The 288,358-nt window shown below is 42.3% G+C and overlaps 1 protein-coding gene, 2 long non-coding RNA genes and 1 other non-coding gene across 4 annotated transcripts; 2 read left to right on the forward strand and 2 right to left on the reverse strand.

The window, feature by feature from the left end:
* Positions 1 to 6,808: 6,808 nt before the first annotated feature.
* On the reverse strand, positions 6,809 to 51,675 carry NT5E (5'-nucleotidase ecto). The gene is made up of 9 exons (XM_004270065.3): positions 51,337 to 51,675; positions 36,348 to 36,570; positions 31,163 to 31,351; positions 17,076 to 17,273; positions 16,000 to 16,154; positions 14,250 to 14,355; positions 13,294 to 13,443; positions 11,766 to 11,966; positions 6,809 to 8,796 (listed from the first exon to the last, which is right to left on the reverse strand). Exons 1-9 carry the CDS (start codon positions 51,673 to 51,675, stop codon positions 8,633 to 8,635), a joined length of 1,725 nt encoding a protein of 574 aa, XP_004270113.1. The 3' UTR covers positions 6,809 to 8,632.
* Positions 8,793 to 17,023, forward strand: LOC125960610 (uncharacterized). Its single transcript, XR_007470421.1, has 2 exons — positions 8,793 to 10,696; positions 15,709 to 17,023. It is a non-coding gene; the product is annotated as an uncharacterized LOC125960610 (long non-coding RNA).
* On the forward strand, positions 51,570 to 167,365 carry LOC125960611 (uncharacterized). Its single transcript, XR_007470423.1, has 5 exons — positions 51,570 to 51,706; positions 142,485 to 142,679; positions 155,451 to 155,524; positions 162,879 to 162,994; positions 164,331 to 167,365. It is a non-coding gene; the product is annotated as an uncharacterized LOC125960611 (long non-coding RNA).
* On the reverse strand, positions 115,933 to 116,039 carry LOC117201464 (U6 spliceosomal RNA). Its single transcript, XR_004483482.1, has one exon. It is a non-coding gene; the product is annotated as a U6 spliceosomal RNA (small nuclear RNA).
* Positions 167,366 to 288,358: the final 120,993 nt, after the last annotated feature.

The raw sequence follows: 288,358 nt of genomic DNA on the forward strand, positions 1-288,358 counted from the left end.
TCTTTGGAGAAAGGCACCTGTCCTTCTTGGGGAAGACTTAATTGGCCTTCTGGTTGCAGAGGGGTTAAAGAAGAGTCTAACTGCTCTGCATAATGAAAAGGGTGTTTAGGTAGAGAAGTTATTTTCTTAATTGCTTACTTTCTCTGGAGGGGCTGATACCAGAGAAAAAGGACTGTGTGGCTTTTGGACTGAGTCAGGAGGGTGGCAGAGAGGCAGGAGAGAAGGAATCATGCACGATTTGTTCACCTTATTCTACACGTGTGTATTGAGTGCTCACTATCTGCCAGGCAGTTTTAGATGCCAGGGATATATTTGTGCATTTCTAAGCTTACATTCGAACCCAGGGAGACAGACAATATAAACAATATAAATAAGAAAATACTATATAGTATGTTAGAAAGTAATAAGTGCTCAGAAGAATAATACACTGAAAAGGAAAATAAAATGGTATGGGTGGAGGTGTGCAGTTTAAAATAATGTGTCCAGGACATTGTAGAAAAGACCGGAAGGAGGTGAGATATCAAGCCATGCAAATATTTTGGAGCCCATATTCCAAATATTTGGAAATAGCAAGTGCGAAGGTTTGAGTGGGAGTGTGCCTGTTTTGTAGAAAGAGTAGCAAGGAGATCAGTGTGGCTACATCATGGTGAGTGAGGGGAGATAATGTCAGAGAAATGACGGGAGACAAGATCACAAAGGGCCTTGGAAGCCGTTGTGATAACTCCCTTTTACCTGGTGTATGATGGAAAGATTTTGAGCAGGCCAGCAGCTATATTGTGATAGAATTACTTTGGTTACTGCATTGGGAGTGTTGAGAACAGACTAAAGAGTAAAAGTAGAGACAAGGAGCTCATTTAGCAGGCTGGTGAAGTAATTCAGTTGAAATGACAGTCATTTGGATCAGGGCAGTACTGTGGAGTTTTCGTGAAGTTGAGGTCTTTTGTTTTTAAGTTGGGCAACAGAATTTCCTGATGGACAGGTTGTGAGTTTGAGAAAAACGGAGCAGCCAAGGATGACCCCAAGGTTCTGCCTGAGCAACAGGAACGATGAAGGGCCTATTAAATGAGCTGAGGGAGATTGTGACTGGCACGTGTTTTGAGGGGAAGATCAGGAATTCATTTTTGGACATGTAAAGTTTGGGGGGGCCTATTAACCGTCTTAAATAGAGATGCCAAGTAGGCAGTTGTATTTATGAGTCTGGAGTCCATGGGAGGGGTTATAAATTTGAGAGTCACCAGGATCAAGATGTAAAACTGGATGACAGCACGGAGAGATGAAGTGTAAACAGAAGAGAGAAGCAGTCCAAGGACCGTGCCCTGGGGCTCTCCAGTGCTTAACACTAAGGGAGCTGAGAAGGAGCCCCAGGAAGGACTCCCAAGTGATGGGTTTGTGGATGCTTTTTAGGAGCATTGATATCTCACACTGAGTTGTAAGTTTTCTTCTTCATTGTAACTCCCTCCATTTATGCCCACTTAACACTTCACCATTATGCTAGCTGCTCTTGGGAGTGAAGGGAGTACTGTATCCATATTTGGGGACGATGCCTGGCGGAGAAAATGGGTACGGCCTGGAGACTTAAGTTTTTAAAAGTGGCTCAAATGTCTGAAAAAATGGGTGACATTGAAATTTCTTTACAAGGAAATGTGTTTTAGGTAATTTTCTAAAGTTTGTCAGATACATTTTCGTCATACAAGAATGAAAACTGCATAATTTTCCCTGAGGGATTTTATTCATGTTACTTAATGTCGGAACTGTGCTTCCTATTTAACTTCCCTCCCGCCTCACCACACACACAGGTGCTCAGGGGAACTTTCTGACATTTTCTCCTAGTGTGGGCTAGTTTAATCTCTTGATTGTAAGTGATGGAACTCAACTTTGCTTTAGAAAAAGAAAAGAGGAATAACATATTTTTTCATGTAACCCAACTACAGAAAGGCAATAACGGAGTTGTCCTCAGTATGACTTACCCAGCACTTGAATAGGTTCAGGACTCTCTGTGGACATATGTCCATTTCTTGTCTCAGCTTCTGTCCTGTTAACTGTTATGCTTGTGGATGCCTTCATGTGGGAGAGGACGGTTAAACAAACTGTGGAATCACGTGATGATACAGAGGGGCAAAGAGGGAGCTTGTCTCTCTCTACATCTATACCCATATAAAACCTTGTGGAAGGATTCTTATTGTCTTGGCTTGCCTCTTAATTCAGACCAAGATGATCAGGCACTATAACTGTGAGGCCTAGGTCATGTGCTTCCACCAGAGCTAAGAGATTGCTTCTGTAATTAACTGTCCCACCAGAACTACCTGGGATTGAAGAGGTTCAGTGTCTCCCCAAAATGGGGGCTCTTTCCAGGAGTGGGAAGAGATGCTAGATTGGCAAATACGTGCATGTGTTTCTGTTTTCAGATGTTAATTTTGGCTGTCACTTCCACTCAGCTGTGAACAGTCCAAGTGCCAGGATGTGTCTTTCTCACCCCTGTATCACCTGTGCATAGTCCAGCAGCACCTGGCACTAAGTAGGTGATGGGCACAAAAAGACTAGGTGAGTTGAGGTGGAATGTACGTGCAGGGAGTTAAGAGGCAGGGGTGTGGCCTGTGATCCAGGTCCCTCACCTCTCTTATGACTGTTGCCAGAGTGAAAGACATATTAAGACCAGGGCACATGCCTCTCTCTCTGTGATCCTGAACCAGTGCTGCAGGTAAGGTGATCATGTCAGCTAACCTCAGGACACTGGTGACTCATGTGCACACTCACAGATTTCTGAATCAGATAAAAGGCATTTCAGGAGAAAGAGGAAGCAGAGAGAGGTGTTGGAAAGAAAGGGAAAGGAGCTGCTATAGAGGTCTAACTGCTGAGAAGTTATAAGGGAGCACGAAGACTGATATTGATTTTTTTCCCCAAATAGCCACAAAAACAAGAAAAGTTACACTGAATGCGGCCGAAGTATTGAATAATTGAAGGACATTAAGTATATAAGAGATACAGCTGTGTGGACACTGACAGATACACTTAAGTTGAGGAGGCCGGTGAGCTGAGCACCAGAGGGAGGGAGAATAGCCCTGCTGAAGCATTGCATTCTGTTGAACTGCACCAAGTGCTCACTCTTTCAATTTTCGTTTTTTTTGGCCACACCACGCAGCTTGCAGGATCTTAGTTCCCCAACCAGGGATTGAACCCGGGCCCCGGCAGTGAGAGTGCTGAGACCTAACCACTGGACCACCAGGGAATTCCCTCAATTTTCTATATTGATGAAAAGTTTAAAGATGTTCATGCGGTCTTAAATAGATTAATGATCTTTTGTAAATGACGTGGACTTGTGTTAATTTTTTTTTCTTTTTTTAAAGAAATTTATTTATTTATTTTTGGCTGCGTTGGATCTTCGTTGCTGTGTGGGTTTTCTCTAGTTGCGGTGAGTGGAGGCTACTCTTCATTGCAGTGTGCGGCTTCTCATTGCGGTGGCTTCTCTTGTTGCGGAGCATGGGCTCTAGGCTCACGGGCTTCAGTAGTTGTGGCATGTGGGCTCAGTGGTTGTGGCTCACAGGCTCTAGAGTGCAGGCTCAGTAGTTGTGGTGCACGGGCTTAGTTGCTCCGTGGCATGTGGGATCTTCCCGGACCAGGGCTCAAACCCGTGTCCCCTGTATTGGCAGGTGGATTCTTAACCACTGCGCCACCAGGGAAGCCCTTGTGTTAATTTTTACAGTCTATTAATATTTCTAATAGTTGTACACTCTCCTCCCTCTGTTAAGGGACCTCTGGCATTAAGCTGTGGCTGGTATCTAGAGGAGATTAGCAGTTGTCTCAGCTCTGGAATTGAGCCCACTGGTGTCTCTTGATCTAGATTTGAAGGGGATGACTAGTAATTTATTACAGTGAATAATATTTAAAATACTTAAGTCAATGTGTGATTTATTTTTTCTATTTATATTTTAAATGTGAATTGTATTGGCTTCCTCATTAGCCCTGTAATGCTACTCCCATTCACTTGCATTGTGGGCTTTCTTGAATGGGTTAGGGAGGGGCAGATGAAGTAGTGATCAGATAGTCAAGGAGCCAGCAGCCTCCTTATCTGTGGTGTCATTCTAGAGAACAGTAATGACCGAGGTTACCTTACTAGTTTGTTCATTATGTCTTGTTCTACAGTAGTGTCTGGGATCTCTTGTTTTATAGTCCCATCTTCTTTTTCCACTTTTACCCAAAGATAGATACTCAGTAAGGAATAAGGCAAGGCTACGTGAAGAAAACTTGAGCAGGATAATGATACACCTGTGTGGTAGATGAGCAGGAATGATGCTATATGCATTTCTTAGTTATGACACAAGAGTTATCACAAAATCAGTTTCACAACACGATAAATTAGTGAAATTTTTAGGAATGCTATATAAATGTAAACATATAAAGTCAATACATTGTGATTTTACCAGAAAGATAAGACTTGTTTATTTTTTAAGTGTATGGATTTCCTTACTTCATCTGCAGAGTATAGATCTGAAAAAAAGTCAACACCAAATTAAAAACTCAAGCTCAATTAGAAATTTGATTAGCCATATTTATTTTTTCTTTATAAAAAAATATATATCTTAGGGACTGATTTCATTACTAATATGCTTATTATTTAATGATTAAAGTACCAGAAAAAGTTTAGTGTTGTTTACTTTTAGAGTGATTTTGGCTTTCATAAAAATCTGGATTTCATACATGTGAATGTACTTTGTTGGAGAGGAAGTTAAGAACTCAACATAGTTTTCAAGACATACTCAGAAGGTAGCATTTTTATTTTTAACATCATTTCATATACATTTGTTGTACTAGGAGATTCTCAGAGTACTCAGAGGGGCCACTTCTCACTTTTGATTGTCCGGAAGTGGAACATCTTTATTTGGAGGAATTCCAAGGTAATTGGGGGAGGGGGCGTTGAAGGAAGCCAAAAGGCTGGAGCTGAGTCCTCACTCAGCCTTCTTTTATCTTTATGAAAGACAGCTTGGGCCTGAACCAGGCTCAGCTTGTTATTTGCTCCCATCTGAATGGAGGCACCAGGCAGCCAGTGGCCCTGGCAGGTGTAGCTGTGGTGGAGGTGAACCCAGCAGCACTAGGCTGGTGTATGAAGGCTGTTCCCGTGGCAGGGTTTTAGCCATGCCTCACTTTCCTTGCTTGCTCTCCATTTCTAGGCCTGGCTCTCCACGCTTCCAGATGATTCTGGGGACTAGCTAATATTCTTCTGGTATGTCTTTGCTGATAGACTTGTTGTTTTTGCAACCAAAAATCCCAGTGAATAGTGAGTCTATAATTTCCATTGTTGCTTTTATTTTATTTTATTATCATTTTTGAAGTTTTTCAGTTTTATTTATTAATTTACTTTGGCTGCACCACACGGCTTGTGGGATTTTAGTTCCCCGACCAGTGATCAAACCCGGGTCCACGGCAATGAAAGCCCGAGTCTTAACTGCTGGACCACCAGGGAATTCCCTCCGTTGTTGCTTTTAAGATGCCAGTATCCATGTCATAGGTCAGAGTTAAATTGTCTTCATACCCTCACTAGCTTACTTGTTAACCGAATATTTTCATCAAGTATTTCATTCAGGTTCTTAGAGGGCTCAGTACGCCTTCCTAGAGATTGGAGATCTCCCAGCTTGTTATAAAAGTTTAAAGCTCCTGCTTTTGACTGCATTAGTTAGGAAAACTCGTTCCTTTTGATTTGCTTGGGTTGAGCCAAATCAGCTTCTAAAATGTGTCCTATTTTACCAGCACAAAAATAACATTAATTGTAACCCTTCGTTTGTAAGGTTGCCTCAGGGCTGCCCCGGCTGATTACGTAGATCATCTAGGGGACGGTTATGGGTTGAATTGTGTCCCCTGAAAAGATGCTGAGGTCTTGTGGCAGGACTTTAGTCCCAACCCCGTGTACCCGTGAATGTGAGCTTATTTAGAAGTAGGGATTTTGTACATGATTAAAATGAAGTCATTAGAGTGGGCCTGATCCAGCATGACTGTGACTTTATACAGTATAAGGGGAAATTTGGACCCAGAGACAGACATGTACAGAGGGAAAAGGATGTAAAAGCGTGGGGAGAATACCATCTATAAGGCAAGGAATATCTGAGGCTAGCTAACCAGAGCTGGGAAGAGGCCTGGAACAGATTCTCCCTCCCAACCCTCAGAAGGAACTAACCGTGCCAAATTGATCGTAGACTTTTAGCCTCCAGACGGTGAGATGATGAATTTCTGTTGTTTAAGCCACCCAGTTTGTGGTACTTCGTTACAGCAGGCCCAGGAAACTAAATCAGAGACCGTTACTAATTTAGGCAAGCCTAGTCATGTATCCACAGGGCTACATACTCTCTGAGGGCACTTAACTCTGCTGAAAACTGCTGAGGGCAGCTCTGCCACCAACTGCACTTAATGTGTCTGATCACGGTGTACCAGCTGGTCTTCTCTATCATCGGCATTAATTGAGGAAAATTCTTGACGTACAACCAGTTCAGATAAGTTAATTAAAATCCCTAACACTGTATGACTTGAACATTTTTATTTTTAGGAAACCACTATTGGTCTTAAATTCTGTACGTAAAAACCGTAAAATTTAGTAGTCTTACTTAAAATATCCTTTATTTACTGTTCTTTCCTACCTAAAAACTGCATGTATTTTTCTTGTTTTGGGGGTAAGAAGGGGGATAGGGAGTGTTAGTAGATGGCAGGGGCTGATAATCAAGGGAAGTGATACCAGTGATGAACTGGCAAAGAGTTTTCCATCAGTCATATTGTCTTGGGTTATAGGTGTTTGCTTGAGAGAAGTAACTACCAGAGACAAGGAGTATATCTTCAATTTTATTGTTTGGAACCTACAATTGCAAAGTGTTTTCAGGTCATTTCTTAAACCACTGAATAATACATGTACACATATTTAGAAAACTTACAAAATGTTTTTTAAAAATTTGTGCTCCAATAGGATTTACCCTATTTTACAGGCCAAGCATAAGGAAATATACCCCAAATGCAATCTTATTGACATTTTCCTCTTACAGTCTATGGACATTTGGTTATTTAGGGCCAGTCTGTATATGCATAGAACCTAGGGCATTATTTTACTGCAACATTTACAAAGAGGTTGTGAAATTTAAAAGTATGTTTTGTATCAAGAATACCTAATAATTGTAAACATCAAGAAACATTCTCACTCTTCCATCCTTTAGCTGCTGTTCACTGACTCTGTGTAGGGTGAGGGCTCCCACTTCTTACTGAATCATTTCTACGGTAACGAGCAGGCTCACGTGGTCCCCCCACCCCCTTAAGCAAGTATTTGCTCTTTGTGCATAAATCATTCATTTCGTCGGTCTGGGTATTTCCTGAGCACCCGCTTAGAGGGGCACTCTCTCAGGCAGGAGTTCTCATATCTGTGCCCGAGAATGACTGAGAGTGACTGTTCAGATTTGGAGGCAGAGCTGACTTTAGATTTAGGTATACCACTTTAAAAAAAATCAACCTTGGCTCCGCTCTGGATTTCCCATAACTGGGGGAGGGGGCGGAGTGTGTGTGTGTGAGACTAGAATCAGTGCTGGCATCTTGCTGGGGAGAGACAGGTGCAGGTTTAGAGCTACACCTTCTCTAAGAAGGTTCTCTTCTCATGACACCTTCCCATTAGGAAGAAGGAAGAAAGAAGCAGAGGGAGAACTGATAGAATCTCATAAAATTATTAGTAGCTAACGCCATGTGTCAGGCACTCTGCTGCTACTCCTTAGCAAATACGTATTTAACAAGTGTAAATGGCCTTTAGCTCTGACTCTTCTATAATGTTAAGTTGGTCCTGGGCATCCTGGTCTTTCCTTCCCTTTCTCCCTGCCCCTTGACTGCGTTCTGCAGCTCCTGGCCTTTCCCATTATCTGCTGCACCTCTTGTCCCAGCTCCTCAAAGGCACACGGTGGTGCAGGAGAGAACGCCACCCTGTGTTTAGTCCGTTAAACTCCCTATAACAACACGCGCTGAAAAGGAAAAAACAGAGACCAGAAATAAAGCAGACTTGTTCTACATGAGTCTGGGGCTACGGATAGTTAAAAAGAGAGGAGACCATTAAGTATCTTCCTGAACAGTTAACTGGATATAATTGAAGGAGTGCGGGACTGAGGTCAGAAGGCCCAGGTGCAGGTCTGGGATCTGTCACTTTTAGCTATATGGCCTTAAACATGTCAATTCTTTCTGAGCTTTAGTTCCCTCATCTGTCAAATGGGAAAAACAATACCTGTCTTGGGCATCAAATAAGATAGTGTGCTTAAAACTCCCTTGTAAATGATAAAGTTCTATGTAAACATAAGTTGTTTGGTGGATTAGAATGGATATAAAGGAGAAAAATGATGTGTATGTTTTAAAATTGTTTATAAAGTTTTATTAAAATTTGCATATGTAAACTAAAGATGGTTGGCCTTCTCCTCATGGGGCCCCTTTTCATTTCTTTTCTTGTGTGTTCGTTAAGTTGCTGATCCTGAGTGATGATGTCAGTGTCTTCATTTACAACCCTCTAAGCTCAGCTTCTAGGAGACTGCAAGGATGGTCCGCACCATCACAAAGCCAGTTCCTAAAAGGTAGACTTGAATCTCACTTGAGAAAAAAATACAGTTCCATTAATGGCAAGGAGAATTTTTGGCTATTGGTATAAAACTATGATCACTGCCAAAACTGAAAGAAGTATTAGAGAAAAACTTCCATGGCAATGACTTCCTGCAGAAAACTGGATCCGACCTTCAACTGCTGGATAAATTACTCTCATTTTTGAGATGTATGCGGAAACCACGTTGATATCTTGGTCACCTAGAAAAATACATACATTATTTTAACTACAGAAAAAATAATTATCAATTAACAGTAAGAAGGGGAAAGCCAATGTACTTCTCGAAAGTCCTTTGTAATTAGATATAAGAGGGAAGATATTCCTTTCATAAGCAGGGATAAAGTGTCACAGAAGACAAGAACAATGGCGATCACAAGTGCAAAGAATCTGATTGCTTTTTCATGTTCCAGATGTGAAATGTGCCCATTGTCCAATATTGGATAATTGGGGGGAATAAATTGTCTAAGCTCTGAGATGACTCAATATAGAGGCTCTTGTCATCAATGCCTCTGAACCACTCCGGACTGAGGGCATTAGGGAACTGGGTCAATATCAGTTAGCTGAGACATAAAAGTGGCTTGTTTTTTTTGGCTTGCCTGCTCAGGAATCATTTTCACGTAACTGATGCTGAGGCAATGGAGTCTTCACTTGCAAAAGAGAGGAGAACCGACAAATACTAATCGCCTGTAACTACAACAAACCCCTAGGGACCTGACAGACTTTTATTTAAAAAATGCCACACTACAGGGCTTCCCTGGTGGTGCAGTGGTTGAGAGTCTGCCTGCCGATGCAAGGGACATGGGTTCGTGCCCCGGTCTGGGAGGATCCCACGTGCCGCGGAGCGGCTGGGCCCGTGAGCCATGGCCGCTGAGCCTGCACCTCTGGAGCCTGTGCTCTGCAACGGGAGAGGCCACAGCAGTGAGAGGCCCGCGTACCGCCAAAAAAAATGCCACACTACAAATCATATATCTGATAGGGCGGTTAATATCAAAAGTATATAAAGAATGTATACAACTCAAATACAGGTGACCAACAAGCACATGGAAAGATGCTCAACATCACTAATCATCAGGGAAATGCAGATAAAACCACAAAGAGACATCACGTCACGCCTGTTACAACGACTGTTATCAAAATGACAAGAAATAAGTGTTGGTGAGGATGTGGGGAAAAGCAACTCTAGTGCATCATGTGCAGAAATGTAAATTTGTGCAGCCACTATAGAAAATAGTAGGAGGCTCCTCAAGACATTAAAAATAGAACTACCATATGATCCAGCAATTCCCCTCCTGGGTATTTATCTAAATAAAATGAAAATAGTAATTTGAAAAGATATATGCCCCCCCCCACCATGATCATTGCAGCATTATTTACAATAGCCAAGATAAGGAAATGAGTGTCCATCAGTGGAAGAATGGATAAAGAAGATGTGATATATATATATATATATATATACACACACACACACACACACAATGGAATACTCTTCAGCCATAAAAAAAATGGCCTCTTGCCATTTGCAACAACAGGGATGGACCTTGGGGACATTATGCTAAGTGAAATAATTCAGAGAAAGGAATACCATATGATCTCATGTGGAATTCAACAATAAAAGCAAGCTCAGATACAGAGAACGGACTGGTGGTTGCCAGAGGTGGGGGGAGTCGGGTGGGTGAGGATGTACAATGGGTGAAAGGGGTCAAAAGTTATTACAGACTTCCAGTTATAAAAAAAATAAGCCCTGGGGATGTAATGTACAGCACAGTGAATATAGTTACTAATACTGTATTGCATATTTGAAAGATGCTACGAGGGTAGGTCTTAAATATCCTTATTACAAGAAAAAAAAATTTTTTTGTGTGATTATGTGAGGTGACAGATGTTAACTAGACTTATTGTGGTGAGCATTTCGCAATGTATACAAATGTTGAATCATTATGTTGTACACCTGAAACTAATATGTTATATGTCAATTATACCTCAATTAAAAACAATATATTACTATCAATATAATACTTAAAAAAGAACTCTTCTCTCTGCAGTGGTTCTCACGCCTGGGTGTACATCAGAATCACTGGAAGAGACTTTTGCCCCACCCAGGTAAATCAGAATCTCTTAAAAGTTGGGACCAGTGCATTGGTATTTAATTTAAAATGCTCCCCAAGTGATTCTAATGAAGAGCCAGGGTTGAGAAGCCTTAGGGCTAAGGCTTCCTCAGCCTTCTTCTGTGTAAGGTCCTTCTGTCCAGCACCTGTCAGTCTGGCCTTGGTGATGCACAGTCATCAACTTCTTTGTTTCATGCAGGGCTCGAGAGGACACCTTTTAAGCCTGCCTTTCCATTTCCTATCATGGGATGGGTGGAAGTGCCTGGCGCCTTTCCTCCCAGGAAGGGCTGTCTCCTTTGCCCTGGATCTGTCCTTCACCCTCCTTGGGATACACAGCGAAAATGGCAGTCCCCTATGATGAGGCTGAAGAGGAACCTGGCTGAGCTCCTTGCTGGAGATAGATGCAGGGAAGCTGTGCACGTGTCTTGTAAACACACTAGTTTCTGCCCTGGAGAACAGGAAGGGGTAGTGTACTGGCAGTGGACTCTATGCATAGGAGGTGGTTCTCAGTTGGATTTTAAAAAATGAGCAGGTGGTATCATGACCCTCACTGCTGCTGGAAATATCACCTGGGGTCAAGTGTGGTGGTTCCTATAATTTGCTCCAACCCACTGTGCAGAACGGGGCAGGGGACATATCCCATCCACGCCTACCTGACCTGTTTACACTAAAAGCTTCTTCAAGAAAGCTTAGATGATTTAATATAGTTTCCCACATCCAGCCTAAAGTTCTAGAAGTCTGGTTTTTCTATAAGTGCCACACTGATTGATATTTCACAATTTAAATAGCTGGTTATATGTACTTAAAAGAGTTTCAAAACACATGTAAAAATATTTTTCCCTGGGCTTGGGTGGATGGGTACGTGTGCTGGGGAGAGGCAGGGCAATATTCCCTCAGGCCGTGCTGCTGTTTCCCAACAAACAAAGCAGGAAGTGGTCAGCAATGTGGGGACGCATCTGGATTTCTGGCTTTGCCCTCCGAGCATTATGCGTAGCTCCCCTCTTGGGACCAGTTCTGTTCTCGGGTACCTCTGGGCTAGGGAGGGGTGAGACACTTGTGCTTACCAGAGTCATGTTTTAACACTTCGTCTTTTATCATCCGGAATCCATCCCCACCCTTGGCAAGGAAGTTCGGGAGGATCACCTTGTACACCTCATCCATTCTGAGAGGCTCGTAACTGGGCACGCGACACTGGGTGCAAAGGACCTCTAATTTGACCACTCTTTCCCCGGGGTTTCGGGAAAGATCGTACACCACGTGAATTCCTAGAAAAGAAATGAGCCTGTATGTTTTCACTGGATCCAAAGGGAAATTTCTGTTTTCTAGGAAAGGGCCAAATCTGGAATTGGGGCACTGGGCTTAGTTTTCATTTAGTTTGAGCTTGAGTGAAATTTCAGCAAGAGAGCTGAGGTGACATTGCAGCTACCCTATCTGGTTAGGTTTGTCCTTGAGTCCTTCTGGGAGGTCTGAGAACCCCCGGGAGGAAAACTGGCTCTGGCCCAGAGTGGGCGAGAGGTGACTCTGCAGGGAGAAAACAGACCTTTTTAAAATCCTGAGTTAATTGGTCCAGCAACTTGGTTCAGCGGCTCTGGAAAATGAGGAACAGATGACAGGCACAGAACCTTGCACCATCTTGATGACTAAGAGACGTTAATAATTTGGGCTTGGGTGACTTTCACAAAACATACGACTACCCAGCACTGTGCTGGGGCACCAGAGCCCCGGTGTTCCCTCCACTCTGTCCTGGAAAATGCAGAATATCTGGGCTACCCCACAGGCAGCAGCCTGGACCCCACCACACTCTGCAGCCCCTCGATCCCAGCAGCGGAGTGCCCTGCAGAGGGAAGACTTCACAAAACAATCACAGCCCTCAGGTGCGGCCCACTATCTACAGGCCGGAAACTCAGGCCAGAATGTGGAGTCAGAATCAAACAAGATTATTCATATTAATTTAAAGTTGAATTCATTGGACTGTGGACTTAATTATTGACGAAAGCATTTCAGAAGTCCATGACAATTTGGGAAGCATTTGTTTTCCTTCCGTTTTCACTGCAATCCATGAGATAAGCAGGCCCATTTTCTCACCGTGCTCCTAGAGGCTGAGGGCTTGCCCCAGGTTCCGCTGGAACCAGAGCCAAGTTCCTGTGTCTTGTCTAGACTGCCCCGCCCAGAAATCATCCTTGTTAATACTTATTGGACACTGCATTCCTTTGAACTTCTGTATGGTTCCAGGCACTCACAGAAAAAACAGACCAAAAAAAATCCTTTTCTGTTTTTTTACGAAGAATATTGAATGTTGAAGCAACTAAGATTTTAATAGAAACTAGACCTCAAGGCAGCTGACCTGCTTAGAGTTTGGGGGGCCAGCTCCTGCCGAGACCATCCGATGTCCAAATCAGACTTGGCAAATGGTGCTCATTTTCGGGGCCTTGGGGCTTTGACCCCGACCTACTCCAGTGGTCTGGCCATTCAAAGACTATGCGTTGGTGTTGGGTGTGTGAAAACCCAAACAGGCCTGACCAAGAGGTTCTGGTAAGGGGGGAGCTAAGCCAACCAGCAGGAAAGCCCACCCCACCTTGCAAGGTGACTTACCGCCCACCTGCAGGAACTCCCCTGTGGACTGGCCGTAGCGGTACACGCTGTGCTCGAAGGCCTTCTTCAGGGTGGAGCCTTTTAATTGGACCAGGTCAAAGGTGCCTCCAAAGGGCAACACAGCAGCCAGGTTCTCCCAGGTAATTGTGCCTGTGGGTAGTCACAGATGAGGCGAGGAGGAAAACAGCTGGAGAACTAGCACACCCCATGGCCGGTGTCCTTTAGGACTGGCGGAGCAGGTGAAGGAGACACGGGGCACAGGGAGGCTCTGAGGACAGCACAGCTGCGTCTAAGTGTTCCTGACACTTAGGGGGAGGATGGAATCAAGGGGCCTCTGGCCGTGCCCTCCACCACTGAGGCTGACACTTTTTGACACCGTTATTTATAAGGGAAGACTACAACAGTGTCTTGAATATCTGTCTGGTTGGTTTGTTTTACCATGTGCTATAATCCTGGATACCTGTAAATGCACTAGAGGAACTTACCCAGCTCTTTTTTCCCCAGCACCTAAGATGGGCAATTTTTTTTTTTTTTTTTGGCCTTGCCGCATGGCATGTGGGCTCTTAGTTCCTCGACCAGGGATGGAACCCGTGCCCCCTGCAGGGGAAGCGCAAAATCCTAACCACTGGACCGCCAGGGACATCCCAAGATGGGCAATTTTGTCCTCCTCTTTCCAGATATCCAGGTGGAGGCCATCACTATTTTGCATACATCAGCCACCATTTGCGTTTTGCTGTGTGAATCAGAAGTTGAGCTAAACCTTGGTGCCAGTAAGGCTGGCTGCTCCCTCTGTGAGCAAATGCATCCAAGAACACACAAGCCTGTGTGCACCCTTCAGGTGGGGCACTGACTCGAATGGCCGAAGGGCCTGGCACGGTGGGGGGGGTCTTGGGGGACTGGTCAGACAGCACGCTGAGCTGAGGCCGGGAGCCGGGAGCCGGGAGCCGGGAGCATACCGTTGTTCCGCTCGTCAATGGGTGACCGGATGCTGCCTCCGTTTAAAATGCACATGGACACGTGGTTCCAGGACATCTCATCCGGGTGTCTCAGGTTGTTGTTAATCTGCAACAGCAGCATGAATTTACACTCGTTATTCTGGGTCCTCCTCCTTAGGGTCAGTGCCCGGAACTTGGTTAGCTGCACCGAGCAAATAAAGCTGCTGTTGCCCTGCTCCTGTGTGTGCCCAGAGCTTTCTCAAGTGTAATTCATCAGAACTAGTCTCATGCCCTGAGAAGCAAACCTCAGACACTGTGACCAGTCCCAGGTCAGACTCTTGAGTAGCCAGTAGCTCTGAGCCCCTCTCCTAAGACCCCTGCAACCCGCCAGGCCAGGGGCCCTTAGCAAAGCCAGCACTTGAAGTAGGAGAAAGGGGCTTCTGTGCAGACTGACCCACAGGGCTGCTCCCCCCGGGGCTCCTCCAGGGCAGGACCCACATTTGCTCCTAAGGGTGGAGCCCAGAAGCCTTTCAACTCCAGACCTCAGGCCACAAAGGACCCTGGCATCCATGTCTAGGTCCCCAGCCAGTTCCCAAGTTGGCAATTTTGGATACAAGAGAGAGACGGGGGAGCCCCTGAAACTGGGGAGAGTCAGTTTCATTCTTCCTTTTCTTTTACAAAACATATGTTTAGTTACAAGAAATAAAACGAATTACATTCTCATTTGAAAACATATGATGGTGGAAGAGGTGAGGGAGACACAGGGCCACAGGGCGGCTGAGGGCAGCACAGCTGCAGTGTTCCTGATGCTTAGCGGGAGAAGGGGCTCATTCTCTCTTTGTTAGGTAAGCCCTGCTAGAGCCTGGGGTGTTTCCTTCCAGACCTGCCTCTGCACATTCACAGCTCTGGCTTCTCGTTAGCTGCTTGTCTCGCACTGACCGTGCGATGCTGAGCTTCCAGCACTTGTCCCACCTTGGAAAGCGTGAGTGTCGTCATTTACTTGGCAGACACTTATTGAGTGTGGCTGCATCCCAGGTACCGGGCACCCAGCACCGAGCTGAGCCCAGACAAAGGAACGGCCTCCTGGGTGCCCCTGGGCGTGGTGAGTCTCAGCTGGAGACCTCGGCTGGGCACGGCGGCCCTCCCGGGGGGGCTGCCCACAGACAGGTAGACAGAGGGGTGTTTTTGGTGTGGGAACTTGCTCTGGGACTTATTATTCTTGTGATAACGGCCTTGCTTGTGAAGGTGGTTCACACAAGGCCGAGTTCTCTGGGGTCAAGAGGACAGATCAGTGAAACACACTCTGGCCTAGATAGGCCCAGGCAGATGCATTTAATTCTATGTCTACTTCTTGGGAGGAGCAGAGTTTGTGGATTCAGGTCATCTTACCGAAGGAAAGCAACATCCAATATTCAGACACCTAAGATGAGCACCTTGAAATAAAGGCTTCTGTCCTTTTTTTTTTGGCGGCACTGCGCAGCATGCAGAACTCACCTGAACAGGGATCGAACCTGCACCCCCTGCAGCGGAAGCATGGAATCTTAACCACTGGACCGCCAGGGAAGTCCAAGGCTGCCGTTCTTGTAGAGCAATAAAGGGATGGCCCACTGGTCTGGTTCGGGCACCTTCCCAAGGTACTCAGTGTGATTACACGCCAAGCTTTTGTCTGGGGACTAATTTCTAAAAGTCCTCAATTCTGTAACTGTCAGGTTGTCCGTCCTTGCATCCTCCCCCCCTAGGCACGGGCCCTGCTCTCCTGTGGACCACTCACCACAGCATCACAAATCAGGTTGCCCATGTTGCATTCTCGAAAGCGGCATGACTGAGTGGTACCATCCAGATAGACAATTGTTTTCCCCAGTTCCTGGGTCGAGTAATTATCTAATTTTATCCTCCATTTGTTAATGTCTGCTTTTATGCTTGGATCTAGAAGAAAACAGACAAATCAGCCTGCAGTTAAAGCCTAAATGTTGGAGAAAGGCTCAAACGTCATTCAGCTCACCTGGCGTGAGTACACAGTTCTTTACCGTATTTGTGTACATTTTGATTTTGACTGGGAAATTTCCTTAGGAACCTCTATTCCGTTTCCTGGGAGTAAGACCCAGCTTGGATCTTAAAGACGTGCCAAGTAAATCAGCATCAACTCGTCACATCTGAATGAGTGTCTGCTGGCTCAACGGGGAGGGCATTAGTGGTGGGGAGACAATGAGAGGCCCAAGGGCAGGTATAAAGGGTTGAGACGTCCGGCTACAGGGTCCCGGCCCCTCCCTCTGGCTGTCAGGAGCTCTGGCTCTCCAGGGCCCCTGGTCACCCGTCCTTCCCTGTCTGATCACGGTAAGCAGGAAAGGGCAGGCGAGAGAGAAGCACAGGAGGATGTTCATGTACACTGTATGAAATGCATGACATGAAATGTCTTTTCGTTTTGATTCCCAGATCAAAAAGTAAGAAAGACACACACGCATTTGATGACCTGAAGCCCATGGAGACTGGGCCGCTTGCCCAGGTACACTGCTCCCTTTGCCCCAACAATCAGCTCTCCTCTGGACATGGGCCGAGAGTGGCTCTCCTGTGCCAGGGTGAAGCTGGAAGAGACACGAGAGGCAGCGACACAGTGTCTGATGCTGAGAGGGCTTGGAGAAGCACATGGGACTTTTGCAATTCGTGTGTGTTTTAAATCTCCTTATCCACGAAGAGGGTAGAGTAAACTCAAGGGAGAAAGAAGCTCGGGTCTTCAAAAACATTGTCCTGAAACATTAACCAAAAAATAAAAAGGAAAAAAAAAAAGAAAAAAAAAATCCAGCCACCAAATCTTTGTATTGGTGGATCACTGCCCTGAATTTCACGTACCTTCCAGAATGCTGCTGTTGAGAAGGATGGGATTTCCATGTGAAGTGACGACGTTTCCTTTTTCATCAAACTCGACCTTCAGATAGCCTAGGTATTTACCAAAAGCATAGGCCTGGACCACGGGAACCTGCCGTCCGTCATCGGACGTGACTATGAATGGGTACTGCCCCGCCGGCACCTCTTTGGAAGGTGGAGTGCCTGCAATGAAAGATCCAAAGTTAATCAAGTGGGCCCTTGTTCACGGACGGCCGGGAGCCTGCAGGCTGCCGGCGAGGTGACTGCGAATTCTGAACTGACGATTTGCCAGCTGCTGCTCTACACAGCTGGTCTTTCAGAGCCCAGCTCGGGCATCTGCCCCTGTTTCCGAATGCCCTTTTGGCACGTGAATCTTTCCATTCTCAACTCAGCAGCGGTTGCTAAGCTCTTGCTAAGTCCTGGGCACCGTGCCCGGTGCTACATGGCATACAAAGATGCGACACTGCTAAGACAGTCCCGCCTCCATCCTGACCCTGGCTCCAGTCTCACCAGCTGGGGGAAGCAGCCAAGCCACTTCACCTCACCGTGCTTCAGTTTCCCCATCTGTAAAATGGGCATAATAACGGGTTATTGCTGCCATCCCGGGCTTGGCAGTGCCAATTTCAAAGCCCTCGGGCGGCGGACTCTTGTGTCTCCTGAGTCCTCCCTGGTGGCGGAGTCCTTCTGTGTGTGGGGAACATGTTGGAGTCCCCGGTTTGGTGCTCCGGTGCTGTCGGGCCTCTGTGATGTGCAGAGGGGTGCTCCGGGCGAGAGTGGGGCAGGGGGACGGCGGGTGCACAGGCAGGCTGTGAACAGTGCCGACTCCTGAGGTCCAGTATCTCACAGTGACCTCTAGAAAGGGTCCGTTGTTCACTGGGCCCAGAAAACCCCATACAATCATGCAAATCAAGCGGTTCAAACCTTCGTGTTCACTTTAAGGACACTCATGAAACTGCCCAGGCCAAGAGCCACCAAGTATCTGAAGGATGTCACTTTACAGAAGCAATGTGTGCCATTCCATCATTCCAACGGTGGAGTTGGTAGGTGCGCCCAGGCCACAGTGGGGCCGGACGCAGGGTCGGTGGCCTCCAAAAGGTGCTGAATTGTTACTGCACACGCTCAAAGATGCAGAGTAATGCTGAGCTTAAGGGCTTAGATGTAGATTCTCTGGTCATGGAGCATGTTCAAGTGAACAGAGCCCCCAAGATGCAATGCAGGATTTACAGAGCTTGTGGTCGGATCAACACAAGCTCTCCCTGCCACATTGAGATGATCCTTCATGAAAAAGAACAGACTGTTACTAACCCAGAAGAGGAGGTTGCACAGAACAAAAAGATACCCCAGAAAAAACTGAAGAAACAAAAACTTATTACCCGGGAATAAATGTTGCAAAAAAAAAAAAAAAAGCAAATAAAAGTAAAAGGAAAAAAAAGGCAAAATAACAATTCCTATTTCACAGGAATCTTGAGAGGATTAAACATTTAAACTCTCTTGCTGGGACTTCCCTCGTGGTCCAGTGGCTAAGACTCCGTGCTCCCAATGCAGAGGGCCCGGGTTTGATCCCTGGTCAAGGAACTAGATCCCACGTGCCACAACTAAGTGTTCGCATGTCACAACTGAAGATCCTGTATGCCGCAACTAAGACCCGGCATAGCCAAATTAAAACAAAACAAAACTCTCTTGCCGACTGCCTGGCGCATAATACTCAATAAATGTGTATTTCTTTCCCCCATGAGGGAATGGCAACCTCTAGAAACCCTAGACACACACTCCAGAGGTTAGACTCTTTAGTGGAAGATCAGCAGAAATGACAAGAAATTAACACAACATTGTAATCAACTATATTCAATAAAAAGTAGAAATGACAAAAGGCCATCCTTAGGTTTTTTTTTTTTTCATCCTTAGGTTTTGTTGCTGAGTTCTGTGTCCCCTCGGGTGCCTTGAGGAAGAGCCGCATTCACCGGGGTGGCCGACTGGCACACAGACCTCCCGCCCCAGCCAGACCACAGACCTGCCAGGTTCTGCTGAGTTCTGTCTCAAAGGGGAGCCCTGGGGAGAGCCCGGGAGCCACTTATCTCAAAGGGGAGCCAGAGGCTGAGTCCAGTCCCAGCACGGTCTCCCGGACACACGCCGTGTGAGGGTGGGAGCCCGGCACTCGGAGCATGAGCCCTGGGCTCTGATCACCTGGCACGTTTCAGTTCTGCAACTGCACCCCTCCTATGGGTGCCCTGTACTTCCCATCTCACCTCCGGCGAGAGCGGGATCTCATCTGTGCTGTTCTGAGACAGAGACTATAGAACAGATACCCTTGACCCGCTACTATTTGTATCACCTCCCTCTGCACACCCACTACCAGCGCTTCCTATTAGATGTTCACCGAGAGCCCGGAGAACTTCAGTTTGTGTTGGTTCCTCATTGGACCAGTTATGAGAGTCAGCCAGGAGCCAGCCCCGGGCTAGATCTCATTTAATCCTCCAGGAATCCCACGAGGCAGCTCCTATTACTATCCCCACACTGTAGACCAGAAGAACAGTTGTCACAGGCATGCGTCCATGGTCACGCAGCTGGTATGTGAAGGAGGGCGGGTTGAAAAGCAGGGCTGTGAGACACCGGAGCTTATGTTCTCTCCACTGCCCAACACAGCCTGCTACGTGCTGTTCTCAGAGAGCCTGCAAGAGCTGGTTTCCAAAGGGCACTCACCAAAGCAGGTGCAAGCCCAGTGGCTGCACCTTTGTGCCCCAAGCTGTGTCTGGGCTTCCCTTTTCACTGACGACATTAGGCTGTACACCTGGGTTTATGAAAAACCCAATCCTGCCTTGCGCCTGAGCCAAAAGCAGCCCCTTTAGCTCAGTAACCACAGAGCAGAAGTGCTGCAAATACCAACATTTCACCAGCAGGAAATATTCATAGCTGTGGCCAATCTTAATTTCCCATTGTCTTGCTTCCTCTGGATAAAGAAGAAAGCCTTGGAATTTTATTTCTACAAAAGCACGGACTTGAGATCCAGTGCAGGCCGTGTCCCATCTCCATTTGCACAGGCTTACGGGTGGCCGGCAGATGGTGGCGGTGACTGCCATAGATGGTCTGATGCATTGAAGAGTAGCATTCCGTTTTGTGGTGGTCCTTGGACAGACTTGGAGCCTGGCCTTTACTTCAGGGGACGGGGATGTGGCAGTCCCCTCACCTCAGCTGGGCACGGTTAGGGAAGGTGGCTCCTCCTCTGAGCCCAGAGAAGCCTGGCAACGTGCAGTTCCCATTATATCCACAAGGTGGCGCACAACACCTCGTCCAGGCCCTACATCTGTTTCAGAAAGGGGTCTGGCAGATTCCTGGAAACCCAAGAGAAGGGCAAGCCTGACTTCTTTAGCCTTTATTTTTTCTGCCTTCCATAAATATATCTGAGTTTAAACAGAACGTAAAAATTCGGAATCGAACTATGGGGTCAGATGCCTAATCAGATCAGCTTGCTCTTTACAAATGGGAGCCACCAACCCCAGCTCCTGTAGCACAGGGGACTTTCTCCGGCGCTGAGTGGCCTCGATGTGCCGTTTGTTAGGACAAAACATGTGTCATCTTCATCTCGGATGGACTTAATCGGAGACAAGGAGGACGTTTCCCACGTGGCTGAGACAATAACCCGTCTAGTTTGGCTCCAGTCTGCGTTCCCCACAGCTGGGCCCTCTCTGCTTCCTGTGCACTTGGCAACCCCAGAAAACCACTGGCAGGGAAAGCAATCCAGGGCTTCAGAGTTCCCACAGCACTCTACTCAGCCACAGAGGCTCACGCCCCAGATCGTCTCTCCACACACAGAGCCACATATCTGTCTTTAGAAACGCAGCTTGTCCTCTTGGCAGGGGGAAAACTGTTTACCAGAACTCTATTCCAGCCTTTTGGCAAATCAGTCCTCTTGGAAGCAAGCCTTGGAGGAGCCAGGAGCTGTGGGCTGACATTTAGAGCCGGTAACAGGGTATTCCCTAGAACAGCGAGGGTGTCTGAGGGAACGGAACAGCAGCCCCTCAGGAATGCGGGCGTTCCCAGCGCAGGCCCAGGCAAGCGCCTGCCCCGCTGATACGGAGCAGGGCCCTGTGGGACTCCTGGGCACAGACTCCTTGCTCGGCACCTGGCAAACAAACGCTGTACTTTCCTTCACTACAACCTGGTGTCAGTGGACTGGCTTTTCTGCATGGCGGGTGAGCAGACCCACGTTCGCTTGGATAGCAACACTACAATTTTTGACGTGAGCATCATAGCCTATCAGACCCACGCGATGTGGCCCAGCTTCATCTAGACCCTCCACCCTGCACTTGAGCAATCTTAGTTTCTCCCATTCCTAGACCACACCCGCCTCCATAGTCATGAATATAGAGTAAGACCTGGAACCAGAGGCCCACAGGCAAATTATTTACATCTTTTTGTTTCAGTTTATTCATCTGTAAAAGGAGAAAATAACAATACCTGCCTTAGAGGTTGTTTCGAGAATGAAAGAAGTTAAGCAGCACATGAAGCCTGACTCAGGTAAACGCCCAATAAAGGTTAGAGATAATTATTTACCAAGTTACCATCATCTCTAATGATTCCCCAGACGCGGTCAGGCACTCCTATACCTGCTCTCCCAGCATCGTGGACTTCTTCCTTCACAGCGTGCTTTGTAATAACATATGATCGATTTCTCTGCATACTTAAAAAAAAATCTGATGGGCATCAGGATCCCTTTCAAGCCAGTAAGTTCCCTGCGGGCAGAGGCTGCTGTGTCTCTGGGGCTGGCCCAGCACATAGTAGGTAGTCAATAAATGTTGAAGGACTGATTTTAAGGGGTTTAGCCAACAGATTTCCAGAGATCAGACAAGATTTACATGCCCTTCCTGTGGAGGAATCCATATGTCAAGGGGAGTCATGCCCCATCCCCCAACTCCCCTCCATCCAATTTCCTCAACTGATGAGCTGGGTGGGGCTCATGAAGCCGAACACCTGCTTGTCGAGAGAATGGGTTTTGGCGCCAGCTCCCTTTTAATCTTGTTTCACAACCTCGGGAGAGACTTTTAACTCCTGCGACCTAAATTTATTTCCTGTATTTGTAAAACAAGAGATTTGATCGTGTTTGACACCAAAAGTGGTTTAATTTTTTTTTTTTAAGTTATGAGCATCTTTCACATGCAGGAAGTCTTGTGGCGTTGCAAGCCATGAAGTAGGCTGGCCAAGATGCCCTTTCCCACCCCCCCGGGCAGTCAGGCCAGCTGCTGTCAAAAGGTGTTCCGCAGCCAGAGGGGTGAGTCACTGTCTCCTCAGCCATCTCTGTACCCGACCCTGATACACAGGCTGTCATGTCTCCTCCAGGGAACTCAAGGGGCCACTGACATTCTCCATATTGGGACTGTGTCCCTCTGTTTTGTACATGCTTCGATAGACTGCCCACATTCTGGCTCTTGGACATTCAGTGATGACCGGAAGGTCTAACAGTGATGATGTATCTTCAAGTGGTACCCAGAGTGGGCACAAACTCTCATGAAGTCCAATCCGGGGTGTCTGCCTGTACCCGGTCCTGACTGGCTGGGGTAAATAAGAGACCCCGGCAGGGTGGGAATGGGTTCACACACATTCACTCACTCAACAAACACCTCCAAGCTCCAACAAGTGCCCAGTGTGTGGGACTCCACTGTCCCGTGGAGCCAGGCCTGAGGGCTTTGCTTCATCTCTGTGAGGCCTGGAGAGGCCACTCACTGGGGAAAGAGCAGGGGATGCAGTGATACCCCCGCTGTCCACCACCCTCTTCTCTTCACGGAGGATCTAAGCCAGGGTGACTATCCTTCCAGACACCAGACTTCCCATTCGCTTTTTACATTATAGAACAGGGTTTTATATAAAAATTAAAAACAAAGTCATAATAATGCAGCCATCCCCTGGTTCCATCACTATGGCCTGTTAAAATGCAAGGTCCAAAGGGATGGGCTGGAGAGAGAGAGACTGATTTTCATGTTAACATACTTTGTAGTTCCATTTGAAATTAAAAAGGAGGTCCACAGGGCCATGAATTGATGTAAATAAACCTGACATTTTTTTTTACGGAAAATCAGCATTTAGCTGGACAGGGCATTCCAGGGTGGTTCTGTACCCTGGGAAACGCTAGGTGTTTGTATTCAGTGAGGGTCTGAACTGCTGATTTCCACAGAGCATTAGCTTCGGCCACAGTGGCGGGCAGTGGAGCACACGACGCACAATTCAAACAGGCTCATCTCAGAACCTGGAGGACTTCCGGTGGGGAAGCCCGAAGCTCTGCTTCCGCAACATTACAGACGATTTGGAAATTTCCTTACACGTGGGACGTCAAAACTGACAACCGTATGAGTTTCTAGGTTTGGGGGAAATTAATAAACTGAGGACAAGAGATCTGAGTGAGGCACAGCCAGGCTGCTTGGGACAAAGCACCGCACTCCCGGTTTCTTATCTTTTAAAGGTAAGAAGATACATTTGGTCATTTGTGTATTTAGCTCAGATTCTCAAATTGAGTATATGCCTCTCCTTTTAAAAAAATTTAACACACATATTTATAAGAGTTCAAGTTGTGAAAGTAACCAGGTCAGGCCCAAGATGGAGCCGCTCATGCTAAGATTCCCATCAGCAAACCAGAACTCCACTGCGCTTCTGCGTGGCTCTCCCAGAACAGGTAGGCCCGGCACTCCCAGCCCCGCAGGCTCCAAGACCTCCCTGCGCTCCACAGAAGGGAAGTTAACCGTCAGCAACGCCCAGGGCAACTTCCTTGTTTCTGCTCCCTTTGGTCTCTAAGACCCTATGGCCTCCTATAGCTCTTCCGAGCCCCCTTTTCTCTGCCACATGGGATGCTGCTCCGCCCATGAATTGCCAAATAAAAGCCTACTGATCAGTATATTGTCTGTGGAAAATTTTCTTTTCATAAACTTTAGGATTAATGGTTCAGTTTCTAGGGTTTAGAGAGGTTAAAAAATTTTTCTTTTTTATCAAAGTAAAACTAGCATGACATATTTGGCAAATGGAGAAGAAAAATTTAATTGCAGTCCCACCCCGCCATGGCAGTAACCAATATAATTTCTGTGAATTAAAAAAAATATATAAGTATGAAGAGAACAGACTTGTGGTGGCCAAGGGGGAGGGAGGGTGTGTGAGGGAAGGATTGGGAGTTTGGGATTAGCAGATGCAAACTAGTATATATAGAATGGATAAGCAACAAGGTCCTACTGTAGAGCACAGGAAACTATATTCAATATCTTGTGATACACCAAAATGGAAAAGAATATAAAAAAGAATGTAAATATATGTATAACTGAACCACTCTGCTGTACAGCAGAAATTAACACAACATTGTAAATCAAGTATACTTCAATTAAAAAAATATATGTAGGGCTTCCCTAGTGGCACAGTAGTTAAGAATCCGCCTGCCGATGCAGGGGACACGGGTTCAAGCCCTGGTCCGGGAAGATCCCACATGCCACGGAGCAACTAAGCCCGTGTGCCACAACTACTGAGCCTGCGCTCTAGAGCCCGTGAGCCACAACTACTGAGCCCACATGCCACAGCTACTGAAGCCCGAGCGCCTAGAGCCCGTGCTCTGCAACGAGAAGCCACTGCAATGAGAAACCTGTGCACCGCAACGAAGAGTAGCCCCCGCTCGCTGCAACTAAAGAAAGCCCGCGCACAGCAACAAAGACCCAACGCAGCCAAAAATAAATAAACAAAAACAAACAAATAAATAATAAATAAAATACGTATGCACGGATAGCAAAGAGGGGGAAATGGGTGGCAGAATCCATTCTAGGGAAAAAATCATTTTCTGTCTAGTAAACACCTGTGAGAGGACCAGGGTCCGCCAGGCTTCCCTAATGACGGTCTTGGGTCCTTGTTCCTCTCCTCCTCCCCAGGGGGAGGTGAGGCAGACCTGCCTGGAAGGACGGGTTCCCGACAATGATGGGGATGGTGGAGCAGGGGTGCGCACAAAGAGCTTAATTTTTTGCATAAAAATAGTGGGAGAAAACTTGAGTTTCAGGGGTAGCCTTGGATCAAGGGGGTGAGGACAGGAGTAACAAGAGGAGAACCGGAATGGGAGGAGGGCGGGCTGCAGAAGAAAGCCAGAAAGCCAGCCAGTGAGGCACGCCCTGGGGCGGCAGAGACTTGGAAGGCAGAGTCATCCCAGGCTGCACAGCGGTGGGTCCCCTGCTGTGCGTAGCCGACTTGGAGGGAAGCTGCCTCATGTGGATGGAATTCAGGGAGATCAAGAAGAAAGGGCACTCTTCCATATTTGGGTCTCTGCTGCATGGACAAGAAGAATGGTTTGAAAGAGGCAAGAACAGGGGGGACACAAGTAAGAATCAGGACTTAGGGGATCAGGAAAAATAGAGGCTCCCCAAGGAATAATCAGATTTTGGGGGGAGGGGGTGAGAAGAGCTCCAGTGTTTCCCGAGTTTTGTAGGATAAAGAGTCTTTTTATTTATTCAAGAGAGGAGTGACCTCATAAATTAGTTTGGAGTTGTGTCAAGTGACTACAGTCTGGGTAATAAATGTTTGTATAGTTGTAAAAGAAAAAAAATTGTTGGGGCTTCCCCGGTTGGCACAGTGGTTCAGAGTCCGCCTGCCGATGCAGGGGACACGGGTTCGTGCCCCGGTCCGGGAGGGTCCCCCGTGCCGTGGAGCGGCTGGGCCCGTGAGCCATGGCCGCTGAGCCTGCGCGTCTGGAGCCTGTGCTCCGCAACAGGAGAGGTCACAACAGTGAGAGGCCCGCATGCGGCAAAAAAAAAAAAAAAAAAAAAGTATCTTCCTCTTTTTCATTTAAAATGAAATTGTATACATTTTCCCATGTTGCAGAATATTGGAGAACTGACATATTTTTCTTGGACCCACTATGTTCTGTTCCTATACCACCTCATTTAATCCCTCCGACATTCTCTGAGGTAGTCGTCGTATCACTGTAGCGGTTTTTTAAAATAAAAAGCTGAAGCTCAGAGTGGTTAAGTAACATGTCTGAGGTCGGACAGCCAGCGGTGACCAACCCCGGGGGGAGACTGTGGCCGTCGGAGTCCAAAGCCCTGTCCATGACCCCGTGCTGCTTGTCACAGTGAGGCTGGAAAAATGAGGTCCTTCTTGAAGACCATCGAGGGGCAAACTTAGGGCAACACGGATGGCAGCCCCGGGAAGAGGTCTGCCCTGTGGCAGGAGCAGGCTTTGGATTTCACAATATGCAGTCGGTCATCAGCTTGCCTGACAACTCAACCCTGCCAAAGGATGTGACCCTGTTTTACAGATCATTTGGGGTTTGGCTCACCCCGCTTCGCCCTGGAAAGCGGTTTCATGAGACGTAACTAAAACCGATCAGTGTTATGTGGCTGCAAAAATCGTTAAGCAGAAGGCTCTGGCTTTGCTCCGTGAAGGAAGCTGGTGCTGTGCTGGGCTATGGCTGGAAGCTGACCGAGGGGTCCTGAGTAGCGACCCCTGGGACAAGTGAGTCCCGGGACCACCAAGGACATCATCTTTGAAGTTACCGGCCACACCTCTGTCCTCTGGCTCGTTCTCCCGGCTCACTCAATAAACGCACACATCAGCAATCCTACGGATGCCCAAAGGAAGCGGTTCTTTGTTGGAGAGTGTTTCCCTGTCCTGTGGATGTAGTAAATAATAAGACCACTTTCTTGTTCTAAAAGACAAGATTATCTCAACTACAAGAGTGAAAATCAATGGCGAGATGAACAATGATTGCGAACCACAACCAAGGCTTTTGTCCTCGCTCGCTTATTCTAACAAAGCAGGGATGGCTCCGCCCCTGCACTCGGAGTACCCGGCCGCTGGCTGCCGTGGGTAGAACAAACGCTAAGGTTTCCTGGTTTTGTTTATACTTAAACTGTGAACTCCATTTGTTTTGAGAACAAAATACGGTGGTTATTAAAATCATTTATGTTCTCTAAGTCAGTGAAAAGGCTTGAATTTCATATTCAAGAAACGTGTGTCAAAATCCAGAAGCAATACAAATGAGGTACTTAATACAAAAAGCTGTTCAAATAAAGAAATCTTACTTAAAAAATAAATTTTTTTTTTTTTTTGGCCACGCCATGCGGCATGTGAGATCTCAGTTCCCTGACTAGGGATCAAACCCATGCCTCCAGCAGTGGAAGCAGGAAGCCCTAACCACTGGACCACCAGGGAAGTCCCAAAAGAGCTTACTTTTAAAGGAGCTGCATCTGTCAGCATTCACTCAACAATCCTGGGCACCCGCCTTCCGGGTGTCAGCCAGAGACGTGGTGGTGAGTCTGTAATGGACGCTCCCAGGCTAAGGAGGAGAAGTGACACCTGCTGGGCTGGGAGGGGAGGAGGGTTCACCAGACCGAGGTTTCCGTGAGGCTGCAGGCCTCTTCGCAGAGGAATAAGGGTGAGAGAGCCTTAAGGAGAGGAGGGAGGTGGGCAGTGGGGCTGTGGGCGTGCCACAATTCAGGATGATGACCGGGTCTCAGCCTGTGGTCCCAGAAGTGAGGTTGCTGAAAAGGAGGCGACAGTCACGAGTTGACAGGATCAAGGGACTCTGAACTTGGGTACTAGCTCCACCATCCATATAGACACTCAGCCAGGATGCAGGCAGGAGCTGGAGTGCAGAGGAAGACAGGCCGTTGGGTGCTAAATTCTTGGTGACACCGGGGAGGGGCTTAGGTGACAGTGATAACGGGGGGGAGACAGGGTAACCAGGAGGTGTGAGCCTCAAAGGAGCTGGAGGTATAAAGAAAATCACTGCAGTAACCTAAGGAAGTTAGAGAGTATTCTACCAAGAAATGTTTTACTTCCCCAAATTCCCGCAAGTAAGCAGTCAGGCTCTTGGCACGGATGCCTTTCTAGGGAGCAGGGTGTTTGAACAGAAGGGATCATAGATGTCACGCTTGTAACTCCTTAACTGTGCAGATGGAGGAAAGGACGGACGTCTACACTCACCAAGGCCACAGCAAACTGATGGGCTTGCATGATCCAAAATCCAGTTAAAAAAGCGGGAGGCAAACAGAGCGACAGCGTCTCAGGAGCCCGTCTGCCTTCAAGGGTCACACGCAGAGGAGAGTCCCCTGGCACACCTGCCACATCTTCCAACCTGCACACACTTTAACTACTTTTTTGTCCAAAGGCAACAGCATGGACCAGTTCCTCAACTCTAGGATTTAAATCCTTTAGAAGTCTGCATTCTAGCCCTCATCCTCGCAGCTCTGACATTTTGCAAGCCTGGACGTGGAAGTCCTCTCCTCTTCATCCCAATGTGAGAATGGTCAGGCAATACCAGGGTTGTCTGGTCTGCATGTGCACAGCGGCTGTAATCCAGAGAACCTGCAGGGGCTTCACTATTTGGAGGGGAACCGTCCATGGGCTATTTGGGTCGTGCCCCACTTAAAGCTGAGGTTTTAAAAATATGGACTGGTGACAAGACAATGAATCTTATTTAACAGGCAGTCACCAGCATTTAAAAAAAATTAAATAACAGAATAGAAAATATCAGGTGCAATCCCGACACTTTGTGAAATTCCCTTTCAGGTGAGTGTGTTTGTGTGTGTTCGGTCCTGTGTGTGTGCTGAAATGGTTCTCGGCAAGATTTAAAATTCCAAAAGATGTATTATTTTAACCCTAATTTGATTAACTAATCATATTTAACTTTAAGCTAATTCCAAAGGCAATTCAGCGGAGGGTTGTTTCTTGTTGTTGCTTTGTTTGTTTTTCGAGGCTGGGAAAATTTATTTAAACAAGCAAATATGCCTCATCCTCTACTGTGTCCTGGAATCACCTTTCATTGTTAAGTTCATTCCTCACAATGATGAATGTGCAAATTGAATATTTTCATGAGAACAAGTTTAATCTTGGTAAGCAGTCATGAAATGTGAGATAAATGACAAAGACTCTACAGGCAGTCTTTTCCAGAGACTGTAATTATCTACTTTAAGGTTTATGGATAAGCAAATTGTAATTTTTATCCTCAAATCTTTCTTTCATCCAGTCATTCATCATTCACTAAATTCAGCTCCTTCCCAAAAGGCACATCCTCTTTTGCAGGATTTCATTGGAACATCGTCACTGACATTCTGAAGCGAAGCTAACAGGTTCAGAGAGGGTGACTACTCAAGGTCCTTCAAGTGAAACAGGAATAAGGACTTCTGACCCAATACAGTGTTTCTTTCTTTCCTTTTTTTTTTTCTCTTTCCTTTTTTTTTAAAAAATAATTTGTGTCTCTTTTTCTCATTGTAAAAGCAACATGCATTCATCATTTGAAAACACTCAAAGGTGCTAAGAAGAAATTAAAAATTACCCATACTCTCTTCTTAGTGAGAACTTTTAACAGGTTTGGACATTTCTTACTGCTTTGGGTTTTTTTTTTTTTTTTTTTTGTGGTACGCAGCCCTCTCACTGTTGCGGCCTCTCCCGTTGCGGAGCACAGGTTCCGGACCCGCAGGCTCAGCAGCCATGGCTCACGGGCCCAGCCGCTCCGCGGCATGTGGGATCTTCCCGGACCGGGGCACGAACCCACGTCCCCTGCATTGGCAGGCGGACTCTCAACCACTGCACCACCAGGGAAGCCCTGTTTGGGGTATTTTTAATTGCTGCTTTTATAAAAATAGGATTGCCTGAGATAGCTCACATAGAGACGGGCGAAGCAGCAACCTCTCCAAGGGGAGGGTTGTTCCCCATCGAAGTCGTCCTTCCCAGAGCTGATAGAAGCCAGTTCCAGCAGGCTCTGCTGCTCGTCTTCCTTTTCTTGAAAATACTTTAAAGCCCCATGAAGCAGTGGTTGGGGCAGGGAGAGGGCATGGTGGGAAAGACTCACTGAGCCGGACCCAAAAGTTTTGTGACAGTATATGTTCAAATGGGAAAAAAAAGAGTTAGACTTTTCCTAACTAAAACTACCTGATACCAGGGGGAGGGGGAGGGGGAGGGGGAGGGGGAGAGGGAGAGGGAGAGGGAGAGAGAGACATGTGGAAGGAATGGAGGGAAGACGGGAAGGAAGGAAGAAAAGAGAGAGGGAAGGGAAAGAGGGAGAGGAGGAGGGAGGGATGGAGAGAGGGGAAGGGAGAGGAGGGGGGAAGAAATCGAGGGAGGAGAGAGTGCTTGCAAGAGCACGGGGGCCTGTGGCTTCTAGGGCACCACAGTCCTGGGATGCTGCAGGGTTAGGGCTTGAGCCCAGAGTTCCAGCTTCTGCCACCTGTGAACCTACCAATCAAGTCCTGTAACCTTGAGCTGTGAAGGCCTTATTTACATTACGTTGTTTATGCTTAAAATTTTTATATGCATGTTGCTTTTTGATGTACAATGACTTTTAGTTGGGCCTCAGTAACCTTTTATATATTTGAATGTGTATGTTATATATATTTATAATTTACATAAGTGAATGGAATTGACATACTCATGAAACCAATAAATTACTCTTAGTAATGTCTCTTTGCATGGAGGCAACCAAAATGTCCATCAACAGATGAATGGATAAAGATGTGGTACATATACACATTGGAATACTATTCAGCCATCAAAAAGGATGAAATAATGCCAATTGCAGCAACATGGATGGACCTAGAGATTATCATACTAAGTGAAGCACGTCAGACAGAGAAAGACAAATATCATATGATATCACTCATATGTGGAATCTAACTTAAAATGATATAAATGAACTTATTTACAAAACAGAAATAGACTCACAGACATGGAAAACAAACTTATGGTTACCAAAGAGGAAAGCAGGGGACGGACAAATTCGGAGTTTGGGATTAACATACACACTACTATGTATAAAATAGATAACCAACAAGGACCTACTGAATAGCACAGGGAACTCTACTCAATATCTTGTAATAACCTATAATGGAAAAGAATCTAAAAAAGAATGTACATATACATATGACTGAATCACTTTGCTGTAAACCTGAAACTAACACAACATTGTAAATCAACCGTATATTTCAATAAAATGTTTTAAAAAGTCTCTTTGAGTAAGATTTATACATGTTACCACTCAGTGTGCACCACCCGTGTACATTATTACATGTATATATTATACTATATATGTAACGTATATCATCTAGCCCTCCCGCTGCCATTACCTGTGTAAAGGAACGTGTTGGAATGTCCTCCCACCACTACGTCCACGCCCTTCACTTTCTGAGCGATGAGTTTATCCATTTCAAAACCAGAATGTCCCAGTGCAATAATTTTGTTCACATTTAGAGTTTGTAGCTTATCTACTTCAGGTTGCAATGCAGCGATTTCATCTTCGAATACTAAATTCGTTCCTAAGGAAGAAAATAAATATGGACATTTATTGACAACAATTTTTATTACATTGCTTATTATACAAGCAGACCAAATAGAAACACCTTAATCTCCTAAAGCTCTTAAATTACTAAGACCAAAACTTATTTATAAATTCAGTATAAAATCTCTACAAAGCCAATACAAATTCACAGCAATACGCTCAGTTGCATTCGCTTAATGTTGCACCGGTTTAAGGCTGTGGATGATATTATGTTACTCAAATTCCAACAGTGATGAGGCTTCAGATTTGGAACCTCTCTATTTTTTTACATCTCTTTGTATATTTAGACTTCCATCAGGCCAGTGCTGAGCGTGGCTGAGCACATAAGCATGATGGGTTGTACCTATGCCAAGTCACTATGCTGCACACCTTAAACCCATACAGGTGCTGGATGTCAATCATATCTCAATAAAACTGAAAAAAAACAACCAGATTAGCTACTCTACGGCTTTGTTTGCAAGTTCAACATAATCAGTCTTCACACTTGAAACTCTATCAGCAATTAGCCCTTGAATGCCAATTGTACGACACCGTTGACAACTCTGTCTTGTTCACTGGCTAAGGTCAGCATTAGAGCATCACGGAGCTCTGATTAGATGGCAGCGGGCGGGGGGTGTCCCATCCAAGGACTGCCGGCCCTGGGAGCATGCGCATCCTTCCCTGGAGGCTCGCCCCGCACTCAGTGGGAGCGGAAGCTTGACCGCTGGTGCAGCTGGTGAGTATGGGTGTGACTCCCCAGCTGGGCGCTCTGTGTCGCAGGCATGTGCTACCCCTGTGGCCAAACCCCAGCGCGGCTTGAGGGCTTGTGGCTCTGACTGGCACACAGGTGACTGCAAACACAGACACGCTGCCCTGAAGTCACATCCAGCCGCCTGTGACTCGGGATCCTCTAGAGGATCCAGATTCCCTTATGCAAATATCTCAGAACCATCTCTCAAATGAAAATGCCGAAACATGAATCAGTCTCGTAACGATCTTTCGAAACCCAGGAGTCTGCCATCTCCAGTGTGAAAAGGATTCAAGTCTCTAAGGAGCTACAGGACTGTTAAACTCATCCCTTGTGATGCCGTGGGGTTTGGGGGGTCTCCGTGTGCTCCAGTGGGGAACTCTGGAGTCTCTCGAACCAGTCAAGCCAACACGTGCCAATGAGCACATAAAATAAACAGCATGGCTGATGGCAAAGCCGGGGCATCCCAAATGGACGGCCTGAAAATGAGCGGCTCACAGATGTGGGGTAGGACCCGCAGTGCTGTAACTCACAGGCAACATTTAAAAATCAAGAGGTGATGTCTGCAGGGTAGAAATAGAGAAACAGACGTAGAGAACAAACATATGGACACCAAAGGGGGAAAGGGAGGGTGGGATGAATGGGGAGATTGGGATTGATATATATACACTAACATGCATAAAACAGATAACTCATGAGAACCTGCTGTATAGCACAGGGAACTCTACTTAATGCTCTGTGGTGACCTAAACCGGAAAAAGAGGGGATATATGTATACATAGAGCTGATTCATTTTGCTGTACAGCAGAAACTAACACAACATTGTAAAGCAACTATACTCCAATTAAAAAAAAAAAAGAAATCATCTATCCAATCCTACTTTACTTTTGAAAAGTAAATACATATTGATTTTTTTCAAAAAAAATCAAGAGGTGTAACAGCTTGGCCACCATTGTCTGCCATGAGGCCATCAAGAATAATATGCTTCTTGCCAGTCACCCCAAGAAGCTCAGGGCTCCCAGGTCACCCCCAGTGCCATGTCACCGTCTCTGTGAGCTGCTCATGGAGTCGCTCCTTAAAACGACAAGGTGAGCTCACCCCTATGCCCCACTTGCCACCCCGTCTCCTGCTTAATTTCTCTCCATATCATTTATCACCTTCTGGCACCACACATTTTCCTCATTTATTTCTTCTCCCACTAAACGTGAAGCTCCAGTGGGCAGGGCTTTTTTGGGGGTCAGTATCTCTGATGCCTAGAACAGTGCCTGGCACAGAGGCAAGCTCTCAGGGGAATGAATGAATGAATAACTGAAGAAATGTTTGCTGAGACTTTCAGACAATGCTACCGTCCTCTACTTCAGTGTGGCTGGCAAGAAGAAAGAAAAAAGTTGAGAGAAAGGCCTCTGAGGACAAAGGAATGTGTTCTCCTAACACATCAGAAACCTCACAGGATCGGTCATCTCACATACAGAAAGCATGGGATATATTTCAGTATATCATGAGGGGAGTGAGAGGAAGTCCATTATCTAGCTAAAATAAATTAAACGTGCTAGAAATACAAATGATACTTGTGGGTCACCAGCACGGGAGGAATGAGGATGGATTTGGGGTCAGAGGTCTGTAGGGGGAGCCGGGCTGCTGGGACTGTGGTCTTGGGAGAAGCAAGTGTCCTTCTCCACCCCTGCCCAGCTCCTGCCCTGGCCCCTGCATGGTGCAGCCTTTCTCTCCTGAGAGCTGCTGGAAAGAGCATGGCCCCTTCGGAGCCCCTGTCTGTTGTAACCTGGTAAAGAACTAAGATGGGGTGCTGTCAGAGTCCCAGACAGGGTGGTCTGAGCTCTGGAGCCCTTTGTCTCTCCACCACCCCACTCCCCTTCTATCTTTTTACTGGTGACTATTAAAAAAAATTTTTTTTAAAGTCTTTATTGAATTTGTTACCATACTGCTTCTGTTTTATGTCTTGGTTTTTTGGCTGTGAGGTATGTGGGATCTTAACTCCCCGATCAGGGATCGAACCCGCACCCACTGCATTGGAAGGCAAAGTCTTAACCAGTGGACCGCCAGGGAAGTCCCTTTCTTGGTGACTATTAAAGGAGGGCTAATGCTTTTCTCCAAATCAGGCTGAACTCCTCAGCCTGACAATCCAGTCTTCAGTCCCCCTTTCTAGCTTTCTCTGCTTAGAACCCATGTTCCAGAAAACTGAACACCCAGCCACTTTGGGACTGTGGTCCCACACCTGCCTGCTCTCACGAGTTCATTCCAGCAACTTTCACTGGGAACCTCCCCTGTGCTGACACCCAGCAGGTCCCCGTCCTCAGGAGCTTGCGTCCTATCAGGTGACTCTGACCTCACTCCTGGAATGCCCTTTGCCCCAGTTGCTTCGCACACCCTGGAGAGGCCAAGTAAGGTCTTCATCGCGTCTACCTCACCCCCAAGCTGGCCATCACGTCCTTCGCTCACCAGAACCCCTCCCTCTCCCTCCCTGACTTTGTTTATGACTCTCCTATGGCGTTAATTACATGCCGCCTTAAATGAACTCAAAACCCCCTGGGTGGAACAGACATTATGGAGACACATAACTATTCAGTTATTCAACACGTCCACATCTTTAGCCCAAGATCCTCAGCTGGCCACTCTACTGGGTTCCAGATTTTCACTGAGAGGAGACCCAGCTGTGTCCTCAGGCTGCTCCAGTCATGCAGGAAGCCCAGAGCGAGGACAAATGTGATGAGGGGGAGGCGTTTTCTGGGGGTGACGGGGACCCAACAGCAGAAGCATCCCACCCGAGGGCGCCCTGCGGCAACCAGGCCACATTACTCCAGCCCTACCCATGTCGGTGATTGGTTCACTCTGTAATCGCCACCCTGGCCTCTTGGCAGAAAAGCCCCAGGTGGTTCAGAGGCAGCACCCCCTGAGCCCTGGGGAAGGTGTGATCAGCCCGCACAGCGATGTCTGCAGGGGTGGGGAGAGGAAGAGGTCAGGCCGGGTGGTGGAGAGCAGCCCGAGACCAGGTCCCTCTGGTGGGACCACGTCCCTCTGAGGCAGAAGAGCACTCCTAAGACACTTCAAAAGCCAGTGCCTCAGCAGAAGCTAACACACCAGTGTAAAGCAATTACACTCCAATAAAGATATTAAAAGAAAAAAAGCCAGTGACTCATCACGTCCGTGGCTACCCTCTGTGGCTTCACAATGACCTCAGCAACAGCCGGTGACCGTGTGCAAAGGCTTGGTCACCGTGCGATAGACGTCCACCTGCCGCCTGGGGTGCCTGACAAGCCCCAGGTCCCCAGCCGTGGAGAGCGGCCCAGCCCTGCATCCAAGCCCCGCAGGACCCTCTGGGCCCCGGAGCCGCTCAAGGCCAACCGTTGACCTTTTCGTTGTTTCCGACGGCCTGCAACTATTTTAAACAGCAGCAACAGACATGTGACTTTTCTAACTGTTAATTAGATGTCCTTTATCAGTTCATTCTTAACGAAAACCCTTATTTCCCTTTTTTCTTCAAATGCGGAAAGAACACTGATTTGGATAATTTAGAAAAAAACATCTTTTTGTTTTTACTGCCAAAGTGCTCCTCTAAAAGTGGCTCAAAAATGTTTTCTGAATGGTCTCAGGGTTATACATATGTGTGTGTGTGTGTGTGTGTGTGTATAGATATAGCAGATATATATATATCTCCTGTATGGTATATATACACATATACACACACACACACACACACACACAAGACCATTCAAAAATGTATATATATTTCCCAGAAAGCCAGATACAACAAAGTCATTAAAACTGTAAGAGACAAATAACTAAGAACAGAGAAAGCAGAGTTAACTGGACATGTAATAATCACATTAGAAAAGGAAAGTTGAGGTAAATTGAGGTAAAACCCTGGCTCTGGGCTCTGCCTCCACAGGAAGAAGGGCGTGAGTCACGTGGCTCTCATCCTCCAGTGAGTGACTCTGTACGGTTCAGCACTGGATATCAGCGGCCCTCTCGTCCAATTCTGAATGCACTGAATTAAACAAAGATACTGTTTATGTCAACAAAGAAGTTCATCGAGCAGGAGGGCGAATGTCTTTAAGAAGTAACTCAGGGCAACTGGGAGCCACTGGACTCGTTTTTCAGTGTCATCCTAAGTACACACGTGTCCAACACCACACGTTCCTACTTTAACCAACGGTCCAGAAAAATAATGCCAAGCTCTGATTCAGTGCATCTATTTTCAAGCAACAAGTGCTGTAAAAGAAGAAAATACCTGGATTGGAGAGGAAAGGGGTTTCTTTTGAAGTGTATCCGACAATCCCTACAACTTCATCACCAACAGGAAGAATTTTATACGGCAAATAAAGTCCTGATATTTGAGACGCCAGCGGCCCCTTGGCTTTAATGTTTGCACTCAGAATTGGAAATCTGGCCTCTTTGAGAAGTGGATCAATCAGGCCTTCTACACCATTATCAAATTCGTGATTTCCCAGTGCCTGGTAGAAAGGGAAAAGAGAAAAAGAATCAGGTACTCTGGAATTGCCAGTAAAAGCATACTTTAAAGAACATTACCTTGGGGAATTCCCTGGCGGTCCAGTGGTTAGGACTCCGTGCTTTCACTGCTGAGGATGAGGGTTCAATCCCTGGTCGGGGAACTACAACCCTGCGAGCCACGCGGTGTGGCCAAAAAACAGTTACCCTGGCACGGGGCTCCCAAACCTGGCAGAGCCTTAGGAAGCCGACTACATGACTGCTGTCCTCCTCAGGCTCAGAGACTTTATTCTGGGGCCCTGGGATTGGGCCCACGGGCAATCAGATCACCAGGCTGGTTTGAAAACTGCTCCCCAGGGTCCACACCACCTGCTAAAGGTGGCATCAACGTGCATAGGAGTCACCTAGAGACCTGGCTGGGTGTCCACTGACCTGCCACTCCCAGATCTGGGACAGGTCAAGAGTCTGTACGGGCTCAGAGCCAGGGTTTTGGGAGGAGCTGGCACGCTTTAACACAACCCTTGTTCCCACCTGCTTCCCTCGTTTCCTTTCCTCACTGTTCTGGGACTGGCTATAGGGGGCAAAATGACCACTTTGACGTCTGGCAGCTTCCCCTGGGGTGATGCTGACAAAACACAACGTGCCAGCCACCTCCTCAAAGGTCTTCCGCCCCCTTGTCCGCGGGCCTCCTGGAAGAAGCCCACCTCCTGGGGGCACGCACCCACCTGCTCTGGCTGCCAAGGCTGATTTGCTAACTTAGTGCTTAAACCAGTGAGTCTCAAACTTTCTCAACACCACACCCGATTTTGCTCCACCTTGAGGGTCATCTGAGAACAGGCCTGGAAGTGCTGGCGGGTGACCCCTCTGTCTAAATGAACACCCCCCCCATATTCTCTTACTGCCCCGCCCTTCTCCTTCCTGCACGCTCCCCTCCACAGCGGCGCGCTCTGCATGCCCGTGGGGTCCTCCCCGCGTGGAGGGCTCCCTGAGCCACTGCGTCCCACCACCTCCACCCTGCTCAGCCCTGGAGCCCCTCACCTGCCCGGCAGGTGCCCCCTGGGTGCCTGGGCTCTAAGGGCCATGTGCGTCGTGTCCTCACGTGCACTGCTTCTCCACGGAGAAAGCAGCACAGTGTCTTCATGTCCCCATGTGCCTGTCTCTCAGACCAGACTCAGAATTTCTGAACTTGCCTTCCCACCCCCTCCCCCGTCTCTGAGTATCTGCTCATTTTTACTTCTTCCTCTTACCTAACTGCTTCCCTCTTAAAGGCTGACCGAGTTAAAGGTTCTTCCAGTCTTCGGTAATTGCCTTTTTCTCTTCTATTCTTAGAACATTATGGTTCTTTCCTATGGTGAAATAAGTCTGCCTTATGAGGTTACAATAACTATCTTGCTTAGCTGTAAAGTTTTTTTTAAAAAATGAATGTTCCTACAGCTCTTCACAAGAGATTATCCAATAAGTCGTCCGCCTTACACTGTACCATTATATTGCTAGCACTCCGCAACAGCTGAAGTTACATTTTTCCTTTATTTGTCTTGCTTGGTGTCTCCTCCTTGGACTTGAGTGTAATGCCCTGAAAGTGGTGACCTTGGCTGCCTTTTCCCCTCTCTGCCCCGCGGGGAGAGGAGCCCTGATCCGGGTGCTTGGAGCAGTGCACGGGTGCCTGAAATATCTCCCTGGCACTCACACCTTCCACTCCAAACTGAACATCTGCTGCCCTGTCTTTTCTCCTGACTCTTCATCTGTCTGTCCAGCTGCCACGTGGACATTGTCCTCCAGGGTCTTACAGGCACCCCAAGCTCACCCGGTTCAAAGCCCCTGCCTCGGGCTTCCCTGGTGGCGCAGTGGTTGTGAGTCCGCCTGCCGATGCAGGGGACATGGGTTCGTGCCCCGGTCCGGGAGGATCCCACATGCAGTGGAGCGGCTGGGCCCGTGAGCCATGGCCGCTGAGCCTGCGTCCGGAGCCTGTGCTCCGCAACGGGAGAGGCCACAACAGTGAGAGGCCCGCGTACCGCAGAAAAAAAAAAAAAAAAAAAAGCCCCTGTCTCTGGGATTCCCATCTTGGTCCAGGTGCTATCATCTCCCAAGTCAGTACAGCCAGAAGCCCCGGGGCAGCTGAATCCCTCCCCCTCGCTGCCTCTCCCACATCTCCCAGCAGCATCCCTTCCCTTTGGCTAAATGCTCTGGTCCAGCCCACCCCATTGCTCCCACCTGCCTGCGCCCTGGCCACTCCTTCTGGAAACTGCAACAGCTTCCCAGCTGGGCCTCCAGCTACCACCATCGCCTTCTCTGAACCATCCTGCACGCATCTGGCTGCCAGAATCATCTTTCCAAAACACAAATCTGAACTTGTCCGTCCGACCTTAAGGTCCCACAGAGGCTCCCCACTGCCTTTGTGATAAAGTTCAATGTCCTGAGCTCTCTGAGGTCTGGTCTCGCCTTCCCCTTCAGCCTCCCTCTGACACCCACCCCCAGGCATCAGTCAGGCCTGACGCCATGACTAAGGAGCAGTGATTCAGGCACATTTCTAAACTGCAGCTTCCTCGGAAGAGCAGTCAATGAATAAAACAAAAGTAATGGAAACGAGCCGGCATTTACTAAGCACTCTCCACACACCATGCGAGGTGAGTTTGCAGAGCAAAGCTGGTTTCCTGCTGTGACGTTGGTACTATTACTATCCTCATGTTACAGAGGAGAACAACCGAGCTCTACAGACATTAAATCAATCGTTCAAAGTCACACGATTAGGAAGCGGTGGAGTTGGGACCAGAGCCACTTCTGTTTGACTCCAACCTTCTTCACCTCTATGCTTGGATGTAATGGGTTTCGCATAAGGCCTAGTACAGGGGGAGCCCTCGAAGTAAAATCCTGACTCCTCGTACTTTTCCACGCTCTCACGGATCTCTGTCCCTCTGTATATGATGGAGAAAAGATGATCAACTGATACATACATAGGGAGACAGAACATTCCTTTCCCATGCCAGGCCTTTACTACTTTATTCAACTAATGGCCTTAGCTCCTGAAGTCTGATGGTCCTTCTGGAAGAAAGACTTCCCCAAACCCTCGTGGTCGTCCCTGAGTTAGCTGTCCTTCTCTGCTCCGAAGGTCCCCTCAGGCAGCCCTAGCAGACCCCACAACTGCCCACTGAGTCCCCGTATCACCCAGCACAGTCCCTGGAGCAGAGCATGAATAAATGAATGAGCAGAAAAATCTCCATCAAATGTCCTTCTCCTACACACAGCTGACTCTTCCTACAAAAATCAAGGCAGGACGTGCTCCACGGAGTTGCCTGGGAGTGACCTGGTGCTCACTGCCGGCTCTCCCACCCTCCCCATGGCTCCCCGCTGCCCCCTATCCCGCCATCAACCTCCAGCAGGAACTTACCCTCAGTAAGCCAGTGAAGGAGACACTTGTGAGGATGCGCGTGATCCCAGGTGTTGGGAAAGAGTCTCCACAACCTCAGAGAAACCCCTGGAGAAGCGCTGCAACACCCAGGCGACCCTCCCTTCCCCTCACGACCCACCAGCCACCAAGCTCCGTTGCTCCTGCACTGCCCCAGCCAGGGCGCCCCTCCTCTCTGCGCTCCCAATGCCCCACTCTGCCTCATCGCTCTTCACCCACACCTTTGCAGAGCCTCCGAGCCGGTGTCTGGTCGCCAGACTCACACACCTCTCGACCACAGCCCGCGGGCCCCCAGAACGCGCATCCCCAAACACCCACCCGACCGCTTCTAGCCCTGGTGTGAGTCTCTGCGAGACTCCCCCCTGCCCACCGAAACCCCAGCCCTGCCTCCTCGGACGCCGTATGAGCGAGCCACTCCCTGATCTCCCTGAGCTCTCGCGTTTTTTCTGCCAGACCAGGTGCCCTCAGTTCCAGGAACACTAATCCACCTGCACGCAATGAGCTGCCTTAGATGCAGCCCAAGGTGAGCTCCGTGAGAAGCCTTTCGTGGCGCCATGACCGCAGACAGCCCTCCAACCACATCCGTCACACCTCGCTGCCGCTGTCCACACATCTTTCTCCCGGAGGCAGGAGTGGTGTCGACTGTCCCAGTGTCCTTGGTGATGCCAGATGAGCGGCTGGCACCAGCGCCCTGCAGGTGTTTACTGAACGGATAGTAAAACCACCTGCTTCTTTCAAACGGGCTCCATTTTCACCTATGATTTGGTAAGTGAGCCACTGAAACTTTTCAGTAGAAGGCAGGATATAAAATCACTTGGTAAATAGTAGTTAAGTGATATTTAGTTGTAAAACAAAAGAAACCAAATTGCTTGGAAGCAGGTGAACCAGACGGTAAGCTTGGAAGCTTAGCCAACTGCTTCACAATTCATCGCCTGGTCCTCTTATTTCATTTCCTGTGTGTGTGGGTTTTTTAATTAATTAATTTATTTATTTTGGACTGCGTTGGGTCTTCGTTGCTGCGTGCGGGCTTTCTCTAGTTGCGGTGAGCGGAGGCTACTCTTCGTTGTGGTGCCGGCTTCTTGCGGTGGCTTCTCTTGTTGCGGAGCACGGGCTCTAGGTGCACGGGCTTCCGTAGTTGTGGCGTATGGGCTCAGTAGTTGTGGCTCGCGGGCTCTAGAGCGCAGGCTCAGTAGTTGGGGTGCACGGGCTTAGCTGCTCCGCGGCATGTGGGATCCTCCCGGACCAGGGATCGAACCCATGTCCCCTGCATTAGCATGCGGATTCTTTTTTTTTCTTTTAACATCTTTATTGGAGTATAATTGCTTTACAATGGTGTGTCAGTTTCTGCTTTATAACAAAGTGAATCAGCTATACATATACATATATCCCCATATCCCCTCCCTCTTGCGTCTCCCAATCCCACCCCTCTAGGTGGTCACAAAGCACCGAGCTGATCTCCCTGCGCTATGCGGCTGCTTCCCACCACTGTGCCACCAGGGAAGTCCCTCCTGTGTTTTAATTTATATTTCCACTAATATCTTATTGGCATTTGTTGGTGAATAGATTTTTAAACAAAGTTTTCTGAACTGTTCAGTGTCTTGTCTTGCACATGTGAACGCTGTACAGATTTCATGATAGCAGTTGGCAAGAAAATGGAACTTTTTGAAGTGTCTTTCTATTGGGAATCTACCAAGGGGATCAACTCTTTGGTCTATCAAAGGATACCTACAGAGTATCTGAATTAGAAAGGGGACATTTCATAGCCCCAGTTTTGTCTACAAAGAACTGTGAAAATTACCAGTGAATTTGACATGAGGGAATTTCAAGAAAGAGAAAAAATTTTAAAGACAAAAAAATGACAAAAAGAAATACTAATAGTTAAGACTTTCCTGCTACATGGCCAAGCCCTGTTCACACATGAACTCATTCAATTCTCACAATGCTATGAGGTAGGTGCTATTATTTGTCCTTTATAGAGATGGGAAAACTAAGGCACGGGGCTTCCACAGCTAGCAAGCGGCAGAGCTGGGGTCTGAACAAAGCGAGGCTTTAGCATCCGGGACCTTAACTATTCTGCCAAACTGCCGCTAATACAAGCACCTGTAAACCATGATGTAAAAGGATATAGAAAGAAAAGAATGTATATATACATGTACAACTGAATCCCTTTGCTGTACAGCAGTAATGAACACTACATTGTAAATCAACTACACTTCAATAAAAAATTATAAAGAAATAAAAAATAGTTATTATACACAGAATGGATAAGCAGCAATGTCCTACTATAGGGCACAGATAACTATGTTCAGTATCCTATGAAAAACCATAATGGAAGAGATTATAGAAAAATACAAGCCTCTGGAAGGGATGAGTATCACTCAACAACCCACTGGTTTCTTCCAGATTTCTACAGCGCCAAGCAACACGGCCCTGGTCCTTGTCCTTAGGAAGGGGAGGGCAGACAGGGAGAGAGCGTGACATAAACACATCCGTCCATGCATCCATCAAGCAAGTGGGAACCACAGACGGGGACGTGTGTGAGAGAGCCTGGCAAAGACGCAGGCCCGCTCTGCCCGTTAAGGATGGACAGGGCTCCAAGTGTGAGCTTCGCCTGGTCAGGGGAAGCTCCCAGGCAAATGACATCAGCTATATTAACAGATGAGGGGATGAAGACATGACAGCTGAGACAGTCAAAAATGTTCCAAGTGAAGACAAGAGGCTTAAATCCAGGTGGAAGAGAAACGAAGGAAAGAAGAACTGATTTAAGAGCAGCGCAGGATGCATTACACAGAAGAAAAGAATTTGTTTTAATCTGCAGAACTCAATTGTGAGAACGTCAAAAAGCCATTTGTCAGAAATTTGCAACACGTGAATTTAGTGAGTCATTTAGACACTAGCTCATCCCATGAAGGAGTCTGCAGGAAACCCTACAATTTAAGGGTGAGGGGAGAATCTGGTCTATCATACAACAGGGCTCAGCTGCAAATCACTCAGGGAGACTCAGCAACAACCGTAAGTGGGAAGGATCACAAGGTAGGTCTGGTTTGGGTGGTACATTTCTGGCGCTGTGGCCACTTCTGGTGTTGGGTTGCACTCCACACCCCCAGTTTTAGGCCCTGGCAGGTGAATGTGGCACCTGACTGAATAGCAGAAAAGATCCCCAGACTTAATCCAGCTTTCCTGCACCTCAATGTTCGCTGAATGAATGACTGAACAAACAAGTACTGAACAGACAGCATTTCACATTTGCCATATAAGCTCTCTGTACATGCAAAATACCCATACCATTGTTACCTTTAGAATCACCTGCTCAACTAATTGGGTTCCAGGCAGGTTTAACTACATCTCGGAGGGGCTAGAAGGCTCCAGCTAATGTTTGGATTCTATATAGAACCAACTATGCAGGTGAGGGAAAAGAAGTGTCAAGAGGCTTTTCAAGTTCTGGTCCCGCAGCTGAAGAACACAGCCAGGGAAGGCGCTTACACAGCATTCAGAGGCGTCTGTGAGTGAAGAGGGGAACACTGTCAATCTGCTGTGGGATTTGTTTGGTTCCTTCCCCTTTTCAGTTAAGAAAACACAGATGGCTAGGACAAGATGAGCTAAGAAGCTGCCTTTGTTTCCTCCTCTCCGTGCCTGAGGCTGGTCTCACCCAGCCCAGCTCTGGTGTGGAAACTCAGACTGGAACAGGAAGCGTAAGGTCCGGGACCACAGCCACAGGACAGGGTCGGGGTCCGGGGGTGAATGTTCACATCACTGAGGCCCGAGGATCCACAACCCACTAGACATGTACAACTTCTGAGGTCTGAGCTCTAGGAAAAACTACCAACTTTCTTTGCTTTTAAAAAGAGAACAACGAAATCCCCACTGCCATTAGATATCTCTTTCAAGCTTCCCAAACCAGCAAGGCTAGTCTGTCTTCCCAGAACATCTGCTTTGTTATTGAAGATAAACTCATTTCGTTTCCTCCATATGAGAGACTTTGTCATTAACCACTTGAATATAAGGTGACTTCTCTTTGCTTAGGGATTGGTTTTCTGGGGAGGAGGGGAAACATGCCCACTGTTGATTTGGGCATATATGGTACCCGGGCATTGTCTTCTGCAGACAAGATGTTTAGTTGGAGAATCCCTTTGCACAGGTATTAGAATTTCAGTCATTTTTGCTTTGCTTTGCTCCTCCCCCCTCCCCCCCTTCATAGGTCCTACCCAGCCTCTTTATGTGGTTAAGAAGGGCTCAGGCGGGCATGGTCCCCTCCACTGAACAGTAAGTTTCACCCTGGCAGGTCTTGGTCACTGCCCGAAGCACTCAGCACGAAGCCTGGCACAGGCCAGTGCCTAGTGAGTATCTGTGGACTGAATGAATAAAAGAACCTCACAGACAGCAGGCTTGAACCTGGGCTCATCCTCCTCCCATTGTGGCCACCGCCTTCTATTACGAAGAAGGTAACCCTCCATCCAAAATCCTGGGAACCTGTTTGTCTGGAAGCAGTGGCCACCTGCAGGTACCTGGGAGAAGACCCAAGCCATCCCTCCACAGGGAAAGAGCCGCCATGAAAGGGATGGTGAAGGGGAAATAAGAACGTTGTCAGGCAAACTTAGACTTGTGCGTAAAATTCAGTGCCAGCTCCAGCAGAGCTATGTTGGCAGATTAGAAGCAAGACAGACGGCAAGGGCTGGGGCGCTGAGAAATGACAGGGGCAGACCCCCCTCTCCAAATGCCCTGTTTCATAGAGGAGGGATCTGCTGCCCAAACCCACACAGATAATGACCTGCAAAAGCCAAGAAGTAAAGCCTGGGTGTCCTGAGGTCCCGTCCAGATCTCTTTCCACCGCTTCTGTCTGCCACAGCCCTACGGGGGACAAGCATGTCCAGTAAGTTCAGGAAACGCCTTTAGCTGGAAATAACAGGCTTCAGCTGTCAGGGGGTAAGCTTACTACACCTCTGCACTCCTGAGGTGTAGTGTTAAACAATGCTGACTCTCCCCGTGTCTGCGGCTCGAACCCTCTTAGTCATCTTTTGATTATAACCTCTCCTGAGCCACTCCTGCCAACAGAAGGTGACCGTGGCTAGCACTGTGCAGAGAACTTTCCATGAATTATCATCTCCTTTACACCCCACAGCAATCTATGGGGGGAAGACCGCCATCACACCCACCTTACTCCTGCGGAAAGGAAGGCTCCACGAGGTCCAAGAACCTGCTCACAGCCCATAGATTTTAAGTGGTAGAAAGGGGACCTGATCCCAGACAGTCACCCCCGAGTTCACCCTCACAGCCCTGTGCCACGCTGCCTGCCTACTGAAACTGGTCCCGGTGGCTTCAGCCTTTCCTTCCCCGTCACCATAGTTCCGAACCAGAGTCCCCCTAAAACCGAGTTCCCTTACTGAGTTTATGATTAATTTCTCTGTTCAAAACTTTATTCCCTTTCTTGTCCCCTCTGACCTCATCCACGTGCTAACTGAGCAGTAATCAACCAGAGTCAGAGGAGGAAGATGGCCCGTTGTAGATTTCATCATTAAGGTACAAAAACTCAGGTTGTTCTCCTAACAGGCCCTGGAGCCATGGACCACCTGGCCAGAGAATTGTAAACCGGAGACACCCTGACTCCAGAAACTGTGATTAAGAAAGGTCACAAGACAATGATTAATCCCAGCTTCTTTGTTCATCCCCTTTAAAAACACCAGTAACTCAAAGTCTAAGCTGGAGCGGATCTGAGGCTCATCTCCCACTCCCTTACTTGGCGCCCTGCAATACATCTTGACTTTGACGCAGACTCCCGCTGTCAGAGTTTGGCCTTCTGCGCCGTGGGCACACGAGCACTTTGCCGGGTTGCATTCAGGGTCCATCATCTCCCACCTAGACCGCTGCCCAGCCCCTTCTCCCCTCCTCTTCTCTGGTATCTTCGCCCTCCCATCCATTTCTGTTCATCTTCCAAAACTAGGATTTCCTTCTGTTGCTGGGAGGTGTCTTCTCACATCAACCAGTTCTCTAGTTCTCTGCGGTTACCAACTGTGTGTCCAACAATTCAATTCCATTTTGACACTGTCTACCTGGACTGAGCATCAGATCACAAATCCCAGGCTCAGAGCCACAAGCCTGCCCCTTCAGATGCCAGCTGCAAGTCTTGGGTCACTTGTACTTCTAACCCATCAGCTATAAATCAAGGATTCCCACGGCCCCTCCACAGGCTCGATAATTTGCTAGAACCACTCACAGGACGCAGGAAAGTGCTTTGGTTACTGTTACTGGTGTATTTTAAAGGATACAACTCAGGAACAGCCAAATGGAAGACATGCATGGTACAAGGTGTACAAGTAGAGGGGTGCACGTGGCCTCCTGGAGCACACCACCCTCCGGGCACCTCAGTGTGTTCACCGTTTAGGAGTTTTTACAGAGGTTTCATCACACTGACATGATTGATTAAATCACTGACAATTGGTGATTAGTTCAATCTCCGGGCCCCCTCCCCTCCCCAGAGGTTGAAAGTTCCTACCCTCTAATCCTGGCTGGGTCTTTCTGCCACCAGCCCTCATTCTGAAGCTGCCTAGGGGTTCCCAGCTATCAGTCACCTCATTAGCATACAAAGGACACTCATCACTCATCCCCGAGAGTTTGGGGAGCTACGCTGCCAGGAACTGCAGACAAAGACAAAATGTTTATTTTTTTATTAACCACAGTCCCTCTACTCAGAAACCTCCAGTGGCTCCCCATGGCAACAGAGGAGAGCCCACACTTTTCAGGGTGGCCTGTAAACCGTACACAATCTCATCTCCCCTGATTCCTGCCACCTTGCTCTGGTCCGGGCTGATCCATCGTGCAGATTCCTGCCTCTGCACCTGTGCTTCATTCTCCTGCCCCCCCCACTAAATCAAAATGGAATCAAGGGACTTCCCTGGTGGTCCAGTGATAAAGAATCTGCTTTCCAATGCAGGGGTCGCGGGTCTGATCCCTGGGCAGGGAACTAAGATCCCACATGCCGCGGGGCAATGAAGCCTGCGCACCACAACTTCTGAGCCTGCACGCCTCAACTAGAGAGCCTGTGTGCCACAAACTACAGAGTCCATGCGCCCTGGAGCCCGTGCACCACAACTAGAGAGAGAAATCCCGCATGCCACAACTAGAGGGAAGCCCGTGCACCACAACTACAGAGAAGCCCGTGCACCACAACTACAGAGAAGCCCGTACACCACAACTACAGAGAAGCCTGCGCACCGTAACAAAGACCTGACGCATACAAAAAAAAACTTTTTAAAAGGAAATAAATAGAGAGAAGCTCGCGCAGGGCAATGAAGACCCAACACAGCCAAAAATAAATAAATAAACAAAAGAAAATAAATAAAATAAATTTAAAAAAATGGAATCAAAACATTTCTTAGGACGCCATTGGTTTAGAGATGTAAGGAACCTCAGATTTTACAGATGAGGAACTGATGACCCAGGCTGCTGAATGGCATAGCCCCAGATTATAGATTCATTATCTCTCAAAGGCAGAGAGAAAGGTACCCATCTCTGAATTCCGGGGATGAGCGCTGGGGATGACAAGCTCCATCTTACACAAGATGACAAAGTCTTGTGTAAACTTTCAAAAGCACAAACCACACACACACACACACACACACACACACACACAAAACAAAAATTAATTTGATTATACCAAGTGGAGGATTTCTGTTCAGTGAAAAGACACTACGGACAAAATTACTAAACCTAAATAGAAGGTATCTGAAATGCCTAAACTTGATTACAGATCAACACTTAGAATTCCTGAAAATCAGGAAAAACAGAGCAAACCTAATTTTTAAAAATAGAGCAAAGTATGTGAACATGCAATTAGGGAAGAGGAAACCCCCAAAGTTAACAAACATATCAAATTCACTAAGTTATTAGAAAAATACAAGATCAAACAATGAGATGCCATTTTACACCTCCTGGAAAGCTGGAGAATGATGCAAAGCAGGGGTAAGGATGCGGGGGTCACATCTGCCTGGGGGTGGGTGTGGTGAGTACAGGGCTCCAGGAAAGCAGTCTGGCGATCCTTACAGCGCAGTCCCTGTGGCCAGCAATTCTGCCCTTGGGTGTGGATCCCAAAGAAATCCTCACAGGCGGGACCCGCAGGAGGCTGCTCGGGGCAGCGCATTTGAGGAACTGCAGCACGATGTGTGAGACCTCCAAACCCATCATGGGGGAGCAGATGCTAAAACGTGTGGAGGTCTCCATGGAGCAGGATGCACAGTGTACGTACGGGGTAGATACAGAGTGACACCACTCAACGAGGAAACATTAAGAATAGCTCAGTCCGAAAAAAATAATCATCAAACCTCTGGTGAGCCCTGCAAGTACAAACTGCTACATGGTGTTACAGGATTAGCATTTAAAAATAATTTTTTAAAATAAATTAAAAAAAAAATGTATAAAAAAATTAGTTCAGACAATGGGACTTAGAAGAGATGGTGGAGGGGCCGGAGGAGGGTGGTAGGCTGTGCGGGGCAGTCAGAATCGGATTAAACTGAGAGCTGAAAACCCAAACCCCCATTCCTCACAACTTTTGCTTTTTTTGGCCGGACACATGGAGCTAACCTTTACGGAGTACTCTGAGCCAGGAGGGTGCTAGGGATTTGTACATTTATTATCTCATGTATCGCTTGCAAAACTCCTACACCGTTGGGTAGGGGTGATCCGTCCTGTTTTGCAGTTGGAAACAGGACACTCAGAGAAAGCAACGTGCCAAAATCACATGGTGATGCACGTCGGATGCACATCTGAGCTGTCTTCCTGTCCCTCTGCCAATAAAGCGACACCAACTAGCGACTTGTGACATTCTCCCTCTGGAGTTTTCTGCCTGGCAGCTGGGTCCAGGGGTCTTCCCCAGGCTTGCCCTAGGCTCCAGAGCTATCAGAACCCCCCCCCCCCCGCTCTCTCCCTGGGACACACGGGTCCAGAGGTCTAGGGTACTCCTGAAGTTAAGCTAGATTCTAGTAGCTTCCTCTTTGCCCTCCAGACCCACGCATCCTTAGATGTGGCTCCTCGAACCAGGTCCAGTTTCTAGAGAACTGGAGACGCCCCTGCACAACTGTTTTCCACCCTGATCTAAATCTCCAGCTTCCTGGGAGTCAAGATGTAGCGGCAGGTGGGTGGGCATGGGAGGAACATTAACAGCAGAAAAGCGATAAATTCCCTGAGAGCAGTATAAGCAAAAGGACAGTGAAAAACCTCTGTAAACCCAGAACACGGTAGAGCTTTGTTAAAGCAACGCGAGAACTAGGATTTTACGCAGGTCAAATCATGTTTGTCAAACCCCAGAACTGCACAGAGTTAAGTCTGATAAGATGCTATGAGGAACCTGGCTGTTGACCCTCCTCTCCCTCCTTACCCGCTGCCAACATTATATAAGCTGCCTAGTTTTCCTCAGGCCCCAGTCCAATTATTCTTAGTGAAACTGAAAAGAAAGTAATTCCATCCAATAGAAAGTATTCTAAAAGGTCCCGGTGGTGATGGGCTGTAACTTGCAGCAGACTGCTTTGGCTTTACCCAGAATCCTTCATAAACACTTGATATGATGACTAACACCATGAGCTTAATTTGACTTAAAGAGAAAAACATTATTATTCAAGAAAACTAGGAATTATCTATCTTTTTTTCACCAAAAAGAGTCTACACAACTGTGGACAAAAGAGTGACACAAAAAGAAACGTTTAGAAAGTTGTGGTTTATACATGAAATCAAAACAAACTTATGTAAGGTTTATTCTTCCTCAGAGGAAATGGCAACGTAGGCTAGTAACAGGTTAATTTTATAAATATTTATTCTGCTGTTACCTTAGGGCAAAGCATCAGGCAGGATGAGCTGCGCAGATAAGAACGCGATGAGGCCACTCACGGAATTCTTGGGACCCACGATTCTTTGGTGGAGTCCAGATGCTGGCGAGCTCCCCAGATAAACTCTGGGGCTCAGGGGTCCCTTTGTATTGCTGCTGCTTTGAGCATCCCTGATAACCTTAAAACCAACGATCATAATGGAGAGGAGAGCTCTCTGCCCTTCTTTCATCTCTCTACAATGAGCTTTCTTGGAAAAACCCCCCCAAACAAAACAACTCTACCCTCTTATCTTCTCCTGTCCTCCTCTCTCCAAGTTTCCAGCTGGGGTGGGGGGTGGGGGAAATACAGCACCGTGCTTTGCTGACCTCTGTGCTCTTCTGATACAAAGTGTGCCATTAGCCCTCTGTATTCCAGCCTGTACCACACCTCTCCCTGCCTTCCAGATGCACACACATGGACTTCACAGATTTCCCTGGACCCCTGCTCTGTTCTTCTAAAGCTCCTAGGATTTCTTGCCCCCAGTTTCTCCACAGAATCTCTTTATTCTAGGATTTTACACAGGGTTAAACTTGGTGCTGGTTTGAGTTACAAAAGTCATACCTATTTATTACTGTGTAACTAACTCCTCTCTGCTCCTTTTCTAGAATTCAGTCTAACCAATAAGGCACCACCTTTAACAGAGCACTGGGGAACTTGGACTTAAACTCTTGCCCATGTTTTAAGAGCCTCTCATCTCTTAAGCTGGAGTCTCTTCCTAAATCTCTTCTGCTAAACTGGTTTTACTGAAATCCTTTGAAACCCAGTGTTTTCAGCATTTTGGCCTCCTCTCGAAGTTTCTTTCTTTCTGTGTTTAAACCTCTACAGCAGGGTCTGGTAATAATAAGAACTAACATTTAAAGAGGCCATACTATGTGCTAGGCAATCCTCTGAAGTAGACAGAATTATTACCCCCATATTACAGAGGAAGGAACTGAGGCAGAGAGAAAGTCAATTGCACACAGAAGGTGCCCAGCCTTTTTCCCAAGTCTGCCAGCTTAAATATGCTTAAGCTGCGGGGTCAAAGGGCTCTGGAGTCCATTCTTAACCTGTCTCCCTATTCTGGACCTGCATAATGCACTCAACCTCTTTGACCCTGAGTTAGTTTCACTTCCAATTATTGGTAAATCGAGATAAAGCATTCTTCGAAAGACCGACCAGTAAATGAGAGGTTCGTGACGAGTCTACCTCGGTCCCAGGCTCTGGATAATTGGGGTCCTACGCACCCCAGCGGAACGCCCTCACTGGCAGGGCTGGAACCCGTTCCTCGAAACGCCCCATCTCACGGTGAGGGTGCAGCAACATCAGTCCGTTTAAGACGAATCGGCCAAGGGACGTCTATGTCTGCGTCCACCTGGCACACTGACGGGGAGTCTCGCTTTCTCCCCACATCGCTCTGCTCCCCGGTCCCAGGCTCGCCACCCGTGCCTCGCCGTCGGCGGCTCCTCCACCCCGGCTTCTCTCTCGGTCCGGGGACTCTACCCAGGGGGCTCCCGAGCTTCCCGGGCTCGCCTTCTTACCATGGCATCGTAGCGCAGGGCGTTCATGAAGTGCGCCACCTCGGCGCCCTTGTACACGGTGAACCAGATGGTACCCTGGTACTGGTCGCCGGCGTCGAGCAGCAGCACGTGGGGCTCGGCGCGGCGGATCTGGCGCACCTTGGTGGCGAGCCGTGCCACGCCGCCCACGCAGCGGCTGGCGTTGACGCACTTGCTAGAGTCCTCGCTCGTCTGCTCCAGCCGGCTGTGCACGTCGTTGGTGTGCAGTATGGTGAGCTCCCAGCCGCCTGCCGCGGGCCACAGCAGCGCGCCCAGCGCGAGCAGCCTCAGCGCTGAGGCGCGTGCGCCTCGGGGACCCATGGCTGCAGCTGCCGGCGAGGGCGCGAGGGCGGTGAGTGCTGGCGAGCCGCGCGGGTGGAGGCGTGCGGTGGCGAGCGCGGAGGGCGCCGGAGTCAAGTGCCCTGGCCGGCGAGCGGGCGGGCCGGCGGGCGGGCGAGGCGAGGCGGGGCCGGGCCTGGGCGGGCTCTCCTGAGGCCCGGAGGCCGGCCCCACGGCCAGGCGCACGCCCGCGCGGTCACCCGATACGACCCCGGCCCGCCGGGCTGCCGGGGCGCGGCTGGCGGCTGGCACCCGCTCCGGGCGGGAACAGTGGGGAGGTTGTTCACGCTGGCGACCGGGCACCGGCCGCGGGCCCGGCCCGTCCGGGGAGCCTGGTCGCCGGCGGTGGGCTGTTCTTAACGGGGTGCGAGGGAGGAGTTGGAGGGTCCACCCCGCTTCCAGGTCCTCGCTGATTCTCGCCTCTTTAAAATTTTTCTAAAGAGGGATGCCTTGTTTGTGTGAGTGGGTTTGTGGTTGCGCGAGCTCATCACTTGAAAGAACGAAAGAGGAAAGAGGAGGTGGAAAGGAAGAAGGGCGAGACGAGGGAGACGGGAGCGCTGTGCTTTTGGGGCTGTGGGAGCCAAAGACGGGTCGTGAGCTGTGACTGCTCCCTTGCCAGTTTAAGGACACACCAGGTCTGCGTTGCTTAGACGTAGAATCTCAGAAGCTAGAAATCATTCTAATCCAGTCGCGCGTTTATGGATGATTATAACCTTAGCGACACAACAGCAGCGGTGCCCGGTAGCTCTTGGAAGCTAAAACGGACCATCCCGAGTAAAACCAGTAGCGCTGAGGGTGTGATGCTGCCTTCTGTTGCTTTTCTCGGCTTTTTTTTTTTTTTTCTGTCCTATTTTAGAGGTTTTAATGTTTTAAGGATGGTGTGGGGTGTGTGTGTGTGTTTAAGGCAAAACTTCTGGCAAGGAAGGCAGTGCTAATAGGAATGCATACAGTAAACAAATCATCATTATAATCGAGTTTAATATTGCTGCAGAGTTTCCCTCTGTTTAAGAGATTGATTCCTGGGTACAGGTAATAATCGAATTTGGGAAGGGAAGGAGCCCCTACTAGGTGTCCCATTATTTATGCTTTAAAGAACAGCCTATGTTGTCCTCACACTTCTCCAAAATGCATCAAGCCAGTCCTGCTGTATTTTTTAAAGCTTTGGGGAACAAAATATACATAACATCATTTACCATTTTAACCATTTTAAATGTGCAGCTGAGTGGCATTAAGTACGTTCACATCGTTGTGCAGCCGTCACCACCATCCATCTCCAGAACTTTTTCATCTTCCCAAACTGAAACTCCATAGACATTAAAAAATAACTTCCCATTCCCCTCTTCCCTCAGCCCTTGGCAACCACCATTCCACCTTCTGTCTCTGTGAATTTGAGTACTCTAGGTATCTCATATAAGTGGAATCAAACAATTTGTCCTTGTGTGACTCATTTCACTTAGTATAGTGGTTCAAACATGGCTGTTCAAGGTTGTGGCATGTGTCAGAACTTTCTTATTAAAGGTTGAATAATATTCCATTATATGTATATACCACATTTTGTTTATCTATTCATCCATTGGTGGACACGGGTTGTTTCCACTTTTTGGCTGTTGTGAATAATGCTGTTATGAACGTGGGGTACAATATCTGTTCAAGTCTCTGCTTTCAATTCTTTTGGGTATACACCCAGCCGTAGAATTGCTGGATCGCATGTACGGTAGTTCTCTGTTTAATTTTTTGAGGAGCTGCATACTTTCTTCTATAATGGTTGCCCCATTTTACATTTCCTTAAGCAATGCACAAGGGCTCCAATTTCTCTACATCCTTGCCGATACTTATTTTCCGCTTTTGCTAATAGCTGTCCTAAACGGTGTGAAGTAGTATCTCATTGTGGTTTGATTTTCATTTCCTTAATAATGGATGACGTTGAACATCTTTTCATGTGCTTATTGGCCATTTGTATATCTTACTTGGAGAAATGTCTGTTCAAGTCCTTTGCCTATGTTTTAATAGGATTACTTGCGTTGTTTTTGTTGTTGTTGTTGAGTTGTAGCAGTCTTTATATATTCAGGGTGTTAACTCCTTATCAGATGTGTCAGGGGTCCCCAACCCTCCTACCAGTACCAGTCCGTGGCCTGTTAGGAACTGGGCCGCACAGTGGGAGGTGAGCGGCAGGCCAGCCAGTGAAGCTTCATCTGTATTTACAGCCGCTCCCCATTGCTCGCATTACTGCCTGAGCTCCGCCTCCTGTCAGCATTATGGTGAGGTGTATAATTATTTCATTATATATTACAATGTAATAATAATAGAAATAAAGTGCACAGTAAACATAACATGCTTGAATCATTCCGCAACCATCCCCCCTTACCCCCACCCCAGTCTGTGGAAAAGCTGTCTTCCACAAAACCAGTCCCTGGTGCCAAAAAGGTTGGGGACTGCTGAGATATATGATTTATGAATATTTTCTTCCATTCTATGGATTGTCTTTTCACTCTGTTGATACTATTGCTGCACAGAGTTTTATATTTTGATGATGTCAGATTTATCTATTTTTTTCTTTTGTTGCCTGTGTTTTTAGTATCATATCCAAGAAATCATTGCCTGATCTGATGTCATGAAGCTTTCTCCCATGTTTTTTTCTAAGAGTTTTATAGTTTTAAGTCTTCAATCCATTTTGAGTTAATTTTTGTTAATGGTGTAAGATGAGTGCAAAGGCGCTCTTTTACATGTAGATATCCAGTTTTCCCAACACCAGTAGGATGGATATTTATTTATTTATCATAAGGTATTGGCTCATGGGATATGGAGAAGTCCCACGATCTGCCTTGTGCAGGCTGGAGGCCCAGGAAAGCCATTGATGTAGCCCAAAGGCCCAAGAGCTGGAGAGCCAAGGTGTAGATTCCAGTCTGAGTGTAATGGCCTGAGAAGCAGGAGTGCCAGGACAGGAGAAGTGGATGTTCCAGCTCAGCAGTCAGGCAGAGAGGGAATTCAACCTTCCTCTGTCTTTTTGTTGTATTCAGGCCCTCAATAGACTGGATGGTACCCACCCACACGGGGGAGGGCCATCTGCTCTCCTTAGTCCCCCACCTCAGATGCTAATCTCTTCTGGAAATATCCTGACAGACACACCCAGAAATACTGTTTAACCAGCTATCTGGGCATCCTGTGGCCCAGTCAAGTTGACACATAAAATTAGCCAGCATGGAGAGTGTAAATCATTTGCCCAGGGAAAGTTGTACAGGTTAGGAGCAGCAGAGCCTGAGGCCATAAAGACCCCTTAATCCTGAAATTCATGCTTTGCAATATTTGCCCACCTGGCTGAAAGGTAGAGGAACTGGTAGTTATTTTTTAATTAAAATTAATTTTAGACTTACAGAAGACTTACAGAGGTAGTACAGAGAATTCTCACACACCCTTCACTTATCTTCCCCTAAAGCAAACAGCATATATAACCATCAAAAGGAAACAAACGGGCTTCCCTGGTGGCGCAGTGGTTGGGAGTCCGCCTGCCGATGCAGGGGACGCGAGTTCGTGCCCCGGTCCGGGAGGATCCCGCGTGCCGCGGAGCGGCTGGGCCTGTGGGCTGTGGCCACTGGGCCTGCGCGTCTGGAGCCTGTGCTCCGCGACGGGAGGGGCCGCGGCAGTGAGAGGCCCGCGTACCGCAAAAAAACCAAAACAAACAAAAAAAACCACTAAACAAACAATACTGAAACAAAACTATGAACTATGTTGCTGACTTTGTTTGGAGCTCACCAGTTATTCCATGACTTTTCTGTACCAGCAGCCGATCCAGGGCACCCCACTTAGACCTTAATCTTGTCTCCTCTAATCTGTGACAGTTTCTTGGTCTTTTTTTTTTTTTTTTTTTTTGTGGTACGCGGGCCTCTCTCTGCTGTGGCCTCTCCCGCTGTGGAGCACAGGCTCCGGACGCGCAGGCTCAGCAGCCATGGCTCACGAGCCCAGCCGCTCCGTGGCATGTGGGATCTTCCCGGACCGGAGCATGAACCCGTGTCCCCTGCATCGGCAGGCGCAGTCTCAACCACTGCGCCACCAGGGAAGCCCAGTTTCTTGGTCTTTTGTCTTTCATGACCTTGACACTTTTGAAGAGCACTGGTTTTTGTATACTGTCCCTCAGATTGGGTTTGTCTGATGTTTTCTCCTGGTGAGGCTGAGGTTATGGATTTGAGGCGAGAATACTGCAGAGGTGAGGTGCCTTTTCATCACGTCATATCTGTGGGTACATGATATCAACACAGCTTACCACTGACCACTGGAGAACTGATGCTTTGTTGTTTCTTGCTTTTTAAACCTGGGCCATTGAAATAGTCTTCAAAATTCCTGTCCTGGGGATGCCATCAAAATTCTGCTCCAACATCATTCCTCTGTCATTTGTTTGCACACAAGATCTAAAATGGCTTTGCTTGCTTATGGGATCAGATTCAAACTTCCCAACCTGGCCTTTTAAACAGTCACTTCATCCATCTAACTTTACTTTCCACTGTCCCTCCCAGGTCCATGCTTCCTCTTTCCTTCCCTCCCCACCATTCTCAGCCTGCCCTCAGGCTGAGGCCCAAGTTTCCTTGAGGGCCTGGTTCAAGTCCCTGTGAAATTTCTTTGACTACTCCAGACAGCAGTGAGCTTTCTTTTCTCTAAATTTCTGATCTATTCTTACACTCTCGCTTTCTTGTGGTTTTGCCTTTTTCCCTAGGTGTTCAATGTGTGTGGCTTGTCTTTCCTCCAAGTGCTAAATACAAAGTAGCTGCTTCAGTAGTGTGATTCACGTAGCACCCACCTAAAATCTACCTAGACATCATTCAGCTAGTAGGTGGCAGACAGATTTTGAATAGAATTGAATTCCAGCACTCAGACTACATTGTATGGTCCTTAAGTGTTAAGGAGTAGACATTATCACTCCTCTTTTATAGGTAATAAACTTTAGGTTCTGCATGTTAAATGGATTGCCCAAGTTTCCACAGGTGGACTTTTCTTTTTTGGCCGCACGGAGGGGCATGTGGGATCTTAGTTCCCCGACCAGGGATCGAACCCATGCCCCCCTGCATTAGAAGCGCGGAGACTTAACCATGGACCACCAGGGAAGTCCTCCACAGGTGGACTTTTATCTTTTATGTGTGTAACTATATTTCACACAAGGTCTCTGTCCACTCACAATGTTTATTTCCTACTGTCCTTCATCCCGGCATCTCTGATACCCAGGGAGCAGTTCTTGGGGATTTCTGAGGTCCCTCAAGAAGCTTGGGATCATCTCCTACAGCTTTTGCCATGGTCTCTTTGTGGCCACAGCAGGATGGTCAGTGTATAAGCTGCCCCTTTCATAAACCACAAGGAATAGAATGGGTTGGGTCCGAGTCAGTCCGGGACACACAGAATTTACAGGGCCTGAGGACACAGGCCGTCGTGCCCACACACCCCCTCTGGTACCTCAGCGCAGACCCACCTCCGTCTCCAGCATCCTGGAGGCAGACAGATGTTCGATGTGCAGCCTCTCTGTCACAGCCCACTCACATTCCCCCCCACCCGAAGATGTAGCAGCAGTAGCATCTCCCCCCATCAGACCCTGCCCCCTCCACACAGTGGACTTTCTCCCTCCCCTCAGCCTCCATCAGAAGCCACATGGAATGTGAGCCTTTCTTCCTCCAGGTGGGATTGTGATGCTTTTCCCACAGGCAGGAGGACCTGTGACACTCCTGGGACAGAATCCTCTGTGGCTCTGAGTGGACAGGTTTGAATATCACTGTTGCCTCTAGGCCCCTTCTGCTTCTACAGTATGTAGTACCATGTTGCTGGATTCAGAGTCCAGAGAATTCAAGTACATCCTTCTGTTAGATCCTACCAAATCACCAGGAAGAAAAAGAAAGGTGCACAGAAAAATGTAAATCCTTACTCCATTTTATACCAGAGGATCAACTTGAGAGCTACTGTGATTCTTTTTTTTTTTGAACATTTATTTATTTATTTATTTGGCTGTGTCAGGTCTTAGTTGCGGCACACGGGATCTAATTCCCTGACCAGGGATCGAACCCGGGCTGCCTACGTTGGGGACTTGGAGTCTTAGCCACTGGACCACCAGTGAAGTCCAAGAGCTATTGCAGTTCTTAAAGGGAAAACTCTGGGAGCCTTGTTCTCCGTTTAGCAGGGAACAACTTAAGAACTGCTCTTGCTTAGCAGTTTCCATTTACCATGAGCCCTAGATATTTATTTCCTAGCTCTTCAGAAAATCTTCCAAGATGTTTATGTCCATTTGAAGTCCTTAATGTGCTGGGGCAAAAATTAACTTTTCTTCCAAATTCTTGTAACATAACTTGGTGTCTGTTCCCCAAGTGTGTAGGCACTCATGCTTTAGAATTAGGGAGAGTTCCAAGCAGAATTGTTAATATCTTCAATAACAAATAAAATTGTATCCAGTGCTTTGCCTGTAGTGTGTGCTCAGGTCATATTTTACTTGGTTTGAGAGAAGTCCATAGGAGTTGGGATTGGAAGCTCTTTGTTCATGTATTCAGCAAATACTTACTGAACACTTACTATATGACAGGTGTCAGAGGAGGCCAAAATGTTATGGGTTGAATTGTGTCCCACCAACTGTGACCTCCAGGACCTCAGAATGTGACCTTACTTGGAAATACAGTCTTTATAGAGGTATCAAGAGGAAATGAGGTCATTAGACTGGGCCCTGATCCAGTATGACTGGTGTACTTATTAGGGAAATTTGGACACAGGGACAGGTGCACATAGAAAGAAGGAAGACATAGTGAAGACTGTTGAAAACAGACAAGAGGCCCTAAGTGGAGCCACTTATGCTGAGCCCCAAGTCACAAAACCAAGACTTAATTACAGTTTCGGCTCTCTCAGAAATGGAATCTTACACCAGTCAATAAGGCCTGGCCTGACCAGCACCAGTCAGGTAATCTGCCCGGCAGGCCCCTGCCATCCCTTATAAGGAAAGTAAGCTTGCAATAACCAATCTGCTGTTTTGCCTCCTGCAACTTCTTTATTCCTGCTCCCTTCTGCCTATAAGACCTCCTGCCTTGTATAACTCTTCAGGGAACTTTTCCATCTACTAGATTGGATGCTGCTTGATTCATGAATCTTTGAATAGAGCCAATAAGATCTTTAAAATTTGCTCAGTTGAATTTGTTTTTTAATCAAGACACACACAGGGAGAACACTACATCAACTTGAAGGCAGATAGCAAGGTGAAGCTTCTGCAAGCCAAGGAACGCCAAAGATTGCCTGCAAACCATCAGAAGCTAGAAGAAAGGCATGGAACAAATCCTTCCATCGCAGTCCTCAGAGAGAACCAGCTCTGCTGACACCTTGATCTCGTTCTAGTCTCCAGAAAAATGAGCCAGTAAATTTCTGTCTTTTCAGCCACTCAGTTTGTGGTACTTTGTTATGGCGGCCCTAGGAAACTATACATGAAAGCAGAAGGAAGCAATCACAAAACTGTGTGACATGATGCACGGGGCATACATGTGACCCCTCAGAGGGAGCAGAAGCCGAGTCATGCAGTCCTTGAGGGCCAATGTAAGGGCTTTAGATTTGCCCTTGGGTCAAAGGAGGGAAGATAGTGGAGAGACAAGCCAGGAGGTCCATGCTGCTGGCAGAAGGAACATAAGGATTTTATTTTTAGTTTTTTAAACCACAGAAGAGGACATATTCTTCCCCACCTGAACTCTTTTCTTCTAGCAGGATGGAGGCTTCCTCAACTGGAAACAGCTAAGAGATGGAGCAAAGCCCCAAGATCCTTGGCAGCAGAGGGAAGATAAGGAAGATGTACAAGTAACCCTCGAAGGGTCTTACACTGGAGTGCATGCCCTGGTCCGGCTGCTCCCCCATTCGTGTTGCTCCAGGTGCCGCCCAGGCCACGCCGAGCTGCTGTGGGAAGAAGACCATGGATGGGGGCATTTTGATCTCACGTATTTGATGATTTTTAGCCAGAATGTCTGTGAATGAAATTATAACAGTTAGGTGAATTAAACTGTTTTTAAAGCAATGATCCTTTTTCTCCCCCAGCAGAGTTTAAAACTCAAGAAGGGAATTTATATTTGGGCCAATAAGAAGAAACCAAAGAATTGATAAGAAGCTTGGCATGAGACCAAGGTCTTCCAATCTTCCAAAGGCAAAAAACTAGATTCTAGAAAGGAGCAGGGAGTTGCCATTCTTTGGCAATGTGCTCATTTAAAAATAATATTTCTTTTTCTGCCAAAACTGTTTTTTCCAAATTTGAGGATTTTTGTATCGAATGCCCTTTAAATTTCAAAAGTTTTTTTTTTAAACATTGCAATAAAACTGGAAAGATCTATGGATTTACCTTGATTTTAAAGAATATAATTTTGTGTTTCATTCTGTAGTGATACACACAGTTATTACAGAGTGAAAAATTGGAAATTTGGTGTACAGTATTTGGATTTTTACACTAAAACCAAAAATGATAAATACTATGCAAATGTGATAAAACATGGGCTTTCAATTGCAATTAGAGTGTATTATAATGGGAAAAAATAGTGTCTTTTAAGAAGGAAATAGTTCTAGCAGGACCCTGGACTTATATGAATCTATAAAATTTTCCTCTCGAACATTCTGAGTAAGATCCATTTTACAGTCAGTGTTTATTTTTTGTTTTTTCCTTTCATATGTTTTGGTTATATATTATAATATTTTAAATTGGCTTGGGAGAATTTGAACTCATAATTTTAAAGTAACCGATATTTGTATTTATTCAGTGACTTCTGATAATTTGCAGTTCTACACTATGTTTATCTGTAATTAAAATAAGGATCCTGATAATGTGAATTTCACCCAGGAATCTTTTGAACAAAACCTCAAAAGCCTGTATTGCATTGTTTCTTGCTAATTGGTAGTAGGTACCTTCTCTGCAGGAAAATTAAAAACTTTGATGGGCATTGGTTAAAATAATACTAACTGGGAGAATCATTTGGATGTATATGATACACACTTTAGAATAACTATTATATTTTAAATTTATAAGAGAATGTTGCACGTTTAAAACGACAAAAGTTTATAGGTATGAAAAGTGTGCAAAATTTAAAATCTTTGGAGATAAGGCCAGGATGTAACAAAGTTAAAAAATATATATACTTGAACATAAAAATTTTGATGTTACTAGAAATTAAACAGTAGGAGTTAGAATTGGTTTATTTAGTTAGAAATCATATGACTCTTGTATTTATAACTATTAAGTCATTATAGACGGACCAGAGGATGATGACAAATAAACTATTGTTTATCTGCCAGGATTTTCCCATTATTTCAAAATAGAGGACATCCTTCTATTAGTAGCTAAAGCCAGCTACCATCTAAAACCAAAAGGAATTATTAGAAAGTTCTGAATTATATTCAGAATTGAGATTTGTATTGATACTGTATTTTTTTAACTTAAATTGTGGGATAAAGTAAATAATTATATTAATTTTATCAGGAAAAAGATAAGTACAAGATATTCAGTTTAGAGGAAATCAAAAATGGAGCACCGACCTGTTACAACTGGATTGGAAATATCAATATTAAATCATTCCTTTAAAAGAAAATCCTGTTTAGCTCTTCCACTAAAATCGCCCAGGAGCAGTATCGCCCCATGACACAGGCTAATGTCCAGTACTATGATCTCTAGTGCTATTTTCCTCTAAAACAAACAACTGATTCCATGTCTGGGGCTAAAAGGTACAAGTAAACATAAGAATTAGGCAATGTGTGTAACATGAATCTGGGGAAGTGGCCAAGGTGATCACCCTGTCCTTGATGGTGTGAAATCATTGTTATAACAACTGTAAATAGGGTTCTGGGCATCCTATCAGGGTCAAAAAAAAAAAAAGAATCTAGGTAGCTGTATGGCCCAAATCAGTGCTAGTAGATGAGATCATTGACTTTATAAGAAGCGGCAAGTGGTCTTCCAATTGCTGTGATGGGAGACTCACACCGTAAGTAATCTCATGAGATTGCCCATGATGGTTCCAATAACTGGAGGGCATACTGCTGTCTTCATTAAAGGCAGTCTATTCCAACTTCCTTTCAGAAAAACCGTGAGCTGCCAGGCCACACTTATTTCCACACCAACGCAACCTTTCCAGCTCAGAGTGAAACTGAGCGGGACCCTGTGGGGGTCCTGGGCAGGGAAGCCTTTCTGTCCCCTGTTTCTTGTAGGACTCCAGCCTCCACGACCTTCCCTGGGTTCTAAGGGGCAGATTCCAACGGTTGCTAATCTGGGAAGGGAGGGGATGCAGGGTTGGGGGAGAGAAAGCCAGGAAACTGTAGTGCAGCCTTGGGGCGGGGTCCTGGTTCCCCCTCAAGGGATACACACAGCAATGTCTTTAAGCTCTTTAAGATGTCAGCATTTTTCACACCAGAGGAAGACTACCTGAGGCTACATTAAAGGAACCAGAGAAACTCATCCATAAGATTACCTGAGACCAGATTAGAGGAGTGCAGGCCCTGCACACACCCTAATCTCATCAGCAACCCTACCCTTGAACTGTTGCTGTAAAACTCCTCATCAGATCCTCCTGGGTTGGGATATACAGTTTTTCAGGGCAGGAGCCCGCTGTGTCACCTTTTGCCTGGCAAAGCAATAGAGCTATTCTTTTCTACTTCACCCAAAACTCTGTCTCTGAGATTTGATTCAGCACCGGTGCACAGAGGCTGAGCTTTCAGCATCAAGAGGTTCTTAAGGTTATCTGTGCAATGGACCTTTTGCCAGTCTGGCGAAGCCTATGGACTCTTCTCCTAATAATGTTTTAAATGCATAAGATAAATTGGATTACAAAATAAACTAATTATAGTGAAATATAATTATCAAAATATTAAAAAAATTGTGTTATAGTAATACATGTATTCTTTATTAACACATTAAATGACAAAAAAACATTTAAAATATTGGCAAGGTAAACTAGGTTTTCTTTTTTGAAGACATTAGTGTGAAGGCAGTAGTTGCTTAGCTTGAATAAGAGAATTAAACTATGGGGAGGGCCTTTGTCAAGGCAACATGCATGCATGTTGGGAAGCCAGTCAGTTTTGAGCTTCTGTTTGGATGGTCACAGTGTTGAAAATCCCAGTTCTCAAAATATATTGTTGTGATTAGAATTAAGGCTTCCATAGTTCACTTTACAAGGCCAAGATAGGCAGACGTATTTCAGAGAACATCACAACTTTAAAAATTAAATGCCAACTGTAGTCAAATTTTTGTCCAGAAATCAGTGAGTTCTTCTTTGGCTACATCATTATTTTCAACATAGATTCTCAATCTTTCTTTTATGTTTAGTATTTTTTGCATCCTGTAGATGACCTGGGGTAGGCAAATATTTCTTCAACAGAAGATCTTCAGTATAAAAGTAAATAGAAATGATGGTAGTAGGCATCCTTATGTTCTTCTAAAATTGAGGTGGAAATCATTCACTATTTTCACTGTAAAGTATGATGGTTTTCTGTAGGGTTTTTTATGTAACTTTATCAGACTAAAAACAATCCCTTCTATTTTCACCTTGTTGAGGAGTTTTGGTCATGTTGACTTCTCTGAAAAGAGAAATCTGAGAACACTGGGGTCATTTCAGAGGCCTATCAAAAGTTATATCTATTTAGATGACATTAAAGTTGAATGATGGATTCACAGTTCTTTCCTTTCTGATATTAACTGTGTCCTCCAGCATTTAAAAGTTGAAAGGATCAGCAAAATATTCACAAATCAAATCCAGCAATATATGAAAAGAATTATATACCATGACCAAGTGAGATTTATCCCAGGTATGCAAGGCTGATTCATCATTCAAAAGTCAATTAATGTAAACAATCACATCAACAGACTAAATAAGAAATATCAGATGATCCTATCAATAAATGCAGAAAAAGCGTTTGACAAAATTTAACACCCATTCATGATAGAAACTCTAAACTAGGAATAGAAGGGAACTTATTCAACTTGATAAAGAATATTGACAAAAAATCTAAAGCTAACATTATACATAATGGTGAAAAACTTGAAGTTTTCTGACTGAGATCAGGAATAAGAAGAGGATGTCCCCTCTCACCTTTGCTTTTAACCATTTTATGGAAAGTCATAGCTACTTTAATAAGGTAAGAAAAAGAAATAAAAGGTAAACAGATTAGGAAGGAATAAATAAAACTGTCTTTGTTCACAGATGACATGATTATCTATGTAGAAAGCCTGAAGGAGTTCCTGGAACTAAAATGCAATTATAACAAGGTTGCAAGATTCAAGGTCAATATTCAAAAGTCAATTGCATGCAAAAGAATTAAACTAGACTACTATCTTACACCATACAACAATATTAACTCCAAATGGAGTATGACTTGAATGTAAGACCTGAAACCATAAAACTCCTGTAGAAAACATAGGTGGTAAGCTCCTTGACATTGGTCTTTGCGATGATTTTTTGGCTCTGACTCTAAAAGCAAAGTCAACAGAAACAGACAACTGGTACTACATCAAATTAAAAAGCATCTGCACAGCAAAGGAAATCATCAACAAAATGAAAAAGCAACCTACTGAATGGGAGAAAATATTTGCAAATCATATATCTGATAAGGGTTAATATATAAAATATAAAGAACTCATACAATTCAATAGCAAAAAAGTCAAACAGTCTGATTAAAGAATTGGCAGAGCATTTTCGAAAGAAGACATACAGATGGCGAACAGACACATAAGATGCTCAACATCACTAATTAGGGAAATAAATAAAAATCAAATCCATAACAAGATACGACCTCACACCTGTCAGAATGGCTGTTATCAAAAAGGCCATGAATAACACAACATTGTAAATCAATTATATTTCAATAAAAAAATATTAAAACTAAAAAAAAAAAAGACCACGAATATCAACTGTTGGTGAGGGTGTAGAGAAAAGGGAACCCTGGTGCACTGTAGGTGGGAATGTAAATTGGTGCAGCCACTATGGAAAACAGTATGGAGGTTTCTCAAAAAATTAAAAATAGAACGACCATATGATTCAGTAACTTCTAGATATTTACCCAAAGAAAACAAAAATACTAATTCAAAAAGATACATGCACCCCAATGTTCATTGCAGCATTATTTACAAAAGGCCAATATACGGAAATAACTTAAGTGTCCATCAACAGTTGAATGGATAAAGAAGATGTGAGATACACAGACAGACAGACAGACACACACACACACACACACACACACACACAATAGAATACTATTCACCCATAAGGAAGAATGTAATTTTGCCATTCACAACAACATGGATGGACCTGAAGGGCATTATGTTAAGTGAAATAAGTCAGACAGAGAAATACAAATACTGTACGATTTCACTTACATGTGGAATCTAAAAAACAAACAAAACAAAACAAAATCAGTCCCATAGATACAGAGAACAGAGTGATGGTTGCCAGAGGGGAGGGAGGTGGAATGTGGGGGGAAATAGGTGAAGGGGGTCAAAAAGTACAAACTTCCAGCTATAAAATAAATAAGCCCTGGGGATGTAATGTACAGCATGGCAACTATAGTTAATAACACTGTATTGCATATTTGAAAGATGCTAAGAGAGTAAATCTTAGAAGTCCTCATCACAAGAAAGAAAAGGAAAAAAATTGTAACTATGTATGGTGATGGATGGTAACTAATTGTGGTGGTCATTTCACAATTTATACAAATATTGAATCATTATGTTGTACATCAGACACTAATATAATGTTATATGTCAATTATACCTCAATAGAAAAAGAAAAAAAAGTAAATTGCTTTCCTATATACCAGCAATGAACAAGTGGAATTTGAAATAAAAAACACAATACCACTTACATTAAGACCTCCATAAATGAAATACTCAGGTATAAATCTAACAAAATATGTATAAGATCTATATGAAAGAAATCAAAGAAGAACTAAATAAATAGAGAGATGTTGCATATCCATGGATAGGAAGGCTCACTGTTGTCCACATGTCAGTAATTTCCAACTTGATCTGTAGATTCAATGCAATCCCAGTCAAAATCCCAGTGAGTTATTATGAGGATTTGGACAAACTGATTCTAAAGTATGTATGGAGAGGCAAAAGACATAGAACAGCCAAAACAATATTAAAAGAGAATAAGAAAGTTAGAGGACTGACACTACCCAACTTCAAAACTTACTATAAAGCTACAGTACTCAAGACAGTGTGGTATTGGTGAAAGAGTAGATACATACATCAATGGAAGAGAATAGAGAGCTCAGAAATGAGTCACAAAATTACAAACTGGTCAGTAAACTGATCTTTGACAAAAGAGCAAAGACTATACAATGGAGAAAAAGTAGCCCTTTTCAACACTTCCTGCTGGAACAACTGGACATCCACATGCAAAAAAAAAAAAAAAAAAAAAAATCTAGAAACAGACTTATATCCATCACAAAAGTTAACTCAAAATTAGTCATAAACCTAACTGTAAAACACAAAACTGTAAAACTCCAAGAAGATAACAGGGGAAAATCCATGTGACTTTGGGTATGGTGATGCCCTTTTAGATACAACACCAAAGACATGATTAATGAAAGGAATAATTGATAAGCTAGACTTCATTCAAATTAAAAACTTCTGCTCTGTGAAAACTCTCAGGAGAATAAGTAGACACCATAGACTGGGAAAAAATATTTGCAAAAGACATATCTGATAAAGGACTGTTATCCAAAGTATACCAAGAACTCTTGAAGCTCAACCATAAGAAAACAAACAATTCTATTAAAAAATGGGCAAAAGATCTAAACAGATACTTCATCAAGGAAGATGTACAGATAACAGATAAGCATATGGGGACTTCCGTGGTGGAGCAGTGGTCAAGAATCCGCCTGCCAATGCAGGGGACACGAGTTCGATCCCTGGTCTGGGAAGATCCCACACGCCGCAGAACAAGTAAGCCTATGCGCCACAACTACTGAGCCTGCGCTCTAGATCCCGTGGGCACTGCAACTACTGAGCCCATGTGCTGCAACTACTGAAGCCATGCTCCTAGAGCCTGCGCTCTGCAACAAAAGAAGCCACCGCAATGAGAAGCCTGCGCACCACAACAAAGAGTAGCCCCTGCTCGCCGCAACTAGAGAAAGCCCACGCACAGCAATGAAGACCCAACGCAGACAAAAAAACAAAAACAAAACCCAAATAAGCATATGAAAATATGCCCCACATCACATGTCATTAGGGAAATGCAAATTAAAACAACAATGAGATACCACTGCACACCTCTTAGAATGGCCAAAACCTAGGACACTGTAAGAGCAAATGCTGGCAAGGATGAGTAGCAACAGGAACTCTCATTCATTGTTGGTGGGAATGCAAGATGGTATAGTCACTTTGGAAGACAGTTTGGTAGTTTCTTACAAAACTAAACATACTCTTACAATATAATCCAGCAATCTCATTACTTGGCAATTTACCCAAATGAGTTGAAAATTTATGTCCACACAAAAACCTGCACATAGCAGCTTTATTCAGAATTGCCAAAACTTGGAAGCAACCAAGATGTCCTTCAGTCAGTGAACAGATAAACTGTGATACATTCAGACAATGGAATATTATTCCGTGCTAAAAAGAAATGAACTATGAAACCATGAAAAGATGTGGAACTATGAAACCAGCTCCATTCCATAACCAATGGAATGTTATTCAGTGCTAAAAAGAAATGAGTTATGAAACCTTAAATGTATATCACTAAGTGAAACAAGCTAATACCAACAGGCTACATGCTGGAAGCTTCCAACTGTATGATATTTTGGAAAAGGTAAAATTCTGGAGACAGGAAGATGGTCAGTGGTTGCCATGGGTCAGAGTGGAGGGAAGGATAAAGGGGTGAAGCACAGAGTATTTTTAGGGCAATGAAACTACTACATACGATACTATAATGGTGGGTATTTGTTATTATACACTTGTGAAAATGCATAGAAGGTGCAACACCAAGAGTGAACCTTTATGTAGAGTATGGACTTTGGGTGATAATCATGTATCAGTGCGGGTTCATAGATTATAACCAGTGTACCGCTCTGTACAGGATGTTGGCAGGTGGGGAGACTGTGTGTGTGGAGCCAGGGGACATATGAGAATCTCTGTACCTTCTGCTCAGTTTTGCTGTGAACCTAAAACTGCTCCAAAGAGTAAAGTCTGTTTTTTCAAAAAAAGTTAGAAGGATGCCAGTCCTGTTCTCCTTTTTCATCTCAGCAGCTTAGCTGAGAAAGCATATTATTTTTCGGTAGTATCCATGATGGTGACTGTAGAAATTTAAATGGAGAGATTTATTCATGTAAGTGTAACTAACTGGCAGGTAATGCAACTAAAGGATATGTTTTTTCCCCAAAGCCAAACAAGAATGGGTTTTCTTTTTCTCTTAGAAAAAGGGAAACTTCTGCTCATAGTTAAAGTGCTTTTAAAGATTTCCCTCTTCTGAGTGGTAGAGAAATGATCTCCACCATGTTCCCATTTCTTGATAAAATCTTAAAAAAATATGTGGTGATTCAGAGATCTGTTTCTGATAATGGTCTTGCCTCTATGACTAAAAATCATCTTCAGGGTAACATGAGGAGTCTTTGCTATCAGCGCCTGTCTGTGTAGTGGGTAATGACTGATGATTACCTGAGAGGTCCCTTTCGCGTGGAAGTAGCAGAACAAGCTATATAACGGAGTGTGGCAGGAGTTTTACCTGTGCAAAGAGTATGAAGTGTTTCTTTTCAGACAAAGTTGTGTTTGGCATTATTTTTCCTTTTTCTTTCTTTTCTTAAAAAAAGTCATTTTGAAAACATTCAGTCATTGTAATTCCTAAAATGGACTAAAAAAAAAAAAGAATTTTTCTTCAATAGCACCAGCAAACACATAGTGAACAAAACAAGGAGATGCCTATTTTAAGGAGATGGCCTGTTGCTCCCACCAGCTGCATGCCGAAGGGAAACCTGAGGTTTTCAATTCTTCAGTGATGTGCTTCAAAATACCCCTGAGTATGGACCATACTTTCCTGTTTCTTTGCACATCTCATAGTTTTTTTTAAATTAAATACTGCATTTAAAATAATACATTGTGCAAATCAGACCATCCCCTCCCTTCCCACCCCCAACTAGAGTTTGTTGTTGCTGTTTGGGATTGTGGGTGTCACCGTTGTTGCTGTTTGTTTGTTTAGTGACTTTCCTGGATTAGTTAGAGTCAATATTCTCTGTTGTGTACGGTCACTGAAGTCTTTGCTCAGTTAACTTCGTGATTAGCTAACGATTGGACATACGTGTCCTGAAATTCCTTGACCCAGTACATCTCCCAGCCTTTGCCGGGGCGGGGGGGGGGGGCGGGGGCGGTTCTCTGTGCATATTGGGACTTACGTTCAAAGTTCTCACAGACAATTCACAACTCTCCCTTAGCCTTCACTTTCTGCTTGTGCAGAATCTCGAGGCTAGACAGAGGGGGAATATTAGGACCTTCTCAGATCTTCCCTGGGCATACTCACAGCCCAGGACATGCAGTTGGCCTTGTAGATTCCCAGGAATATGTTGAGCTTTTCACAGCCCCCTAAAGACTTCTTATTCACCAGATTTGCCTTTTAAAATATTTTGTTCGGTCTCTTATTTGCCCAAATGTTATTGCTAGGATAGGCGCCTGTGATGCTAAAGAATTGCCATGGATTGTTTTTGGGTTTTGTTTGGTTTTATTCTTTTCTGCCAACGAGTATTTGTGATTTTTAAAAATTGAAGTATAATTGACTTAAAATGATATATTACTTTTAGGTCTGTAACAGTGATTTGATATTTTTATACATTATAAAATGATCACAAGTCTAGTTACCATCTGTCACTATACAAAAACATTATATTATTATTATGAACTATATTCCCTATACCGTATGTTAGATCCCTGTGACTTCGTTATTTTATAACTGGAAGTCTGTACCTCTTAATCTCCATCACCTATATCACTCCTCTTCCCATCCCTCTCCCCTCTGGCAACCACCTGTTTGTTCTCTGTATCTATGACTATTTCTGTGTGTTGTGTTTGTTAATTTGTTGTATTTTTGAGATTCCACATATAAGTGATAACATACAGTATTTGTCTCTGTCAGACTTATTTCACTTAGCATAATACCCTCCAGGTCCATCCATGATGTCACAAACGGCTGAGTGAAAAAGAATTTCATTCTTTTCTATGGCGGAATAATATTCCATTATATATATGTGTGTGTGTATATAAAATTATCATATCTCCTTTATCCATTTATCTATTGATGGGCATTAGGTTACATCCATATCATGGCTATTTTTGTTTATTTGTTTTGACCATGCTGCATGGCTTGTGGGATCTTAGTTCCCTGAACAGGGATGGAACCCGTGCCCTCGGCGGTGACGGTGCAGAGTCCTAACCACTGGACCACCAGGGAATTCCCGTCACGGCTATGGAATTGCTGGATTGTATGGTAGCTCTATTTTCAATTCTTTGAGAAATCTCCATACTGTTCTCCATAGTGGCTGCACCAATTTACATTCCCACCAACAGTGCAGGAGGGTTCCCTTCTCTCCACACCCTCTCTAGCACTTGATATTTGTGGTCTTTTTGATAATAACCCTGGTGGGCAGGGTCGGTTCCCAACATGGCTCGCTGTGGGCTCCTGAATTTTCTGGAGCTGGTGTCGGCCTGCTGGTGGGTAGGGCTGGATCCCAGTGTGTCTAGCTGAGGGGCCCAAAGTGTCCAGAGCTGGTGTCGGTAGGCCGGTGGGTTAGGTCAGGGCCCAGGTGATCCTGGGGCTGGTGCCTGCCCACTGCTGGGTGTGGCAGAGTCCTGGGCTAGTGTTGGCCCACTGGTGGGTGGAGCTGGGTCCTGGAGTCTCTGGTGGGTGGGGCTGAGTCCCTGGCGGCTTGAGGCTCAAGAGGGTCCTGTGGTAGCCTGCCTGCTGGTGGGCGAGGCTGTGTTTCCACCTGGTTAGCTGTTTGGCCTGGGGCATCCCAGGACTGGTGTCCGCTGAGCAGTGGGAGGGTCTGGGTTCTGGTTCTAATAAGCTAGAGGGAGGAGTCCAACATGGGGCTTATCGGCACCAGTGTCCTCACGGTTAGAGTGAGCTCCCCAAAATGGCCATGGCCAGTGTCTGTGTCCCCAGGGTGGCTCCCAGTTGTCTCCTGCCTCTCCAGGAGGCTCTCCAAAATTAGCAAATGAGTCCGACCCAGGCTCATTTCCAGTTTCTGCTTCTGCCCTGGGTCTCGGAGCAGGTGAGATTTTGTGTGCATCTTTTAGGAGCCGAGTGGCTGTTTCCTATAGCTCTCTGGCTCTCTTGAAAGTCAGCCTCGCTGGCCTGTTGCATGCATGAATGCAATTTAGAAAAGTAGAGTCCTTCTCTTTGAAATCATGGCAAAAACAACCACTTCTTGTTGCCCCAGAATTGACTTCTGACTGTGTATGCTGTGTCTTTGTTGTCTCTTTCCACACTGGAAGGAGCAAATTCTTTTTATTAGCTCTTGAGTTTGGGGGTTTGGTTTTGGTTAGAAAAGAACAATTTGCAGACAGAATATAGTTTAAACAAGACTCATAATTCAGAAGACAACAACTCTGGGACATTTCCTGTGCATCGTTATCAGATACTTTCTACTCTACCTCATCCACGCTCTATAATAATGTCATGCCCTCCAAGAAACGTGCTTGGTGCAGTGGAGAAGATGGAAAAGAGTAAGACAAAACCCAGAAGTTATGCTGCCAGGTTTGGATGTGTGATTGAGGGCAATTTCTACAGTCTGGGTGGCTGGAAAGAAAGGGGAAAAAAAGAGAAGAGGTGTAAACTCACAGGAAGCCTCAGAGCTGAAAATGCTGACATGGTAAGTAAGAGGCATAAAAGAACTTAAAATACTCTAGTGTTTGGTCTAACATTGACTGCTCCTTCACCATGAGTTTTCAACTCAGATTTTTTTTCCTTAGCATATAAATCAAATGGTTAAAAAGAAGTCAATGGGAATTCATTGCTCAGAGCTTTCTCCCTTGTTCAATTTGGCTATGAGACATCCATTCATCAAAGGAAGTGATCGTGTATTAACTTGCTCTGTGCAGTGGTTACATATTAGTAAACTCAAGGAGGGGGAGTTAGATTTAAAAGTTTCTAAGAAAAGTGAATGATACACAATAATGCTCTAAAATCCAAACTGAAGAAATGGAAAAATTATTAAATCCTTAATTATCAAACCTAAGGGGATATTTACACTTCAAACCCCTTTCTCTTTAAGAGTTAAGGGATTGGATGAAGGATCAGAAAACCATGTGACTTTTTTCAAAGACGGCTATAGTGATCAAAATTGAACAATAGACCTGGGGGGGCAGGGCAACGAACAAGGAACTGGGAAATTTCTGTTTCTCTCCTGGACAAGTTTCAATATAATTGCTTTAAAAAAAAAAACAACAAAAAACCTCCCAAATTCACTTCTTTATAAAAAACAATAAGAGTACTGGCAAAAATTGTCAAAATTAACTTTTGCATTATTCTGGAAATTAATCAAAGGCTTGCAACAATCAATTTTTTCTATTTCCTTGAGAAAAATGGCTGGATCTCTGTAAGAAAAGAAAATCGTGTGGAATTTTAATTTGCCCTGTTCCCATCCCCATGGTAACCTTGAAATGCAGTAGTCTTGCAATCAGCAGCTGTTAACACAAGCAACCTAGCAGTCACCGGGGGATGCAGAACAGGTTTGACACTCCCCCAAAATCTCCATTCCCAAAGAACTGTCATTCTATAACCTGTGATAGCTCCCTAGAAACCTGCACTCACAGGGCTGGTTTTTATTTGACCTAACTCAGCACCTGCTCAGTGGAATAGCCTTTCCCCCACAAGGCTTGTCACAAACGATCCATGGGTGGCCAAGATGGTGGAGATGGAAGGCGCTGAGCTATCTCCTCCCACAGGTGCACCAATATTACAACTATTCACAGAGCAACTATCTATGAGAATAGCCTGAAGACTAGAAGAAAAGCTTTTCCACAGCTAAAGGTATAAAGAAGAAACCACAACTAGATGAGTAGGAGGGGTGCAGAACAGTGTAGATAGTCAAGACACATACCCCTAGGTGGGTGACCCACAAATGGGAGGAAATTTGCAGAGGTTCTTCCAAGAAGCAAGGGGTCTGAGCCCCACATTGGGTTCCCCAGCCTAGGGGTCCTGCACAGGGAAAATGTTCCCCCAGAACATTTGACTTTGAAGGCCAGCGAGGCTGACTTTCAAGAGAGCCAGAGAGCTATAGGAGACAGCCACTCGGCTCCTAAAGGATGCACACAAAATCTCACCTGCTCCGAGACCCAGGGCAGAAGCAGAAACTGGAAATGAGCCTGGGTCGGACTCATTTTCTAATTTTGGAGAGCCTCCTGGAGAGGCAGGAGACAACTGGGAGCCACCCTGGGGACACAGACACTGGCCATGGCCATTTTGGGGAGCTCACTCTAACCGTGAGGACACTGGTGCCGATAAGCCCCATGTTGGACTCCTCCCTCTAGCTTATTAGAACCAGAACCCAGACCCTCCCACTGCTCAGCGGACACCAGTCCTGGGATGCCCCAGGCCAAACAGCTAACCAGGTGGAAACACAGCCTCGCCCACCAGCAGGCAGGCTACCACAGGACCCTCTTGAGCCTCAAGCCGCCAGGGACTCAGCCCCACCCACCAGAGACTCCAGGACCCAGCTCCACCCACCAGTGGGCCAACACTAGCCCAGGACTCTGCCACACCCAGCAGTGGGCAGGCACCAGCCCCAGGATCACCTGGGCCCTGACCTAACCCACCGGCCTACCGACACCAGCTCTGGACACTTTGGGCCCCTCAGCTAGACACACTGGGATCCAGCCCTACCCACCAGCAGGCCGACACCAGCTCCAGAAAATTCAGGAGCCCACAGCGAGCCATGTTGGGAACCGACCCTGCCCACCAGGGTTATTATCAAAAAGACCACAAATATCAAGTGCTAGAGAGGGTGTGGAGAGAAGGGAACCCTCCTGCACTGTTGGTGGGAATGTAAATTGGTGCAGCCACTATGGAGAACAGTATGGAGATTTCTCAAAGAATTGAAAATAGAGCTACCATACAATCCAGCAATTCCATAGCCGTGACGGGAATTCCCTGGTGGTCCAGTGGTTAGGACTCTGCACCGTCACCGCCGAGGGCACGGGTTCCATCCCTGTTCAGGGAACTAAGATCCCACAAGCCATGCAGCATGGTCAAAACAAATAAACAAAAATAGCCATGATATGGATGTAACCTAATGCCCATCAATAGATAAATGGATAAAGGAGATATGATAATTTTATATACACACACACATATATATAATGGAATATTATTCCGCCATAGAAAAGAATGAAATTCTTTTTCACTCAGCCGTTTGTGACATCATGGATGGACCTGGAGGGTATTATGCTAAGTGAAATAAGTCTGACAGAGAAAGACAAATACTGTATGTTATCACTTATATGTGGAATCTCAAAAATAAAACAAATTAACAAACACAACACACAGAAATAGTCATAGATACAGAGAACAAACAGGTGGTTGCCAGAGGGGAGAGGGATGGGAAGAGGAGTGATATAGGTGATGGAGATTAAGAGGTACAGACTTACAGTTGTTAGGTGTGGGTTTCAGAAATGTATAACACAGATGATGAAATCTACCTGTTGTCCCACCTTTCAGAGGTAACCAGTGTTAACATTTTAGTGTATACTCCTCTTGATTTTCCCCCATATGTAATATATATATATATATATATATATATATATATATATATAATATCAAGTTACATTTTTAACCTAATGTATCCTGATCATTTTTTCCATATGAATACATAGAGATTTTATGTTAAAAAAACCCAAACAGTTGTTTAGTATTCCATATTATACAAGAGTCCTAATTTATTTAATTCTCTTAATAGATCCTTGGGTTGTTTAGTTTTTCACTGTTGCAAACAATGTTTCTATCGACCTTTACAACCTATACATAAATGTCTACGCATCTGGGTCAGAACAGATTTTGGTGTTTAGTTACCTCCAAGTGCTATCCCCTTCATGTTATGTCAATTTACACTATTACCAACAACGTGAGAGAGAAGCTATATCCCCCTATCTTAATCAAATGCTGAGTATTTTAGAAAAATTTTTTCCAGTTTCATAATGAAAAAATAATGTCTCATTGTGGTTTAGTTTATATTTCTTTTAATTATTAGGGAGATTGGGCATCTTTCATAAATTCATTCGTCTTTTGTGTGTCTTATGTGAAATGACTTATGTACCTTATCTAGGATTATTTGTTTATTAAATAGTATAGATTGAAAATATTTTTTCACATGTTGGTTCTTTGACTTCTGTTTCCGGTGTTTTTAGGCATATAAAAGTTTTACATTTTAATGTAGTCTAGTTTATTTTTCCATTTGGTCTCTGGGTTTCATGTTATACTCTGAAAAAGTCAAGTTTTCTTCATGTATTTTCTTCCAGAGTCTTAACAGTTTCGTTTTTAATAATTGTCCCAACTAAAATTTATCTTAGTCTAAGGAATGTGGGGTAGGGATTCACTTTTACTGATTTCCCAAATGATTTGCCAGGTGACTCACTTCTATCATTGAATAGTTTTACCTTTTCCCAATTTATAGATAATGCAACTTTTTATTAAAAGAAATTTCTTTATGTACTTTAGTCATATTTATGTTTTATTTATCAGTCTATTTTGACAGACTTATCAATTATTGTTGCTACTAAAATCTGGTAGAACTACCAGTTCATTTACCAGGCTTGATCCAGGTTTTGTGTGACCTGAAGTTTTAAGAAAAAGAATACAAAATTATGAAAATTAGTACAAAAGAGAATATTTATTTAGAAAGAGAAAAAAATCATCACAAATTAGAGTTTTAGAAGATGATAAATCCTGCAAACATCATAATATCTGGAAAAAGCATTCTTTTTTGTTTTTTGAGTAGTCATTTTATTTAATTTTTTTCTTACATCTTTATTGGAGTTTAATTGCTTTACAATGGTGTGTCAGTTTCTGCTTTATAACAAAGTGAATCAGTTATACATATACATATGTTCCCATATCTCTTCCCTCTTGCGTCTCCCTCCCTCCCGCCCTCCCTATCCCACCCCTCCAGGCTGTCACAAAGCACCGAGCTGATCTCCCTGTGCTATGCGGCTGCTTCCCACTAGCTATCTAATCATTGCCTCTGATCTTTCTATATTTCCCCTACTTTTTTGGCTGCATCCTCTGATTGTCTCTTCATATCAAACAATTTTATAATTTAATTTTCTGTAGAGAGAAGGAAAAAAATCAGTTTTTTTCTATCATGTATAGATGAGATTTATTTTTTATGATTGAAACATTTTTATAATTGAAGTTTATAATTTTTTAGGAATTTATTTATTTATTTTATTGAGGTAACAGTGATTTATAACATTATATAGGTTTCATGGGTACAACATTATATTTCTACTTCTGTATACACTACAGTGTGCTCACTACCAAAAATTTAGTTTCCATCATTGACGTATAGTTGATCCCCTTTACCCATTTCATCTTCTCCACCTCCCCACTTTGGTAACCACTACTATGTTCTTTGTATCTATATGTTTTATTTATTGTTTGTTTGTTTATTTTTTATATTCCACGTATGAGTGAAATCATACAGTATTTGTCTTTCTCCATCTGACTTATTTCACTTAGCATAATAACCTCAATGTCCATCCATATTGTTGCAGATGGCAAGATCTCATCTTTTTATGGCTGAGTAGTATTCCATTGTATTTATTACTACATCTTCTTTATCCACATATCCACTGCTGGGCACTTAGGTTGTTTCCATATCTTGGCTGCTGTAAATAATGCTGCAATGAACATAGGGGTGCATATATCTTTTTGAAGTAGTGTTTTTGTATTCTCTGGATAATGTACAGAAGTTGGTTAGCTGGATCATTTGGGGTAATTCTGTTCTGAGATTTTTGAGGAATCTCCATAGTGTTGAAGTTCATAATTTTTTATGATTGAAATGAAATTTCTTTCAGCTTCACAGCTTGTCATTAGTAACGTCATGTAAATTGGGGAAAGCTTCAAGTTTGGCTTTTCAATGTCCATAAACCTCTATAAAGTTTCTGTAATATATGAGCTATAAGAGCTATAAGGGCATTTTAAGTTTTTTTTTTTTTCAGTGACTAATATATTCTTTGACATTTTTTAAAAAATTTATTTTATTTATTTTTGGCTGCATTGGGTCTTCGTTGCTGCAGACGGGCTTTCTCTAGTTGTGGCGAGCAGGGGCCACTCTTCGTTGCAGTTCGCAGGCTTCTCATTGTGGTGGCTTCTCTTGTTGCGGAGCATGGGCTCTAGGCACACGGGCTTCACTAGTTGTGGCACGTGGGCTCAGTAGTTGTGGCTTGCAGGCTCTAGAGGGCAGGCTCAGTAGTTGTGGTGCATGGGCTTAGTTGCTCTGTGGTATGTGGGATCTTCCCAGACCAGGGCTTGAACCTGTGTCCCCTGCATTGGCAGGCGGATTCTTAACCACTGCGCCACCAGGGAAGCCCAACTAATTGGTTTCTGATGTTGTTGTAGTCACCTTGCACCTCCACGTCCTAAATCTGAGGGAGCTGGCATGATAGACAGTAGAAATAGTCTTAGCAGCCATTCCTATACTGAGATGGCTAACGATAAGTTTAACTGTACATCAAAATGACTGAATACCACATAAATATATCCAAATAAACCTAAACTAAATGAATCTTCAAGTCAAGTTCCTCTTACTTGGCTCCCAAAAACCATTATGTCCGCTCTGGTACCATTCATCACAAGAGAAAGTGGGATGAAGAGGAAGTTGGAATGAAAAGAGACAGAGGTCCCAACTGATGGTGGTTAAAATACCCTACTTTTGAAGTTTTCACAAAAACATATGGCCATATGGATACATTGCTAGACCCCTCCCAGCACCTTGAAAGTATCCATACAAGGGTGGGGCTCTGAGGTTTAAGCTTATTAGCTTCATAGCAGGTCTATCTCTGTACATTACTCTCCTTTTCCATAAATCTCCAAGATGTTCTCATTTGTTTATTTCTTCATAAAAGCTTTAGAATAATTTTATCCAAGTCACAGGAACCTTATTTGGTATTTTGGTTAGTGCATCAGTCAATGGAGGGAAACCACGCAATAATGTGAATGGGGAAAGTTTAATATAAATAGCTATTATCTACAACAGAGGATTGGAGTAATAAGGAATTGACTAGTAAGAAGTGAATAGAACTCAAAGAAATTTAGAAATAGCAGATATAAGGAGCAGCCACTACTCCTATGGCTGAGAGAGATGCCCAAGGAAGAGCCCCCAGGCTGAAATCCAGAATGTTAGTCTCATGCACAATGTTAGCTTTTTATTTGAATAATATATTTGATCACGTTAAGAAAGTACCTTTTGATTCCCACTTTTCTAATTAAAAAAACAATTGATATTGGATGTTACAAATGTCTTTTCATCATTTATTGAGGCGATGAACTGTATTTCTCCTTTGACCTTTAAACATGATGATTTGCTGATACATATATTTTAACATCTTTATTGGAGTATAACTGCTTTACAATGGTGTGTTAGTTTCTGCTTTATAACAAAGTGAATTAGTTATACATATACATATGTTCCCATATCTCTTCCCTCTTGCATCTCCCTCCTTCCCACCCTCCCTATCCCACCCCTCCAGGCAGTCACAAAGCACCGAGCTGATCTCCCTGTGATTCGTTGATATTGAACTAACTTTGCATTGCCAGACTGAACTGCCCTTGATCGTGGAGTTGTGGTCTTTTCAAATATTGTTTGATTTTATTTTCTAATACTTTATTTAGGATTTTTGTGTCAATATTTATGAGACACATTGGGATACAATTTTCTGTTAAATTTTGAAATCAGTGTTACATGGTTTTGTACAAATAATTAGAAAGTTTTCCACTTTTTCTGCTGGAAATATTAACAAACATTTAAATATTTGTTCCATGAAGACTGGAAAGACTTCGTCTGTAAAACTCTCTAGTCTCTGTGTTTTGGGGGATGTTTAGCCTTAGGCAACTTTAAAAACATTTTCCAAGGTTATAAGTTTCTTTAGATTATCTCTCTTTTCTTGAGTTATTTTTGGTAATTTGCGTCTTTCTCAAAAGTCAAGAATTTCTTCTGGATTTCCAGACTTCTTAATAAGAAGTTTAAATTACCTTACTCTTGGTAGTTATTTTTACTTTCTCATTCTTTTTTTTTCTTTTCTATTTTTTATTGAAGTTTAGTTGATTTACAATGTTGTCTTAATTACTGCTGTATAGCAAAGTGACTCAGTTATACATATACACATTTGTTTTCATATTCTTTTCCATTATGGTTTATCACAGGATATTGAATATAGTTCCCTGTGCTATACAGTACTTTCCCATTCTTAATTTTGTGTATTTGTACTTTTAATTTACAATTTTATTACATTGATATCAGAGAATGTTATCTGTACTCTTTCTACTTTTGGAATTTATTGACTTTTTCTCTGTGCCAGTATAGGACTGATTGTTGTAAATATTTCAGGGGCAAATGATTTAAACTCTTTGCTATAGGATATTCCTTTTTGGCATTAAATCAGCTAAATGTTTTTGGGAGCAGGCCACATTCTTTCAAGTCCACACACTTTCTAGCTGAAAATATGGTCCCAAGACCATCAGCACCCACCTGGCCAGGGAGCTTGTCAGAAATGCAGAATCTCAAGCCCTATCCCAGGCTTAATGAATCAGGCTCTATTTTAACAAGATCCACTGGGCATCCGTGTGCACATTAAAATTCTAGAGCATTTCATACTTCATATAAAACACTTAAAATGAACATACTCCAAGTTTGTTATTTATAAATGTTGCCCTTTTAAAATGAATTGAATCTATTATTAAAATCTAACAAAAAGTAAGTTTTGTAAGGCACTGGATAGGATATAATTATAGCTGAGGCTGGCCCCTGGCCATGTTCTGCCATCATCCTTTCTTCCATTTGCCCTGCCGTCCTCATCCTCCCTCCCACTGCTGGGGAACTGATTAGGACCCAAGGATTTTGGCTCTGCAGACCTGGGGGACATGGTCACACCCACGATGAAAAATCAAGTGTAAGAACAATGTTTTTGTCTGTATGTTTTTCTGGGACGTTCAGGCTTGAGCTCAAGCCACCAGGCAGCAGTGCCAGACCTTGTGCCAAGTGCTAGCAGCAACAGAAGGAAACAAGAAGCACATTCTTTTCTCCCTGCAGCCCAGCAACCCCAGGAAGCCTTAGGAAGTGGGGGACAAGGAACGACCAGCAACCTGGGAGCCACCGAGGAGCTTAAAGGGTTAAGACTGGGCCCAGGTCAAGCCAGCAGTAGGGGGCATCTCAGGAATTAGTGCCTTTCAGATGTAATTCATCAGAAGTTCTTACATCCTCATCATGCCAGGCCTCAAGGACTTTTCTTAAGGGAATTGTCCAACGTCTAAAACAGGGCAAGAGTTGTAGGTTTCCTAGGCTATTGCATTTCGTTTTTGTGGAACTAACTCTCGAGATATCTCTGGCAGAGGAGAATTTCAAACCGAGCAAGGAGGGGATAGAGCACGGCAGCCCATCCTTACAGGGCCTGTCCAGTTACCCAATCCAGCATCATCATCATGTACAGCATCAGAAGCACTTCAGCAAAGGTGTAACTCGTTTATCTCAGAAGAAAATGCTGATTATTGGTCTAATCAATAGCCTGGATGAGTCTGAATTCTCATATGGATAAAGCTTGGCATGAAAAATCTACTTAATTGATGCATCTGAGAAATTGGCAATGCCTTGTTCCACAGTCATCTGAAATGTTCTGAAAGTAGGTTTTGACTAATGTAACCCCTTTAAGTTCTTATCAACTAGACAGGTGTTTCTTGGATTGTTTTATAGTCATACCTTTCTGAAATCAGGGGGTTGCCTTAGACTGAATTAGGTCACCTGTACCATTGAGGTCACTAAATGGACTCCTGTGACAGCGTTCCAGATTCTAGATCAGGCCCTCCGCATAGAGCTTTCTTCCTCCTCTCTCCCCTTCCCCTTCCTCTTTCCCTCTCTTGTCTTCCACCTCTCTCTCTACTTTCCATTCCTCCCTGGACTATGTCTGGGAGCCCCAGTCGCATCAATACATCAACTCTCCAATAGACCTCTACGATGCACCATGGACGGTGCTGGGCACTGTGGAGGATGCAGAGATGACCACAGCCTGTGTTTGTCCTTGATGAACTTATACCTTAGCTAGAGTAACGAGAATATCCACACGTAAAGATGACCTCACATAGTGCATGCTATGCTGTGTATGTAAATACTACAGGATAAATTCAGAACAGGGAGACATCAGCGTTGTCTCAGATGGTCAGGGGAAAAGACTTTCCAGGGCACTTGGGACTTGGAGAATAATCAGGAATCAATAGCTAAGATAGTCTTACTGATGATTCTTAAAGAAAAGCAAATATTGTTGTGCCTTGGACTAGTTCCTTCTGAACCTATATATTTTTTAAGTTCTCTATTGTCCAAAGTGAAATATTGAATTTCTGGAACAGATTTTGACGCTAGAAGGTCAAGCGCTCCCATTTTTTTTTTTAATTTTTTTTTTTTTTGATGATGAGAAACAATGTCGTATTTTATTTTATTTTTTTTTGCGGTGCGGGCCTCTCACTGTTGTGGCCTCTCCCGTTGTGGAGCACAGGCTCTGGACGTGCAGGCCCAGCGGCCATGGCCCACGGGCCCAGCCGCTCCGCGGCATGTGGGATCTTCCCGGACCGGGGCACAACCCGCGTCCCCTGCGTCGGCAGGCGGACTCTCAACCACTGCACCACCAGGGAAGCCCTCCCATTTTTTGTCATAGGCTGTTTTTCCTACACTTGTCCTCTCCGGGTTATCTCATTACTGACACGCAACCACTGGCTCAGTTAAACTTCTTTAGGTTGCCCTGTTAGTGCGATCGCCCTAAGTACACATTTTGGCAGCTGCCCCTGGTATTATTCCTGTCTTTGAGGTCATCATGAAAAGCAAACGTCTTTTGTTAACAGTCATTTCATTTTTCTTGCCTTAGTAGCATCATCCTGAAATGAGGAAACTCCTTTTCGGTGACAGTTCTGTCGGAGATAAAACTTAGATCCATGCGAATATTTGGTGTGATGGAGCGTCACAAAGAAAAAAGTGAACTTTCTCCCTCGTGTGGAGTTTCTGGGCTCTCCTGGTGTGGGTTTGCATTCTGTGTTGACTGGATGGTTGGAAATCCCCACCTGGAATTTGCAGCGATTTTCTACCTCCAGGCCAATAGACCATTCTTTGTTTTAGTTAACCTAATCTCTCTCTGTGTATGGATTTTATTTTTTTTATTTCAAAAGATTTTTTATTGGAGTATAGTTGATTTACAATGTTGTGTTCGTTTCAGGTGTACAGTAAAGTGAATCAGTTATACATATACATATATGCACTCTTTTTTAGATTCTTTTCCCATATAGGCTATTACAGTGTGTATATGTCAATCCCAATCTCCCAGTTCATCCCTCCCCGCTTTTCCCCCACTTGTAATTGTAAATTTGTTTTCTGTGTGGATTTTACATGGTGAGTAACAAAAGTAAAACTCCTTATATTCATTTTAATTGGGAAACATGATTAAATTAGTCTTTCAAGTCAAGGCTCTTTTTCCTTTTGCTGCCTCGGTGCTGCTGACTAAGGGGTAAGGCGTCAGTGTCGGCCATCGTGGACTTTGCTGACCAGGGACGATTTTTAGGGCCTGAGGACGGGAAGCATTTTCTAGATAGCGGGGGAGGGAAAGCTCTGTCCTCCTGGGCCTCTGTGTCCCTCCTTGCTTATCTTGCTCGGGGTTGCTTTTTCCCCTTTTGAGTTTTCTTGAATAATATTATTGTTTATCTTTAGTGCTCTCCTCCCTGCTTTGACCAGTGTCCTCCCTGTTTGCTGAATAATGTTTCACATTTTCCTGAGGTCAGCACCTGGCTGGCCGGCCGGGAAACTCAGTGGCAGAAAGCACCAAAACAGCCTTTTCTCTAAGCGGCCTTAAAACACAGCTCGAGGGGACTGAAGTTCTAAAGCTGAGGGAGAACTGAGGTTGACCACAAATTCTGGTTGCCATGGATGTGGAGCTTCACTTGTTTTTCTAATTGTGTGTGTGTGTGTGTGTGTGTGTGTGTGTGTGTGAGTGAGAGAGAGAGAGAGAGAGAGAGACTGTAGGTGTCTGTGTGTCGGGCTGTCTTTTACATCCACGTTGCATTCATTCATTCATTCTCACCTTCTCTTTTTTTATGGTTTCAAAGTATTTTTTTTCCTATTACTCCTACCATTAAAACAAAACCAGAACTGTTGTTCACACAGTGCACAGTGGTATGGCTATGATGACTGTCAAATGTGGAAATGCTTTTGGACCTGATGGCAAATAACTGTTGCCACAAATCCGCTCCCCCTGCCAGTGCCGCCCAAATGCTCCTCTGCTGCCAGGGGTCCCCCAGCCTCCACACAGTCCAGCTACTGTCAGGTTCACCCCTGGCATAGGTGGGGCAGGATCCCCTGGGGCCCTAGGGCCCTGTACCCCTGCCTGCATCCACTCTGCTTAGTTGGTGCCGTCTATGCTAAACCAGGTATTACATGTTTGGTTATCAGCTCCTGAAAATAACTGAACTTAACCTAGACAGTGCATGGTTATCCACTCAGTCTTAGTCCTGGAATTTATTTGTTTATTTTTTTAAAATTAATTGATTTATTTATTTTTGGCTGCGTTGGGTCTTCATTGCTGCGTGTGGGCTTTCTCTAGCTGCGGCGAGCGGAGGCTGCTCTTTGCTGCGGTGCGTGGGCTTCTCCTTGCGGTGGCTTCTCTTGTTGCAGAGCATGGGCTCTAGGCATACGGGCTTCAGTAGTTGTGGCATGTGGGCTTCAGTAGTCGTGGTGCACGGGCTTAGTTGCTCCGTGGCATGTGGGATCTTCCCGGACCAGGGCTTGAACCCCTGTCCACTGCATTGGCAGGAGGATTCTTAACCACTGTGCCAACAGGGAAGTCCCAGTCCTGGAATTTAGCCAAGATTTGTGAAGGAAGCTCAAGAAATCCCTGAACAGTGAGGATAGATCCCTCAAAGTCTAGGCACTAATGATCACACACTTTCCTCATAAGGAAGAACTTTATGATAACTTAGATGGCCACAATCCAGACCCAGCTATCTTGCTGAAGTGTGAGCTTCCTGTCACTAGAAGCAGACTTGAATGTCCTCCAAGGCCCCTTCCAAACGCGATATTTAAAAAATCATAAACCTTGCAAACTCTTTCACAAAGTGCATACCTCGCATGTTACATGAGATTCATAGGCATTCAATAAGTGAAGAACCAGGTGCTACCTTAAGGCCTCTGTTTGCCTGTCCTGGGTTTAGGCATATGGTGGCTGCAAGAGTCAAGAGAATACGGTGTAAGTCTGCAATTATGGGACTTTATCTTGGAGCGCGGCTCATCCATGGCCACCCAGAGAACGTGGGATGAAACGACAAGCCTGTGTGTGGGATTACCAGGATGTTTAGGAAGGAAGTGGTTTGATGTGGGGAATAAGCAGTCGAGCTTCGTAAGTACAGTGATGACAATGACGGGAGGATTTATTTTCTGGGCTAAAACTGAAATGGAAGGAATCCCTAGTCTCCTGAAACTGATATAGGGCAGCAGCAGCTGCAAGTCACTCCAGAGAGACATCAGCTCCCTAGTTCTTTGGGCTCTCCGGAGTTTGGAATCCGGATGCAGAGGTTCTGGTAGCCCAAGGTACGTCCTTTGAAGAAGGTTGGAGGTGAGAGCCATTGGCAGTGAAGGAGACGGAAGTTGGGAGACAGGCCCACAGAACTGGTCAGAGGGACTCCAGGGGAAGCAGGCAGGACATCGGCAGGCCTCCTGCAGAGAGGTCTCGCAAGGCAGCTGACTTGGTTGTGCTTCCGTTGTCTCCTCTGTAAAGTGGAGATTATAATATTTCCCCCTGTATCTTTTGCTAGCAATTGTGAGTTATGTGTTTGGCCGTGACAAGTGTCAGTATGATTTTTACTAGGAGCCCGGGAAGCAAAGTGACTCCTGGGAAAGGGAAACATCCTGGGGTCCTGCAGCCATGAGACCCCCTGGAACGCCCACATGCTCTCTGGCCATGTTAGGTTGGGCTGGATTGTATACCTTTCTTAAGGTAAAAAAATCAAATCCCGGGACTTCCCTGGTGGTCCAGTGGTAAAGAATCAGCTAGAGCCCGTGTGCCACAAACTACAGAGCCCATGTGCCCTGGAGCCTGCGCCTCACAACCAAAGAGAGAAAACCCACACACCACAACTAGAGAGAAGCCTGCGTGCCGCAACGAAAGACCCTGCATGCCTCAGAGAAGATCCCACGTGCTGCAGCTAAGACCTGACACGGCCAAAAATAAATAAAATAAATAAGAAATCTTAAGAAAAAACAATCTGAGGAAAATTGAAAGAACAGAATTATTAACACCCATATACTGGTCTTCTAGATTCACCAGTTGTTAACATCTTCACACACACACACACACACACACACACACACACAAACACTTTCCTTTCCTTTTGTAAGCCATCCAAAGGTAGTGTGCAGGTATCATGACATTTCACTTCTATATGATTCCAAATAATGGATTTCTCGTAAACAAAGACATTTTCACTTTCCTAGCCAATAATCATAATATTTCCTCATTTAAAGAAACCGTTAATTCAATAATATGCAACACATAGTCAATTATCAAATTTCTTAAATCGTTTCCAGAATATCATTAGAGTCAAAGTTAATGCCTTGCATTTGCCTGCTGTGTTTCTTTAGTAGACGTCACTCTAGAGCAGCCTCCTTTTCCCTCTGTTCTTTTGTATTGAATCTTGGAAGTGTCCAGGCCAGATGTTCTGCAAAGCGCCCCATGGGTTCCTATCACTGTTTCCGTGTTAGATGGTACTTCTGAGTCAGTCCTTCTAGTCCTGGTCTTATGAGTCATGGGATTGCCTTTGATGTTTTAGCCTGAGAACCTTACTGGATGCTTAGGGTAAGCACTTAGAGAACTGAGTTTATTTTTATACACATTTGAAGACCCAACCTCATTAATATGCCTCCGAAGGACTCCAGGTTCATTTAGTTCCTACTTATCACCATCTTAACCTATGTTTCTACAAAATCAGTCATACTCGACATATTGTGACCTCTGGGATCATTTCTAAAATGTGAAGCAGAAAAGAAACAGGGGTGTTTGATTCATTTTTCCTCTGCAGTGATGATGTGGACTCACTCTCAAGGCATCAAAAGTAAAGTGGATGTTGAATGCAGATTTGGAAGAAGAGGATTTGTTTTTTCTGTCTTGGGTATTTGCCCACAACAGACTGACATACCATAGGTTGTAAATTGGGCTCAGACTTTGAGTTGTGACATGTCAGGTGAATAGAGTGGATGGAAAAAGTGGGTTATCACTGCCACATGCCACTCCAATATTTATACAGATCCTCATTTCCCCAAGAATCTATAATTATGGAGACCAAAGGATCATTTTGCAGATGAGGAAATGGAGGCCCAGAGAGAAAAGTGATGTGACCGATGACACCCAGCTTGCTCGTGGGCAGACCCGTGATTAAAACCTGTCTCCCAAGTCCAGCCCTATGCTTTGTCTGTTATCTATAATGATGGAGTCGTTAGATTTTGTTTTCAGATGCTTGAGGAAACAGTTTTGAAACGGCAAGTGATAGGGAAGAAGAGAACATGATTAATTAAGCAGACATGAGAGACTCTTATAACTTTTGAAATCAGAGCACAGTGTTCCACTGCCATATCCTTGAATCTTGAAACAGGGCAAGTGTGGCATTCTCTAAGAAAAGGCAAAGCCCTTTGCTTCTTGAAAACTCTTTCTTCTTTCGTCTGCCAAAATCATACTCTTTTAACCTTCAGAGTTTGACTCAAGATACTATGTGTTTGGGGGTAAGTAACTTTTTCTTGGGTTGTCATAATGGATTGTTTGTCTTTCAGATTGAAAACTGAATCACTTTTGGAATCACGTCTTTCTTTTATAGGCATTTTCCTTCTGAAGTAATTTTGCAAAAATCTCTCTCTTCCTCCTCCACAGGCGTATAAATACTCTTCGCAATTACCAGGTGTCTGTCTTCACCTGCCTATTGCAGAGAGAGTTTTCAGAAGTTCCAATTATATACCAAATTTCAGATCATGGCCTAGATTGTACTTTGATCTTAAAAACAGAATTTAAGGTAAATTTTCTCAACCGAGTTGCCCGTATTGCTGTGGTTTTATTTTTTTGTGCACAAAATATATTTGTTCAACTAGGTCTCCTTTTTTCATTCTTAAAAAAAAAGTATCTTCAGTTCCCTATAGAAAGGAAGGGAGGGAGGAAAAGAAAGAAAGAAAGAAAGAAAGAAAGAAAGAGAGGAAGAGAGGAAGGGAGGAAAGGAGGAAGGAAAAGAAAATTTATCATCAGCCACTTGCACTTGGTCGCTATTCAATTTTTTTCGTCCATTGTCTTGGCTAAGGATTTTTCATGCTTTTTTCAATGAACATGAAAACCTCCTCCTGAAGCAGTAAAGGAAGGGAGAGTTCATTTACAGTAAAATGCACATCTGCATCAGTTAGATATTTCGGCAGCAAGTAGCAGAAACAGACAAAAAATAAGCCTTCAGACTGCCTTAAATAATAAAATCTATGGCTTATATAATAAGAAATCTAAAAATAGGGTGGCCTTCAGGGTGCATTGACTTTGTGACTCAATGATATCATTAGGGACTCAGGCTCCTCCCATCTCACTATTCTGCCAATGACAGTATAAACTTTGTTCTAAGGCTGGATGCTCTGGGGATCAAAACATACTTGTCAGTTGCAATTGGAGGTATAAGAGTCCTTGTTCTGGTTTAGTTTGAAAGAGTGATCATCTTTTCCTATGGTTCTCTCTAGTGGCAGGAAGATTTCCCAGAAGATCCCAGGACAAGTCCCTTCATTTCATATTAACCTGATTTGAGTCATGTGCCCATTTCTGAACCAATTCTCATCACAAGGGGAGCTTCATGCTTAGACCTAGTACATGTCGTATGGTGGGTTCCCCAGGAAGCAAACTCTGAGACAGTTTGTGTGCAGGAGGTTTACTGGAGGGTGTCCTCCAATGAACATTTGTTGGGGAGTGAAGGAAGTAGCACTGGGCAAAGGAAGGGGTTAAACAAAAAACTCAGCCAACTCCATGGGGAACTCTTGAGCTGAGGCAGAGTTGTCCTTCCTTGCATTAAGACTGCCTGGCTTTATACTTACTCCGTGACCATTCCCTGGATGTGAGCTGACTCACATCCGTAGCATGTGGCCTTGGGGAGAGTGGCTTTCTTTGGCTTGCCTTTCCAGGGCAATGACCAGAGAGGGACCCGGCTGAGAGCCATCAATTCCCAGCACACCTAGCGGCTGGGAGGATGAGCGTTTCAGTCCCGGAGGGGGGATCTGGACAGCACAGCACAGCATACGTTACACTTCAGCTCTTGAACCACTCGGATGCACCTTTTTGGTATAATATGTTCTGGGAATAGCTCCTTCAGGATTCTGATTAGTCCGTGTTCCCAGGGAACTTATAAAAGGAAGGTTACCAGTCAGCATGAATTGCTGCCCCTTTGAGGGTTGAAGGGGTTGAATTAAGTCAACTTGCCAACAGGTGGCTGGTTAGTCTCTTCAAAGGATTGCCCTACTGCCCTTCACTTCCATCTGCAATAGTAGTCAGGTGGGGAAAGAATATCAGAATTTGGAGTACCACCAAATTAGCAGGGAGTTAACTATATTTTTTTCCTCAGGTATCGCCAGCCTGATCTCATTCAGTCAAAATGCAAAAGTAAGCATTATGGAATAGATAGAGAGGGACCCAGGAAAATCCTTCTAGTTCTGCCTTGAGGAGCAGAAAAGAACTCCTAAAACTCAGAGATTGAGGAAATCACTCTTTTTTTTCCCCTCCCCTTTTTCTCCATTCACTTTCATCCCAGGCCCCAGGCAGTTTTGTGGTGGGAGCAGTGGGAGCAAAGCAGCCCCTGTGGAAAACTGCAGAAGCCAGACTTCTGAGCAGGGGGACAGTGGAGCTGCAGTTATAAGAGGCGGGACCAAGCCACCTCTCCCTTCTTTTTTTTTTTTCTTCACTTTCTGTCTCTGGCCTCTTGTCATTTGGACCCCAGATGTGACTCAATCACAGAAGTGAGTGACATTTGGCTGATGGACTGAAAAAAGGAGACTCAAGGAACCAGACAGTGCTGGGAGATAGCGGAGAAGAAAGAGGTCAGGAAATGGATCCCATAAAATTGTTTGTCTTTCTGGGCTGGTCTCCAACCTGTGCTGGTCTCCAACATGTTCAACCTCTGCTCCTAATTAGCCTTCCAAAGACTGTGAGAACTGAGCTAACAGACCTCTTCCCTTGTCCCAGATTAATCACTGGGTGACATACTTACAGGACACATCTCAATAGCACTTAAAGCCTTTGAAATCTGAATTGATGTTGTAACCACAACACACAGAAAGTGAGCTGGAACTTATGACTTGAACTTAACCAGGTCAAATGCTGCTAAAACAGAACCATCAACATTCTCTCATATGATTTAAACAAGACCCAGAGTCTTATAAAGTATTTACAACAGTGTGTTAGTTTCTGCTTTATAACAAAGTGAATCAGCTATACATATACATATATCCCCATATGTCTTCCCTCTTGCGTCTCCAAGAGGGAAGAGGTATGGGGATATATGTATATGTATAGCTGATTCACTTTGTTATAAAGCAGAAACTAACATACCATTGTAAAGCAATTATACTCCAATAAAGACTAAAAAAAAAAAAAGAAATGTCCTGGATACAATCCAAAATTACTTGGTATATGGAGAACTATGAAATTCTCAACTTGTTTTGGAAAGGACAATCAACAGATACCAATGATGAGATAATACAAATGTTGGAATTATTTGACAAAGACTTTAAAGCAGGTATTATAAATATACTCAAAGGAGCAATCATGAGTGCTTTTTGAAACAAAGTTAAAATGGAAAGTTAAAAATAGAAATAGAAGACATAGAAAAGAACCAAATGAAAATATTAAAACTGAAAAACACAATAACCAAAATTAAAAATCCACTGAAAGGACTCAATAACAGAATGAAGAACAGGGCAAAGAAATAGTGAACCTGATGCCATATCAATGGAAATTATCCAATCTGAACAACAGAGAGAAAAAAGATTGAAATAAAATAAAGAACAGAACCTCAGAGTCCAATGGAACAACAGCAAAAGGTCTAGTATTGTGTCATCAGACTCCCAGAAGGAGACAAGAAAATGTGGTGCTGAAAAAATGTTTGAAGAAATAATGTTTAAAAACTTAACACATTTTGAGAAAGACACATACCTACAAAGTTAAGAAGTGGAGCAAACTCCAAACAGGACAAAATCAGAGAAATTTATGGCTAAACACATCACAAATTTCTGAAACATCGAAGACAAAGAAAAATTCTAGAAACAGCTGGAGAGAAACAGTGACTTTTTAAAAATTTTAATTTTATTGGAGTATAGTTGATTTACAATGTTGTGTTAGTTTCAGGTGTACAGCAAAATGATTCAGTTATACATATACATATATTCATTCTCTTTTAGATTCTTTTCTCTTGTAGGTTATCACAGAATACTGAGTAGAGTTCCCTGTGCTATACAGTAGGTCTTTGTTGGTTATCTATCTTATATATAGTAGTGTGTGTATGTTCATCCCAAGCTCCTGATTTATCCCTCCCTAAAAAACAGTGATTTGATGACAATGATTCTTTCATTAGAAATCGTAGATATCAAAAGGAAGTAGTACATTTTTCAGGTGCTGAAAGAAAAGAATTGTCAACTCAGAGTTCTGTGTACAACAAAAATATCTTACAGGAATGAAAGTAAAATAAAGGCATCCTCAGATGCTTTAAAATAATTGCTAAAGGGAATTCTACAGATGGAAAGGAAATGATACCTGAAAGAAGCAGGGAACATCAAGAGTGAGAAAGAGGAACAGAACTGGTTAATATTTGGATAGATGTAATAAACTCTTCTTCTCTTGAGTTCTTTAAAATACGTTTTATGGTTGAAAGCAAAAAGTATAACATGGTCTGATGAAGTTTTCAGTATATGTGATATTTAAGACAATACCTCTAACAATAAGAAGGGCAGGATAAGGGGAGCTTTATGATGTTAAAGTTTCTATATTCCAATGGAAGTGACAAAATATTGATTCTAAAAAGATTGTAAAAAGTTCAGTATGTATTTTGCAACCCCTAGAGCAACCACTAAAAAACTATATAGAGAGATGCTGTTAAAAATCATAATAGATAAATTAGAATAGAGTAACATTAAAAAGTGCTCAAATAATGCCCCACAATAAAAGACAAGAAAGGGGAGACAGAGAAATGCAAAATAACAGAACAACGTGAAAACAATAATAAAATGGTAAACAAATCCAAACATATCATTAATTTCACTAAATGTAAATACTTTCAGTACACCAATTAATAAACAAAGATTGTTAGAATGGATTAAAAAAAGCAAGTGTAAACTATATGCTGTATGTAAACAAAGTACTTCAAATACAGTGATATAGGTGGGCTAAAAGTTAAAGATTGGGAAAAGATATACCATGAAAAACTAAATAAAAATGAGGCTGGAATGATTATATAATGGCAAAGCATACTTCAGAGGAAAGAAAATTCAGGGATAAAAAGGAACATTACGCATTGATTACATAAGAAAAAAAGACTAATTTGCCAAGAAAACATAAAAATTCCTAATGTGCAGACTTCCCTGGTGGCGCAGTGGTTAAGAATCCATCTGCCAATGGAGGGGACATGGGTTCGAGCCCTGGTCCGGGAAGATCCCACATGCTGTGGAGCAACTAAGCCCGTGTACCACAACTACTGAGCCTGCTCTCTAGAGCCCACAAGCCACAACTACTGAGTCATCGCACTCTAGAGCCCATGCGTCACAACAAGAGAAGCCACTGCAATGAGAAGCCCCTGCACTGCAACGAAGAGTAGGCCCCGCTTGCCGCAACTGGAGAAAGCCCGCGCACAGCAACGAAGACCCAATGCAGCCAAAAATAAATAAATAAATTTATTAATTTAAAAAAATTCCTAATGTGTATATACCTAACAACGAGCTTCAAAATACATGAAAATATAGTTGGAAAGATAAACACTTCTCTCTCAGTAATAGAAACAATAGACAAAATGTTAGTGAGGTTAGAAAGCTGAAAAACACCATTAACCAACTGAATCTAGCTGATGTTTATAGAAAACTCCATCCAACAGCAGAGCACACATTCTTTTTAAGTTCACAAAGAATATTTTCCAAGAGAGACCATATCCTGGATCATAAATCAAGCCTTAACAAATTTAAAAGAACTAAAATTCTATTCCTGCTAAAATCTGGAACACGGCAAGGATGCCCACTCTCACCATGTCTATTCAACATAGTATTGGAAGTCCTAGCCACAGCAATCAGACAAGGAAAAGAAATAAAAGGTATCCAAATTGGAAGGAAAGAGGTAAAATTGTCATTATATGCAGATGACATGATACTACATGTAGAAAACACTAAGGACTCCACACAAAAACTACAAGATCTAATAAGTGAATTCAGCAAAGTAGCAGGATACAAGATTAACATTCAAAAATTAGTTGCATTTCTTTACCCTAACAATGAAATATCAAAAGGGGAAAGTAAAACAACAATACTTTTTAACATAGCACCAGAAAAATGAAATACCTAGGAATAAACCTGACCGAAGAGGTGAAAGGCTTATATGCTGTAAACTATAAAGCATTAATAAAGGAAATTAAAGAGGATTCAAAGAATTGGAAAGATATCTCATGCTTTTGGATTGGAAGAATTAATATTGTTAAAATGGCAATACTACCCAAAGCAATCTGCAGATTTAATGTGATCCCTATCAAAATACCCATGACAGAACTAGCACAAATAATCCAAAAATTTATATGGAACCATAAAAAAACCCAGAATTTCCAAAGCAAGCCTGAGGGAAAAAAACAAAGCAGGAAGCATAACTCTCCCAGACTTCAGAAAATACTACAAAGCTACAGTAGTCAAAACAGTGTGGTGTTGGTAAAAAGCAGATATACGGATCAATGGAACAGAATAGAGAGCCCAGAAATAAACCCACATGCCTACAGTCAATTAATCTTGAACAAAGAAGCCAAGAATATAAAATGGGAAAAAGTCTCTTCAGCAAGTGGTGCTGGGAAAGTTGGACAGTTGCATGTAAATCAATGAAGTTAGAACACACCCTCACACAATGCACAAAAATAAACTCAAAATGGCTTAAAGACTTAAACATAAGACATGACACCATAAAACTAAAAGAGAGCATAGGCAAAACATTCTCTGACATAAATTGTACCGATGTTTTCTTAGGTCAGTCTTCCAAGGCAATAGAAATAAAAACAAAAGTAAGCAACTGGGACTTAATCAAACTTGCAGGCTTTTACACAGCAAAGGAAACCATAAAAAAAGACAACCTATGGAATGGGAGAAAATATTTGCCGAATATGCAACAGACAAGGGCTTGATCTCCAAAATATACAAACAGCTCATACAACTCAACAACAAAAGAGCAACCCAATCAAAAATGGGCAGAAGACCTTAATACACATTTCTCTGAAGAAGACATACAGATGGCCAGTAGGCACATGAAAAGATGCTCAACATCACTAATTATTAGAGAAATGTAAATCAAAACTACAATGAGGTACCACCTCACACCGGTCAGGATGGCCATCATTAAAAGTATACAAATAACAAATGCTGGAGAGGGTGAGGAGAAAAGGGAACCCTCCTACACTGTTAGTGGGAATGTAAGTTGGTGCAGCCACTATGGAAAACAGTGTGGAGGTTCCTCAGAAAACTAAAAATAGAATTACCATATGATCCAGCAGTCCCACTCCTGGGCATATACCAGGACAAAACTATAATTGAAAAGATACATGCACCCCTAGGTTCATAGCAGCACTATTCACAATAGCCAAAACATGGAAACAACCTAGATATCCATCGATGGATGAATGGATAAAGAAGGTGTGGTACATATATACAGTGGATTACTACTCAGTCATAAAAAAGAACGAAATAATGCCATTTGCAGCAACATGGATGCAACTAGAGATGATCATACTAAGTGAAGTAAGTCAGAAGGTGAAAGACCATATGATATTGCTTATATGTGGAATCTAAAATATGGTACAAATGAACCTATCTACAAAACAGAAACAGATTCACAGACATAGAGAACAGAACAGATTTGTGGTTGCCAAGGGGGAGGGGGGTGGGGGAGGGAAGGACTGGGAGTTTGGGATTAGCAGATGTAAACAATTATATATAGGATGGATAAACAACAAGGTCCTATTGATAAACTATAATGGAAAAGAAGATTAAAAAAAGAATGTCTATATGTGTATAACTGAGTCACTTTGCTGTACAGCAGAGATTGACACAACATTTAAAATCAACTATATTTCAATAAAAAAATAAAGTAAAAATAAAATAAAATAAAATTCTATGAAGTGTCTCCACTTCGCTTGGTTCTTCTGTGGTTTTTTGGAACATATTCCTCTGTCTCCTCATTTTGCCTAATTCTCTGTGTTTACTCCTATGTATTAAGTAGGTAGGTTACATTTCCCATCCTAAGATATGTACTATATATTTCTCAGCTTACCAGATGCAGAACCTAGATATTTTTAAATAGACAGTTTTTTAGAGCAGTTTTAGGTTCACATCAAAATTGAATAGAAAGTACAGAGATTTCCCATATACCCCTTGTCCCCACACATGCATAACTCTCCCTTACCATAGTGGTACATTTTTTTTTATAATCCACGAATCTACATTGACTCATTGTACTCACCCAAGGTCCATAGTTTACATTGGGGTTCACTCTTGGTGTTGTACATTCTGTGCATTTGGACAAATGTATAATGACATGAATCCATCATTATAGTAGTATACAGAGTATTTTTACTGCCCTAAAAATACTCTGTGCTCTGCCTTTTCATCCTTCCCTTCCTCTTCCAACTCCTAGTGACCACTGATCTTTTTACTGTCTCCATAGTTTTGCCTTTTCCAGAATGTCATATAGTTAGAATCATACAGTATGTAGGCTATTCACATTGGCTTCTTTACTCAGTAATATGCGTTTAAGTTTCCTTCATATCTTTTCATGACTTGATAGCTCATTTCTTTTTAACTCTGAATAATATTCCATTGTCTGGATGTACCACAGTTTATTTATTCATTCAGCTAATGAAGGACATTTTGATTGCGTCCGAGTTTCAGCAATTATGAATAAAGATGCTATAAATAAAGATGTAGGTTTTTGTGTGGACAGATGTTTTCAAGTCATTTGGGTGAATACCAAGGAGTGTGTGATTGCTGGATCTTATGGTGAGAGTATGTTAAGTTTTGTAAAAAATCACCAAGCTCTCTTCCACAGTGGCTTTATCATTTTGCATTCCTGGCAACTGTGACTGAGAGTTCCTGTTGCTTTACATCCTCATCAACACTTGCTGTTGTCAGAGTTCTGGATTTGGGCCATTCTAATAGGTGTGTAGTGGTATCTCATTGTTGGATTAATTTGCATTTCCATAATGACATATTATGTGGAGCATCTTTTTATATGCTTACTTGCCATCTGTATACCTTTTATTTTAGCATCTTTGTTGGAGTATAATTGTTTTACAATGGTGTGTTAGTTTCTGTTGTACAACAAAGTGAATCAGCTATATGTATACATATATCCCCATATCCCCTCCCTCTTACGTCTCCCTCCCACCCTCCCTGTCCCACCCCTCTAGGTGGTCACAAAGCACCGAGCTGATCTCCCTGTGCTATGCAGTTGCTTCCCACTAGCTATCTGTTTTACATTTGGTAGTGTACATCTGTACATGCTACTCTCTCACTTTGTCCCAGCTTACCCTTCCCCCTCTCTGTGTCCTCAAGTCCATTCTCTATGTCTGCGTCTTTATTCCTGTCCTGCCCCTGGTTCATCAGAACCATTTTTTTTTTTTTTTTAGATTCCATATATATGTGTTAGCATACGGTATTTGTTTTTCTCTTTCTGACTTACTTCACTCTGTATGACAGACTCTAGGTCCATCCACCTAACTACAAATAGTTCAAATTCATTTCGTTTTGTGGCTGGGTAATATTCCATTGTATATATGTGCCACATCTTCTTTATCCATTCATCTGTCAATGGACACTTAGGTTGCTTCCATGTCCTGGCTATTGTAAATAGTGCTGCAGTGAACATTGTGGTACGTGTATCTTTTTGAATTATGGTTTTCTCAGGGTATATGCCCAGTAGTGGGATTGCTGGGTCATATGGTAGTTCTATTTTTAGTTTTTTAAGAAACTTCCATACTATTCTCCTTAGTGGCTGTATCAATTTACATTCCCACCAACAGTGAAAGAGATTTCCCTTTTCTCCACACCCTCTTCAGCATTTATTGTTTATACATTTTTTGATGATGGCCATTCTGACTGGTGTGAGGTGATACTTCATTGTAATTTGTGTGTGTGTGTGTGTGTGTGTTACGCGGGCCTCTCACTGTTGTAGCCTCTCCCGTTGTGGAGCACAGGCTCTGGATGCACAGGCTCAGCGGCCATGGCTCATGGGCCTAGCCGCGCCATGGCAAGTGGGATCTTCCCAGACCGGGGCACGAACCCGTGTCCCCTGCATCAGCAGGCGGACTCTCAACCACTGCGCCACCGGGGAAGCCCCTTCATTGTAATTTTGATTTGCATTTCTCTAATGATTAGTGATGTTGAGTATCCTTTCCTGTGTTTGTTGGCAATCTATATATCTTCTTTGGAGAAATGTCTATTTAGATCTTCTGCCCATTTTTGGATTGGGTTGTTTGTTTTTTTGGTATTGAGCTGCATGAGCTGCTTGTATATTTTGGAGATTCTTTGTCAGTTGCTTCGTTTACAAATATTTTCTCCCATTATGAGGGTTGTCTTTTCGTCTTGTTTATCGTTTGCTGTGCAAATGCTTTTAAGTTTCATTAGGTCCCATTTATTTATTTTTGGGCTTTTTTCCAATTCTCTAGGAGATGGGTCAAAAAGGAACTTGCTGTGATTTATGTCATAGAGTGTTCTGCCTATGTTTTCCTCTAAGAGTTTTATAGTGTCTGACCTTACATTTAAGTCTTTAATCCATTTTGAGTTTATTTTTGTGTATGGTGTTAGGAAGTGTTCTAATTTCATTCTTTTACATGTAGCTGTCCAGTTTTTCCAGCACCACTTATTGAAGAGGCTGTCTTTTCTCCATTGTATATTCTTGCCTCCTGTATCAAAGATAAGGTGACCACATGTGTGTAGGTTTATCTCTGGGCTTTCTATCTTCTTCCATTGATCTATATTTCTGTTTTTGTGCCAGTGCCATACTGTCTTGATTACTGTAGCCTTGTAGTATAGTCTGAAGTCAGGGAGCCTGTTTCTTCCAGCTCCATTTTTCTTTCTCAAGTTTGCTTTGGCCATTCTGAGTCATTTGTGTCTCCACACAAATTGTGAAATTTTTTGTTCTAGTTCTGTCAAAAATGCTGTTGGTAGTTTTATAGGGATTGCATTGAATCTGTAGTTTGCTTTGGGTAGTATAGTCATTTTCACAATGTTGATTCTTCCAATACAACAACATGGTATATCTCTCCATCTGTTTGTATCCTCTTTATTTTCTTTCATCAGTGGCTTATAGTTTTCTGCACACAGGTCTTTTGTCTCCTTAGGTAGGTTTATTCCAAGGTATTTTATTCTTTTTGTTGCAATGGTAAATGGAAGTGTTTCCTTAATTACTCTTTCAGATTTTTCTTCATTATTGTATAGGAATGCAAGAGATTTCTGTGCATTAATTTTGTATCCTGCTACTTTACCAAATTCACTGATTAGCTCCAGTAGTTTTCTGGTAGCATCTTTAGGATTGCCTATGTATAGTATCATGTCATCTGCAAACAGTGACAGTTTTACTTCTTCTTTTCTGATTTGGATTCATTTTATTTCTTTTCCTTCTCTGATTGCTGAGGCTAAAACTTCCAAAACTATGTGGAATAATAGTGGTGAGAGTGAGCAACCTTGTCTTGTTACTGATCTTAGAGGAAATGGTTTCAGTTTTTCTCCATTGAGAACGAAGTTGGCTGTGGGTTTGTCATATGTAGCCTTTATTATGTTGAGTTAGGTTCCCTCTATGCTTACTTTCTGGAGAGTTTTTGTCATAAATGGGTGTTGAATTTTTTGAAAGCTTTTTCTACATCTATTGAGATTATCATATGGGTTTTATCCTTCCATTTGTTAATATGGTGTATCACATTGATTGATTTGCATATATTGAAAAACCCTTGCATTCCTGTGATAAACCCCACTTGATCATGGTGTATGATCCTTTTAATGTGCTGTTGGATTCTGTTTTGCTAGTATTTTGTTGAAGATTTTTTTTGTTTGTTTGTTTGTTTGTTTTTTGGCGGTACGCGGGCCTCTCACTGCTGTGGCCTCTCCCGTTGCGGAGCACAGGCTCCGGACGCGCAGGCTCAGCGGCCATGGCTCACGCGCACCCGCTCCGCGGCATGTGGGATCCTCCCGGACCGGGGCACGAACCCGTGTCCCCTGCATCGGCAGGCGGACTCCCAACCACTGCGCCACCAGGGAAGCCCTGTTGAAGATTTTTGCATCTATGTTCATCAGTGGTATTGGCCTGTAGTTTTCTTTTTTTGTGACATCTTTGTCTGGTTTTGGTACCAGGGTGATGGTGCCCTCATAGAATGAGTTTGGGAGTGTTCCTCCCTCTGCTATATTTTGGAAGAGTTTGAGAAGCATAGGTGTTAGCTCTTCTCTAAATGTTTGATAGAATTCGCCTGTGAAGCCATCTGGTCCTGGGCTTTTGTTTGTTGGAAGATTTTTAATCACAGTTTCAATTTCAGTGCTTGTGATTGGTCTCTTCATATTTTCTATTTCTTCCTGGTTCAGTCTTGGAAGGTTGTGCTTTCCTAAGAATTTGTCCATTTCTTGCAGGTTGTCCATTTTATTGGCATATAGTTGCTTGTAGTAATCTCTCACGATCCTTTGTATTTCTGCAGTGGCAGTTGTTACTTCTCCTTTTTCGTTTCTAATTCTGTTGGTTTGAGTCTTCTCCCTTTTTTTCGTGATGAGTCTGGTTAATGCTTTATCAATTTCACTTATCTTCTCAAAGAACCAGCTTTTAGTTTATTGATGTTTGTTACTGTTTCCTTCATTTCTTTTTCATTTATTTCTACTCTGATGTTTATGATTTCTTTCCTTCTGCTAACTTTGGGGTTTTTTTGTTCTTCTTTCTCTAATTGCTTTAGATGTAAGGTTAGGTTGTTTATTTGAGATGTTTCTTGTTTCTTGAGGTAGGATTGTATTGGTTTAAACATCCCTCTTACAACTGCTTTTGCTGCATCCCATAGATTTTGGGTCACCGTGTTTTCATTGTCATTTGTTTCTAGGTATTTTTTGATTTCCTCTTTGATTTCTTCAGTAATCTCTTGGTTATTTTGTAGCATATTGTTTAGCCTCCATTTGTTTGTATGTTTTACAGGTTTTTTTCCCTGTAATTGATATCTAGTCTCATAGCATTGTGGTCAGAAAAGATACTCGATATGATTTCAATTTTCTTAAATTTACCGAGGCTTGATTTGTGACCTAAGATGTGATCTATCCTGCAGAATGTTCCATGAGCACTTGAGAACAAAGTGTATTCTGTTGTTTTTGGCTGGAATGTCCTATAAATATCAATTAAGTCCATCTTGTGTAATATGTCATATAAAGCTTTTGTTTCCTTATTTATTTTCAGTTTGGATGATCTGTACATTGGTGAAAGTGGGGTGTTAAAGTCCCCTTCTATGGTTGTGTTACTGTCAATTTCCCCTTTTATGGCTGTTAGCACTTGCCTTATGTATTGAGGTGCTCCAATGTTGGGTGCATAAATATTTACAATTGTTGGATTGTTCCCTTGATCATTATGTAGTGTCCTTCTTTGTCTCTTGTAATAGTCTTTATTGTAAAGTCTATTTTGTCTGGTATGAGAATTGCTACTCCAGTTTTCTTTTAATTTCCGTTTGCATGGAATATCTTTTTCTATTCCCTCACCTGCAGTCTGTATGTGACCCTAGGTCTGAAGTGGGTCTCAGGTAGACAGCATATATACAGGTGTTGTTTTTGTATCCATTCAGCCAGTCTGTGTCTTTTGGTTGGAGCATTAATCCATTTGCATTTAAGGTAATTATCAATATTTATGTTCCTATTACCATTTTCTTAATTGTTTTGTGTTTGTTATTGTTGGTCTTTTCCTTTTCTTGTGTTTCCTGCCTAGAGAAGTTCCTTTGGCATTTGTTGTAAAGCTGATTTGGTGGTGCTGAATTCTCTTATCTTTTGCTTGTTTTAATTTCTCCATTGAATCTGACTTAGATCTTTGCTGGGTTGAGTTATCTTGGTTGTAGGTTTTTCCCTTTCATCACTTTAAATATGTCCTGCCACTCCCTTCTGGGTTGCAAAGTTTCTGCTGAAAGATCAGCTGTTACCCTTATGGGGATTCCCTGGTATGTTATTTGTTGCTTTTGCTTTGCTGCTTTTAATATTTTTTCTTTGTATTTAATTTTGGATAGTTTGATTAATATGTGCCTTGCTGTGTTTCTCCTTGGATTTATCTTGTATGTGACTCTCTGCACTCCCTGGACTTGATTGACTATTTCCTTTCACACGTTATGGAAGTTTTCAACTACAATGTCTTCAAATATTTTCTCAGACCCTTTCTTTTTCTCTTCTTCTTTTGGGACCCCTATAATTCGGATTTTGGCCCATTTAATGTTGTCCCAGAGGTCTCTGAGGTTGTCCTTAATTCTTTTCATTCTTTTTTCTTTATTCTGCTCTGCAGTAGTTATTTCCACTATTTTATTTTCCAGGTCACTTATCCTTTTTCTGCCTCCATTATTCTGCTATTGATTTCTTCTAGAGAATTTTTAATTTCATTTATTGTGTTATTCATCATTGTTTGCTCTTTAGTTCTTCTAGGTCCTTGTTCAACACTTCTTGTATTTTCTCCATTCTATTTCCAAGATTTAGGATCATCTTTACTATCATTACTGTGAATTCTTTTTCAGGTAGACTGCCTATTTCCTCTTCGTTTGGTCTGGAGGGTTTTTACCTTGCTCCTTCATTGGCTGTGTGTTTCTCTGCCTCTCATTTTGCTTAACTTAATGTGTTTGTGGTCTCCTTTCTGCAGGCTGCATGTTCATAGTTCCCTTTGTTTTTGGTGTCTATCCCCAGCAGCTAAGGTTGGTTCAGTGGGTTGTGTAGGCTTCCTGGTGGAGGGAAGTAGTGCCTGTGTTCTGGTGGTTGAGGCTGGATCTTTTCTTTCTGGTGGGCAGGGCCATATCCGATGGTGTGTTTTGGGGTGTCTGTGACCTTATTATAATTTTAGGCAGCCTCTCTGCTAATGGGTGGGGTTGTTTTCCTGTCTTGCTAGTTGTTTGGCATGGGGCATCCGGCACTGGAGCTTGCTGGCTGTTGGTTGGAGCTGGGTCTTAGTGTTGAGATGGAGATCTCTGGGAGAGCTTTTGCCAGTTATTATTTCATGGGGCTGGGAGGTCTCTGGTGGTCCAACGTCCTGAACTTGGCTCTCCCACCTCAGAGGCTCAGGCCTGACACCAGGCCAGAGCACCAAGACTCTGTCAGCCTCACGGCTCAGAATAAAAGGGAGAAAAAAAGAAAGAAAAATAAATAAATATAAAAATATTATTAAAATAATAATAATAAAGAGAGCAACAAAACCAATAAACAAATCCACCAATTATAACAAGCGCTAAAAACTAAACTAAGATAAAAATCAGAAACAAATCAGTTGAAGACAGCAAACCCCAAGTCTACAGTTGCTCCCAAAATCCACGCCTCAATTTTGGGATGATTGGTTGTCTATTCAGGTATTCCACAGGTGCAGGGTACATCAAGTTGACTGTCAGTATTTAATATACTGCTCCTGAGGATGCTGGGAGAGATTTCCCTTTCTCTTCTTTGTTCGCTCCGCTCCTGGGGTTCAGCTTTGGTTTTGGCCCTGCCTCTGCATGTAGGTCACCCTCAGGCATCTGTTCCTGCCCAGACAGGATGGGGTTAAAGCAGTGGCTGCTTAGGGCACTCTTGGCTGGCGTGACGTTGCACCAGCCTGAGGTGCGCCATGTGTTCTCCCAGGGAAGTTGTCCCTGGATCACGGGACCCTGGCTGTGGCGGGCTGCACAGGCTCCCAGAGGGTGGGTGTGGATAGTGACCTGTGCTTCTCATAGGATTCTTGGTGGCAGCAGCGTTAGTGTTTAATGCCTGTCTCTGGGGTCCGTGCTGTTACCTGTGGCTCATGCCCGTCTCTGGAACTCGCTTAGGCAGTGCTCTGCCTTCTATGGGCACACAGGGAAGGAATCCCCTCTCCTTGCGCACCCTGAAACAATGGTCTCTTGCTTCTTCGGCAGGTCCAGACTTTTTCCTGGACTTCCTTCTGGCTAGCTGTGGCGCACTAGCCCACTTCAGGCTGTGTTCACGTCGCCAACCCCAGTCCTCTCCCTGGGATCAGACCTCCGAAGCCTGAGCCTCAGCTCCCAGCCCCCACCCGCCCTGGCCGGTGAGCAGACAAGCCTCTCAGGCTGGTGAGTGCTGATTGGCACCGATCCTCTGTGCAGGAATCTCTCTGCTTTGCCCTCTGTGCCCCTGTGGCTGCGCTCTCCTCTGTGCTCTGAAGCTTCCCCCCTGCCCACCCTCCATCTCTGCCAGTGAAGGGTCTTCCTAGTATGTGGAAACGTTTCCTCCTTCACGGCTCCCTCCCAAAGGTGCAGATTCCATCCCTATTCTTTTGTCTCTGTTTTTTCTTTTTTCTTTTGCCCTACCCAGGTACATGGTGATTTTCTTGCCTTTTGGGAAGTCTGAGGTCTTCTGCCAGCGTTCAGTAGGTGTTCTGTAGGAGTTGTTCCACATGTAGATGCATTTTTGATGTATTTGTGGGGAGGAAGGTGATCTCCACGTTTTACTCCTCCGCCATCTTGAAGGCCCCCCTACACTAATTCATTTTCTAATTTTGAAACAGCCTTGCTTTCCTGGGAGAAATCCCATTTGGTAGTGGTGTCAATTCTTTTTATACATCGTTGGATTTGATTTGCTGATACTTTGTTGAGGATTTTTGCATTTATCTTCATGAGCGATGTTGGTATATAGTTTTATTTTCTTATAATGTCTTTGGTTTTGGTATTAGGATTATGCTGGTCTCATAGAATTAGTTAAGACGTTTTCTCTCCAATTCTAAAGAAAGATTGTAGAGAATGGGTATAATTTCTTCCTTAAATGTTTGGTAGAATTCACCAGTGAACCCATTTGGACCCAGTGTTTTCTCTTCTGGAAGATTATTAATTACTAATTTAATTTATCTAATAGATATAGGCCTATTCATATTATCTATTTCTTGTTGTGTGAGTTTTAGCAGATTATGTCTTTCAAAGAATTGTTCCTTTTCATCTAGGTTATCAAATTTGTTGGCATAGAGTTGTTCATGGTATTCTTTATTGTCCTTGTTCATGAGATCTATAGTGATGTCCCCTCTTTCATTTCTGATATTAGTAACTTGCGACCTCTCTTTCTTTTTTTTTCTCAGTTAGCCGGGCTAGAGCCTTATTGATTTTGTTGATCTTCTAGAGAGTCAACTTTTGGTTTATTGATTTTGTTGATTTCCTATTGTCAGTTTGATTGATTTCTGCTAAAATTTTTATTATTTCTTTCTTTCTTTTTTTTTTTTTTTTTTTTGCGGTACACGGGCCTCTCACTGTTGTGGCCTCTCCCGTTGCAGAGCACAGGCTCCGGACGCGCGGGCTCAGCGGCCATGGCTCACGGGCCCAGCCGCTCCGCGGCATGTGGGATCTTCCCGGACCGGGGCATGAACCCGTGTCCCCTGCATCGGCAGGCGGACTCTCAACCACTGCGCCACCAGGGAAGCCCTATTATTTATTTCTTAATGTTTACTTTGGATTTAATTTGCTCTTCTTTTTCTGGTTTCTTATGGTGGAAGCTTAGATAATTTATTTTGACTCTTTCTTCTTTTCTAATATATACATTCAGTGCTATAAATTTCCCTCTAAGCGCTGCTTTCACAGCATCCCATAAATTTTGATAAGTTGTACTTTCATTTTCATTTAGTTCAAAATATTTTAAATTTCTCTTGAGAGTTCTTTTTTGGCCTATGTATTATTCAGAAGTATATCATTTAGTCTTCAAGTATTTGGTGATTTTCCAGCTACCTTTCTGTTATTAATTTCTACTTTAATTCCATTGTGGTTTGAGAGCAGTCATTACATAATATCTATTCCTTTATATTATTAAGGTGTGTTTTATGATCCAGAATATGGTCTATCTGGGTGAATTTATTATACTCAGAGTTGATCTTAAGCTGAGTTAGGTACAAGAGAGACTGTCCGTAAATCAGAAAGTCACTTTATCTACTTGCAATAGATAAATCATATAAATTTTTTATATGAATATTTATATCTATGATCCAGGCCTCCCCCTAGTCCTAGTGCCTTTTGGTATTAACATTAATTTAAAAGTTGCTTGATGAGTTTGGATCTCAGGGCAAAGAAATTTTCATAGTCTTACGAGATAAAGTTCATCTCTTGGCTGACCTGAGGAGTCTAGGTGCTGTCGTGTCCAGACTTCGACCAGCTTCATGACTGTAAATCATTGTGCAGGAAGCTATGCAGCCTTGGCTAAGTGCTTGACTTTGGAGCCAGGCAGCGGTTTCGCCACCTACTTGCTGGGGGACCTAGGAGAGGTGATGAAACCAGATATTGAAAAACTTCTCTACGGCTTAGCTTCCTCATCTATAAAATAAGAACAATAGTAGTCCCCATCTTATAGCATCATTGTGAAGATTAAGTTAATTTAAATTTGTAAAGCATTTTGCAAAGAGTATGTCATGTAAGTGCTCAGTAAATATTCACCATAAAGATGAAACTAGCCCTGTGGCTGGGATCTCTTTGACCTGGGACTCCACCTCTTCTCAGTGAGCCTTCTCAGTGAAGGCTTCTAAGCCTTCTACCTTATTTCTCATACCTGAATCTCTGCCCTTACAACCTGCCCAGTTATTCAAGTTCTGCTAGACCTTGTCCCAAGACCTGGAGCACGTTCCCAAACCTGATGGGGCCTGGGATGAGAGGGAGAATTGATAGAAGACATAAGAGCTGAGTAAATTCTCAAAGGATAAGTAGATCTGAGAGAGATGAGAAGAATGGGGACAGGTGTGGAGAGGACTGTGTGAGCAGAGGCATAGAGGGAAGCACATCATGATGTGTCGGGGAAGCAGCAAACTCCTAAGTGGCTCTGGAGGGTAAAATATGGCACCAGGAATGGTGAAAGATGAGATCAGCGTGCAAGCAGGGGCCAGATCAGAGACATTTCCTCCTCCCATGTTAAGAAGTTGAATTTTGTAGCACTTATACCACAGCCAGTGAGAAGCACAGAAGCATTTGAAACTTCTGAGAAGCAAAGTGACATGGATAAATTTGAGTTTTAGCTGTAATCCGAAAGTCTCTGGCCTCTCCAACCTGGAGGCACACATGACTTAGCAATTATAAGAATTGTTAGAGGGCTTCCCTGGTGGCGCAGTGGTTGAGAGTCCGCCTGCCGATGCAGGGGACACGGGTTCGTGCCCCGGGCCGGGAAGATCCCACATGCCGCGGAGCGGCTGGGCCCGTGAGCCACGGCCGCTGAGCCTGCACTCTGCAGCGGGAGAGCCCACAACAGTGAGAGGCCCGCGTACCACAAAAAAAAAAAAAAAAAAAAAGAATTGTTAGGAGGCTTTCTTCCTGCCTTCATTCGGATAATATTTATTGAACTACTAGATTCCTGGAATGTTGTAGGTGTTGTAAATAAATAAATGGTAGATAAAATCTCTGCTCTAGTGGGGAAAGCTGACAGTTAACAGGCAATCAAATACATGAAGCATTTTCAGGTAGAGGGGCTGCCCTAGTATGTGGAAGCAATGGTGGGCTTATGAACCAGGGCAGTGGGATCAGGGATGTAGCAGAGGCAACAGAGGTCACTTGTTTTTGTCCCTGGAACATACCATGTCAACCAGAGGCAGAATCCTACACCTATCATGATTATTCCTAGAAGACTCTATGCCCACAAAAGCAAAATAACACAATGCAGGCTGTGAGAAGGGGTTTCACTGATCACCCTGTTGCAGAAACATGAAATTTCTACTGAATATTTTGTTTCTTCTAAGTTCTTTCTCAGCTTCATCTACCAGGGTGAGGAAGTGATGACAGACTGGAATTCTGTGGTTCCATAAGGGCTCACTGAAGCAGAAAGAGGAAAGAACATTCTGGGTAGCACACAATACAAGCCAAAATTTCCAAACCTTAAGAGATCATGCCAAGGTTGAAGAAGAGTGAGTAGTTCAGGATTGTTGTGCCCTGCTAAGATTTGGGGGAGTGGCATGAACAGAAGTAATTTTAGCAATATCTCCCTGATGTCAGGGTGGAAAATGATTTGAGTGGTGGAGACCCTAAATGTAGGGAGACCTGTTAGAATCTTGGGGTAATAGTAAGGAAGGAAGGGGATCCAAGAGGAAATAGATGAGTGGAAATAAATGGAAGGTTAAAGTCCTAGATATCTGTATGAGGTGGAAGGGAAGGTACCGTGGGAATGAGAACATTAGACAGCTAGGGGTTTGCTAGAGTAGGATATTAGGGTATCTTAGGTAAAACTTAAGAGGAGGAAGAGTTCTGGGTGATGGAAAATTGAAGACGTGGTTCTAAAGGTGAGAAACCAAAGTCTAATGGCAGATAAGAGATGATGATGGTGATGGTGATGATGATGATGGTGTGTGACTTGCCTTTCGTTTCATGATGGGAGAATATAGGGATAAAAGGCATGCTTGGAAGTGAGGTCATTACTTGGAACACAGCCTGGCACATTGAGGCATTCAATAAATAAATGAATGATGTGCCGGGTGTCCTATAACTCTCCTTCACATGAGTTTTTTGGTGCCAGAACAAGCTTCAAGTTGCAGGCAGTGTCTGGCATAGTTTAACATAGGCAGGGAGGCTCTCTGATCCAGGTGAGGGCTTCCCTGCCCCATTAAATTCTTCCTCACCCTCAGGGATCTAGCTTGAGTGGGTCCGTCTCATGTGTGCTTGTACAGCACGTTATTTGCCCCATCTTCACAGCACATATCATGGGCTGAAACATTTTATGACTTGTTTTGCCAGTTTGCTCCCTATTCTTTCATGGTAGGACCTCAAAGGACCTGAAAAAGCAAAATCGTTTGTGAAACCTGGAGCTGGCCCTACTTGTAGGTGTATTAATTAATTAATTAAAGGAGAACTTGTGCATCCCTGCTATATCAGTCCGGGCCCCAAAAGGAAACAGAATAGGGTAACTTAAGAAGGTTTTATTTAAGGGACTGTTTACAAAGGCGTGAGCAGGGTTTGGGGGAACTACTGGGGAATTCAGTGTGGGGCTAGAAATAGCCTAGGCTTGAAGGGGCCAGGGAGGGAGTACGGCTACCAGGGCAGAGAGTCATATGGAAAGGCTGCCTTGAGAGAAGCTGGGACCTCTCTTTGGTGGAGGCCATCCTGCAGGAAGGAAGCCAGGGTAGTAAATACCTCTCCCTCCCTGTTCCCATCTCTCTGATCTCTTGTCGCCCCCCTTCCAACAAACCCATGGGAAGCTGGAGGGCTGGAGGGGCTCTTTGATGTGGCCTATCACCTAGTCTCCTGAGCAGAGAAGGAGAGGAAAAGGGGAGAGAGATATGGAGGTGCTAATAGGTGCTCTTAGCATACTGCCTTCCCCATTGGCCTGTCAGAGCAAGTGACATTCTCCCAACTTGCCTGGAAGATTTAGTCATCTCCAAAAGAGCAAGTTAAACTGTGACTAGGGGTAGAAGAGATGGGCCCAGTCTATTTGTTTATACACACCTTGCCTTTTCCTACAATGGTTAGGAACCCAAACCACAGGCAATAATGGGTAATGCATAAATGGACATATCACAGTCAGGCCCAATGGAACAATTCCCATACTTCCAGAGGGGGTTCACCAAGATGGCAACATAGGAGGCTCCAAACTCCCCTCCTCCCATGGACACACTAAGTACACGGGTACACAGGGAGCAATTACTTCTGAGAGAAATCTAGAAACTAGCAAAAAGGGATCAAGCAAAAACCACCCATTTCTCAGTCTTAACCTGAAAGGGGTCCATCTTCGTACTTTGAAAGCTGCTGCCAGAGGGTTAGGCATCTCATCTGTACACATCTAGGTGCGGCCTGCAGTCCTCTCTAGAGGCTGGGGAAACCGGCAAACACCTCCTTTTCCTTATCCCTCTAGCTGGCTCCAAGTTGCCAGTATCTCTTTGGAAGGAGTTTTACAAACATCTGGCACCCCGCTTTTTGTAGCTGCTATCTGAGAGATGGGCCCCCAGATCACCTGGCTCTCATAGTCAGTGGAGCTTGCATTCACAAGTCCTACAAGGTTCTAGCAAACAAATAAGCAGTTCTTAATGGGCACAAGAACAATCTCCTGTAGGCCCAGCGCAGAAAGAGCAGGTTAAAACACCCATCTCCCAGTTTCTCCCTGGAAGGACCTTAACTACATACTTTCCCAGTTGCTGCCTGAGGGTCCAGCTTCCAATCAGCCTGCATCTAGGTATTGAATGTAATCTTCTCTTTTGGGACACCGATGGGTCTTGGCATATTCAACTACTGGAAGCCACTAAGAACAAAGAAGGTGGCTTGGACAACCAAAAGGTCTGAAAGACAAACAGGAGCTCAGGCAGGAGTGATCGATGAGGTTTATCTCCTACACAAGACCACGCTGTCAAGACTTGTGCAGAAACTAACACTGAAAGTCAAGGAAAACGAAGAAAGCAAGGAATATGTCCCAAACAAAAACCAAAATAAATCTCCAGAAACAATTTTTTTTGTTTTGTTTTAGTCTTAAATTTTTAAACAACTTTATTTTTAGAGCAGTTTTAGATTTGTAGCAAAAGGAGAGTAAAGTACAGAGTTCCTACATACCCTCTTCCCTCCCTCCCCGCCACAGCCTCCCCATTCTCAACATTCCCCACCAATGTGGTACATTTGTTACAACTGATGAACCCACATTGACACACCATAAGCACCGTGAAGCAGAGATAAGTGATTTACTTGATAGAGAGTTCAAAATGACAAGTTAGAAAGATGCTCCCTGAGGTCAGGAGAGCAGTGCCTGAACAGAGTAAGTATTTCAACAAGAATATAGAAAATATTTTAAAAAGTACCAAATAGAAATCACAAAGCAGAGGAATACAATAACTGAAATGCAAAATTCAGTAGAGGGGTTCAACATCCGACTAGATCAAGCAGAAGAAAGGATCAACACACTTGAAGACAGGGCAGTGAAAGCCATCCAATCAGAGAAACAAAAAGAAAAAAAGAATGAAAAAGAGTGACGATCATTTAAGGGACTTATGGGACATCAGCAAGCTGACAAGTATATGCGTTATAGGGATGCCAGAAGGAGAAGAAAGAGAGAAAGAGGCAGAAAGTTTATTCAAAGAAATAATGGCTGAAAACTTCTCTAACCTGGGGGAGGAAACAGACATCCAGATCCAGGAAGATCAGAGAGTTCCAAATAAGAGGAACCAAAGAGACTCATGGTTTCATAACCATGAAACACGTTATGATTAAATTGTCAAAAGTTAAAGACAAGGAGAGAATCTTAAAAGCAGCAAGAAAAAAAATCAACTTGTTATGTACAAGGGAACCCCCGTAAGACTATCATCAGAATTTTCAGCAGAAATTTTGCAGGCCAGAAGGGACTGGGATGATATATTCAAAGTGCTGGAAGAAAAGGAAAACTCCCAATCAAAAATACTCTACCCGGCCAAGTTTTCCTTCAGAATTGAAGGAAAGATAAGGAGTTTTCCAGGCAAACAAAAGCTGAAAGACTTCATCACCACCAGACAGGACTTACAAGAAATGTTAAAGGGAGTTCTTCAAGCTGAAATGAAAGGAAACTGATTAGTAACAGGAAAATATGAAAATATATGACAATATAAAACTCACTGGTAAAAGTAAATATATAGTTAAATTCAGAATACTCTAATGTTGTAATGGTGATGGGTAAATCACTTATAACTCTAGTATGAAGATTAAAAGACAAAGAGTATTAAAAGTAGCTACAGTAATTTGTTAATGGATACACAATATGAAAAGGTGTAAATTGTGACATCAAAAACATAAAATGTGGGGAAGGGTGTAAAAATGCAGAGTTTACGCTTTTATTTGTCAATTACACCCCAATAAAGCTGAGGGTAAAAAATAGGTACTTTCATGCAAGGGAATATATTGCAGCCATTACAATGTTTCAAAAAATGTTTAATGGCATAGGAGAATAAGTATGATACCTTATGCAAAAAATTCCTATTCAATAATTTGCAAAACAAAAAAGAAAGAAAAGAATTAGAATAGGCTCTTATACTTTCTACAGTAAAAAAGTATCACTTTAAATCATAAACAAACATCAAAAACAGTGTCTGAGAAAGAAGGGCCCTGGTTAAGGCTTTCTTCTTAACCACTTTTAATTAGCATTCCAGCAAGGGTGAGGTTAGGAAATTGTCACCTGAGGCTCTTTGGAAGTGACAAAGTGACAGATGACCTGGGACCTGGCTTGAGGTGGTTCTCATGTTGGGTTGTGAGTCAGAGTTGGGGAGAAGAATGAAGACAGTCACGGGTGTATCTCTGTGTGAACCTGTGCCCTCTGAGGGTGAGGGGAATATTGGACAGCTTTATAAGGGCTGCTGCCTGCCCCTTAGAGGTGCCACCCGTCCGTCAGGCTGGGATGTATGCTTTCATATCTCACACAAAGGGACTGAATAGGTTGGTAGTTCCCCTGTAAGGGAGCATCTTGCTGAAGAGAGAGCAGGTAGATAAAGGAGCATTAGAGTGGGTAGAGAAAGGCCAGAAAACAGGAGGGATGTTGGGAGTTATCTCTAAAGGGCAAGGTCCACCCAGGTAAGGATTTCTCCAAGTCAGTGTTAAGGCTGACTGGACCTGGCCAGAACTGGGGCAGCCCTCCACCCTGGATTTTGCACTGGCTTATCAGGCGTTAACTTATTAAGACGAACCCACCCATCCTTGGAAAGAGGAATTTTTTTCATTTTATACTTGGCTTTTAGCCCCACCTTTCCTCTGGTTTGAGCCAAATATGTATGTAGTTTTTCCCTTAACAGTAACAACTAGCTTTCTTTCTTTTTCTGTGCAAAGCTTTATGGCTCTCAAAATCAGCACAGTTTATTTTGAATTCCTAGCCACAGCTTGACCTGGACTGGAAGGACATGGACTGGAATGAAATTTGAGGGATTGTGGTCTGGAAGGATGTATTATTTCAGCTTAGAAGAGAAATAAAATTTTCTCTTGTGACTTGGTGTGCTGTGCCCAGTTGAGTACTGACACCTGTGATTCCCTTCCATCACCTAGGGGGTGCCAAGGATCTCTCACCTGTGTTCTGGTACCTGTGACCCCTTCAGCCAGGTTTGCAGTCAGGTCTCTTTTGGCTGTGACGGAAAAAAGACAGGGGGGAGTAACTGGGTTTAAGTGGTTTGAGTCATGTGCCTCAGATGGCATTGTGAGTACACTTCACTGCCCTTTATTTTTAGGCGTAAGAGTTCACTCTGATTTTGGAAGGTAGATGAAAATCTTGCCTGTGTCTGGGAGTATTATTTATTTGCATAGGACAGATGGGCCTCACCCGATTTCCTGAACTGCCCCCAGCTTGACTCACATTCCCCGGTAATGCTAAATTATTCCATCAAGTCTGAAACCCAGGGACAAATTGTGTGACCATAAACTAATAATAGTGTTCTTTTTTTCAGAGTTGATCTTTGGACACAAAGTTCTAAATCTCTTTAATTTTTCCAGCACATTGATAAAAGATGCTCTAAATACATACAGCCTCTCCTTGGTAGCTCCCTAATATTGTTCCTTTAAAAGGAACTTTAGCCATGCTACTGCTAAAGCTAGATTCCCAGACTGTTTTGATTCTCCTCATTTTTCCAGGTAAATGAGTAACCCCACTGAGTAAGGGCTCTTAAGCCGCCTTGCCCTCTTAGTTCAACAAATACCTGGGCACCAGTGTAACCCACCTTGAATCAATACCAGAGGATACCTGTTTCAGGACTTCAAGTGTTTGGTTACAGCTGCATTTGTCCAATGAGTCAGCCAAACTAGCTTTATTTCTAAAGACATTCCAGAGTGCTGATTTACTCAACCGGCTGTATTTCCTGAGGATGTGATTCATTCATACCCAGCAGAGAAGGAAAGAACATTTGAAAGCCCACATAAGGAGGGGTGGATAAAACTGTTCTCTGGAAAACTGTCTTTTACAGTATGATGTGGATGTTTCTGGCATTTCTCTCTGGGGCAGGGGTTGGAGATGAGGTTTCTGAGGCTGCAAATGGGGATGTGAGGACAGCTTGCAGGTCCACCCCAAGGCTCTGAGAAAGGAGGGATTTTCTGTTCAGTGAAGACCGGCAATCAGGCCCTTTTTTGGAGCTGGGGACAGAGGTTCCCTGACCATGAGGATTCACAGCTGAAGCCACATTCTGTGCCTTGCTCCAGTACTGGCCATGGGGGTTTGGTAAATCAGGGAAGGGGGCCTGCTCTGGTGATGAAGCCAAGCAGGGCCCTACAGGGCCCTCCCAGGTACAAAAGCATCTCTGTGTCCTTTTACAGAACAATCTGATATATATCTCTGGGTTCTTCTACAGGAACTAAGTCCCCACCTGGGTTGAGGATGGTAACTTCAGGCTGAGCCCAAGCACATAGACCCCAGAGTGGTCAGAATCAGAAGGCTGATGACTGAGATTCCTGAAACACCACCTTGTTACCTCCCAACCAACCAATCAGAGGAGGGTTATACACCCTACAGCCCTCACCCCAAATTTTACCTTTAAAAACTCTTCCCTGAAAACCATCAGGGAGTTGGGGGGGGGGTGTCTTTTGAACACGAGCCACCCATTCTCCTTGCTTGGCCCTGCAATAAACCTTTCTCTGCTCCAAACTCTGAGGTTTTGGTTCGTTTGACCTCACTGTGCGTTGGGCACGCTCATCAACGGTGACAGGAATCCAGTCTTCTCACTGTCTGTCTTCTTGTCACAGGCAAGTGCTCTGGGCTTCTTTACTAAGGAATCTTCCCTTGTTCCAGGTTTGCTTTTCCTTCTCAGGCATAATATCTTTATTCTTTTGTTTAGAAAACATTCCAGGGACTTCCCTGGCAGTCCAGTGGTAAAGAATCTGCCTTCCAGTGCAGGGGATGTGGGTTCAATCCCTGGTTGGGGAACTAAGATCTCACATGCTGCAGGGCAACTAAGCTTGTGCACCTCTACTAGAGAGAGAACACCTGCATGCCAGAACTAGAGAGAGCCTGTGTGCCACAACTAGAGAGAAGCCTGCGCACTGCAACTAGAGAGAAGCCCATGCACTGCAACGCAGAGCCCGTCTACCGCAACGACAAAAAAAGAGCCTGCATGCCGCAAGGAAGATCCCGCATGACACAACGAAGACCCAATGCAGCCAAAAAAAAAAATGAATAAATAAAAAGAAATAAATAAGTAAATAGAAAACATTCCAGCCTGTAGGTAACCTCTATGCCATATAGGCTTTTATTCTGTCTGATCAGGAAATTGGATGACAGCCAGATGCCTTGTGCTGACTTGTCCATTTTCATGTATTCTGCACCTCAACCTGGAATCCAGCTTGATTTAGAGGTACCCATGACTAGCTTCCGTTCATTCATTTGTTCATTCACTCCTTTACATATATTCCACCACTATTTATTAAGTGTCAGCTATGGGCCAAATGCTCACTCAGTTATTCATTTATGTGAATACATTTTATTCACTGGAATTTTGGGAGAAACTAGGAATGACAGGGGTTGGCTCCCAGGAGAGAAGCAGGCAGGAGGACACGGCCGAACTGGATTTCCCCAAATTTCCATGTGTAGGATGCAGGTGGGTGGCTAGAGCTGGGGCTTCTGGGTTCATCTAATTTTTCTGAGGGCAAAAAATCCCTTAAGTTGACACCTTCTGAGTTTCAACAAGTTTTGATTCAGTTATAGCCCTAGACCATGATGAACATTCACATTAACTGGGCAGAAGGACATGTAGATAACCAAGCATAATATTCTATACTATATAGTATGAAAATACTCTTAACTCCTAGGGAGAAGCAGCTAACTGTCTGGGGGTCTCTGAGAAGGGTTCATGGAGAAGGTGGCGTCTGAGTTGGTGGAAAAATTGCTAAGACACCTGACGAGCAGTTGCCATCACAGAGCCTCTGTAATCCAGCCCTTCCATCCTTGGGGGACTTTGACCTGAGCACATTGCTTATTTTATCAGTCTGCTCCCTATCACCCACTGATGGACACTAGTTATAAACGGCATGGCCCCAAATGTCTGCTTGTTCATCTGCCGAACGTGAGTAATGTTGACCTTGTTGGGAGCTCGGTTTCAGTGTCTCAAAGAACATTATCTGTGGTGGATGTAGTCTGAAAACAAATAATAAACATTCGTTTAATCCATGAAGTAGTCAGTTTCCCTAAATACTATTGATAACAGTAGGCAAGTGCATTTCAGTTCCAGGGTGGGACTTGCAAGACATTGCCCTACCTTTTGGGAAGTTCTTCTTTTAGGAGATACTACTAAATAATGATGATGCTTATGATAATAACGATGGAAGTAGCTGTTTATTTAGTACTTACATTGTGCTATCAACTTTATAAAACTCTCACGACATCCTAGGTTCCTCATTGTACAGAAATGGAAGCTCAGAGAAGGTAAATGGTAAATAAGGGGCAGTCAGTCTTCCCCCAGACTCCTCCCCTCCACTCCAGGCCATGTTGAGTCTGGAATCCAGCAGCGTGGGATTGCTTGGAGGTGCTCATTTTTTCTTTCTGAATGTTATCAACCCAGTCCCCAGCTAGGCTGTAACCACTCTGAGAGCAAGGACAGAACCTTCTACTTCTTCACCTCCCAAAATACCTAGCATGGTCTCTTGAAAAGAGTCATGTTACATACTTATGGGTGGTTGAAGGATTGCTTTCTAAATGGGCAGTCCTGGGGTTGGTACAGTAAGGAGGAAACAGAGAAAGAGCCCACAAGGTAGAAATCTGCCTGTTAAAGTGTCTGAGTCTATTCGATGTAATGTTTGCTGTTTTTTCCTCCACAGGAGCTGTGAACACATCTCTTGTTCGTGGCCACCACTTGTATTTTTAAGCACTTCCCAAGATCCTCACGGTTGCTGGGGATCATTCCACACTTTTGCGTTTTAAAATTTTATTTTTATTGAAGTATAGGTGATTTACAACGTTGTGTTAGTTTCACAACACAGTGTACAGCACAGTGATTCATATATATATATATATATATGTATATATAGTTTTTCAGATTCTTTTCCCATATGGGTTTTAATTTTTTTAAGATTTTTATTTTTGGCTACGTTGGGTCTTCGTTGCTGCACGCGGGCTTTCTCTAGTTGTGGCGAGCGGGGGCTGCTCTTCGTAGCGGTGCACGGGCTTCTCATTGCGGTGGCTTCTCTTGTTGCGGAGCACGGGCTCTAGGCTCATGGGCTTCAGTAGTTGCAGCACGCGGGCTCTAGAGCGCAGGCTCGGTAGTTGTGGTGCACGGGCTTAGTTGCTCCGCAGCATGTGGGATCTTCCTGGACCAGGGATCGAACCCGTGTCCCCTGGCTTGGCAGGTGATTCTTAACCACTGCCCCACCAGGGAAATCCCAAGATTTTTTTTTTTTGATGTGGACCATTATTAAAGTCTTTTTAAAATTTGTTACAGTACTGCTTCTGTTTTATGTTTTGGTGTTTTGGCTGTGAGGCATGTGGGATCGTAACTCCCTGACCAGGGATCGAATCTGTACCCTCTGCATTGGAAGGCAAAGTCTTAACCACTGGACTGCCAGGCAAGTCCCTCCCTTATAAGTTATTACAAAATATTGAGTATAGTTCCCTGTAGGTCCTTGTTGGTTATCTACTTTATATATAGTAGTGTGTACATGTTAATCCCAATGTCCTAATTTATCCCTCCTCCGTCCCCACTTTCCCCTTTGGCAGCCATAAGTTTGTTTCAAAGATGTGGAACGCTTCAGGAATTTGTGTGCCATCCTTGGGCAGGGGCCATGCTAATTTTCTCTGTATTGTTCCGATTTTAGTCTATGTGCTGCTAAAGCCAGCACTACACTTCTGCTTTCATTGTGCCCAGACCTTCCCGAGTCTGCACCTGGCATGTACATAGGTCTTTTGTTTTTGTTCTTCCCTTTCGTGTTCTCGGGTCTCCTCCCTCTTCTGTTTCTTAAAAATTGTAGCTAAGGAAGAGGTGCAGTTAGTAAGCTCTTTGCTTGAGGCTTCCTGGTTTTCATGTGATTTTGAAAATTCTGTTCTTTGAAGGTAGTTGTAAAACATGGGTGATGAGAATATTTGGCATTCATTAGGCAGTTTTATATTTGTGAATAAAACTGGTAGGAGATTCCAGCTTACCCAAATAAAATGATCTCCTCTTAGCTTAGCACCATAATAAAGTTAAAAAACAATAAAAAAGAAACAGTTCGAACAGGAATAATTTAAAAGTTTAATCCTGAGGAAACTTTTCACATTTTTGTTTTGCCCCAGAATAATAGCTCTTAAAGATGGTCATCTTTAGTTTGGTTTAGAATCAGTTTTGAGAGTGTACTCAATTTCCCAGAGTTGCTTATGTTTATTTAAGCCCTCATTCTGAGCAGTGGTTTGTGCTAAACTCTGGTCAAATGTTCCTGAATCTTTGAAGACTCTGAGCTTGAGCTGAGAATCTTTGCTTTAGTTTAAGGTGTCAAATTAGAGCTATTACAAAACAAGAGGACTGGAGTTGATAAAAATTGATAAGCAACTCTGAGTTTTATTACTGCTTTTGCATTTATTTATTAGTCGATTTTAGGCTAATCTTATCATTATTAATGTAGAAAAATGTAAGATGTAAAAGCTGACATTCCCCCAAGAAATTCCTGTGTGACTTGTATAGCCTGATTAAAAATATTACATGTTGGCACCAAAATTATGGGCTTCTACTATTACCACCCACAGTGTTTGGGGGAAACAGTGACGGATAAAGAGAAGCTATGTAGAATCCTGGAGTTGTGGTCTTCCTGGAGCAGCAGCTCTGTGGAAACATAAAGTCACAGTATTTGTAGGAGGAAAGAAAATGTGATGGAAGCATGAACGGAATAGTTAGTGAGGTGGAGAGTCAAGGATGTGGGTTGTGTGAGTGGTTAATTACTTGTCTCACTTGACTGGGCTTTCGGTAAACTTGAGAAATGCCAAGTTGTTTTTCCAGTCTGAGAGCTGACTTGCTGTTTGGGTCTGGACAAGTCACTGTACATTCATAAAGCATATTCAAAAGATGATTGAGAAAAGTTCCTGGTAGCCACCAGCTCCCACATTCCTCTTCGTCTTTTACAAAACCCAGGGGCTTCGACAATCTCCTAAACAGAATCGGAGAGTAAAATACCCGTGATCTCTATTCTAGAACACTCCAGAATTGGGTCTTAGAACATTATATGTTAAATGGGTTAAATAGAATAGTGGATAAAAAAAAATATGGTGTAACTTTTCTAGATGGGTGACTTTACATTAAGATATAGGCAGTGTTTATGCAATATTTTTTTCCATTCATTCAATACCATCTAGATTTTTATTGAGCCCCATCCCTGAGTTCACCTGCAGCTGCAGCAGACAGCTCCTGTGTACACTGGCAGCCTCCCACCTTAAATGTTCATGTCTCTTTGCTTCAAGAGAAGCAAAGCAAGGGAGACCTGCAACCAAAAGGGTTTGTGCAGTGCATGTACAAGGCTGCTGGAAGTGTGGAAATGGATGCCCCGAGGTCAGCCGTTAACAGTGAGGGATGAGGGTCAGTGGATGAGTACTCCAGCTTTGCCATTCCTTGGTGGGATACTTCTGAAGGCTCCTTTTCAGGGGGTCCTCAGCGGGACTGAGCTCTCGCTGCCCACAGTGGCCATCAGCTCATCAGAGCATGCTTTATTGGCATTCCTCCCACCCCTGCCTTGCTTCCCCCACTTGTGTTTCTTGAGATCCTTTTCCTAATAAACACTCGAACCCAGCATTGCCTCAGGGTTTCTTGCGGAGGAACCCAGAAGCAGATAAGCATATACTGTGACTATGGCACCAGAGATACTCTCAAGGATCTAGTGATGGAGACAGAGAAAGGGCTAAGCAAAATGTATCACCAGCTGAATGTGCCTGCATACTGTGAATGGGAACAAAATAACAGCTATAGAGGGATTCAGAGAAAGGAGAGATGGTTTCAGCATAGGATGAACAGGACCATGGAGGGAGCAGGATAAGGTTAGGATTTGAAGAATGAGTCAGAATTAAGTTATTTTCCTACAGGGTTGGGTGGATGACATTGAATCTGTGGTCTGAGCCTGACAAATAGACCCTTTGACTGGAAGGGAAAGGAAAGGGGAGGGAACCAACATTTATTGGGTGTAGGCTATGGGCCACAGCCTTAAGGGGGTTTAGGAATTAGAATTAGTGATTAGGAATGTAGATTTTACCCACACTGTCACATTTACCCCTTGTATAACCATATGAGGCAAGGTATCTGTTGTAGTCAACTTGGGCTGCTATAACAAAGTACCATAGAGTGGGTGGCTTATGAACAGCAGACACTTATTTCTCACAGTTCTAGAGGCTGTAAGTCAGAGATCAGGGGGTCAGGAAGGTTGGGTTCTGGTGAGGTTCTCTTCTGGGTTGCAGGCTGCTGACTTCTTGTATCCAGTCATGGCAGAAAGAGAGCTAGCTCTCTGGCCTCTTCTTATAAGGGCACTAATCCCATTCATGAGGGATCTGCCTTCATGACCTAATTATCTCCTAAAGGTCCCACCTCCAAATGCCATCAACATCAGGATTAGGCTTTCAACATATTTGTTTTGGGAGGACACAAACTTTCAGTCCATTGCAGTATCATGATCTGTAGTTTATGGAACAGAAATTTGAGGTGCAGAGAGTTTCATTGGTTGGCTCAAGGTATTTACAGTTGGTAAATAGCAAATATAGGATCCAGATCTCTAGAGGCCAGTCTTGGAAAGTGGATGCAAACGCAGCTGGTTGAAAAGTGAAAGATTAAATTGTCCCGTTGGACTACAGTACCCAAAATGATGTTCATTATTTACCCCCCACTCCCAAGTTCTGGCTTATTCTATGGCCAAATCAAACTTGGGAGACAATTTTAATCATGGCTACTCAACAGATGAAGGCCTAAGACCTGGGAGTTAATACTACCAGTTCTAGGACACTGCATTATTTTTTAGACGGAGAGACAGTTAATTCCCATCTCCATAGACACTACACAACACATTAAGGCTTTGCTTTGTATTTAGTTTCAACTAAATAGAATAAATGGCTTGCATCTGGTCAACTAATGTAGATGTTTAAAAATATTCTTTATGTAATACTCTAGTTTGTCAGTGGACTTGATTAGGGTTGTTTATTTAGCTGAGCATTGCCCCCAGATCTGGTCTCCACCTAGAATGACTACTGTTACGTATTAGGAGGGCAATTAGTAGTCACTCTGTCTCTGGGTATATAGTTGGCTTTGTTAAGAGTGATGTAAATTGTTAAGTAGGTGTGAAATGGCATGAAAGGCTAGGCTTTTCTCCTTTAATTCAGAAACTGCCAAGAAAAGAAACAAATGACGAGGGAAGGCAATAAGTATTAAGAAAGGAGGAAAGCCAGAAGCCTTCTCTCTACTGCAGTTTTGGAATTTTGTGCTTCTTAGGTTTTTCAAATTATTTTCATTTGCTTTTAAATGGGTTTAATCTGGATAATATCGTGTCTAGAGATATTGCAATTCAAGGGGCTTCTACCTAATTAAAAATGAAAGAAACAACTTGAAAGCATGATGGAATATAATCCTAACACTCTTTCTCCATCCCCATGGGCAAAAGGGAGGTGAAGGTGAAGAGAGAAGTAGGAGAAAAAGAGAAAGGAGTGAGATGGAAGGTTTGCTTTAGCATCTTGGAAACACTAATGAGAATTAAAAGAATCATAGCCAACACTGATTACACACTTATATGTGTATACACATTTATACTTCTCTAAATACTTTACTTATGAAGAAATTGGGCAACAAGATAAGTGATTTTCGCTAAAGTGGGTCTGGGATGAAAGCCAGGCAGGTTCAGAGTGTGTGCTCCAAGCTTCTATATTCTTTTGCTTCAATGATAGTAACATGAGTGCTTAACAACTCTTCTTATGTGCTCTCTGTGGAAGGGATCATCTCCATTTTACAGACAAGGACATTGAGTTTTGGAAAAATTAACTCATCAATTAGCTCAAAATCAGACAACATAAATGATGGAGCATGGCTTTTAGTGCAAGTCTACTTTCAAAATTTGTGCTTTATGGGCTATGTTGCTTAAAGATCATGGTCAAACAGGTTATCAAGTAGCTTTTCAGAAAGAGGTTTCACCTTTCTGTCCTCAGAGTTGACCTTAGCTTCCTGTGCCATGGCCAGGAGACCTGGTTAACAGAACACCTGTGGTTCTGTGACTGCTCCTGGGCACTTGTGTTTAGGTGGGCAGGCCAGTCTTAAGGCTTCCAGGAGGGCTTCCAGGAGGACTTCTCTTGCTACTGTAAGTTCAAATGCTAAGTTAATCTCTTGCCAGCTCAGGAATGTTCTGTCACAGACCTGAGATCACATCTCTTTGAAATGTGACCATCAAAGAAGGTAAGGCCCTATCTCCAGCTTCCTGGGAGAAGATGGGCCTAATTTCAACTGTCCCCCAACTCCAAACAGCAATTCCTACCTCCAGTCATAAAGATATGATAGAATTAGCAATTTTGTCTTGAACACATAAATGCAGTGAATTGTATCCACTTAGCTGTGTAAAAGACTTTCCTCTGTCTTTGCAATCTCTTTGGCGAATTGCCTGTGATGAGTATCATATTCTGGTTTTATTTGATAATAAAATTGTTTTCTTTCTCTTTTACCTTGGTGGAGAGGTTTTCTAGGTTTGGAGGAGATTTTGTTTTTTAACTAAATTTCCCAAATAATACCTTATGTGGCCTCTTCTGGGGGAGTCTGGTAAGGCAAACTGCTTCTGAGAAGGATCTAGGGTGCAAGGGAGGGGGAAGGTGTACCAGACTCACTAGGAGGGCTTCTAGTATTGATAGATTTGATTGTCTGAACGATTAATTAATTAATTCAATACTTATTGAGCACCTGCTTTGTGCCTGGCTCTGTGCTAGAGTCAGAATGTCAGAGAAGTACAGTTCCTGATCACAGCCCCCTGGGGGCACATTTGAAAACATTGAAACATACATGCTCCTTGGGTTCCTAGGGGCAGGAATTACCAATGGGTTCCCAGCGTGGAAACCTGGGAGCTCTACAGAGAGATAAATAGCTGTAGAACCTAAGATCTCCTAAAGAAAGTATCAGCATGTCTTCTTGGGATTGGACCTTGAAGAAGGCCTAGAACTCTTTTTTTTCTAGACTGGCATTCTTAGATGGCACATATCCTGTGTTAATCATCTTTGCCAGAGTGTGTCTGAGTGTCTAACAGGTAGTAGGTCGGCTATAAATGGTCATTGACTTAATGAATGAAAGAAATTAAACTTTTCCCTCTGGCCAGGAAAGACTCAGAGGCAAAATTCACTATGACCTTTTGTCAACTGAAAGAAAAGTGCACAACATAAGAGTTGCGAGTTTAAGTTTATTCAAGGGCCTTACTGATGACTATAGCCTGGGAGACAGCTGCTCGGTAGCTCTGAGTAAACTCCGAAGAGGTAGGGGGAGAAGCCAGTTTAATCATGATTGTCGGCTGGGGTATATGTGCAGTCAGGCTTACATCTCAGTAAAAGATGACAGCTAGTCACAAGGAACAGATATCTCAAGCTAATGATTTTAGTGCTTTTCTATGTACGGGAAGATGGAAGAATCCATCATAGAATAATTATTAAATAATTATTATTAGTTAAATAATAATTAATATAATTAAACCTAATTAAAATTATCCCTGAGATAGTCATCTAACTAACCCCAACCCTAACTACCTACGGAGGCTGCTTGTCCAAAGCACAAAGCATGCTGTTATCATCTTAATTTCCTCTCAGAGTTCCCTGTCATCAGCGACTACAGCAGCTTATGACTTAATCCTGGCAGAACTGAGTGGTGAGCAAAGAAAGCTCTTTGTTCTTTTTTTGTTTTTGCAGTACGCTGTTGTGGCCTCTCCCGTTGCGGAGCACAGGCTCCGGACACGCAGGCCCAGTGGCCATGGCTCACGGGCGTAGCCGCTCCGCGGCATGTGGGATCTTCCCGGACCGGGGCACAACCCGCGTCCCCTGCATCGGCAGGCGGACTCTCAACCACTGCGCCACCAGGGAAGCACTCTTTGTTCTTCTTTATTTACACTTTGAAGGCGTTTGTGGGCATGCCTTTTCATTGTTTCCCTCCTGGGGAGGCTCTTTCCTAATAATGTCATTGTATTAGAGCTCATTCCTTAGGGTTACAGTTTTCATATTCCAGAATGTCCCTCCTTTTTCCCATTTTACCAGCTCTTCACTGTTCCCTTTCTCTTTTGGACTTGTTTCTCTCCTCCTCTCCTCCCCTTCTCCCTCAGCAACTTCTCTCCCTACTGAAGTTGAAACAATACTGAAACTTAACAATTAAGTAGCTACTGGAGCAGGACTGTTGTTTCTTTTGAAATATAATATAATGCCTCTTTATTACATGACACCCTTTACAATGTCTTCTTGCCATTCAGATTTGTCAGTTGGCAAATTAGCAGAGGAAGGTACATGTGTTAGTTGCCAGAGTTGCTTTAACAAAGTACCACAGGCTAGGTGGCTTAACCAACAGAAATTTATTTTCGCACAGTTCTGGAGGCTAGAAGTCCAAGGTCAAAATGCCAGCAAGGTTGGTCTCTTCTGAGGTCTTTCTTCTTGGCTTTGAGATGGCTCTCTTCTGCCTGTGTCTTCATATGGTCTTCCCTCCACACCTGTCTGTGTCTTTATTTCCTCTTCTTACAAGGACACCACTGATATTGTATTAGGACCTACCCTAATGACCTCATTTTAACTTAATCACTTCTTTAAAGACCCTGTTTCCAAATACAGTCACATTGTGAAGTACTGGGGTTAGGACTTCAGCATATGAATTTGGGAGAACATAATTGAGCCCATAACAGTACACCTTCAAGTTTGTCTTTTTTTAAAAAAAAAAAAAATATCACTGGTCTAAAGCAATGTTTTCTGAGAGTGGCTGATCATAAGAATTACCTGGGGAGATTGAAAAATTCAGACTCCTGGGTACTCCTCAAGTGATTCTCCTTCAGTGGGTCTGAAATGGGATTGGGAATCTGAACACTTAAAAAACACCCCAGGTAATTCAGATAATTAGCTGGGTTTGAGAACCACTGTTCTAACTAATTCCTGGCATGTTTATTAACATTCTAGAAAGACCAAGTCAAACAAAAGGAGAGTAGTTACTCAGGAGAACCATAGAAGGATTACCCCTGGTGAGGACTCCAATGAAACTTTGCTGTTTTCTTTCATTTGGCTTCATTTTTTTCCCCCTGTCTTCACTGCTTTTCATTTTTGCATGAATTCATTGATATAAGCTTTTAAGGCACCCAACAAATTCTGGTCCAAGTTTTATGATTTAATTAGCTGCATCTATTGGACTTTGGTTCCAAATAACTTCTTTTTTTTTTTAATGAAGTGGAACTCCACAATTTTTGCATGAGTCTGTTTACTGCCATTACATTCTTTTATTTATTTGTTTATTTATTTATTTAATTTTTGGCTGCATTGGGTCTTTGTTGCTGCATGTGGGCTTTCTCTGGTTGTGGCGAGCAGGGGCTACTCTTCATTTTGGTGTGCGGGCTTCTCATTGTGGTGGCTTCCCTTGTTGTGGAGCATGGGCTCTAGGCGCACGGTCTTCAGTAGTTGTGGCATGTTGGCTCAGTAGTTGTGGCTCATGGGCTCTAGAGTGCAGGCTCAGTAGCTGTGGCGCACGGGCTTAGTTGCTCCACAGCATGTGGACCAGGGACGCATCTTCCCGGACCAGGGACCAAACCCATGTCCCCTGCACTAGCAGGTGGATTCTTAACCACTGTGCCACCAGGGAAGTCCTCCAAATAAGTTCTGACTCATATACTCCTATCTCAACTACAAGTATTAATTAGGTATCTAATTTACGCTGTGTCTGCCAGTCATGGTAGATAATGATGAGATAAAGAAGGATGTAGTAAGGTTTGCCCTCAAGAAATTTAGGGCCTTTCTTTGTTAGATTAGCAAAGACATTATCTCCTAATGCTTCCATATTATTAAACAAAATCATATCATTGGAGACTTACTGTGTTTTTGGTTGTTTTGATTGGGTGCTTTTATTACCCAAGCTTTGGTGACACATCCACCGGTAAGTCTATGACTAAACCAGGCGTTGGTGGCCTAGGTTCTGTGCCTTGAAGCTGCCACCTTGATAGACTGACATGAGTTCCCCAGCTGCCTTTTCCCCAGCACAGCTGCAGCAAAGGTGGTAAAACCATGACTGAACACATTTCAAAGGTTTTACTAAGCACAGTCCTCCCTAGATATGATTTTGTATCTGATTAAAACCAATATCCCCAAAACGCTTTCTGGATTCCAGTGAAATTATGTTGAAGTAAACCATTTCTGTTGAAGTAAACCCAACAGCTATTGTCAACATAGGGGATCATTTAGGCATTTAAAGATAAAATGCAATCCCTCTGTTAAAAAAAAAAAAGCCAAGTCAAGAACAGGGATCTTTCTTTTCATAGAAAGTCATCATCTGTGTTACCTTGAGGGTAACATAAAATATGATTATAGATTTAAAACTTTGCTTCAGGTCTGTTAGAGGCAGAAAACATGAAGGAGGCAGAAACAAAGAGGAATGGGTTCTGTTGTTTTGAGATGAGAAGTAGAGGTCAGCTCATGCTGGGGGCTTCAGAATGTTAGTGCAGGTTACCTATTGCTCTTTGACTGGTTATTTGTTCATTTCTTCTTTCACTCATTTCTTAAATCATTTGTCACACATTTATTATTTGCTTCGAGTTGTAGAGATAAGTAAGAAACTATCTGTTCTCAGGAAGCTCAAAGTCCTGGAAGAGATGGCCACGTAGACCAATAGTACAGTAGGTGTGATGGGTGTGTAGTGGAGCTATGCTCAGGGCAACAAAGGGTCTGGAAGATGGATGACCAGCCACGTGGCTGGGGTAGGGTGTGGGTTCAGGGAAGGAAATGCTGAGCTGAGCAGAAGAGAGGAGAAAGGCACTTCATTCAAAAGGAATAGTTTAACAATAACCCACAACCTTCGGACCATTAACATATACACACTACTGTATATAAAATAGATAATCAACAAGGACCTACTGTATAGCACAGGGGACTCTACTCAATACTCTGTTATAGGGACTTCCCTGGTGGTCCAGTGGTAAAGAATCTGCCTTCCAATGCAGGGGACGCAGGTTCGATCCCTGGTCGGGGAACTAAGATCTCACATGCTGCGGGGCAACTCAGCTCCACACGCCGCAAACTACAGAGCCCATGTGCTCTGGAGCCTGTGCGCCACAACTAGAGAGAGAAAACCCGCATGCCACAACTAGAGAGAAGCCCATGTGCTGCTACGAAGACTTGAAGCAGCCAAGACAAACAAACAAACAAACAAACGAAAAACTCTGTTATAACCTATACGAGATAAGAATCTGAAAAGGAATAGGTATATGTATGTATATGTAAAACTGAATCACTTTGCTGTACACCTGAAACTAACATGACCTTGTAAACCAACTATACTCCAATATAAAATAAAAATTAAAAAAGGAATAGTGTATGTAAATACAAATTACCCTCCCTTCTCCCCAAAAGCAAGTAGTTGCTTAAGTCTAGCTCATAACTTTTCATCTGAAAGGCAGGGTATCTAGAGCAACCTATCCTGGTGCATGTACTTCTGAGGCTGTAACAGTGAGAATAGTAAGAAACATTCTGTACCTCCAGATCTAATGAAACCTGGGCTGAACATGGGCGAGGAGGTGCACACGTTATTTCCATGCCACCTTTTTCCAGGTACTATGTCCCTGACCTAAAGAGGCATTAATTACCTATTTGTTGAATTTGATCGACTTGATAATTTGTTTTCCTCATGAAGATAAGAGAGTAAGAAAGCAAATAGAGAACAATACATATCTTCTTTTTGCCGTGAGGGAATCTATGGGAATCAAATCTCACCTGTGGTATTTTTCTTACAGAAACGTAACTATTGTTATTAAGATGTTATTGTGGGGTCGACGTTCCATTTCAGTATGTTTTGTATCCACGGAGCAAAGGGAAATGACAATTCCACTGCAAACCAAAGGAAAAAAAAACCAAACCCACCCCCTAATGGTGTGCACCAGTATTTGTACTCAATAGTGGCTTGACTGAGTCCGTGGTAAGATCTCTTAATCTATATCACTGTTACTATCTCCTAGGAGGGGGAAGGACCCATCAGCCTTTGCAGATGAAGACGTACATCCTTTAAACAAGTGTTTACCGAGTGCCTGCTTCACGCTAGGCTAGAGATGCTGCCTGTGATGAGTGTGGTCGCTTGTTTACAAAGACATTTGCAAAATACCTCCCATGCTCTCACGCACTCCCCCTTGCCATGTGACTCTGCCTCTCCTGTCCATTGGTGGAATCTGTTTCTCTTCCCCCTTGAATCTGGCTGGCTTTGAGGCTTACTTGAGGGATAGAAGACAGGGGAATGATGTGCAACTTTCAAATTCAAGGCTATGCCTCTAGAGGCCCTGCCCAGGAGCTTGTGCTCTCACCGTCTAGGAATGCTGCTGTCAAATGAAGGAGCTCTGAGGAGCCTTCTGGGGACACACAGACCACCTGGCCGACAATACCAGCTTTCAGATGTTAGACTCGTGCTGTCTTAGACCAATCCAGCCCAGGTGAGCTCTCAGATGACTGTAGCTATGTGAGTGACTCAGGCCAAGACCAGCAGGTGAACCTTCTAGCTGAATCTAGGCCAAAGTAGACTCACAGAATTGTGAGCAAATAAAGTGGTTGTTGTTTTTAGACACTAACTTTCAGGGTTTGATGCACTAGTGATTTTTTTTTCTGTGCAAACGTCAAAGTCTTATTCTGGAATCAAACCAGAGCCTGTGCTCTTGCCTTCTCAATGCTTTGCCACTACCCACGGGCTGAAGAGACGGCAGCTGCTCATTTATTCTCACTCTCATGTGGATTATTTGCATTTGGACTGAAAGGAGCTCTGTTCTCCAGGATGGAACTGCCCTAAGGCTCTTCAAGAACAGGAATAGGAGTCCATCACACACAGCCAATTTGAACTGTGTCCTAAATAGAGGCATACAGACTGAGAGCCGAGGGACCAGGAATTATTCAGCGTCGCTCCCTCATTTTGCATTCATACCAGAGAGGAGATCACTTGCGTGGGTCCTCACAGCTCATTAACGGCACAGTCAGGACAGGGAAGATATGTCCTGACTACTGATCTAAAATGCTTTGAACATCTGAGTTGAACATACAAATTTGAACGTTTAAACTTGAATGGATTTTTTGAGCAAGGGGAGAAGCTAATCACTTCAAGGTATGATTTTGGGGTCACAGGACTTCAGAGACAAAAATGCCTCTGGAACCCAGGTGCTAATAACCGGGGAGATAACGGGCCTAACTTCAGCAGTCCCCTGACTCCAAATGGCAAACCCTATTTCTAATTGTAAGGACAAAATAAGCTTAACAATCTCATCTTGAAAATATGAATGTAATGGGTTGTGTCTACTTAGCTATACAAAAAAAGTAAGATTTTCTTCTGTCTTTGCAATCTCCAGCCAAGATGTTGCCTGTGATCAGCATCACACTCTTGTTTAATGATTATTCAATAATATATTTTTTTCTTTCTCTTCTATCTTTGGGGAGAAGTTTTCTGGGTTGGGAGAAGCTTTTGTTTTAAATATTTCTCAACAACTTATAACTTTCTTTCTTCCTTCCTCCTTCCCTTCCCTTCCTTCCTTTCTTCCTTTTCTTTCTTTTTCTTTCTTTCTCTTTCTTTTCTTTCTTTCTTTCTTTCTTTCTTTCTTCCTTCCTTCCTTCCTTCCTTTATTTCTTGCTTTCTTTCATTCTTTCTTTTGTTCTTTCTCTCTCTCTTCCTTTCTCTCTCTCTCTCTCTTTGTTTCTGTTTTAACCTTGGCTTTGTGTAGGCTACTCACTTCCATTTTGTGGGAGTGTATCCTTCAGTAGACTTATCCAGTGAGGGTCTCTGGAAAGTTACCTCCTTGTCTTTGTGTGCTTTTATTTCCTCTAAATTCTTATAGTTAAGCCAGATATAAAACTCTAGACTGACAATTATTTTCCTTCATCATTTTTAAGATATTCAGCCATTGTCTCTGGCATATATGGTTGCTGATGACAAGTATTCTGTCTTATTGTTGATCCTTTTCAGGTAACCTATCCTTTCTCTCCAGGAGCTTCCAAGATTTTCTGTTTATTGTGGATGGTTTGGCAGTAGATAAACCTTTGTTTTTATTTATTTTGTTCAGTTTTGTGCATTTTCATCTGACATCTCATAACTTTCTTCAAATCTGGAAAATTCTCCACTGTTACCTCAAAAGTTCCTCTTTCCAAATCTCCTTAGTCTTCTATTCTAGAGCATCTGTTAAACATAGGTTAGAACTTTTCATTCTAGCTGCCATATTCCTAACTTCTGTTTCATATTTTTCACCTCTTTTTCTGTCTATACTGTTCTCTGGATGCCTCAGATCTATATTCCAATTCATGAATTATTTCTTCATCCAAGTCTAGTCTATTATTTAGCCAGTTTAATGACTCTTTCTATTTTGACCACTGTATCTTTCACATTTAGAAGTTTCTAGTTGATTCATTTTCAAGTCAACCTGTTCTTGTTTATTCTGTACCTTTTAAAAAGTTGTATTTACATTTCCTTTTATCTCTTTGTACAATTAAAATACTCAGCTGAAAATCTATTTAACAATACTCATTATTAAGCATAAATTCTTCCACTTTGGGATCTTTGGACTTTCCCTTTTTGCTTTGTATTTCCTCATGTGTTTTATAATTTAGGTTTACAAGTTCATCTTCAGGAAGGGTTATCTTTGGAGGGAATTCTGTCCGTGCCCTGGGTTAGAGAGTTCTCTTGATGACAGGGTTCACCATTGCCCTTGCCCAAGTCCTACTGAGTCCACTGATTGCGAACCAACTTTGACACTAGGTTCTCAGCTCCAGATTCCCATATTACACTGGTAATGGAAAGGTGGCTGGTTCTGTACTGGTACAGGCTCAACATTCAAACCTCTCTGTATGTGGCAGTGGCTTTTGAAATCTCTGTCTCTGAGATCCTGAGAAAGTCAGCTCACTTCTTCCTGAAACCCTGGGCATGTTGAAGGAGATTTTCAGGTGTTTATGAGTTTTTCAGCACATTTTTGGACAGTCAGTGCTAAGCAGAATGCTCATTCCTACTCCTTGATATATGTGGGGACTGAGGCTTAAATTCCTTTCTCACAAAGGTATGAACTTGCCAGCCCTTAAGATATATATCAGGTCCAGTTTCTTCCAAGGACTATGTGGTTTTAAAAACCGCATATATTCACGGGGATGTGTTCCCTCTTCATTTCTGGCATATGAAGATGTCCATTTCTTTTGGGCTCAGCTGTGTATTTAACATGAAACAACAATATATATATTATAATATTATATATATTTTTAATTTCCTTTGTATTTTGAATGAGGCTGGAGATTCCTGCATCTAATCAACTGACGTCTTGAAGGGAGTGCCACAGGACCATTATTTATATTGTTTACATTCCCTGAGATGCCCTTCTTGTCCCTTCCATATCCCCATTCCCCATCCCCTAGTGACTTCCTCTCTACCTTGTGATTTCAGGTCAAACATTACTGACTCCAGGCTCACGAGATCAGGGACGTGAAATAACCTGTTCTAGTTTGTTACAGTTCTACCCGCCCCACTTATAATTCCTAGGAAAAGAAATATTCCAAAAGTCAAAGGTTAAGGTAAAGAAAACTGAATGTCAGCAAGTCCAAATTTAGAATTTTAGTTTTTAAGTCTTTGACAACTGCGAAAGGTATCGTGACATTATATGTTTTTGTATGTGTGTTGTGACATGTCAGTGTTAATGACGTTGTATTATTAACATATTTTTATAAGTAGGTTTAATTGTAGTGCTTGAGAGAATTACATGTGATTCAAATCTAACAGTCTCCAGCTCCCCCAAACCTGAAATTGCACCCTGGCTAACCTATTGCTGGTTGAAGCTAAATGCCCGCTAGGAAATGTAAGAGTGAGGGAAGAGAGATTAGTCCAGACCTAGCTCACAGAATAAAAACATGGACAAGTCTAAGAATATCCTCAGGTGGCTCCACCAGACGTTGAAAAACTTAAGCCCCAGAATCAACAGGCCTAGATGAACCCCTGGTGGAATTCATGACTTGCATTTCGATTCAGAGCTGCACCAAAGCAGCTTAAGTTGAGGAACATGTTTTCAATTAAGTCATGAAAAGTTCTTTTAGCTTTGCAGCAGGGAAAGATGGATGCTACAGTGCCTCCTGGAGTGCACTTGAATAACTTAATTAAGTTGTTAAATACCATTGCTCCAATTAAGCAATTAAAGCTGAGGTAATTTTGTGGGGTGCTTCCTGGGGAATGCTGTTCCCACGTCCTCCAGTAAGGTCTCCTTCTACCTTCTCTGACTGCAATTTCTTTCAATAAGTGTACAGGGAGCAGCTCCAGGGGTCAGGGCATCTACTCAGTGCTATGGAGGGACGGGGACAGATCAGAGCTCAGTGCCAGTCGTCCAAGTCTGGTAAGGTGGTCTGGAGACAACAGGCTTGAGGAAAACAGCAAGACACACCATCTTCAGATGACAAACCCAGCGAGACAACACGAGTGAAGCAGTGAGGCTGCTGAATGGTGGTTGAGTGTGCACAGAGAGAGAGGGAGCTTGTCTCCTTTGAGCGTCGTGAAGTCCTTCCCTCTTGCAGTGAGCAACCATTTTTGTTTCTAGGTTAATATGATCTCGGGTGGCCTTGGCCTGAAGCAGGGTTTCGGTTCCCGGCCAGAGACTGAGGTCAGGCCGCAACAGTGAGAGTGCCGAATCCTAGTCACTAGACCACCTGGCACCAGTGGCCAGTGACAAGGCCCTGGCCTGTCAGCTGTGTAGAAATGAATTTCCACATAGAGACGGAAAGTAGTGAAACAAATAAAGTGTTTATTAGGAGGAAAAAGAGTACGTGTGGATAGACACACGGGCGGGCTCAGAAAGAGTTGCGCCCCCATGGTAGTCTGAATCACTTTTATGGGGCATTTCTTCTGGGTTTCCTCTGGCCAGTCATCTTACTTTGCCTGGTTCTGAGTGCGTATTTGGTGTATCTCAGGGTCCTCCCCTGTGTGCGTGCGCCTCTCTTAGCCAAGACGGATTCTAGTGAAGAGGCCTATGGGTAGTGGGCATCACTTACTATGAGATGACACCCCGTCCCTTTTGACCTCCGGGGAGCCTTTCTGCGCATGTGTAGTCGAGAAGGTCTCCTTGACTTCGAGAATGAGGAATATGTGGTCTTTTTTCTCTTATCTGGGTAGGGCTCAGCTTCTCCTCTTTCCTGTTATTTTGGAGCATCTGTCCAAGGGGATGAACTCCGGCTGTTCAATCTGGGGCCCAGATTGTCTCCTGCCTCCGTGTAGCACTAATTTATTGCCTAACAGGATATGCTTTTCATTCCTTTTTTTTTTTTTTTTTTCGCTGCTTTGGGTCTTCGTTGCTGTGCGCGGCTTTCTCTAGTTGGGGCGAGCAGGGACTACTCTTCGTTGTGGCGACTTCTCTTGTTGGAGAGCACAGGCTTTAGGCACATGGGCTTCAGTAGTTGTGGCTCGCAGGCTCTAGAGCGCAGGCTCAGTAGTTGTGGCGCACGGGCTTAGTTGCTCCACGGCAAGTGGGATCTTCCCGGACCAGGGCTTGAACCTGTGTCCCCTGCATTGGCAGGCGGATTCTTAACCACTGCACCACCAGGGAAGCCCTTCATTCCTTTTAATGCTCTACTGAGAGATTAAATGAGATAATGTGTGGAAGTGCACGGCCTAATGCCTGGCACAGAGTAAATCTTTAATGCATATTTGTTCCTGCCTATGAAGCCTCCTTTCTCCTCATTCTTTCCAAAATGAGGTCACTATACCTAGGTAGCCAGTAGTGAAGCTTTCCCTGGCTAGGTGAGTTGAATTGATAATTTTACTACTGGTGATTGATAGTCTTTGTATAAACACCTTATTTCAGGAAACTGTTAGGACGCTCTGGAGCCAAAGGGCTGAGTTCTGATCCTCCCTCCCTCCTATGACCTTGGGGAACTGATGTACACATCACGACCCCCAGGAAACGTAACATTGAGACACTTCTGTTATTTAATGTGAACTGTGTATCTATACTTATTTCTCCCATTTTCCCAATCATGGTTTCTTTATGGCTTTTTTTTTTTTTTTTTGGTCAAATCAGTATTTGACAAAATATTTTGCATTGTATTTCCTTTCATCTAGCCTGTAGTCAATCCAGTTGATGTAATTTCCTTTAATACAGAACTACTTCTCTGCTTATTACTGTTTTTTCTTTCCTGGCATTGACACTTGTGAAGAGCCCTGACCCGAGCTTTTGCAGAATATCCCTCAATTTGGTTGTGCATGAACGTGACTATTTGATATTTTAACAGCTCTGAATTCTGAGACGTTCTTCCTTTATTGAACTAAAATTTTGTTGTTATTTCTACCCATTGATGCTAGTTTTTAAAGTAATCTGCATGGTGATTATTTGTGAAGAACAGTGAATGAATATTAATGAGCTTTCAGTCAAAAAATCCAGGGGTTGGATAATAGACTTTTGGTGTCTGTAACTCAGGGACATGGTGCTCCCCCAAGGGAAAGGTCTCCATATAGGTGTCCAGTCAAACAAGCCATGATGTTCGCAGGTACCAGTTGCATTCATAACGGAGGGGCGGCGGGGGAATGCAACCTTAAACAAAAAAGATTGTAGCACTTGATATCTGTTGTACTTTTCTTCTAGTTGAGACACGCCCTGGTTTTACTTGGAAAAGGGGAGTGTGTGTGCAGTGGACGTGAGGTGAACAAACTTTGGACTTCTAAGCAACTAGTAATAGTGCCAGGGAGTTTTTACAAAATGGTTTCAGCCTTTTTTTTTTTTTTCCTTGAAGAGAAAACCATACTCCTCATGTTTGGGCTTATTAGAATCAAATATTATGCATTCAAATGTTCATTTCTAGTGCACATTATTGGCAAACAAGCAGCTTAGTGATTCATACTAATAGGGATGTGTCTGAAGTTCTGAATAAATGTTCTTGATAACAAGCACATGCTCCGTGCATTTGGTGTGGCCCTCAGGAGCTGGGAGTGAGTCAAGTTAGCACACAGTTCCTGAGTGCTCAGAGCAAAGCTCAGAAAATTTAATCTAAAAGTTACAAATAAGGCTTAACCACCCAGGGTGAAATAAAGGAAAATGAAAGCAAAAGCTCTCAACACCTGCTTATTAGAAAAGGTGTCACAGAGCAGAATGTGGATGATTTCCAGGTGAATTGTAAAGACTGTGGTTGTTTGGGGGGGGGGGTAGAGGAGGGAGGAGTGATGTGGAAGTCTGCCTTTAACTCTGAGAAAGTTCCTTTAATCTCTTTCCACATCTATTAAAACAAGAGCATTGCATATGATCCAACAGTCATACTCCTTGGTATTTACCCAGAGGAGTTGAAAACTTAAGTCTACACAAAAACCTACACACAGATGTTTATAGGAGCTTTATTCATAACTGCCAAGTCTTAGAAGCAACCAAGATGTCCTTCAGTAGGTGAGTGGATAAATCAGCTGTGGTACCTCCAAACAATGGAATAATATTCAGTGCTAAAAAGAAATGTGCTATCAAGCTATGGATATTAATAGGTGAAAGAAGCCAATATGGAAAGGCTACATACTATATGATTCCAACTAGATGGCATTCTGGAAAAGGCAAAATATGGAGACAGTAGAAAGATCAGTGGTTACCAGAGTTTGGGGGACAAGGGGTGGCATTAATAGGCAGAGCAAAGAGGAATTTTAGGGCAGTGGAACTACCCTTTACAATACGATGATGATAGATGTGTGTCATTGCACATTTGCCCAGACACACAGAATATACAATACCAAGCGTGAACCCTAGTGTACACTATGGACTTTGGGTGCTACATCAACGTGGGCTTATCAGTTGTAGCAGAGGCATCACTCTGGTGAGGGATGTTAAGAAAGGGGAAAGCTGTGCACGTGTGGTAGCAGGGGATACTTCATAGAACATCTCTGTACCTTCCTCTCAGTTTTGCAGTGAACAAAACTGCTGTAAAAATGAAAGTCTTTTTTAAAAAACATTTATTTATTTTATTTTTGGCTGTGTAGGGTCTTAGTTGGAGCATGTGGCCTCTTCCTCGCGGTGCGTGGGCTTCTCTCTAGTTGCAGCGTGCCAGCTTCGTTGCCCCGTGGCATGTGGGATCTTAGTTACCCGATCAGGGATCGAACCCACGTCCCGTGCATTGGAAGACGGATTCTTAACCACAGGACCTCGAGGGAAGTCCCTAAAGTCTTTTTAAAAAAAGAATAAAAATGGAACACAACATATCAAAACAAACAAGCAAAGAACCCAAACCAAAACAAAACAGGAGCATTGGAGTCAACGATTTCTAACTTTCCTTTCAGTATGAACACTTGAAATCCCATGAGTCTTTGAGAAGGCTCTATGAAGAAGGTGTTTGGCATGGATAAGATATGGTTGGGCTGGGAAGACTTGTTCCAGGTCAAAATAATAACCCATGCCCTCTGGACTCTTTCAATAAATGACATCACCTGCATCACCTCCACCACTATCACGTCATCACCCATTGATTGCCTACTATGTGTCTGTCTTGCGGATGAGAAAAGAGGTTTTAATTTATGTCCTATGTGATTGTAGGAAAAAGATTGACTTAAATCAATGTCAACACTTTCATTCTGTTCTGTGGTGGAAGATTTCTGGATTCTGCTCCGCAGTGCTTTGATTTGTACAGGTCTTGTCATTCGGAATCATATACTGCATCCCAGATGTGGTCCCTTTGCTATCAGTAACCCTCTCAAGATTAGCTCAAACCCCATTCCCTTGGTAGTTCAACACTAAATAACTAGTTAATAAAATCCTACCAAATAGCCAGCAATCACAGATTACCCACATTCACAGCTGGCCTCTCTGGTTACTTCAGCTGCGAAGAACACTGACTCCCCTTATTAATAACTTTTCGTGATGGTGGTTCAGCAACTCCTCTCCCACCACCACCAGGGACTGTCAGCCTTTTATGGATTGTGAACCCCTGTGAAAGATGCTGTTGAAAGCTAAGAAATCCCATTACAGGGGGAAAAAAAAAAACCCCAGCATATACCATGCTTATTATCATAGTTTGTATAAAATTTCAGGGACTTATTTTTATAAACCTATTGCAAACTGCCCATAAAGTCATTATTTTTTTTTTTTGTTAAACTCATGTCAAAAAAGAATAAAGTTGCCTTACTATATGACTCCGTTCACTAATTTCCCCCTCTCCACTTCAGAACGGGATGGTCTCAGGGCTGTGGTTGTCTAATTGAAACCTCCAGGTTTTCATTTACAAAGTACGCATTAAAATCCTTTTGAAAACTCCGCTGCAGGGATAGAAGACCCGTGTTATCTGACACAGGCCATGTCTTTAGTCTGTGTTTGATGGTCTTTCAATCAGGCTCTGATGCGGATGGAGAAGGCGAATCTGACCAGCCCAGGATATCTGGTTTCCTGCATCAGAGCCCGTTTCATCTGAGTGGATGCTTTGGGAAGGGGTTCCCCTCCCTCTTTTCTGTTTTCCCCTAGACTATCATCACTTTTCTGGCTTTTCTACAGATTCTTCAGGCCATTTGGCAATGATCAATGTCTTCCTCTTCCAAGTCCAACAGTACACTTTGCAATCACCTCCAGCCTTTAAAAAGATAGAGCTAAAATTCTATGAAGCATCCTCTGAGAATCTACTCTCGTCAGTCAGTGACAGTTTTAGACTCTGAGTTCGGGTGTCTTTTTACACTGTGGTGTGGACTTTTCCCAAAGTTCTAAGCTCAAAGAGCAGAAATCCCAGAATCCCAGAAATCGTGGTACCTGAGACTGCAGGGCTCTGGCTTTTTATGTTACAGATAAAGAATTTGAAACCTAGAGTTGTTGAAAATAACATAGGTAAGATTTGAAAATGGAAGGCACTTTCTAATAATGATATAGTTTTCACTGGCATTTTTCTTTGGAGCTCAAAATTAAAACCCAATGAGTCTTGTGGGAAAATATCCATGTTCAACAGTTGGTTTTCAGGAAAATTAACTTTGGGAATGAAAAAGCTTTGTAATGTATTTACTGTGACTACAGGAGTCAAATGGAAACTCCCAAAGAAGTCTTGCAGAAGTTGCTAAGGGATTTGTGATGGTTTACAGGGGTAACCCTTGCTTCTCCAAGCTCGAGTCTGGGGAGGATAATCAAGGAGACAGTAGTAGTCACAGAGGCATCAGAACCCCCGTAAGCCTCCACCCCTGAGAATCAGTGGCCACATGGGACCAGTGGCTACCATATCGGACAGTGTAGATATAGAACACTTTCATCATCGTGGAGAGTTTTATTGGATGACATTGCTTTATAGGAGGGGTCGGCAAACATTTCCTGTAAAAGACCAGTTAGTATATGTATTTTAGGCTTTGCAGGCTAAGAGCCCAAATTTAAGAGACCATGTGACTCTGTGGCAACAACCCAACTGCTTGAAAGCAGCCACAGATGATGTGTAAACAAACGGGCATCGCTGTGTTCCAATAAAACTCATTGCACAAATAGGCGCTAGGCCTGTTTGCTGAGCCCTGGTTTATAGAGTTGGCTACTGCGATGCTTTCTTTGTGGCTTCAGTATAAAGCATCCTAATCTGTCTAATGCTTCTATCTCAACCGGATGGTCAACAGAATGTACCTTTGACATCATGCTAACAGTTTCACACAAACATTATCAACACGTGCTCAGAACAAATATAAAGGATTAGAGCTTAAAGTTTCTTTTTGGGGGGTAAAGATACCCCTGCTTCAGCACGATTTTATAATTTTATCAGTGTGTAAATTTTTCATCTCTGGTTCTTTCCTCAAACCTTAACGTCGTCTTCGTGACGAACAAAGTGTTCAGGTGAACACGATAAGGGCTTAAAACTGGCACAAGGGATGATAAGTATGAATATCGCTCATGATCCGGTTTAGGCTAATCTGATTCCTTGTGTCTGCTGCATCCTTCACAGGACTGCTAACAGACCTCCCAGAGTGCTGAACTGGAAGGCAGAGATAGTAAACATTAACTAGCTTTGTGACCTTGGGCAAATAATTCACATGATCAGGCTTGTGTTTCCTAATGTTACCTTCTAGCGCTTAAAAGTTCTGTTAGAGGCCTCTCCTAATGATCCCGTTGTCCGAAGCCTCCAGCCTGCATCTGCGCTTTTTATTAGATGATGTCGCCCTCTTCTGGATGCCTTCTGTATCTGCTCTGTGATTTCTTTCCGGTGCACCGTTTGCCTTGCTTTGCTTCGTTTAATTTAGCCTAGCCGATTGCTCAGGCCGAACTCCTCTGTATATCATGCAGTATTTCATTCATGATCAATGAGACATAAGTGTAGAGAATTTAAGTGGTCCCTTCACTTATTATTTTACTAAAATAAAAAAGCTGAACTGTACTGTAGAATTATAGTTACAAAAGACCTTAGACAGCATGCCCAAAACTTCCAACAAACACCATATACTGTTTTCAAATACATAATTACATTGTGAGAAAATAAAAACACAGGCAGAAATGAAACACGCCAACTTCAGGATGGAGGTAGCTCCTGGGGAGGGAGGGGGATAAATGGTATCAGAAAGAGGGGACTTTGTTTAGTTTTATTTATTGAAAAGAAGGATCTGAGGACAACGTGGCAAAATATTTATGTCCCGGCTGAGCTCGGTGGTGTAGATCTCACGAAATACTTTTATGTTCTCACACCACTTTTTTCACATCTGTGTATGGAAATCTCCTTTTTCTATCTCTGGATGATATTTTGGGCAGATTCCAGAGCTTTTGCTGTCACTTTTAGGTATTAAAAATTTAATACCTTTAAAAGTTCTTTAAAAACTCAATCTGATCTAAACAAAAGCTTTTTTTAAATTTTTTTACATCTTTATTGGAGTATAATTGCTTTACAATGGTGTGTTAGTTTCTGCTTTATAACAAAGTGAATCAGTTATACATATACATATGTCCCCATATCTCCTCCGTCTTGCGTCTCCCTCCCACCCTCCCTATCCCACCCCTCTAGGTGGTCACAAAGCACCGAGCTGATCTCCCTGTGCTATGCGGCTGCTTCCCACTAGCTATCTATCTTACGCTTGGTAGTGTATATATGTCCATGCCACTCTCTCGTGTCCTTCAAGCATCTCTCACCATGTCTGGTACCTGGACCTACAGGCTTGGACACTTCTGGTGTCAGCCTCTCCTCTTCCTTACTCTCTGCTGTCCCTTGAGCATAGAGACAGCTGCACGCACGCACACACACACACACACACACACGCACACGCACACACACGAAGCAGGGGCGGGAAGGAGAGGTCAAGGCAGAGAAATTGGATCTGACCGGCTCAGTTTGCGGTTTGGGCTGGTGCCCGCTGGCTGAGCAGATGCCCATGTGATGTGGGGCACATCTGGACTACTTGGAGCATCTCCCCCATGAGGGACCCCCCTACTGTGCCTTTGTCTGGCGCCGTCCTCTGCTGTGCTTCTGGCAGTGCCCCTGGCACAGGACCCTTCTGTTGAGGTCTCCCAGCCCAGGCAGATGGAGCTCTTGGATGGGGTTCCCTCCAGATGCCATAAGCCTTGCTCTCTTCCCAAGGTCCCTTCTGGCCATGGGAAACACACCGCCTACTGTCAGCTGCTCTCAGCAAGGTTCCCTACCCTCCCCTCCCTTGACCACCAGGGCAGCACAGTCACTCTCGCCTTTACCTGTCAGTGTGTCCCCTAGACTTCAGGGGCTCAGGCCAAGCTCTCTGTGGAAGCTGGACCTGCCCACTCTTGGAGTGAGTGAGGGGGACCCAGGACCCCTGCTGAGAGAAGGAAGCTCAGTCCTCTGACATCTCTTTGCCCACAGGTCTTCTCTGCCAATCTTCTTAAAGAATCTTTAGCTCTTTCTTTTATAGCCTGGAGATTGATGGACTTAAATGGCAGAGTATATTTTGGGACGCCCTCAGCAAGTCCCGCCCTGATGACCTTGTACCTCGTTTTAGAAAGGGTGACACATAATATTCTTTGTTCTCAGCTGAAGTCCAGAGTCCCATTTGAACATCCTTTTAGTCACCTCTTGGCCAGGTGTCTGTGCCCTTGCAAAACCCCAGTTCCAAATGGCAGATCTCTGTCTAGAATGCTGTTTCTGTAATTGCCAGCTGTAGGCACATGAATCCCTCAGGGCTGGTTTCACCCCGGGCCTCGTTTTATAAGTCGGGGCCTTTTTGATGAGCCCAGGTCAAAGGGTTACCAATACATTTGTGAAGCTTGGTTTTTTAGGTACATGATAGTTATTACACTACATTTTATTTTCACTCTACAGAAATATTTAAAAATATAATTTAAGAAGTTATTCGAATCTGCCACACCGTGTTCTGCTAGTGAGGAGGCGGAGATCCAGAAAGGCTAAAGCCACCTGCCCCAAATCACACGCCCAGAGTCAGAACCCACACCCCCAGCTGCCCCCTGGCCTTGGCTTTGTGACCTGGAAATCTGTTATACCACTTGCCCAAAGCGCAGAAAGAGTAATGCTCACTGCCTTTTTGAATTTGTGAGTATAAGTTTAAGATATTTTTAGCTTAGTTAATAGTAAGGGACCAGCTATCAAGTAGTCTTAGAGGTTATCAAGTTAGAGGTAACTTTCTGAAATTTGGAGGTATCTGGGATCTTACTCATCTCTTTTTTCTTTTTGCAATTTTATTTTTTTCATTAGTTAATCTATTTTATACATATTAGTGTATATATGTCAATCCCAATCTCCCCATTCATCCCAACCCCCCTTCCCCCCATTGGTGTCCATATGTTTGTTCTCTACATCTGTGTCTCTATTTCTGCCTTGCAAACCGGTTCATCTGTACAATTTTCTAGATTCCACATATATGCGTTAATATACGATATTTGTGTTTCTCTTTCTGACTTACTTCACTCTGTATGACAGTCTCTAGGTCCATCTGCGTCTCTACAAATGACCCAATTTTGTTCCTTTTTTATGGCTGAGTAATATTCCACTGTATATATGTACCACATCTTCTTTATCCATTCGTCTGTTGATGGGCATTTACGTTGCTTCCATGACCTGGCTATTGTAAACAGTGCTGCAATGAACATTGGGGTGCAGGTGTCTTTTTGAAGTATGGTTTTCTCTGGGCATATGCCCAGTAGTGGGATTGCTGGGTCATATGGTAATTCTATTTTTAGTTTTTTGAGGAACCTCCATACTGTTCTCCATAGTGGCTGTATCAGTTTACATTCCCACCAACAGTGCAAGAGGGTTCACTTTTCTTCACACCCTCTCCAGCATTTGTTTGTAGATTTTTTGATGATGCCCATTGTAACGGTCATCTTTTAAGGAATAGCAATATACATACAAATAGAAGTCATGCGTGTACACACACACTATGACTTGTTGAAACCGAAGACATATTGTTCCTATTAGCTGAGGGTTTTGGTAATTAACAGTTAAGCCTAGTCTCACTTTATAAAAAGTAAACATGTAAGTCGTGGCCCAACACAGAGCTCAGTAACCACTTTATCATGTCGTTGAAAGTTTAAACAACCTTCTTCCATCTTCCTGGGATACTTATCCATCCATTTGTCCATCCATGCATCCGACAAACATTCATTTGGAGCCTAGAATGTCTATCTCCTTCCTGTCCCTCACCCTGACAACTTATTTTATGAAACACATCCCACCTGGGTACCAGTACTTGCTCAACTAACCACTAATGGTTAATTCATCTCTGCTCTTACTCTGCCAGAAGGGGATGGCTTCAAGTTTCTGGGGATTGTTTAGGGTCATGATGAGAACGGGTCTCCGTTGTGAGGATAATTGAGAAGACTGGATACTTAGAGGTGCACCCAAATGTAATGGATTTTTAGTAAATATTGGGGGTTTGGATCATGTCTCACTCCTTCCGGACTCCTCCTGCTTGTAAATAGGTGTGCCTGGCGGTGAGGAGGTGACTGTGGCACCAGGCCAGGAGCGTATGGTGCGGGTGCAAGCGTGCACGTGTGTGTGCACAAAAAGCCCAGAGTTGCAACTTTTAAATGAGGCACCTCTAGAAATCTCTTTTACCTTTAGTGAATCTTTAAACGGGTGGAACTTCAGAATGCTTCAGAGCACACCCACTTTTTCAAATGCCATTTTTAAGATTTCTAAGTTATTCGAGAAGTTCATTGTATGATATGAAGTAGATTCTGTAATTTAATTATATATTCGGTGACTCGTATTCTCTTAGGAGAACAGCTGCTTCCTTCAGTTGCCTGATGGAAAGAGACTTAAACACTTGGACATTTTCAGTCTCTTGTTAAGCGTTTGTCGACATGTGGAATGTGTGCGTGTTTGCAGGAGTAGAGGGGGCCGCGGGAGGAGGGTGGGGTTGTGGAGAGAGCACAGCTGGCTGCTTAGGAAGTCGCTCCAGACCACCGCCTGCGGTGAGGCCACCTTGGGACCAGGGCAGGTGCTTAGCTTGTCTCCTCCCAAATGCAATTGTGTGAGTGTTGAGACTTAATTCTACTAACATCCCACAGATGTACTTTTTCTTGAAAATCAATTTGAGAAATTCTCTTCTAGGTAACTGATAATGATAATTATAATCAAACCTCCTCTTTCTGGGATGGTAACAAAAATTACCACGAGGCTTGCAGACTCCCCCTCCTCTGGCCTCGAACATCCCTATTTTTCTGTGTAGACACAAGTCTCAATCATGTAAATAACTGATAGTACGCAGAGATTTAGAAGACATTTAGAAGGTATTCGTCTCCCTGTATGAGTCGTAGGGAGCACCTCATTCTCAGTGGGGAACTCCTGTAAATGACTCATCTCACTTCTATATTCACGTTTACTGGCTTCATGGTTGGAGGGTGTGGTGGGTTAATAGTGTCTCCCCCAAATTCATGCCCATCTGGAACCTCAGAATGTTCCTTATTTGGAAACAGGGTCTTGGTGGATGAAATTACTTTAGGATCTCGAGATGAAGTCATCCTGGATTTAGGGTGGGCCCTAAATCCAATCATTGGTGTCTTTTTCTTTGGCATTAGTAGTACATTGTTTATTTATTTATTTTTTTATACAACAGGTTCTTATTAGTTATCTACTTTATACATATTAGTGTATATATGTCAATCCCAATCTCCCAGTTCATCCCACCACCCCTCACCCTGCTTTCCCCCTTGGTGTCCATACATTTGTTCTCTACATCTGTGTCTCTACTTCTGCCTTGCAAACAATTATTGGTGTCTTTATAGAGGAAAGAAGAGGGGGATTTGGATGGAGAAGACACAGAGAAGACCCCATGTAAGGAAAGAGGCAGAGGATGGAGTGAAGCAGCTAAAAGCCAAAGAATGCCAAGGATGGCTGGGAGCCACCAGAAGTTGGAAGAGCCTTCAGAGGGTGTATAGCCCTGCTGACACATTGATTTCAAACTTCTGGCCTCCGGAATGGTGAGGGAATACATTTTTTGTCATTTTATGCCACCAAATTTGTAGTAATTTGTTGGAGCAGCCCTAGGAAACTCCATAGAGGGTGTTATTTATTGGTATTTCTTCCCAAAGTATTCTTTTTTTTTTAAACATCTTTATTGGAGTATAATTGCTTTACAATGGTATGTTAGTTTCTGCTTTATAACAAAGTGAATCAGCTATACATGTACATATATCCCCATATCTTCTTTAGCTCACAACTCATTGACTACATTCAGCACAGGGGGTCTTCTATTGAACAAATGGAACAAAGTTTGGAAATTAGTCTGTATTTTTCCAAGAGATTACTAATGAAAATATAGTAAAAATATAATTCATTAATTATATTAAGTATATAGTGTGTAATTCATAATTCATTAAGTATAGTTAATTATACTTATTAATTCATTTAATATACCCACATATATCGTATTCCTAACGTTTATGAGTTAAGAAGTATTTTCACAAGGGCTTATTTACTCCTTACAGCATAACCTATAGTAGTACCCTGAGTACTGGATTAGTTCTTTGGTGCTGGACAGAGGAAAAGACAAGAAGTTACTCCCCCCTTCTGGGACACAGAACCAACCAGACCTAATTTTTTTTTTTTTTTAACAGATTGTTTGTTTGTTCAACATCCTCCTCCCTCATGTGCCTTAACCCTATCCCTAACCCTGCCCCACTCCAGAAAGGACCCTATGCTCTAAAATCATTACTGTCATCACCACCCAACTGTACCCTCCACCTTCCAAACAAAATTCATTCCCTGTGCAGTTGATCTTTTATGATGTGGTTAATCAGATTACTTCTAATTCTAGTGGATGGGTTCTTGACTTTCTTATAAATTAGGAACATTGGCCTTTTAAGAGGATACTTATGTATTTGTTACCTGCCTTACTTCCAGCTACTGAAAGGTTGGAATGATCCTTAATGCTTCATCTTTAAAAAAAAAATTAATTTTAAAATTGAACTGTTGTTAATTAACAATATTATGAATATTGTGTTAGTTTCAGGTGTACAGCAAAGCAATTCAGTTTATATATATATATATATGTATATACACATACACAAATATATTCTTTTTCAGATTCTTTTCCATTATAAGTTATTATAAGATATTGAATCTAGTTCCCTGTGCTATACAGTAAATCCTTGTTGTTTACCTATTTTATATATAGTAGTATGTATCTGCTAATCCCATACTCCTAATTTATCCCGCCTGCCCCCTTTCCCCTTTGGCAACCATAAGTTGGTTTTCTATGTCTGTGAGTCTGTTTGTAAGTAAGTTCATTTGTATTATTTCCTAAATTCCACATATAAGTGATATCATGTGATATTTGTCTTTCTCTGACTTACTTCACTTATTAAGATAATCTCCAGGTCCATCCATGTAGCTGCAAATGGCATTATTTCATTCTTTTTTATGGCTGACTAATATTCCATTGTATATATGTACCACATCTTCTTAATCCATTCCTCTGTCGATGGACATTTAGGTTGCTTCCATGTCTTGGCTATTGTAAATAGTGCTGCTATAAACATTGGGCTGCAGGTATCTTTTAGAATTAGAGTTTTTGTCTTTTCCAGATATATGCCCAGGATTGAAATTACTGGATCATATGGTAATTCTATTTTTAGTTTTTTAAGGAACCTCCATACTATTCTCCACAGTGGCTGCACCAATTTACATTCCCACCAACAGTGTACATTCCCTTCCCTCCACACCCTCTCCAGCACCTAATGCTTCATCTTTAAAAAGAAAGTACGATAGTTTCACCAGAATGCTGCAGTGCCTTTGATTGTTCTTAGGCTGGTCTGTTGGGAGCCAGAGGTGTACTGTCCCTGGGATGGGAGGTATCAGTCAATGGCCTGAGGGCCTCATCTGGGAGACCCAGAGTAAAAGGGAGCAGGGTCTAGTTTCAAGGGATTGAGGCAAGTGGAGGAGACTGGGTACTGGGTCCAGTTGTACTGACTGGGAGGTGAATCTCATCATCAGACAGCTGGTCTGATACTGGGGACTCAGCGTGAAGCTGAGGAGAGGAGCTGGGCTAGTCACCCAGCATCAGTGGTCCTGAGGAGAGGAGTGGAAAGGAATGACCTAACCTATTTTCACTTTTTCTTTATGCAGACTGAGGGTGTTTCACTTATTTTTGAGATCTAAAAAAAAAAATCAATGCTATCCATATCTTAAGAAAGTCTAGATTAATATTTTTCGATCTCAAACACAAGTGGAACATGCTCAATCTGCATAAAGAAAAAGTGACAAGTATTACCTCGTACTCTCCTTTCTCATCCCCTCAGGGTGACTAACTAATCAACAGCTGGTGACTATCCTTACACGTCCCATATGAACATAGATACACACGTGTTGTTCTTACTGTTGATCTCATTTGACTTGTTCTCACAAAAATGAATTGCACTGTAAACATTTTGTGACACTTGCTTTCACTCAATCGTATATCAAGGACGTCTTTCTGGGCAACAAAGCTATGAATCTCAATTGTTCTGTTCAATAGTTAGGTAATATCCCATCACATGGACTTATTGAACTTTATTCAGTCATTTCCTTATGAATGGACCCTTAGTTCCTCCTCCAGGTTTTTGACACTAAAGATATTCTTGTACGACATCTGTGCATATTTTTGGTAGCATAAGATTCCCCAAAGTGGGATTCCTGGGCAACACCGTATGTGTATTTTAACAGATATTTCCAATTTGCTTTCCAAAAACATGATCGCATTTCACACTCTGATCCACAATGTAAGAAGGTCTGTTTCTGACAGTCTCGCCAGCACTGGATGATATCACTCTTTTTTAGTTTTGCCAACCAGATGGATGAGTGATGTTTTCTCCTTGCTGATTTTACTTGTTTCTCTCATCTGTAGGCCTAGAGGGGAACTTTCCTGGGCTTTGGAAAAAAGTGATAGGTCTGATTTAAATCCTGGCTCTGCTAATTCCCAGCTCTGTGGTCTTGAGAAAGTTAGCTAACTTTTCTAGTTCTCAGTCTTGCAATTTGTAAAATCGTTACAATTACTCAATAAAATATACGACGTGAAACTCGTAACACAATCTCTAGCAGCTGCCAGAACTCAATACATGGTAGCTGTTATTGTTATAATTAATAAATAATGATATAAGGGGCTGGAGAAAGAATTGCAGATTCGTTATTACATTATTTCTCTTGCTTGCTAATGTGGTCCGCTCAGTTTACAGACTAAGTTTAAATGGATTAAAAATACTTTTAAACTCTCTATATTTGACTTTATCTTAAAGGGGTAGTTTATTATTCATTAAGTTATTAATGCAATTACTCATTTATATAAAGGACATTTTTTCAAGTAATGGCCATATCATAAGGCTTATGCTAAGCCTTAGGGATTTATCAGTCATGAGAGGTTAGGCCAAGCTGTGGTGACAAAGCATTCTAAAATCTTGGTGGCCTAAACAACATGGCTTATTTCTTGCTCTCTCTGCATGTCCGTTGGGGGTCACTCTGAGTCATCTAGTGTTTACTTGGGGACTTGTGGTGATAGAGTGGCTACTCTCTGGCAGAGGGGAAAGAGCACGTGGCTAATGCACATTGATTCATTGGCCAAAGAAATTCATGATAGAGAAGTACCATCCTACCAGGTGCCAGGAAGGAGATATTTGTCCTGGTGACAATCACAGAAGATAAAGATGAAAAAGACAGAGTTGTGATTTTGAAGGAGTTCCCAGTTGGAAGGGAGGGGAGAACAGCACAGAGAGAAATTCTTTACTTATAATTAAAAAATATATATTTTTTATTTTATTTTTAAGTTTTTTAAAATTGAAGTATAGTTGATTTACAGTGCTGTGTTAATTTCTGCTGTACAGCAAAATGATTCAGTTATACATATGCATACATTCTTTTTTATATTCTTTTCCATTATGGTTTATCACAGGATATTGAATATAGTTCGCTGTGCTATACAGTGGGACCTTGGTGTTTATCCATCCTATATATAATAGCTTACATCTGCTAACCCCAAACTCCCACTCCATCCCTCCCCCACCCCTCCCCTTGGAAACCACAAGTCTGTTCTCTATGTCTGTGAATCTGTTTCTGTTTCGTAGATAAGTTCATTTGTGTCGTATTTTAGATTCCACATATAAGTGATATCATATAGTATTTGTGAGACAAATAATTTAAATTAGGTGCTAGGTGTAGCAGGAGCTCAGAGGAAGGAAGGACTAATTCTATTGGTGCTGGGAGATGGGAAAGGTTTTCCAAGAGATGTTGATACTTGAGATTTAAACATTTAAAAATTATTATTTCTTCTTTTTTTTAATTTTCCAACTTTTAAATTTAAAAAATTGTGGTAAAACACACGTAAAATTTACCACCATAACTATTTAAAAATGTACAGCGGCACCAAGTACGTTATCATTCTTGTGCTGCCATCACCACCATCCATCCACAGAACTTTCATCTTGCAAGGCTGAAACTCTATACCCATTAAACAATAAATCTCCGTTCCCCCCTCCTCTCAGCCCCTGGCAACCACCACTGTACTTTCCGTCTCTATGATTTGACTACTCTATGTACCTTACATGAGTGGAATCATACAATATTTGTCTTTTTGTGATTGGCTTATTTCACTTAGCATAATGTCCTCAAGGTTTATCCATTTTGTAGCATGTGTCAGAATTTCCTTCCTTTTTTTTTTTTTTTTTTTTTTGTGCTGTACTCGGGCCTCTCACTGTTGCGGCCTCTCCCGCCGCGGGGCAACAGGCTCCGGACGCGCAGGCCCAGCGCCATAGCCCACGGGCGCAGCCGCTGCACGGCATGTGGGATCTTCCCGGACCGGGGCACGAACCCGCGTCCCCCGCATCGGCAGGCGGACTCTCAACCACTGCGCCACCAGGGAAGCCCAGAATTTCCTTCCTTTTTAAGGCTCCATAATATTCCATCGTATGTACACACCACATTTTCTCTATGCAGGCAACTGTTGATGGACACTTGGGATGCATCCACATTTTGGTTGTGGTGAGTGGTGCTGCTACGAATATGGGTATGCATGTAACTCTTAGAGTTCCCACTTTCAGTTCTTTTGGGTATATACCCAGAAGAGGAATTGCTGGATCTGATGCTTGTATTTTAAGGGATAAAAAGTTCACTAGGCAGACTGGTTGGAAAGCGTGTGCCAAACAGAAGAGCGGGTGCCAGGATGGGGAAGTGGGAGGGTGCTGAGCCCTGGGGTGCTTGGAAGACCAAATGGTGGAGAAGAGTTTGGAGCCAGGCAGGGCCAGAAGGTGGAGGCAGGGCCTTAACGTGCCTGTTCAGGGTCTTGGCTTTGACTCCACAGCTATGGGGGGATGGTCTTAATGACAGTGTCACCCTGTCAGGTGAACATATGCTCTGCAAGGTCTGTGGAGAGCCCTTCCAAAAGAGTTTAAATGATTTTTTTCTTAATCAGTCCATTTCAAAAAATTTAAGAAGTGTCTAGTATGTTGTTGACACTCAATAAATTACTGAATAATGGTAATTTTATTAGAAGAAAATTCCTATGATCTCCAAACTCTGAGTTTCTTTAATGCGCCACAGACTTCCTGCATCCTTTTCCAATTAAATAAAATGCAGTATCAGGCAGCTGTTGTCACAAATGGCCCAATTGCTTTTCTTAAGTGGCCACGTTTCTACCCTTTTCTGCTGCCAGACAGAACTTTAATAGCACTAAGTACACTCAAGCAGAAGAAAGTAAATTAAAATTTCCAATAGCTGTTAACTTTGGACATCTAGCATGTCACCGTCACATGCCAGCTCCACTAGCCCAGAGGTTCTCGGAACTCATATCAGAGAAAAAGTTATTAAAATCCTTATAAAGGCAAAAACGTGCCATGGAAATCTAAATGTGCCAGTGTTTTATCAAGAACCAAATAATTTGTGTTAAACATATACATTCAAGGTGCTTGTAAAAACCACTCTCTGGAGAGAGGGATCTGGTAGCAGTCCAGAACCGTGTTCTTAGAAATGGTACAGCATTCTCTACTGGCCTTCCTCAAGTCAAGAGTTTGCTGGTTCTACCAAAACCATCCTTTTCGGGGCCATGCCGTGTTTAAGGACAGTGTTTGGATTTCCTTCAAAACAGACTTGGGAAAAGGCAGGTGGAAGAACCCATGTTTCAGATGAAACCACAGAAATGTGTTTAAGTGATTTAACCCCCCAAGACTGAGCTAAATGAACGTGCCGTCTTTGAGGAGGGCTGGACCTTGGGCAAAATCACACTGTTTCCTCCCCAATTCCAACCTTAGTGGACGCAAAGTCAAATCTAATGAGCAATAAAGCAACGTGGATGGAGAGAAAGCACCCAAAGCGCTACTTGAATTAGAAGGTGTGTTTTGGTGGTGGTGGCGGCGACCGGCTTTTATGGAGCATGAGTGCTTATGGTTATATTTCTGTTTTCATATGTTTTTCTCTTCAGTGAAAGGAAGCGTAACCTTCTTTTTCTAAGCTCATGTGACTTTGGGGAGAAAATTTTTCGTCCTTTGGTTGGAACCCTTGTAGCCTGTTTTCATAGGAGGCCAGAAAGCTTTTGACTCAGGCCTTACTACAAAGGTTAAGATCCTCTCTCTAAAATGAAATGTCCCCTTTGTTGTCGATTTGACGCGGATGGAGGGTGGGTGGAGAGTGGGGATGTGTCCTCAGTCAGTACAGATATACTGGCCCTTCCGCTGCTGATCAGAGGTCAACCCTCTGTTAGCGTAACCCAGCACCTACCAAGGGCACGGTCAAAATGCTGCTACACGAGAAAGGACGTGACTGTTTCGTTTCTGTTAGCACGTGAAGCATGAGGTTGTCCAGGAGTTCTAAGCCCCAACCCCACGTTGAGTTAGATGTGCCCGGGAGATCCGGACTCCAGTCAGAATCCCACTGCTGACCAGTGTGACTGGGATCTGTTTTCACATCTGTATAATGGGGATACTGCTGCCTGCTGGGCTGACCTCATAGTGTAGCTATGCATGTCAAATAGATGTAAAATATGAAGTCCCATGCAAATGTAAAGGACTTCTTAAGGGATTAATATTATTATTGTTTGATAAAAATGGAAATATAGGCATGGGTAAATGTGGTGGAGGGAAAGGAGAGAGCTCAGGTGGACTCACTGGGTATCACTGCACAAGCAGAGAGGAAGTCTCGAAGGATGCCTGTTTCCTAGATTGGTGTGGAACCCGCCTCTTGCCCTTTGAGCCAGGGTGACCGACCGCCCAGAACTCTTCCAGGTGAGTGCTTGGGCCTCTCTTTGCTTGGAGGCAGCTTCTCTTGCTTTGGTCTTCTCTTTGCCAGACTTGAGCTCCTAGCTCCTCACTCCCATTCTGATTCTGCCTCTGGACCTGGTGTTTGTATTTGGTTGCCTCGAGGTTTGACTCTTCACTCTCCCTTGTTGAGTTTAGCTTGGAACACCGCTGGCCGTTGCCCTAGCCCTCTCGGCTGACAACTGGTCTAGTTCAGCCGTTGCCCCACCATGAGTGGGGAAGTGGCCCATCTGAGCATCAGATGCTGGAACCAGCCTTCCTGTGGGGTAAGCCAATAACCATGGATTGGCTCCATAGAGTAATGTGACTGGAAGCCTTGATCTTCTGGGATTTTCTCCATTGCAATGATTTCCCAATTCCCTTGTAAGTCTACTCAACCTCAGCAGAGATGTGTCCTCAGTACGAGAGCAGATGCAACTGGGAGCCATCTGGCTTGAAGGTGTAGCTTGAAATGCTGGACAAGGGCAATCAGGTTTTCTCTGATAGACCAAGATTTTATAGTTTTAGCTGCAAGTTTCATCCTAATTATGAGTGTCTGTAGAGACCTTCCTTAGTTCTTGGCCTCTGTTTTGTGAATATTTTTGTTATTCTGTCTTCTCACCTGTGCCGTAAACTCTGTTTCAGTTTAATCCAATTCACTTGGCATTTATTGAGCCTCTTCTGTGTTCTAGGCACTGTGTGGAGATGAGTGACTCCTTGTGGTAGCTAGTGGGTGGCTAAGTGTGTCCTTTCTTCTATAAAACTGTCCAGGCACTGGGTGTGAGAGACCTCCACGTACCACAGAGTCAGGATATGGGTGGTGGCGTCCAGAGCTCGTTCTCAGAGAATTTGGGGTGATATACTTCCATTTTGTGTGGTACCCATGGCTGGATAGGGACACAGAGAAAGAAGAATGAAAATGGCAGCAGGAAGGGAGGGAGGACGGGGTTGCTGTCTCAGTTTACACAATACCTCACAATTTTTACTGTTTGCAGAATTCTCCCATATGTATTCCAGTACTTTATCATTCCCTGTGAAATGGTATCTCTGGTCCCTTTTAACAGAGGAGGAAACTAAATATTTAAAAGGGCTACATGACGAGTTACAGTCTCGTAGTTAAATTGCATCTTCTACTTTTGTTAACCCTTCTTCACTCTGCTCCGGGCACAGTGGCCTCCTGGCTGTCTCCCAAATGAGCCCAGTGTTCTCCTGCCTTAGTGCCTTTGTTCTTGCTGTCCCTTCTGCCCAGAATGCTCTTTGTCCCATTTATCTGCATGGCCTGCTCTCTTCCTGCCTGACCACCTACAGATGCCCTCTCCTCCAGGACACTCAATCCCCTTTCCCAGTTTTACTTATCCACAACAGTTTCTACCCTCTAACACACCGTGTGTTTCACTTGTTAATTTTATTTATCATCTGTCTACCTTCAGTAGTATGTAAACACCACGAAGGCTGGGCTTTTTCTCTATTTTATTCACTGTTGCATCCGTACAGTGCTTAGTCCTATTCTTGGCAAGGACGAGGTGCTCAATAAATAGTTTTGAATGAATGAATGAAGCTTCATCCAAGGGCCAAACCCAGTCCAGCTGACTTCAAGTCCTGCCTTCCATCTACATTGCATGAGGCCACTGGATTCTTTTTTTTTTTGTTTAACTTTTTATTTTATGTTGGAGTATAATTGATTAACAATGTTGTGAGAGTTTCAGGTGTACAGCCAAGTGATTCATTTATACATATACATATCCTTTTTCAAATTCTTTGCCCGTTTAGGTTGTTACATAATATTGAGCAGAGAGGCCACTGGATTCTGAGTTGATATATAGATTGATGCAGAAGTATGTTGGCATGACTGGTGGAGATAGGAACTTACCATCATGGAACACCTTCAAAATAGGTCGAATTCTCTTGGCTGTATTACTTTAGAATGTAGAATGCGTATAACTTGACATTCAGAGCTGTCATAGCTCTGCAGATTAGGCAGAGAAATCTAATGTCCTCTTGGTGGATACAGCCTCATGTCAGGGTGCAATCTGCACAACTGGACAAAGAGACCTTATCCTGATTCCAACTGGGAAAACACAGCCATGTGCTGAAGTGGGTCTCAGGGCCTGGGAGCTGCTGAGTTGGGGGGAGGGGTCACCTTGCTCCCCTCTTTGCAGGGTGCTCGTCATGGTCACCAGAGCTGCCAGGCAGTTTGGTGGGTGAGAACGAGAGAAAGGAGAAGGGGAAGATTTCACTTGAGTCTCCTACCTCAGAAGTGCAGGGCGCAGGGCATCTGGGGAGCAGCCTTGGGGGCGTGTGTGACTACCCGAGAGACTCTTGTGAGGGACCATGGCTCCCTGCTCCAAAGGGAGTTAGGCAAGCAGATTTCTGAGTCAGGGCAGGGGATGACAGGGAGCAGATGCCGTAATAATCACCTTATTAATCCGAGAACTCAAGGGTGAGTGTACAAAACTGCATGGTGTGTGACTTTGGACCTTGGCGGGGGCCCTGTGAGGTTGGCTGTGCGTCCAGGGCTGGTGATCTAGGGAGAATCGTTCCAGGGGTGTTTGCTGTGGAAGAACGGGTGACTTCCTTTGTTCTCTGGCCACCCTCTCTAATGAATTCTTTCTTTCCTCAAATGAAATTGACTGACTGGAAACAATTTGCTAAAACACTGGGCAAGTATTCACCATGTTCTCTGGCCTGCAGAGGGCAGGTCTTATCCAGAGTTGCAGATTTAGGAGAAGATCAGCCCTGGAGAAGGGAACAGTTAGCGTTCAGTAGCCCAAGGTCTCCGTGGGTCACAGGCTGCTTAGAGCTGGCCTGAAGATTGGATTAGATCTGGTAAGACCTTTTCTGCCCCCTCCTTGCCCAGAAAGTCCTCAGAACTGGAACTCACGGTGGCGCATGAACAAAGGGGCAGGAAAGGGAGAGGACCTAAGGATTCATGAGATCCTACAAGTGCCTGGTACCCTCTCAGTCACTTTAGCTAGTAATTTCTTTTCAGTCATGCAAAACCTTATCAAGCGTGCTTTCTCTCTAGAAAGAAACTAGACCCAGACCAGTAGATTCAGCTCTGTAACTTTCCTGAGTTACAGAGCTCATCAGGGGTGGAACTGGATCGCAAACCCGAAGCTGGCTTTCTTCTGGGACACACGTGGCCACCCTCCCGATGGGGATAAACTAGAACCAGATAAACACCCTCCTGAAGCTTTCTGAAACGGGGCCTGTGCTCCACAGTACACAGATTCCGATCCTGTGGTCGAGATTTCCAAAGTTCGTGAGAGACCGAATATACAGACAATAACCAGATGATATATAAAAATAGAACTCTGACCCCCCATCTCCAGCAACCAGTCCGGGAAGCCAAAATACCTGTGACCTATGGGCCTAAACAGCCAAGCCATCGTAAAATCCCTAATTTTTCCCACACTTTCAACTGAGGACCAACTGGAGAAAGTCAAATATGCACCCTAAGCAACCAATCATACAGGGTGCCCCACTTCCACTCATCTCACCCACAGCTTCCCCAGGTCAGTAGCCTCCAATCAGGGCTTCTCTGAAGTCTTCTTTTTTTTCTACTGTGAAACTTTACTGCTCCTCTGCCTGCTTTTGAGTCCCCGCCAAATGCACGTGATGGTGGCTGTCTCTCTTGCTATAGCAAGCTCTGCATAAAAAAATAAAGATGAGTGGCAATTCACACAAAAAAGATGTCCATCGACAGAGGAATGGATAAAGAAGATGTGGTACATACATACAATGGGATATTACTCAGCCCTAAAAAAACCCGAAAAAATGCCATTCGCAGCAACATGGATGGAACTAGAGATCATCATACTAAGTGAAGTAAGTCAGAGAAAGACAGATACCATATGATATCACTTATATGTGGAATCTAAAATATAACACAAATGAACTTATCTATGAAACAGAAATGGACTCACGGACATAGAGAACAGACTTGTGGTTGCCAAAGGGGAGAGGGAGGTGGGGAAGGGATGGATTGGGAGTTTGGGGTTAGCAGATGCAAACTGTTATATATGGAATGGATAACAACAAGGTCCGACTGTACAGCATGGGGAACTATATTCAGTATCCTGTGATAAACCATAATGGAAAAGAATACACAAAAAAGAATGTTTATATATGTATAACTGAATCACTTTTCTGTAGAGCAGAAATTAGCATAACACTGTAAATCAACTATACTTCAATTAAAAAAAAAATTTAAAAAAATTTGCTTGTTTTCATGCGGGTGGTCTTCATTTATTTCCACACTCTTCTCAAGTAATTTCCTGCAAGGAATTGTCCCAATCTCTTAGCCTACAATGATATAAGCACTTCCTTGGGTATTGATCTTTTTCATGTTTGTGTGTCTTATCTCCACAATGAAAACGTTAAGCTTTTTGAGGGAAGGTACTCAAATATTTTCTCTAACGTCTTCTCAAAGACCAGCACAATCCTATGTGCTTAGTTAGCACTTATTAATATGTAGTTGATGGATTTATTTTACTTTCATATTTCCATGGAAACTGATCATTTCTGTGGCAGAGTCAAGTTAGATGTTCCCGACACTTCCTTGCCATTTTGGAGGGCATATAAGAAAACGGTATTTCTCAAGCTCCATGAGGTTAGGCTGGGAATATTGGATTGAATTCTGGTCGATAAGAACATGAGCAAAGATGATATGACACTTGTGGTTTGAGGCAATTAAGAGAGGAAGGGCTTTCTCTACTCTCTTTCTGTTCCTTGTGGCTAGAGGCAAAGAACTCCAAGGTGGTGGAGTTGGAAGACAGAAGGCTTCGATATGCTCAGAGTAAAGCCTCATGCGATTGTTGCCTGACTTGCCTCCAACAGTGAAATGAGCAAGAGGTAGATCTGGGCTGAGCCTCTGAGATCTAGTCTACCCCCCAAGCCCCAAAACTGTTTGTGGAACCTTGACGAACAGTACAGTCTCCTTTTTTCATAGGTCACTGAGGAGGTCTGTCACTTGTGCCCTGCACCCTCCACTAGAACTTTTCTTCAACATAAACAATTTAACGATATTTTCACCATTGCAAAATGTATATTTGGTATGATCTCTTCCAATACACGCATCCAGGGCTGGCTTCGCAGGCACACAAGCTGTGTGGTTGCACGGGGCCAATATGCTTAGAAGGGCCCTACGTTTAATTTGATGCTCTGATGTCACTGTCTTAAAATTCTTAATACGTTTTGAACAAAGGACCCCATATTTTCATTTTGCACTAGGCCTTGCAAATGATGTAGCCAGTTCTGACCGGGTGAAATGAGAATGGGATTAGAAATGAATATCAGCTGTGGTGAAGGTGGGGTAGATTGCTCTTTCAACCATGACAAGACGTAACATTTAAATCCTATAATGTAATAAATTTGAGAATAAAATATCTGTGTTAAAACTTTTCCATGGCTGTCCATGACATAAAATTCACCATAACATCAGAAAATCATGACCCAGAAGAAACAAAGGAAGTTGCTCTGTTTCTTTGTTCTCCACAGGGCTGGTGCTCACCGCCATGGGAATGATCTCTTCTGGAAGGTCTATGAGTGTGGGAAAAGCTGGAATTTGTCTTGTAAGTCAATATATTTTCTAAATTTACTTTTCATGTTAACATACACATATGGTTATCTTAAATTCTTTCTGAAGTGAATTAAGGTATAAAAACATGAACATGGTATATGTTATGTGTTGAATTTTGTCCCCACCCCCCCAAAAAGTTATGTTGGATCCCAAACCATGGTACCTCGTAACGTGACCTTATTTGGAAGTAAGGTCTTAATAGACGTAATTCAGTTAAAACGAGATCTTGGGTGGCCCTAATCCAAAATGATTGGTGTCCTTAGAAAAAGGGGAAATTTGAACACAGAGACAGACAAGCATATGTCATTGAGAGACATAAAGAGAAGGCCATCTACAAGCCAAGGAGAAGGACCTGGAGCAGATCCCTCCCTCACAGCCTTCAGAAGGAACCAACCTTGCCAGTACCTTGATCTTGGTCTTGTAGCCTCAAAAACTGCAAGACAATAACTTTTCTGTTGTTCAAGCCACCCAATCTGTGGCACTTTGTTACATCAGCCCTTGCAAACTAATACAGTATGTATATGTAAAAATAATACCATCATAGTAATTTTATCATTGCATATGTATCCAAGTTATCTAAGATGGGTATACTAAAAATCTTACTAATTCCATAAGGCACAGATGAAAATTAGCTTTAATGATTATAATCGCCCTCTAAATAAAGAAAGAGATCTGGATTAATGCCATGAAATACATTCAACTTCAAGTGCCTGAATTATGCCATGAAGGAACCACAGTAATTTTACCTTTATACTTTTCTGCGTGCTTAAGGACACTTATTTCCCAACTAAAATTCATGAACTGGCTGTTCTCCCATAGTCTCAGCATGAATTTGGATGTTACATCTTCCCTGAACTCTTCCATTTTCTTTTTTCTTCCAGTTTTGGTCTGTGTTTTTTAGTTAATGTTGGCATCCATCAAATTGGAAAGAGCACCTCAGATTGGTTTCAGCTCAGACTTTATTTTAAAATATTGTGAAAGATGATACAGCAGTTACAAGACAATTGTTGGCCATCTCTTTGTTCCTGGGTACCTTGCTTATCACACCTCTCCTGTCAGTTGGTTTTAATTGTGCAAACTGACTAAAGACTATCGAGGCAGGAGAGAAGGAGGAACTTTAAAAACCAGTGGGCATCCTGAAGCAGAGGAAGACACTTTCTAGTTATAAAGTTAAGTGATTCAACAGTTATAGAAAAATCGATCCAAGCAAAACTAGTTATTGGTGAAATGAACTTCATTAGGGTAGGGATGTTTGACTCTGAAGTGGATGATAAATTCAGGAGCTGAGATTTTGGATGTTGGGTTGTTTGGTTTTGCTCTAGATATAGAGCCAGATGAACAATTCTAGGCACTTAAGAATTTGGAACCCCCATTTTTTTTTTAACATCTTTATTGGAGTATAATTGCTTTACAATGGTGTGTTAGTTTCTGCTTTATACCAAAGTGAATCAGTTATACATATACACATGTTCCCATATCTCTTCCCTCTTGCGTCTCCCTCCCTCCCACCCTCCCTATCCCACCCCTCTAGGTGGTCACAAAGCACCGAGCTGATCTCCCTGTGCTATGCGGCTGCTTCCCACTAGCTATCTGTTTTATGTTTGGTAGTGTATATATGTCCACGCCACTCTCTCACTTTGTCACAGCTTCCCCTTCCCCATATCCTCAAGTCCATTCTCTAGTAGGTCTGTGTCTTCATTCTCATCTACCCCTAGGTTCTTCATTACATTTTTTTTCCTTAAATTCCATATATATGTGTTAGCATATGGTACCTATCTCTCTCTTTCTGACTTACTTCACCCTGTATGACAGACTCCAGGTCCATCCACCTCATTACAAATAGTTCAATTTCGTTTCTTTTTATAGCTGAGTAATATTCCATTGTATATATGTGCCACATCTTCTTTGTCCATTCATCCGATGATGGACACTTAGGTTGTTTCCATCTCCGGGCTATTGTAAATAGAGCTGCAATGAACATTTTGGTACATGACTCTTTTTGAATTATGGTTTTCTCAGGGTATATGCCCAGTAGTGGGATTGCTGGGTCATATGGTAGTTCTATTTGTAGTTTTTTCAGGAACCTCCATACTGTTCTCCATAGTGGCTGTACCAATTCACATTCCCACCAGCAGTGCAAGAGTTGGAACCCCCATTTTCTATTGGCATCAAGTAAGAAGTAAAATCTCCATTGAGGTGATAGGGTCCAGACTAAATTCAAATGTGAGAAATCTGTAAATCACAATGCTAGGACTTGAAACCCAGGGACGCCGGCCATAGGCTGTGGTTGGAGACTTCAAGTCAATGTCAGAACTATGGCCACAAGACAGGAAGTAAGAGCAGGAAACCACACAGTGGGTCAGGCATACCTACTGGAGGCTCAGCCAGTTCTGTAAGCCAGGAGGGAGACAGCCAAGAGCCCCAGGTTAACATGCAGACGGGACTCTGGTCAAGCAGAGACAGAGGCGGAATCAGTGCCTTAGAGAAACAGAACTAGTTATTGCTCCAACGATCCTCAAGGCTTGCCCCTCTTCTGTGCTATAGCTGACCAAGAGGATGGTGAGTGGGTGAAGGCAGTGTGGGGAAGCGAGAGTGCGTGGTCCATGGAGACCAAGTAACCTTGAAATATCCTTTTCCGAGGAGTGCCAAGGTTAGAACTTTCTAGAACACCAGCCCTTTAATACAGACCTATATGGATATGGGGCTGATCTCAAAATTATATATTATTATAATATATGATCATCCTATATGGATTATTGGAGCTAAACTAGATAAAGGCAAAGTCTCATTGAGCTACCTTGAAATACTCACTAATGGCGAGAAAAGGAGCTGAAGGGCTTTCATTCAACAAACAGTTGTTAAATGTCTTCTATGAATCCAATTCTGTATAAGGCAGTGTAGGTACAAAGGTGAAAAAGACTCCATCTCTGGCCTCAAAGAGCTCACAGACTAGAAAGGCAGGTAGACAGTACGGCAGGATGTGTAAGCCAGGGTGTGTGCAGTGTGGGTCTGGAGTATGAGAGGGGCTTGATGGTAACAGTCTAATTGAGGGGTGATGACTGCAGGAGGGCTTGTCCTGAAGCTCAGTTTGCAGACAAGCATATCATTCCTTACCCTGGTTGTACGCTTTTTCGGGGTGGTGTGAGGACGGACCTTGGCACCAGCAGAGCTGGACCTAGGATGAGACATGTGAGGTACTTGCCTTGAGTGTAACAGGCAAGGGAGCACCAAAAAAATCAGTAATCAAGACGCACGAAATTTTAATGCAACATTTTAAAAAATCAAAATAGTAGATGAACAAAATACTAAAATTTTCAGTAAAGACAGCATCAGCTCTGAGCCACATCGGAGCCTGAAGCAAGAGCAAAAATCAGTGCTACTGATCCTATTTTTATCTAAAATTCTGAAGCTTGGTTCATCTTGAATTGTTTGCATTAATTTTGAGTATTCAACACATTGTCTTTAAGTATTATTTATCTTCATTTTATTAGGTGAAGTAAGCCAGTCATAAAATACTGCATGATTCCACTTATATGCAGTACCTAGACTAGACAAATTCCTAGAGACAGAAAGCAGAATAGTTCTCACCAGGGGCTGGAGTGAGGGGAAATGGGGAGTTACTGTTTAATGGGTGAGGAGGCTCTGGAGGGAAGACGAATGATTCTGGAAATGGGTAGTGGTGATGGTTGTACAACATTGTGAATATACTTAATGCCACTGAATTCTACACTTAAGATGGTTAAAACAGTACATTTTATGTTATGTGTATTTTCCCGCAATAAAAACATTATTGGTTTTGATTACTGATTTGATTACTGAATGCTTTGGCATCCCCAGAAATGTGCCCCTGTGTTAGGTGCCTCATTCTCCTCTCTGTGTTTCCCAGCCTGGCACCGGCGCTTTATGCACGAGGTTTAGAGGCACCACAAAGAAAAGGAAGATCCTGTGGGGGATGGAGAAGGGGGCATGCAGGGTGTCAGGGGAGGCCTGGCAAGGGAGTTATTACCTGAGCCTCAAAGGGGAAGACATTTCCAGTAGGAGGCCCCGCATCTGGAGAGCGTGGAAGTGTGATAGAGTGTGGGTCCCCGGAGGAAGGCAGTGGGCCAGTGATGCTGGAGGGGCACGTGTGAGCCGGGGATGAGAGTGGGGTGGAGATTTGGGAAATGAAATGGCAGAAATAGTCTGGGACCAGCTTGTGGAGGACCCGATGTGAGGGTTAACGTCCATCTGTAGGCAGTGATGAGATGATGGCATAGTGAAGGTTATACACAGAGCAAATACTTGTTTCTGGAGTGCTGTGAACAGTGTGGGGTGTGGATGAGAAGGGAAGAAGACCTGGAGCCCGGAGAGCACCTAGGATGCTGGGATGCTATGATGGTCACTGAAGAGGATAGAACTGGGCTGGTGCAAAAACCTATGGGAGGGAGGCAAGAAGAAGGACTTGAGACAGATTTAGGAGGTAGAATTGATGGAGTCCATCCTTCCTGGAGTGATGGTTTTGAGCTTGGTTTCCAGAAGCCAAATTGTGGCTCTGCCACCTACTGACTGAGTGACTTTAGGAAAGTTTCTTTTCTTTTTTTTTTTTTTTTAACATCTTTATTGGGGTATAATTGCTTTACAATGGTGTGTTAGTTTCTGCTTTATAACAAAGTGAATCAGTTATACATATGTCCCCATATCTCCTCCCTCTTGCATCTCCCTCCCTATCCCACCCCTCTAGGAAAGTTTATCCTCTGGGTGCCTCAGTTTCTCCATTTGTAACATGCGGATAATGTTAGTAACTACCTCATAGGATTACCGTGAAGATTGAATGAGTTACTACTTGTGAAGCACTTTGCACTCACCGGGCACAGAGTAAGTTCTAAATGAGTGTTTGTTAAAATAACAGATATAAATAAAATGATGTTGCAGATCATCTTTCCGAGGCATTGTCAAAGAAGACGAGGATGAAATTCCTGGACTTTTTAGTGTGGAGTCACTGTGAAGTACAGGAAGAATGCCTGGGGTCTGGGAAGTTGAGAGATCCTGAGTATGTTATTTGTGCCAGGGAAAACTCTGGCCCTGGGGACCTGGGGCAAGATGCTATAGGTTTGCAGAAACAAAGCCGAGAGCTCAGTGGGATCCAGAGCTCCCTGCAGGTAGGCCTGAGAACTGGAGGAACGCCCACTGTCATCTCAAGTGGGCTGTCCTTGTCCTGCTCTGGTTCCTGAGGGACCACCTCAAAGATTGCCGGAAAGCTTGGCCGCTGTTCTCTCATTTCCCGAGACAGAATCTGATGACTCAATTTGCTGCGGGAATTTGGTCAATTGCTGGGAAAGATTTATTGGCTTTTGCAATTTTTTTTTTGGAGTCAGTTTTATAGAAACACTGTCATAAAACACTGTGGACACCCACGGCAGGTTCACATCCATTGACTTGACCCTCTCTGCCTGGAATTTCACAGTTGCTTTTCACAGGCTCATTGCTCTGCCTGGAATGCTTACCCCCAACCTCCAGTAACTCCTGTTCTCCCTCTGGTCTCAGTTCTCATGTCGCGTCCTCAGAGAAACTGTGTCCAATCCCCTAGACTTTATATGCCCCCTGGCACCAGGTGCCTTTCCTCTGTGTCCTTTGCCATGGTTTGTAATATGTTCATTTGGGGGATTATTTGCATGTTTCCTATTTTTTCCCCCTGGACAACAAGCTCCATTAAGGGCAGGTTTTATTTATTTTTTTGTTCACCATTGTATCCTTGATGTCGACGGGGTGCCAAGATATTATCAGTGCTCACTAAATGTTTGTTGAACACAGTTATATTTTTGTTGAATAGTGAATGACTGCATCGGTACAAGGCTATACACTCAAGCCACCCAAAGTGTCTTCTGGTTTTCTGGATCCATAGGGATTCCTTTGGTAGTAAATGGTCGGGGTGTTTGAGCTACTTTCAGATCAGGATTTATAATCTATAAATTTCTTCAGGGATTTCTTCCTGCAGACTCAAGCTCTTACTTGGTCTCTGGAGTAGTAAGCTGAGTGGCACAGAATCAGAGCCTCTCATTTCAAGTGGGCTGTCCTTGTCCTGCTGTGGTTCCCGAGGGACCACCTCAAAGATTGCCAGGGGTGCTGGTCTCTTGTCCAGGGATGGGAGTATCACACAGAGTGGAAAGAGTTGAGTCCCCTTAGTTTTGTCGCACCCTATTAGTAACGGGGAACGATGCCATCAAGGTGTCATCAGTTCTAATGTGACTGGCTATATTAAATGCTAGAAATAATAATGGGAGAAATGTGAGTCTCTCTTTGCTGCAGTGTGCGTTGCTGAGGAAATGAAGAACGTTGCATTCAAACCCTCATTTCTCCTTCTAACTACAAGGGATTGCAAACGACTTCATACCCATTATTTCCCTCTTGTAAAAACTCAGCCTGCAAAGTACACCAGCAGGTGGCGCTGCTACCCTTCCTAAGAATCACGTGGTTCTCACTGGAAGACAGTGACATCTGGATTATGGACCAAAGATGATCAAGCCTGATATTTATGACAGTCTAGTTACAAACCCCCAAAGAGAAAGGTTTATGATGGTGTAATTTATATGCTTTCTTTAAAAGTCACATGAAGCTAGTTTGTGTAAGCAATCTGTTTGCCACATAAAAATGTCCTCTTTTAGTTTGGGAAAGTCACCTTGTGAAAGAAAGGATGACCCGAGCTTTGGGAATAGTGATTTAACGGGACCCAAATTCACACGACATTTCAAGGTCATCTGAGCTGCTAGGGGTCGTAGGAACTTGGACGTGATTTCTCAGTGAATATGGAAGCAAGTAAGGGAGGTTGAAAGATGATTATGATAAATGAAGGGGGGGACATTTCATAGTTATTACACTAAATATCGAAATCTGGTTTTAGCTCAAGGGAGGCCTTCAGAGAGAACCTACAATGAGCAGGACGTTAAAGGGAAGCAAGTGGCCTCATCTGCAGGGGTGTAGCTGGTTCATCCAACTCTCTGGGATACGGTCCTGGTCTGAGGGGCCTGGGCTTTGGAAAATCTGTACCGCCTAACCAGAGATTGCTCCTGAAGGCCTCTCCATTTCCAGCTTGGGTTTCTCTCAGGGTTTTGTCATTGCAGACTGGAGTGGATGGTCACATCAGTAACACCAGACCCCTTCTCTTCACATAGCTCGAGGCCTTTCTGCTTCTGTTGCTGAAACAGAGGCAGATGGTGAGACAGGGCTCTGCCTCCCCAGGTGGGTGATGGCCCTTCACTGGTCTCCAGGGTGGCCCGCCCAGGGCTGCGGGTACAGTGATCACCCCACTTTTCTTGCATGATCCAAGCTTCTTTGATTACTTACTGATAATCCCCATATTTTTCTCTCAGGCCATTGGATGACCAACACAGGGGAAAACTTAAATCACTGCCAGGGGAAATGGAGGAAAAGCTGCTTCCGGGAACCCCTCCGAAGTGGAATGATAACAGTGGAAACAGGAGAGCAGGTGATCCCTCGAGCTGAAGGCGTGTGTCTCATTCAGGTTGCTGGCCACAAACATTTCCTGGGAAACAGCATTCTTAGCACCTGTTTCTTTAGTCCTGGGGCTGTTTCCAACACCTCCGATTCTTTCATATTAGTGAGGGAAACAAAGTTTACTTCCCTGCTGCTTCAAGCTAGCAGAGTGGGAATTCTGTTAGAAGCTGGCCCTGCACACTTTGAGGCTTGGTTGGGAGTCTGATTTGGGGAAGCTAAATAACGATCAATCCACTGCTTTTTAAAACAAAGGCAAATATTTCATGTCAGGAGTCACATGCAGCCTCCCTGACAGATGATCTACGAATCTTTCTTCCTTGTGAAGAATAAAACCTTCCAAAGCTCTCCAGTGTTTAGGAATTTGCCTCCCCTCATGGCGGCCTCTCCAAGGCGGAAGTGCTGCCACTGTCGGGGATGTGAGGAGGTGAGGAGGGGTTCCGGTTGCCTGAGACCCGCACCTGTGCCTTGGCCCCAGCTTAGAACAGGGCTCTGCTGTCTTGGGGGCTGGATTGGGCAACACCAGGCATATAAGCATGGGCAGATGTTGGGGTGTTTTGAGCAGAAACAAGAGGCCTACTCCTCTTTGCTGGGGTGGGATTGATTAACGCGGGTGGGACCAATGCAAATTCAACCAGCCAAGTCGCCTGCTGGCAGAAGAGCTGGTGTTTGAATACTTTTTGTAAAGACTTCGTGGAGGTCTTTAAAAACAGGATGAAGTTCCCATGTCTCTGGAGGTTTAGTGGGAGGTCTTCCTATAAGCCTGGGTGTGGATTCGATGAACCCTCAAAGTCTTTCAACGTTCTGATTCTGTGGTCAAGATTCAACAGACACATGTGGCCACAAAAGAAATAAAATAGGGATCTAATGGAAAGTTTTATGTTCTGTATCTTTAGTTCCTGCCTATTTCCAAATGGGAGATAATCTCCTGTAATGCTGAAAGCTTGGGCCTGTTCTGTCTCTTTCAAGAGCTCAGTAGGATCGGTTCTCTTCGTCTTAGTCTTAGCATTCTACTTTAATGTAGAAACATTTATTCCAAATTCTTTTTAAAAACCTGAAGCAAAGGGTCTGAGAAAATGTACTATTCCAGGATGTTACAGATGTACTTATTTGTTCATTTTTATTGCATTTTTTTTGGATTGAGGTATAGTTGATGTACAATATTACATAAATTTCAGGTGTACAACATAGTGGTTCACAATTTTTTAAAGGTTATATCCCATTTACAGTTATTATAAAATATTGGCTATATTTCCTGTGTTGTACAATGTATACATGTAGCTATTTATTTTTTTATTATTATTTTGCAGTACGCGGGCCTCTCACTGTTGTGGCCTCTCCCGTTGCAGAGCACAGGCTCCGGACGCACAGGCTCAGCGGCCATGGCTCACGGGCCCAGCCACTCCGCGGCATGTGGGATCTTCCCGGACTGGGGCACAAACCTGTGTCCCCTGCATCGGCAGGCAGACTCCCAACCACTGCACCACGAGGGAAGCCCGCTATTTATTTTATACATAGTAGTTTGTACCTCTCAGTCCCCTACCCCTGTCTTGTCCCTCCTCCCTTCCCTCTCCCCACTGGTAACCACTGGTTTGTTCTCTACATCTGTGAGTCTGCTTCTTTTTTGTTATATTCACTAGTTTGTTGTATTTTTTAGCTTCCACATGTAAGCGATATCATACAGTATTTGTCTTTCCGACTATTTCACTCAGCATATTGTCCTCCAAGTCCAACCGTGTTGTTGCAAATGGCAAAATTTTCTTCCTTTTTTATGACTGACTAGTATTCCATGGTGTGTGTGTGTGTGTGTGTGTGTGTGTGTGTGTGTATGTGTGTGTGTGTGTATACACCACATCGTTATCCATTCATCTGGTGATGACACTTAGGTTGCTTCCATATCTTGGCAATTGTAAATAATGCTGCTTTGAACACTAGGGTGCATGTATCTTTTCAAATTATAGGTTGGGTCTTTTTGGATATATACTGAGGAGTGGAATTGCTGGGTCATATGGTAGTTCTATTTTTAGTTTTTTGAGAACCCTCCATAGTGTTTTCCACAGTGGCTGCAACAATTTACATTACCACCAAGAGTGTTATGATGTTTCCCTTTTCTCCATATCACAGATGTACTTTTTTGAAATCATTCACTTAAACCCCTCACCCCTAATTTCATCAAAATAATTTGGTTTTCTGTTAACATTTAAAATTTGTCCCAAAAGAAATAACAACTGTCCAAAACAAACCAAAAATCCAACAAGTGTTTTACAGAAACTGTCTTTTTCTTTAGAGGTGCTTCTTGCTTGAAACAAGAGGATCTTGTGGTTTGATAAAATATGTTTTGAATACCCAAGGAGGGCCTCCTTTTGAAGGCTTATACACTGCAGTCTCTCTCAAGATTTGAACTTACTCAGAGAAGAAAGGTGAACTGCATTTGTTCCAAGTAAAATATACATCCGTATTATTCACCATCGCACCCCTATTCCATTATAAACAAATACTGACCTTGTTCTTCTGATGTGAAGCCAGAGGGGGTGTGAAATATAGCAAGGAGAACAGTCTGATGCAGAAATACGAACATTCCAACCAACAGAAACACAATATTTAAAAGGAGTAGAGAAGGTCCCTAGTTGGTCTTTCTAATTCCTATTCTGTTGCTGAATAGGAAGGTAATGGGGAAGGTAATGCAGTAGTGGTCAGTCACTTAGGGAAAATTGCCTACGTTATTTCAGATAGCCAGTTGGATTTCTTTTTTTCTTTAGGATCTATTTCTTGGAAGTTCTTTTATTTCTTTCTTTAGTCCTCAAGAACTTCTTTTGAGAACTGTTTTTTTGGTGAACTTTTGACCTAAATACTAGAAACCAGTTTCCATTTGGATGCCGAGCAAATTTCCTCCTTTCAGAGGGGCTGGGAGCTACTCCCCTAATCATGATTTTTCTCAGCATGACATCTTAGTAAAAGGCTTTTGAATGGAAGAGAAACTTGGCAAATGTAATATTAGAAAAAAGAAGAGGAACACAAGTTGGGAAAAGATGCTCCAGATGTGGGGTTTTGATGTCAAATGAAAACCACTCCCAGTGTTCAGTATTTTCTTTTGTAAAGTCGGGATAGAAGGTGAATTAAATGAGATAATACAGTTGTTTCTCCTACAATGTAATATATGTTTTCCTAAAAATTGAGACATGATAGAATTTCGTGCAATAAAAAGGATGGGCCTCATGGGAAAAATAGAATTGGGTGGAACGTTCAACACCTGTATAGTCTAGTAAGGAATACTCTTCTAAAAACCTAATAAAAGTTTTAAACATCTTAAATCCCTAACAAATTTAAAAAAGACGATGGTACCTAGAGCATTTCACCTTTCAGAAAGCACGAGGCTTTCTTGGTGGCGTTGTACAGTGAAACATGCGGGCTTTTGAGTTACGGAGAAGAGGCGGAGGGAAGGGAATCGGAGGACAGCACGCTATGGCCCCAGGGGTGCTCTGGTTTGCTGGTCCTGTTTTCCTTCTGCATTAACTTAAAAAAGAAATCCAGTGTTTGTTGTTTTGCCATTTCCTCCTTTCTTTAAGAAGCTGCACCTATGGCTCCAGGTGAGATGGGAGGCCACAGAGTGCCAGCTGCTGTGCATGGTGTTGGATGCGTGGCTCTCCGGGCCATGCAGGTGCCCGGCACCTGATGCCTGCTGCCCATGGCTCGGGCGAGCTCAGCCCTGGTGCACAGCGACACCATCAGCCCCTGCATCAGCAGCAGCAGTGCTTTATGCAGCCTCCTCAGGCTTGTTCAGGAGACTCTGCAGCCCTTACGGTTCCTTCTGCTCAACAGCTTTCTTTGATTTTTGCTGCACTGTCGCTGATGGTGCACGATGTCGATTTCCTTAGGCCTCTTGCTCTTGCTCTTGTGACATCACACATTCTCCTGTTTCTTTCTACATGTCTTATCATTGTAAGCTCCAGAGACGGACTGCCCTGTCTTCTGAGCACATTTACCTCACTCTACACAACAGATTTAAAGTTATATATAAGCACAAATAAATGCAACATCTTTAAAGTTGTATAGGAATAAAAAAGGTTAATTGAATCTTTTTTTTTTGCCCTTGCCATGCAGCATGCGGAATCTTAGTTCCCTGAACGAACAGGGATGGAATCTGTGACCCCTGCAATGGACATGCTGAGTCTTAACCACTGGACCACCAGGAAAGTCTCTGAATCATTGTTTTTTAAAGACTAGTGCATTTCTTCCTAAACCTACATGCAAACCAAACTCTGGGTGAGCTATTTAAAAATAAGGATTCCATGGGGCTTCCCTGGTGGCGCAGTGGTTGAGAGTCCACCTGCCGATGCATGGGACACAGGTTCGTGCCCCGGTCCGGGAAGATCCCACATGCCGCGGAGCGGCTGGGCCCGTGAGCCATGGCCGCTGAGCCTGTGCGTCCGGAGCCTGTGCTCCGCGACGGGAGAGGCCACGACAGTGAGAGCCCCGCGTACCGCAAAAAAATAAAAAAATAAAAATAAGGATTCCAGAGCCCACCCCTAGACCTTGCTCAGTCTACCTGTCCAGGTGAGGGAATCAGCATGTCATGTTCAAAATCTCTCCAGGCTACTTAGAGGCACACCCCTGGCTAAGAAATGTTGACTTAGAAGTTTGACATGAGCCGTTAATCTTTACATGCAGTTGGTGTCAGGCTGATAAATGATTGACGGAAATGCAAAATGTGAAAATGTGTGAATCTTGAGGGTTGATTAAAAGTTGAAGCTGGTCTTGCACTCAAGTCTTTCAAAGCATATTTCAGATATGTTAACCAATTATCAATTCTGTGTGATTAGTTCAGGTGGGAAGGACAAAGCCTGGCATAGTTTGGGTATGTTTGTTTTTCCAATGCACTCATTCTTCTTAATGAATTAAATTAATTTAGATCGTCATGTGTTGAAGGGTAATGGACCCATAATGACCATTATGAGTGAATTAGGAACTTCCCCAAAGATTTTGAAAACACTATGTTTTGAAATTAAATTGACACAAAACATCAATGTACCATTTGGAATCTTTCTGAGGCCCCTGGTATGCCCCAGCACACACAGCATTACTGCTTGGGGTCACCCTCTAAGATTCCTAATAGCTCTGTCTTAAGTATTTTCTCTCCACTTGGCAAGCCTGGCTGGTCACGTGGAGGCCATTCACAGCCACACGTGGTCCTCGTTAGCACTTCATTGCTCTGCATCACAAAGTCTAATTCCCCATTGATTAACTGAACACTATCAGCAGCTTTGGAGTAGACTTACTGAGAAGGTCAGACCACTAAATGCAGGCTGAAGGTGCCATGGTGTAGCATAAAGTCTCTGTTTAGGATACTTCTATTTTATGATGACTAGCGTTTAATGTGTGGACTTTCCCCTAGAGTGGTGGGTGCCTGTTTAATGATTCCCTTTGCTTCATATTATTGGGAAACACCTTCTCTATTTAAAAATTCATGTTTTGAGGATTTTTTTTAGAGCCCGTGGTAAAAAAGGCAGATGTTGACTTTATTTTCTTTCAGTGGTGAGCAGCGAGCCAATAAAAACTAGTGTGAATTCCCATTTTTGCCACCTTCACCCATTACTTGACAGTTGGTACAGATAATGAAAAATAAAGTTAGAAATTTGGGAAATTCGAAAAACTTTGTATGAAGGGAGACTTCAGAGAGGCTATGTTGTATAAAAACACATCTGGTATAAAAAGGGAAATTTGATTTTCTAGTTCACGGAGGGAAAAGTGATTAGACTACAGTGTTCAGGAGAAACTCAGAACATATCTAACTACATTAATGAGTAGTCATGATTTTCATTTGATCAGGCACATGTTTTTTTAGAGCAAAACAAAAGCTGATATTATTTGGACATACGCAAAGCAACAGCCAGCCAGTTTGGTGTTGTAATAATAATAGCCATGGTGTTGGGGAGTCTGTGTGGATACCACCTCCGGCGTCTGCACGAGGATACATTTTAGACCCTTGAGGGTATTCTGTATGTGCTGCTGGCTCCAGTGGAAGTTGGGCTGGGCCTCGGATGGGCCAGAGGTTTGCAGGGTTAGATCTTGAGATGCACATGCTGTGAAAGCAAAAGAAGTCTAAATCTTGCATTCCCAATGCAACATCACCTTCCAGGGGGTAAATAGTGTTCTTGGGAGGCAAAAAAGTCTTACTCTTTTTTTTGGTATACGAAGCATACATATATGAATACATTCATAAACAGATGTGTAGTATATCTGTGGTATTAAAATATCGTTAGGAAGGGCAACTAGGAATAAAATAGTTTAATAAGGCTCCTTGGAGGGCAATAATGAAAGAAACTTTAGCAACACTGGTCTAAGGGGAGGGGACAATTTGTCCCTGATGCTGAAGTCCGAGTGAGTCAAAGCACTTCTGTTGTCCGGAACCTTCTTTCCAAGTCCATGTGTAGAAAGAAAGACACAGGCCCATGGGAGGGAATGTCATCAAACTCTCATGAACAGCTCTGCTGTTTCCCTTCTGACATCTTCAGAGGGGTTCCGTGTGTGTTTGGAGCTCCCGGGAGTATGAGTGAAGAAAGAGCCAGAATCTACGTCTTCTGGTTCCTGTCTGCACCTGCTCGTGAAGGACCACAGCTCCTCCTGAAAGCCCTCCTCAGTTATTTCTGGGTGGCCCTAATTAGGTTTCTCTCAAGTGCCTGGGACTCAGGCTCTTCATATTTTCTTCTCCAGTGTCTCTGTTTGTGCCCACTGCTCTCCGTAATTAAGAGAGGGACTTATCCCTGTCTTGTCGCTGGTGCCGTTCACCTTGAAGGGTCCCTGGACTCCCCACTCTTCACTGAAGCCCCAGAGACGCCTCAGAGAAAGGGACCCAGTCCTCTCCTCCTCAGAGGTCTGATGGAGCATCGAGGGTGGGCTGGAGCAGGGGCTACATCCTGCCCTCCATTGTTTTCATCTTCTCCATCCCGCTTCCAAATTCATAACATAACATGACTTTCTTCTCACAGGATCCCTGTGTCCCCATGCGTCATAGTCTGTTCAGGCTGCTGTAACAAAATACCACAGACTGAGTAGCTGATAAACAACAAAAATTTATTTCTTACAGTTCTGGAGGCTGGAAGTCCAAGGTCAGGGTGGCAGCATGGTCTGGTGAGGGCCTTTTTCCAGGTTGCAGGCTTCTTGTTGTGTCTTTTTTTTTTTTTTTTTAACATCTTTATTGGAGTATAATTGCTTTACAATGGTGTGTTAGTTTCTGCTTTACAACAAAGTGAATCAGTTAAACATATACATATATCCCCATATCTCCTTCCTCTTGCATCTCCCTCCCACCTTCCCTATCCCACCCCTCTAGGTGGTCACAAACCACCTAGCTGATCTCCCTGTGCCATGCGGCTGCTTCCCACTAGCTATCCACCCTACGTTTGGTAGTGTATATATGTCCATGCCACTCTCTCACTTTGTCACAGCTTACCCTTCCCCCTCCCCATATCCTCAAGTCCGTGCTCTAGTAGGTCTGTGTCTTTATTCCCGTCCTACCCCTAGGCTCTTCATGACATTTTTTTTTTTCTTAGATTCCGTATATATGTGTTAGCATACAGTATTTGTTTTTCTCCTTCTGACTGACTTCACTCCGTATGACAGACTCCAGGTCCATCCACCTCACTACAAATAACTCAATTTCGTTTCTTCCTTTTTTTTTTTTTTTTTACATCTTTATTGGAGTATAATTGCTTTACAATGGTGTGTTAGTTTCTGCTTTATAACAAAGTGAATCAGTTATACATATACATATGTTCCCATACCTCTTCCCTCTTGCGTCTCCCTCCCTCCCACCCTCCCTATCCCACCCCTCCAGGCGATCACAAAGCACCGAGCTGATCTCCCTGTGCTATGCGGCTGCTTCCCACTAGCTATCTACCTTACGTTTGGTAGTGTATATATGTCCATGCCTCTCTCTCGCTTTGTCACAGCTTACCCTTCCCCCTCCCCATATCCTCAAGTCCGTGCTCTAGTAGGTCTGTGTCTTTATTCCTGTCTTACCCCTAGGTTCTTCATGACATTTATTTTCTTAAATTCCATATATATGTGTTAGCATACGGTATTTGTCTTTCTCCTTCTGACTTACTTCACTCTGTATCACAGACTCTAGGTCTATCCACCTCATTACAAATAGCTCAATTTTGTTTCCTTTTATGGCTGAGTAATATTCCATTGTATATATGTGCCACATCTTCTTTATCCATTTATCTGTTGATGGACACGTAGGTTGCTTCCATGTCCTGGCTATTGTAAATAGAGCTGCAATGAACATTGTGGTACATGACTCTTTTTAAATTACGGTTTTCTCAGGGTATATGCCCAGTAGTGGGATTGCTGGGTCGTATGGGAATTCTATTTTTAGTTTTTTCAGGAACCTCCATACTGTTCTCCATTGTGGCTGTATCAGTTTACATTCCCACCAACAGTGCAAGAGGGTTCTCTTTTCTCCACACCCTCTCCAGCATTTACTGTTTGTAGATTTTTTGATGATGGCCAATCTGACTGGTGTGAGGTGATACCTCATTGTAGTTTTGATTTGCATTTCTCTAATGATTAGTGGTGTTGAGCATCCTTTCATGTGTTTGTCGGCAATCTGTATATCTTCTCTGGAGAAATATCTATTTAGGTTGTCTGCACATTTTTGGATTGGGTTTTTTTTTTTTAACATCTTTATTGGGGTATAATTGCTTTACAATGGTGTGTTAGTTTCTCCTTTATAACAAAGTGAATCAGTCATACATAATGGATTGGGTTTTTTGTTTTTTTGATATTGAGCTGCATGAGCTGCTTGTAAATTTTGGAGATCAATCCTATGTCAGTTGCTTCATTTGCAAATATTTTCTCCCATTCTGGGGGCTGTCTTCTTGTCTTGTTTATGGTTTCCTTTGCTGTGCAAAACCTTTGAAGTTTCATTAGGTCCCATTTGTTTATTTTTGTTTTTATTTCCATTTCTCTAGGAGGTGGGTCAAAAAGAACCTTGCTGTGATTTATGTCATAGAGTGTTCTGCCTGTGTTTTCCTCTAAGAGTTTTATAGTGTCTGGCCTTACATTTAGGTCTTTAATCCATTTTGAGTTTATTTTTGTGTATGGTGTTAGGGAGTGTTCTAATTTCATTCTTTTACATGTAGCTTTCCAGTTTTTCCAGCACCACTTATTGAAGAGGCTGTCTTTCCTCCATTGTATATTCTTGCCTCCTTTATCAAAAATAAGGTGATCATACATGCGTGGGTTTATCTCTGGGTTTTCTATCCCGTTCCATTGATCTATATTTCTGCTTTTGTGCCATACCATACTGTCTTGATTACTGTAGCCTTGTAGTATAGTCTGAAGTCAGGGAGCCTGATTCCCCCAGCTCCATTTTTCTTTCTCAAGATTGCTTTGGCTATTTGGGGTATTTTGTGTTTCCATACAAATTATGAAATTTTTTGTTCTAGTTCTGTGAAAAATGCCAGTGGTAGTTTGATAGGGATTGCATTGAATCTATAGATTGCTTTGGGTAGTATAGTCATTTTCACAATGTTGATTCTTCCAATCCAAGGACATGGTATATCTCTCCATCTGTTTGTATCATCTTTAATTTCTTTCATCAGTGTCTTATAGTTTTCTGCATACAGGTCTTTTGTCTCATTAGGTAGGTTTATTCCTAGGTATTTTATTCTTTTTGTTGCAATGGTAAATGGGAGTGTTTCCTTAATTTCTCTTTCAGATTTTTCATCATTAGTGTATAGGAATGCAAGAGATTTCTGTGCATTAATTTTGTATCCTTTTACTTTACCAGATTCATTGATTAGCTCTAGTAGTTTTCTGGTAGCACCTTTAGGATTCTCTATGTATAGTATCATGTCATCTGCAAACAGTGACAGCTTTACTTCTTCTTTTCTGATTTGGATTCCTTTTATTTCTTTTTCTTCTCTGATTGCTGTGGTTAAAACTTCCAAAAAAATGTTGAATAATATTGGTAAGAGTGGGCAACTTTGTCTTGTTTCTGATCTTAGTGGAAATGGTTTCAGTTTTTCACCATTGAGGACGATGTTGGCTGTGGGTTTGTCATATATGGCCTTTATTATGTTGAGATAAGTTCCCTCTATGCCTACTTTCTGGAGGGTATTTTTTTAATCATAAATGGGTGTTGAATTTTGTCTAAAGCTTTTTCTGCATTTATTGAAATGATCGTATATTTTTTCTCCTTTAATTTGTTAATATAGTGTATCACGTTGATTTTTTTGTGTATATTGAAGAATCCTTGCATACCTGGGATAGACCCCACTTGATCAGGGTGTATGATCTTTTTAATGTGTTATTGGATTCTGTTTGCTAGTATTTTGTTGAGGATTTTTGCATCTATGTTCATCAGTGATATTGGCCTGTAGTTTTCTTTCTTTGTGACATCTTTTTCGGGTTTTGGTGTCAGGGTGATAGTGGCCTCGTAGAATGAGTTTGGAAGTGTTACTCCCTCTGCTAAAAATATTTTGGAAAAGTTTGAGAAGGGTAGGTGTTAGCTGTTCTCTAAATGTTTGATAGAATTTGCCTGTGAAACCATCTGGTCCTGGGCCTTTGTTTGTTGGAAGATTTTTTTTTTTTTTTTTTTGCAGTACGTGGGCCTCTCACTGTTGTGGCCTCTCCCGTTGCAGAGCACAGGCTCTGGACGTGCAGGTTCAGCGGCCATGGCTCATGGGCCTAGCCACTCCGTGGCATGTGGGATCTTCCTGGACCGGGGCATGAACCCGTGTCCCCTGCATCGGCAGGTGGACTCTCAACCACTGTGCTACCAGGGAAGCCCTGTTGAAAGATTTTTAATCACAGTCTCAATTTCAGTGTTTGTCATTGGTCTGTTTATATTTTCTATTTCTTCTTGGTTCAGTCTCAGAAGGTTGTGCTCTTCTAAGAATTTGTCCATTTCTTCCAGGTTGTCCATTTTATCGGCATAGAGTTGCTTGTAGTATATCTCTCATGATCCTTTGTATTTCTGCAGTGTCCATTGTTACTTCTCCTTGTTCATTTCTAATTCTATTGATTTGAGTCTTCTCCCTTTTTTTCTTGATGAGTCTGGCTAATGGTTTATCAATTTTGTTTATCTTCTCAAAGAACCAGGTTTTAGTTTTATTGTTCTTTGCTATCATTTCCTTCATTTATTTCTGAATTGATCTTTATGATTTGTTTGCTTCTGCTAACTTTGGGGTTTTTTTGTTCTTCTTTCTCTAATTGCTTTAGGTGTAAGGTTAGGTTGTTTATTTGAGATGTTTCTTGTTTCTTGAGGTAGGATTGTATTGCTATAAATTTCCCTCTTAGAACTGCTTTTGCCGCATCCCATAGGTTTTGGGTCGTCGTGTTTTCATTGTCATTTGTTTTTAGGTATGTTTTGATTTCCTCTTTGATTTCTTCAGTGATTTCTTGGTTATTAAGTAGTGTATTGTTTAGCCTCCATGTGTTTGTAGTTTTTACAGATTTTTTTCCTGTAATTGATATCTACTCTCATAGCGTTGTTGTCAGAAAAGATACTTGATATGATTAAATTTTTTAAAATTTACCGAGGCTTGATTTGTGACCCAAGATATGATCTATCCTGGAGAATGTTCCATGAGCACTTGAGAAGAAAGTGTATTCTGTTGTTTTTGGATAGAATGTCCTATAAATATCAATTAAATCCATCTTGTTTAATGTATCATTTAAAGCTTGTGTTTCCTTATTTATTTTCATTTTGGATGATCTGTCCATTGGTGAAAGTGGGGTGTTAAAGTCCCCTACTATGATTGTGTTACTGTCGATTTCCCCTTTTATGGCTGTTACCATTTGCCTTATGTATTGAGGTGTTCCTATGTTGGGTGCATAAATATTTACAGTTGTTATATCTTCTTCTTGCATTGATCCATTGATCATTATGTAGTGTCCTTCTTTGTGTCTTGTAATAGTCTTTATTTTTAAGTCTATTTTGTCTGATATGAACATTGCTACTCCAGTTTTCTTCTGATTTCCATTTGCATGGGGTATCTTTTTCCATCCCCTCAATTTCAGTCTGTATGTGTCCCTAGGTCTGAAGTGGGTCTCTTGTAGACAGTATATGTACGGGTCTTGTTTTTGTATCCATTCAGCCAGTCTATGTCTTTTGGTTGGAGCATTTAATCTGTTTACATTTAAGGTAATTATTGATATATATGTTCATATTCCCATTTTCTTAATTGTTTTGGGTTTGTTATTGTAGGTCTTTTCCTTCTCTCATGCTTCCTACCTAGAAAAGTTCCTTTAGCATTTGTTATAAAGCTGGTTTGGTGGTGTGCTGAATTCTCTTAGCTTTTGCTTGTGTGTAAAGGTTTTAATTTCTCTGTCAAATCTGAATGAGATCCTTGCTGGGTAGAGTAATCTTAGTTGTAGGATTTTCCCTTTCATCACTTTAAATATGTCCTGCCACTCCCTTCTGGCTTGCAGCGTTTCTGCTGAAAGATCAGCTGTTAACCTTATGGGGATTCCCTTGTATGTTATTTGTTGTTTTTCCCTTGCTGCTTTTAATATTTTTTCTTTGTATTTAATTTTTGCTAGTTTGATTAATGTGTGTCTTGGTGTGTTTCTCCTTGGATTTATGCTATATGGGACTCTGTACATCCTGGACTTGACTATTTTGTTTCCCATTTTAGGGAAGTTTTCAACTACAATCTCTTCAAACATTTTCTCAGTCCCTTTCTTTTTCTCTTCTTCTTCTGGGACCCCTATAATTCAAATTTGGTGCGTTTAATGTTGTCCCAGAGGTCTCTGAGACTGTCCTCAATTCTTTTCATTCTTTTTTATTTATTCTGCTCTGCAGTAGTTATTTCCACTATTTTATCTTCCTGGTCACTTATCCATGCTTCTGCCTCAGTTATTCTGCTATTGATTCCTTCTGGAGAATTTTTAATTTCATTTATTGTATTGTTCATCATTGTTTGTTTGCTCTTTAGTTCTTCTAGGTTCTTGTTAAACGTTTCTTGTATTTTCTCCATTCTATTTCTAAGATTTTGTATCATCTTTATTATAATTACTCTGAATTCCTTTTCAGTTAGACTGCCTATTTCCTCTTCATTAGTTTGGTCTGGTGGGTTTTTACCATGCTCCTTTATTGGCTGTGTGATTCTCTGTCTTCTCATTTTGCTTAACTTACTGTGTTTGGGCTCTCCTTTTCACAGGCTGCAGGTTCGTAGTTGCCGTTTTTGGTGTCTGTCCCCAGTGGCTAAGGTTGGTTCAGTGGGTTGTGTAGGCTTCATGGTGGAGGGCACTACTGCCTGTGTTCTGGTGGATGAGGCTGGATATTGTTTTCTGGTGGGCAGGTCTGCGTCCGGTGGTGTGTTTTGGGGTGTCTTTGACCTTACTATGATTTTAGGCAGCCTTTCTGCTAATGGGTGGGGTTGTGTTCCTGTCTTGCTAGTTGTTTGGTATAGGGTGTCCTGCACTGTAGGTTGCTGGTCGTTGAGTGAAGCTGGGTGTTGGTGTTGAGATGGAGATCTCTGGGAGATTTTTGCTGTTTGATATTATGTGGAGCTGGGAGGTCTCTTGTGGACCACTGTCCTGAACTCGGCTCTCCCACCTCAGAGGCACAGGCCTGACCCCCAGCTGGAGTACCAAGATCCTGTCATCCACACGGCTCAGAATAAAGGGGAGAAAGAAAGAAAGAAAAAATATATACAAAGTTATTAAAATAAAAAATAATTATTAAAAATAAAACAATTAAAAAGTAATACAAAAAGAAACAAAGAAAGAAGAGAGCAGCCAAACCAAAAAGTAAATCCACCAATGATAAGAAGTGCTAAAAACTATACTAAAAAAACCCCAAACAGAATGGCTGACAGAACCCTAGGACAAATGGCAAAAGCAAAGCTATACAGACAATATTACACACAGAAACATACACATACACAGTCACAAAAAGAGGAGAAGCAAAAAAATATATATATATATTGTTGCTCCCAAAGTCCACTTCCTCAATTTGGGATGATTCATTGTCTATTCAGGTATTCCACAGATGCAGGTACATCAAGTTGATTGTGGAGCTTTAATCCGCTGCTCCTGAGGCTGTTGGGAGAGATTTCCCTTTCTCTTCTTTGTTCTCACAGCTCCCGGGGTTCAGCTTTGGATTTGGCCCCGCCTTTCCATGTAGGTCGCCAGAGGGCATCTGTTCTTCGCCCAGACAGGACGGGGTTAAAGGAGCAGCTGAGGGCTTCCCCGGTGGCGCAGTGGTTGAGAGTCCGCCTGCCGATGCAGGGGACACGTGTGCGTGCCCCGGTCCGGGAAGATCCCACATGCCGCGGAGCGGCTGGGCCTGTGAGCCATGGCCGCTGGGCCTGCGCGTCTGGAGCCTGTGCTCCGCAACGGGAGAGGCCACAGCAGTGAGAGGCCCGCATACCGCACCAAAAAAAAAAAAAAAAAAAAAAAAAAAAAAAAGGAGCAGCTGATTGGGTGGCTCTGGCTTACTCAGGCCGAGGGGCGGGGGAGGGAGGGGCACGGAGTGTGGGGCAAGCCCGCGGCGGCAGAGGCCGGCATGACGTTGCACCAGCCTGAGGCGCGCCGTGCGTTCTCCCGCGGAAGTTGTCCGTGGATCACGTGACCCTGTCAGCGGCGGGCCGCACAGGCTCCCGGGATACCGGCTTCTTGGTGGCGGCAGCAGCAGCCTTAGCGTCTCATGCCCGTCTCTGGGGTTCACGCTGATGGCCGTGGGTCTCTGGAGCGCCTTTAAATAGCGCTGTTAATCCCCTCTCCTCGCGCAGCAGGAAACAAAGAGGCAAGAAAAGGCCTCTTGTCTCTGGCAGCGCCAGACTTTTCCCGGACTCCCTCACGGCTAGCCGTGGCACACTAGCCCCTTCAGGCTGTGTTCACGCCGCCAACCCCAGTCCTCTCTCTGGGATCCGACCGAAGCACGAGCCTCAGCTCCCAGACCCCGCCCGCCCCGGCGGGTGAGCAGACGAGCCTCTCGGGCTGGTGAGTGCCGTCCTTTGCCTTACCCAGGTATGTGGGGAGTTTCTTGCCTTTTGGGAGGTCTGAGGTCTTCTGCCAGCGTTCAGTAGGTGTTACTGTAGGAGTTGTTCCACATGTAGATGTATTTCTGATGTATTTGTGGGGAGGAAGGTGATCTCCGCCTCTTACTCCTCCGCCATCTTGAAGGTCTTCCTTGGGGTTTCTTACATTTACAAAACAGAAATAGAGTTACAGATGTAGAAAACAAACTCATGGTTTGTTTTCCCAAGGGAGGAAAGGGGGGAAGAGATAAACTGGGAGATTGGGATTGACATATACATACTACTATATATAAAATAGATAACTAATAATAACCTACTGTATAGCACAGGGAACTCTATTCAATACTCTGTAATGACCTATATGGGAATAGAATTTAAAAAAGAATGGATATATGTATAACTGATTCACTTTGCCGTAAAGCAGAAAGTAACAACATTGTATATCAAGTATACTCCGGTAAAAATTAAAAAAAATAAAAGCACTAATCCATTCATGAGGGCTCCACACTCATGACCTAATGGCGTAACCCACGTCCTAACCCTATCACACCGGGTTTGGATTCGGGCATGCAGATTTCAGGAGGATGCACATTCAGACCATAGAACCGTGTAAGTGAACTCATTCATTAGACACAGGTGAGGGAATACCCTTGGCTCCACAGCTAGCCTGCTGTCAATCTAGGCGCCCCTAGGCTCACCCAGCTACAGCTGCATGCTAATGATCAGCCAGTGGGGAATGTGGAATCTAGCAGGCGTCCACGTGCAGTTGGGGTGTCCTTTGCTTCGTGGGAACTCACTCATTTGTTAACACTTAGCCTCAAATTCCCAGAATTTTCATGGGTTTCTTTTTATTGGAGAAGTGTTGATAAGTACCCTGGCTCCTTAAGAAACTGTAAACACCCAGAGAAAAGGAATGGAAAAATGAAATTCCTGAAACTTTTAACAGAATATGAGAGATATTTTTAAAGAGTGGCAGAGGAGACAACCGGGAGTTGGGAAGGGGCTAGCTAGGGAGGTGAGTGATTAGGGCACCTCCCAGGATCAGGAGAACTAGGGTGGCAAATGTACAGTGGGGCTCAGCCTGCCTCAGCCCTTGAGCACAAGCCGACCTTCTTGGGTAGCACTGGTTTACAGCCCTATGACAAAGTCTGTTAGGAGATTTTCTTTGGGGTTAAAAACCTTCCATTTCATAATGAAATCAAAGTAGGAGTTGGGTTATTATTACAGTCCTTTTGTGCCAGCTTTGCTGCACTATATCGCTGAAGAAATATAGGATTATTTTAAACATTGTCTTCTTACTTTCTTTAACTGTGAAATTAGTGCATTTGCCCAGGAGCTAAAGAAAAAGTATGATGACCATAAAGGGAATCAGGAAGTAGGTGCTGGAAGGAGAATGAATGCAGTTTGCCTATTTCCAAGGATAATATTATGTCTGTCTGTTTGCCTGATCTCCACCTCCATCTCTGTGTAATCACACATAGCACAGGCACTGACCAGTCAGAATGCCTGCCTCTATAGGTGCCAGGCATTAACCTTTTATTTGCTAGACTATACAGATGGCCGGGGAGGGAGGGAGCCCTCAGGTGGTGTAGAAGTATTTCAACCTTTTAAGAGCTGGTGCGGCCATATTGGTGAATATTTACTTAAAACTTTTCCTTTATTTACACTTTCCTTTAATTAGCTTTTCCTTTTATTAGCATTTGGTTTGTTTATTATGATTTTCTATGGGGCAGGGGGCAGGAGATGAAACAGTGCCCATGTTTTGTTTTTTCTTTGTATTAGATATATGGGCAATGATGGAAATGTGGGGAGACCTTGGTTGGGTGAATATGGCCAGGGCCAAGGAAACCATGGAAGCCAAATGGTTTTGCTATTGGAGCCCTCCTGATTTTTGAAAGCTGTTTGCAAGAGTGATTTATTTGCAAAGAGCTACTGCAGGAAAGGTTTTTTTGTATCTGCTGTTGAAGGCCACCCAGTTCAACAGTGTAAAAGTTCCTAGGATCAAGTATGATTCCAGACTCACTGTTTAGTTATTCAAAGACTCATTGGTCTTTTTAAGATGGTGAATGGAATTAAAAAAAAATGAGTAAGGTCTTTTTATGCTCTATTTAGTTCAAACAGTCCAAAAGTGCCAAGAAAACATTCTCAAGTTCATGTCTTACATGGTAGACAACTTCGAGCTTGAAGGACCGTAATGTTTATCATTTTACTGTTTTTATGATTCTGCTCCTCATGGTGGGATAAGATCATTTTTCCTGGGGAGTGACATAGAGCCACTTTTCATTTCTAAATTTTAATTAGATCTGAGAGTTTGAAAAGTACAATGATACTTCTTTTCTCAGGATTGTACTGCAAGTTCTAGTTTTTTATCTTACAACTGTTGGAGTCATATATAGGTTTATGGTTTGAAGTAGCACGGAAGTATTATTCATGGTTCAGTTAAAGTAAGAAATTCTATTCCTTTTACTCAAAGTGCTGTAGTAGAGAGCTGGATCCCACCTGTGAATACTGGGAAGAGTGGTTCTGGTAATAACATCTCCTTTTGTCGGCCACCCACCCTTCTAGCATCGGTTCCAATCCATACTCATTATTTTCTCTTCAGATCCTCACTGTTGAGAGTTAGCTTTCCCTATTTGAATTCACCCTACTGAGTGCATCATACTTGGAATGCCTTATGGCAAGTAGTTTGTACTATAGCAAATTGTGATGAAGGATAATTTGCTCAATGGAATTTGTCCTTCAGGCATGAGCCTATAGCACATCATTCATTCATTTATTCAATGAATATTTCTTTTTGTTTAATATTTTATTTATTTATTTATTTGGCTGTGTTGGGTCTTAGTTGCGGCACGTGGGATCTTTGTTGAGGCATGCGGGATCTTTATTGTGACGTGCGGGCTTCTCTCTAGTTGTGGCACGCGGACTCCAGGGCACGTGGGCTCTGTAGTTTGCAGCACAGCCTCTCTTGTTGAGGCGTGTGAGCTCAGTGGTTGTGGCTCATGGGCTTAGTTGCCCCATGGCATGTGAGATCTTAGTTCCCCAACCGGGGATCGAACCCACGTCCCATGCATTGGAAGGCGGATTCTTTACCACTGGACCACCAGGGAAGTCCCTTCAATGAATATTTCTTGAATGTCTGGTATGTGCACCATGTCTTTTATATGATAAGGACTGAATAACTATTGGGTGAATGAATGAAAGAATGAATAAATACCAGTCAGTCTATTGGTGTCCACCATCCAGCACTGAATGAAAGAGACAAACTCCTAGACATTGTGGAGCTTACAATCAGGTGGGGAAAGAGGATAGATATTAAAAATGATGTACAATTCCATAATCAATATATTTATATTGTATATTTTATAAGTATACAACTAATCATTTAGCTGTCACTACTGTAAGAGGTACTAAGGAAAGACATTTGGTGTGCTGAGAAGGGTTAATAGAGGGACCTGACCCAGTCTGGGAGTGAGGACAGGTTTCCCTGTGGAGGTAGCATTTGAAAATGAGACCTGAAGGATGAGTAGACATTACACTGATGAAGTTTTGGTGGGGAGTACTTAGAGTTCTCCAAATATTATGGCATCTTTACATCTCTTGAGTCTAGCACAGTGTCTTATGCCAAGTAGGTACTCAATAAAAGCCAATAAATACATTTAAAAAATAAATACCAAACACTTATTATGGGTCACCCACCTGAGGGGTATAGGGTGAGTGTGCCCTTCCTACCGTCTCGTCGTGGTTCCTTCTTTATGTCTTTGGTCATAGAATATCTTTTTTTGGCAGGTTTCAGTCTTTTTTTTTTTTTATCGAGTTTTTATCCAGTTTTTTTTAACTGTTTAGCAGTTAGTTGTGATTTTGGTGTGCTCATGAGAGGAGGTGAGCTCAAGGCCCTTCTACTGTGTCATCTTGTCCGTCTTCCACTAAACACCTGTTGTGACCCAGGCATGGGCTGTGTGTTAGGGACAGGGTGGGTGGGCACTGAGGATGTGGAGTGGGGCAGGGAGGAATTTCCTGCAGCATCTTCTGCAAACATCATGGCTTCTGCCCTTCTCTGCTGCCCCACTTTCTCTTAACAGATTCCCTTGGCTGCCTCTGTTCAGACGAACTGAGTCCATTGGCATGAACTTCCTCAAGTTTCTACCTCCACTCTACGATGTCTCCTCTCTGCCCTCTCTGTGCTCAACTTATCACTAACCTCAGGGGCACCTCTGCCCTCTCTCCAGACTGATTCCTCCACCTGCGCTCTTGATTGGACCCTCTTGGACCTCTTTCAGGACTGTGCTCAAATTGCTGAATCCAAAGGAATCCTCATTACCCCTCTCTTTTTGTTTATATCCTTAGTGGAGTTTGACCCTGTTGACCATGTCTTTGCATTTGAAGCACTCTCCAGCCTCAGAGACTCTTTCCGTGGTAACATGACCTCTTGGTCTTCCTCCGGTTGGCGAATATTCTGTTCTCCTCCGTCTCTGTGTTGGCCCCTCCTCCTCCGCTTGCCCCTAATATGGTGGGGAGGGGGGACTCCAGGTTCTGTCTTCTGCTTTATTCTCTCTCGACACACTCCCTCAGAGACCTGACCTACCCCTTTGCCTTAAACTGCCACGTATGTGAATATGGAGCCCAGTCCAGACTCCATTCCTGCTCTCCAGAATGATTTATCCATTGCCTTCTGGACATCCCCACTTGTCTTTTATTCAGTTGCTTCAAATTCAGTACGTTTAATATTGAGCTCATTCTTTTCCCCACAAGCCAAACCTGTTCTTCATGTTGTAAATATCACTGCTTTATGCCCTGTGATTCCAACTGGAAAGCTGACAGTCATCTTTGACTCCGCCGTTTCCTTTTTTTCAGTTCCTAATTGATGAATGTGTTGCATGCATTCTCAAAGTGTCTTCTTTATGACCCTCCTATCTCTTCTTCTACTGATTTATTTCAGGCTTTCCTCATTTCTTATCTGCATCATTCCAACAGCCTTCTAACTGGGACCCCTCCCCACTTCAGTGTCAGAACTCTCCAATCCATCTTCCATGTGGCTATTAGAATGAGCTTTCCAAGATGCAAATCTGATCATGTCTCTCTTACTTGAAACCATCGCTAAGGATAACCTTTAAATTTTTTAGGTGGCTTTCAAGGTATTTCATATCTGGACCTTGTCCACTCCTCTGGTCTTAACATTTTCTACATCTCACCATCTGCTGTAGTTTCTTATACTATTTCATGACTCCGTGCTTTGCACTTGTGTTTTCCTCTGTGTGGAAAGCGGTTTTCTCCTTTGACTGCCGTGTTAATATTTGGGCCCTTCTTAACATTTAGTGCAGGGACCAGGCGTGTCTCAGGTTTAAGTGCATATGCATATCTGTATGTGTGTGAGTGATATAATTCCCTCATAAACACTCAGGACACAAACCCAATTAATTTAAGAGTTAGGGAGGGAGATATACATATTATAAGTCTCTGGGGGGGGTCTTTGGTTATGTGTATGTCATCCTTCCTAAATTATCCCCCTTAAACACAAGGGTCCTAACACATTGGTTAGGAATTCTTCTTCTACATAGTAGGCACTCAGTAAAAACTGATGGTTGATTGATTATCTGACATCGAATGGAGCAGGTCAAAAGTCATTCACAGCTCAGGCTTCCCTGGTGGCGCAGTGGTTAAGAATCCGCCTGCCAATGCAGGGGACACGGGTTCAAGCCCTGGTCTGGGAAGATCCCACATGCTGCAGAGCAACTAAGCCCATGCACCACAACTACTGAGCCCGCGTGCCAGAACTACTGAAGTCTGCGCACCTAGAGTCCATGCTCCGCAACAAGAGAAGCCATGGCAATGAGAAGAGTAGCCCCCGCTCGCCTCAACTAGAGAAAGCCCACGTGCAGCAATGAAGACCCAGAGCAGCCAAAAATAAATAAATAAAATAAATTAAAAAAAAAAAAGTCACTCACAGCCCAATGATTCAAAGGGGGTGAGTTGGGGGCAGGGCACAAAGCTGTGAATCAGGCCCCAAAAAGAGTGAATTAAAAATAGGAAACTTTGGGTCTGTTGTTGGTTTCCTCATTCAATGTCCTGGAATATTAATAGCATGAAGTGATAACTGGTCATCAGGTGGTAAATACCTATGTTGCCAGGGTAGTGGGTAGAACGTGGGTCTTCCTGACTATTCTGTGTCATTTCTTATTTTGGCAAAGTGAACCCACGGGTCAAGGGGCAAGTTTATTATCTCAAAGCTGTCTCCTAGCTATCTATTTCCCTTAGTGAACATGAAAGAAAAGATAAGAAAAATACACATACCTCTCCAAGTCTGAGGACACACAGGCTCTTGAGAACAAGTCAGATTAGTGACTTTGAGAATGCCTGCTAAACCCCAATAAAGCCTGAGAAGAAGACTTGGTATTTCTTTCTAGTTGGCAGAGAAAAAGGCAGTTGGGGTAGAGATGAAAGCCAGTGTTAATAAATAGGATAGAAGGCTTGACTCTTTCTAAATGTGCTGTGCAATTTGCTAATAAAACCACTTATTTATTTTAGCAAAGCCGCAGGTTTAGCCAGACTTTGGTTTTAAAGGTTTAGTATAATTTCAGCATCATTTACTGTAATCTAGCTCTTAAAGTTTTTGACCTTAAGAATCTTGAGAAGAAATAAAGTAGGAAATATATTGGATGTATAAAAAGTGGAGGCAAAATTTTCAATGGAAATTTAACGGTAAAGAGTCAGCTGGAAGCAGATTTCAACTTGGTTCTTAAATTAATTTTCATCTGAGAGAGTTTCTAGAGGAATGAACCTATTTATTTGGTTATGTGAAATGTCAAACTCCAGGCAGGCAAACTCCCTAATCCTGTCAGGTTTCCTCCCTTGAATAGGAAGGCAAAAAACAAAAACCCTGGAGAACTTGGTAGGGCCGCTCTGGAGAATAATTTTAAATTAGTGTGACTTTGAAGTGGAGTTCCTGTCGATCCTCCTGAATCTCTACTAGAAGAGAGTATCCATCACCTAACTGCTGAGGTTTAAAGTGTTACGTAGCCCGAGCGCCAGTCATTGGAATGACTAGAAAATCTGCTCTTCCTGTCAGGCTTCCTTCCTGGCAGCACAATCCTTGGATTGCTTCCGTCATGGACTCCCATGCCCTGTTGTAGGGGTTCCTTTGAGTTCCTTTGAATCCATCAGGTGGAGCATCTTGCATGTCTGAGGAATCTCAAAGGCCAATCGGTCCACCGGGCTTCTTCCTCAGGATTCCACTTACAGGTCCAGAAGAGCCAACTGTTTCCTCATCACAGAGCTAAAACAATCCAGGGTTTTCCAACATCTTTGCAGACATGAAATTACATTAATTTGATCTGATTGTTTTAAACCTCCCTCAGACATCCAGGATGGCTCATGTTCAGTTTGAGAGGTGTGAGCTATTTTCCTAATAATTAGAGATGTTGAGCAGCTTTTCACGTGCTTCTTGCCCATCTGTATGTCTTCTTTGGAGAAATGTCTCTTTAGGTCTTCTGCCCATTTTTGGATTGGGTTGTTTGTTTTTTTAATATTGAGTTGCTTGATCTGTTTATATATTTTGGAGATTAATCCATTGTCCGTTGATTCATTGCAAATATTTTCTCCCATTCTGAGGGTTGTCTTTTCATCTTGTTTATAGTTTCCTTTGCTGTGCAAAATCTTTGAAGTTTCATTAGGTCCCATTTGTTTATTTTTGTTTTTATTTCCATTACTCTAGATAGGTCAAAAAGGATCTTGCTGTGGTTTATGTCAAAGAGTGTTCTTCCTATGTTTTCCTCTAAGAGTTTTGTAGTGTCCAGTCTTACATTTAGGTCTTTAATCCATTTTGAGTTTATTTTTGTTTATGGTGTTAGGGAGTGTTCTAATTTCATTCTTTTACATGTAGCTGTCCAGTTTTCCCAGCACCACTTGTTGAAGAGACTGTCTTTTCTCCATTGTATATCCTTGCCTCCTTTGTCACAGATTAGTTGACCATAAGTATGTGGGTTTATCTCGGGGCTTTCTATCCTGTTCCATTGATCTATATTTCTCTTTTTGTGCCAGTACCATATTGTTTTGATTACGGTAGCTTTGTAGTATAGTCTGAAGTCAGGGAGTCTGATTCCTCCAGCTCCGTTTTCTTCCCTCAAGATTGCTTTGGCTATTTGGGGTCTTTCGTGTCTCCATACAAATTTGTTCTAGTTCTGTGAAAAACGCCATTGGTAATTTGATAGGGATTGCACTGAATCTGTAGATTGCTTTGGGTAGTATAGTCATTTTCACAATGTTGATTCTTCCAATCCAAGAACATGGTATATCTCTCCATCTGTTTGTGTCATCTTTGATTTCTTTCATCAGTGTCTTATAGTTTTCTTCATAGAGTTCTTTTGTCTCCTTAGGTAGGTTTATTCCTAGGTATTTTATTCTTTTTGTTGCCATGGTGAATGGGATTGTTTCCTTAATTTCTCTTTCTGATCTTTCCTTGTTAGTGTATAGGAATGCAAGAGATTTCTGTGCATTAATTTTGTATCCTGCTACTTTACCAAATTCATTGATTAGCTGTAGTAGTTTTCTGCTGGCATCTTTAGGATTCTCTATGTATAGTATCATGTCATCTGCAAATAGTGACAGTTTTACTTCTTCTTTTCCAATTTGTATTCCTTTTATTTCTTTTTCTTCTCTGATTGCCATTGGCTAGGACTTCCAAAACTATGTTGAATAATAGTGGTGAGATGGTGAGAGTGGACATCTTTGTCTTGTTCCTGATCTTCGAGGAAATGGTTTCAGTTTTTCACCATTGAGAATGACGTTTGCTGTGGGTTTGTCATATATGGCCTTTATTATGTTGAGGTAGGTTCCCTCTATGCCCACTTTCTGGAGAGTTTTTATCATAAATGGGTGTTGAATTTTGTCAAAAGCTTTTTCTGCATCTATTGAGATGATCATTTGGTTTTTATTCTTCAGTTTGTTAATATGGTGTATCACATTGTTTAATTTGTATATATTGAAAACTCCTTGCATCCCTGGGATAAATCCCACTTGATCATGGTGTATGATCCTTTTAATGTGTTGTTGGATTCTGTTTGCTAGTATTTTGTTGAGGATTTTTGCATCTATATTCATCAGTGATATATTGGTCTGTAATTTTTCTTTTTTTGTAGTATGTTTGTCTGGTTTTGGTATCAGGGTGATGGTAGCTTCATAGAATGAGTTTGGGAGTGTTCCTTCCTCTGCAATTTTTTGGAAGAGTTTGAGAAGGACGGGTATTAGCTCTTCTCTAAATGTTTGATAGAATGCACCCGGTCCTGGACTTTTGTGAAGCCACCTGGTCCTGGACTTTTGTTTGTTGGAAGATTTTTAATCACAGCTTCAATTTCATTGTGATTGGTCTGTTTATATTTTCTCTTTCTTCTTGGTTCTGTCTTGGAAGTTTATACCTGTCTAAGAGTTTATCCATTTCTTGCAAGTTGTCCATTTTATTTGCATAGAGTTGCTTGTAGTAGTCTCTTATGATGCTTTGTATTTCTGTGGTGTCCATTGTAACTTCTCCTTTTCCGTTTCTAAATTTATTGATTTGAGTCCTCTCCCTCTTTTTCTTGATGAGTCTGGCTAAAGGTTTATCAGTTTTGTTTATCTTCTCAAAGAACCAACTTTTAGTTTTCTTGATCTTTGCTATTGTTTTCTTTGTTTCTATTTCGTTTATTTCTGCTCTGATCTTTATGATTTCCTTCCTTCTACTAACTTTGGGTTTTGTTTGTTCTTCTTTCTCTAGTTCCTTTAGGCGTAGGTTTAGATTGTTTGAGATTTTTCTTGTTTCTTGAGGTAGGATTGTATTGCTATAAACTTCCCTCTTAGAACTGCTTTTGCTGCATTCCATAAGTTTTGGATCATTGTGTTTTCATTGTCATTTGTCTCTAGGTATTTTTTGATTTCCTCTTTGATTTCTTCAGTGATCTCTTGGTTATTTAGTAACGTATTGTTTAGCTCCATGTGTCTTGTGTTTTTTACGTTTTTTTTTCCCTGCAATTTATTTGTAATCTCGTAGCGTTGTGGTCAGAAAAGATGCTTGATATGATTTGAATTTTCTTAAATTTATCAAGGCTTGATTTGTGACCCAAGATGTGATCTATCCTGGAGAATGTTCCATGTGCACTTGAGAAGAAAGTGTAATCTGCTGTTTTTGCATGGAATGTCCTATAAATATCAATTAAAGCTATCTGATCTATAGTGTCATTTAAAGTTTTTGTTTCCTTATTAATTTTCTGTCTGGATGATCTGTCCGTTGGTATAAGTGAGGTGTTAAAATCTCCCACTATTATTGTGTTACTGTTGATTTCCTCTTTTATAGCTGTTAGCATTTGCCTTATGTACTGAGGTGCTCCTGTGTTGGGTTCATATATATTTATAATTGTTGTATCTTCTTCTTGGATTGTTCCCTTGATCATTATATAGTGTCCTTCCTTGTCTCTTGTAGCATTCTTTATTTTAAAGTCTATTTTATCTGATATGAGTATTGTTACTCCAGCTTTCTTTTGGTTTCCATTTGCATGGAATATCTTTTTCCATTCTCTCACTTTCAGTCTGTATGTGTCCCTAGGTCTGAAGTGGGTCTCTTGTAGATAGCATATATACAGGTCTTGTTTTTGTATCCATTCAGCAAGCCTGTGTCTTTTGGTTGGAGCATTTAATCCTTTGACATTTAAGGTAATTTTCCATATGTATGTTCCTATTACCATTTTCTTAATTGTTTTGGGTTCGTTTTTGTAGGTCCTTTTCTCCTCTTGTGTTTCCCACTTAAAGCAGTTCCTTTAGCATTTGTTGTAGAGCTGGTCTGGTGGTGCTGAATTCTCTTAGCTTTTGATTGTCTGTAAAGCTTTTGATTTCTCCATTGACTCTGAATGAGATCCTTGCGGGGTAGAGTAATCTTGGTTGTAGGTTCTTCCCTTTCATCACTTTAAGTATATTGTGCCACTCCCTTATGGCTTGTATAGTTTCTGCTGAGAAATCAGCTGTTAACCTTATGGGAGTTCCGTTGTATGTTGTCATTTTTCCCTTGTTGCTTTTTTTTATTTTTATTTTTTTTGCTGTATGTGGGCCTCTCACTGTTGTGGCCTCTCCCGTTGCGGAGCACGGGCTCTGGACGCGCAGGCTCAGTGGCCATGGCTCATGGACCCAGCCGCTCCACGGCATGTGGGATCCTCCCAGACGGGGGCACGAACCCGTGTCCCCTGCATCGGCAGGCGGACTCTCAACCACTGCGCCACCAGGGAAGCCCTCCCTTGTTGCTTTTAATAATTTTTCTTTGTCTTTAATTTTTGTCAATTTGATTACTATGTGTCTTGGCATGTTTCTCCTTGGGTTTATCCTGCCTGGGACTCTCTGTGCTTCCTGAACTTGGGTGGCTATTTCTTTTCCCATGTTAGGGAAGTTTTCAACTATAATCTCTTCAAATATTTTCTTGGGTCTTTTCTCTCTCTCTTCTCCTTCTGGGACCCCTATAATGTGAATTTTGGTGTATTAATGTTGTCCCAGGTGTCTCTTAGGCTGTCTTCATTTCTTTTCATTCTTTTTTCTTTATTTTGTTCCATGACAGTGATTTCCACGATTCTGTCTTTCAGGTCACTTATCCGTTCTTCTGCCTCAGTTATTCTGCTATTGATTCCTTCTAGTGTATTTTTCATTTCAGTTATTGTATTGTTCATATGTGTTTTCTTGTTCTTTAATTTTTCTAGGTTTTTGCTAAACATTTCTCGCATCTTCTCCATCTTTGCCTCCATTCTTTTTCCGAGGTCCTGGATCATCTTCACTATCATTATTCTGAATTCTTTTTTTGGAAGGTTTCCTATCTCCACTTCATTTCGTTGTTTTTCTAGGGTTTTATCTTGTTCCTTCATCTGGTACATAGCCCTCTGCCTTTTCATCTTGTCTGTCTTTCTGTGAATGTGGTTTTTGTTCCACAGGCTGCAGGATTGTAGTTCTTCTTGCTTCTGCTATCTGCCCTCTGGTGGATTAGGCTATCTAAGAGGCTTGTGCAAGCTTCCTGATGTGAGGGACTGCTGGTGGGTAGAGCTGGGTGTTCTTCCGTTAGGCAGAGCTCAGTAAAACTTTAATCCACTTGTCTGCTGATGGGTGGGCCTGAGTTTCCTCCCAGTTGGTTGTTTGGCCTGAGGCGACCCAGCACTTGAGCCTACAGGCTCTTTGTTGGAGCTAATGGTGGACTCCAGGAGGGCTCATGCCCAGGTGTACTTCCCGGAACTTCTGCTGCCAATGTCCTTGTCCCTGTGGTGAGCCACAGCCACCCCTGCCTCTGCAGGAGACCCTCCAACACTAGCAGGTTAGGTCTGGTTCAGTTTCCTATGTGGTCACTGCTCCTTCCCCTGGGTCCTGATGCGCACACTACTTTGTGTGTGCCCTCCAAGAGTGGAGTCTCTCTTTCCCTCAGTCCTGTCGAAGTCCTGCAATCAAATCCCGCCAGCCTTCAAAGTCTGATTCTTTGGGAATTCCTCCTCCCATTGTTGGACCCCCAGGTTAGGAAGCCTTACGTGGGGCTCAGAACCTTCACTTCATTGGGTGGACTTCTGTGGTATAATTGTTCTCCAGTTTGTGAGTCACCCACCCAGTGGTTATGGTATTTGACTTTATTGTGATTGTGCCCTTCCTACCATCTCATTGCGGCCTCTCCCTTGTCTTTGGATATGGGGTATCTCTTTTGGTGAGTTCCAGTGTCCTCCTGTCGATGTTTGTTCAGCAGTTAGTTGTGATTCCAGTGCTTTTGCAAGAGGCAGTGAGCGCATGTCCTTCTACTCTGCCATCCTGACTCTTTCCAGCAAATTATAGTATATTTTGTTTTGAGAATTTTACAGCACAATTGGCAACAGTATGATGCTAAAAATAGGTTATAAGATGTCTGCCTTAGAATAATTACAAAATGATAGAGAAGTTTTTCCTTTGGGAAACTCAAAAGGGATGTTGAAACTTGGAAAAGTTATCACGGAAGGGAATAATAAGCAAGCAGAAAGTGTCAAAACATAGATGAGGAAAACTATAAAATATGTCAAGAAACACAAAAGTGGGTTTGATCAAATGGAAATGCATACTAAGTTCTTGGTTAGAAAGACTTAAGATTATAAAGATGTCAGTCCTCTGTAAGTTAGCCAGCACCTGTAATGCAAATCCCATAAAAATACCATAAGGGTCTGTAAAGGAGAGCAAAGCAGCAAGAACATCCAGGAAACCCTTAAAAAGAAGAGCAATGAGGAGGGTGAGTTCTGTCAGATATTAAGACATATTATAAGGCTTCTATAGTGAAAACTGTTATAGTGTTCATTCATAGAGAATGGAACTGTATAAACCTAATTGCAGATGGAAATAATGAATATGATGCAGGTAGTGTCTGAGCTCAGTGGGCTCAGATAGAATTTTATTTATTTTGTTAATTTGAATAGTGTAAAGAACTCCTATAGAACCTTCCCCAAGGTTTACTTTATCATTCCCATTCCTTATCCTCATTTTTTTCCTCTCTCTCCCCCCAGCGCACACAAACACACACACAATTTATGTATATACTTTTTCTGAATCACTTGATTCAGGGACACATCATGTTCCTTTATCTGATAATATTTCAGTGTGTATTTCCTAAGAACAAGAATATTCTCATATGTACCTACCATATGAGTATCAATGTTGGCACATCCAACATTGAAAAAGCACTTTAATATACAATTTGTATCCCAGTTCTGTCAATTATCCCAACTATGTCCTTCACAGCAAATTTTCCCCTAGTTCAATATGCCAATTGGAATCAAGTATTTCTTTTAGTTGTCATCTTTCTGTAGTTTCTTTTCTTAGCTTTTGTGCCATTTTGCTTATGTGCTCTATTTTAAAGAATATAGGCCAGTAATTTTAAAGAATATCTCTTAATTTTGGGTTTCTGTGATGCTTCCTCTCGATTCAATTCTGATTATACATTTTTAGTTTTTTAATTTTTTCCCAGTTTTATTGAGATATAATTGACAGACAGCACTGTATAAATTTAAGGTGTACAGCATAATGATTTGACTTACATAATCATGAAATGATTATCACAATGAGTTTAGCGAACATCCATCATCTCCATATAGATAGAAAATTAAAGAAATGGAAAAAATTTTCCCTTGTATTGAGAACTCTTAGGATTTTCTCTCTTAACAACTTTCACATATAACATACACCAGTATTAATTATATTTATCATGTTGTATACTACATCCCTAGCACTTATTAATCTTACAACTGGTAGTTTGTACCTTTTGACTGCCTGCATCTAATACCCTCTCCCCTCTCCCCAGCCTCTGTTGACCACAAATCTGATCTTTTTTTCTATGAGTTTGTTTGTGTGTGAAGTTTACAGTTACACTTATAGGTTAGTACCTACAAGACTATGTTAGTTCCTGTTATACAACACAGTAAGTCAATATTTCTATATATTTCAAAATGAGCACCATGATAAGTAAGATAGAAATGAATGGTATTAGGATAGCAGGATAACTATGTGGAAAAGGATACCACACAGCAGGATAAATTCTAAATGTATTAGAGATTTACTGTCAAAAAATGAAGCCATATAATTATCAGATTAAAACACAGATGAGTTTCTCTATAGGCTGGATAAAAAGTTCCTATGATTCAAAATCCATAAGCAATGTGAGTTGATAAATATGTAGGAAAAATAATTTTTATGCCCTTCCCCCAAATACCATTTATAAATAAAGTAAAATGGCAACCTGGCAAAATATTTGCAACTTTTCTTACAGATAAAGGATTTATATCCTAGTATTTAAAGGGCTTCTAAAAATAAAAAAGGCCAGCAATCCTATAAAAAAATAAAATAAGGAAGATTGACAATTCATAGCAAAAGAAATTCATATAGGTTTTGGAAATGTGAAAAGATGCTATCTTGTTTCTAACAAGAAAAATGTAAATTAAAACATCTCTGAGATAAAAATTCTCAACTATCACACTTGCAAAAATGCAAAAGTTTTACATTAAACACTCTCAATTTGTGGAGGATAAGTTCTCTTAGGTGTTACTAGTAGGAATGCAAACTGTTGCAGGATTTTGATAATATCTAGTTACATATGCACTTATCCATTGGGCAAGCAGTCCCACATCTAGGACTCTATCCCAAAGACACTATCTGTCCCCAAAGTTATGTCCCCAAGTTATGCACAGGACAATTTATTGAAACAGTATTTGCTATAACAAAAGACCATGTGTCCTTCAATAGAGGACTGGTTGTATAAATTATGGTACAGGTTCCCAATGGAGTACTATATAGCTGTAAAAATAAATAAGAGCACTGTGTAACTACAGTATTAAAAAAAAGTAAATGAGTATGTCTATATATTTTCATGAAGTGATCGCCAGAATATATCGTTATGTATCGTTAAGTGAAAAAAGTAAGGTGGAGAAATTTGATAAAAGAAATCTCTAAAATATCAACTAAAAATGAAACGAATCCAACTGAGTATCAAGTTGGTGACATAATCATATAAAATCTATTCCCAGAGACTTTAAACACATTCCTAGTGGTTATACACCTTAAGGACAAAAAATGTTTCCTAGAGAATTGTCTGACTTCAGCTCTGGAGTACAAAATATACAAGATAAGCCTGAAACATCTTACTATAACATAAAGCAAGGAGTTTATTAAAGAATATGAGAGCTGGACAAAAGAACTCAGAAGCCAACTTGAAGGAATTCTTATTAGTTAAAAAATGGGACAATTTGATCATCAATAAACAATGGACTAATACGTGCAATAGACTGAAATATATAAAATATTTTAAAATTCATGTGTTCATAATAATACTAAAAAAAGTCCTTTTGAGGATGCTCGGGAGCTAACTCCTTCTTTTGAAAGTTGATGAAGCAAAAGAACCAAGCATTTTACCTTCTTTCCTGTGCAAGGTGTACCTTAGGGTAATAGTTGACAAAGGAACCATTCTCTTTAAAGAAGTATTCAAGAGAAACAAAGAAAGAATAGAATGAGAATGTCTCCATTTTGCAACTACTAATGAAACAGTCCATTCAGGCAATGATCTGCAATGGCTGCTAACATTATAAAAAGAGGGACAGACAGCCATGGCCTGCTTCCTGATGCCTGTATTTAACCACTCAGGAAGTATTTTTGTAAAAAAAAAATGAAACTGGAATGTAATCAAGGCTTTAGACCTAACTAATAGCTTACAGGAAGAAATAGGGGAAGAGAGGCATGTTAAAAGACACCACGGGAATACAACCAGCAAAATACAGAATGTGAGAAATGATTCAGGAAAGAAAACTTGGCTTTTTCAACAATATGTTTCAAGAGAGAGAAAGGCGGGGAGTATAGATTGAGGTATGAGACATATCAATTGCAGTGTATGGACCTCAGTTTGAATGAATAATAAAAGTATTACGAGACTCAAGCAAATTTGATTCCTGGCTGGATATCTGATTATATTAAGGAACTATTTAAAAATTTTTACATTTGTTAATGGCTGTGTTAAAACAGAGCCCTTATCTTTTAAAGATACAGACTGAAATGTTTACAGATGAGATGGTATGATGTCTGGGATTTGCCTTAAGGAATCCATAGTTGGTGGAGGGGAGTGGGTGAGTTATAGATGAAACCTGATTGGCCAAAAGTTGATAATTGTTGAGACTAGGTGATGGGTGAAAGGTTCATTATGTTAGTCTCTCTATTTCTGTATATGTTTGACATTTTCCATAAAAAGAGAGAAGAGGTATACTTAGAGATAGGATTTTCTCTCACCCACAGTTATGGTGAAATGATGGAATAAACTGGCCTTTTCTTTTTTAAATTTATCTTGTTGAAGCATAGTTGATTTGCAGTGTTGTGTTAGTTTTTGCTATACAGCAAAGAGATTCAGTTATACATATATATACTTTTTTCCCTATTCTTTTCAATTATGGTTTATCACAGGATATTGAATATAGTTCCCTGTGCTATACAGTAGGACCTTGTTGTTTATCCATCCTGTATATAATAGTCTGCATCTGCTAATCCCAATCTCCTAATCCATCCCTCTCCCTCCTCCCTCCCCCTTGACAACCACAGATCTGTTCTCTATGTCTGTGAGTCTGTTCTGTTTCTTAGATAAGTTATTTGTGTCATATTTTAGATTACACATATAAGAGATATAATATGGTATTTGTTTTTCTCTTTCTGACTTACTTCACTTAGTATGATAATCTCGTGATTCGTCCATGTTGCTGCAAGAGGCATTATTTCATTCTTTTTTATGGTTGAGTAATATTCCATTGTACACATACCACATCTTTATCCATTCATCTGTCGATGGACGCTTAATGTTGCTTCCATGTCTTGGCTATTGTAAATAGTGCTGCTATGAACATGGGGTGCATGTATCTTTTCAAATTATAGTTTTGTTGGGATATATGCCCAGGAGTGGGCTTACTGGATCATATGGTAGCTCTAATTTTAGTTTTTTAAGGAACCTCCATACTGTTCTCCACAGTGGCTTCACCAACTTACATTCCCACCAACAGTTTAGGAGGGTCTCCTTTTCTCCACACCCTCTCCAGCATTTATTGTTTGTGGACTTTTTAATGAGGTAAACTGGCCTTTCCTTCATGCAATGGAAAGCTTAACTGCCATTTTGGGATCTTTGGAAGTACTATGAAGAGGGCAGCTGCATCCTCTAGAAACTCTGTCGTGGGCCTTCCTGGAGGTGTTTTGTGCACTTGGTGACTTCTAGCTCAAGTGTCTCCTCCAGGACACTGAGAGGGGCACTCATGATTTTGGATCCAAGTTCCACTCTTGCAACTTGCTCCCAGAAGGTTGCACCAACAGTGCCTTGAGTGCTCAGCCATGCCTTGTCTGTGAACTCAGACTGTAGGTGTGTGTAGCTCTCTCTGCTTCTGTTCCAGAAGTATTTCTCACTTCCCTCTGTGCAGTCTGTCAGTGGCTGATCAGGTGCTGAGCATGGCCACGTGGACCCCTCCCCAGAAGCCAGGCTAAGTACCCCATCTCATTTTGCTGAGTGAGGCTGTCAACTGGAATTGGTTTCCTGAAGGGAAAAGTCTATTTCCCGTACCATTGCCAGAGCCAGTCTTTCCCACTAGTGGTATTTTAATTGCATACCAAGCAGCTGTCTGCATATTTTGTTGCCCAACATGTCTAAATTTGTCCCCAAATGATTCCAGTGCATTTTCTCTTTCAGCAATGGAACAGAGTATTTTCAGGGAGGGTGTGTTTTACAGACATATATCAGGGTGACCTCCCTAATTGTCTGGAAGTGATACAATGAGTCTAACTTATTTTGACAACAAAAATTATATTTCTTGAAATGGTACAGTTCCCTCTTTCACACATTTGGAGGCAATATTAAGATTACAAGAGATATAAATCATTGCTATGGTACAGTTGAGAAAATTTGTCAACCTTAGACTGTTTCTGTTTTGACTATATCGTCTAGAAATAAAACTGGGTATGTTGATCTCACCCTATTTTATTACCTGTTCCCATGGGGAACTGAGGGCATATTCCCACAGATGGAGGTTCTCAAAATGTCTTCTGGGCCTGACTTGACTTGAGAAATAAGGCTTAAAGCTACTGGATTATCTCTGGGTTTGGGGGGCAGGGGGACTAGTTCAGAACCAGAATCCAGTCCCTTTCCATACTTACCCTGGTTAAATCTATTGATGCCAGTGTCCAGGAGGAAGACATTCTCCTCTACCCTTCTAGGTTCTTCTGGCTGCTCTAAGAATTAAATTGATATGAGACAGATTAACAGGAGAAAATCAAACAAAAGTTTAATAACATACATACATGGGAGAGACCAAGGAAAACTGAGTAATTCACCAAAATGGCCAAAACCCTCACCTTAAATACCATCTTCAGCTAAAGACAAAAGAGGTTGCTGGGGGTAGTGGTTTTGAAACCTCAAAGGGGAGGAAAGCAATTGACATGGAGATGGAACAGCAAATGGTTGGTAAACCAATGTTTGCTGGGTCCTGCAGAGACAGTGGGACACAGAGAAGAATTTTAACAAACAGACTTTGCTAGGTTCCTCCCTGTCTACACACCTGGTTCATACCCTAGTTATCATGGTGATAGCTCCCTTCCTGGAACAGGTCCTCTGTCTACATTCTTTTAGGCAGTTAAAGGGAAGGTCAGAGTTTCTTCCCAAGTCTTTGGGCCTTGATTGTTTCCAGCTCAAGATAATCTTCATGCTGAAGAGACGTTTGGGGTGGCAAGTTTTGCTTTCCTACATTGGCCTGTGCCTGCCACTAGCTCTGTCACACATTCAGAACTTTTTTACCTCCAGCAACTGTGTCCAGAGAACATCAGTGTAGAACAGAGAACAAGGTCTAACCCAAGTGTGTGGGTAGTCACTTGTCAAGACCTTGTGTCTCGATTTGGGGTAGAGCTGAGTCTACTGAAGTGTCTGGAATTCCATTCTCCGCCTGTGTTATTTCTGGATTTTCTGTCTTAGATGCATCGTTTCAACTTGGAGAAGGAAGAAGTAAAAAGAAACCTTTCATTTTTAAGCGTTGTGTTCTTGCTTAAGCAAGAACACAATGGATGGGGAAAGCATGTCATCGAAATGCTTCAAAATCTGATTAAAAAAACAAACAGTTTCATGGCCCAAAGTAATTAAACTGATAGAAGTTCAGTAGTGTTCATTTAGTTCGCAAACATGGTGGAGGTTTTAACACTTTCCAACAGTGGGCCAAGTGTGGGGAGACTGAGGAAGACAGAGTTTTCCTCTTCAAAGAGTTCTCAGAGTGAGAAACCTAACAGTTATAGAACTGGACCTTTGATGTTCATGGACTTGGTAGGAGAGTTTTTGACTCATTTCAAATTATCCTCAAGGCCTAACATGGAGCCATTTAGAATTTTGCAGAGGTCCGGGTCATGGTTGGCAAGGGGGCCACTGAAACAGTGATTGAGTTCAGTGGGCTCCCTCATCGCTTTCCTCCTTCCACGACAGTCCCTTTGGAACTTCTTTGTTGTTTTCAACGCTGGTAGCAATTTTATGGTGGAGACTCTCAGCTTCGTTATACTGAGGGGTGGTCTGGTATGTGACGATTTCAGGACTGCTGAGCTGAGAGTGGAATAGGCAAGGGCACTGTGGGAGCCAGCAGAAGAGCACGGACCCTGTCTGGATGGATCAGAGAAGGCCCCGTGGAAGATAAAATGCCCATGCTGAGCCCCGGAGAACTGGTAGGAATGGGCCTGGGAACACATAGTTGGCAGGCACTGAACATCTGGAATGAAACTCACATTCTGGGCAGAGGAAATAACATATTCAGAGAGCAAGAGGGTGGACAGCAGAGCATAGTTTGGGGAAAAGTAAGTAGTTCAGCCATTCAACATTTAACAAATATTTATTGAGCAATGACTACATGCCAGGCTCTGTTGAAGGGCTGGGGATATGGTGATGAATGAGATTGATAAGCTCCTGTTTTTACAGAGCTTGGGGAGGACAGTAATTAAACACTCAATAAATAAACAAGATAATTTCAGACGGATATAACTGCAAGAGGATGTACTAGAGTGGTTAAGAGGCAGGCTAATAATTTAGTGTACTGCTTCTCCCAGGCCTTTTATATTAAAAAGGATGATTATTTATTTATAGGAATGAAGTTCTAATTATGATATTTCAGAGGAAGTTTTATGATATGGCAGAGAGTCTGCTCAAATCACCAAACATGAGATTGGTCTTGCCCATGGGTATGAGCGGAATCATAGGCAGTATCTGATAAGGGAAAAAAGGGAAGAAAATAAAGATGTTAGGGAAAGAAAGAGGAGGAATAGAGTGGTAGAGAGAGTGAGCATATTTTGGATAGATTAGTAATCACCATTGCTGGGATTTTTTTTAGAGTTGTTTATCATTGGTCAAGCACTGTGCTAAGTTCTTTTGATATATTAACTAATTTTATCTTTATCACAATCCTTTGAGGTAGTTACCAGTATCACCCTCATTTTATACTTATGGAAATGGAGGCAGAGAGAGGTTTGAGGACTTGTCCAGGGCTTCAAGCAAGAGGTGAGATGCAAACACAGATGGGCTGTCACCAGTCCAAACTCCTTACCATGAGTTTTGCTGCTGCTGCCAAAGGTCTTGGATAGCTCCGTGGCTTCCTTGCTCTGAGTTCATTTACTGTGTACACATCTTTGGAGTTCCAGCGCCAGCTCAAATTTGTGAGTTCACAAACGCAATTTTAGCCTTTCTAGTGTCATAACTTTGGGCTCCCCCTATCTTCTGTCTCCTAGGCTGTCACCCAGGTAGACTTTGAGGATCCAGGGAGAAACAAAAACCCAATACAGGGTGTTATCAGAATCTCTGTTCTGCTGCCCCAAAGATAAAGCTCCCACTGGGATGCAAGAGTCCCTCATTTGTTTCTCAGCCCATACCTGGGCCACTGGGATGGCCTGTGAAAACCCAGGTGCCTAAGAGTCATGGAGTTGAAGCCTGGAAAGGAAACATGAGGAGTTCCCTCAGGGATGTCATGATGGGGAGGGTCTGGAGACCAATTCTAATGACCATCAGGAAAGGTGACTTTGCCACATTCTTGGGTGGTTCATTCCCATGTCTCGCCACCCTGTGATCAGCACATTCTTTCCCTCTCTATGTCTTATGCTTACTGTGAGTTCATTGCAGATAAAAAAATTGCAAAATTTTCTATTACTTAGGCTTACTACTCACCTTCTTTTTAACACAGAGCTTTTTCCAGACTCTGCATGGGAATTTTGTACTGTTTTCACAAACCTGAGCAGAGGGTTTTGGGGAGGATTATGTGATGGACATAACTTTGTCTTGCTCTGTTTACAAAATATTTCTGGAATTGTAGTTTGATGTTTGTAATATATGAATTACTGCAAAATTGCTTCTTTGTATGGAAGTGAACCTTGATTTGGATGATGGGAGAAAACAAATATCATACTAACGTTATTGATGTCATCCTACCCTGGGGATAGGGCTGGGTTTGGGCGGCGGTTTTAAAAGTCAGGGACTCTAAACTTAGAAACAAAATGTAGGATGGTGGTTCCCAGGGGCTGAGAGGAGGGTGAAAGGGGAGTCGTTAATAAGTGTAGAGTTTCAGTTTTGCACAATGAAAGAGTTCTAGAGAGCTGTTGCACAAGATGTGAATATAGTCAACACTACTGTACTGTAGACTTAAAAATGTTTAAAACGGTAAATTTTATGTTATGTGTTATATGTGTGTTTTTACCATTGTTAAAAGTCAGAGACTCTAGTGAACTGCTACGTTTTTTATCTCAGCAAGAACGTTCTTTTTAAAAAATGAGTACACTAAACTAAGTCAAGTTTATTTAGAGGTCTTTTTAAAAAAATTTTTTTTGGAGTGTAGTTGATTTACAACGTTGTGTTAGTTTCAGGTGTACAGCAAAGTGAATCAGTTATACATATATCTACTCTTTTTAAGATTCTTTTCCCATATAGGCCATTACAGAGTACTGAGTAGAGTTCCCTGTGCTATACAGTAGGTCCTTATTAGTTATCTATTCTATATATAGTTGTGTGTATATGTCAATCCCCATCGCCCAATTTATCCCTCCCTCCCTCAGCCCCTGGTAACTGTAAGTTTGTTGATCTTGAGGTCTTCTTGAACTTGAACTCCCAGACACATCCGACTGACTCCCTATCGAGAATTCTCTTTCCCTCTCTCTTCTCCCCTACCTCTCTCTCTGGGGAGTCTGTAGAATTGTCTCTTTTGAGTGCATTTTAATGGTGAGGAAGTTGTCACAGGGTTCCTAAAGTGAAGATTACTTGGCTGGATTCGTTTGTCTTTAAGAACTTTTCCTTCATGTTGGGCCTGGAAAAATTTAGAATTTATCTCCAACATGGGAAATATTATCCTGCAGTGGTCTTCCTCAAAGCTTGTCCTCAAAGCCAGAGAGTTGGCAAAGGCTTACATTTGGTTTTCTGAGCAAAGAGAACTGAATTGATTGCCGTTTCTGTTCACAGTGTGTGTCTGGAGGAGGTCCTCTACGTTGCTTTTTCAACACTTTGTTAGATCCCCTGTGTTGACGTGGTGACTTGGAGGAGGGGTGAGCCGCTCTGTGAACATCAGAGAATCCACAACGGGTGGGGACGGGAGGGGGCGGTACTTCGAGGTGGGCCGAATTGAATGTGTGAGCAGAAGCAGATGTCGGCTTCCTTCCCAGCAGCCTCCACCCCACCCCTTTCCCTAGACTCTTTATTTATTTGGTGCCAGCAATATTTCTCCATTGCCGTACAGAATACATGAGTGCTGCGGAAGCTCCAGAAAGGAGCTTCAGAAAGGAAAAATCTTGAACACTCTTCTACTGAACACTTAGAAAATCAAGAGCACTGCCTGCCAAAAAGAAAAAGAAAACAGAGACTCCACAAAGGGACAAATGCCCGTAGCAAAGGTGATCCTTGTGGGGTTGCTCCTTCTGTTGGGATGTTGTCATCGCTGCCTTATCTCCTCATGGTGTTTCCCTTGTGGTGGACTCTTGCTTTCTGAACACTGCAGGGCAGAAGAGAGGGGCAAAGCTTGGTGGGCATGTGGCTTTGTGCTGGTGAGGGGGTGGGCTGGGATGGATTCTCCAGCTGAAAACAATAAAATCCACCTCAGAAGAATTCTTCACAAAGTCGAAGGATGGTTTGACAGTCCCAGAATCCTCACACAATCCCTGCAGCTGTGCAGTCCTTAAAAAAGTAAATTAAAAAAAAACAAGCTTTATGGAAAAAAAAAGTAGACAATGGTTCTGAATTCCTTTTCCTGCCCCTACCCCTTGTCTGCCTGTAGGCACATGATCATAAGAGCTCACTTCTCACTGATGTTAATTCATTAGTCACTGCAAACATCCCTGTTCAGACATCTCTGAAGTTGGCCAAGACATTTCTTTATTCTTGGTAAAGTGTGGTCAGTTTCATTCTTGTTGATTCTGTCTGGGTGGAGAACAGGGTCCCTGTTAAGTGTGTTTGGGTGCCGCTGGCAGCCTCTGGAGTTTTCCAGTTTGATATGTGGCTAAGAACACAACCAGGTTTTCTACTTTATTGGGTCTGGGTAATCTTCAAGTTAATACTTTTGCACACCTTGGAACATGTAGAGGATGAGTGCTGAATTGCTACCTTAAATATGTTTTTTTTTCCTTCTTGTGAGGGTTGCAAGAAGAAGTGATTTGACTTCTCAGAACTTTATACATGAATGTTCATATTAGCCAAAAGGTAGAAACAACTCAAGTGTCTGTCAATGGAGGAATGGATGAACAAAATGCAATATGTACATAAAATGGAATATTTTTCAGGCATAAAAAGGAATGAAGTTCTGAGACATGGTACAATTTGGATGAACCTTAAAAACATTATGCTAAGTGAAAGAAGCCAGACACGAAAAGACACATATTGGATGATTCTTTTTATATGATAAATCCAGAATAGGCAAATCAATAGAGTCAGAAAGCAGATGGGGGAGGGGAGAATGATGGGTGTTCTGGGGTGAGAAAAACATTTTGAAAGTAGAAAGAGATGGTAGTTGCACAACATTGTGAATGCACTAAACACCACTGAACTGTACACTTTATATGGTTGATTGTATGTTACGTGAATTTCACCTCAAAAAAAAAAAGGAGTGTATACAGCAAAGGAAACCATAAACAAAACAAAAAGACAGTATGGAATGGGAGAAAATATTTGCAAACGATGTGACCAACAAGGACTTGATTTCCAAAATATACAAACAGCTCATACAACTCAACAACAAAAAAAACAAACAACCCAATTGGAAAATGGGCAGAAGACCTAAAAAGACCTTTCTCCAAAGAAGACATATAGATGGTCAATAGGCACATGAAAAGATGTTCAACATCACTAATTATTAGAGAAGTATAAATCAAAACTACAGTGAGGTACTACCTCACACCAGTCAGAATGGCCATCATTAAAAACTCTGCAAATAACAAATGCTGGAGAAGGTATGGAGAAAAGGGAACCCTCCTACACTGTTGGTAGGAATGTAAGTTGATGCAGCCACTATGGAAAATAGTATGGAAGTTCCTCAGAACACTAAAAATAGAATTACCATATGATCCAGCAATCCCACTCCCGGGCATATATCCAGACAAAACTATAATTGGAAAAGATACATGCACTCCTATGTTCATAGCAGCACCATTCACAATAGCCAAGACATGGAAACAACCTAAATGTCCATCAACAGATGAATGGATAAAGAAGATGTGGTACATATATACAATGGAATATTACTCAGCCATAAAAAAGAATGAAGTAATGCCATTTGCAGCAACATGGATGGACCTAGAGATTACCCTACTAAGTGAAGTAAGTCAGAAAGAGAAAGACAAATACCATATGATATCACTTATGTGTGGAATCTCAAATACAACACAAATGACCATATCTATGAAACAGAAACAAACTCACAGACGTAGATAACAGACTTGTGGTTGCCAAGGGTGGGGGGAGGGAAGGATTGGGAGTTTGGGGTTAATAGATGCAAACTATTACATATAGAATGGACGGACAACAAGGTCCTACTGTATAGCAGAGGGAACTATATTCAATGACCTGGGATAAAACATAATGGAATAGAATATAAAAAAGAATATCTTTATATGTATAACTGAGTCACTTTGTTGTACAGCAGAAATTAACACAACATTGTAAATCAACTACATTTCAATTGAAAAAAAGGAGAGCATAATTTGTTTCATTTTCAGAGATGTCATGTTTCTGTTTGGATGCTTGCCTCTTTTTCTTTGTCATCCCAGAGAGGCTCATTCTTCACTTTCCATGCAAAGTCCTTGGACTAGAGACAGTTACTATTTAACTCATCTCCTTATCTCTTCCCCCAGAAATTTATACATTCATAGTATCTCCCAATTTAACTCATTTTCTTAGTGGCAAACACATTCTTTTTTTTTTTTAATTTTATTTATCTATCTATTTATTTATTTATTTTTGGCTGTGTTGGGTCTTCGTTTCTGTGCGTGGGTTTTCTCTAGTTGCGGCAAGCGGGGGCAACTCTTTTTTTTTTTTTTTTTTTGCGATACGAGGGCCTCTCACTGTTGTGGCCTCTCCCGTTGCGGAGCACAGGCTCCGGACGCGCAGGCTCAGCGGCCATGACTCACGGGCCCAGCCGCTCCGCGGCATGTGGGATCTTCCCGGACCGGGGCACGAAGTCATGTCCCCTGCATCGGCAGGCGGACTCTCAACCACTGCGCCACCAGGGAAGACCCGGGGGCCACTCTTCATCGGGGTGCGCGGGCCTCTTACTGTCGCAGCCTCTCTTGTTGCGGAGCACTAGCTCCAGACGCGCAGGCTCAGTAGTTGTGGCTCACGGGCCTAGTTGCTCCGCGGCATGTGGGATCTTCCCAGACCAGGGCTCGAACCCGTGTCCCCTGCATTGGCAGGCAGATTCTCAACCACTGCGCCACCAGGGAAGCCCCAACATTCTTTTTAAGAGTCTGTACATCTGTGTTCAGTGTTATCCCTGATTGCAAGTGAGGGGAACTCTGGAAATTGGTAGAATCTCTGGAACTGGCAACTTGAGATGAATAATCTGTTAGCTTTTCAAAGCCCTGTAGGTCAGAGTGCAAGTGCATTAAAAAAAACCCACAAAAACTGAACACCTCCTTTGCTTCTGCTCTTTTATTCAGTTTCCTTGGCTGGTTTCCTCGGTGGAATGTTTTAGTAAAGGAAAGAGTTTTTCTCCTGCCTAGTTCTCTATTGGAGCCTCAGTGTAATGGGAGATGCTAAAGTGAGCCTGTTTGTAAAAGTAGAACCCTACAAAACCTGCTGTCACTGGGCAATGGTAACTTATATTCTGGAATGAGAATGCCTCACTAGGAGGAGAACACGACTGGGAGGAGGCTGCAGAGGACCATGGAGAGAATGAATAGAAGGCAAGTAGAGGGAGTCACATGGAGCCCATTAGTAGCAGAGGGAAAGGAACAAGAGTGGGTTCTTAGAGTACTGGGAACCTTGAATGTGCTGATCCAAGACTTAGAGTAGAATCACCTCCCTACCCCACACCCGCCGCCAATGCTTATGATGCTACAAGAACTTCTGGATAGAATTATATTCTCAGTTTGGTGGTCATCTTTCTCACATCTCTTAGCCACAGGAGAGAGAACAGCTTTCCTCCTAAAACCAAGGGCAGCCTCACGTTGAATAAACTTAGCGCTGAATAAACTTAGTGTTAAACCTCTTGGGAGCCAAGTTGCTCAACCAAGTTCAAGCTGAGGCACTATGGGTTCAATTCCGTGTGCTGAGGATGAGAGTCAGTCTTCTTGTTCATAGAGAAAGATTCAATGGCAGCCTTTAAAAAAAGTCTCTGGACTTCAGATAACTTAGTCAACGTTCAGATGAGCTAAGTGAAATTTAATCAGAAACACATTGAAATTTATCTTGAGGCACGTGGGTTTTAAAATGACAGAGATTAATTAGCATAAAAGTTTGAGGAATTCCAGCAAAGTGCTTCTTGCATTGAGTTTGTAGACATAGAAATTCTTAGATAAGAATTCAGATTATCCAGAAGATTCTGAAATCAGACCAGATTACTCATTGTTTGTGAGTATTTATTCTTGGCATTTCAACAGGGGGTCCTTTCATATTTCAAAATGAAGCCAAGAGGGACAATTCTTAAAAGAAAATAAGGTTTTCAAGTAAGAACATTATTGTTTTTGGAGTAAAATATAAAATTAAGGCAATGGAAGATCAGTTTGACCCATTGTATATGAGAGTTTCATCATTTCTCCCAACTACACTTTCAGAGTATCAAGAAGGAGTACCAGCTGATTGGATCAGGTGTGGGCACATGTCTCAAGATGGACCAATCAGATTTTATCTCACCTGGAGGAATGTGGAATTGGGTCATGGAGACTGTGTTAGTTCACTCTGAGTATCTGGGAGTCTTTTTTTAAAATAATTAATTAATTAATTAGGTTGCGCTGAGTCTTTAGTTGCGGCACACGGGATCTTCGTTTGTGGAGTGTGGGATCTTCCTTGCAGCATGTGGGATCTTTAGTTGCGGCATGCGGGCTCTTTTAGTTGTGGCACGTGGGATCTAGTTCCCTGACCAGGGATTGAACCCAGGTCCCCTGCATTGGGAGCACAGAGTCGTAACCACTGGACCACCAGGGAAGTCCCTGGGGAGTCATGTTGAATTGGAGGATGAGGTTGCCATTGATTAGTGGATGATTAAATTGAGAAACTGGCTGGAGGATAGAAGAGAATTAAATGTATGTGCAGAGAGACACAGCTGTAGGAGAATATTTGGTCCCAAAGAGTGGGAGGGAAGAGACCCCTGGTAACTTTCCAGTTTCCCTAACACCCAACTCTGTGCCTTTATTTGGCCTCCTTGAGGTTCCCTTGTGTTCCATGTTTCTGAGGTGAGTTTTAGTTTCTCACAAATCCCACTGATCCCCAAATAATTCAACCCTTTGCCTGCTCCCCAGAGCCAGCCCCTCTAGGGCAAATAGTGATTTCCTTCATTTAAGAAAGTTTTTCAGGGATGGGGATTGCAACTCTCATAAAAGCCTACTGCAATATTTAGACACCTCTAATTAGAGTCTTTCTTATTCCACACCAAACCTTTAGAGAAATGAGAGCTCATTTTTTGCTGCGGTTGTTCCTTTTTGCTCAGTGGGATAGGTAACAGTTTCATTATTTACTCAAAGTCGATTTCAGATCCTTCATTAGTATTTCCTAAACTTGCTTCATCATAAGAATCACCCAGAAGGTGCATGTTAAGAATTCAGATTCCCTGTGTCTTTCTCTGGATCTGATCCAGGAGGTCTAGGGTGGAGCTAGGAGTCTGTATTTTTAACAAGCATCCCTAGTGATTCCTATAATCAGGGAAGTTGAGATACGTTGCATTTAAAGATAGTTAATAAGTTACCTCATGTGATTTACTGTCTCCAAAAAATTTCCTCACTCTAATTTCCTCCCCACCTATGTCTACAAGTTCAAACTCTTCATTCTCTTCGAAGTTCAGAACAAAAGCCAGTGTCTTCATGATCCCACAGCTGGAGGACAGCTCTTCCTCCATTTTAAGTATAGGAAGACAGTTCCTGAGCAGTGTTTGGTGCAGGACAATCTCTCCTTGACCTTTGTCTGTGGCTCCTTTATGGAATTTGTTCTACTTTACCATTCTGGTTATTCAGCTACTTGTTGAATATCCCTTCTCAGACTCTCCACCCATTCACTTTGGAATCTTTGGAGTACCCAGCAGAGGGCTCTGTAGAAGGTGGATTCATATGGTACATGTGTAGGGACTGATGGAGATCTTCTTCCCTTGGAGCCATCCAGCAGCAGTACCTCAGGGGTTACAGTGGACCCCCCTGTTGGGAACATTCACTAAATTCTCTAAGGTCAAGTCCAAGGAGGGCCCACTTCTTAATGTGAGTCTCCCCCACCCTACCTCATTGAGAGAGGTTCAACTGTTTTGAGTTCTTTATCAAGAAAAAGTATAAGTGGGTGAGTGGGGGAAGGAGCTGATTTTGGGGGAAATGCAGAATTTGTTGAGTGGCAATGGTATCTTCCCCCTTTCTTTGCCTTGTGGAAGAGGGAGCATTTGATTTGTTCCTTCGACTGCCTACAAGATTGGGGTGCTCAGACTATTCTTCTCTCCATAGTGAGGAATGGGTAATAGTCTCTTCTCTGAATGTTGCTGTGCTCCTAAACCCCAAACCATCAGAATGTGTGCCACTGCTTGTGAGGAAAAGGAGCAGGAGAGAGATGGCAGAAGTGCGAGGGAGCTCTGGGGTGGGGTGGGGGGCGGCCTGTGGAAGTTCCCTGGGGTCACATGGAGACCTCAAGTGGGGCCTGGGCTTAAGTAGGCTTCATCTTGGTAGGAGCCTCTATGAGTGATGTCCTTTTGCGTGAGGGTATTTAAGCCACAAAAGGGATAGATAGATTGGGACACCCGTTTTGGTGGATGAAGGTAGGGAGCAAGAGGCAGAGCCTCAGGTTTCTTACTTGCAGGGGGCACGATACAGGGAGAGGTCCCTGAGTGCCCTTTGAAGAACAACAAATGCGCCCCATGAGACAGTTGGCATTGGGGTGCCTACCATGGGGAGAGAAGCAGCGACAAGGGACAGTGTACAAATCTTTGTATGGACACATGCTTTTATTTTTCTTAAATAAAAAAAGGGTAAATACTTAGGGACTGGAATGGCTGGATCACATGATAAATGTATACTTAACTTTTAGAGACACTGACAAACTATTTTCCAAAATGGATACAGCATTTTGTGTTCCCACCAGCAGTGCATGAGAGTTCTGTTTCACCCACATCCTTGCCAACACCTGTTATGTTCAATCTTTTTAATTTTAGACATTTTACTAGGTGTGTAGTGGCATCTCATTGTGGTTTTGATTTGCATTTCCTTAATGACTAATCATGACAAACATCTTTTCATGTTCTTATTTGCCACCTGTATGTCTTCTTTAGTTAAGTATCTGTTCATATCTTTTGTCCATTTAAAAAAAATTGGATTCTTTTCTTATTATTGAGTTCTTTTGTGAGTTCTTTATATATTCTAAATACGAGTTCTATATCAGATATATGACTTACAGATGTTTTCTCTGAATCTATGGCTTGTTTTTTCATTCTCTCAACATTCTCTTTTGGGGAACAGAAATTTTAAAAATTTTGATGAAGTCTATTCAACTTAATTTTTTTTTGCGGTACGCGGGCCTCTCACTGTTGTGGCCTCTCCCGTTGCGGAGCACAGGCTCCGGAAGCGCAGGCTCAGCGGCCATGGCTCACGGGCCCAGCCGCTCCGCGGCATGTGGGACCTTCCCGGACCAGGGCACGAACCCGTGTCCCCTGCATCGGCAGGCGGACTCTCGACCACTGCGCCACTAGGGAGGCCCTCAACTTAATTTTTAAAATTAAGAAATTTACAAATTGTGTCCCTGGTGTTATATCTAAGAGATCTTTGCTAACCCAATTATGTGTTTGTTTTTAATCCATAAACTTTCCTAGAAAATATTATTTAGTTTTAGCCTGATATGTTGAGATTACCAAGTTCTGTTCCCATTTTTTTTGTGTGTTCCCTTTATGCACAATTTATTGAAGATCCCAGTGACATTGTGCTGCATCCTGTTAGTTAAGTTGCAGGTAAAGCCATTAGTGAATGCCAGCCACCTCACTCGATGACATCCATTAGATTGATGCTGAGTATAAACAAATGTTGGGGTTTAGCCCTCTAGTTGATTATGTACTCACACATGAGAAATATGATCTAGACCACACACTCTTCACTTATTGATAAGAACGTCAGATTTGGAGAAATCAAATTCTCTGGACTGTTGTTTTTTTCCTTTTTAACATGATTCATTTATTGAAGAAGAAAACTAAATGGACCTGGCACAGTATATCCTCCCTTTGAGTTCCCCAGACATTTTACACACACTTCTATTAGTCATCTATCTTTAGGCCCACCTAACCTAGAGACTGATCTACACTAAGCACAAATAATCAGCGGTGTGAATGAGCACATGTTCAGATATATGGTGGCTGGCAAATATCCTTTGAACCTCTTCTAATATGATATTTTTAAAAAGAGCTTTTATTTATTTATTTATTCTGGCTGTGCCATGCAACATGTGGGATCTTAGTTCCCCAACCAGGGATCGAACCCGAGCCCCCTGCAGTGGAAGCGTGGAGTCTTAACCACTGGACCACCAGGGAAATCCCATCCTCTTCCAAATGTTAGTCAAACTGATCTCAATTTTTTTGTAGCATTTATATCTTTTATTTTTAATTGAAGGAAGCACATGAATATATATATTTTTTCACTTTACCGGTCACTCTTGAGGGTCCTCTGCTGAATTCAAAGCTCTTCTGTCTCTTCTCTTAACTTCTCATGATGTTTGCAGAACCTCGCATTCCATCATGAGGTATTATTCTCTTCCCCACCAGCTTTTCACTGTTCAGGTTGTCATAAACCCCTTATTCGAGGCTCACATCCACTCTTCCTGGGTGTCTTGCTTCCAGCTCCACACACATCTTAGAACAAAGTTTACTTGTACCGTTTCAGCCACAATTCAACATGCTTCCCTTTGTATTTCCTGCCTGGCTGTTTTTCGTCAGATTTGCAATTCTTATCTCTCTCTCCTTTGACATATTTGCTCTGTTAGAGACTCCACCTTATTGAGTTTTGTAGAACAATCGGAGTCACGATTCTTCTATGCATCTGTCCACCATCTTGCTACGAAGAGGCTAATTGTCTTGACATGACAATTTGTCAACATGAAATTCTAAAGTATTTTATGTGAGTTTTCTTTGTGGCCCCTTTAGAAAATTTGGAGATTTGAAAGTATCTTTTTGTGTTCAGCTTCATAGTGTTCAGCTTCAATATGATCCTGACAGTCCTGGGAGAGTCTATAAAATTATGTACACACACACACACACACACACACACACACACACACACACACACACACACACACACACACACACACACACACCCCTTCATCTCTGGTGGGCACTCAGATGAAATGTCTGTAGCTGAGTCACGAATATTCACTGCCTTTATTCAGTGATAAATGAATCTGGTGCTTGACAATTGTCAAGCCAGCATGCTTTGGGTTCCATCTTCTTCTACCTACTTTCCCTGGGTTACTATTTTATTGTTACATTAGCTCTGCAGAGAGGATTTTGGATCGATATGGAGTAACATGTGAAAATGTTGTCGTGGGTTCCTTCCAGTCTCCAGTGGAAATCTGTCCACATCACAGAGCCTCTGCATGAGGTGGCATGATTGGTTTTATGTGTTCCAGGGAGGCCTAGTATTTGACACGCCGGGAGTGTTTTGGATTAAAATGCAAGCATGTTGGCAGAATGATGTGGGGAAGCTTGCATAATGTATAATGCCTGTCAGCACGCTGCCCTGATCGAGCTGGTGCTTATGAGTCCCTCAGTTTAATGAGTCCAATATACACCTATGAGTTTTTATAAGCTAACACCAAAGCAAGTTAGAAAGAGTTGAAACACATATGTTTCTTGACCAACTGTGATATTTTCAGGAACTCACCCATGAGACTTTAAAATGTCTATAAAATTTTCAGTTGGAAGCAGTTTCTGGAAGCAATAGTGTGCTTGGGGTCTAAACTTACACAGCCCTGTGAAGGTGCATCCCCTTCACGATCTGAAGATCTGCCTTGTAGCAAATCCTTCTTCCCCTTTCTTCTGTAGTCTTGCATTCATTTATTTTGGCCATAAACTAAAACCTTTTGCTTAATCTAATGCCCCTTTATTTGAATAAATGCCCCCACTTATTCAAATAAAAAAAGTGGAGGAGGAAAGTGGTGATTGTAATGGAATTATCTGATTAACTAAGACCTGGCAATGAATCCATTTTTCTTTCCTTCCTTGTTGATGAAAATCCTATTTGAACATTTTCCTAACCTTAGTAGGTTCTATGTAGAAAACATGAGGTAACCTTTATCTGATGATTGAAAATGTTGTAGTGCCTGAGGTTCACGTTTCTGAACGTAGACTCTCATTAGGAGTGGTCCTTAGCCTACTGTAGATGCTTGGTGAATATCTGATGGGAAAAAAATGAGGGCATCACACAGTACTGCCATTACAAAGATGTGAGAGAAGGTCTTAAGTCTGCATTGACACCAGGTCACACATTGCCTATTTTCCTGTAAAAGACTCTTCTGCTCTTTATTTTTTTTTCCAAAAGTGGAATGCTGAAAAGTTCAGTTAAACTGTGCGAAGTTGAGATGGGTTTTGATTAACAAATATTTTTCTCCCTTTGTCCTTTGTAGAGAAAACATTCAAAAAGACTGACAGTATTAGTGAGAAACAGGTTTGCTCAGATGCAGCTTGAGACATTGTAAAGCTGTCTTGAGCATTCAAGAATGTAGTGGGTTTTGTGTGTGCCAAAACCCCTTAGCTTATACCATCCCAGCTTCAAGATCAGAAAGGTCAACGATCCACAGAGTCAAAAGGAGCACAGCTCAAGCCAAAAAGAGTGACAGGATACACAGTATATATTGTCTATTGCCCTCTTTTAAGAGATGCTTTTTCAAAGAGGACATGAAATGAGAATTCCCTAGCCAAGCTCTCTACTGTCATTATTACAGCATAATTGGCACAATGGTTTCCCGAACATCTGTACCAAAGATGTTGCTGATTGCTGAACGCATGATACTGGCAATGGTCGTCAGCTGTTCTGGGTTAGTGTAGCTGATGTAATCACCAAAGTTTCATTCATAACAAGCGCTCATCTTATATGGCCTCTTAACCACTTGAATATGGATTTGTGCTGTACAGGTCAAAGTTCGAGCATGTATGCAGCATGAAGCAGTCCAGAATGTTCTGGTAGGTATTTTATTTCCAACAATGTTTCTTTCAGTTCTGTCCAATAAAAATAGTTTGAGTGGATGGATGGTGTGGAGAGACAAGGTTCTTATACCTATAGGTCTCTCTGATCTTTCATCTTTCCCCCTGAGATCTCTACTACACTTTTCATCAAAAGCACGAGAAACATGCTTCTTCAGAATTGATTCTCTTGCCCGTTTCACAGCGATTGATGATGTGTGCTTTCCTTGTGGAGCCATGTGGATGGTGTAACTGATCTTCCTTGTTCAGCAGTTAATAAGCACTTTTCTTTGCCTGGCAGACTCCTATGTCTCTTTTAAGACTTGGCTCAGGCATCCTCTCTGTAAAGGTCATTTCTCGACACCTCCTGCCCCTAGCACCTCTGTTTCTACTCTCATAACATCATGTGCTTATGTCTGTCAAAGCACTGACAACACTGTATTGAAATTTTGTGGTGTATGTCTGTCATCCTCTCTAGAGTGTAAGCTTTTCAAGGTCAGTGGCTGCCTGGGATTTCAAGTCCAATTTTTCTGATTTCAGTCCGCCCACAAACTCTTCATACTTTGTCACACATGGGTTACAAAGTGAAGCTTTGGGTGCCTGAGTTCTAGGAATCTGGAAGAATCATACATTTAAACATTCACACAGTGCACACACAATTGCATACAATCAAATACTTCTTTGAAAGACAGGCCAGTATCTGATGGCTCTAGCAAACCATATACCAGAGGTCACAATCATGTAAGAGTTATCTTCATTGTGTTCAGTTCCACATTGTGAACGTGATCTTTGTGTAGAGGTGGACGAGCTAGAAATGTTTAGGGTCTGGGTTTTACTTCCCTTTGTTTTTCATGGTTTTGTAAGAAGATGGGACTCTTAAGTGGTCTTAAAAGTGGAAAGAATAATGTTGGTTCAGAAGCCATGGGAGCCCATGATGTTTGGAATGGAGAGGGGGCTTCACCTCTTTCTGGCACTAATTGTGAGGAGTGAATGCCACTGACTGGCCTTGGAGAGTTTGCCCCAAACACTTAATTCCTCTTCTGAGCAGAGAAGAGCAAAGTTATGGAATCTCAGGGTTGGAAAGCACTTCAAAGATTATCTTAATTTATTGGTGAAAGATACATTGAGTAGGTAATTATAACTTTGCATCCTTAGAGCGCTCAAGAGTTGGTTAACTAGCCATTAGCTCCTTCCCCAGACAAGTGTTTCCCATTAACAAAAGGTGGAGACACTAAATTGATTTGCTCCATTAGCCTGATCCATTACATATAACTCTTTGATACAATATTCCGAAGTGGTTTGTATACGTCTCTAGGGAGTAAAATTCAAAAATTATTTTACCAGTATATGTTATAAGTGCAAATGTGTTAGTCACATTGTCAGGTGTACAAAAAGAGTAACTGTCTTCAGTTTTCTATAACTCAAATTTATCTCCATCTCTCCATCCATGCCATGGCAGAAAATGAAATCTTAGGAAATGCCATGCAAATATAATCATTTTAGGTTAAAACTCAGTCTATTCAAGATTTTCCTTTTGCCTGTTTCTGCAGGTCATGACATCATTTTCTAGGGTTTCGTGCAGAAACTCTTGGACTCCCAGACTTATTGGGTCATTCTATAACTTTACCCGTTGGAGCTGACGGGGGTGGGGAACAACCCAGGGATTCTGTCTAAGGAGTTTTCATCAACCTCTACCTCTTGCTGCCCCTCTAATTCTTCTCCAGGCTTGTCTCACAGAATCTTTATTAGGTCTGGACTGAAAAACTGATTATAACACATATTACTTGCTTTTGTGTTTCTTGTTTAAACCAGGACTCAAACAATGGAAAAGATCCAGGGTTCTGCAGCTCAAAAGTCTTCCTCACAAAGGCATTATTTCTTCCAAAGATTCAAAATTATATTTTGAACCTCAAAAGCTGAGGCTGGATCACTAGATGTTGGGCCCATTGGAGTTTATTTCATTACAAATCTTTCTAACATTTTATATAGTTTTGCATGAGTGAAATATTTAAAAAAAACAACATAAGCAGCTACTTTCTGCATCTCTGCAGTAACATTTCAACTCTGAAGGCATGAGGCTGGACCACCCCAGCTGCCCAAACTGGTGGCAGGAACTCTGGGGAACAAGGATGTGCAGGAGATGGGGGCCATGCATTGTAAATTCTTCAAATAATTCTCCTTCCACACATATGAAACCATTCATTTTAATAAGGCTAATGGGGGCATTCAATGCTATGTTGCTTCTAATCTCCCTGTAATGGAAGCTTATTCCTACAGTCTACTCAAGGGTTCAATCAATTTTTTTCTCTTCATTTTATGGTTAACTAGGATCAATTAAATATGGAAGATAAGGAGACTTTTCTATTTCTTTAATTTTGTATCTATATGAGATGTTGGATGTTCACCAAACTTATTGTGATAATCATTTCATGATGTGTGTAAGTCAAATTATTATGCTGCACACTGTATGCTGCATACAGTGCTGTACGTCAATTATATCAATAAAACTGGAAGAAAAAATTAAATACGGAAGAGGTTAGATAAATTTTTGATTGAAGTTCTTTAGCAGAAATTACATTTAAACATAATAACTTTAATTTTACATAGTTTTCATGTTGGTCTTTTGAGATCAGGGTATTTTTGGGGGGGTCTGGAGGCAGGAAACCCATTAAGAAGCTACTGTAATAGTCCAGGTGATGGTTGTGGTTGGCTCCCATGAGCTTAGTAGTCATAGGTTTAGAGAGGAGGGGATAGGTTCATGAGCTACTTGGGAGGAAAAATCTGCTGAAATTAGTGGCTGGATGTCAGGGGTGATATGAGTGATGTGGCCTCATGAGAAGCTGTCCTTACCTGACATGGGGAACACAGGAGCAGGAACCAGCTGAGAACCGTGAGTGTGAGAAGCTGCTAGCCATCCAGATGGAGGTGTCTCGCTGAGGTTGGAAGTGAGTTGGGAGCTGGAGGGAGTGGTCTGGGTTGAGACAGAGAATTTGGAGTTATTGGCGTGTATGAATGAACTGGGCCAGGGGAGGTGGAGAGTGGGGGGAATAGAGGGACAGGATGGGCCTGGGGAGACACTCAACGTTTTGTTTTGTTTTTATGGCTGCGCCACACATCTTGCGGGATCTTAGTTCCCCGACCAGGAATCGAACCCGTGCCCCCTGCAGTGGAAGAGCGGAGTCCTAACCACTGGACCACCTAGGAATTCCTGGGACACTCATATTTAAAGGTGGGAGGCGGAAGAGGAGACCTGAAGGAGCCTGAGAAAAAATAAAAATGGGGGCAGGGACCAGAATGTAGGGAGTGGGAAGTTAATGGGAGGAAACCAGTGTGGATGAACTTTAGAAAGCTTGGCTAGTAAGGTTTGGGGAGAGAAGCATTAGAAGGAAATAGGCAGAAAGTGGGTGAGCAAAGGAATGTTTGAACATGAAGCTATGATGGTCCTGCTGGGATGGTCCAAGAATGGGGTTGTGACTGCATGAACCAGAGCGATGACTAGGAATAAGAGGGAAGAAAAGAGCACCAGGGACATTAGGAAGGAAGGCTTTCCAGGGCTGGGAGACTGGGCACATGCTGATGCTGTTGTCAGGAAGAAGGTCATATCCGGTCAGGCTGTTTCCAGAGATGATATGCTTCTAGGTTGACCAAGGTGTGGAAATTACAAAATAGAACAGGACCTGATGGTGTTATTCTTTAAAATCAGATTCTATCTGTATGTACTAGAAAAAGTGTTAGAATGATATTTTTCAGACACTCACTTTTTATTTTTCTTTTTTTTTTAAATTGAAGTATAGTTGATTTACAATTATTTTTGATTTGCAATGTTAATTACTGCTGTACAGCAAAGTGATTCAGTTATACATATATACATTCTTTTTTAATATTCTTTTCCATTATGGTTTATCACAGGACATTGAATATAGTTCTCTGTGCTATACAGTAAGACCTTGTTGTTCATCCATCCTATGTATAAATGTTTACATCTGCTAAACCCAACCTCCCACTCCATCTCTCCACTCACTTTTTATTTAAATGTGCTGAGGCTGTGCTTTGAAGTGACAAATCAAGATAATACCAGTTTGCACCTCTTGATTGGAGGACAGGCGGTATAACATAATGTTTAAGCTCCCAGGCTACTCGTTTTCACTTGTTTAAAAGTAGGGGGGAAAAAAAAAAAGTAGGGGCAATAACATAGCTTCTTGAAAAGGTTGTTTTTTTTAAAAAATTGAAGTATAGTTGATATACAATATGATTTAAGTTACAGGTGTACGATATAGTGATTAACAATTTTAAAGGTTATACTCTATTTATAGTTATTATAAAATATTGGCTATATTCCCAGTGTTGTACAATATATCCTTGTAGCTTATTTTATACCTAAAAGTTTGTACCTCTTACTCCCCTACCCCTATATTGCCCCTCCCCACTTCCCTCTGCCCACTGGTAACCTCTAGTTTGTTCTCTCTGTGAGTCTGCTTCTTTTTCGTTATATTCACTAGTTTGTTGTATATTTTAGATTCCAAATATTAGTGATATCATACAGTATTTGTCTTTCTCTGTCGGGTTTATTTCACTAAGCATAATGCCCTCCAAGTCCATCCATGCTGCTGTAAATGGCATTATTTCATTCTTTTTTTATGGCTGAGTAGTATTCCACTGTGTGTGTGTGTGTGTGTGTGTGTGTGTGTGTGTGTGTATCGCACAGCTTCTTTATCCATTCATCTGTTGATGGACACTTAGGTTGCTTCCATGTCTTGGCAATTGTAAATAATGCTGCTATGAACATTGGGGTGCGTGTATCGTTTTGAATTAGTGTTTTTGGTTTTTTTTCGGATATACACCCAGGAGTGGAACTGCTGGGTCATATGGTAGTTCTATTTTTAGTTTTTTGAGAACAACCTCAGTACTGTTAAAAAGGTTGTTTTAATGATTAAATGAGATCAACATACACATAAGCATAGTGGCTGGCACACAGTAAGCACGGATAAAAGTTTAGCTGTTACTTTTATTCCAATTTTGGCAGTTACTTTTACATGTGATTTTTATGAAATTTGCAATTTATTGAATAGGGCTTCAGTAAATTAAATTTTGTGATAATTCTAAGTAAGTTTATGTTTACTTCTGAGCTGTTAGTAAGAAAGAGATATTATTAGCAAAATAAAATTTACAGGAATCTTTAAAAGGAAATATGTACCTACTTAAGAAAGCTGTTTTTTCACCATTTTAGGAAGTGTCTTTCACCATTTAGGAAGTTTCACCATTTTAGGAAGTCTACATACACATGATTGAATTCCATGTAAACTAAAGCTAACAGGCAGATAATTTGGGCACATTTAAATCTGTTGTTGAGTGCAGAATATCTACTAAACAGCATTTAACCAAATGCAGCCACAAGGCACTTAGCCTTAAAATTGTATTTGTTTATGTGTGTAATCCATAGCAGAAAAATTGTCCTGAATTCAGAAAATACTTCTCTCCAATAGTTTAGAATTACTGAGGGGTTTTGATAATTTTAAATTTATTTTTGCATTTATGTGGTAATATTGTCAAGACTAGGAGTGGCTTTATCTTATGTTCCTTCTGAGATGTGGCATTCTCTGGGACTGTATTCTGCATATGGAAGGTATTCAATAAATATTACTAGTATGCATGCAGGAATAAAATAAAATTTTTATAATTACTTTTGAAATTGGTTCATTATTTTATGCAGTTATTGGAACATTTTAGTATTTATTTTAGTCACCTAGTGTCAGGATGGGAAGATATCTCAATTTAATTGATGGTTTCATTTTCTTCTGGAACATGTATCTACAGATGATTTCCCTTTCTTTCCCAGAGAATAGACTAATTCATTACGGGTAGAGTTCCCGGAAATCTGATGCTTAGCATCAGGCTGTGCTTATTATATTTATGAGGGACACGAGTCAGGTTTCTCCTCTTGCGGAGGATTTGGGTTTCCTATCAAGGAATATTCATTTATCAATCTCATTTCCTCCACAAAACTCTGTGAGATATGATATGTTTTGAGGTAAATCTGAAATACACTATTTGTAAGCATCTTGAAGTAAAATGGATTCCTAAGAAGGTTTTTCAGTTCACCATGGATTTCCCTTTTCACAACTGTGGTGTTGGCTTCCATTACAGAATGAAAAATAGAGACAGGTTTGGGCTTCCTGTGTGAGGGTTCCAACCAGAAGCTCACTTGTAAAGAAGAAAATGCCAGACCCGTTCACTGTCCAGAGTGAATTTCAGGCATGCCTGAGTTAAATCGAAAGAGAACATTCTCATATGATCTTTTCCTTCCATTCTAGGTGATACTGCTCATTGATCCTGACCTAGGTCATTTTTTTTTCTATTCGACTATTTCTGATTCCTTTCTTTGGAGAAAAGGAATATGTTTACGGAAACAAATCTGAAGTGATTCCAGCATGGTCTGTGTGGTTTAATTTGGTTGAGAGTAGAGGGTTCATGTTTGAGGGAAAGAGTTGGCACTGGGGAAAGAGATCTCCAAGATTCCAGAGTCCATCTGGATGACATTTGAGTCATTCTTCTTCAAGATCTTCTCTAAAATATGAATTTAAATGGGTTGTACTGTTTCAATGGTTGTACCATTGAAGGGTTATAGCACTTCACTAAACCCAATAGCTTATGTGTGTCTATAACTTCGTATTCACATTTATTTTCTCTGTTCATTGAGGTTTCAAATTCCCTTAATAAGAAGATAAAGCCTTCTGTTTCTCAATTATAGCTAAAATTTCTAACGCAAATAGAGTATAGGAGCTGAGTATTTAAAATTCACACTGAAGTGTAAATGACTTGCACCAGAATCTTTCCACAAAGGAGGGATCCTTTGCTTCTCATCTGGAGGGCCTGAAACTGGGCTGTACTAGGAGCAGACATAGTGCAAATTGGATCTGTTGTTCACCATTTCTTCTCTTTCCTTGTGACTCTGTTTATGTCTTGAATCAACAGATTGACTCTATATATCACCAATAACACATTCATCATTTCTGCATGTTATCTCTTGGCTTTTGAATAGTGTGTGGAGTTGGAATAATTATAACTCAGGCTGTTGTGTTATAGATTAGAAACATATGATTTGAAACAAACATACCTTTAAGAAAAGACAGCATTTGGAACTTGTTATCTTTGTAAGCACAGTTTTTTTTTTTTTTTTTTTGAAAAGACAATTGTATGGGATTCGAATGCTCTGACTGACTTAAGAAAGAGCAGTAAGGGACTTAATGCTGCTTTCCTGGCCAGTGCCTGCGATCTGAATGATTGGCAAGCTCCGTAACTGAATTCTTTGGAAAACAAATGACCTCATAGATGGAGTGGCTCCACGTTAGGAAGTGCAAGAGTTATGAAACGCAGTCACAGCAGGGAAAGAAGTTTGTTTGCATTTGGATGGGGACTTTTTGTTTCTAAGGTGCTACAGTGTGGGTCAGACTAATAAATGCCTTTAGTGTGGTCCTAGGGAGAGTTTCTGTTTTCTCTTCCCCACTCTCCTCCCATTTAATTTTTTTTTTTTAATCTGGGTTTTTGGCAACACCTCTGAGTCATGTGATATGCTTGAGGCTACCAGGTGAGAGTGCCTTTTGGCCGGTATTTGATTTCAAGAAGCAGAGCTTCCTGGTTCCTGGCTGTTTTAGAACATTCATCCCTGTAGCCCCCTCAGTGGTTTGTAGTCATTTGTCTATGTTGAAGTGATGTATATTGTTTCCGATATTGTCATAGGAATTCAACAAGAGTTTAACTAGCACACCCTTTACATCTTCTCGTATATTCAGGAAGGGGAGGGGTGGAGACCCTGCCCTGGGGACTCAGGACAGGAAGGAGATGTCTCAGCAGGCTCTCAGTCACCAGCACATCCGGTCATCCCAGACGGAGTCACTTCTCTTCCCTACCCTTGTCTGGGTGGCTCCCAGCAACCTAGATTCAGCTTTTATCTTTCCCTTGTCTTCTCCTTATGTGCTGTCCTGGACTTTGGGGCTCAGAAGATTGTTCACCTATAAGACTCTTCTTCCTCTAGCTTTCTAGTTTCCATCGCCAAGCCTATCCTGGTTTTTTTTCCCCTTTTAGATAGACTTTATTTTTTAGAGCAGTTTTGGGTTCACAGCAAAATTGAGCAGAAGGTACAGAGATTTCACACACACACACACACACACACACACACACACACACACACACACACACACACACACACACACACACACACCCCCACACACCCGCCCCACCTCACTCGCTGTCAACACCCCTTACCAGAGTGGTACTTTGGTTACAGTTGAGGACCTACATTGATTCATCATTACCACTCAGAGTCCATAGTTTACCTTAGGGTGGACTGCTGGTGTTATACATTCTGTGAGTTTGGACAAATGTACAATGGCATGTATCAAATTGAGACTTGAACCCAGTGCTGGGACCCAGCCAAAACCTAGATTAGGATTTGAACCCATGTGCCAGGACTTGAACCTGGCCAGAACCCAGAATGGGACTTGAACCCATGTCTTTTAATTGAGATCACATACCTGGTCTCAGGACTTAATGAAGCTCAGGTTCTTGATGTCTTGTGGCACAAAGAATTCAGTGAGAGACAAAGTGATAGGTAAGAAGTGGATTTATTTAGAGAGAAACACACTCCACAGACAGAGTGTGGGCCATCTCAGAAGGCAAGGGGCCCCGAAATACGGTGTGGTTAGTTTTTATGGGCTGGTAAATGAGTGGGAGGATTATTTCATCAATTTTGGGGAAGGGGTGGAGATTTCCAGGAATTGGGCCCCCACCCACTTTTTGATCTTTGATGGTTAGCTTCAGAACTGTCACGGCACCTGTGGGTGTGTCATTTAGCTAATGTATTACAATGAGCATTTGATGAGGCTCAAGGCCCACTGGAAGTCAAATCTTCCACCATCTTGAACCTAGTTGGCTCTAACCAGTTTTTGTCATGTTCTATGACTATGTCATTCTTTCAAAGGTTGTGCCCTGCCCCCTTCCCTCCTGTTTCATATCCACTATTACGGTATCATACAGAGTAGTTTCAGTGCCCTAAAAGTCCTCTGTATTCTGCCTATTCATCCCTCCTTCCCTCCTAATCCCTGGCAACCACTGATCCTTTTACTGTCTCCACTGTTTTGCCCTTTCTAGAAGGTCACATATTCGTAATCATATAGTATGTAGCCTTTTCAGATTGGCTTCTTTCACTTTATACACATTTAAGTTTCTTCCATGTCTTTTCATAGCTTGATAGTTCATTTCTTTCTTTCTTTTTTTTTTTTTTTCCCTTTTGCGGTACGCGGGCCTCTCACTGCTGTGGCCTCTCCCGTTGCGGAGCACAGGCTCTGGATGCGCAGGCTCAGAGGCCATGGCTCACGGACCCAGCCGCTCTGTGGCATGTGGGATCCTCCCGGACCGGGGCACGAACCCGTGTCCCCTGCATCGGCAGGCGGACTCTCAACCACTGAGCCACCAGGGAAGCCCTAGTTCATTTCTTTTTAGTGCTGTAAAAATCCTCTGTTGTCTGGATGTACTGCAGCTTTATTTATCCATATGGACATCTTGGATGCTTCCAAGTTTTGGCAATTATGAATAAAGCTGCTATAAATATACTTGTGTAGTTTTTTGTGTGGACATAAATGTTCAGCTCCTTTGTATAGATACCAAGGAGTGTGATTGCTGGATTGTATGGGAAGAGTATGTTTAGCCAAACTGTCTTCCAAAGTGGCTGAAACATTTTGCATTCCTACCAGGAATGAATGAGCGTTCTGCTCCACATTCCTGTCAGCATTTGCTGTTATCAGAGTTCTGGATATTGGCCATTCTAATAGGTGTGTAGTGGTATCTCATTATTATTTTAATTTGCATTTCCCTAATGACACGTGCTGTGAAGCATCTTTTCATATGCTTATTTGCCATCTGTATATCTTCTTTGGCAAGGTGTTTGTTCAGGTCTTTTGCCCATTTTTAAAATCACATCATTCATTTTCTGGTTGAGTTTTAGAATTCTTTGTATATTTTGGATAACAGTCCTTTATCAGCTATGTTTTTTGCAAGTATTTTCTCGCAGTCTGTGGCTTGTCTTCTCATTCTCTTGACAGTGCTTTTTGCAAAGCAGAAGTTTTTAATTTGAATGAAGTCCAGCTTATCAATTTTTTCTTTCATGGATCATGCCTTTGGTGTGTATCAAAAAATCATCACCATACACAAGGTAATCTAGATTTCCTTCTGTGTTATCTTCTAGGAGTTTTATAGTTTTGTGTTACATTTAGGTCTGTGATCCATTCTGAGTTAATTTTGTGAAGGGTGTAAAGTTTCTATCTAGATTAATTGTTTTTTTGCATGAGGAAGCCCTGTTGTCCCAGCACCATTTGTTGAAAAGACTCTTTTCTCCATTGTATTGCCTTTATTCTTTTGTCAAGGATCAGTTGACTCTATTTATGTGGCTCCATTTCCGGGCTCTCTCTTCTGTTCCATTGATCTATGTGTCTGTTCTTTTGATGATACCACACTGTCTTGAGTACTAGAGCTTTATAATAAGTCTTGAAGTTGGATAACACCAGTCCTCCAACTTTCTTCTTTTCTTTCAATATTGTGTTGGGTATTCTGGGGCTTTTCCCTCTCCATATAAACTTTACAACCAGTTTGTTGATATACAAAAAGTAACTTCTTGGGATTTTGACTGGATCCAAAGATCTGTGGGATCTATTGATCAAGTCAGGAAGAACTGACATTTTGACAGTATTGATCCTGTTTATTTTTTAAGTTTGGATACATTCAGCCAGGCATGATCTCATTTACAACTCATAATAATCCCATGAGACAAGCAAACGGCAGAAACTAAGGTTCAGAGAAGCTGGGTAATTAGTTCAAGGTCACTGGGTGGGAAATGGTGGAGACAGGATTTGAATGCAGATCTGCCAGGCTCAGAGCCCTTGCTCTGAGCCAGTTTCCCAAGCAGTATCATGGAGTGCTTCAGGGCACAAGCCCTGGTGTCAAACCAGCGGGGGTTTAAACCTTGGCCCTTGCTGGATGTGACCTGGCTTGTAGCATAACTTCTCTTGCTTCAGTTTCCTCATCTATAAAATAGGGGTGATAATAATAGCACCTGCTTCGTAGAGTTGTTTTGGGGATTAATGAAGTTTGTCACATGTAGTGATGTGAACATGCCTGGACCATAGCAAAAACGTTATGAGTTTTATTTACTGCTAGTATGGCCACTCCCTGTTGGTCATAATACTCTTTGGAGCTCAGGCTTCGGCATTTGTGCAATGCAGTTTAAGTATTTGTAGAAAGGACAGTGGCCATCTGGCACGTGTGGAAGAATGTCTGCTCCTTGATACAAAGAGATCTTTGTACCTAGGAGGGATGAATGCATGTGACAGACCAATACCTTCCATTCCATAGTATGATAAAACCCTTAAAATGCAGATATGTCTACAAAAGACAAATCTTGCCTTAAAATTTTTCTAAGGTATATGTAACTCACATGGCAAATATTTTCCTCAGTACAAAAAAAGTTGTGTACCAGAACCTGGCACCTGAGACAGAACAGAAAGGAGGAAAAAGCATTGCAAATTGGGAACCTGAGACACTGAAGACAATCTTCATGACTAGATATGTAAGAGAAACATCATTAACAAAACTGAATCTGGTGCTCTTTCTAGATCTAGACTAATGCCTCTCAACCTTTTTTAATTGTCACCGCTTTACGGAGAAAAATGAATTAAATTTAAATGAATGAATGAATTATACTAAAATTAAAAGGAATTTAATTTCTCTCTAATGAGAAAAATCAAATACTAAGAAATAGTATTTTGTCACAAATATTGTTGTCATAAATAGTATTATAAACGATTATAATGCATAGTCTAGACTATACTTGCCTCATCTGCCACATGAATTACTGTGATAAGCTCATCACTGGGCTTGATACATTTAAAGCTTTTAAATTGATCTACAGACCAAAGGACTTTGGACGGACGTTTATTTTTGGTTTCAGACTGGTGGGATAGGATGAGTTTGGGGATCTTCCTTGATATTTCCTTGCCACTTTGTTCTTGGTTTGACCTTATACTGGATTAAGTGTGATAGCCATGAGTGTGTCACAGAGTTGTGTCTAAATTCCATAGCATCTTAGTTTAGGCCTCTGCTGAGGGGCTGCTTGAGGCCTGATTCCTCTAGCCTCTTAGAACCCGTCCATAATAGCTGAGCCTGTCACTTTGCTTTCTTCCACATCTAATGATGTACCATCATTCTCTCCTTGATTCCTTTTTTTAATTTAATTTTTAATTTTATATTAGAGTATAGTTGATTTACAATGTTGTGTTAATTTCAGGTATACAGCAAAGTGATTCAGTTATACATATACATATATCTATTCTTTTTCAAATTCCTTTCCCATACACATTATTACTGAGTATTGAGCAGAGTTCCCTGTGCTATACAGTAGGTCCTTGTTGATGATCTATTTTATATATAGTAGTGTGTATATGTTAATCCCAAACTCCTAATTTATCCGTCCCCCCACCTTTTCCCTTTGGTAACCATAAATTTGTTTTCCAAGTCACCTTGATTCCTTTTTAGTGCTTTTGTATCCAGAAAGCCTTCTGTAACTTTGTAGCCAACACAGACACCTCTCTTCCATTAACAACCAGCTCAAGAATTATTTCTTGTGTTATGCAGCCCCACATTCACCTTTATTCTCAACAGTTCAATTGCCCTTAGTCTGTGCCGCACAACCTCACCCTTGGCAAGGCACGTACGCACGTGCATGCGTGCGTGTGTATGTTTTCTTTGTAGTTCACGTAAGTGCTTGTTGTTTTACAACTAGATTGTAAATTCTTTTTTGGAAGGGACAGCTCTTTCTCTCTTCAGTAGCAATTCTAAGACCTGTACTGAGTCCACAGAAGATGGTCAGGAAACACTTCTAGTCTTGAAAACTCTGGTATCCATTATAAATCACTCATGGGGGGAGCATCAAGGAAACCTCACATTCATCTGCTGTTGCCATATTTTAGCTGCATATTGCAGGAGGGAGACTGGATTAGCTCCTAGAACTTATTAGACTCCATGGACCAGAAGAAGAATCTCAAAAACATCCTTTTGGCCATAGAAGAGAATTGCTAACTTTTTAATTTTGCCAATTGTGGCCAAAATGCTAGCAACTGTCTCATATAGTTATATTATTTCCTAGAAAAGGACGTTGACACATCAAAAGAATAGAAATGACATAGTCTTACAATTATACAGTCCTTTAAATTGAATAAATTAAACTTTATGAAAAACTTACTGTATTTTCCTTATTGTTTCTGACTTTTCCACCCATGAGGGAAAGCTGGCATGCACTAGCAGTTTTCCAAGGGTGAACTGATCAGATCCATCCTTCTCTTATTTGGTCCATTCTAATATCTCTTCCTTATTTATTCTGGAAGTGGCCCAGTGGCCCCAAATAATATTTAAAAATCCATTACAATGGCAAATAAAATGATTTTAAAATTAAAAGCCAGTGTCCTGACCATTTCCCTATCCCTATTATTATATATAGTTGAGAGTCAAGTAGAGAATGTCTTCTAGCGCCAGTCTCATACTGACGTCTGTATCACCTGTGCCACAGTTCTATCCATAGCTTATTGTGGCCTTTTTTTGTTTTACCTGAAGACTTTTGTAAGACAATGATATAATGAATATCAATATTTGTAGCGGTTGGCATTTGGTTCAAAAATTTAATTTATGAAAACAGTACACCCAGTTGCATTCAGAAGATTTAGATGGAAGCAGCTATTTGTCTGTGTTTCTGCATCACTAGTATTGGGATTCTAGAAGAGCCGGGGTCCTGGAGAACATGGCCAGAATCTGGAATAAGCACTTGCCCAAATGACGGCACATCAGCTTTGATGTCCTCAAAGGAAAGAGGATGCTTACAAAGTCACCACAGGGATTTTGTGTATTGACTTTGGTCAGCAGGGCACACAAAGCAGCACTTGGAACCTATGGTCGGCTGTCTTCCCACTTTGCTTTGCGGGGCAAGCTGTGGTCTCTGGGATTTAAATTGCACTTGATTTGTGAAATGCATGACACTCTTTGTATACTGCTCTGTGTGTGTGAAGTTTCTATCCTCTGCATGTGAGAAGTTTCAGGGGCAAGATATTTATTTCAACTCTAGTTGGATTGTGTGTGATCAAGCCATTGGAGATAAAATTCCCTTTGCACGGGGCTGTTTTAAAGTTCTGTGTACTTTCTTGGGCACCCCCCCAGCTCAGAGACCTCTCTGCCCTGAGGAGTTTTACTGAATAAATGAATTAACCCTCAGCTAACTGGACATTTCAGTTAAAGAGAACATTCTGATTTCTAAATCATGCCTGTCACCTTCGATACTACAGTGAATTATAGAAATATTTGAGCATAGTGCATGTAACCTTTCAATGAATTCTACAGGTATTGCTCCCTCACTTCTGAAGACTTTAAGGGGAACATTTTAATAGCAAAACAGCAAAATGTTTAGTGGTTTTCTTGCTGACCTTCTACAAGATTTGTTTAATTATGCTTTTTTGTTTGTTTCAAATGAAGAAAACATTACTGAATGCTTGAACTCTGTTCTGTCTTGCTGTTATAAGTCTATTATTGAACAGGAAGCATGGCGTTGTTTGAGGGGCAGAAAAAATAGCCAGTACTGGATAGAAAGTTATGGCAGATCTGGGACAAACTTACTAAGGGGGTATGCCGTCTTGATGTGCGCCCACATCGTGGGTCGCATCTATGAGAGGTAAGGGAGGAGGTGAAGGTGGAACCCCATGAATGGCATATGGGGAGAGATCATCACTTTTATTCTAGGTTGTGGGAATGGTCACCTGGAGAAATTTAGAGATCCACGATTCAGAAGCTTCTTTAAGCATTTTGAGCAAGAATACAAGGGTTGCGATAGAAATGTGTCCAGTTCAGATCCCTTGCTGCCTCTTATTATCTATGATTAATTTCCCTGTGACTCAGTTTTCTCACTTGTAAAAATGGAATAATAGTACCAGTATTGCCTGGGCTGGTGGAAAGGCTTTGCTGTCGTTCAGGGGTACAGCCTGACAGGGGCGCTGCCATCATAAGCACATGGCCTTGAAGCTCGGGTGGTTGCCCCATCCCAGTTAGCAGGAAGGGGAGGGGCATGGAAGTGAGACTCAGAAGTGGCTCATCCATCTTGCACGCAGACTCCATTGGCTAGAACTCGTCCCTGCGAGGGGGGCTGCAAACTGGGGATCAGCTGTGTGCTCAGGGAGAGGACGAAGGAAACGACATGGATTTTGGTAAAGAGTGAGAGCGGTCTTTAGTACCAAGTATACTGGCGCTTAAGAGAGTGTCTATTACTATGACCTCTCGGTGTAAAGTACTCTATATGCTCAGAAAAATATTCGTTCATGTGTTCACTTGTTTGTTGGTGCCATACATATTTGTTAAGACCTGCTATGTGCCATTCATCATACTAGGTTCTGGTAGCTAAAATGGAGATGACTTTGATTTCTTTTTTTTTTGGTAGCGAAAGAGAAAAACTCCAAAATTTCAGAACGTATATGTGTTACGTTGCTTCATAACCTATAATTGAAAGCAGAAGTCATGCAAAACCCTCATTTCTTTTGCATCGGTCTTATGCATCTTCCAGATCTCCTTTCTGACTTGGCACAGTTCTGACTGAGCACATAGTAAGCATTCACATATATCTGTTGATTAACAGTGTATTTATTTGATCAAGGAACAAGTGTGCCTGAAACCCATTAATAAATATGAGTCACTGTCTCCAGTATGTTCCCTAAAAGACTTTGAATTCCAAGAGAATATTTTGTTTTTTTTTATTAGGGATTTTGGCTAAATTCATTGACCACTTCATTTAGTGCTGTGTAGACAGGACCTTTTGTTCTTGGGGTAATAGATCTTATGGGACCAATTATGTTTTATCCAGGAAAGCAAATTTCCCTCCTCTGAATGAGATCTGATTTTCATTAGATAGGTTTGCTACAAGATTATTTCCTGAAAGGAATGTCCAGAAGCTTCTGACTCAATTCAAATTTAGCTTCTTCTCCTCCACCTGCATCCCTGTGGTGCCTGGGTCGGAAAGCAGGCTGGAATTCCATCTGGGAAGCTACCATTAAGGTAGTTTGGGCCAAAAGCTTAGCTCTCTATGGAAAATGAATGAAAGGATGCTGGAGCATGACTTTCCTCAGAAAAATAAATTAGGAATTAATATTGCATTTCAGCTAGATTTGGCCAATAGTTATTTTTTGCACCATGGTTTGTCAAATAACATAATCCTTGGGTGAATCACAGAAATAAAAGGAAGGAAGGAAAGAAGTAGACCAGCTCAAGGGGGGAAATTGCGTGGGAAAATATGCTGAACCACCTAAAGCATATTTTAATTAGCCACAGTGGAGCAAGCACTAAATTAACTGTGCTTTGGATTCAAGACACCTTGAAGCAGCTAGAGGGATTTGGGGGGATGAATAGCTTTAATTTTGTCCAAAGTAAACCATTATGTAACACATGTGTTGGTGGTTAACAGATCTTCAACATATCTAAAAGGCCAAAAACATTGTATATTTAAGGACTATAGCTTCGAATTCAGTGGTAGAAAGGAAAACTTATTTGAAATGGGTCTTCCAGACTTACTTATGAGAACTTTTAGAACTATTTCAAGACAAAAAGTCCATCAACCTTCATAACACCTGTAGGAAACCCAACTATCTAAGAACATTTTGAGTAGCCCCACCAGCCTAGGCAGTATGCCAGCAGAGGAGTATGCTTGTGATAATTGTGCAGGCAAAATTGTTGAGGTCCGATGGCTCTCAATTCTGTATTAATGCACTTTCTATTCTTGTCTGGGTCATCATCTCCTTAGCAGATCTTACAGGGCACTGGAGCTGGGAAGAAACTTGTGTATGGATTGGGAGTGGGAATGGGTGCTGACTCAGGATGTCTTCTCTGGGAAGGCTGGTTGTTAGAACAAAGAAGAATCTAGAAGTGGTTTTCTTTCTTTCTTTTTGGCCGTGCCATGTGGCTTGCGGGATTTTAGTTCTTAGACCAGGGATCGAACCTGGGCCCTTGGCAATGAGAGCACAGAGTCCTAACCATTGGACCACCAGGGAATTCCCTAGAAGCAGTTTTCATAACTGCTGAGCTGCTGCCTCCAAGTTACCCTGTAAGCCATCTTGGTGTTGGTCTTCTCCCAGTTGGGGGTTTTGGACATTGGAGGGTGTCTCTGGGAGACGCAGTGGCTCTCAATGCTGGCTGCATGTTCAAATCTCCTGAAGAACCTTTTAAAAAATGAAGATGCCCTTACTCACTCTCAGGATGATTCAGTTCGGTTGATTTGTGTTGGGGCCTGCCCTTGTGTATTTTAAGATGATCCTCAGGTGATTGTTGTGCTGTCTGCATCGAAAACCACGGAGACAGTTCTACGTGACCAAGACCCCAGGGGACAGTGACATACTACACAAGTTGCTTTTTTCTATAGTCACTTGCAACTTGTCTTTTCCAAGCCCAGTTCAATTTTTCCACCCTTATCACTGACTTTCCTATTAGGACACATTTTTGGAATAAGTATAGCATTATTCTTTTAACAGCTCCTGTTTTTCATTTGATCTGCATTACTTGTAAAATGCCACCTCCACTATCACAATTAGGTGGAATAAACCACTCTGGCTGCTGATTTGGGCCAGGTTAACTTCTCTCTGATACTTTGAATTATGTTCTGGTTTCATTGATTTACTGTCAGTCAGCGATATGTGAAATAAAATTTGGTACGTATTGTACGTAGTGTATAATGGTAAAGTCTGGCATGTGGCACTGAGTGATTCTACAGTGAAAATATCCACACCACATCTTTACCTAAACCTTTCCCAGTCTGCACTCCCTTTCCTTTGGCTGAATGCACAGGCCCTTTTATATGATGTAGTTTATGCAAACCATATTTTGTGAATGAAGTTGGAATGATAAGTTGACTTATTGAGCTAATCCTGCATTTTTGTATGACGTTATGGTCTTAGCTTATAGTCCCATAGTCTTAGTTCCCTACAGGCTAAATTGTCTTAGTTCCTTATATGATAGAGCCTCTTCTTTGGTGGATCTAAAGTTTGGAGAATATTCTTAGAAAAGTCAGTTGTAAACATCAGTAGTCCGCAATAAATTGGATAGATTGGAAGCCTATTTGCTTTGTTAAAGGAATTATCACAGGCTTTCTTTAGGGATCCAGTTTACTTAGGTATTTAAGGTGGGTCCCACATCCTCAGAGGGCTATGATATCTTATTGTTTGGCTTCCACAAGGAGCACGCATATGGCATTCCATGAGAAGCGTCACTGCAATTCTACATAAAACAACAAAGGTTCATAAGGATATGTATCATGATTAGTAGGCGAAATGCTTAGCTGGTCCTGAAGACAACAGACCTGGGAGGCTGGGGAGGACAGAAAGAAAAGCTGGAGGGAGTAGGGGGTCTCAGAGGCAGCGCTAGCCAGGGAACTGGGGAGACAGCCCGGAGCTGGTCTTCCACCTGGCTGAGCTGGACTGCGTCTCACTTTCTTTCCAGTCCTGACAGCCTAGGTTTTGGTTCACTACCATATTTGACATCTTTGTTTTCGTGTATCAGATGAGTGCCTCATCGTGCTTACGACCAGGATTTACATGGTCTAAAGTGCCTTAAGATGATCATTTTAAGCCACTGATGGTCTTTAAAGGATTGTTAATTGTTGACTTTTAATAACAGTAAGCTTCTTGCAGTCTTGTCAAGACACCTTAGGAGGGGCTGGTCACTGAGAGCCTTAGAGGAAGAATTGTGGATCAGGGGAATTTTAAAGGGAGGAGGGAGTTAGTGAGAAGTGGGGGGCAGGGGGAGTGTAAAGAACATGGAAACGTGTGGAAGGTAGAAGTGGGAGAGGTTTTATTTGTTTTTGTTTTTGGCCGCTCCGCACGGCATGCGGGATCTTAGTTCCCAGACCAGGGATCGAACCCTCACTCCCTGCAGTGGAAGCAGAGGTCTTAACTACTGGACTGCCAGGGAAGTCCCAGGAGAGGTTTTATTTAAAGGCGTCTTTTCTTGACTCCATTTGCGGTTGAAACCGCACAGATGCCAAATCTGTATTATTATTATTTTTAGAAAAAGCTCATGAATCATGGTTGTTACTTTGAAGCTTTTCCCAACCATGTGAAAATAAAGATTACTGAGAACAAATCTCCTAGAAGTTAATCCACCTGAGTCCGAGCGCCAACATGTGCCAACTGTCCAGGCTGTAACTCTGGGCTGATGTCAGGTTGGAGATCAGAGCATGAACAAAGATTTCTGTTTCTCCTAATCCCTTACTGGCCCTCCTGGGCCCTACCAAAGCCAAATTCTAGGAGGTCCTCAGGGATATGGCTTCAGAGCTGGCCTGAATGAAGAGCCCTTTGAAGCTTCTGTGGGAGTTTTCTGTTATTTCTATTCCATGGAGGTCCAGGATGAGACCCCAGCTCCCTGTGAAGCAGCAGGTAAGAAAGGAGGTCAGCTGGACACATGGACAGGACCAGCGACCCCTCACTGAGAGAGCAGGTCTGGGGACAGGTGGTATTAACATTGAATTAATAATTTTCACAAAACCGGAAAATGTTGTATTGCAATGAGAGAGTCTGTCCTTTGGGTTTCTTTTTAAAAACTCTTAAAAATATACTTTATACGTGATTTTTCTGATCAGTTTGTTTCACTTTAATAAAATATTAAAACCACTGGATGTGTTCACAGGTTGAGGGGAGTTGGGACTAACTCAAGGAACATCTTAATTTTTTGTCTTCCACCTTTTTTCCTTCCCTTTAGTTCACTGACTACTTCCTTGGGCCGGACATCCTTCTCCTGGGTGCCTGGTGACACCTCCTGACGTTCGGGGACCCTTCCTTTGTCCCTTCCTGCCTGGGCAGGGTGTCCTGCTCCGAGCTTTTGATTTTCTCCTTCAATCCACCTCCTGCTTCCTTATTAAACTGTCAGGATGAGTTCCTCAGAGCTTGTTAGGACTGGGGCCAATGCAGTAAATTAATTCAGGATGAAGAGTTCATGGACCACAATGGTCCAAAGGAAGGGCCTGCAAACTTTTTCTTTGAAGGGCCTAATAGCAAGTACTTTAGGCTTTGCGGGCCTGGGGTTTCTGTCACAACTGCTTGACTTTGCTGTTGTTGTGAGAAAGTAGCTTTAGACAACATTTAAAGAGAATGTATAGCTGTGTTCCAATAAACCATTATTCGTGGAACACTGAAACATGAATTTCATATAATTTGCATTTGATGCAGAATATTTCCTTTCAACTATCTACAAACATGAAAGCCATTCTTAGCTCACGGACCATACAAAAATAGGTGGCAAGCTGCATTTGGCCCTGGGGCCATAGTTTGCTGATCCCAGATCTAAAGTGTAAGTTCTTTCAGATAATTTTTCCATATTACTGGGACATTAAATTTCTGTAACCAAAAAGGTGATTAGCAATTTCAGGCATTGTGTGTATGAAGGGTCGTGCGGAAGCTTTCACCAGCTCTCACAGCTTAGAGACCACTGCCTGTCTCTTTTGCTTCCTGGAGACCGAGTGTGGAAAGAGCCTCATCTTTCAAGTGCGTCTGGTCAGCCCCATATAAATAAGCTCCACCGTGAGTAGGTTTCACTGAATAAACAACAAGTGTTTATGAGAATAAACACTTCTCATTTAGGTTTTAGGACACAGAAAGCTCTGATTCACAGTGTGAGTCAATTATAGAGCCCTACTGATTTGTCTTTAGATATATCTGATGTCCTGCTATGACACTTGTCCAGAGTGGCATACCTTCCTTGTGTCTTTTTTTTTTAGGGTGTGCTAGCTGTATGGAGTATGTAGCAACCTTAAAAATCCCAGTGGCTTAATAAGTAAAGATTTGTTGGAGTCCAGTGCAGATAAATAGCAACAGGTTGGTGGGGTGCAGGATGGGGGAGAGGTCTCTGTCCCATTCAGTTCTTTAGGGACCCAGGCTCCTTCATCTAGTGGCTTCATCATTCCCCAAGACCTTAGAGTATCCTGCTGACCCTCTGCATCTGTATAGCAGTTAACAGGGTATGTGGAGGACCTTGTGAGGGGTGCTTTAGGGACTAGGCTAGAAGCCCAGCTGGAGGTATCGCCAGGAGCCTTGACTCCCCTCTATGTGGGCCTCTCTATGGGACTGCTCGGACTTCCTCACAGCATGGCAGCTGGATTCCATAAGCAAGTGCAACAAAAAGCAGGTATGAGAAACTGCCAGCCTGGAAACTGGCACAGCATCCCTTCTGCTGTATTCGACTGGTCAAGCAATCACAGAGACAACTCTGATTAAACAGGAGAGGGAAGGCTCTTACCTCTTCCATCGGAGGAGTTTCAGAGAACTTGCAGCCACCTTGAATCTCACAGAGCGTTACGTGGAGAGTTGATATGAGTAAGTGTATAAATGTGACACTAACACAGAAGTCTCATTCACTTCCATTCTGAACTATGGGGCATGTTGGCGCTACAAGCTGACTGTCTAAAGCAAGGCTTGGCTGACTATAGCCTGTGACTCATATCTGGCCAGTGTCTATCATTGTAAATAAAGGTTTATTGAAACATAGCTATGATCAGTCTTTTATATGTAATTTGTGGCTGCTTTCAGGCTACAGCAGCAGAGTTAAATATTTGTGATAGAGACTACATGGCCTAAAGCCTAAAATGTTTGCTCTCTGACCTTTATGGAAGTTTACTGATGCTTTCTCTAAAGAGACTCAGAAAATGCCCATCATTAGGCCTAAGTGCAGTCAGCTTGAAAAAGCAGTATCTGCCTTTGTGATTGACGTGAGGGCAAGCACATCACTGACAGTCAGGAGTTGCTCTGGCTTTGATAACAGAGCGCTTTAAAAGTGTTCAGGTTGTGCATTTTCTGCCATCAAATTACCCAAATCTCCGGCAGGATGGAATTTTCTTGTAGTCATACTTGGCAGCCCCTACCTGGCAGCAAGCTGTATGTTCCCTTTTACCGGCTTGTTCGGCATCCTCCAGCTCCATTGCTGCAATCATGTTTGCAGTTGGCAGGACCTGGGGTGTGTTTCTCCAGCCTGCATAATTTGCATGGTGCTGCTTTAGGAGGCTCTGGAGCTGAGTTGGTCTTGACTTTTCTGTGGGTCTTCTCAGACATTGTTTGTATTATTGTGAATGGAGAAAGATCTCTCACTTGACACTCCTTCTTCTGAAGCAAAGTTCCGAGCACTGGTCTTATGTTTTCTTTTTGTTTTTTTTGTTAAGTCAGTTCTAGATTATTTGTATTTGTGGCATGTGTGTGTACATGCTGTAGGAATAAATTTAAAAGGAAGAAAAATCAAATCACTCATTTGAAATTGATATTTGGAATTCTCTCTTTCTCTCTCATTTTCTTCCTCTGTGAAGCCCCACTTTAATCAAGTAAGCATTCACAGACAACCCACATCGAAAATTCACATATAAAAACCCTGATTGTAGGAAGCCCAAGAGTCACTTTTCAGCCTCCTCCCACCTCTGTCCCTAGAGGGCTTATGGTCACACCAATGGCTTGGACACCTGAGGAGGACGCCTTGGATTACATGTGCTGGGTTCCACTTACATCCTGGGCCCCTTGGTTGACATTTTGTCTACGGACATGTAGAAGAAGATCTTTGCTTAACCTATGCTTTATCATCACATCTTCATTACCAAGGAATAAACAGAAACCTACAGATTTCACTCCCCAAGGAAGCCAGAGACTTGAAGGCATCCAGGACTGAGGCTTTCTGTTTTCTTTAGACTCCGCATCAACGGGAAATTGTGTGTCCTCCTTTACTTTATTACTATTATTTTGCAAATTCTGTGTTGTGTTTAGATTTTGTTCCTTTGATTTGTGTAAATCTGAAACAGGCTGTTAATCCCAAACAGCAGAAACATTCACTGATTTGCTTCTTTAACATTTTGTGAATGTTCAGCAGAAGCCAGAATCATAGAGGTGATAATGAAATGACAGTGTGTGTTAGGTAGCCCCGCCCCATCACAACCACCTTAGCCCAGCAAGTCAAGCCAGGTCAGCATGAGCACATGGTGTAACTATGTTACTACCCCTACATGCGCTGGCTTCTGTTAACCACATTGGAAATGGTAGAGGCTTTATTAGAAAAGAGAAGTGGCAGAGGAGATGGGTATAGGACTTAACAATTTGGGGACATGGATTTTGGGAAACTCATCCTCTCCTCCAAGATAAATGTGTACATTCTGTCCTTAACAGATAGTGAGAGCATGCTGGAAGATTCTTGTAAGGAAACACAGCTGGTCATAGGTTCACAATCAAGGAGCTGCCCTCCTCCGTCTTCAGAGTTTTCCATCTTCCCTTCCCATGTGACGCCAGCTTGACCAGCTGAATAAGTTTGGACCATCAGTGGGATGACAAACGATATAGTCAAATTACCCTGACATTCACTCTGGTATTCTATTTTGTACGTTGGTTCAGTTGACTAATTAGTGCCCTAGTGTAGTAAAAAAGCTGATGTCCCTTTCCAAATACCAAGCACATAGCGTAAAATACCTCTGTTTTGGAGAGTTATTTGGTTTCTTTCATCCTTGGTATCTTTATCGAGGGAGTGAGAATGAGGACTCAGTCAGTCCTGAGTATAACATCCTGCAGATAAGGAAACAGGGCAGAGAGATGGCAGATGTCTTGGTTGAGTTCTCTGAGCAGACCTTTAACTGTCAATGGGTCACAGCATTGCTTTCTACCTTTCTCTTTCCCAGTCTTTGGCTACATTTTCTCCACTTAATCCCTATCACACTGTGGGTCAGCATCTGTGACAGATGCATGGTTTTCAACTCTGGCTGCTAAAGCTCCTGGTTTTCCCTCTTTCCTTACACAAAGTCTCCTCTGCTGAATTGTCCTATGCATGTGATTAGGAGACACTTGTTCTCCTAGAAGTTGTCAACAGTCATTTCTCTTGGACAGAGGTTCACTCTTTTGGGGCCCTGGTGTTGGCTGGCATCAAACCTTGAGAGAAGAGAGTGAAGCTACTGTGTGGGGCAGGAAGAGAAATCTGTGGACTGCTGAGAAGTTGTGGAGGGAGGACAGGAAATGGCCATGGGATCGTGGGATGCTATACAGTACATGATGGGACACTCCCAGTGCCCAGTGACATTACTTACTGTACATGTCATCTTGCAAGAACAGATTTCTTTGTGTAAATCGGAAAAGAGGCTTAGTTTCTGAGTTAATGTGGAGTGACACAGAGACAGTTTGCTCAACACTGAAGGCAGAATTGGAAGAGATGTCATGGAAACAAACCCTAAGGATCTTTTGGAACCCATGGGAGGGTTTGAACTGTCCCCGACTGTGGAATTGATTGCTCAAGTATATATAGGTTCGTGAGGGTTGGGAAAGCCTCAGATGACACCTGGGGTACACAGGTCAATCTGTTCAAAGCAAAGCTTTGGTAACTGTGGAATGAATACATGTATGGAGCCTTTCATTCCTCCAGTAGGGAGGCTTGAACTTGGCAAGGAGAGGGATTAGAAGATCTCAACCATTTCTTTCTGGAGCTTCAGCTAGGACACATTTGAGTAAAGTCAGAAGCACGGGACATCTGTAACCACTGTGTCCTAGGGGTGGGGTGCAGGGAACAAGGTCAGAGTAACTAGTGGACCTTTGGACACCTGGACTGTAGCCTTCTGTGTGCCTGCCTTTGCTTCTCTGTCTCTTGCTTTCTTTCTCTCTCTCTCTCTCTGTCTCACAAGAAGACAGATCAAGGTGGAAGAAGCAGGATGGGTTGTGACATCGTGCAGCATGAAGCTGGCATTTCCCCTGGACAGAGGAGGTGCCTCTCTTTTTCTGATACCTCTCCCCAAGGCTAAAATGCTTTGACCAAGTATTAAAGATTTCTGTTCATCAATTGGAAGTGAGGAAAAGCACTCTTGAAAGAGGTTTCACCTTGATTTAAAATTGCACTATGGGTCAACGGCCAGTGTCAGGATGTGGGATAAAGAGTGAGGGGGAAGCAGAGCCCAAGGAGGGCTGGGATGCAGGAGGTGGTAAAACTTAGACAATATCCACAGTTTTAGACTCGTGTACATTTTAATCCTTGCGATAACACCCTTGAAGGTGGCATGATTACCTTTAGTTTACAGATGGAAAGAACGAGTCTTTTTTTTGTACAAATAGGGAAACCAAGGCACAGAAAGATATTCAGTATCCTTGGATACCCAGCAGTGGTGAGCCGAGGGCAGAAATGGTGCATAAAAGGGAACACGTTGTGTGGAAGAACAAATGTTCCTACTTCAGGATTTGCCTTGGGCTGGCTCTGATGGCTGTCGGGGGGTGGGGAACGGGAAAGACTGAGTGAATCCGGGAGGGGGGACACTCAGATCGGGGGAAGAGAGGAGAGACAGAAAAGTTGCAAAGAAAGGGAAATGAGGAGAAATGAGAGAAGAGCTCTTCTTTGCAGCAATAGATATTCATAGGAGATTTTTCTGTGTTCTGTTGGAACAAAATAAATGCAGTAGGATGTCATAATTGGAAGTCAATCAAAATATTGTGCATGGTCTGGAATTGGTTTTAAAAAAATCAAAACTGTCTAGGAGAGATTCTTTATTTTTTTGACTTTAAAAACGTTGCAGATAAATGTGCTTCTGATCAGAGGGGAAGCAAGAAGAGGGCACTGGGCCAAACATATGTAGGCAGGTGCTGTACAACTTCTCCACACGACTCTGCCAAAGCACCCTGCCAGTGACCTCGGCACTTAATGGAAAATGTGTGTTTCTCTGTGAACACATTGGGAGAAGGATGAGACCTCCCAGCTGATCTGGATTGGATATCAAGATGATATTTGAGCATATCGCTCCAGAGGTGTCAGAATGGGCAATTTCCTCTCCACATCTTGTCCTGCCCCATGACTCTACCCAAACTCACTCCCATGTCCTGATTGTAGTTTATCCAGCAGCGAAGTGTGGAAGGCTTTTTTTTTTTTTTTTTTTTTTTTTTTTGGTGGTACGCGGGCCTCTCACTGTTGTGGCCTCTCCTGTTGCGGAGCATAGGCTCCGGACGCGCAGGCTCAGCGGCCATGGCTCACGGGCCCAGCCGCTCTGCGGCATGTGGGATCTTCCTGGACCGGGGCACAAACCCGTGTCCCCGGCATCGGCAGGCGGACTTTCAGCCACTGCACCACCAGGGAAGTCCTGGAAGGCTTTTTATCTCATAGGATAATGAGGCTGCTGAACATCAGTGTTGGCGGATTTTGAAAAAATAGCAGAGAATAAGTCTGTCTCCTGGCCTTCTCCCCTATTCTTAGAATGAGCAAGGTTTTCTGTTTTGCCTCTTAATTTTCTGTTGTTAGCAGCTACAGGGTCAGGGAAATGAAGCATAATGAGATGAAGTGCGTTTATACCATCTCAGGACAGGTGTAGTTGCAGGTGTCCCAACTTCAGCCGAAGTGGGTGGATTAGTTTCCTAGGGCTGCTGTAACAAATTACCATAACATTGGTGACTTACAACAACAGAAATTTATTCTCTCACAGTTCTGGAGGCAAGAAGTTCAAAATCAAGGTGTTGGCATGGTGATGCTTCATACGAAACTCTGGGTAGAATCCTTCCTTGCCTCTTCCTAGCTCCTGATGGTGGCCAGCAACCCCTGGCATTCCTTGGCTTGTAGCTGCATCACTCCAGTCTCTGCCTCTGTCATCACACTGCGTTGTCCCTGTGTATCTCTGTCTCCACCTGGCGTTTTCCTCTTCTAGTCTAGTCATTTTGGGCTAGAGCCCACCCTAGGTGTAATCTTAACTGGATTACATCGGCAAGGGTCCTATTTCCAAATAAGGTCACAGGTACCAATGAGTTAGGGCTTCAACATATATATTTTTTGGTGACAATTCAACCTGTAACAGCAGGTATTCAGGTCTGGTGTGCTGGTGGGGGCAGGAGCCTGGGCAGGGGGTCACAGGCTGTGGGGGAAGGACAGAGTTGGTTGAGATCTGTTGTATAACCTGGTTCACTCCAAAGAGGCAAGTTTGAGGCCCGCAGAGAACGGCTGTGGGCTCAGTGGTCAGGGAACTCTGGGGGGCTCAGGTCATAGACTGGGGCCCAAGAGATGCAGCGTGCAGAGAGGGAGAGAGACTTTCTTCACTTTTTCAAGGAATGTGGTGTGACTTTGGCACATGGAGGACCCCAGGGACACAGCCCTACTTGGCACCTTGAAGCCTGGCAGTCTCAAGGGTGCTGGGGACAAATAGCAGTGTCAGAATGAGGCCCTCTCAGGATGTTTTGGGATAGAAGTAAAAGAGCAAGGGAAAGAGAAAAGCCCTGAGGACCCAGAATTGCTGGCTCTTTAGTAGAGCGGCCATATAGACAATTGTGTGAACTGGGAGAATATCTGGGCAGAAGGGGGTGCTATCAATAATTACCCCCGGACAGCTGGGACTTGTAAGGCAAACCAGTCGCACAGTCACCCTGCTCTTCAGAGACCCGTGTAATGTGAGCAGGACAGTTTCATTCCGTGCTGACCCTAAATCACAGGCACAGTGGGCCTGTAGGGCAGTAATCTTCTATTGAATTGAATTGGTTTAGAGGTAGGCCCCAGGAGACAATAAATTTTATTGTTTTGATTTCAGACTTCTTTAAGAAAATGCCCTTTTAGGGTAATTGAAATGATCTAGACTTTTGCCATTGGACTAAACTCCAGAACAGTGCCCTCTTTGTTGAGACAACGCAGGAACTGCAGGAAAATGCACAAGTGCTAATTATACAGGGCTGGAGGGTCGGGCTGGGAAGGGAAGTGGTCTCCTCCCATCAGATTGTCAGACTGCTGTTATTGGTGGGGATCATTAGAATAACAAGTGATCGCCTTTGACACCAGATCCTGAGGGGATGAGGGTTCCATTGAAGAGTTGGGGACGGGGAAAGAGACTCTTGGCCACTTGGCCTGGCTCCAACCCCGAACTGAGGGCTGAGGATTACAGATGGGGCAGGGGGAGTGGTGCTACGAAAGGGTCTCAGGAAAGGACACAAGGAGAACCAAAGTCATGCTATGCCTACTTCCAAAGGGTCTAGAAACAGGCTTTCTTATATGTGGAGGGAATCACTGGTGGAGGAATTCAGAACCATTTAGTTTCTTTTCTTGGCTGGGTCACCATCATTCTCTAGGCACCAGGCTGGCTGGCTTCTCTGAAAGATGTTGGGTTCCAAATATGACATTGACAACAGAGATGCCATTATGATGTACCGTTCTAGGAGCTCCCTGCCTGCTGCTCTGGAAGAATGGAAAGAGCTTAGCTCCCAGAGGATCTTCATGAGGCTCAGAGAAATTCATACCAGTGGTCCCAGGCAGGCACGAAGAGTCTCTGAGGCTGACTCTGGCCCTACAGCTTTTCTAGTAAGCTCACACTACTACCTGGGATGCTGGCGAATTGAACATGTGTACACGAAGATCATTCTTTATAAGTGTCTCTGTCTTCAGTGAGCTGTCGCTTACAAGAGACTATTAACTGAATGACATTCCAGTCCATTTAGTGACTAATGAATATTTTTTTCTCAGCTTTATTTTAGTCAGATTCTGACATGCACGGTCCTTGGGATCTTCAATATTAAAACACTGACATTTTCTCTAAGCATGCATTTCTCATGAACTTCTTTGGTGGTGACCTCTGTGACCTCATATCTTCCAAGTTCGTAAACTTTATTTTAGCTGTTTGATAACATTTACTCTTTCTAATTTTGTCTTTCATTGTCCCCTTCTTAAATCCTGTAGCTATTTAGTAAGCTTGGGCTGGTCCAGTGGAAAATGTGTTATTGGGTCCAGATTAAAACTCTTTTGAATGGTAATAATTTGAAAATTACTAATTCACTTTCTCTTTTGCCTTGATTAAAACACAAGCTTTGCTCTAGTTGGCCTAAGGCATCTCTTTGTTTCAGGGGAAGGAGGGCCTTTTGTTAGCATAGTGTGATGAGAAAGGATATTCAGTTTCTGTGGCAGCCAGGAGCAGTAAGGGAAGCATAGCCACCATGAGGATGGTAGGAAGAAGGGCTTTAGTGTAAGAGTTAGACCTGACACAAAGGTAGGAGGAGCTGGGGAAGTGGCGATCTGGAAGGAAGGTTGGGGAAGGTCAGAGAGAACCCCTCCTGAAGCACTGGTACTGGTGAACTAGTTGGAACCCGCAAGGAAACCCAAGAAGCCAAGCACATGTGGCCATGAAGGTGAGACCATGAGGTGAGCTCATGGAGAGGTTTGTGGGAAGCTGCTGACCTTGACAGCGACTGCCTCTTGGGTCTGTGGCCCAGTATCTGGTGGTGCTGATCATTGGCAGTCAGGAAGACGAACTTGTCAATCTTCTCTCACTTCTCATTTGGACAAAGCTATATTCTGTCAGAATTTCTTCTCAATTATTCAAAGGTTGAACAAGGGGTAAACCAAAATTCCCCTGCTGATCAAATATTGCTAAGACGAAGTCTATCTGTTTAAGGAACAATGCAACTGGGAAGGCAGGTGTGAGGTGAATGGTGATGTAGGTGAGTGAATAGGGGAATGGTTCTTACAGCTCCCGCTTCTTTAGGGGGTTGGTTTGCAGTGGTCGGGTTTTGTAATAATGGTTGAAAGATTCCCAGTTCATTATTCCAGATACACATAAGTTCTCTGTAGCATGAAATGAAAATGTCATCACCCAAATCAACATTGTAGCAAGTGTGTAAACTTCAGATCTGATACCTGTCTGAATATCTTCTCTGCTAAGTTAATTAAAACAAGCAAACAAAATAACGGGGAGAACCCATCTTTCTGCCTTTTTAAGTTTAAGAGCCTGGCTAATTTGTTTTACTGTTTGTCTACTTTCAAGGTTACTGCCATACTTGGTTAATTTAATTTCCTACCCCTTATGAGCCCTGCATTTTATGTTCATGATATTGTAATCGCCTCTCTGTCATTTGACGAAGACTCCGTCACCACCCTTCTTGTCTTCCTTTTGATTTACCTCATTCTTCTGTACTCAGGCTGTTCATATTGTATGTCAATGACAGTTTTAGTCACTAGGTCTCTCTTGCACATACCAGTAGGGAAAAACTCAGATATGATCTTCACCCCAAGGAAAATTCAATTAATGCCCTTTATGGGATAATCATATAATAGAAAGCTACAAATAAGATAATCATCTATGGAAATATGTGTAATGAATTGATAGTAACCAGCAAATAAGTGCATATTTCCATGTGAGTCTATTAGTACAAGAATCTGGCTCTTAGAAGTACTTGGGGAATGTTAGTGATGATGATGATGATGATGAGAATGATGGTGGTGGTGATAATGGTGATGTCTAGAGTAGCACATCCATATATGTGCACATACACACACTGGGGACAGTTCCAACTGAATGTGTCCCCCATCACTTCAGACTCAACATATACCAAATCAACATCATGATATTCCATTCCAAGCCAGATCTTCTTCACTTCCCTATTTCTGTAGAAATACTGTTCTCTTAGTCATAGAGTTTTGATGCCACTCTCTCCTGCCCTCTTGTCTGTCTTCAGGGGCATAGGAGTCTAGGGGCTAGACTGTTTGCTCACTGTCATATCTCCAGGAGTTGTCACAATTAAATGAATAAAGGACTGAATTCAAGCAGTTGCTAAGTCTCATTGCTCCATTTTCATTCTTCCCACACACATTTATTATGCAGCTGTGATGTGAAAGGTGCTATTTGGAGAATGGTTTGGCTGCATCAAGTCTCAGAAGTGAGAGCTGGAAATTTTGTGCAAAGAGCAGTCAGTTTAGCTTGACTTAAACACACAGTCTGAATCATTGCATCACTGACCAGGAGGACAGGTAGATGGGAAGCATAAGGAAGCAGCCAACAGAGTTTTGAAGTCCACCATTTTGTCATGGTTTGGACAAAAATTATTCATAGCTACAGTGGGTTTCGGCACAGTGGAACATCATGCTGATGTTTGTAACTGAAAATATTGTTAAAAGTTTTTGGAGAGCTTTGGCTGTGGTGATGGTGCTGGTGAGGAGATGGAGCAGAACGTGGGGAGAGAAGGAGAGAGACTGAAGATAAAAATCACCCAACAAAAGCATTGAAATAAAATTTAATAAATCTCTCCATGGCAGACCCTACTGGCTACCTACCACAGGGCCACCCAGCCTTGTTGTTTCCTAATAGAATCCTGCATCTGTCCAGGTATCTTTGCTGCTTTTATGAGTTTCTGAGGAGACCAGCATCATTAGTAAACTCGGAGAGTTTAACAAGCCAATCATGATGCTATTCTTTCCTCTGCCAGTAACATTAGAATGTGTCATAATTCTGGCCAGTGAGGAGAGGTTGGTTGGAGGAATTCTAGGAAACATTTTCTTTTATTTTGTAAAGATCTTAATGTTGTCATGAGAATGTGATGTCTGGAGCTATAGTCTGTGACCATGAGGGGAGCTACCCCGAGGATGAGGTTGCCATGCTGAAGATGGTGGAGAGGAAAGATGAAAATAATTAGCTCAACCTGGAAATGTGTTAATTTCTCCTTCATTTTCTGAAGGAGAGTTTTGCTGGATAATGGATTTTTGATTCATGGTCTTTTTCTTTCATCTCTTTGAATACATCATTCCACTGCCTTCTGATAGCTGTGGTTTCTGATAAGTCAGCCATTGATCTTACTGAGAAGGGTGTACATAATGGGTTGTTTTTTTTTTCTCTTACAGGTTTCAAAATTTCTCTTTGTTTTTGACTTTTGAAATTTTACTATGGTGTATCTAGGTGTGATCTCTTTGAATTTATTCTACTGGGGTTTTGCTGAACTGCTTGGATGTGTGGATTAATGTTTTTCATCAAATTTGGGAAATTTTCAGCCATTATATCATCAAATACTTTTTAATGCCCACTCTCGCCTCTTTGGGGGGCTCCCATTATGCATATGTTGTTACATTGATAATGTCTTGCCGGTCTCTGAGGATGTTCATTTTTATTCACTTTTTTATTTGTGTTTCTCAGACTGGGCAAACTCTATAAACTCTATCTTTAAGGTCATCGATTCTTTGTCCTACCAGTTCAAATCTGTTATTGAGCACCCCCTACTGATCTTTTTTTTCATTTCACCTATTGCACTTTTTCATTCCAAAATTTCTGTTTGGTTTTTAGATCTTAATAATTTTTACCTCTGTATTGATATTACTTATTTGATGAGCCATACTTGTCATACTACTTTCCTTTAATTCCTTAGCTGATTTAAAACCCTCATCTAGGAAACTTGCATAAGCCTCTTAGATGGCCTCATCCACCAGAGGGCAGAGAGCAGAAGCAAGAAGAACTAAAATCCTGCAGCCTGTGGGAAAAAACCCACATTCACAGAAAGATAGACAAGATGAAAAGGCAGAGGGCTATGTACCAGATGAAGGAACAAGATAAAACCCCAGAAAAACAACTAAATGAAGTAGAGATAGGCAACCTTCCAGAAAAAGAATTCAGAATGATGATAGTGAAGATGATCCAGGACCTTGGAAAAAGAATGGAGGCAAAGATCCAGAAAATGCAAGAAATGTTTAACAAAGACCTAGAAGAATTAAAGAACAAACAAACAGAGATGAACAATACAATAACTGAAATGAAAACTACACTAGAAGGAATCAATAGCAGAATAAGTGGGGCAGAAGAACGGATAAGTGACCTGAGAGACAGAATGGTGGAATTCACTGCTGCAGAACAAAATAAAGAAAAAAGAACGAAAAGAAATGACGACAGCCTAAGAGACCTCTGGGACAACATTAAACACAGCAACATTTGCATTAAAGGGGTCCCAGAAGGAGAGGAGAGAGAGAAAGTACCCGAGAAAATATTTGAAGAGATTATAGTCAAAAACTTCCCTAACATGGGAAAGGAATAGCTACCCAAGTCCAGGAAGCGGAGAGAGTCCCAGGCAGGATAAACCCAAGGAGAAACATGCCGAGACACATAGTAATCAAATTGGCAAAAATTAAAGACAAAGAAAAATTATTAAAAGCAGCAAGGGAAAAACAACAAATAACATACAAGGGAACTCCCATAAGGTTAACAGCTGATTTCTCAGCAGAAACTATACAAGCCAGAAGGGAGTGGCATGATATACTTAAATGATGAACGGGAAGAACCTACAACCAAGATTACTCTACCCGGCAAGGTTCTTATTCAGATTTGATGGAGAAATCAAAAGCTTTACAGACAAGAAAAAGCTAAGAGAATTCAGCACCACCAGACTAGCTCTACAACAAATGCTAAAGGAACTTCTCTAAGTGGGAAACACAAGAGAAAGAAAAGGACCTACAAAAACAAACCCAAAACAATTAAGAAAATGGTCATAGGAACACACATATCGATAATTACCCTAAACGTGAATGGATTAAATGCTCCAACCAAAAGACACAGGCTTGCTGAATGGATACAAAAACAAGACCCATATATATGCTGTCTACAAGAGACCCACTTCAGACCTAGGGACACATTCAGACTGAAAGTGAGGGGATGAAAGATATTCCATGCAAATGGAAATCAAAAGAAAGCTGAAGTAGCAATACTCATATCAGATAAAATAGACTGTAAAGTAAAGAATGTTACAAGAGACAAGGAAGGACACTACATAATGATCAGGGGATCAATCCAAGAAGAAGATATAACAATTATAAATATATATGCACCCAACATAGGAGCATCACAATACATAAGGCAACTGCTAACAGCTATAGAAGAGGAAGTTGACAGTAACACAGTAATAGTGGGGGACTTTATCACCTCACTTACACCAATGGACAAATCATCAAAATGAAAATAGATAAGGAAACAGAAGCTTTAAATGAAACAATAGACCAGATAGATTTAATTGATATTTATAGGACATTCCATCCAAAAACAGCAGATTACACTTTCTTCTCAAGTGTGCATGGAACATTCTCCAGGATAGATCACATCTTGGGTCAAAAGTCAAGCCTCAGTAAGTTTATGAAAATTGAAATTATGTCAAGCATCTTTTCTGACCACGGCTATGAGATTAGAAATGAATTACAGGGGAAAAAAACGCAAAAAACACAAACACATGGAGGCTAAACAGTACGTTACTAAATAATCAAGAGATCACTGAAGAAATCAAAGAGGAAATCAAAAAATACCTAGAGACAAATGACAATGAAAACACGACGATCCAAAACCTATGGGATGTAGCAAAAGCAGTTCTAAGAGGGAAGTTTATAGCAATACAATCCTACCTCAAGAAACAAGAAAAATCTCAAATAAACAATCTAACCTTACATCTAAAGGAACTAGAGAAAGAAGAACAAACAAAACCCAAAGTTAGCAGAAGGAAAGAAATCCTAAAGATCAGAGCACAAATAAATGAAATAGAAACAAAGAAAACAATAGCAAAGATCAATAAAACTAAAAGCTGGTTCTTCGAGAAGATAAACAAAATTGATAAACCATTAGCCAGATTCATCAAGAAAAAGAGGGAGAGGACTCAGATCAATAAAATTAGAAATGAAAAAGGAGAAGTTACAACAGAAACCGCAGAAATACAAAGCATCCTAAGAGATTACTACAAGCAACTGTATGCCAATAAAATGGACAACCAGGAAGAAATGGACAAATTCTTAGAAAGGTATAACCTCCCAAGACTGAACTAGGAAGAAGTAGAAAATATGAACAGACCAATCACAAGTAATGAAATTGAAACTGTGATTAAAAATCTTCCAACAAACAAAAGTCCAGGACCAGATGGCTTCACAGGTAAATTCTAACAAACATTTAGAGAAGAGCTAACACCCATCCTTCTCAAACTCTTCCAAAAAATTGTGGAGGAAGGAACATTCCCAAACTCATTCTATGAGGCCACCATCACCCTGATACCAAAACCAGACAAAGATACTACAAAAAAAGAAAATTACAGACCAATATCACTGATGAATATAGATGCAAAAATCCTCAACAAAATACTAGCAAACAAAATCCAACAACACATTAAAAGGATCAGACACCATTACCAAGTGGGATTTATCCCAGGGATGCAGATCTTCAATATACACAAATCAATCAATGTGATACACCATATTAACAAATTGAAAAACCATATGATCATCTCAGTAGATGCAGAAAAAGCTTTTGACAAAATTTAACACCCATTTATGATAAAAACTCTCCAGAAAGTGGGCATAGAGGGAACCTACCTCAACATAATAAAGGCCATATATGACAAACCCACAGCAAACATCATTCTTAATGGTGAAAAACTGAAAGCATTTCCTGTAAGATCAGGAACAAAATAAGGATGTGCACGCTCGCCACTATTATTCAACATAGTTTTGGAAGTCCTAGCCACAGCAATCAGAGAAGAAAAAGAAATAAAAGGAATACAAATTGGAAAAGAAGAAGTAAAACTGTCTCTATTTGCAGATGACATGATACTATATGTAGAGAATCCTAAAGATGCCACCAGAAAACTACTAGAGCTGATCAATGAATTTGGTAAAATAAAAGGATACAAAATTAATGCACAGAAATCTCTTGCATTCCTATACACTAATGATGAAAAATCTGAAAGAGAAATTAAGAAAACACTCCCATTTACCATTGCAACAAAAAGAATAAAATACCTAGGAATAAACCTACCGAGGGAGACAAAAGACCTGTATGCAGAAAACTGTAAGACACTGATGAAAGAAATTGTAGATGATACCAACAGATGGAGAGATAGACCATGTTCTTGGATTGGAAGAATCAATATTGTGAAAATGCCTATACTACCCAAAGCAATCTACAGATTCAATGCAATCCCTATCAAATTACCAGTGGCATTTTTTACAGAACTAGAACAAAAAATCTTAAAATTCATATGGAGACACAAAAGACCCCGAATAGCCAAATAGCAGTCTTGAGGGAAAAAAATGGAGCTGGAGGAATCCGACTCCCTGACTTCAGACTTTACTATAAAGCTACAGTAATCAAGACAATATGGTACTGGCACAAAAACAGAAACATAGATCAATGGAACAAGATAGAAAGCCCAGAGATAAACCCACGCACTCATGGTCAACTAATCTATGACAAAGGAGGCAAGGATATACAATGGAGAAAAGACAGTCTCTTCAATAAGTGGTACTGGGAAAAGTGGACATCTACATGTAAAAGAATGAAATTAGAACACTCCGTCACACCATACACAAAAATAAACTCAAAATTGATTAGAGACCTAAATGTAAGACTGGATACTATTAAACTCTTAGAGTAAAACATAGGAAGAACACTCTTTGACATAAATCACAGCAAGATTTTTTTGATCCACCTCCTGGAGTAATGGAAATAAAAACAAAAATAAACAAATGGGACCTAATGAAACTTCAAAGCTTTTGCACAACAAAGGAAACCATAAACAAGATGAAAAGACAACCCTCAGAATGGGAGAAAATATTTGCAAATGAATCAATGGACAAAGGATTAATCTCCAAAATATATAAACAGCTCATGCAGCTCAATATTAAACAAACAAACAACCCAATCCAAAAATGGGCAGAAGTCCTAAATAGACATTTCTCCAAAGAAGACATACAGATGGCCAAGAAGCACATGAAAAGGTGCTCAACGTCACTAATTATTAGAGACATGCACCTCACACTGGTTAGAATGGGCATCATCAGAAAATCTACAAACAGCAAATGCTGGAGAGGATGTGGAGAAAACGGAACCCTCTTGCACTGTTGGTGAGAATGTAAATTGATACAGCCACTATGGAGAACAGTATGGAGGTTCCTTAAAAAACTGAAAATAGAATTACCATATGAGCCAGCAATCCCAGTACTGGGCATATACCCAGAGAAAACCATAATTCAAAAAGACACATGCACCCCAATGTTCATTGCAGCACTATTTACAATAGCCAGGTCATGGAAGCAACCTAAATGCCCATCTACAGACAAATGGATAAAGAAGATGTGCTACATATATACAATGGAATATTAGCCATAAAAAGGAAAGAAATTGGGTCATTTTTTGAGACGTGGATCGATCTAGAGACTGTCATACAGAGTGAAGTAAGTCAGAAAGAGAAAAACAAATATTGTATATTAACGGATATATGTGGAACCTAGAAAAATGGTACAGGTGAACCAGTTTGCAGAGCAGAAATTGAGACACAGATGTAGAGAACAAACGTATGGACACCAAGGGGGAAAGCGGAGGGGAGTGGGGGTGGGGGTGGGATGAATTGGGAGATTGGGATTGACATGTATACACTGATGTGTATAAAATTGATGACTAATAAGAACCTGCTGTATAAAAATATACATATATATATATATAATTCAAGTCATCCAAAAAATAAAAAATAAAAATAAAAAATAAAACCCTCATCTGTTAAGCCAATATCTAGGCCTCCTCAGGGACAATTTCTATTACCACTTTTTTCCCTCTGTGTATGGACTATACTTCCCTGTTTCTTTGGATGTCTCAGTTTTTTTTTTTTTTTTGGCTAAGAATTGGACACTGAAAACTGATATAATGTTGCCACTCTGAAATTAGATTTCCTTTTCTTTATTATAAAATATTGGTTATATTCCCTGTGTTGTACAATGTATTCTTGTAGATTATTTTATCCATGCTAGTTTGTACCTCTTAATTCCCTACTCCTATAATGCCCCTCCCTCTTTCCCTCTCCCCACTGGTAACTGCTAATTTGTTCTCTATATCTGTGAGCCTGCTTCTTTTTTGTTAAATTCACCAGTGTAAGTTTTTAGATTCCATATATAAGTGATATCATACAGTGTCTTTCTCTGTCTGACTTATTTTACTTAGCATAATGCCTTCTAAGTCCTTCCAGGTTGCTTCAAATGACAAAGTTTCATTTTGTTATGATTGAGTAGTATTCCATTGTGTGTATATATATATATATTATGCCATGCCTTCTCTAACCATTTATCTGTTGATGGACACTTAGGTTGCTTCCATATGTTGGCAATTGTAAATAATGCTGCTATGAACATTGGGTTGCAGGTATCTTTTCTAATTAGGGTTTTCGTTTTCTTTGGATATAAACCCAGGAATGGAATTGCTGGGTTATATGGTAGTTCTATTTTTAGTTTTTTGAGAAGCCTCCATACTGTTCTCCATAGTGACTGCACCAAGTTACCTCCCCACCAACAGTGCACCAGGGTTCCCTTTTCTTCACATCCTTGCCAACATTTGTTATTTGTGGTCTTTTTGATGATAGCCATTCTGACCAGTATGAGGTGATATCTCATTGTGGTTTTGATTTGCGTTTCCCTGATGGTTAGCAATGTTGAGCATTTTTCATGTGCCTGTTGGCTATCTGCATTTACTCTTGGAAGAATGTCTGTTCAGGTCTTCTGCCCATGTTTAATCAGATTGTTTGTTTTTGTGATGTTAAGTTGTATGAGCTGTTTATGTATGTTGGATATTAATTTCTTATCAGTCATATCTTTTGCAAATATTTTCTCCCATTCAGTAGGTTGTCTTTTTGTTTTGTCAGTAGTTTCCTTTGCTATGCAAAAGCTTATAAGTTTAATTAGGTCCCATTTGTTTATTTTCCCTTTTATATCCTTTGTTTTAGGAGACAGATTCAAAAAATACTGCTACGATTTATGTCAAAGAGTGTTCTCCCTGTTTTCTTCTAGGAGTTTTATGGTTTCCAGTCTTACATTTAGGTCTTTAATCCACTTTGAGTTTATTTATGTATATGCTGTTAGAGAATATTCTAATTTAATTCTTTTACATGTAGCTGTACACTTTTCCCAGCACCACTTATTGAAGAGACTGTCTCTTCTCCATTGTATATTCTTGCTTCCTTTGTCAGATTAATTGACATAAGTGAGTAGGTTTATTTCTGGGTTCTCTGTTCTTTTCCATTAATCTATGTGTCTGTGGAATTAGATTTCTAACGCCTCTGCCCTTGGGGTTTGTTGTTGTTGCTTTATTGTTGTTTGTTTGTTTAGTGACTTCTCTGGATAAATTCTGTAGAATCTGTAGTCCCTACAGTGTGTGACCAGCTTTTTAAAAAAGTCACTTATTTAAACAAATTCCTAATTTTATTTTTAAGCCTGTCTTTGTAGGGGTTGACCTGGGTCAGCATAGCTTATTGGTCAGTGTTGACCTAAAATAAATAGACTGCCAGATATTTCTTCAGCAGAGATGAATTTATTCTGCATCAGAGAGAATTGCGGTTCAGGATATGCAACCATGACAAGCCAGGTGCAAGTTCCCATATAGCAAGGGAAGGAGAACACTTTTATAGAAGAGAAAAGGAATTTGAGAGGGCTGTAGTAAACAGTCCATGGCTTTCCATTGGCTGAGTCATTGCTAGGAAACAAGAGGAGTCTTTCTCCTTCCTGTGGGGCTCTGCTATCTTCACAGGGTGTGAGAGCTCCCCCTTCTGGTCTCTTGACTCTACTTAATTGAGGTTTCTGTTTATTAATTTTTTATAGTCAGCAATTGATTGGTCGAAAGATTTCCTTAAATGCCTGACCCAGCCACATTTTGATATGAGGAGTGTGTGCGTGTGTGTGTGTGTGTGTGTGTGTGTGTGTGTGTGTGTGTGTGTGTTGGGGACATACCTTCAACTCACAGGTCATTTATAAGTCTATCTTAATCTTTATTTTCTGCTTTTGCAGGGCTTCAAGGTCAGCCAGTGGGGAGGGATTGGTGCCCTCTCTGGTCCTCCTTGGGCATGAGAACATCCCTGCACATGTGTATGGTCTTCTAGAGCCCCAGAAATATGTCAGAGCTTTTCAAAGCCCTCTATGCAAGTCTCATTCCCCGAGATCTTCCTTTTATATTTTCTGCCAGGCCTCTATTTGCCCCAATTAGTACTGCATTGTTAGTTAAATGGAATTTTAAATAATTGAAGCTGATTATTTCCATCAATGCCCTAGGGACAGAGTCTTTCCTGTGGCGCTGAGTTCTGAATGAGTCAAATACACAACAATCTGTGAATGTGGCTATTTCAGGGAGCTGTGAGTCAGGTCAGATAGTGACCATGGTCTGAGGATAGGGCTTTGGGAGAAGCTCCAGAGCCTGTCTGTTCCTCTGTTGGCTGCAAGGCTGGTGGCTTTCTAGGCTAATGCTGTGCAGTTGGAGAAGGAAGTAGATAGGAGTAACTCAAGTTAAAATGTCTCAGTCCCTTATCTTCTTACCAAGGTTTAGTAGTTTTTTTGGAATAAACTCTCTTCAGATGGTTGCAAGCCTTTGGTTAATTTCCATAGTTCTCAAAAAGTTGATTTTGATAATTTTGCCAGTATTTTCATGGCTTTGATGGAGGATTGGATTTATGGAGGTTCTGACTCTTAGTCAGAAACCTGCCTCTCTCCCGGTAGTTCCATCTTATTTTATATTTTGGTTGTTTCACTCTTCTTGAGCAAAATAACTAGGAAGCATCATTTCTCAATCCAGTAAATTCAGATCAGAATTTATATGTAACTCTGGCCAAATACTCTGTTTATTTGCACTAAAATGATTATAATTCCATGGAAGAAAAAAAATTTGTATCCATAGTTTATGCCCTTGGACTCAGAGGCCTTTTGTTTTCTATGTCTAAGAATGTAGGAGTGGTGTAAACATTCCAAACATTCTGGATACTATTCAGCGATATCAAGTTAAACAGAAAGGATTTGGAACAAATACTGGTGGGAAGGAAGCTAACATTTATTGAGAACTTAGTACATGCCATTTTATTAGAAAAATATTATCTTAGTTATCCAATGCATAGTGTAAGCAGTGAATTCTTCTACTGAATTCTTTTACTAGAGGTAAGGGAGAATTACTGGCAAGAAAGTGTTTAGAGTCTATTTTAAGACACTACGTACCCCTCAGTATAGTTTTTGCTTTACTATGAGAATGTTGTGTGTGTACACTTGGCAAGTAATAAATGTTGAATGAATATGTTAATACATATATACATTTATGCTTTGCTCATTTTTGTTTTGCAGATGCTGGTAAATTTTCTTTTGCCCCCTTTTCTCAATCAGATCCTAAGTTATTAGTCTATTTTTTAAAATTTCATAAATACTGCTGGTAAAAGTCCATCTCTGTGCACAACGTGTGTTCAGAAAGTTGCTGCCTGATTGACCGTCCACTTTGAAACCTAATCTTAGGCTGGAGAACGTCATGGCTATTCCCTTGAAAGAATTCCACCACAGTTCACAAAAAGTGAAATTTCTATAATTCTTGTTTACAAAAAGTGGCTTTACAGTATACACGGAGACATCAGTGCCAGAAATATGCCAAAAATGAAGCCAATTTTTGTTCTTCTTTGCTTTCCATAGCAACCAAAATTGTGTGTAAAACCTTAAAGGTGTGTAGTTACCCAGAGGGAGGAAAACCTAGTGTGGATCAAACACCAGCTTTCATCTCTCTTTCTCATCCCCTTGACTCTGCTTCCATTCCACTTTACCCTAGTGCACTGAAGTTATACATCACACTGAGACAGACAATTCAGGCAAGGAGGTGGGAGGGAAACTGAAGAGTGCTGGGGACACAGCACATGGAGGCAGACTGGTGCCTCAGTGAGGCAGAGAGAATAGAGGGTTCTGGATTACGTACTTTCCCAAATATTCCAAAAGTATATGACAATATTTACTACCTATCTTAGAAATGTGAGGGAACTTTGATGAAAGTGTAGAGAGAAGTCACATTTATTTTTATTATTTTTATTTTTTATTGAAGTATAGTTATGTACAGTGTTGTTAGTTTCAAGTATGCAGCAAAGTGATTCAGTTATACATATATTTGTATATATATATTCTTTTTCATATTCTTTTCCATTATAGATTATTATAAGACAGTGAATATAGTTCCCTGTGCTATACAGTAGGTCTTTGTTGTTTATCTATCTTATACATAGTAGTGTGTATCTGCTAATCGCAAACTCCTAATTTATCCCTCCCTCCCTCCTTTTCCCCTTTGGTAAGCATAAGTTTGTTTTCTATGTCTGTAAGTCTATTTCTGCTTTGTAAATAAGTTCATTTGTATCATTTTTTTTTTTTAGATTCCACGTATAAGTGATACCATATGCTATTTTTCTTTCACTGTCTGACTTCACTTAGTATGATAATCTCTAGGTCCACCCATGGTGCAGCAAATGGCATTATTTCATGCTTTTTTATGGCTGAGTAATATTCCATTGTATATACATAACACATCGAGAAGTCACTTTTAGATCAAGTTCTTGGGTGTGCTGTTTCTCTCCTTATTGTCACCTCTCGGAGTAACTTTAGGGATGGCAGCAAGGATTTACTTCTCTGAACATGAACATTTGGCTGGTAGATTGCTGCTGGGTGGGCGAAAGGCTAGTATCATATTCAACACCTGGGAGCAGCTGTATCCATGTTCGAAAGTGAGCCTCATGTTCCAGAAGGCTTTGGAGCCTCTTTGGATGACTTTGGTCATATTCACCATCTCTGGGCTGGATGGAGTTTGGAGGACAGATTGTGGTCTGGAACCATTGCACATCTGCTCTGGGTCCGTGCTAGAACCTGTTGTAGAATCTAATTCTAGCGATCCTTTGTCAGCATAAGTGAGAGGAAGTATATAATATAACTTATTAAGTGAAACTGAAATCCCATGTGAACATTTGCATTTAATGCTTTAACTGGTGAAATTAGAAACAGAGGATTAACATGTCCTTTCAGAATCTTTGGGTGACTACTTTTCCCTCATGGATATAGAGATAACTATTAAGCTAAGCACAGACTGTTTCAAAACTGTTTATAGGATTAAAATCCAGGTTGTTTCCAAATTTGTCCTTGCAGGACCTCATCTCTCCTTGCTGCATTATGTGGAAAATGAGTGAGATACGAAGGCATAAAATAAGAACTTAAGGATACACTGAAATCTTAAGGCTAGACTAAAGTCATAGGTTTGACTTTATAATTTAGGCTCCTGACATCCTTAGTTCCTATACTACCTCCACCCCAGCCATCCTGACCTTAGGCCCTTTGAATTCTGCAAACATGATGTTCCCATCATACAAGCTAACTTCGGGGTCATGGGCTCTCTGTCTGACCAAGTCTGGGTGGAAGAAGTAACCCTGGGAGGCTAAGACTTCTTGCTTCAGGGATATGTTTTTGCTCTCCTAAGTTTATCCTTGTCTCCTTGCAGTTAACAATATTTCTGTTTCTCTTTATGTTGGCTTGGGCTTCTGTCTGTGGAGGTGTGCCGTTGTGAGGTGGGGCATATAGCTGGCTGGGATTTGCTGACCATGAAAAGAGATGATTCCTTTGGCACCTCGTGTGAGGTTCTACTCCAGAACTTGTTTATCGATGAAGGTTTTCTCAAGGTGGGGTGTCTAAGTCCGGGTGCTGGGGAAAGTGGTGGAGACCCATTCACTGAGATCTCTCCTCTTCCAGTCCTGCTGTGGTCATGATGTTGGGAGCGTCTCATCCATGGCTTTCATGAAGCTGTTTAGTCTGTAGTGATGGGGACCCATGAGAATCCTTCTGCTGCTTCCACCATCTCTTGGAGAGCTGGTTGGCACCTACTCTGGGTAATTATTCAGCCCGGGAGGGGGCACTTCAGGGAGATGTGGGTTTTGGCCTTGGGGAGGTCACTATGCCATGGAGCATCTTTGGGAGACCGAGAGGAAGAGGCCAAGTCATTGGCTCTCCCGAACTCTTTCCAATTGCAGCTTGAAGGTGCTGACAGGAAACCTCCTTCTCCATCTTAACAAACAAGATAAGGAAATCTCTGGTCACATGAAGGACATATAAACAAAGGTGACTTACTTAGCAGACAAGATAAACGATTGGGTCTGTCTGATTTCACCTATGCACAAAGTTAAGTGGAGAACTGAGTCAGGAACTAGACCCCTTTGTTTTTGTTTTTACTAATTTTCTGCTATTTCCTATTATACCTCCCAGATGATCTTGTGAGGCCCAGCAAGAAATGATACACACATCACTGTTCATTCTTTATTTACTAAACTTTGTGTTTGCGATTTGTGAAGGAAACTTTAATATGAGAGTTGGCGTTTTGTAGAATAAAGCTTGTAAGTCTAACGGATTGAGACAACAAGTAGGCTAGAGTTTATAATTAAAACTTTTCTTGTGTGTGTGTTCAATTTGTTTTGAATCTCAATGGAAGAACTGGCAATTCACTACATTGAAGGAAAGGCAAGGTTTTACTTGATAGACAACTCATGAGACCCCTGGTAGAGTGGAAGAATTCATTTGCATTACCTGAAGCCCATGGAAGCTGAAGATTATACTTAGGGTTTAGCTTTCTGTATCATGTAGAAAATGTGAGAAATATGAAAATGAAAGTGAACTGAAAATCTAATGTTAATCTTTTGTCTTGAAAAAAATCATAGGTTTGAATATTTGTAGTGTGGTCTCATGACCTCTGCTAATCCCTGTCAATGGATTAGTCTTTTCTCTTTGCTCTCTTAGCATTTTTTTTTTTACCATCTCTGTGATATCACTTCCCACACTTTGGGCAGCTTACCACCTACATGTTGTTCTCCCCCCTACATTTTTAGCCTCCCCAAAGCAGGGCCTGGGACTAGGCCAGCCCTTAACACAGAGCCAGGCCTCAAGAAGTGCTCCATAAATGCTCGAAGAGTGGAGTTGAGTAGCGCCGCCCACACGTAAATAAATCCTTTTGCCTTCTCTCTCTTTTGGTTTTCTATTCTTCAGCCCTCCTGTGGTCTTGCTGCCAGCCTGCCCCATGGTACCTATTGTTTTAATTACTCCATCAAAATAACTGTTTGCAATCATCACTTACCACACTTGCTGTTCTTCACCTACTGTATTCATTCCCATTGAATTGTCAAAGTTAGAGCTGGAGAGGACTTATGATTATCTAGATCTTCCTCCTTTTGCTCAATAACTGATTAGAATCTTCTCCCTTGGACTTTCAAAGTTTATTGTAACCATATTCCCCTTGTACTTTCTGTACAATCAGAACAAAGCATAGTGTATGATGAAACCCTATCTTCATAATCCCCTGGGAAGGAGTATGTGGATTTCAATGCCTTTTTTTTTTTTTGATGTCATAATACACAGATAATAAGTAGCTACTCTAGGTTATTAAGCCAATTAATAGCAAAATCAACAAAACAAGTAGACTTTTCAATTCTCAGGTTAGTGTGTTATCTGGGGCCCTAACCCCCCTAATTATCCTTAGAAGGCTACTAGAAAGAATGAGAGGAAGGAAGGAAGGATGGAAGGAAGGGAGAAGGGAAGAAAGAAGGAAAGAAAGAAATCAAGCCAGACCTGTATTCAGTACCTTGGTTTTCCAAAGTATATCAATTTCATCCTCTTGTAAGACGTGCAGAAGGAAAGAGCTTATTGCAGTGCTTCTTGAGACTGGCAAATCTGGATGTGTCATTTTTGCAAAGACCTGGAACTTTTGCTTCTGGAATCATATGCTTCCTACCATCATGTCTTACAATCACATTCTTCTTCTGTAAACATTGGTATTATTTCTGAGTTGTTAAAAGAGTACAATGTTATATTTGTAGCAGACTTAGAAAATAATGCTACTAGTTGACTACCAGCTTCTTTTTCATTCTTAAGAGAAGCCATGTGGCTGTGATTTTATTTTGATGCTGCTAGTTGGATGAAATATTTTAATAGCCGACTTCATATTTAAATACCTTTTATTTTCCAAAAGCAAATTTGTTCACTGGCTCTCTATTATACATTATAATAAAGTAGTTTTCTCAACATTTAGGAAAAAAAGTGTCAGTGTTGACTGCAGAGATCTTTAACCATCAGATCATTTGGGAATTTTCAATGTCACATACATTTCAGCAAGGCGTTCAAACAGTCTCTCAGGATTTTAAACATTCCTGGTTATGAAAACAAATTTTCATCTTTATTTTTCCAAGCTGTCTCCCTACATATAGCACTTCAGAAAATTCACCATTACTGGTTTTACTGCCTGATTGCTTAAGAGTTCAATTAGTTCAACACCTGGGCAGGAAGCTATTTTGGCAGAAACTCTGTTTCCTTCAAGTTCTAGCCATAAAATTCTGGACAGTGAATTGTAATCAGGCACTCCTTTTTTTTTTTTTTTTTTTTTTTTTTTTTTTTACTACAGAGCACACAAGAATACTAATGTGTAAGCTGAAGAAATTGCAGAGCCTCATTTGGAATATGGAAGTAGTTTCTCGGTCATAACTTGGCGTTAAAGGAGTACATTTCTTACTGGTTTTGGGTCTAAATTGTTTATATTCACTTAAAACATATAAGTTAATCTCACATACTTTCTTCTTACCACAAATTCTCCCTGAATGTATTATTTCATACCATTAGATAAGAAAGGGACTTGATGCCCTAAACTTTGTCTCTCTCTAATTCTCCCAAGTTGTTTAAATTAGAGAAAGGAGGAGAAGAAAATGGACTAGTATATTTTAAATAAGGCCACGCCTGATAAGTTTCATACCTATGTTTCTCAGAACCTTTGATGTTATTGTCATATCTTTTAATTAATTAATTAACGGCTGCGTTGGGTCTTTGTTGCTGCGCTTGGGCTTTCTCTAGTTGCAGCAAGCAGGGGCTGCTCTTCGTTGTGGTGCGTGGGCTTCTCATTGCGGTGGCTTCTCTTGTTGTGGAGCACGGGCTGCAGACGAGTGGTGTCAGTAGTTGTGGCGCACGGGCTTTGCTGGTCTGTGGCATGTGGGATCTTCCCGGACCAGGGATTGAACCCATGTCCCCTGCATTGACAGGCGGATTCTTAGCCACTGCTCCACCAGGGAAGTCCCATTGTCACATCTCTTATACAATCTTTGTCTTAATTTATGGTGGCCAAAATTTGTGAGATGGATGTTCACAGCACACTTCTGCATACCCCCAATCTGACAAACAGACGTCTAATTGTTAACCCAATAGTTGGTGTGGAAGGGAGTACAGGGGTGCAGGACGGGGACAGGAGAGATGTGGAGCTTTAGTAAGTGTTACTGAGGACTGTGAATTGGGATCCTCATTATGGTTTTCTAGAAATATAGCAAAGAGTGGAATTCCTTTTAAATTACTTTTGGCTACTGAGCTGTGTTTTTTGAATGCATTACCACTCGAAGACTGAACCACATGGGGCCAGGTTTCATTAGGGTTACATGTTTGCTATAAAAAAGACAACTTCCTACATGTTTTGGGTTGGCCAAAAAGTTCGTTTGGGTTTTTCCTATCTTTTCTTACAGAAAAACCTGAATGAACCTTTTGGCCAACCCAGTACTTAGCTTTTTCACAATTCTTTGCCCACTCAAACCTTTCTGCCCTGTTCTTTAAGAGGAACAGAGCATTGGTAGGTTGCTCTGTAAGACTTCAGCAGAGCTCTGCGTGTTAATCTCAGCCCCAATAGGAGCATTTTTTACCCAGTTATACATAAAAGAATATTACTTTCACCTTTGAAGTTCCCTGTATGCTGCTTTATAATTTCATTGCCTGTCCTTCCCTTTCATGGGTGAGCATGATTCTAAACTGTGTGTGTTTTTCAGTTTCTGCTTTTCTACATAGTTGCACCACATTCTGTGTGGTGGGCTTCTGAAATTTCAAAACTTAAGCCTTCTAGTTTGGGGAAACTTTTTTGGAATGATTTCTTCAATTATTCCTTCCAGTCTTCTCCTTTTGAAACTCCTATTATTTGAATGTAGGATTTTCTAGAACACCCTTCTTTGCTATTTTCCATCTTTTAATATTTTTATATGCTTTCTGTGAGATTTTTCTCAATTTTTCCTACCAGGTCTATTATTGAATTTATATGATAAACTATGTTGTTAATTTCCAAGAGCTCTTTTCTTATTCTCTGAATATTTCTTTAAAGTAATTTAATAATAGTGTCCTATTCTTGTTTTATAGTTGTAATATTGTTTATCTTTTTGATGACGATTATTGTAGTATTTTTCCTTCGCTCTCAAAGTCTTTATTTCCTTAAGTTGCTCTTGTCCTGTTTGTTTTGGGCCCTTACTTTAAAGCTAGAGGCCTTCCCCATTTGCTGGCTGTTCTGTGTCTGCCTAGTCAGATATAAGAGTGGGGCCCTGAAAGGCTGATTGGAAAATGTGTGCCGATGGGCGGGTCTCCATGACAGACTTCACGGCAGCGTGACTGTGTAATTTCCTTGGGGAACCCTGATGTTTATATCTTTAGGTCTCTTCTTTTGAGATGGTTCGATTCCCCAAGGAAGACTATTCCAGTATGCAGTCTGGAGGCTCTTTGCCTTGTTGCCAGCATCCTGAGAGCCAAGTGGAGAAAGAGTGGGCAGTTTCAGTATTCAGTGTGTAAAGTGTCGTTTAATCTCCTTGTTTTCATCCAATATTACATGCTCTTAATTGTGCCTAGTGTTCCTCAGTCCAGAAATCTGTTTTATCTTCTCCAGATAATAAAATTCTAGTCTACTGCTGACATGAGGGAGGAGATGGGAGGTGATCATTTTGAATTGGACATTCATCCAATCTTCCACTTTTTACTCCCCCCTCCCCCCACCATATCACTTTTCAGAAGTATCTGATGTCTCCAGTTCTTGAGCCTTTGGGTATTCTACAGTGGAAACTGGATTGAGTCATGGATTTTCCACCTGGCTTAGTCCTTTCCCAGGTTAATTACCTATCATGCATCTGTTTTCTAAGTTCCAGATTTTTGTTGGTCTTATGTCATCTTCCCTTCCCTCCTCCTCTTCCTTTTCCATCTTCTTCCAGATTTAATGACAAAAGAATCATTAAAGGAAAGCTTTCATGGAGAGGAGGAGGGGAGTATTGGTATTTGTTCACACTAGACTTAACATAGAGCCCATATTACCTTGGATTTCTGCATTTAAACGGTCAAATGATGATAGTTAATAAGGTAATTGGTAATTTTGTTTCTTTTACTTTTTTGGGGGTGGGGTGGTACGCGGGCCTCTCACTGTTTGGCCTCTCCCGTTGCGGAGCACAGTCTCCGGACACGCAGGCTCAGTGGCCATGGCTCATGGGCCCAGCTGCTCCGCGGCATGTGGGATCTTCCCGGACCGGGGCATGAACCCACATCCCGTGCATCGGCAGGTGGACCCTCAACCACTGTGCCACCAGGGAAGCCCTGTTTCTTTTACTTTTGATGATACTGATTAGAAAAGGCAAAAGAGAGGGGGAGGAATAGGTAAACTTACAGTTAACCTGAATCCTATAAATATGCAAAATCCAAAGTTTATTGTTCTGTGCAATGTTTTTTTAACATGGACAGTAAAACAAATGAAACGAAGAACCCATCTTAGACACTTAGCATAAAGAATAGTATCCATTTTCAGTTTTCAAACTTTAAAGGAGGAATTTTATAGGAGGAAAGTGTCCCAAGAGTCAAAGGAACAAAACCTGCAGAATTTCAGTTGAAGGGCGAGGTGAGGGTGGAAAGAGAGTAAACTCCATAGTTGAAAAGCAGTTCTGGATAAAAGAAATAAAAATTCTCTAGGGATCAAATCAGCTGTGGACCAAATTTTAATCTCTCTTCTTTTCCAAGTTCCCTGTTGCACATGTGCCTTGGATGTTAGAATTGAAACCCTTTCTTTGCCTGCCAAATCGCTGCCTGCCTGATTTTAATGATCAAGCTGTAGAGAAGCTCCAGTTATGATGGTTTTAAAAGGAAAGATGGAAAATCAGTAAGAGGTTTGCAAAGCAAAGAGGGAGCCAGGAAGGGAAGGTTATTTTAACCTAGCAGTCTATAGAAAATACACCATATACCTTGGTTTTTGGCTAGTTTACAGCTGGTGAAAAGATCTGAAATATTGTCTAGACAGTGGGAGGAGAACGTGTTGGGAAATCTCTGAAGGGAGTGAGGTGCTAAAGGATCTTGGGGTCTTTCTCATGAATATGCTTGTCTCTTCTTCTTGTTAGGGGTGGAGACGTGGCTTTCACTACTAGGTTCACCCAGGTATCTGTGTCACATTGGCAAACCAGGTGACAGTACTGCCTCTTGGGTACCCCAGACTGTCCAAATATGATCCAAGAATGGAAAGAGCCCAACAATTCAGAGGAAAGTACCTCCAATGGGAAATGGGGTTCAGAATCTCTTGAACTGGTGCCTTGTACTGTCATCTAACTGTATAACTTCCCATGTGTTTTATCCATGCTTCCCTATCGAGATCACCAGAAGCTTGAGGCACAAGCCAGATTCATCATTTATTCACTCAACAATTGTTTATTGAGCATCTCTGATTATTGTAGTCACTGTTAGTGTAGAAGGATTTGAAGATTCACATATAAATGATATCATATGATATTTGTCTTTCTCTGTCTGACTTACTTCACTTAGTATGATAATCTCTAGATTAATCCATGTTGCTGCAAAGGGCATTATTTCATTCTTATTTACGGTTGAGTAATATTGCATTGTATATATGCGGAATGATATAAATGAGCTTATTTACAAAACAGAAATAGACTCACAGACTTCAAAAGCAAACTTATGGTTACCAAAGGGGAAAGGTAGGGGGGAGGGATAAATTAGGAGTTTGGGATTAACATATACACACTGCTATATATAAAATAGATAATCAACAAGGACCTACTGTATAGCACAGTAGGTCAATATTCTGTAATAACCTATATGGGAAAAGAATCTGAAAAAGAATAGATATATGTATATGTATAACTGAATCAGTTTGCTGTACACCTGAAACTAACGCAACATTGTTAATCAACTGTATTCTGATATAAAATAAAAATTAAATTTAAAAAAGGATGTGAAGATGACTAGCACAGTCAAGGAGTTTAGACTACAATTTTTAGCATTTTATCGTTTATAAACCAATTTTCTGATACATTAATTCCTAAGTGATTTAGTCTTTAATAACAACTATTTGATACACAGTTGATCTTTGTTATTTGTAGATTCTATACTTGCTAATTTGCCTACTTGCTAAAATTTACTTATAACCCTAGAATCAACAGTTGTGCTTTCATGGACATTCACGGACATGTGTGTGCTTAGAACAGTGAAAAATCTGAGCCGCCTGTCATGCTCGTTCCCAAAGCAACTGATCAGAGTAACTCTTTGCCTTCTTATTTAGCTCTCGTGCTGACAACAAGTGTCCTGTACGCAGTCTATTTAGTGTTGTGTTTTTTGCATTTCTCTGTTTCTTGTTGGTGATTTCACTTTTTACAGTGGCTCCCAAGTATAGTGCTGAAGTGCTATCTAGTGTTCCTAAGTGCAAGAAGGCTGTTATGTGCCTTATGGAGAAAACATCCATGTTAGATAAGCTCTGTTCAAGCATGAGTTATGGCACTGTTGGCCATCACTTCAATGTTCATGAATCAACACTATATATTAAATAAGGTGTCTTTAAGTACAAACACACATATGTACTGAAGGGGTGACAGAATGTTGTGAGCAGAGATTTGCTAGGATCAACCCTGTATTTCCCCTAGGAAGAAGAATTTAGTATTTTACAATTCAATGGAAAAGTAACATATACACACTACTATATATGAAATAGATAATCAACAAGGACCTACTCTATAGCACAGGGAACTCTACTCAGTATTCTGTAATAACCTATATGGGAAAGGAATCTGAAAAAGAATAGATATATGTATATGTATAACTGAATCACTTTGCTGTACACCTGAAACTAATGCAACATTGTTAATCAACTGTATTCTGATATAAAATAAAAATTAAATTTAAAAAAAGGATTTGAAGTTGACTAGCACAGTCAAGGAGTTGGACTGTGCTAATTATATTCATGGGGATTTTATAGAACATAATTAGCATGAATAACAATAATCAACTGTGCATGTTACATTTATTCTCATTTTACAGATGCAGCAATTGCAGCTCAAAAGAGGGAATAGCTTTTTTAAAAATGTCACTTTGATAACGAACTTGAGGCCCACTATATGAAACTGTATCATCTGATTCTAAAGACCACAATTTGCCCACCATAGCATATTGTTGGATGTCTTTTTATTCACCAGATGCATTGCCCATGGTAAACCTTCCAATATGAATGGAATAAACCATGTGAAAACCTCTTGGGCTGGGAAAGTTCCAACCACAATTTCAAATTTATACAGCTAAATATGAATATGAACTAATTGAAACTAACCCAGTTTCAACATTATTAAATAGCACTTAATGACATATATATGTACTGTATATACATTATATATTATGTATGTATATAGAGCTAGATTTCCATTTGAATTTATATAAAAAAGAAAGAATATCTGAAGTTTTTTTGATGAGATAGGTAGCTCTGTCATTTGAATTCTCAAGTTTTTTTTAATGCTTCTGGAGGCCATAATGTAATCCGAAGATGACATTTTACTTTCAAGCTTTTGTTTTCTCTTTGATACTTGACTAATTTCTTCAATAACAGGTTGTATGAAGTCATCATAGAAGAAGGCCTTTTGTTTACCAAGACACTGATGATTTCTGAAAGACCAGGTTCTGTGGTGTTTGCCGTGTAGTTCAGAACAGCAGCATTGAGATCTTCAGGTTGGAGTCTGAAATGCCAAGGAAAGAAACGTTTTCTGAACAAGTGAAAGTAGAGTCATGAATCCAAATGAACCAAGTTTCCATAATGCTTTCTTCTAAATGACCACGCACCAAAGTTCGTCAGTATGATGTAGAATTCTCCCAGAAATAAAGTTTTACCTGGTTTTCCTTACATACTGAGAATGATACAAGAGAATTCCTAGAATAAGGGACTTCTCCCTTAGAAATGTGACTTTTGAGGTTGACATGAAATGACAACCAGGCCCTTCTCAGATGCGTTTCCCTGAAGTGCAGTGCTCACTGGTGGTGGTTGCATGGCCTCAAGCCCTGTGATCATTCTTATGTGAGTTACTATGCATGCACAAGAGGGGTGCCTCATTTACCTACCCCAGTCACCACCATGTTCCTTTAATGTTCTGAAGGCATCCTCAGTGGGTCTGCTCTTTATATAATTGCAAAACCCTTGACTATTAAGGACCTATATTTAGGTAATAAAAAAGTACACATCATTGCTTCATCTCCCCTGAGTAGAGAGGTCTTTAACTAGGACCCATAATGAAGAAAGAGGGCTTAAGTTAAATATAAACATGCTCTAAATTAGTTGTAGCTGGTTACTATGGCAAGTAAGATCTTTTGACTTTGGTTCAGTGCCACTAGGAATGTACAGTGTATTTGCAAAAGCTTCATTTTTGTAGCTGTGTCTGTATGTATGGAGAAGTCAGAGGCAGTGGTGTACCCAGCAATGCTTTTGAGCTATTTTGATCCTCGTATGTTGTCCTGTGCACAATCTAGCCAGCATAAGAGACTTGGGATTGGCTGTGAAGTTTCAGAGGATGATAGTCCTGAGGATATGGGAAGAGGCAGGGACACTCAGGGAGACAGCGATCTGGTCTGTCCCTCTGATTCTGGACATAGATGAATGCCTAAGAGCACAAATTCTGGAATCAGACTGTTTGAGACTGGAATTCTAACTCAGTTTACTGACTGACTATTTTTACTTAATCTCTTACTCGAAATTGCTTGTGGTCTCAGAATGTCAGAGGATTATGGTATTAAATGGATGAATCTATGGAGCACTTTATGTATATGGATGACACTTTAGCACAATGCCTGGAGCATGGTAAGCACTCAATAAATGTTAGCTATTATTTCTTCCAGGTAAAATTTGTAAGCTTGAAAATCTATATTGTGATAGTTGCAAGAGTTGTTGAAGAAGATGGTGAAGATTTCACTGACATACTTTAGAAGTGAGATAGCCTTTCTGACGTTCTGGTGTGGTTTAAGGTGCTCTCGGACCTGATCTTGGCCAGGGAGGTGGGGGAGCTTTATAAGATCCTTTGTGATTCCTTTCAGTTCACTAAATTGATGACTTGTATTTCTGTCTTGATACACCTGTCCCTCTCCTATGGCTCTCTCCATTCACTCATTACTTTTCATGGAGGAAAAGTGCCAGAACTTGAAGGAAGTAGATTGTTCCTCAGTATAGCTCATTTTTTTCCCCCCAGATCCAGCAAACTCAGACATTTGTTAGCTGTTTATAGGCTTTCATAACAGAATCTATCTTATAGATTAAACTGTATCCCAGAAGTTCATGTATAAATTAGATGTCCGGAACTTTTCCAATTTCTTCATATAATTCTATAAATGGCATTTCAGTTTTTAGACAAGCCCAATCAAATATATTTAATACTAACCATTAGTAAACTCAAAATGCTTGTTATTCTACTGTGTATTCTAGGTTGTGGAAATCAGAGGCATGTAGTAAAGGAGGAGGGGAAGGAGATAGAAAGCTCTTTATCCTTTACGGGGTACAAGATTGAGTTCAGTGAGATTTCCAAATGGATATGCTTTGGGAGGGAGTCACTTTCCTATCACATTTTTTGCACCCCGGCTTATTCCCCAGCTCTCCTAGCTTTGGAGCTCTTGGGCTGCAGAAATGATACACTTTTCCTTTCCTGGAAATCACAAGTTTACCACTGAATATCCTGAGGGCAGCTGGTGCCAACTACAAGCTAACAGGAAAACAGTCTGATTGAATTTCTTCATACTAATATATCAATGATTGGTAGTTACTTAACTCTTCTAGTGGTATAATATTTTTAAAGGAAGGTCAAACAAATGTTTAAGTAGCAGAATTCCAGAGAATTTAAGAAAGTGAAATGATACATTTAAAAAGAATTGGGGCAGAAGTAAGTGTACTTTGGATGGGAGAAACACTCTGTAAGGAATCCTAGTCTGTCCTTCAGAGCAGACATTCAAGTCTTGCTTCTAAAACTGGCACGCATATGTCGGCCTGGGCAGGGGATGTGGTATATATTCGTGGAGTGTCAATTTTCTTCATGGTAATTAATTTAAAGTGTATAAATATTGAAGCAAATACAGAAGTATTGGTGATAGAATGCAGACCCGTTTGAATAAAATGCTAGACTTCAATTACATTTCCTGTTTGCAGTGGGCTACTTCCAGCTATGCCAGCAGACTCTCTTCAGGGGACCAGTTTGCAGCTCTGCTATCCTGGATTCTCAGAGGAAACACTGGAGAAACACTATACAGAACTTTTTCTGAGTTTCCCAGTTTTTTTTGTTGTATGATCCCATAGATTCCTTAAAGGTTCCAAGTTCTCCCAAAAGGTAGAGTAGGGAGGAGGGACCAGGAAGTGAATAACTCCCCTAGTGTTTGAAAGTTGGGGACTAGTTGTACTTTAAAACTTTCAAAGTTTCAGCCAATTATAGTTGAACATTTCTGAAACAAAAGTAACAAGGTCTTCTAGACCCTCCAACATTTCCCCCATTTCAATCAAGTCATTTCAGGGCTGTTCTCGAAGAGAACGTCATTAAAATAAGTAAAAGATGGTGGAGCACATCAAGTTATTGTGTTATTGTTGACACTGTGTTGGAAAGTTTTTTTTTTTTTTTGAGATTAAAAATGCAAAAGAGAAAAAGATTTTTGTAGTTCCCCTCATTTCTTTAATCTAAAATATTAGATAAAATCAACGATTTTCCAGAACTGTAAGAAAATTCTAAGGACAAAACTTCTGGACAGAAGAGTGGATTGTTAGGCTAAGGTATTTGACCTTTGACTAAAGTGTATAGAATCCAGGGCTGATTTGCAGATGCCTTGAATGTACTATGACCTTAAACCTAGATAGGAAGAGAAGTGAGATTTTCTTCCTTCCTTCTAAAAACAAAAATGATTAAATCTCCTAGGCTTAGTGTAGAACCCAAACCACACAGTGTAATCAGGAACAGGAAATTCTTCCATGTGGACACTTCTACGGTTCTTCTATTTTCAGTATTAAAAACAGGCCTGTCCTCAGTGAGCCTATAGTGAACCTTTATTACGGCACATATTTCCAGTTTGGCTAAAGCCTATCCCTGTGGTACTGAGAAACTCAAGAAGTGAGTGCACAGGTCATAGTTTTTTGTTTTTTTTCTTTTTTTTAACATCTTTATTGGAGTATAATTGCTTTACAATGGTGTGTTAGTTTCTGCTGTATAACAAAGTGAATTAGCTATACATACACATACATCACCATATCTCCTCCCTCTTGCATCTCCCTCCCACTCTCACTATCCCACCCCTCTAGGTGGTCACAAAGCACTGAGCTGATCTCCCTGGGCTATGCAGCTGCTTCCCACTAGCTATCTATTTTACATTTGGTAGTGTATATATGTCCATGCCACTCTCTCACTTTGTCCCAACTTACGCTTCCCCCTCCCCGTGTCCTCAAGTCCATTCTCTATGTCTGCATCTTTATTCCTGTCCTGCCCTTAGGATCTTCAGAACCATTTTTTTTTTTTAGATTCCATATATATGTGTTAGCATACAGTATTTATTCTTCTCTTTCTGACTTACTTCACTCTGTATGACAGACCCTAGGTCCATCCACCTCACTACAAATAAATCAATTTCATTTCTTTTTATAGCTGAGTAATATTCCATTGTGTCTATGTGCCACATCTTCTTTATCCATTCATCTGTCAGATGGACACTTAGGTTGCTACTATGTCCTGGATATTGTACATAGTGCTGCAATGAACATTGTGGTACATGACTCTCTTTTTTTTTTTTTTTTTTTTTTTTTGCGGTTCGCGGGCCTCTCACTGTTGTGGCCTCTCCCACAGAGGAGCACAGGCTCCAGACGCACAGGCTCAGCGACCATGGCTCACGGGCCCAGCCGCTCCGCAGCATGTGGGATCTTCCCGGACCGGGGTACGAACCCGTGTCCCCTGCATTGGCAGGTGGACTCTCAACCACTGTGCCACCAGGGAAGCCCAGTTTCTTTTTTTTTTACATGACTCTTTTTGAATTATGGTTTCCTCAGGGTATATGCCCAGTAGTGGGATTGCTGGGTCGTATGGTAGTTCTATTTTTAGTTTTTTAAGGAACCTCCATACTGTTCTCCATAGTGGCTGTATCAATTTACATTCCCACCAACAGTGCAAGAGGGTTCCCTTTTCTCCACACCCTCTCCAGCATTTATTGTTTTTATATTTTTTGATGGTGGCCATCCTGACCGGTGTGAGATGATATCTCATTGTAGTTTTGATTTGCATTTCTTTAATGATTAATGATGTTGAGCATTCTTTCATGTGTTTGTTGGCAATCTGTATAACTTCTTTGGAGAAATGTCTGTTTAGGTCTTCTGCCCATTTTTGGATTGGGTTGTTTGTTTTTTTGATATTGAGCTGCATGAGCTGCTTGTAAATTTTGGAGATTAATCCTTTGTCAGTTGTTTCATTTGTAAATACTTTCTCCCATTCTGAGGGTTGTCTTTTCATCTTGTTTATGGTTTCCTTTGCTGTGCAAAAGCTTTGAAGTTTCATTAGGTCCCATTTGTTTATTTTTGTTTTTATTTCCATTTCTCTAGGAGGTGGGTCAAAAAGGATCTTGCTGTGATTTACCTCATGGAGTTTTCTGCCTATGTTTTCCTCTAAGAGTTTAATAGTGTCTGGCCTTACATTTAGGTCTTTAATCCATTTTGAGTTTATGTTTGTGTATGGTATTAGGGAGTGTTCTAATTTCATTCTTTTACATGTAGCTGTCCAGTTTTCCCAGCACCACTTATTGAAGAGGCTGTCTTTTCTCAACTGTATATTCTTACCTCCTTTATCAAAGATAAGGTGACCATATGTACCTGGGTTTATCTCTGGACTTTCTATCCTGTTCCATTGATCTATATTTCTGTTTTTGTGCCAGTGCCATACTGTCTGGATTACTGTAGCTTTGTAGTATAGTCTGAAGTCAGGGAACCTGATTCCTCCAGCTCTGTTTTTCTTTCTCAAGATTGCTTTGACTATTCGGGATCTTTTGTGTTTCCATACAAATTGTGAAATTTTTTGTTCTAGTTCTGTGAAAAATTCCAGTGATAGTTTGATAAGGATTGCATTGAATCTGTAGATTGCTTTGGGTAGTATAGTCATTTTCACAATGTTGATTCTTCCAATCCAAGAACGTGGTATATCTCTCCAACTATTTGTATCATCTTTAGTTTCTTTCATCGTTGTCTTATAATTTTCTGCAGACAGGTCTTTAGTCTCCTTAGGTAGGTTTATTCCTAGATATTTTATTCTTTTTGTTGCAATGGTAAATGGGAGTGTTTTCTTAATTACACTTTCAGATTTTTCATCATTAGTGTATAGGAATGCAAGATATTTCTGTGCATTAATTTTGTATCCTGCTACTTTCCCAACATGATACTATAAATAGACAATCCTAAGGATGCTACCAGAACTCTACTAGAGCTAATCAATGAATTTGGTAAAGTAGCAGGATACAAAATTAATGCACATACTGTCTTGATTACTGTAGTTTTGTAGCATAGTCTTAAGTCCAGGAGTATGATTCCTCCAGCTCTGTTTTTCTTTCTCAAGATTGCTTTGTTTATTTGGGGTCTTTTGTGTTTCCATACAAATTGTGAAATTTTTTGTTCTAGTTCTGTGAAAAATGCCATTGGTAGTTTGAAAGGGATTGCATTGAATCTGTAGATTGCTTTGGGTAGTATCGTCATTTTCACAATGTTGATTCTTCCAATCCAAGAACATGGTATATCTCTCCATCTGTTTGTATCATCTTTAATTTCTTTCATCAGTGTCTAATAGTTTTCTTCATAGAGGTCTTTTGTCTCCTTAGGTAGGTTTATTCCTAGGTATTTTATTCTTTTTTTGCAATGGTAAATGGGAGTGTTTCCTTAATTTCTCTTTCAGATTATTCAGCATTAGTGTATAGGAATGTAAGAGATTTCTGTGCATTAATTTTGTATCCTGGTACATTACCAAATTCATTGATTAGCTCTAATAGTTTTCTGGTAGCATGTTTAGGATTCTCTATGTATAGTATCATGTCATCTGCAAATAGTGACAGTTTTACTTCCTCTTTTCCAATTTATATTCCTTTTATTTCCTTTTCTTCTCTGATGGCTGTGGCGAAAACTTCCAAAACTTTGTTGAATAATAGTGGTGAGAGTGGGCAGCCTTGTCTTCTTCCTGATCCTAGTGGAAATGGTTTCAGTTTTTCACCTTTGAGAACAATGTTGGCTGTGGGTTTGTCATATATGTCCTTTATTATGTTGAGGTAAGTTCCCTCTATGCCTACTTTCTGGAGGGTTTTTATCATAAATGGGTGTTGAATTTTGTTGAAAGCTTTTTCTGCATCTATTGAGATAATCATATGGTTTTTATCCTTCAACTTGTTAATATGTTATATCACATTGATTGATTTGTGTATATTGAAGAATCCTTGAATTCCTGTGATAAACCCTCTTGATCATGGTATATGATCCTTTTAATGTGCTGTTGGATTCTGTTTGCTAGTATTTTGTTGAGGATTTTTGCATCTATGTTCATCAGTCATATTGGCCTGAAATTTTCTTTTTTTGTGGCATCTTTGTTTTTGGTATCAGGGTGATGGTGGCCTCATAGAATGAGTTTGGTAGTGTTCCTCCTTCTGCTATATTTTGGAAGAGTTTGAGAAGGATAGGTGTTAGCTCTTCTCTAAATGTTTGATAGAATTCGCCTGTGAAGCCATCTGGTCCTGGGCTTTTCTTTGTTGGAAGATTTTTAATCACAGTTTCAATTTCAGTGCTTGTGATTGGTCTGTTCATACTTTCTATTTCATCCTGATTCAGTCTTGGCAGGTTGTGCCTTCCTAAGAATTTGTCCATTTCTTCCAGGTTGTCCATTTTATTGGCATAGAGTTGCTTGTAGTAATCTCTCATGATCCTTTGTATTTCTGCAGTGTCCATTGTTACTCCTCCCTTTTCATTTCTAATTCTGTTGATTTGAGTCTTCTCCCTTTTTTCTTGATGAATCTGGCTAATGGTTTAAGAATTTTGTTTATCTTCTCAGAGAACCAGATTTTAGTTTTATTGAAGTTTCCTATTGTTTCCTTCATTTCTTTTTCATTTATTTCTGACCTGATCTTTATTATTTCTTTCCTTCTGCCAACTTTGGGGTTTTTTGTTCTTCTTTTTCTAATTGCTTTAGGTGTAAGGTTAGGTTGTTTATTTGAGATGTTTCTTGTTTCTTGAGGTAGTATTGCTATAATCTTCCCTCTTAGAACTGCTTTTGCTGCATTCCATAGGTTTTGGGTCATCGTGTTTTCATTGTCATTTGTTACTGGGTATTTTTTGATTTCCTCTTTGATTTCTTCAGTGATTTCTTGGTTATTAAGTAGTGTATTGTTTAGCCTCCATGTGTTGGTATTTTTTACAGATGTTTTCCTGTAATTGATATCTAGTCTCATAGCGTTGTGATCGGAAAAGATACTTGATATGATTTCAGTTTTCTTAAATTTACCAAGGCTTGATTTGTGACCCAAGATATGAAGTATCCTGTAGAACTGTCTATGAGGACTTGAGAAGAAAGTGTATTCTGTTCTTTTTGGATGGAATGTCCTATAAATATCAGTTAAGTCCATCTTGTTTAATGTATCATTTAGAGCTTGTGTTTCCTTATTTATTTTCACTTTGGATGACCTGTGCTTTGGTGAAAGTGGGGTGTTAATGTCCCCTACTATGATTGTATAACTACTGATTTCCCCTTTTATGGATGTTAGCCTTTGCCTTATGTATTGAGTTGCTCCTATGTTGGGTGTATAAATAATTACAATTGTTATATCTCTTTCTTGGATTGATCCCTTGAACATTATATAGTGTCCTTCTTTGTCTCTTCTAATAGTCTTTATTTTATAGTCTATTTGGTCTGATATGAACACTGCTACTCCAGCTTTCTTTTGATTTCCATTTTCATGCAATATCTTTTTCCATCCCCTCCCTTTCAGTGTGTATTTGTCCTTAGGTCTGAAGTGGGTCTTTTGTAGACATCATATATACGAGTCTTGCTTCTGTATCCATTCAGCCAGTCTGTGTCTTTTGGTGGGAGCATTTCATCCATTTACATTTAAGGTAGTTATCAGTATGTATGTTCCTATTACCATTTTCTTAATTGTTTTGTGTTTGTTATTGTAGGTCTTTTCCTTCTCTTGTGTTTCCTGCCTAGAGAAGTTCCTTTAGCCTTTGTTGTAAAGCTGGTTTGGTGGTGCTGAATTCTCTTAGCCTTTGCTTGTCTGTAAAGGTTATAATTTCTCCATTGAATTTGAATGAGATCCTTGCTGGGTAGAGTAATCTTGGTTGTAGGTTCTTCCCTTTCATCACTTTCAATATGTCCTGCCACTTCCTTCTGGCTTGCAGAGTTTCTGCTGAAAGATCAGCTGTTAACCTTATGGGGATTCCCTTGTATGTTATTTGTTGTTTTCCCCTTGCTGCTTTTAATATTTTTTCTCTGTATTTAATTTTTGATAGTTTGATTAATATGTGTCTTGGCGTGTTTCTCCTTGGATTTACCCTATATGGGACTCTCTGCGCTTCCTTGACGTGATTGACTATTTCCTTACCTATATTAGGGATGTTTTCAACTATAATCTCTTCAAGTATTTTCTCAGTCCCTTTTTTTTCTCTTCGTCTTCTGGGATGCCTATAATTCAGATTTTGGCCCTTTTAATGTTGTCCCAGAGGTCTCTGAGGTTGTCCTTAATTCTTTTCATTCTTCTTTCTTTATTCTCCTCTGTGGTAGTTATTTCCACTACTTTATCTTCCAGGTCACTTATCCATTTTTCTGCCTCAGTTATTCTGCTAATGATTCCTTCTAGAGAAATTTAAATTTCATTTATTTTGTTGTTCATCATTGTTTGTTTGCTCTTTAGTTCTTCTAGGTCATTGTTAAACGTTTCTTGTATTTTATTTTCTCCATTCTATTTCCAAGATTTTGGATCTTCCAAGATTTTGGATCATCTTTACTATCATTACTCTGAATTCTTTTTTCAGGTAGACTGCCTATTTCCTTTTTATTTGTTTGCTCCTTCATCTGCTGTTTATTTCTCTGTCTTCTCATTTTGCTTAACTTACTGTGTTTGGGGTCTCCTTTTCGCAGGCTGCAGGTTCGTAATTCCTGTTGTTTTGGTGTCTGTCCCCGGTGGTTGGTTCAGTGGGTTGTATAGGCTTCCTGATGCAGGAGACTGGTGCCTGTGTTCTGGTGGATGAGGACGGAGCTTGTCTTTCTGGTGGGCAGGACCGTGTCCGGTGGTGTGTTTTGGGGTGTCTGTGAACTTAAGTATGACTTTAGGCAGCCTCTCTGCTAATGGATGGGGTTGTGTTCCTGTCTTCGTTGTTGTTTGGCATAGGGTATCCAGCACTGTAGCTTGCTGGTCGTTTAGTGGAGCTGGGTCTTAGCGTTGAGATGGAGATCTCTGGGAGAGCTTTCGCCGTTTGATATTACGTGGGGCCAGGTGGTCTCTGGTAGACCAATGTCCTGAACTCGGCTCTCCCACTTCAGAGGCTCAGGTCTGACACATGGTGGGAGCACCAATACCCTGTCAGCCACACGGCCAGGTACGTGGGGGGTTTCTTGCCTTTCGGGAGGTCTGAGGTCTTCTGCCAGTGTTCAGTAGGTGTTCTGTAGGAGTTGTTCCACATGTAGATGAAGTTTTGATGTATTTGTGGGGAGGAAGGTGATGTCCACATCTTACTCCTCCGCCAGATTGAAGGTGCCCTACAGGTCATGGTTAATAAGGCATAAGAAAGGTGAGAATTAATTACCTGTTTTTGTACATTAGCAAACTCAGTCATTTCCCATTACTTCCTTCATTCAGCCATTTGTCTCTACTTGCTTCCTCTATATCAGGATGTTTGGCAAGGTCATGAAATTCACAGCTCCTGGAGGGAAATCCTGATTTAAAAATTGAGGAAAATCCCTGAAGTTTTGTGCATTAATCCACTGATCTTAGAGTCCCCCAAAGGCAAAATACATATACTTATGTATATATGTGTAACTGAATCACTTTTCCGTATGCCTGAAAATAACCCAACATTGTAAATCAACTATAAGGAAAAGACTTTGCCCATTACCCAATTTCTAATTGTAGTAGTTAGATAAACATTTATCCCCAAACTAAAACTTAGCCATGTCTTGTGAAGATTTGAGTGCTTATTTTAGACAGTTAAATTTTGAGGGTCTTCTTTCCTATTCTGGAAAATTAGTATATGGATGAGTGGGAAGAGAAGAAGGGAGAAAAAGAGGTGGAAAGAACGAGAGAATAGTTTTGACTGATGTATTGTAAAGCTCTTGCATAACAGCAGTCATAAAAGTGTTGAAAAGATTATTTGTCCAACTGTTAATGTAACTCTCAATTTTCCAAATTTCATTTTCTTTTTATGTTCTTTGAGAGGGAGCTTGGGCTAGTGAATTCGCCAGGCAATTTTTGCCATCTTGTCTTGCACATCCTCGTTTGGACAGAAAATTGAACATGAAAGCAGTTCAATTAAATAAGGAAGGCAGCCTTTTAGAGATAGTATGAGTAGCAGTAGTCACAACTGGTCCATTCTCAGTTTGCACAGTCTAAGTCCTAACACACAGTAGCATCAGCGATGCTTCCTGACCGTCATTCAGTTACTTTTGGCTTGTATACTACAAGATGGGCAGTAGAAGCCCCTGGCTAACCCCAAAGCAGTGCTGTTCTTATGAAATCACCATCCTTGGGCTGTCATCTCAACAGATCTCAAATGAATATTGTGGGTTTCTTGTTATCATACTGGGATATAAATGTTCCTAGGAAAGGTTCATATTGAACACTTGAAAAATGAAATGGAGAATTCTCCAAAGTAACCCAAGATACTCTGTGCCCTTGGAATCTGGCCATTTTTCTTTCCTGAGGTTTGCTACCCAAAGTAGAGACCAGAGCAAGTTACCAAAAGAGATTCCAGTTAGAACACTGCAGATTTCACCATTTGCCATCTTCTGATGTGAAGAAGATGCTTGTTACTGAATGGCTTCAGTGACAAGGTGCCAGTCAACATGGCAAGCACACTCGCCCCTCTGTCAAGGGAAAGGAGGGGAACCAACTGAAAAGAAACTCTGCCTTAGGACCGGGAGGGTGCTGTAATCTCTCAACAACAGCATAAGACGCATGATACGTTCCTAGTTAGTGGACCACTCTGTCTCATAGAGAAAAGAAGAATAGTTAAGCCAAGATCATATTTCTTAAAAATAACTGTGGAGTTTGAGTCTCTCCAGCCCCATGAAAGACTCCCTGGGACTTGTATCTTTGGCTCTGTATGTGTGTCTGTTTGTAGCATTATGTGTTGCAACAAAAGGGTGTTGAAAATGTCTCAGAAGAGAATCTGAATGTTGGTCACAAATTCCTAATGGGTCTGGTTCTATTTCTTGTAAATTTATGTTATATTAGTGTAATTTTGTATTTTCCACCCAGGGCTAGACAAGTTAAAATCCAAAAATACATCCTAAAAACCCAGTTCTCCGGGGTTGCAAATGAGTTTTCATTGTATCATATAGACGGCCAGTCTTGAAGCCATAGAACAAATTTAGTACATTTTTCCAGGTCCCAACCTCACCTCTTTGTATGTTCAGTTAAGGGCCCCACGTATTAACTGTGGCTCAGAACCTTATTTTCGCCCAGTGAGAGCACAGTGGCTTCCATCTGCCTTAGTGCATTTGTGGTTCTTGGACACTGCCTGACCCATCTCCATGCAGATAACGTTGACCCCTGCCAGAAGCGTACTGCCAACACTTTTTCTCTTTCAATGCAGTTCCATTGCATTGTGATGTTTGCAAAATGCATTTAGAATTGACCTTCAGACGTGAGCTGACAGTACAATAGGATTTACATGGTGTGTGTGTTCAAGTTGGGTCTCTTTCCCCACTTCCATATCCTGCCTTGGGTGTGAATCACGGTCTCTGATTCCCTACAAAGCACCCTTTTCCTGAGATTTGAATGGGACTCTCAGGTTCATTTTTGATGTTAAATTTATGTTCTGCTTATTTCCTTGCTTCCACGCAAAGCCTGGAGATATATGACTGCTCAAGAAATGCCTTTTTAGGACAGAGGCCGGCTCTAAGCTATGGGTGTGTGCCAAAGGGGTATAGCCTTTCCCACAGTTACTTTGCCTGCTTGATGGTCAAAACTAGATTCTTTTTTAAACTTTGAGGGAGCTGTATGGTGGTGGGAAGAAGACATACCGAGTTCTACTCCTTTGTGAACACACAACTTCAGAAACTGTGTGCCAAGTTGCTGACTCCTGAACCTATGGGGGAGATGAGAAGAACAGAGATGAGAGGGATGGGAGAGGATGGAGTGAATGGTCCAGCCCCAAATGTCTCACAACCCCTCTGCTGGATGTTCCCATCTGCTCTTCTGCTTCCCTTCTCCACCCTTCTCCAGCCTGCTTTCTGCCCCGAGGCCCACCTGTGTGGGTTGAACTGGTGGACTCTGGAAACTTCTGGCTTCTTTTGGGTTCAGCCAGTGGGGCTTGGAGGGAAGGAAGGTGGTGAGGTCAAGGTGTTATTCCCTGGCCCTGGCTCGGTTAGGCTGTTTTAGACTGGCTGCTCCCCTGACATAAGGTAATTTCTCCTCTCCAGAAAGCCCGTGCTCCACGGCTCTCCTTCCAGGTTCTGGGACCCTCTTCTGCCCTTTGTCCCTTTGGGTCTAGGAGTGGTGGCCGCTCTGCTACTGTCAGCCCCATGTTCCTGCATTATCCCTCATGGTTCCCGTACATCTGCTGTTGACTTTGTGATCAGTTCTTTGTAAATGATCTCTCTTTAATTTATCTTCATTTGAACACATTATCTGACTCGTTAGGACCCTGGCTAATATACCCTCTCTTTTTTTTTTTTTTTTTAACATCTTTATTGGAGTATAATTGCTTTACAATGGTATGTTAGTTTCAGCTTCACAACAAAATGAATCAGTTATATATATACATATATTCCCATATCTCTTCCCGCTTGCGTCTCCCTCCCTCCCACCCTCCCTATCCCACCCCTCCAGGCGGTCACAAAGCACCGAGCTGATCTCCCTGTGCTATGCGGCTGCTTCCCACTAGCTATCTACCTTACGTTTGGTAGTGTATATATGTCCATGCCTCTTTATCGCTTTGTCACCGTTTACCCTTCCCCCTCCCCATAGCCTCAAGTCCATTCTCTAGTAGGTCTGTGTCTTTATTCCTGTTTCACCCCTAGGTTTTTCATGACATTTTTTTTTTTAATTCCATATATATGTGTTAGCATACGGTATTTGTCTCTCTCTTTCTGACTTACTTCACTCTGTATGACAGACTCTAGGTCTATCCACCTCATTACAAATAGCTCAATTTTGTCTCTTTTTATGGCTGAGTAATATTCCATTGTATATATGTGCCACATCTTCTTTATCCATTCATCCGATGATGGACACTTAGGTTGTTTCCATCTCCGGGCTATTGTAAATAGAGCTGCAATGAACATTTTGGTACATGACTCTTTTTGAATTATGGTTTTCTCAGGGTATATGCCCAGTAGTGGGATTGCTGGGTCATACGGTAGTTCTATTTGTAGCTTTTTAAGGAACCTCCATACTGTTCTCCACAGTGGCTGTATCAATTTACATTCCCACCAACAGTGTAAGAGGGTTCCCTTTTCTCCACACCCTCTCCAGCATTTATTGTTTGTAGATTTTTTGATGATGGCCATTCTGACTGGTGTGAGATGATATCTCATTGTAGTTTTGATTTGCATTTCTCTCATGATTAGTGATGTTGAGCATTCTTTCATGTGTTTGTTGGCACTCTGTATATCTTCTTTGGAGAAATGTCTATTTAGGTCTTCTGCCCATTTTTGGATTGGGTTGTTTGTTTTTTTGTTATTAAGCTGCATGAGCTGCTTATAAATTTTGGAGATTAATCCTTTGTCAGTTGCTTCATTTGCAAATATTTTCTCCCATTCTGAGGGTTGTCTTTTGGTCTTCTTTATGGTTTCCTTTGCTGCGCAGAAGCTTTTAAGTTTCATTAGGTCCCATTTGTTTACTTTTGTTTTTATTTCCATTTCTCTAGGAGGTGGGTCAAAAAGGACCTTGCTGTGATTTATGTCATAGAGTGTTCTGCTTATGTTTTCCTCTAAGAGTTTGATAGTTTCTGGCCTTACATTTAGGTCTTTAATCCATTTTGAGCTTATTTTTGTGTATGGTGTTAGGGAGTGATCTAATTTCATACTTTTACATGTAGCTGTCCAGTTTTCCCAGCACCACTTATTGAATAGGCTGTCCTTTCTCCACTGTACATTTCTGCCTCCTTTGTCAAAGATAAGGTGACCATATGTGCGTGGGTTTATCTCTGGGCTTTCTATCCTGTTCCATTGATCTATCTTTCTGTTTTTGTGCCAGTACCATACCGTCTTGATAACTGTAGCTTTGTAGTATAGTCTAAAGTCTGGGAGCCTGATTCCTCCAGTTCCTTCTTTCGTTCTCAAGATTGCTTTGGCTATTCGGGGTCTTTTGTGTTTCCATACAAATTGCAAAATTTTTTGTTCTAGTTCTGTGAAAAATGCCAGTGGTAGTTTGATAGGGATTGCATTGAATCTATAGATTGCTTTGGGTAGTAGAGTCATTTTCACAATGTTGATTCTTCCAATCCAAGAACATGGTATATCTCTCCATCTATTTGTATCATCTTTAATTTCTTTCATCAGTGTCTTACAATTTTCTGCATACAGATCTTTTGTCTCCTTAGGTAGGTTTATTCCTAGATATTTTATTCTTTTTGTTGCAATGGTAAATGGGAGTGTTTTCTTGATTTCACTTTCAGATTTTTCATCATTAGTATATAGGAATGCCAGAGATCTCTGTGCATTAATTTTGTATCCTGCCACTTTACCAAATTCATTGATTAGCTCTAGTAGTTTTCTGGTAGCATCTTTAGGGTTCTCTATGTATAGGATCATGTCATCTGCAAACAGTGACAGCTTTACTTCTTCTTTTCCGATTTGGATTCCTTTTATTTCCTTTTCTTCTCTGATTGCTGTGGCTAAAACTTCCAAAACGATGTTGAATAAGAGTGGTGAGAGTGGGCAACCTTGTCTTGTTCCTGATCTTAGTGGAAATGCTTTCAGTTTTTCACCATTGAGGATGATGTTTGCTGTGGGCTTGTCATATATGGCCTTTATTATGTTGAGGAAAGTTCCCTCTATGCCTACTTTCTGCAGGGTTTTTATCATAAATGGGTGTTGAATTTTGTCAAAAGCTTTCTCTGCATCTATTGAGATGATCATATGGTTTTTCTCCTTCAGTTTGTTAATATGGTTTATCACATTGATAGATTTGCGTATATTGAAGAATCCTTGCATTCCTGGAATAAACCCCACTTGATCATGGTGTATGATCCTTTTAATGTGCTGTTGGATTCTGTTTGCTAGTATTTTGTTGAGGATTTTTGCATCTATGTTCATCAGTGATATTGGCCTGTAGTTTTCTTTCTTTGTGACATCCTTGTCTGGTTTTGGTATCAAGGTGATGGTGGCCTCGTAGAAGGAGTTTGGGAGTGTTCCTCCCTCTGCTATATTTTGGAAGAGTTTGAGAAGGATAGGTGTTAGCTCTTCTCTAAATGTTTGATAGAATTCGCCTGTGAAGCCATCTGGTCCTGGGCTTTTCTTTGTTGGAAGATTTTTAATCACAGTTTCAATTTCAGTGCTTGTGATTGGTCTGTTCATATTTTCTATTTCTTCCTGATTCAGTCTTGGCAGGTTGTGCATTTCTAAGAATTTGTCCATTTCTTCCAGATTGTCCATTTTATTGGCATAGAGTTCCTTGTAGTAATCTCTCATGATCTCTTTTATTTCTGCAGTGTCAGTTGTTACCTCTCCTTTCTCATTTCTAATTCTATTGATTTGAGTCTTCTCCCTTTTTTTCTTGATGAGTCTGGCTAGTGGTTTATCTATTTTGTTTATCTTCTCAAAGAACCAGCTTTTAGTTTTATTGATCTTTGCTATTGTTTCCTTCATTTCTTTTTCATTTATTTCTGATCTGATTTTTATGATTTCTTTCCTTCTGCTAGCTTTGGGGTTTTTTTGTTCTTCTTTCTCTAACTGCTTGAGGTGCAAGGTTAGGTTGTTTATTTGAGATGTTTCCTGCTTCTTAAGGTGGGCTTGTATTGCTATAAACTTCCCCCTTAGAACTGCTTTTGCTGCATCCCACAGGTTTTGGGTCGTTGTGTCTCCATTGTCATTTGTTTCTAGGTATTTTTTGATTTCCTCTTTGATTTCTTCAGTGATCACTTCATTATTAAGTAGTGTATTGTTTAGCCTCCATGTGTTTGTATTTTTTACAGATCTTTTCCTGTAATTGATATCTAGTCTCATGGCGTTGTGGTCAGAAAAGATACTTGATACAATTTCAATTTTCTTAAATTTACCAAGGCTTGATTTGTGACCCAAGATATGATCTATCCTGGAGAATGTTCCATGAGCACTTGAGAAAAATGTGTATTCTGTTGTTTTTGGATGGAATGTCCTATAAATATCAATTAACTCCATCTCGTTTAATGTATCATTTAAAGCTTGTGTTTCCTTATTTATTTTCATTTCGGATGATCTGTCCATTGGTGAAAGTGGGGTGTTAAAGTCCCCTACTATGAATGTGTTACTGTCGATTTCCCCTTTTATGGTTGTCAGTATTTGCCTTATGTATTGAGGTGCACCTATGTTGGGTGCATAAATATTTACAATTGTTATATCTTCCGCTTGGATCGATCCCTTGATCATTATGTAGTGTCCTTCTTTGTCTCTTCTAATAGTCTTTCTTTTAAAGTCTATTTTGTCTGATATGAGAATTGCTACTCCAGCTTTCTTTTGGTTTCCATTTGCATGAAATACCTTTTTCCATCCCCTTACTTTCAGTCTGTATGTGTCTCTAGGTCTGAAGTGGGTCTCTTGTAGACAGCAAATATATGGGTCTTGTTTTTGTATCCATTCAGCCAATCTGTGTCTTTTGGTGGGAGCATTTAGTCCATTTACATTTAAGGTAATTATCGATATGTGTGTTCCTATTCCCATTTTCTTAATTGTTTTGGGTTCGTTATTGTAGGTCCTTTCCTTCTTTTGTGTTTCTTGCCTAGAGAAGTTCCTTTAGCAGTTGTTGTAGAGCTGGTTTGGTGGTGCTGAACTCTCTCAGCTTTTGCTTGTCTGTAAAGGTTTTAATTTCTCCATCAAATCTGAATGAGATCCTTGCTGGGTAGAGTAATCTTGGTTGCAGGTTTTTCTCCTTCAACACTTTCAATATGTCCTGCCACTCCCTTCTGGCTTGCAGAGTTTCTGCTGAAAGATCAGCTGTTAACCTTATGGGGATTCCCTTGTGTGTTATTTGTTGTTTTTCCCTTGCTGCTTTTAATATGTTTTCTTTGTATTTAATTTTTGACAGTTTGATTAATATGTGTCTTGGCATATTTCTCCTTGGATTTATCCTGTATGGGACTCTCTGTGCTTCCTGGACTTGATTAACTATTTCCTTTCCCATATTAGGGAAGTTTTCAACTATAATCTCTTCAAATATTTTCTCAGTCCCTTTCTTTTTCTCTTCTTCTTCTGGAACCCCTGTAATTCGAATGTTGGTGCGTTTAATGTTGTCCCAGAGGTCTCTGAGACTGTCCTCAGTTCTTTTCATTCTTTTTTCTTTATTCTGCTCTGCAGTAGTTATTTCCACTATTTTATCTTCCAGGTCACTTATCCGTTCTTCTGCCTCAGTTATTCTGCTATTGATCCCATCTAGAGTACTTTTAATTTCATTTATTGTGTTGTTCATCGTTGCTTGTTTCATCTTTAGTTCTTCTAGGTCCTTGTTAACTGATTCTTGCAATGTGTCCATTCTATCTCCAAGATTTCGGATCAACCTTACTATCATTATTCTGAATTCTTTTTCAGGTAGACTGCCTATTTCCTCTTCATTTGTTAGGTTTGGTGGGTTTTTATCTTGCTCCTTCATCCGCTGTGTGTTTTTCTGCCTTTTCATTTTGCTTATCTTACTGTGTTTGGGGTCTCCTTTTTTGCAGGCTGAAGGTTCGTAGTTCCTGTTGTTTTTTGTGTCTGTCCCCAGTGGCTAAGGTTGGTTCAGTGGGTTGTGTCGGCTTCCTGGTGGAGGGTACTAGTGCCTGTGTTCTGGTGGATGAGGCTGGATCTTGTCTTTCTGGTGGGCAGGTCCACGTCTGGTGGTGTGTTTTGGGGTGTCTGTAGACTTATTATGATTTTGGGCAGCCTCTCTGCTAATGGGTGGGGTTGTGTTCCTGTCTTGCTAGTTGTTTGGCATAGGATGTCCAGCACTGTAGCTTGCTGGTCGTTGAGTGAAGCTGGGTGCTGGCGTTGAGATGGAGATCTCTCGGAGATTTTTGCTGTTTGATATTATGTGCAGCTGGGAGGCCTCTTGTGGACCAGTGTCCTGAAGTTGGCTCTCCCACCTCAGAGGCACAGCACTGACTCCTGGCTGCAGCACCAAGAGCCTTTCATCCACAGGGATCCTTAATTTGGGATGATTCGTTGTCTATTCAGGTATTCCACAGATGCAGGGTATATCAAGTTGATTGTGGAGCTTTAATCCGCTGCTTCTGAGGCTGCTGGGAGAGATTTCCCTTTCTCTTCTTTGTTCTCAATGTTCCCAGGGGCTCAGCTTTGGATTTGGCCCCGCCTGTGCGTGTAGGTCACCGGAGGGCGTCTGTTCTTTGCTCAGACAGGACGGGGTTAAAGGAGCCGCTGATTCGGAGGCTCTGGCTCACCCAGGCCGGGGGGGTAGGGAGGGTCACGGAGTGCGGGGCGGGCCTGCAGCGGCAGAGGCCGGCGTGACGCTGCAGCCTGAGGCGCGCTGTGCGCTCTCCCGGGGGAGCCGTCCCTGGATCCCGGGACCCTGGCAGTGGCGGGCTGCACAGGCTCCCCGGAAGGGCGTGTGGCTAGTGACCTGTGCTCGCACACAGGCCTCCTGGCGGCGGCAGCAGCGGCCTCAGCGTCCCATGTCCGTCTCTGGGCTCCGCCCTCCCAGCCGCGGCTCGCGCCCGTCCCCGGAGCCCTCCCAAGCAGCGTTCTTAATCCCCCTCCTCGCGCACCAGGAAACAAAGAGGGACGTAAAAGTCTCTTGCCTCTTCGGCAGGTCCCCTCCCCGGACTCTCTCCCGGCCAGCCGCGGCGCACCAACGCCCTGCAGGCTGTGTTCACGCTGCCAACCTCAGTCCTCTCCCGGCGCTCCGACAAAAGCCGGAGCCTCAGCTCCCAGTCCCGCCCGCCCCGGCGGGCGAGCAGACAAGCCTCTCGTCTGGTGAGTGCCGGTCGGCCCGATCCTCTGCGCTGGAATCTGTCCGCCCTGCCCTCCGCACCCCTGTTGCTGTGCTCTCCTCCGCGGCTCCCAAGCTCCCCCACTCCGCCTCCCGAAGTCTCCACCCGCGAAGGGGCTTCCCAGTGTGTGGACACTCTTCCTCTTCCACAGCTCTCTCCCGCTGGTGCAGGACCCGTCCCCACCCTTCTGTCTCTGTTTAGTTCTTTCTTTTGCCCTAACCAGGTACGTGGGGGGTTCCTTGCCTTTTGGGAGGTCTGAGGTCTTCTGCCAGCGTTCAGTAGGTGCTCCGCAGGAGCTGCTCCATGCGTAGACGTATCTCTGGTGCATCTGTGGAGAGGAAGGCGATCTCCGCGTCTTACTCTTCTGCCATCTTCCCGGAAGTCCCTATACCCTCTCTTTGAACTCACTAGTTAAATGAGTTATTTGGTTAATAAGATCCTCATTTACCAAATAAGTACATCCTGGTAGGGTCAAGCCTGTATTCATACTAGATTATGAGCGACAAATCAGATTTTAAGGAATCTGAGAGGGACTTTCCTGGTGGTCCAGTGGTTAAGACTCCACGCTTCCACTGCAGGGGGCATGGGTTTGATCCCTGGTGGGGGAACTAAGATCCCACGTGCCGTGCGGTGGTAAAAAAAAAAAAAAAAGGAATCTAGGATTTTTAACTTGGAGATTTGAAGGGAGGGAAAGAAAGGGGGCCATTTTTTTTTTTTTTTTTGCGGTACATGGGCCTCTCACTGTTATGGCTTCTCCCACTGCGGAGCACAGGCTCCGGACGCGCAGGCTCAGCAGCCATGGCTCACGGGGCCCAGCCGCTCCGCGGCATGTGGGATCTTCCCGGACCGGGGCACGAACCCGTGTCCCCTGCATCGGCAGGCGGACTCTCAACCACTGCGCCACCAGTGAAGCCCGAGGGGGCCATTTTTGAAGCATAGTGAGAATGGGGGAGGTGAGAATGTACAAAAGCCAAGAGTGGGCTGCATCACAATGCTTTACCCCTGCTTATCTCTGACGATTATCCATGGCATAATGAAGGGGGTGGAAGGGTGCCTGTTATTTCTCTACCTAAAAGAATTTCTCCGTAAGCATTGCCATCCCCTGGATGCATCCTGTCAGAAGTGTGTGTGCCATGGCCCCTTCAGCAATGGATTAAGCTGATTTTCCAAGCACTCACAGTTAGGAAGTAGCAAAGTCAGGCTTTCAACCCAAGGGGTCTGACATCAGACTCCAGGCTCTCAACCACTATATGCACGTCTTTAACTGTGCGTGGCCTTTAGTGGCCTTTATGTGTCCAGGCCACAAAATAATGGAGAAACCATTCATTTGGTGGGAATCTTGGGATTTCCAGCATTTAAACCTGGTTGAGCCAAAGAGATTAGAAACTTCTGAAAACTACAGAGACTTATAAGAAAGCAGAACAAAATCCATTTGGAATTTGTGACCAACATTCAGATGTTCTTCAGAGACATTTTTATCATCTTGTAGTTGTGAGACTTCTTGTAAAGGGACTGAGGAAGGAGCCAGAACCATGGGGAATGATCAGGCCCAAGAAGACCTGTAAGGAAGTAATAATGACTTTCACACTCACCAGCCATCAGGATTTCCATGCACTATCAACCGTTGGTCGCTGAATCAGACACCTTGAGCCGAAAAAACTCTTTATCCCACTAGTAATCCTCTAGGCCACTTAAGCACTGGATTTAAATATTTTTCAGCTGTTTTCCAGCCAGGCTGTGCCAAAAGCTGTTTTGAGATGGAGGTGGCGAGTGTTAATATTTGAGAGAAGCAGCACTTCTGAGCAGACTGCCTGCACCCACATGAGGTCATGTTTTTAGTTTGGGGCTTAGATTTAAACAATCAGGCGGGGAGAGCCTGCGCACCGGGGGATGACTGGGAAATCTCTGCTCTGATGACAAAGCGGTCATTTCCATGGTCTCTGTGCTCCTCGGCCATCGGCACCGTCTGCTGAAGACACACACCTCATAGAGGTGAGTGGAGCACAAGTTTCTCATACTTCCCATGCACCTACCAGAGTATTAACATTGCAAAGAAGAGGAACTAGACATAAACAAGCAGCTGGGTTCGACTTCTACAGGCAGTGGTTCAAAAGGTGATACACACCGTGTGTTTAGTACAACCACTGTGAATTTGAGATTTAATTTTAACCGAGACCCGATGATACGTTAACTTGAAAATTTATTAGCTGTAGCAGAAAGTAACTCTTCCACTCCACTGAAATCTCTGACATGCTTTAAAGACAACAGCTGGTTTATTAATTTAGTCAACTTGCGTGAAGTTTAATCATGCCTCAGCCCTACGAAAGACCTTAAAACTAGATGTGCACAAATGATGAACAAGCACAGTGACTGTCTCAGTGTTTCGTTTGTGGATTTTTGTGTTGGATGTGTTGAGTGGAAGTCAGAGCTAATGCACACTTTGGTTTCCCCCAAAACAAAACAATTAAATGAGAAAAACAAAACCTCACTATATTCTGATATGTTCATCTTTGGACGTTAGCCATGAAAAAGTACTTAATCAAAGACTGGCAAAGCTAGGAGGACTGCTAATCTAGTAGGTTTCTTTTAAGTGTGTAAATTTACAGGTAAAAATTTATGCTTTGACAAACTCCCCAAGTCTAGTTTGAAATTTAGCAGAATCCGAAAGTGGCTGAAGAAGCCGTGGGAGGAAAAAGTCTTTAGGCCCCATCTGTTACCTTCTCATTTTTTCTTTTCTTTGCTTTCCTTATTTATTTTTTGGCCATTAAAACTATATATCAAGAATGGACTTGAGGACACGGGGTGGGGGAAAGGGAAGCTGGGATGAAGTGAGAGAGTAGCTTGGACATATATACACTACCAAATGTAAAATAGATAGCTAGTGGGAAGCAGCTGCATAGCACAGGGAGATCAGCTCAGTGCTTTGTGACCACCTAGAGGGGTGGGATAGGGAGGGTGGGAGGGAGGGAGACGCAAGAGGGAAGAGATATGGGAACATGTATATGTATAACTGATTCACTTTTTTATAAAGCAGAAACTAACAACAATGTAAAGCAATTATACTCCAATAAAGATGTTAAAAAGAAAACTATATTTCAGCCCACTGTCTTTCTTCATATAATAAATGTTATTAATTTAGGCTTTTCTAGATTGGACATTGTGGCCTTTTAGATACAATGATTCTGACAACGTTCTTTGCAGCTTTTATGAAGGAAAAGCCTTGTTAAAAGAATGAAGAGTGCAAACATGATTTTCGAGGGATGTTTTAAAATTAAGATAAAGTCTTTTAAGGATAGATACATGTGTATGTATAAAAAACCAGAAGTTTATTTACAAAAACTTCACCCCAGCAGGCTGTAACTTGCTGACCCTGAATTTATAAAGTCTGTACTCTAAAAAAAAAAATCAATCAGTCAATCAATCAAAGGGGAAAAAGAAGATAAAGTCCTTTGCAGACTTTCTCCATTGACTGTAAGCTACTACAGACAATTGAATCTTAGGTTGCACCAGTCAATAAGATGATGAAATGCTTATAGAACTTTGGCACATTAGTTTAACGGGCTTTTCTTCCTTAAAGCCATCCTATTTGACTTCTTGGACTCAATTGGTGAGCACTGATATATTTTCGTACAAGTTTCACAAATTTTACTCAAGCTTTGTGATTAGAATGTTCTGCTTGAACTCTTAATGGCGGATGGAAGACAAATGGCTTGTTAACATTTCTAGATGATTCAGAAGTCCATTCAATAAAGAATTAGGAAGTCCCTGCTAAGGCCCTGGTGGTGTATAGGGGCTAGCTCGGCAGTGGTGGTGACAAGACAGTGTATAATGGGGAGACCCACGAGCCAAAGGATGATGACCCCACAGGGTGGTAAGAGCTCCAAGGCAGGGAAAACAAAACTTGTTGGAGCTGGAGAGCAGGGCACTCAACCAGCCTGGCCCAAGGATCAGGATTGTCTGAGATAGCTTCATGGAGGACA

The sequence above is a fragment of the Orcinus orca genome, chromosome 12 (genome assembly GCF_937001465.1).
Source record: "Orcinus orca chromosome 12, mOrcOrc1.1, whole genome shotgun sequence".
Lineage (NCBI taxonomy): Eukaryota > Metazoa > Chordata > Mammalia > Artiodactyla > Delphinidae > Orcinus > Orcinus orca.

Excerpts from the sequence above, each read along its gene's own strand:
- NT5E (XM_004270065.3), bottom strand. The coding sequence starts at position 51,675 with ATGGGTCCCCGAGGCGCACGCGCCTCAGCGCTGAGGCTGCTCGCGCTG. Across the intron at positions 36,571-51,336 it reads CCCTGCGCTACGATGCCATG|GCACTGGGAAATCACGAATT; the intron begins GTAAGAAGGCGA and ends CCTTTCTACCAG. Across the intron at positions 17,274-31,162 it reads CAACACGTTCCTTTACACAG|GCACTCCACCTTCCAAAGAG; the intron begins GTAATGGCAGCG and ends CTTTCATTGCAG.